The sequence below is a fragment of the Ahaetulla prasina genome, chromosome 2, assembly GCF_028640845.1.
Source record: "Ahaetulla prasina isolate Xishuangbanna chromosome 2, ASM2864084v1, whole genome shotgun sequence".
Lineage (NCBI taxonomy): Eukaryota > Metazoa > Chordata > Lepidosauria > Squamata > Colubridae > Ahaetulla > Ahaetulla prasina.
In genome coordinates this window covers 283,587,034-283,875,391 of record NC_080540.1, presented here as the reverse complement: position 1 = coordinate 283,875,391, position 288,358 = coordinate 283,587,034, and the positions used below count along the sequence as shown (strand labels likewise).

Genomic DNA, 288,358 nt, shown 5'->3' with positions numbered 1-288,358 from the left:
ATTCACGCCGCTTTATCGGCGCGGGGTTGTGGGTGGTGGTTGTCGTTTTTTGCCGCCGGGCTGCAGCAGGCCGGCCAGCCCCGAGTGCCGCTGAAGGGCAGGTAGGGCGCTCCGGCGGGCTGTCGGCGAAAAAAAAAAAAAGGCAACTTCGGCGAAGTTCGGCGCCGCCGTCCCTTCTCAGCCGCCTTCGCGGGAGGCGCAGCCGAAGGAAGCGGCCTGGCAGGGCTCCGCAGATCCAGGGCTGGCCGCCTCTTTCCCTCCCCCTCCCCCCACGGCAACCTCTGCCCTGAGAGGAGAGCGAGCGCGCCCGCCTGCCCTGGCGACCGTGGTTGCGGGGAGGCTTCTGCGCCAAGGCCGCTCGGGACGTCGCCCTCCATCCCCCCAACCCCGGAGCGCCAGGATTGACAAGTCTCGCCCTTCGGAGGGCGGGAAAGAAGAAACAGTTCCCCGTTTGCCTCAGCGGCCAGGATGCAGCAGGAAGGACCACCTCTTCCCGCCCGCTTTTCCTCACGCGAGGCGAGTCTGTGGAGACCCGGCGAAGCGATAATTACTATACTACTACTACGGTTACTATTCTTTATTGTCATTATTTAGCTTCGGGGCGTGGCTCAGCCGCCCTTCCACGACGCCCCCGTGTCTTCCCCTCGCTCCCTTTGTGCGAGGCACGGGTCCCGGCTCGTGGCCAAGCGCGGGGGCGACCTCCGGACTTTTTGCCCGCCGGTTTCAGAGCGCGGAGGCCGCAGCCTCTCGCAATCCTCTCGCGCTGCTTCGCCGCCGCGTTTGGAGACCCCAGCGCCTGAGTGAGAATCTTCAGGCGAAGCTTGAAGCCTCCCGCGGCCAAGCTCCGCCCCCTCGGCGGCTCGCCATTGGCCGGCCTGTGGCAGCTGGGCCTTCCCCCTCCCCTCCTCTCACTCCTCGGTCCGGCTTGCTCGGAGGCTTTCCGCAGATTGGGCAGGAGGCTGGTCAATCGCAGTGGAGCGCCCTCCCTCCCTCCCTCCCTCCCTCCCTGGCGCGCGTGAGGGGCCGGGCTAGATGGGTGGGCGGGTGGCGAGGCGCGAGCGCAACTCTGGACAGCTCCCCGCTAGCCCAGCAGAAGACGGAAGGGCAGGCTAGGGCTCGGACATGGCGAGGAGGCAGCCGCGGCGCTGGGCAGGCTGAGGCGCAGCAAGGCCGGGGGCTTCCTTCCCCCCCCCCCGCGGGTACAATTGAGAGGCCTTAGAGCGACGCCCCCCCCCTTCCCTGCGCTGCCCGGCCGTCAGCCAAGAGGCGGCAAGAGCCTTGAATCGGTGGGCTGGAAAGGAGCCGCCGCCACCGCAGCAGCAAGCAGCAGCCGCCGCCGCCGCCACCGGGCGCCCGGAGCGCTCGTTCTCTCTCTCTCTCTCCCCTCTCTCTCCCCTCTCTCCCCGCCCCCGCCCAGCACACCCCTGGAGCCACGGCTGCCGCCGCCGCCGCTGCCACCACCACCACCACCACCACCGCCGGCTCGCCCCATGGACTGAATGAAGGCTGTCTGCACCCCCTATCGATGCCTCACCAAAGAGCTGGAGAGCTGCGCCATGAACCCAGAGCTGACAATGGAGAGCCTGGGGCCCTTGCACGGGCCGGCCGGCCCTGAGCAGGAGTTGATGGGCAGCCCAAGCCCTCACCACCATCCGCCGGGCAGGAGCGCCGGCCCGCTCCGGGTCCACCCGCCGCCTGCTCCAGGCCCGCCGCCTTCCCATCAGGAGCTGGCCTCCGCCTCCTCGCGTTCGGCCATGGTAAGCAGCATGGCTTCCTTGCTGGACGGGGCAGGGGACTACCGGCCGGAGCTCTCCATCCCGCTGCACCACGCCATGAGCATGCCCTGCGACTCCTCGCCGCCCGGCCTGGGCATGGCCAGCACTTACACCACGCTGACGCCTCTCCAGCCCCTGCCGCCCATCTCTACCGTCTCGGATAAGTTCCATCACCCGCACGCCCACCACCACCACCATCACCCGCACGCCCACCACCCGCACGCCCATCATCCCCACCAGCACCAGCGCCTCTCGGGCAACGTCAGCGGCAGCTTCACCCTGATGCGCGACGAGCGGGGGCTCCCGGCAATGAACAACCTCTACGGGCCCTACAAAGAGATGGCCGGGATGGGCCAGAGCCTCTCGCCTCTGGGCAACGGTTTGGGCTCCCTCCACAATCCCCAGCAGGGCCTCCACAACTACGGGCCGACCGTCCCCGAGAAGATGCTGAGCCCCAACTTCGAGGCCCACCCGGCCATGCTGACCCGGAGCGACCAACACCTCTCGCGGGGCCTAGCCACCCCTCCGGCCCCGATGATGGCTCACCTGAACGGGATGCATCACCCCGGCGGCCACCCGCAGCCCCATGGGCCCGTCTTGGCCTCCAGCCGGGAAAGGCCGCCTTCCTCCTCGGGCGGCCAGGTGAGCAACTCGGGCCAGCTGGAGGAGATCAACACCAAAGAAGTGGCGCAGAGAATCACCGCCGAGCTGAAGCGCTACAGCATCCCCCAGGCCATCTTCGCCCAGCGGGTGCTGTGCCGTTCTCAGGGGACCCTTTCAGACCTTCTAAGGAACCCTAAGCCTTGGAGTAAACTGAAATCGGGCAGGGAGACCTTCCGAAGAATGTGGAAATGGCTGCAGGAACCCGAGTTCCAGAGGATGTCAGCCTTAAGACTTGCGGGTAAGTGGCTCGCCTGGGGGGGGCCCAAAGAGCCCCCAAATGTCCAGAGGTGGCTCTGGAGGGGAGGGAAGACTTGTGTTCACGTGTCTGCGAACTAGGCTAGCAGAGCGCCCTAAACGTGCGGAAGGGCGACTTGACTTCTCCTTCTAAGAGCGCCCAGGCCAACGTTTGAACTTGGCTGGGTATCCCATGACCCTTGTCTCGCGGTTTCCGCTGGGGATGCTAACAAGACAACGCCTTGGTCGCTCCGCCGCTTCACACGCCTTTCCTTTTAAGCTGCCTCCGACCTGGGCTTAAGAGCCTGCGCTTCTGTTGCTCTGGAGGGCGACCCCTTCTCTTCCTCCAGATCCCTGGGGGGTTCAACCTTCGAGCAGCCGTGGTCAGAAGGCTATAACCTCTTCTGGAGGGGAGGGAAGACTTGTGTTCACGTGTCTGCGAACTAGGCTAGCAGAGCGCCCTAAACGTGCGGAAGGGCGACTTGACTTCTCCTTCTAAGAGCGCCCAGGCCAACGTTTGAACTTGGCTGGGTATCCCATGACCCTTGTCTCGCGGTTTCCGCTGGGGATGCTAACAAGACAACGCCTTGGTCGCTCCGCCGCTTCACACGCCTTTCCTTTTAAGCTGCCTCCGACCTGGGCTTAAGAGCCTGCGCTTCTGTTGCTCTGGAGGGCGACCCCTTCTCTTCCTCCAGATCCCTAGGGGGTTCAACCTTCGAGCAGCCGTGGTCAGAAGGCTATAACCTCTTCTGGAGGGAGCAAGGGTTGCGTTGGGTCAAAAAGGCGCGTGTGTGTGAGTGTGCATTGTCCCAATACTCTCTCTGTAAACTTCTTGAAGGGGGAGGGGTTTGATTCCTTTCCCCTCCTTATAGGGCGAAGGTACGTCTGCTTGTGCTTTGAAAGGAGCGTGTTTTTCCACGCCAGTGTGCCTTCCTAGCCTTTGCGCTCCGTTCAGCACTGTGTGTTTATGTGTGTGGCGTTAGACACGGTATAACGCCGAAGTGCGGCTTCCCCTTGGCTAAAACATTAAAGCCCCGCGTTTGCGAGATTAACGGGGGGCGTCCGTGCTTATGCGGATAGGTGCGGGAAATGTATATTTTCTCCGAGGACTCTTTGTTTTAGTTATTTGAAATGTGTATCATTTCAAAGTCACCGAGGAGAAAGGGGTTGGTGAATCAATTAAAATTCACGATTGGGTTGTGAAAAATGAGGCGTTGAGCGTTTAAGCCACCAAATAAATGCTTCAGAGGAAGGGCTTTGGGATGGAGGGGGAGGTAAAAACGAGCGCTATTTTCTCCAGAACAGATTGGATAGATTCGAAGCGAAGAGTGCGAGAACAATCACTTGTGTTGTGGGGACGCTGATATTGTTCTTTTGATGTGTGCCGAGTTATTTGCCAGCACCCTCTAGCGGCCGCGGCGGGAAGTCGCCTCTCTATTGTTCTAACACTCGACAAGAGGTTTCGATCATTTGACACTGTTATGCGTGTCGCGAAAAATACACATTCCGGACAGGGAAAAGGATCCGTTTGGAGAAAGCCTTAACTTGGCGAGGCTTACGCGGGGACCGGCAGTCTTCCTTGCTTGAGGCTGCGTAGCGTTTAAAGGTCTAAAAGCTTTTGAGACCTTTCACGAAAACGCTTGATTTCTCAAATAAGGAGCCTTGCAAAAAAGATGCGTTCGACCGCTTGTTTGGCCTCTCGCCTGCTCTGTAAAAAATAAAAATAAAAATATAAACAGTAAATGTAATAAACAGGGGAGGCAGGGGGCAAAAATGCGCACCGATATAACTTATCGTTCTTCCAGCTATTCCACCTTTGCTATTTGCTGTCAAACGCAGCGCGTTGCTTTCTAATCCGAGGCGATCTTTTGTTTATAAAGCTGCCCGATTTCCTGCAGAGCGAGGCCATCCAGGAATGTTTACAAATGTATTTATGAAAATGCGGGCGGAGGAAGGGGGGAAATCCCGCCTATTTCTGACAATTGCTTCATTCACCTGTGTTTGATGGATTCTGGCCTATAGCAATTAATCGTTGGCTGGTATTGATTAGTGGGGGGGGAGGGGAGAGAAAGCCAGCGGTGGCTTCCAGCGATGCCTTTCGCTGAAAGGAGCTGAGCTCCTAAATCTTTTTTTTTTCCGCCCTCCGTCCTCATCCTCCCCCTCCCTCCCCCTAATTATCTCTTGTATATATTTAGAGGCGCTTGCATCCCCGGCTGCCTTGCTTGTCTTCCCAGGCGCTTGCAAAGCCTGCCCTGGAGGGAGGGAGGGAGGGAGGGAGGGAGGGAGGGAGGGAGGAAGCAAGCAAGCAAGCAAGCAAGCAAGCAAGCAAGCAAGCAGGCAGGCAGGCAGGCAGGCAGGGAAAGAGGGGAGTTTTATCTGGCACTTCTGCCAGTGATTTATTATTAATTAGCATTCCTGCTCGTTTAATTACGAGCCAAGTCGCTCGCTTGTGGGAAACTCACGCGGGTGATGATGGGGAGATGCAAAGGCCGAGTTTGGCTGTGCTATGACTTAGTACGTTGGAGAAGAGACGTGGCTAAGATAGGCGTCCTTTGTTCGTGTGTGTGTGTGTGTACGCTTGTCACCCATTTTCTAACAAGACAGTTTGGAAACACTGCGCGTCCACAGATGAGCCCCCGTCCCTCTCTCTCTCTCTCTCTCTCTCTCTCTCTCTCTCTCTCCTCCCCTCCTCTCCTCTCCTCTTTCCTTCCCCTCCCTTCCCCCTTTCCGCTTTCTCATTCGTTCTTAGCGATGATAATTAACGTGAGAAACGTCTGAAATGCATATCGACCAGACTTTTATGCGGTGTTATCAGCAAGCCTAATAAACCAAAGCACCAGGACCAGGAAGCAAATCCTTTCTCTCGTTTATATATGGTCAGTTTCTGACTCTTGAGTCTTCCCTTGTGGTGCTGCTAGCTGCAGGGAGGGAGACCAAAATTTTATCTGATTACTCAAAATGCTACAAAAGTAAGTGAAATGTGGTGTGAAAAAAACACAGCCCTCTTGGGGGGGTGGGGGGATTCCTCAAGCGCTCCTGTTTGGAAGCATAGTCTTCGGATGGGATTACGGGAGCCATACCTGAGAAGAAATCTCTGCCTTTGCTTTTTTTCGGAACCAGTTTGACCTTCAAACCGCCTTATTCTACAATAGGCCGAAGAAAAAGGCGGGTGTGGGGAGGAGAGGAGCGGATCATACTTCATGGCAACTTTGGTGGGGTGGGGGGCTGCGTGATGTGGTACCCTGGAGAAAGCGCCGCGGAACGGCTCCATTTTCGGCCTCTCTGCCGGCTGTCACCTCGCCTCCAACTTTCGTAGGCGGAAAGTGAAAAGGTTGAAAATATGCATACGGAATTCCCACTAGCGCTGATGAGGTTGCCTACTTTGGGTAATGAAAACGTCTGCAAGAAAACCAGCGAGAGCCACCAAAGACCCACATCGTTTCAGCCCTGAGCAAAAATATTCTCTGTTAATCACCACTTTCTCTGCAGGGCCAGATACCCGCGCTCCGAGACGGTTTAGTTTCTTAGCCCTGAAATTCAACTCGTGTTGTTTGACATTGCAACCTTTAGTGAGTCGATTGGCGAGGGCCAAGACGTCCAACACTCGACCCGGTTTGTGGATTCGGCGCGCTAGCCTCGGCTCACTTATTGCGAAGCAGCCTGGTTCCATTCAAAGGGGGGGGGGTGGATCCGTGTTGTCCAGTTCAGGATTGAGGGCAGAATCTTCATTGGCGCCCCCTTTCCTATCTAAGTCAATACACGATTTAGATCCCTTACCACTCATGGCCCGGAAAACGGGAACGTCCGGAAAGACCCCGAACTGAAACCTGAAATCACCCTTTAAGAGAGTATTTCAAAGGAGATGATTTTCTACCTCGTGTGCAAAGCGCTCTGCCATCTGATGGTTTCAGATCTTGGGACCAGATGGTGAGGTCCTTTTCCTGCACATCTGCTCCGTTTTTCCACCCCGTTTTGTTTTTTTCCGCCCCTCAGGTAGCGAAATTTGCAGAACTGATTCAAGGTGTAAATTAAATAACGCCGTCCGAATACAGTCTCTGCGAAGGCCAGCGAAACGGGAGGAGAAGCTGCGAGGAGAAGGAGCAACTAAAGCCAGCCCCCCCTTTTCTATCAATTATTAAAATAGTTCGCGGGGATTCTGGTGAACTGGGCCGAAGAGAGAATAATTGGGGGCCGGGGAGGGGAAATAAATTGGGGTGCTCACCAAGCTGGACCATGGCAGCTGAAGGATGGTCAGTGGTTGATCTCCAACCTTGGGGGCAACCCCACAACTTCTGGGTTAGTCAATTCCCCACGTCGCTTCGCCCGGTGGCCGGTAAGGTGGCGGCACTGACGGGTTGGAGCGCCTCCTTGAAGAAGAAGAAGAAGGAAGCCTTTGCTTTCTCTTCCTCCTCTCCTCCCCCCTTCCCTCCCCCCCCCCGGTTTTTCCTGGAGCCATTAAAAATGCATATTCGAGCCCCACATGGCGAGAAGAGTCGCTTAGACGATGGTCTTGGTTTTCTTTTCATATTTAATGTCGATTTAGGCTCTGAGCCCTGATAGAAATCGCTCTTTTTTTAAGGGGGAGAAAAAATGGGAGCGTCTGTTAGGTGTCATTTTAACAAGAAAACAACAAAAAACAAAAAATGCAGCGCAGCTTTATACCCGCCTTGTAGGAAGGTGATGTTTGGTCGCGGTGATGAAAGGTCCCTCGAGTCCCCCAGTCGCTCTGAGAAAAGGCCAGTTAATTGTTTTCACCTTTGCGATAAATTACACTTATGCAAAACTAGCTCGCTGGTCCCTTCCCCTCCCGGTCCTACCTTTCCCACCCCCTAAATTTAACGATTTTCAATTAGGAGAAACATCACAAGGGGGGGCGGGTAGAGGAGGCCGGGAGAGTAAAAGAGGGCCAGATAATCCCAGCAAGGTACAGCATCTACACATTATATGTATAGGTGGGCCTATAAGGTCGAAAGGTAAGGGCGACTCCCCTCTCTCCCTTATCCCCAACTTAGGGGATAGGAGTAGGGGAAGAGCCCTTCGGAAGGACTCCATTACTTCGAACATATAGACACGCGAGTCTTCCCACCCAGCCACCCCACCCCACTGCCTGACCCACGCTGATGATCAAAGAGAGGCACCCTCCTTTGCAAGAACTACGGACAATATTGGCGCCCTTGGCTTCGATCAGCACCCGGGGGGGGGCTCATTAACCTCCCGCCCTTCTCCCACGAGAGAGGCTGCGAAGCGGGGAGACAGGTCCTTTTCTTCCGCGGCGCAATTCCTGGGCGTCGGGTGGGCGCTTCAACCACAGACGAAAAACACCCCTCGCCTCTATTTGACGCCTGCAAATGCAACCGAACGTTTTCCCAGCGTGCAAATTCGCGCACGCTTCGCGCCTTCCCTGATGTTTATGCACTTCATTATTTCCTTTCGCCCTCGTTTTTTGCCTATCCCGGCTTCTTAAACTGCAGTCTCTCCATTTACCGTGCCGAGTTGAGAGCGAGGGGTACGGCGCTGCAAACGCTTAAATTATATGTATGTATGTAGAGACCGATGCGATCAGTTAATAATGCATGGCACAGTTACGATCTCGATTAAGCACGTTTAAGTCCCATTGATTGTGACAGCAGGATTGAAAGGCAGACTTCAGTCTTCCCCATTGAAATCAATAGGGCCTGAGAGTAAATAATAACTGGACTGTGTGTCTGGCTTTGTTTATAGCATTTCTTCTCCTGCAGCCTGATGGTAGTACCCCTCTAATTGGCTTCTTTGGTGGAATTGTGTTATAATATCTGCATCATACTGCAATCTAACACCATCAGCTCATCCAGAGTCCTTCAGACATAATAAATACAGTCTAGTGTTAGGGCCTAAGAGTCTAAAACCTTTTTTTTTTCTTTTTGCTGTCTGCCACTGAACGCAAAGGGCAGCTGGCGATAGCATGTGTGAATACTCCCTAAGACACCTACAGATCTGTTTGTATACAGGGATCAATTAGCAAAATGATACCTTGTGGGAACCTTTGTTGACCGTCCATTTTTGCAAAGCAGTCTGGGACCCTTACATATTCATTTCCCTGGAGTTTTAGCAGAAGCAGCTATCCTCAAAAAAAGAAAAAAATGCCATTTTAAGAATGATTGCAAAACAGGCTTTCTTTTGCTAAGGCTAATCGGAAAGCGACCACCAGAATCTAGATTTAGTGTTTACCTTGCAGCTGCAGTTCAATGCTTTTTTTTTATAGTTACAGAACGTGTTTCTGTGTTTAAAGGTTTAAAGCTAAAGCATGCTTCTTTGCTACCAATTTCTTTGAGCTGTTTCGGAAATGGCCACAATCCAATAAAACGTTAAGGTAAATTCGACAATGTCTTTAGAAACAAAGTTCTAACCAAGCACTCAAACTTGGTCTCTGTTGGGACTGCAATGCTAAGTTGATTTTGTCTGAATTGTTGCTTGAGTGGAAAGGAGGCCTATATATATATACCCATACCCATACCACGAAATACACATAACACCCAGCGACCAAGCCCAACACACACGACAATCCTCAGACACACCCTCACCCACCAAAAATTCCCCACCCCTAAACTGTCCAAAGTAAAGAATTCTGTATCTGCTTAGTGAAGGAACAGCTGGCAGTGATTATATATGTGGAAGAAGATCTTCAGAATGCATATGTGTCTATATTCCCAAATTCATTTCCCTGTGGCCACTTTATACAGAATTCAACGTTTGTTTGATCTTTTGTGAGTTGGAGATTCATTAAAGTAGTCTTGGTTTTCTTTAAAAGAAAGAAAAGAAATCACTGCAGAATCTGCATAGGCGATTGATCTCGAATTGTTCTTCAGACTCTTTAATTTTTAAACATACATGCAGGAATCCAAATACAACAAGAGAGAAAACTACCTACTTATATTAACACCTGTATATGTCTTTACAACAATGCTACCTTTAATATTTTTAGAATAATGCACAGAAAAAGCCTCTTAACTACCCCTCAACAAAAAGTCTTGATAACCAACCATACTGTTCAACAATATATTTTTGCCTTTTGTCAAAGGTGTGGAAGCTTAATTTCTTTTCATCACAGAAACTGTGTTGTATTCGTGTGTATTATAGAATTACAGTGACACAAACTGCCAAGAAATGGTGGGTGGTTCTGCCAGAATTGGAAAAGGGGTTCTTAGCAAATAGATCAGCTTGTTCTCTGACTGTTTGCCAGATTTGTGAACGTTATTTGCCATCACACTATCTAAGCTAATGGATGACAGAAGATTCATTGCCGTGCGTAGTCTAATATTGATACTTGTTGTAACTACCTTGTGTTCATGGTCCAATGGGGAGAAAATATTTTAATAGATCATCAGCTGCCTTTGGACAGATTGACTGAATACGTTAAATCCATTTGTATGTTACCCAAAATTCATTACGATATTTTTGATTTCTTGGAGACTGTGAAGTAAGAAACAAAAGCTACCACTTATTATAAAAAGGGGACATTATAGCTCCAGAAATCTTAATGCTTAGGCTGAAGACCAAGTTGGTGTTAACTTCCCTCATCGAGATGTAAAATGACACAAGGATAAAAACAACCTAACACCTGAAAACATTTTACCTGCTTTATGCTCCATGGCCCAGGATCTGTTTCCCAAAAGTATTGGCTCGTTTTTGGTTCATGGTAGAATCTAATCTTTCCTTATCATTGCCTGATCCAATAACTCACTGGTATCAGAAACAGCCTGGCATGGAGAAATAAACAGGTGTACCTTTAACTTCCAGTCACACACTTATAAAAATTGTCCATTAACAATTAAATATCTGCGGCTATAAGGGGCTGGATGAGTTTGTGTGTTTGTTTTTGTTAACAAATTTAAATGATGAATCTGATGCCATTTTTTCATAGCATTTTGTTTTACTGATGCCAGTGTGAAGTTGTGTTAAATGTGCCTTCTTTCTTAGTTATACAGTGTATTTTCTTCCTAGGGTGTATTTTGAAATCCACATTATTCATGAATAATAATTAGGTAATAATGCCCCTTTATTAGTGTTTTTTCTTGCTTGCTATTGATTAAAAGCAATGACGTGATTAATTTAAAAAAAATAATAGCACCAGCAGAGCTTTTAACCTTCATAACTCGAATTTGTAAAAATGACTGCAAATGGTTATCCAATAGGTAGCCTCCATCATAGCCAATCAGAAATAAGATATAATAATAAGTACTTAAAAAACAGCAGAATAAAAGAGAAAGAACTTGAGAAAATCTCAAAATACAAAGACCTGCAAATAGGAATAGAAGGACTGTGGCAAAAGAAAGCAAAGGTTGTGCCAACAGTAATAGGCATCTTGGGTGCAATCCCAAAACATCTGAGCATCACTTGAACACCATTGGCATTGACAAATCCCATCAGTCAACCGCAAAAGGCAGCTGTACTTGGAATAGCTGTGGAAATAGAATAGAGTAGAGTAGAGTAGAGTGGAATGGGATTGAATTCTTTATTGGCCAAGTGTGATTGGACACACAAGGAATTTGTCTTTGGTGCATATGCTCTCAGTGTACTTACAATACTTCTAAAATCATCAAACAACACCTGCTTATCTCAGGTCCTTGGAAAGAAATTGATAAGTGGATTTTAAAAAGGTTAAATCCAGTCTAAACATTGGCTGATGGAGCAACCCACCCAAAATAACAACAACAATAATTATCCACTCTTGCTTTTAATTCCCAGCAACTGGCACTCAAAGATGTACATCTACAATACGGTACAGTCATCACCTGATAAACCTCTTCTTGCAGGAAGCCGACTTTGCAATATTATAGGATTCTGTTCCATGTGGTAAAATAATTGGAAGCCAGGGCTTAATTCCTGTTCCCCCAAGTCAATTTCCTCCTTGGGGCTTGTTTCTGATTCTGAGCAATTCTTCTAATTATGGTGGGGAGGGGCATACGGAAGATGGAAACTGGAAAATGATTTAATACAGGCTTCCAAGAAAAGCTGCTGCTTGAATGAGGGCCAGAGGTCAACAGCTGAGCATCCGTGTATATGCAGATGCTCCCCAGTGCACACTCAGGGTATAAAAGGAGGCCTATAAACAGTGCAGTGTGGCTGCTGCTTCCTTCAAAATTAGGTACTGAATTAGGTGTTGGGCAAGAATGTCTAGTGGCCAAAATCGGCTTCACTGGGATGTATTTGAGTGGCGGGGGATGGTTCTTAGGGCTTCCACCCATTGTGCATGCAAATCCATTACCTCAATAGGAAATCTCATTCATAGAAATAACACTAGGCAGTTTTCATTGAGATTTAAGGACTGCTGGGATATTGTTGGTGCATTTGGTGCACACGGGATGATTTGTCTCAACTGGGGGGGGTAAAGAGATTAAATTCTTAACTCTTATTTTGAATTAGGGTCTGTTTCTCCGCTGTTATGCTTTCTTTACCCAGTCCTAGCAAGTGTCACAACTCAGGCTTCTTTCTGAGAAGAGTTTGGAAAGGGAAGTGGCATCTAAAGGTCAAAGTGAGGAACTTTTGAAACTGTAACCTTGTACAGGTCTGGGGTTTTTGTTTTTTTTTGTCAGGGGAGGGGGTGGGAGAGAGAGAGAGATTGGCTAATGATTAAATATGAACAAACATGCCCATGTCTGAGTTGCAATAGGTGACTTTAATCTATGTCGGTGGCATCTGCGTAATTCCCATGTTGAGATAAGGGGTTCTGCTTATGAACCTTGGCTAGCTTCTGTCCTGTGCGATTTCTTCTCCTCCTCCTTCCATGCCTGGGATCTTTTTAGGTCCTAAATCAGTGTGTCTCCAATGAGCTTGGGGAATTCCTTGGTTGGGGAATTCTGGGAGTTGGAGTCCACACGTCTTACTTAGCTGCTGAGGTTAAGATACAGGGCTCTAAATGCATTAATAAGTAAACTGACCAGAAAGCTCATGAGGCAGGTTTAGGTATTGCAAATAGAGCCCTTGAAACACACACTCTCTCCCCCCACCCTTCTCTCTTTCCCTCCCTCCCTCCCTCTCTCCCCCCCTCTCTCTCACACACAGAGCCCAGTAGAGATGGCAGCCACAAGGGTGCTTCTACTAGCCCTTGTATTGCATCCTTAAGCTGCTATTTTTTGGCCATATCCTGCAGATACCCCTGCTTCCAGGGAAAGACAATAATGTAATTAATGAAATAATAAAACAAAACAAAACATGCCTGCAAGGCCCGATTGATTTTTCCCGGAGATATTCCTCTGCTCCCCCCCCCACCCCCATTCTGGTGACTTAAAACTCTCCGGGCTAAATTAGCGAGAAATGAGACTAAACTGTCAACCTCGTTCCTTTCTTTCCGATTCTCCCAAGCTGTTCCAAACTGAAGCAGTTAGCCAAATGCAGACGAACCAGGGTTTAAGCGCCCTGTCTGCTGCCACTCTTGAACTGTTGCCGGGGGGTGGGGGTGGGGGATAAGGCTACTACTTTTAGTGGGTTGCTCCAGACGCCGGTACTGCTTTCTCCGCAGAAAGTTCTAGGTACGAACCGAACTTACTTTCTTTCTTTTTTGGCATTTGAAAGGAAACTTAAGGACCACCAAGGCAGAAGAGGGTGAAGCGAAAAACCTCTGCTTGGACGGGCAGCGCTGAGCTAAGCAGATAAACGACCGATCGGACTGCCTTTTATTGCGTCGGAAAGTGAGGGGAAAAAGAAAGCAAAACTTTTGGCTGGAGAAAGTGACCCGGGCGCAGAGGCGGAGGGGAATAAATAGAAACAAATGAGGCAGAGGAGGGGGAAAAACCCAAGAAAAGAAAGGCCGGGAAAGTGGGGGGAGGGAATTCCTTTATTTCCTTCCCTTCCCCCCCCCTTCCCCCCTGGTTGTTTCTATTTATTCCCGTTCGCCTCTGCGCCCCCTGCGCCTGTGTCACTTTCTCCAGCCGATGTGCGTTCTACGGGGCCGGATCGATTCTGATAATGTTGCGAAGATTAAAAGCGCATTAATGCTGGCAACAACAGAGGAGCGCGCGGGTCTCCGCTCCCATTGATCGGCAAAACGGAACCCGAGAGCCTCGGCGCCTTTCCTGGAAGAGCGCGCGGGAGCGCGCGCGCGGGGAGGGGGGATGTCGTCGGGAGCGCGCGCCTTTCCCAGCAAAAGGCCTGCCTTTCCTTATCAAAAAGGTCTGCCGCACCGCCCGTCTGGATCTGCGGTGTGGCTGGCCTGCTCCGCTCCCACGCGCGACCGACCCTTTCCCTGAAACTCGCGCGGCTGCGGGGGCTTCTTCCCACGCTCCGAAAGCGCCCTCCGGGCAGTCTTTCGAGGTGGTTTGGGGAGGGTCTTTTTAGAACAATCCCAGGCATATATAGGGGGTCGCCTCGGAAGCCGGGACCACCTTCCCTTCCCTTCCCTTTCCTTTCCTGGCCTCGGACCTCCGTGGGAGGAAAAGTGCTTTGGACGCCACGGGAAAGCCTGCCTCAGTGGCTAAGACACTGAGCTTGTCGATCAGAAAGGTCAGCAGTGGTTCGAATCCCTAGTACAGGTCTCTTCTGCGTGAGCAGGGGGTTGGACTAGATGACCTCCAAGATCCCTCCCAACTCTTATTACAGAAAGACACGCAGGAGGCGGCTCAAAATGAACAGTCTATCCCGGGGCCTCTCACCGCCTGGTGCCACCATTGTCCCCACCCAAATGGTTCAAAAATGTTTTGGGTTTTTTTTTGTACCGCGGGAGAGAAGCGATTCTTCTCCATAAGACATTGAACTCATCTGTCATCTATGTTATTTAAGTGTAGTTTAAATTTAATATTGGTTGGGCCAACGCCCTGTCCCCTAGCGGAGCGTTCCCTTACCTGGAGTTCCTCTCCACGCAGCGCGGGACAGGCTCTGCCGCTTTGGTTTATTTAGAGCAGGGGTCTCCAACCTTGGCAACTTTAAGCCTGGAGGACTTCAACTCCCAGAATTCCCCAGCCAGCTTTGCTAGGGAATTCTGGGAGTTGAAGTCCGCCAGGCTTAAAGTTACCAAGGTTAGAGACCCCTGATTTAGAGTTTAGCGTGGTGGGCGAATCCCGGCTTTGTGGGAAGAGTTATATATCGTAAAATAATCTCTCTTTCTTCTTAACCGATAGCCAAATCGCATAATCCCAAATCTACCTTCTTAACCATTAAGCCGCTAGTCCTTTCAAAGTGGTTTTACCTTCGTTAGTTTGTACCGATTCGAAAGTAACGCGCGAATCTGATTTATGACCAAAGTTGATCCCTACCACTGATATTTAAAAAAAAATACGCAAAAACCGGAATTAGATGCCACTTATTTTCAGATCCACGTGGCGGAGGCGGAGAAGTGAACTGCATTCTTCTGCAGCACACCGCAACATTGAGCGGTTCAACTCTTAAGGAGCTTTCTTCCCCAATTGGATGGATTCTACCAAAGGTCCAGACTACGGGTTTTGGAAGTTCTAGTCAGCGGCTAGATCAAGATCATTCAAGCCGGTTGGGGATTCTGGAACTTGAAGTCCTTGCAGACCTGAAGGCCAGAAGAAAAGAGGGCGCGAGGCCGCCTCCTTTCTTCGAAACCACATGGCTAATCTCAATTTCGTGGTTAGACGGACCGCAGAATTCGGGTGGTAATTCTTGCTGCGCAGGTGGGAATCGTCTTCCGGCCTCTGATGTGGGCAGACATGCGCGGCTCTTCCTCTAATATGGTACTAGGTGTGAGTTGCAAAACAGCCAACGGGCACCAGACGGCAGCAGAGAGAAGACTTTGCTGCCACCTAACGGTCCTCTGGAGTTCTGCACCTCCGACCTGGTAGCCTTATTAATACTAGAATTTTATCGAGCCAGCATAAGATGAGCTTCTGTTCCAAGCAGCGACAGCGAGGGCTACTCAGCGGGTCAAGGTAACCCAAACTCTTCTAAGTCCAATTCCACCAGCTGACCTGGCTGAATACTTTCCTGGAACCTGGGGCTTAGCAGCAGAGCTTGCCTCCAAACCAAGCTGATACTTGTTTGGTCTCTTCTAAAGTGAGTTCCAGGCTCTGAAGAAACCATTGTGGACCAGCAGGTGAGCCCAAGGAATGGGAGCATTTAAGAGTTATTTAAGGCATCTATGGCATGTGATGCAGTGGCTCAGTGGCTAGATGCTGAGCTTGTCGATCAAAAGGTCAGCAGTTCACCGGTTCAAATTCCTAGTGCAGCATAAGGAGGTGAACTCCCGGTACTTGTCCCAGCTTCTGCCAACCTAGCACTTCAAAAGCACATAAAAAATGCAAGTAGAAAAATAGGGACCACTTTTGGTGAGAAGGTAACAGGGTTCCGTGCGCCTTTGGCGTTTAGTCATGCTAGCCACATGACATCTTCGCACAGCACTGGCTGTTCGGCTTTGAAATGGAGATGAGCACTGCCCCCTAGAGTCAGGAACGACTAGCACATATGTGCAAGGGAAACCTTTACTTTTACCTATGGCATGGGAAGCCAGATGTATACGAAAACATGGAAGAAGTTCGTTGCTAAGTTAAGCCTATTCATAAGGTGGGAAGGAAGGGGCCGTAAACAATGGTGAAATTCACAAGGCTAAAGACATTCTGTGTGTGTGTGTGCATATGTCTGTGTCTCTGTGTGTGCTTTACAAAACCTTCCAAGGTAAAGGAATAAGCAGTCAGAAATATGGGTACAGACTAGCGCTTGGTAGACCATTTCACGAAAGCCTTGGAAAAGATATTCAAATGCCAAGATGGATCTAGCCTTACGAAGATCAGAATCATGCGATGTTCCCAAGCAAAAGTGGGACTTCCAAAAAGCAAGATAAGGAAGCATATCGACCCTTTCCAACTTCGATGTTGAAGAAAAACTCCTGAGAATACCAAGGAGGACCAAGAAAACAACCCAATGGATCACCCAACAAAATCAACCTACAGATCTCACTCGAGACACAAATGTCCAAAATTGGATGATCCTTCTTCAGTCACATGATGCGAAGATCCAGATCTCTGGAGAAGGCGCTGATGCTGGGAAAAGTGAAAAAGAAAGAGAAGAAGAGAAGAAGACGACTAGCAGCAAGAGGAAAGGATTGGGTTACAGTAGTGATGAGTGTTCTGTCGGAGGACCCAAAAGGATAGGTTGTCATAAAGAAAATCTTTCTATGCGGTTGCTAGGAGTAAAAAAAAAAAAGACTTGATGGCATGTGCTCAATCAAATATAATATAGAGGTAGTCCTCAACTTGCAGCAGTTCATTTAATGACCGCTCAAAGTTACAGCAGCACTGAAAAAAGTGAATTATGACAGTGTTTCACACCAAGGGTCTCCAACCTTGGCAACTTTAAGACTTGTGGACTTCAACTCCCTTTGAGCTTTGCTGGCTGAGGAATTCTGGGAGTTGAAGTCCACAAGTCTTAAAGTTGCCAAGGTTGGAGACCCCTGTGCTAGATGGTACCCAAGGAGCCATGTTTACTGTATCGCCTTGCTGCCATCTGGAGGGTACATGGTCCTGAGAACTCCAGAAGGTAGCAGATGTATGGATGAAGATGTATGGATTGCAGGGAGCAAGCTGAGTTACCTGAAGTGCCTGCAAAAAAAGCAGGATGGGGGAGTTAACAGATAAACAGAGTTGGAAGGGACCTTGGAGGTTTTCTAGTCCAACCCCTTGCTCAAGCAGGAAACCCTATAACATTTCAGACAAATGGTTGTTCAATCTCTTCTTAAAAACTTCCAGTGTTGGAGCATTTACAACTTTTGGAGGCAAGTTGTTCCACTGATTAATTGTTCTAACGGTCAGGAAATTTCTCCTTAGTTCTAGGTTGCTTCTCTCCTTGATTAGTTTCCATCCGTTGTCCTGCTTTGGAGAATAGCTTGACTCTTCTTCTTTGTGGCATCCCCTGAGATATTGGAACACTGCTATCATGTCTTCCCTAGTCCTTCTTTTCATCAAACTAGACATACCCAATTCTTGCAACCGTTCTTCATGTTTTAGCCTCCAGTCCCCTAATCATCTTTAGTGCTCTTCTCTGCACTCTTTCTGGAGTTTCAACATCTTACACCTCATGAAGGGTTGTTCTTTCTGATAGAGTGACACCAAGCAGTTGGATTTAAGGAAAAACTCAAAGTTTTTGAATGCCTTAGTCCCTCCCTTTTAGCCTCTATTGTTTCTCACTTGTTCAAAAGGAGGACATGAAAGATTCCACAGAGAAGACTCAGCTCTGTAATTTCTGTCTCTAAGTGGTGGCTGGTATCTTCCATGATTCGCTGCATGCTTACCTGGACCTAAAACCTTATACCTGTTTACTGAAGTGGGGTGAAAAGGAAATGATTTTGGGTCATTTTTATTCAAATACTTAATACAGTATTGCATTTCCACCTTAAATATTAGATGATGTAGCTTCCCAAATCAAGGTCAAGTACTTCATCAACTAAAGCTTCTGCTCTGTACAACTCGAGCAATGAAATCAATATTTGTTAAACAAATACGGAACATTATGTGGCGGAGAGAGTGAGAAATGGCAGTTAAGGAAAACATACAATACACGTTTCCCAATAAAAAAAAAAAAGCACGTGTCTGCATAACTCGAGCATCACCATTATCACCTCTATTACTACATTTCCACTTTCTCTCCCAGCTGTTGAGAATGTAAGTGCGCTGCTCTTTTGAGGAGGACGGTAACAATCCTCTGGAAGGTCAAATGGGTTAGAAAAGAGCAGCAGAAAAAGACAGAGCACTTTGGTAAATTTCTGCCTGCCCTTCAGAATTGATTATTCTGTGTCACGTGGGGTATCCTTAGTCCGGTTCTGCCCATTGCATGCAGCTGTAGCTCCCTCCCACCAAGTTAAATTGAAGGGTTTGAAACTGAAATAATACCTGGCAGTAAATCCTACGTAACAATCAATCACACACACACTTTGAATAACATGTAAAAACATCTCTTTTGTATATGTACATCCTCTGGTTTCCAATTGGTACCTAAAAGGGCCAGTAGAAGTCAGATCCAGGAAACAAATGTAGGCTGGATCAGAGGTCTCCAACCTTGGCAACTTTAAGACTTGTGGACCAAGTCCCAGAATTCCTCAGCCAGCTTTGAAGAATTCTTGGACTTGAAGTCCACAAGTCTTAAAGTTGCCAAGGTTGGAGACCTCTGGGCTGGATAACTGCAGAGAAGAAATTACATTTTTAACCTATTGTATTATGTAAGACTTCCTGAAAATAGGAAGTATAATAGCATATAAGGGAGAAATTGTTTTTTGGGACTAGCTAGCTGCTTGCAAGCAAGAACCCAGAGAGCAAGTCTTATTGAAGTCCTTTTAGGAGTTTTTTCTAAGTAGAGAAATGTACAGTAGGGTTTATAGAAGTGGGATATAGTTGGGTGAGAACTCAGAAGTTGGTGATCTTTGGTTTTAAAACTCGAAAGCTGGTATGTAGCTGAATTTGGTTTCATCTAAATTTAAGTACCGTGTTTTCCCAAAAATAAAATTGGGTCTTATATTAATTTTTGCTCCAAAAGACGCATTTGGGCTTATGTTCTGGTTAGGTCTTATTTTGGGGGGAAATACGGTACTAAATGCACCCATCTGGCTGAATCTTAACTGGGGCTTATTTTGAGGGTAGGGCTTATATTACAAGCATCCTGAAAAAATCATGCTAGGTCTTATTTTCTGGTTGGGTCTTATTTTCGGGGAAATGGGTAGCAACTCTAAATATGCTCAACTGAAAAGACAATTTTTTTTCTCTGAAAGTTATCCTAAAGCAGGGTAGGTTACAGGTCCCTTCTCTTAAGGAGATCCATCTAGTGCAGTGTTTCTCAACTTTGGCAACTTTAAGATCTGTGGACTTCAACTCCCAGGATTCCTCAGCAAGTCCAGCTAGCTGGGGAATTCTGGGAGTTGAAGTCCACAGATCTTAAAGTCACCATAGTTGAGATTTATTTATTTATTTATTTATTAATCGAACTTATATACCGCACCATCTCCCGTAGGACTCAGGGCGGTTCACAGGCATATTAAAACAGTACAATAAATAAACATTAAAACCCAATTAAAACTAGATAATATCATGGCCTGATCACTAAAAAAATAAAAAACCTATAAAAACCCCATTAAGATATGCTAAAACCTTTTATCTTAGGCTAGTCCTGCACGCTGAAACAATAGCGTCTTCAGTTCCCGTCTGAAGGTCCGGAGGTCGGGTAGTTGTCGTAATCCTGGAGGGAGCTCGTTCCACAGGGCTGGTGCCGCCACAGAAGGCCCTCCTGGGGCCGCCAACCTACATTGTTTGGTCGACGGCACCCTGAGGAGGCCCACTCTGTGGGAGCGCACAGGTCGTTGGGAGGCAATCGGCAGAAGGCGGTCTGGAAGGTATGCCGGACCTAAGCCATGGGCGCTTTAAAGGTGGTCACCAAAACCTTGAATTGCACCGAAGACTACCGGTAGCCAGTGCAGGCCGCGCAGGATAGGTGTTATATGGGAGCAACGCGGTGCTCCCTCTATCACCCGCGCGGCCGCATTCTGGACTAACTGGAGCCTCCGGGTGCTCTTCAAGGGGAGCCCCATGTAGAGAGCATTGCAATAGTCCAGGCGGGAAGTGACGAGGGCGTGAGTGACCGTGCGCAAGGCGTCACGGTCAAGGAAGGGGCGCAACTGGCGAATCAGATGGACCTGATAGAATGCTCCCCTGGCGACGGCTGTCAAATGGTTCTCTAAAGACAGCCGATCGTCCAGGAGGACGCCTAAGTTGCGCACTCCCTCCCTGGGGGTCAGTACTTCCTCCCCCACAGTCAGCGATGGTGTAAGCTGACTGTACCGGGACGCCGGTACCCACAGCCACTCTGTCTTGGAAGGGTTGAGTTGGAGCCTGTTCCTCCCCATCCAGACCCGCACGGCCTCAAGGCACCGGCCCATCACCTCGACAGCTTCGTTGGGGTGGTTCGGGGTGGAAATGTACAGCTGCGTATCATCAGCGTACAGATGATAATCCACCCCGAACCCACGGATAACCTCACCCAGCGGCTTCATGTAGATGTTGAACAGGAGGGGCGAGAGAACAGACCCCTGAGGCACCCCACAAGTGAGGCGCCTCGGGGCCGATCTCTGCCCCCCTGCCAACACCGTCTGCGAACGGTCAGAGAGATAGGAGGAGAACCACCGATAAATGGTTTCTCCCACCCCCAATCCCCCCAACCGTCGCAGCAGGATACCATGGTCGATGGTATCAAAAGCCGCTGAGAGATCTAAAAGGACCAGGACAGAGGAACAACCCCTGTCCCGGGCTCTCCAGAGGTCATCCACCAACGCGACCAAAGCCGTCTCGGTGCTGTAACCGGGCCTGAAACCGGACTGAACGGGTCCAGATAGACAGATTCCTCCAGGTGCTGAGGAAGCTGATATGCCACCACACTCTCAACAACCTTCGCTAAAAGCGAAGGTTGGAGACTGACGATAGTTCGCTAAAATAGCCGGGTCAGGAGGGCTTCTTAAGGAGGGCCTCACCACCGCCTCTTTCAAAGCGGCAGGAAAGCACCTCCAACAAAGAAGCGTTGGTAACTTCCTGGAGCCAGCCTCGTGTAACCTCCCGGGTGGCCAGCACCATCCAGGAGGGACACGGGTCCAATAAACATGTGGTGGAGTTCAGCCTACCCAACAACCTGTCCATGTCCTCAGGAGTCACAGGGTCGAACTCATCCCAGATAACATTCTCAAGACTCGCCTCCGCCATCCCACCTGAATCTATCCAATCAGTGTCCAAGCCATCCCGAATCAGAGCGATTTTATCAGACAGATATTGAACAAAATCCTCAGCACGTCCCTGTAAGGGGTCCTCCCGAGCCTCCTGCCTAAGCAGGGAGCGGGTCACCCTAAACAGGGTGGCTGGGCGATTATCTGCCGATGCGATGAGTGCGGAGAAATAGTTATGTTTCGCCACCCTGATCGCCACTAGATAGGTCTGAATATATGACCTCACTAGTGTTCGGTCTGGTTCGGAGCGGCTGGACCTCCAGGCGCTCTCTAGGCTTCTTTTCCGGCGTTTCATCTCTCTCAGAATGAGAATGAGAATGAGAAACACTGATCTAGTGGAACCAAGAAGGGCCTTCTCTGTATTGGCTTCCTGCCTGTGGAACATTATCCCTGCAGAGTTAAGATTGGCCCCCACCTTGATATGCTTCCCAAAAGTCCCGAAGAAAAGGTTTTGCAACCAGGCCTGGAGACCTCAGGTGATATGGAACTCATCAAGTGATTGGTTTCATTGTTGTCACCAGGTGGTGGTGGTTCATTGGGTTTTGTTTTGGGGGTTTTAAACTCACAGTGAATGAATTGGGTAGCCATGTATATTTTTCTAAATAAATGTTTAGCACAGGGTGTCTGTAGGATATGGTCAAAAAATGTTGAGGTGGAAGTCATAATGGTGCAATTGAAGTTTTGGCTCTTTTTGGTGTGCATTGCATGTTTAGGTTATCTTTTCGGATATCAGGTTATCTGAAAAGTTGCAAAATTGCTCAATTAAGAGCAATTATTATTTAATAGATAATTCCCACTGCAATTTTCTTTTGTTTTTCTTTTTATGACACTGCAGTCTCCTTTAATGTGGGGTGGGGTTGGGGCAACTGGTTGGAGCTGAGCATTTACTGGCTGGATGCCCTTCCTGATGCCTACGCAGAGTTCACAGCAGCACCCTGAGAGAGAAACATCTGCCGCTACCTAGAATCAAACTCTCAACCTTCTGAATGGGAGCTGAGCATCTTTACCACTAGGCCACCGTGCTGCTCATGTCAGCAATCTTCATGATGGAGATTCATTGCACATGATAGTCATGTTTGGCAAAATAGCTCTTCCACTCACGTGCCTTGAATCTGAAAGGGCCTGCAGCCAACCAACTTCTAAATAAATTCTTAGTGATGGGAAAACTGCAATGTGTTGATAATTATCTATATGCTAATTATCGCACTTGGCTTGGCCTCCTTCATCTTTCATTTGGTTAGAAAGGATATCCATCACTCAGCATATTCACAGGCAGCAAAACTATCACCTACCCAAAAAAAAGTACATATATCATTACTATCATTGGCTTTAACTTTGGCTAGGTTTAATAAGTTGTGTGAATCTTTTGTGTGAACTTTTGGTTAGAGTATGAATCAGTACGATGTCTGAAAATAAATTAATTCAAGAAGTTGGTGATCCCAACATCATTCATGGTTGGAGAATCCTCTCTTTGGCCAAAAGATTATCCATGTCTCCCAGATCAGGGGTCACCAAGCTTGGCAACTTTAAGCCGGCAGACTTCAACTCCCAGAATTCCCCCACCTGCAAAGCAAAGCTGGCGGGGGAATTCTGGGAGTTGAAGTACGCCAGGCTTAAAGTTGCCAAGCCTGGCGACCCCTGTCCCAGACCATAGGTAAAATCTCCCTGGAATTCTCCAAAAGTTGATCCCAATTTTTAATGTGAAATTGAATTAAAATAGGGAATACGTAATTGCATTAATTACGATAGTTTTTTGGGGGGCGCTCAACTTACTTTTTGTTCGTAAATGACATAGGTAGTACCAATGAAATTTGGGCGTAAATCTTATTGAATGTTTCTTTAGAATTCTAGTCTAGACTTTAGCATTGCAGACTTGATTGAGCTATATTGTACATAGAAAAGCATTTAGAAAAGTCATTTTCCGCTCTAGGAGACAAAATGAATATTTAGGACATTACTTGATCTTGACCTACCTTGTTTTTATGAGTGCATCTCTTGGTATGTTGCTCAATCTCCAACTGTGACCTTTGAGCTTTGTAAGGGATTTTTTAAATAAGCTTTCCTAGGATGTGACAGCAAGCACCTCGATCAGAATAAGTGTAAGTTTTTGGAAGGACACTGAATTCTGGCAGCCATGACTAGACTTCATGTCCTTTACTTATGACTACAAAATTGGGAACCAGAATTTTTGTTCCTAAGCAGGGAAGTTTTTAAGTGAGCCACAGTCAATTTTATGACCTTTTTGGCTATGTTTGTTAAGCACATCATTAAGTGAATCAAAGCTTTCCCCCACTGGTTTTGCTTATCAGGAGCCGGCTGGGAAGGTTGCAAATGGCCATCACGTGTCCCTGGGACATTGCAACTGTTGTTTCATTGTTGTACTTGCTTAGCATGTTCCTAATACAGTGTCATTGCCTCTGTAGTTGTAAATGTGTGGCTGTGAGGATGTGGCCATTGTAAGTACAAGGACTGGTCATAAGTCATAACTATGAACAGTTGCTAAACGAATGGCTGTAAGTCGAGGACTATCTGTGATTATTGAATCTGAAAAAACTTCTTAGACAATTTATTTGAACTTTTTTCAATGGATTTCAGTTCCTTTTTTTTTTTTTTTGGTCGAGTCCTTTAGAAGAGATTCCATTGTGGAGACTTGCAGATGTGATGGGACTATCACTCCCTTAATCCCCAGCCAATATGGTACAGGCCTGGAAGATGCACACATCTGAAAGGAGGAGAAATTTTGGGGGTTCAGTCATCCCTACATTAACACTGTAGGAAAAATATCAGCAAATAAACAAAAATCTGGAAAAAACAACTGTGATCAAGTTTACAATCATGTTAAAATTCGGTTTGCTAAAGCATTGCTTATTGAACAAACCATAACCAATTCCATTCCTATACTGTACTAAGTCATTATCATTAATAACAGATACAGATATAGATTAACAGAGTTGGAAGGGACCTTGTAAGTCATCTAGTCCAACCCCCCTGCCCAAGCAGGAGACCCTACACCATTTCTGACAAATGGCAGTCCAGTCTCTTCTTGAAAGCCTCCAGTGATGAAGCTCCCAGAACTTCCGAAAGCAACTTCTGTTCCATTGGTTGATTGTTCTCACTGTCAGAAAATTTCTTCTTATTTCTAGGTTGAATCTCTCCTTGATCAGTTTCCATCCATTATTCCTTGTCTGGCCTTCAGGTGCCTTGGAAAATAGCTTGACTCCTTCCTTTTTGTGGCAGCCCCTCAACTATTGGAAATCTGCTAACCTGTCTCCCCTAGTCTTTCTCTTCACTAGACTAGCCATGCCTAATTCCTGCAACCGTTCATCATATGTTTTAGCCTCCAGTCCCCTAATCATCCTGGTTGCTTTCCTCTGCACTCTTTCTAGAGTCTCAACATCTTTTTTATAGTGTGGTGACCAAAGCTGGATGCAGTACTCTAGGTGTGGTCTTACTAAGGCTTTATAGAGTGGTATTAGTACCTAATCACTCTGGCTGAGTTCTCACGATACAATAAGCCAATCCCAAATAAAGCACACTATGCAGTACTAACTCTTTGTACACCTCTTTAAAAATTGTGATCAGAAATACATGTAACTTATGCACTTAAATCCTTTGTTTAAAAGCAGCAACCAATAAGCGCATTTACTAAAGAGCAAATCCCAATCCATAAAGATTCCTTTAGAAATAAACTCATTTAATATTGGGCTATGCCAATTTTTTTTTGAACCTATGATTGGATGAAGATGATAAATCTTACTTCCCCCACAAAAAAAATAATGCATTAGCTCTTCTTTTCACATGTAGCAAAGTTCATTTATCATTTCTATCTCGGAAGCATTGTGTGGGTGTATGCATACGTATCATGTATTTTAAATTGAGCTCAACCTTTTTCACTTTTAATGGGCATGTTAGAAGCTTCCAATTTTGCACTAGATTTATTCCACTAAATAAATGCAAAGATAGACTCCTAAGTCTCCTCATACTTAGAAAGTAAGACTCAAGACTCTTTCTTTTAAACTGTTTATTTGAATAGCCTAATCCATTTAAATAGATTGCTTACCAATCGATTTTGGGGAAGCCATTGGGAACACAGCCTGCATGGCTAGTTCGTGTGTTATGCATATCCAGAAAATTGGCTAATCCAGTAACCCATGGTTTGGGTTACTAGATTGCAAAAAAAAAAATTTTTGCTATAAGCCTCCCAACTAGTTAACCTTCCACTGAGGCTGTGAACTTTATTCTTTAAGTAAATTACATAAATACAATGTTCAATGAAACTGAGTAGTTTAATTCCTATTGGTTTCCTATCTCATCCCATGTTTTAGTTCTTTGGATTTTCATCCTTTCTGAAAATAAAGTCCCATTGTATTTTGTTTGTTGGTTGGTTCTTACTTTTGGAGATGCTGTTCTTCATGGAAACTCTCTCTCATCTACCACCAGTTTACCTCTTTTGAAGCCAAGGTGTTATAATGCCTTGATCCCATCCCACCCCATCCCATCCCTTCTCATCCCATTCCTTCTGTTCCCATCCCATCCCATCCGTTCCCATCCCATCCCATCCCATCCCATCCCATCCCATCCCATCCCATCCCATCCCATCCCATGCCATTCTATTCTATTCTATTCTATTCTATTCTATTCTATTCTATTCTATTCTATTCTATTCTATTCTATTCTATTTTCTATTCTATTTTCTATTCTATTCTAATTATTTTTGTAAAGAGATTAGAAAGATGGTATTGGTACTGTACTACACAGTTGTCAGGTTTATTCTTCTTCTTTGAGAAAGCAAATGGAAAGAGGAAAGGACAGGATAAGGTGGGAACATCAAGCTTGCATTTCCAAACTGGGGAGCTAGATACCTGTTCAATCTCTATCCCGCCCCAGAGAAGGAGAAGCAAAGACCCTTGAAAGATTGCAAGGTTTTGCATGGTGAAAACAAAGGCTGTAGAGAAGGGATGTGCTTCTCATAGCAGCTTTTAGATATAAGCATCTCTGGAGAAATGAAAAATATAATAAATAGAGAATGCTTTGCAAGAAGACCAAATGGAAAATTCACATCTTATATATATTCAATGAATGGATGAACAATCCCAATGAAAGGTTTTCAGTTAGAAGACCAATAATGTTAGAAATGACCTAAGGGCCTCCAAATTAGTGGTGGGATTCAGCCAGTTTGCATCACTTCGGAAGAACCGGTTGTTAACTTTCTGAGCAGTTTGGCGAACTGGTTGTTGGAAGAAATCATTAAGGCAGAGAACTGGTTGTTAAATTATTTGAATCCCACCACTGCTCCAGATATGTACGGATATCTCCATGGGAATAGGCTTTTAGGTACTAGTTGACCCATCTCATTCATGGATACTGTGCACACTGAAAAACATTAGAAATAATAAAACAATCAAAGGGGCAGAATGTCTTCCCATTGAGAAAAAGCAATCCATTTGATGAATTTGGTTGGGAGGGAGAGAAAAGGTGAACTGAGATAAGACAAGGTAGTGAATTACAAAATTCTGAATGGAAGAAATGATGTACAGAAAACATTTTGTTCCTTCTTCTCCCATAACTTCAAAAAGTGGTTGCCTCCAATAGAAAACTGAATACATTTCTGCGCAGTCCATGAACTGCGCAGAAATGGACAAATTAACGCTGAGTTTAAAAGATAAAGAGGCATTGATATTTTAAAATATGTGGGAACAGTGGTATAACTGGATAGAACGGAGATAAAATAAAGATTATTAACTATAAGTAATAGATAAAATAAGAATGTAAATACACACAATTTAATTTTTGTAAATAACACAAATTATTGTCATAAGAAAAACACTACAAATAGCTGTTGTTGAGTGATATAATTTTTTATGTTTTTAATGTAAAAAAAGTTTAATAAAGTGTATTATAAAAAAAAGAAAACTGAATACAGCATTATATTGAGGATTTGCAAAATATAGTACTTTGTTCACAAAATATAGCGGTCCGATTCACAGTATAGAATTAATTTATGAAACCCAGTGCTGTTGGTTGGCCAAAAGATTGTAGAAGATACCTACAACATGCTTAGCCAAATCAGTTAAAAGACTGTTAGCTATATAATCTTATTGGTTTTAATCTCAATTAAACTGAATTTGTTCTTGGCTTGTTTGTGGCAGTAGCCCAAAAAGACTAATATAATCCTTGATTGTATAAACAGAGCCACAGAATCAAAATCATGTGAAATATTAGTATTGCTTTATTAATCCTTAGTAAGACCACATCTGGAATACTGCATCCAGTTTTGGTCACTACATTACAAAAAAGATGTTGAGACTTCGGAAAAAGTGCAAAGAAGAGCAACTAATATGATTAAAGGCCTGGAGACACATGAAGAATGGTTGTAGGAATTGGGTATGGTCAATCTAGAGAAAAAAAGGACTAGGAATGACATGATAGCAGTATTCCAGTATTTGAGGGGCTGACACAAAGTGGAACGGGTCAACTTATTTTGCAAAGCACTTGAGGGCAGGACAAGAAACAATGGATGGAAACTAATCAAGGACAGAAACAACCTGGAATTAAGGAGAAACTTCCTAACAGTGAGAACATTTAACCAGTGGAACAGCTTTGCCTTCAGAAGTTGTGGGAGCTTCATCACTGGAGATTTTTAAGAAGGGACTGGACAGACACTTGGCTGAAATGGTATAGGGTGTCCTGCTTGAGAGGGGGGCTGGACTAGAAGACCTCCAAGGTCCCTTCCAGTTCTATTCTGATTCTAAGGCTGGCAGAGGAAAATGTTGAAAATTGGATATTTTCCTGAGTTTGGAAGGAGACAATGAATGCAAGCAAGCAACGGTGGTTGCCTTTAAGAGATGTAGGGAAGAGCAGAGGGTAATTTCCTGTTTGGACTCCCATTTGGAGAAGGGGTAGGTGGGGTTAAATGCTGAACAGGTTTAACACTGGAGGTTTATAAGAAGAGATTGGACAGCCATGTGTGTGAAATGCTATAGGGTCTCCTGCTTGAGCAGGGGTTGGACCAGATGACCTCCGAGGTCCCTTCTAACTCTTATTCTTTTTATTCTGCTTTTTGCTTGACAGATGCAGGTTATTTGGTTATTTCATGGTGGTGCATAGGGCAAATTCAGGAAAATGGATTCTGTAATCAAGAATGTAGTCAATAGGTTTGTAAGGCCAGCAAAAAGAACATGGAAGAATGTCTCCTTCCTATCATCTATACCAGTGATGGCTAACCTTTTTGCCATCGCGTGCCAAAAGCGAGGGAGCACAGGGGGGGGGCATGGGGGGAAGAGCATGTGTGTGCCCACACCCATAATTCAATGCGCCCCGCCCCCTCATGCATGTGACACCCCCCCATGCTCTCCTCGCTTTTGGCATGCAATGGGCCTGGTAGGCCCATTTTTCACCCTCCCCAGGCTCCAGAGGCTTTCTTGAAGCCTGAGGAGGATGAAAAAGGCCTTCCCACCTCCCCGAGGGCCTCTGGAGGCCAGAAACAGCCCATTTCTCGACTTCCGTTGGGACCGGAAGCCCTGTTTTTTGGCCTCCCCAGGCTCCAGAGGCTTTCTAAGGTGGCAGGGGAGCGCAGGGGGGTGTCACACACGTGTGTGCCCAGACCCATAATTCAATGCCCCCCGCCCCCACTGCAAGCATGACACCCCCGTGTGCTCCCCCAACTTTTGGCATGTGATGGTTCGGTAGGCCCATTTTTCACCTTCCCCAGGCTCCAGAGGCTTTCTTGGAGCCCGGGGAGGGCAAAAATGGCCTTCCCCACCCCCACCCCAAGGCCCTCAGGAGGCTGGAAACATCCTGCTTCTCGACTTCCGATGGGCCCGGAAGGCCCAAAAATCAGTTGGCCGGCACGCACATGCGCCCTGGAGCTGAGCTAGGGCAACACTTGCATGCCCATAGATATGGCTTCATGTGCCACCTGTGGCACGTGTACCATAGGTTCTCCATCACAGATCTATATAATGCAGAATAAGCTCTTACGTAGCTCTGTCTTCTTAAGATATACTAGATTACCCACAGAATTCAGGAAGAATGGCCAAAGAGCTATTATTTTTGTCTTCTAGCATTTATTATCTAGGGCAGTGGGTTCTCAACCTGGAGGGGCCACAATGTTGTCATGGGGGCTCCCGCAAAGGCTTGAAGAAATGTTACAATTTCAATCTTAAATCATGGTGGTCTGTGGCTATTTAAAGGGAATCCATGATGAAGAAAAATGTTGAGAACCACTGATCTAAGGCACTTGTCTACTTTACCTTTTGCTAAGTAGGTTGCTAACAAACCTGGTTTGTTTATTTATTTTGATTTATTTTTTTTCCGTTTCAAGCAAAAAGTCCAGAAGCAGTTTCCAAGTAGATAAAAAACACAAGATGAATTCCTTTCTTTAATTTTTTTTAAACAAGTTTTTATTGATTTTTCAATTTCCCCCCCTACACACATACATAGTTTATGAATAGAGTATTGGCCATATCATATCTTATACAATTTAACATATCCAAATACATTTCAATTTATTTCAATTTCTGCCAAAGTATTCTTTTTCCATATTAATCGTGTCTTAATATTTCCATGCTCAATTATATAAATCACATCTTCCTTCGCCCTCCAGTTCTAATTTCTCCATTTTTACTAATATTTATTCTCTTTTATTATTTTTTAGGTATTTCAGTTTTTATCCTGATATATTCAAACATATTCGGGGTTGTCTTTCTTCCATTTCATCTTTTCCATTTTATGGCAATCTTTCTTCCTACTTTCTTCTCTCCTCTCCTACTTCTTCTTTACTTCCCCTTCCTTTCTCTCCTTCTCCCTTTCTTCCTCCCTATCTAACTTTCCTACTCTTATTTCCCCTCCCTTTCTTCTTCTTCTCTTCCCTTTCTTCTTCTTCTCTCCCTCCTTTCCTCTTTCCATCTCTCTCCTTCTTATCTCTATTGCTGTATTCATTTTCATTTCAATATTTTAACAATGGTGTTCAGACAACCCCAATTTTCCCATTTATCAAGTATATTTCTCAGCATTCCCCTCATATGTTTTAATTATTAACATTGTCTTCATCTTATTCCATTTTTATCTTATCAACCTTTTAATTAGTACAACCTTCCATCTTTTATTTTCTTTAAATTATATATATATAGAACATATTTAGGTGTATAAGTGAAAATAATTGAGATGTAAAATGGAATAAAGTTGTAATGTTAGTAAAGGATGTATCCTATTGGAAGAGAAAAATAATTATTGAATTCCTTTCTTTAATTAAAACAGTCAATTTTGCTATGACTACTAACTCCATCACCTTTACCATGCATTCCCACCATTGTGGAAATTGGTGTGTCTGTCCGTCTTTGTATAAGATTCTTGCAGTTCTCAACCTACATAATAATATGGTTACAGTTTTTCTTTTAAGTTCTTTATCCATCAAGCCTAAAAGGAAAGCTTCTGGTTTCAGTTTGATATTTATTTTACCCTGTCTTCCTGAAAATAAGACCCAACTGGAAAATAAGTCCTAGCACGATTTTTCAGGATGCTTGTCATATAAGCCCTACCAGGGGTTTAAGATTGTCAGCCAGATGGATGCATTTAGGATCACACTTCCCCCAAAATAAGACCTAGCCAGAAAATAAGCTCTAATGCGTCTTATGGAGCAAAAATCAATGTAAGACCTGGCCTTATTTTCGGGAAAATACGGTACGAATAAATGTATTCTTGACTAGTTCCTAAACACAGTTCAATAGCTATTCAGTACAGTAGTGTCAGAGAAGAGACCTCAAAATAATTATTATCTTTGGGCATCTTCTCTACATTACCTTTTAAAATGCCCCTTTTTCTCTTTGTTACCCATGAATGCATTTTGTTGGATTGTTGAAATATTCCCACTATTGTCCTTTAAGTTAATCCAGTTGCATGAGTTACTAAATAGATTCGATGAGAGACAGGTGAATGAGATCATGTATACATTGAGTGAAGGTCACAGACCTTGGGTCTATCATCCCTTCCCTGGAGTGGAAAAACAATCCTTCCTCCATCAGTATCTATGGTGATAGAAAGGCAGTGGCATGTGTTTTGTTTTTTTAAAAAAACTGGGCTAAATTCAAAAAGACCTGTTAGTAGAAAAATTAAGTAAGAAGATTTTAGAGCAGCCTAGAGGTGGAGATGCTCGCCTCACATCGAGAGGCTGAGAGTTCAATCATACGTGGCAACATATGTTTCTCTGTCAGGGCTCAAAGGGAAAATATCTGCTGTGAACTCGGTGTAGGCGTCAGGAAGGGGATCCGGCCAGTAAAAGCACAGCTCAGTGGTGAAATTCAGCCGGATCTATCCAGATCGCGCAATCTGCTAGCGCCGCCAGCGGGAGGGTCCGCCTGGATGTCATCACATCCCATTTTTGACTGACTGTGCATGCACAGAAGGCTCTGCGCATGCACGGAGGAGGCGCGCGCACTCCCATTTGTGAACTGGTAGCGAAGGTAAGTGAGTTTCACCCCTGGCACGGCTCCATTCAGTCACCCTGACTGCACCCCAGTGAAAGGGATTACAGGGTTGTAAAAAGAAAAATAACGTTAATTTAGAGATTTTAGATCAGAATTTTTAAGCCTTTGGCTAAAAGAAGATGACTGAAAGTTCTTTGATTATCACACTCATGATTTTAGGGTCCACGGTCATTTGTTTTCCTCCACTGATGAAAAGTTCTAATCCATCTCTCAGAAGAACAGGAAGGGAATTGTCTGATGGAGATCTGTTCATTAGTAGAATCGAGTGAGACTTAGATGCAAAAGATTCTTCTTGGTAGCCCTCCTAAAACCTCTACAGGGGTTTCTATATGGGGAGCTTACAGAGAAGAGGAGGTCAATCTATTCTCTAAAGCAGGGGTCTCTCTTTGCTGGCTGAGGAATTCTGGGAGTTGAAGTCCACAAGTCTGAAAGTTGCCAAGGTTGGAGACCCCTGCTCTAAAGCACCTGAGGGCAGGAAAGAAAGACAGGAGTTGGCCCAAGTCACTCTCCTTTCATCCCACCAAGAGAACCTTAACTCAGAATGTTTTCACCAAGTAGAAAAACACCATAGGATGCTACCCAATCATGACCTGATTGCTAAATAAATATCTGTTTTCTTGGGACACATCTCTAAGAACCTAACAACAGGCATGAAATAGCTGTTGCCTTCCTAATCCACTCGTCGGTTTCTTGGAACTTGCTTCTTCTCATCTGTTCTAGGATGAATGTTTTAGGCTTTCACAAAACACTGTATAGAAATCATTACTAAATAACAGGGCAAATGGAAATCCAACCATTTTTAAGGATTTTTATAAAATATTAGAGTGCGGTATCAAGAAATATTTTTCTTGAGTACTTGAGGAATAGGCCAAAATATTAGAGAAGAGGAGGAGAAGGAGAAGAGAAGGAGGAGATATTAAATGGAGATATTATTATTCATCTCATGATGCACTGTATCACGTTTAAGATGAATTATTCTCATGGAAACAGGCAGACTTTGTTGAGGTTATAAGCATACCTCCACCATAATTTAATCATATTTAGACTTTGGTTTCAATAATTGAATATATATACACATTCGGCTTTAGGAAGAGAATAATTTAAATATATACAACCAGTATTGACTTTGGAGCATGTTGTAAGTATTAATCTTATGAAATCAGGAAGGAGCAAAATTCTATTAAGAGGAGGGGAATAACTGAAGATACTTTGCAGGGGACAAATGAGCTACTAACAAGATAGAAGAGATTATTTCTTGAAGTGTGTTCTCTGAGCAAGCTTCACTTTCAAGGCTTCTAAAGTTATTGGTTTTTTAAAAAATAACATCTGAAGCTAAGCTGCCTTTAAAAAAAAGTTATATAGGTAGACTTTGACTTATGATCACAATTAAGCCCAAAATTCATGTTGCTAACTGAGAAATTTGTTAAGTGAGTTTTGCCCTGTTTCCACGCCTTTTCTTGCCATGTTTATTAAGTGAATCACTGAAATTCTTAGGTTAAGTGAATCTGGCTTCCCCATTGATTTTGTGTATCAGAAGGTCGCAAAAGGGATCACATGACTCTGGGACTCTGCAACCATCATAGATCCAAACCAGTTGTCAAGCATCCAAATATAAATCACACAACCATGGGATCCCACAGCAATCATAAGTGTAAAAAACGGTCATGTCACTCTTTTCAGTGCTATTGTAACTTCAAAAGGTCACTAAATGAACTGTTGTAAGTGGAGGACTACTTGTATCTCTTTGTTCAATCCATTTCCAACTTCCAACTCGGAGCATAAAACTCCTTGAGTAAAGTCCCAAAGGTGCTTTATTTCCAAGAGGCAACTGCACCTTCTGGTTTTTCTTTGAAGACGTTTTGCTTCTTATCCAAGAAGCTTCTTCGGCTCTGACTGGATGGTGGGAGAAAGGAAGGGACCATCCAGTCCCATCATCCAGTCAGAGATGAAGAAGCTTCTTGGATGAGAAGCTAAACGTCTAGAAAGTCCAGTTTCCTCTTCAAAAAAAGCATCTTTGGGACAACCATGACCTGGATGACCGAGAATCTCCATAGACCTTCCTTTAAAAAAGTTAGAATATATGCTGGAGCATGGAAGAAGCTGGGCTCAATATTTGACCATAAGATTTCTTCACGTTCAGCTACCCTATTTTCCCCAAAATAAGACCCTGTCTTATATTTTTTTGAACCCCGAAATAAGCGCTTGGCCTTATTTTCGGGGAGGTCTTATTATTTTGGGTGCGTGGAGCAAGATGGGGCTCCTCTTGCCGTCTTACCAGATTTCCAGCTCTGCGTTTAAATATTTTCAGGGAGGGCTTATTTTTGGAGGGAGGCTTATTTTAGCGCATGCACTCAAAAGCCCTATTGGGTATCAGGGGACATCTTATTTTCAGGGAAACAGGATAGCACCAGATCCATTGCTTCTAAGACAGGGATAGACAATCGGAGAACTCATCTCCTCTTTATATGCAGCTCCAAGTCCAATACAATTTCAATTGCCCCAAAAAGGCTGCACTGTATACATCCTCAAATAAACATACAGAAATCCAAATTCAGGTGTGATCCTGTCGTAGTTGTCCCAAACTGGGATTTACTATTCCTTGCGAGATCTACAATTTGGGCAGTTCTTCACATTCAGATTTGAGTTGAATTCGATGACATTTTGAACAACATCATGCTTAAAATGTCCATTGAGTAACATCTGTTTGAGTCAGCTCTGTTCTTTACTTTCTGATAGACTAGATAAGGTTCTTGAATTTATACGTACCCCTGGTATATTAAAGCTTGACTTTAAAAAATCTCTAAGGATTGTCTGCCCAATGATTGCCCAAATAATTATTTCTCCTTTCTTCAGTGTGGACTCTTTAAAGGAGATGGTTAGTGGAGTCCTTGCTTAAGAAACCATTGCTTAAGAAATCATGTTAAAATCAGTTTTAACAACTTTCAGCCTATGGGCAATATTCTGTATTTGGCAAAATGGTTGGAGAAAGTAGTGCTATTGCTACTCCAGGAATTTATAGATGAAATCAATTGTATTGATCTCTTCAGTGTAGGTTAAGACCTCACCTTCACCTCAGTTGTCCTGATGGATGATTTATGCCAGAGGTATCCAACCTTGGCAAATTTATGATCTATGGATTTCAACTCCCAGAATTCCCTGGCCAGCCATGGTACAAGCAGCCATGGTTGAAGTCTATGGGTCTTAAAGTTGCCAAGGTTGGACACCCCTGATCTATACTAAGAGAAAAACAGCGTACAACCCTCATATAATCTGGCAGCTTCTAGTACTGCAGAGTATACTGAAGGTGTTTGGGCAAAATGGGATTTGGAAGATGTTTATCCCAATCATTCATGGGAATTAAGTAGAACTTACCCAATGTCTCCTTTTCACCTGGAATGATTTAATGTGGAATATCTGGAAAGTTGTTAATTGTTTAGAATAACAGAGTTGGAAGGGATCTTGGAGGTCTTCTAGTCCAACCCCCTGCTTAGGCAGGAAACCCTACACCACTTCAGACAAATAATTATCCAACATCTTCTTAAAAACTTCCAATGTTGGAGCATTCACAGCTTCTAGAGGCAAGTTGTTGCACTGATTAATTGTTCTAATTGTCAGGAAATTTCTCCTTAGTTCTAAGTTGCTTCTCTCCTTAATTAGTTTCCACCCACTGCTTCTTGTCTGTCCTTCAGGTGCTTTAGAGAATAGGTTGTCTCCCTCTTCTTTGTGGCAGCCCCTGAGATATTGGAAAAGAAAAGTTGTCTTTTCTTCTATGTTATTTAGTACCTAATGAAGCCGCTGGGAAAAATCCTTCCCAGGTTTGGAGCTTTTGTGTGTGTGTTGATGCCTCTTTGAGTCTCTGCTGATTCCTGCTGCCTTCTTGGGTTAGTCCCTGGCCAGATTTCTGAAGTGACTTGTCACTGCCATCTTCCTAGGGCCAGAAGAGGGACTGGTTGAAGTTACTGAGCTGGCTTCGTCTCTAAAGTAGAATTCATGGTCTCCCAGTTTCTATCTGGTGCTTTGACTACTACACCAAACTGGCTCTCTTTAAGTATCACTACCATGCTGAATACTTAGTTATACTTCTTTTCTGTTCTGTTAGAAGTCTCAAGGAATTGTTTGTGGGACATAATATGACATTAAACTCAAACAATTGAAGCTCCCTTTTGCCCAAAGATATTTACCCATGTAGTAGGCTGTATTGCTGTTATCCTTGTCATCTTCTCATTCTTCTCATCTTCTCATCTTTCTCACCTCTCATCTTTCCTACTACCTTCTCCTATAGGTATATTATGATTTATCAGCTGTTGTTGTATTTTAGGATTTATTATCTATGACTTACCACTTTGTTGTTTGTATGTACACTGAGAGCTTAAGCACTGGAGACAAATTCCATTTGTGTCCAACCATACTTGACCAATAAAGAAGTCTCTTCTCTTCTCTTCTCTTCTCTTCTCTTCTCTTCTCTTCTCTTCTCTTCTCTTCTCTTCTCTTCTCTTCTCTTCTCTCCTAGTCTAGTCTAGTCTAGTCTAGTCTAGTCTAGTCTAGTCTAGTCTAGTCTAGTCTAGTCTAGTCTAGTCTAGTCTGTTTTCTTTAAGATTGTAAATAACCCTAAGTTTGAAATAGCTTCACTGCTGGTTGGCCCTTGAGCCAATTCACTATATTTATGATTGAATGTAAAGTCACATATTGCTTATGTCCAAACAAGTTACAAAACCATCTTTTCCATATAAGCCACTTTATGAAATGGCCAGAGTGCCTTTTCAATGCCTTACACCTATCAGATTTCTCATATTCAAGAAGCGATTAGACTGCCGTTTGTCAGAAATGGTGTAGAGTCTCCTGCTTGGGTGGGGGGTTGGACTAGATGACCTACAAGGTCCCATCCAACTCTGTTTGTTAATATATAAACTGAGACTGGAAATGGGTAATCTAAGCTTTTCAAAGCTCTGATCAATCACATTTACTACAAAGAAGATTAAGGAGCAGCATAAGAATTCTAGCAAGTTCTCTACTTTCAAATGAGGAACTACATAAAAGCAAACAAGGATAGCAAAGTCTTCTCAGGCTTTTTCTACGTAAAGGGGGAAAATATTGTTTTAACCTGTTTTGAAAATTTCAGCTTCCTATACATTTGTACTCAATATCCAATTTGGCTGTTTCCACGTGACTACTATTCAGGGGTGAGCTTCAAAATTTTTAGCAAGGGGTTCTCTGCCCAGTTGCTGGGTGGGCGTGGCCATGGTGGGCCTGGCCTAGTCGGCCTCCTGCACCATGGTGGTGGTGGTGGGTGTTTTCGCCCTCTCTGGGCTCTGGAGGTTTTCTTCGAGCCTCCAGGAGGACGAAAATGGCCTCCCCAGGCTCTGGAGACCGGAAATGGGCCTGTTTCCCGAACTTCTAGTAGGCCCATTTTTCGCCCTCCCTGAGCCTCTGCACGTGCCGTGCACTTACCTGCATCCAAAATGGGCCACATGGGGACTCCTGGGAGGGGTGGGTGGGTGGGGCGGGGCCAGATAGCGGGATTTGGGAGTTCTCCGAACTGCACAGAATCTTAGCTAGAGGTTCTCCCGAACCCCTGTGAACCCCCAGCATCCCATCTCTGCTACTACTGGAGCTGAACATTGTTTAGAAGAGAGCTGAAATCATTTTTATTTACCCAAATATTTTAATATTACTCTTGCCATTTTAATTGTTTTATTCTCATTTTTAACAATGAATAGTTGTTTATTGATCAATAGTTTAATAGATTGTTGCAAGGTTGCCAAGATGTAAAAGATAGGGGCGGTGTATAAATCTTTCCAATAAGTAAAACGGTGACTCCTAGCATTATCCACATAGGTGCAACATGGCTTGCATCGTTGCCCACTATATCTTCAATCATCCCCTAACATGTAAAATGGACTCCCCGGCCATTCAAAAGGCTGCCCACTCCCCGACTTATGAAAAGACAGAGGACTATTGATAGCCTGTATTAGTCTCCTGATGTCTCTCAGTAGGAGCTATGTGGGCCCAAGACAGTAAAGATAATTGGTGGATATGATTCATCCCTATTTTTCCCACTAGGCCAGGTAGAAGTGGGAAGTGAGGAAAACAATAAATTCAAGGACCTGCCAGCAATCTGGGAGCGAGGCTGGAAGAGACAGAGGTGAACTGAATTGCCCTCTATAAAAAGGCTCTGGAGCTGCTTTCCTTCATCAAAACACTGCTGGAGAATGTTTTACACAGAGATTGAGGCTGTGGAACACACCTTTTGTTCAGCCTGTACATCTGTAAATAGACGCTTATTACTTTTTAAAAAAATATATTTTTATTACGATTTTCTTTTTTCATTACAATTGTAGATATTCAACAGAATTGTGACATTATTGTATATTTCTGATCTACCTTCCATATAATTTCTATATACATTATATACATCTAATCATCAATAGACTTATATATATTTTGTCTTCTATTTCTATTGATTGTCCGTGTATACCAGTTTTCCAGACCACATAGTATTCTGGAGCTTCTTTTTCTTGCAATTCTATGGTAAGCCTATCCATTTCTTTTCTTTTTTTTAATTTGCATTTATATCCCGCCCTTCTCCGAAGACTCAAGGCGGTTTACACTATGTTAGCAATAGTCTTCATCCTATTTGTATATTTATATACAAAGTCAACTTACTGCCCCCAACAATCTGGGTCCTCATTTTACCTACCTTATAAAGGATGGAAGGCTGAGTCAACCTTGGGCCTGGTGGGACTAGAACCTGCAGTAATTGCAGGCAGTTGTGTTAATAACAGACTGTCTTACCAGTCTGAGCCACAGAGGCCCTGTGACTCTGTGAAATCTGAGCCACAGATTTCTGCGCAATCATATACTTTTTGGATAATCAGACTCTCTGGTGGTATGTTACTGAGTTTCCAATATTGCGTGAACACAATCCTTGCCACTGTTAGAATGTGCAAAATCAATTGTTGTTGTTTTTTTGTCAAGTTTTGTCTTAAACATTTCCAAGAGAAATGTTTCTGGGTTCAGTTCAGTTTGGCATTTTGTTGTATCCTGTAACCATCCCTGTATCTTAACCCAGTACTTTTTCGCTTTGGGGCACATCCACCAGGCATGAAAGAAGGTACCTTGATGTTGATTACATTTCCAGCACTTTGGACTTAGATTCGGGTACATTTTGGCCATTTTGGCCAATATAAATTTTATATTGATTTTCTTTGTAAGCAGTAGATTTGGTTAATTTTAAATTTTTATTCTAGATTACTTCCCAATTATCTAAATCTATATTGTGCCCTATATTCTTTGCCCAGGCAATGATCGGTTCTTTCACTACCTCTTCCATTCTTTCAAACTCTAGTAGGTTTTTGTATAATTTAGATAGTAATTTTCCTTCCGGGCCTATCAATAATTTGTCTAGTTGATTTGGTTCCATATCAATTCCAAATTCTTCCATGTCTTTCTTATATCTGGATTTCAGTTGTAAATATGGCCACCAATCTATCGATATTCCCTGTTCCTTTCATGTCTGAATATTTTTGAGTTTTCCCTGTTTGTCTATTTCCGAATATCTTGGCATCTTACTTATGTCTAGTGTGTTGGGGTGGATCATTGCCTCCATAGTGGATAACCAGCCAGGAATTTTCATGTAGTGTTTTTTCCTTATATCTTGCCAATTCCATACCAATGCGTCTTTTATTCTGTGTCTGTGAAAATATGAATTTGTCTTACTTCCTTTATCCCACATGAAGGCATGCCATCTCTTTTGTAAATCATGGCCTTCAAATACTATAATTCTTCTATTATTTAAATTGACCCATTCCCTTATCCAAACCAAAGATGCCGCCTTGTGGTAAAGTTCCCATGCTGGAAGTCCAAAGCCACACCTTATCTTGAAGATAATTTAATTTAATAAATTATAGGATAATTTAATTCTTGCCTTCTTTCTTGCCCAAAAAATTTTGTGGTAATTTTATTAAGTTCTCCAAAAAAATTTCTATCTAATAATATGGGGACTGTCTGGAATAAGTATAGCAATTTAGGTAGACACTTATTACTAAATGCCAGTATATCTCCAGTTAGCAATAGCACTTATATACCACTTCATTGTGTTTTTACATCCTCTCTAAGCGGTTTACGGAGTCAGCCTATTGCCCCCAACAATCTGGGTCCTCATTTTACCCACCTCGGAAGGATGGAAGGCCGAGTCAACCTTGAGCCAGTGAGACCCAAACCTGAAGTTATCTGGACGAACCCAAATCTGTGATAATATAGATTCACATCTACCCTGTTTCCCCGAAAATAAGACCCAAGTCCTAGCATGATTTTTCAGGACGCTCGTAATATAAGTCCTACCCTCAAAATAAGCCCCACTTAAGATTGTCAGCCAGATGGATACATTTAGTACCATATTTCCCCCGAAATAAGACCTAATCAGAAAATAAGCCCTAATGTGTTTTTTGGAGCAAAAATTAATATAAGACCTGGTCTTATTTTCGGAGAAACACAGTACTATTTTAACTGCTTAGATGTTGTGAGAATAGGATTGCTTTGTTTGCTGAGAAGCTAGTATCTTGCTCTTCTAAGAAGAAAATCAATATACAGCCTAAACTCTTAAAATTGTCTTGCTGAAGCAGATATTTCTGTATTAATGAATTACTTAGTAAGCTTCCAGAATGGTCTATCTTTATTTTCAGCCAACCTTGAACCAACATACATATTTTTAAACCAAGTACAATTGTTCATTTCTTTCTCTGGTTGACTCACTGGGAATGTTATCGGACCAAACAGAGTTGAATAGATCAGTTTAATAATTAAGAACGGATGGGCATGTTGTCATGGTCCAATCGTACTGCTGATTACAGTTTGCCACCGCTCTTTGGTATTAGCTTCTATTAAAGTAGATTCTCTAAACCAAATCCTGCACTTAAAAGTAGAATAATCAGATTAAAACTGAAAAAAAAAATAGCTTTTACTCTTAGGGGACATGACATATTTGCTATAAGGATTCAACTGAAAATAGTGCTTTTGGTACATGTGATCTCAATCCTTAATGTACCATAGAGTTTGAAAGTTTTTACCATGTAGGTTTAGTTCAGAGGTGTCAAACTCAATTTCATTGAGGACCACATCAAGGTTGCGTTTGATCTCGAAGTGGGGAGTGGCTTCACCGGGGGTGTGGCCAGCTCGACATTACTTGTGTTGAGGGCATGTGTGGTGACCAAGTACTAAGGCAGAATTTCCCTCAGACCCCCCTCTCTCTTATTATCTTCTTCCTTCCTTCCTTCCTTCCTTCCTTCCTTCCTTCCTTCCTTCCTTCCTTCCTTCCTTCTTCACTCTCCTTTCTTCTTCCTTCCCATTTTCCTTCTTTTTCTTTGTCTTTCCCTTTCTTCTTTCCTGTCCCTTCTTGGATGCTCAAATGCAAAAGGGGAAACGTTTACCTCCTTTCATTTTGTTTTGCTTTTAATTTGTTTTACTAGCCTTCTGCTAGTGAAAATGGAGCCTGGGGGCACACGCAGCCACCTGTGGAGGCCCAAGCACTCTGCCAGCAAAAATGGGATTCTGACCTCCGTTTTCAGCCGCAACAGCCTCCTGCAGCCCTCTGCCAGTGAAAATGGAGCCGGGGTGTGTGTGTGCACGTGGCTGTCCTGAGTTCCGTTTTCACTGTCAGAGGCACTGCGGGCCAGTCCTTTGTGGTTTCCAGGGTGACCCCGTGGGCCAAACCTAAGCACCTCACAGGCCGGATATGGCCTGCAGGCCTTGAGTTTGACACCCCTGGTTTATTTAGTTAGCTAATTTTGTAGGAAGATTACTAAGATCCAGAATGAGACCACATTCAAGGGATAGAACTAAGACAATATGTTTAAAGGAAAATCTGGCGGGTGAACCTGGTGGAAAATTAGAAACAAAATCAAGAGGATTCTTTCATTTGAATCAAGGTTCAGATTGGACTTCAAGTTTAGATGCTGGGAACTGCTTTCCAAAAACCATTAGCCAAATTAAATAATTATAACTTCACTACCCGCTCGTTCTAATCAATATGGGATTCCCCCATGCATAAAATACTTTCCTTTTTAGTACATATTTAAACATTTAGCATCTATTTTGGAGATGGGGTGGGGGGTTGGAACCCAACGTTTTAGAGTCAGCAGAACATCATTCCTGAACCAGAGAACAGAGAATGAGGGGACCCCCACCCCCCAAATTTCAGGGTTAAGAAAATCTGACTCAAATCTCTGTTTATTCAGGGTCACTGATCATGTCTGATCATAAGATATCTCCCAGGATTGTCATAAAGAGAAAAAATAATGGGGAAAAGCTCACTGATCTCCATGAGGAAAGGGAGTTACATAAACGTAATACAAATAACATACCAAATTTGTCATAAAATTAGCTCCTCCTCCAAGAATATTAAGACAAATGAGTTCACTCAGTGTCAGTATCTACAAAGAAGGATGATCATCCATGTTGGGGATCCATTCTTAACATGATTTAATATTATTTTAATACTGTTGAAGGAAGTACCAGTAAAAGCTTGGTTCTTGTTCTGCCCAGTTCTCTCTCATACGTAATCATTTTATTTGTATCCCTTCTTTCTTTAAGCTCAAGAATTACTACTTAGGGTCAATTGTCATTTTATCCATATAACAACATTCCTTGAGGTAGTTGGGTAGGTTCAAGGTTAACTTTGGTTCAACAATCTGTGAGGTAGGTTGAGGTAGGTTCAAGGTTGACTCAGTCTTCCATCCTTCTGAGGTAGGTAAAATGAGGGCCCAAATTGTTGGGGGCAATACGCTGACTCTGTAAACCACTTAGAGAGGACTGTAAAGCACTGAAAAGCAGTATATAAGTTTTAAGTGCTATTGCTGTTGGGCTGACTTCAAGTGACTTACCCAAAGACAATGGTTGACCTTTTGGCTGAATGGAGCCTTAAACTTGGGGCTCTCTTGTCCAACCCTACTAACTATCAATCATTCTTGCTGTCTTGACACATTGCATGTTTGGTTCATCAGGATGGTTACCCACTGAAATAAAATTTCCCAGAAAAGAATTTCTTAGCGTTCTTAGTGGCTCCAACAAAGTTGAAGAATTCTGCAACTTTGACCATCCAGTAAAATCCACAATGTTTTCCAGGCTGCAGATACAGTAGAGCACTGAGGGGGATGCTATTTTCAGCCAGCTGCTACTAAACAACCTAAATCAGTTCAGAAAAATAAAATACTTGATTGGTTTGCCACTCTAGAGATGCTCCATGTTAGGAAGCTTGAGATACCAAGCTGAAATAGGTTAATATTTTAATTTATTTAATATTATTTAATTATTTAATATTTGAAATTTTGGCCAACTTAGAACTACGCTGCCTTTGGTCTGACCTAAGTGTAGTGCAGAAAATTATCTACTACAATGTCCAACCTGTCAATGACTATTTCAGCTTCAACCACAACAATACAAGAGCACACAATAAATACAAACTTAAAGTGAACAGCAGAAAATACGACTTCAGCAACAGAGTGGTCAATGCCTGGAATGCACTACCTGACTCTGTGGTTTCTTCCTCAAACCCCCATAACTTTAAGCTTAGACTGTCTACTGTAGACCTCACCCCATTCCTAAGAGGTCTGTAAGGGGCACGCATAAGCGCACCAGTGTGCCTACTGTCCCTGTCGTACTGCCCCCGTTTATTCGTATCCATTTCATGTATTCATAATTATGTTTATACTTATATCTGTTATCTTATGCATGCCTGACAAATAAAATAAATAAATAATATAATAATTATTTCAGCAGGTTTATTCCATCACTTTTGTCATACCTGATTTTATCATAGAAGCATACATTTATGTCCAGGTTTCCTTAACTTAACTTAACTTAAGGTATCCTTACGATTTACGATATTGTTACGATATTGTTTCCTGATTGCTTATTTGTAACCTATGACTATCATTGTGTTATATGTTACGATTCTTGATAAATGTATCTCTTCTTTTATGTACACTGAGAGCATATGCACCAAGACAAATTCCTTGTGTGTCCAATCACACTTGGCCAATAAAGAATTCTGCTCTGTTCTGTTCTGTTCTGTTCTATTCTATTCTATTCTATTCTATTCTATTCTATTCTATTCTATATCAACACAGTTTTAAAATCAGGAGCACCCTTAATTTTCTTCCTCCCTTCTAAATACTTTCCTACAACCTTCAAGACTTTAAAGCATATTCTCTAAATACGCTTTAAAGTCTTGAAGGGTTGGAATAATTCTGCAGCAGTTCCTATTTTTCAGGGTTCTACAACATAATCCAATCTGCGTGCTATTTTCTGTGACCACCACAACAATTTACGCTCTCAAAGCCATGCTGATTTGCTTCTAAGAATATGCTGTGAATTGTTTTCTGCGGTGAAGAGCTAACCATAAATAATAATATCCATACAATTTTGAATCCCAATCCATATGGTTTGTCTGCTCTGCATTAAGGTGTGTTTTTGCTTGTAAAGATCTGTTCGGGGTTTTTTTTCCCCCTTACTGGCCTGAATGCAAATTGTTTTATGATCGTATCTGTTTCAGAAAATACAGATTGACCTATCGCCTACTGTATGCTTTGGAGTTGGGTCAGAGGGGCTTTTCCTTTTCCTGGAGCTCCACACTTTCCATTTTATGCAAATTGGCTGTGGCCCAAGGGCTTTTGGCAATTGTCCAGCACGATTGTTTTTCCTGGCTCCCCCTCCCTTCTCCCTGCTCCTTTCCTTTCTTCTCCCAGCCATTGGCTTAAGTGATGGCATTCTCCCTGTTTGAGTCCCTTAGAAGGATCCGCTGTAAACACACATTCATTGATTTGCATTTGTTGGCGGGAGAGAGAGAGAGAAGTTAAAACGAGCGAGAAGGTCTCCTTTTTCTCTCTCTCTCCATGCAGACCCAGGGAAACCTTTTCTATTGATCCTATTGATCCAATCTTTCCCTTTAAGGAAACAGCCTAGTTAAAAAGGCACCCCTCCCCTCCCTTACGTTCAATAGCTTTAGCCTTTATGCCTGCAATAGTCTTTTAAGTGGATTCATCCTAGTAACAATGAATGGTATTTAAACAAGCGACCCAGGCTGAAAGGGAAATATCTGGATAATATTTCAACCTAGCTACCCTGAAAAAGGAGGAGGATATTTTAAGAAGAGATTGGACGGCCATTTGTCTGGAATGGTATAGGGTAGTGATGTCTAACCTTTTTGCCGTCGCAGACCAAAAGCGGGGGGAGTGCAGGGGAGGTCACATGCGTACGTGCCCACACTCATAATTCAATGTGCCCCGCTTCCCATTCATTCGTGCATGACCCCCCATGCTTCCCCCGCTTTTGGCATGCAATGGCCCGGTGGGCCTGGTAGGCCCATTTTTCGCCCTCCCCAGGCTCCAGAGGCTTTCTTGGAACCTGGTGAGGGCAAAAACAGCCTTTCCCACCTCCCCGGAGGCCCTCCAGAGGCCGGAAATGGCCTGTTTCCCGACTTCCGGTGGGACCGGAAGGCCCGTTTTCCGCCCTCCCCAGGCTCCAGAGGCTTTCTTGGAGCCTGGGGAGGCTGAAAACAGCCTTCCCAACCCCTTCAGAGGCCCTCCAGAGGCCAGAAATGGCCTGTTTTCTGACTTCCAGTGGGCCCAGAAGGCCCGAAAATCAAGTGGCATGCCAGAGCTGAGCTAGGGCAATGCTCGCGTGCCCACAGATATGGCTCCGCGTGCCTCCTGTGGCACGCATGCTATAGGTTCGCTGATTGAGCAGGGGATTGGACTAGAACAGGGGTGTCAAACAGAGGTGGGATTCACATAATTTACCTACCGGTTTGCCCAGCACCGAAAATGTGAGCGTGCATGTGCTTTGCTTGCTGGCTTGTGCGCCTTCAGCACATGCACCTGGCCTCAAAAACATGCTTAAATAGGATAGTATAGAGCCCGGGCAGGTGGGCAGGATTACCTGTGATTTCTGCTACTGGTTCGTCTGAACCTGTGACAACTGGCTGAATACCACCTCTGGTATCAAACTCAAGGCTGGATCCAGCCCATGGGGTACTTAGATCTGGCCCATGGGGTTGCCCTGGAAACAGCAAAGGACTGGCCTGCAGTGCCTCTGCCAATGAAAACCGAGCTCAGGACGGCTGCGTGTGGCCCTCCCGAGCTCCATTTTCATTGGCAGAGGGTTGTAGGAGGCCGTCGCCATTGAAAACGGAGCTCGGGATCCCATTTTCCCTGGCAGAGTGTTCGGGGCTCCACAGCCCCCCCCCCCGACATGAGTGATGTTGAAATGGCCATACCCACCCCAGGCACCCCCACCCCAGCCTCCAAGGTCAAACACAACCCTGATGCGGCCCTCACTGAAGTCGAGTTTGACACCCCTGGATTAGAAGCTCTCCAGGGTCCCTTCCAGCTCTTCCATTATTCTGTCATATATCGAAGTCAGTTAGCCTATGGATACTAGTTTGCCTATGGACATTACCCAGAACATTTTTTTCAATTCTCTCAATTATCTGATTTTTTTTAAAAAATGCAAGTAATCCTTGACATACAACCATTCATTTAATGAACATTTGAAGTTACCAAGGCACTGAACAAAGTGACTTACAACCGGTCCTTGCATTTACAACCACTGCAGTATTCCCATGATCACATAATTAAAATTCAGGTGCTTGTCAACTGGCATGTATTTACAAATGGTTGCAGCAGGGGTGAAATGCTCCCGGTTCGGACTGGAAAGCACGATCCGGTAGCGATGGGGGAGGGTAGTTTGGAGAACCAGTAGCAAAAATCCCTGCCGGCCCCCCACCCCCACTGCCCACGTCTCGCTGTTCCTCTTCTCTGTCCCTGAAGCTCTCGGTGGTGATATAGCTGCAAACGGCCTTAAATGACTGTTGCAGCACTTCAAAGGGCCGCACTACAGCTGATCAGCGCTGTAGGCGGCTAGTAGACTGGTGCCTCTATTTTTAAAGAAGGTAGACCGATGCGCTCCCAAGTTTTGTATACTTTATTATTTTTATTATTTATTATTATTGGCCATGCCTATTCAGTCACCTGACCACCAAGCCACGCCCACCGGGTCACCTGACCACCAAGCCACGCCCTCCAATTAAGCCACACCCATAGAACCAGTAGGGAAAATTTCACCCCTGGGTTGCAGGTCATGTGATTGCCATTTGTGACTGACTTCTGACAAGCAAAGTCACTGAAAGAACCCAGATTTGCTTAATGGCAGACCACAACAGGCTGAGTGATTCACTTAACTGCAACAATTCACTTAACAACCATGGCTAAAATCATAAAAGTCATAAAAGTCATAAAGTCATAAAATCAGGTGTTAACTGACTTGTTTAGCAACAGATATTCTGGTCCTGATTATGTTGTAAGTCGAGGACTACCTGTGTTCTTTCAATAGAAACAAACTAAGTTAGAGGCAGCAAACATAAAGCAGCATTCTCAAACTTTAGCCTTATTCAAAAGAATCCATGTGGTCCCACACAGACCCTATAGATGATCTTAAGAAATAAAAATGGAGGTTGCAACGTCACTGTTTTGTATCCAAGGCTAAGCCATTTTCTCTCAACAGTTGCTGATCAAGATAACAGTCTTTCCTTACTTGCAGATATGAGTATAGATCAGGGGCTGAGTTAAAAGCTGTGGGATCAGTGGTGAAATACTACTGGTTCACACCGGTTTGGGCGAACCGGTAGTGATAAAACTTACTGGTTCATCTGAACCGGTATTTCCAACGATCAGCTGTGCTGTGCAATTTATATTTGCTAGAAAGCAGGTAATCTTGCTTTCTAGTGAATCTAAATTGCACAACAAAGCTGTTCTACTTACCTTGTTAAGTTTCCTTTTTCTGCGCAAAGTGCGCATTTGGCATGCCCTGCGCATGCATGTGTGCGCAGTGTGCATTTGGCACACACTGCAGATGTGCACACAGTGTACACATGCATGCACTCAGTGCGCATTTGGCATGCACTGTGCATGCATAGGCAGCGAAACAGTGGCAATCCGCGGAGGATTTCACCACTGTGTGAAGTAGATGTTTAGCTCTCGTAAGTCAACTGAGAGGTGCAGCCCGGGTTGTATCTTATGCATGCTTTAAAAAAACAGCACATATTCAACAGGCAAAAGGAATAAACATTTCTTTTTATTTTAAAAAAACAGCAAAAGAATAGGACATCTTTGCTTCACAATGAATTTTTTTTTCTATATTATTGATACGGGTATTGAGAAAATTCTGGATTTTGGGCCTAATAGCCATGCTTTATACTTGGGTAACTAACAAATTCTTGACAGCTATGTCCATTCAAACCACCTTGATCTGAAATCTGCATGTTTAACCAAAGTTAATGAAAGAGAATGGAATACATTAAATACAGTAAATCACAATAACTAACTGTATAATTTCATCTCTAGCACACAATTTGTCTCTGAATTTGCTGGGTAGAATTCCTTTCATCCTTTCTGTAATAACCCTATGATGAACATAAAACTCTTTTGGGGTCCTCCATAACTTAATTAAAATTGGGAAGGGTCCTGAAAGTAAAACCAATTTCAGGGTATAATAACAGACCTTAAAAGTCTGCCAGAATTTTCCTTTGTCTCCTCTTATTCCAAAGAGAATCAAAGTGGGGTTATCTTTTGTTTCTTTTCCATGTCTTCTTTCCCAAGATAACATTCACATTCACTTCTTAATGGTATTTGCATTCCTTCTTTATGGTTGATTTTTGTATTTTGCTATAAATACATTTTACTGTTAAGGCCACCAGGTAATGCTTTCCAAGGGTGTTTCTTATGTAGAAAAGTCAATTTCAGGATGGCAGCCCTTACAATAGTTTGCAAGAGATGGGAAAATTTGAGTGACTCATTTCCCATGATGTAGGAGTTGTTCAGTATCCATCACATTCCCTGATAGTTCCATAGAACCCACAAAATTAAATTAATTTTAACAGTCAAAATTTTGCAAGACTACCTACTCTTTTGAGTATCGTCACCAGAAATCCTATGAGATTTTGAATGAAATCACCACATATCCATGCAATTGAATGTGAGAAAGTAAACTTGTTGAATGTTTTTAACCCAGAACATGATAATTGTAGAGAATTTCATTCAGAACCTCAAAGATTTGTGACATTTCAACCATCAAAGACCTTGGAGTTCTCATGTCAAATGATCTAAGTGCCAAAGGCCACTGCAACTACATCACCAAAAAGACATTAAGAGTTGTAAACCTAATCTTGCATAGCTTCTTCTCTGGAAAGATTACATTACTAACCAGAGCACACAAAACATTTGCTAGACCAATTCTCGATTACAGCTTGCCTGTCTGGAACCCACACTTCATTTCAGACATTAATACAACTGAGCATGTCCAGAAATATTTTACAAGAAGAGTCCTCCACTCCTCTGATCACAACAAAACACCTTATGCCACCAGACTTGAAATTCTGGATTTAGAAAATTTAGAACTGCGCCGCTTTCGACATGACCTGAGCATAACTCATAAAATCATCTGCTACAATGTCCTTCCTGTTGAAGACTACTTTAGCTTCAACCACAACAATACACGAGCACACAATAGATTTAAACTTAAAGTGAACCGCTCCAATCTTGATTGTAGAAAATATGACTTCAGTAACAGAGTTGTTAATGCCTGGAATGCACTACCAGACTCTGTGGTCTCATCTGAAAACCGCAAAAACTTTAACCTAAGACTGTCTACTGTTGACCTCAACCCATTCCTAAGAGGTCTGTAAGGGACGTGCATAAGAGCACCAGCGTGCCTACCATTCCTGTCCTAATGTTCCCTTTGGTTGTATTCAATTTGTGTGGTTATTTCATGCTTATACTTATATATATTGTTGTGTTTGACAAAATAAATAAATAAATAAAAACATTTTTAAAGCAGTGTGCCTTTTTATAAGATTGAGGATTAATTATTTTCTTTTATTTTTCCATCCTCTTTGAGACAACAGTGGGATGATTTGCGGTTTTGTCTGATTTTTTGTTGTTGTTGTTGTTTGTGGAAGGGGAAGAGATTTCTCAAAAAAGAACTTCCAAAGGATGGTAGACCAAAACGACAAGTCAAATCCATGCTACTTTCCACGCAGTGAAATATTCTTAGGCGTCTTCCATTTGTCTGGGGAAATTGTTGTTTGTCTTCACCTTTCTTTGATGTGGGTTTGTTTGCTCCATTTTGGTTTCCTTTTCTCCATTCTTCTAAAAATGAACAAAATACAGTGGCTCTGTTCATTGGTCAAAGTGCTGATGGTATTTGTGCAAAGAGTTCAGGGGCCAGGGTTCATTTGTGGTTCAGGTTAATTACACGGAAAGCCATTTCCTAGGGTCAGTGTGTTGTTGCCACCAAAGCATAAAGAAATATTCAAGTCAAAGGAGTTGTACCAAATCAGGGTTGAACAAATATTTCCTTATTGGGCAATATCACGTGGAATTCTGTTTACCATGAATTTCATTGTGAAACTAACAAGCCCGCCTCATCTTGCTTACTTTTTCATGTTATGCTTGACTTTGAGTATCTGGTACTCAAGGATTACCTTTTTGAAAGGTCGAAGCAGATATTGGAACGGAGAGAAGAAATTGAGATAAATAAAAGTGTTTCTGAAATAGGCCAAGTCTTTTGTTTGTACAGATAGTGGTTCCAGCTAGTGTAGGTCACTCAGTTAACAATGAAACACCGAGTGATCATCTATACAAACAACTGATAGGTCATTAGGACAGCCAAAGACAGCAAGTTCCTGTTCTGCAGTCTACAAACATCGTCTTCTGAATTTATTCTGCTCGGGTTAATGAGCAAAATGCTTGCATAACTTATTTACATCATTTGATGGCAGAACCATGGTTTTTTGATCTGAAGAAAATCTGCAGAGTTGCCTATCAGTTTTGAAGGATTCATGCATCATGCTGATTAAATGTGTGAACTATTGACACCATTCTATATCTTAAGAATAAATTATGAGCAAAGGGCTATTTCTTTCTTTCTTTTTTCTTTCTTTCTTTCTTTCTTTCTTTTTTCCTCTTCTTTCTTTCTTTCCCTCCCTCCCTCCCTCCTCCTTTCCTTTCCCCCCTGTCCCTCCTCTCTTTCCTTCCTTCCTTCCTTCCTTCCTTCCTTCCTTCCTTCCTTCCTTCCTTCCTTTCTTTCTTTGTAAATTAAGTTGGAATTTACATAGAGCCAGATCCTGAAGGTATTCAAGGTTAAACTGGAGGAAAATGGGTTATTTTGAGAATATACTTGGGCTTCTGTATGCATTTATGCATGTCCCAATAACCACTACAATGTTATTGGCTCAAAAGGTGAAAGATATAAATTGCATATGAATGTGAACTTGTCTATTTTTGCATTTTTGATCCAACCCATAAGCCAACATATAATTTTCATTTAAAATTAGCACCTTTCCAAATATTTCAATTCACCATTTTTTTAAAAAAAAAAGTTTATTAAAATAAAGTCTACATGAAATTGCATTGATTCATGAAAATACCATACACAAATTCAAACAATTGCTTTAAGGATAAAACTGTTTGCAAAAACCATTCATGTGAAAGAAAATATTGGCTAGCGGAAGATAAGGTGGATACATATGTTTATCTATTTTTGCTTTTCATAGGAATAGCAATAGCATTTAGACTCATATACCCACTCCATAGTGCTTTATAGCAGGGGTCTCCAACCTTGGTCCCTTTAAAACTTGTGGACTTCAACTCCCAGAGCTTTGCTGGCTGAGGGACTCTGGGAGTTGAAGTCCACAAGTCTTAAAGGGACCAAGGTTGGAGACCCCTGCTTTATAGCACTCTCTGAGTGGTTTGCAACATCAGCATATTGCCCCCAAGAATCTGGGTCCTCATTTTACCAACCTCAAAAGGATGGAAGACTGAGTCAACCTTGAGCCGGTCAGAACCAAACTGTTGGCAATGAGCAGTGACTTAGCCTACAATACTGAATTTTAACCACTGTGCTACCACAGCTCTTGTCATGTCATATGATATCTTTGCATGTTAGTTTGTTGTATTTTAATGATTGTTTTGGCTAATTTTCTTGCTTTGGTGTGTTTTTATGAATACAGCCAGGTATTTTCAGTGAGATATTTTGTTCAGTGTTATTGCAGGATATTTAAGATTTGACATTTGAGGTTCAGAAAATTAAGAGTTTACAATGCTTTCTGTGAAATGGTTAGAAAGTGATGGATTCGCATGAAGTGTGTCTTGGAGGTCCAATTCTCCCCCCAGCCTTGAACCTCAAACATATTATTTCTCTTTTAGCCTTTTGTTCTTTAGCACCAATGTTTCCTTGATACAAGCTTTGTACCTATGTCAATTCCAACTAATATAACGTCTTATTATAAATCCAAAGATGCTTTTTCAGGAGGCAACTGGACTTTCTTTTTTTTTTCTTTTGAAGATATTTCACTTCTCATTCAAGAAGCTTCTTCAGCTCTGACAGGATAGTGGGGAATGGAAGGATTTATATTCCTTGCAGACAGTTGGAAATTTGCATCCTTTTAAAAGGTCGTTGAAGCACTTGGAGGTTTATTGTGTCCTCAGGGTCACCTGAGTAGTGTTCCCGGTTCCTGTAGAAGCACTACTCAGGTGACCCTGAGGACACAGATAAACCTCCAAGTGCTTCAACGACTCTCTAAAAGGAAGCAAATTTCCAGCTGTCTGCAAGGAATATAAATCTTGGATGAGAAGCGAAATGTCTTCCAAAGAAAAAACAAGAAAGTCCAGTTGCCTCCTGAAAAAGCACCTTTGGGACAACCATGACCAGGATGACTGAAAATCGCTACAGTCTTATTACAAATGTTATGTGCAACTTTTAATAAAGGTTTCTGGAAGCTGAGAACTTTAGATTGAGGAAAGCTTGACTTCAGCTAGTGCTGGTGCAAAATCTGGTGAAACTGGATTGGATTCGTTGTCAGTTGGCTCTGGCTGAATTCTTTTATTCTTGTGTTTCAGCTCATAATTATTTCATTTCAAACTGACTGTGTCAATTCAATGAATTACTGAAATTTTGGGCTATGCATACAACTGTTAAATCCGAACTTAGTTTGGATTGTCATAAGCAGGTTGTGATGGTATAGGCGCCATTTAAAAATACTAGTTTGAAGTCTTACTCCTTGTCTTGCTGCATTTATTTCTTGTTGGTGTCTTCTGCTTTTGAACTTTTGCCAAGAAAAGCCTTTGGTAGTTTGCCTAATTAGACCAAGGTTGGTGATAAGATTGAAGAATTGTGTTATGGAAGAATTTGCTTTGAGTTAGTTTGGACTATGCTGAGAATGAGTTATTTCTCAGCTGTTCTAATAAAGTCTGTTGGTTTTTGAACTGAGTGCTCGACTGCTACTTACTTGGGCCTGGGTCACAACATTAGGCTTCTAATGAGTGTCTTTGACTTGCAATAGAAGAATATATTTTAATATGGATGATTAGAGTTTTCATAAGCAATTTCCACAAGAGGTATGAATCTGGTACTAATTAAGAAGTACTAATGTGCAAGTAGTAATCCAAAAAGAAGCTTTTGTTATCAGTACAATTAGTGAGCTGATCCTGGAACAGAAAACATGCTAAATCAGGGGTCTCCAACCGTGGCAACTTTAAGACTTGTGGACTTCAACGCCCAGAGTTCCTCAGCCAGCTTTGCTTTGCTGGCTGAGGAACTCTGGGAGTTGAAGTCTTAAAGTCTTAAAGTTGCCAAAGTTGGAGACCCTTGTACTAGATTGATCTTTCCAGGATCAATCTTCCACTGTCGTCTGCAACCAGGAGTCTTTGTGTGATGTTGGACTAAAATCTTCCTTCTCAGGAGATTGTGGGGGTGCAAACCCAGAAGCACTATTTTTCCATGGGGGGGGCTGGCTCTCTGGAATGACCTTCCATTGAAGAGTCATCTACCTCCAACACTCTCCACTTTTTTGAAACAGTGGAAGACACCACGTGCCCTATATGTGCATCAGGGCATTATATTTATCCTTTATTGTACATTTTTATTTTATGTGCCTCTAAGAATCCAGTGATGTGGTGGCTCAGTAGCTAAGATGCTGAGCTTGTCGATGGAAAGGTCGGCAGCTCAGCGGTTCGAATCCCTAGTGCTGCATAATGGGGTGAGCTCCTGTTACTTGTCCCAGCTTCTGCCAACCTAGCAGTTGGAAAGCCTGTAAAAATGCAAGTAGAAAAATAGGGATCACCTTTGGTGGGAAAGTAACAGTGTTCCATGTGCCTTTGGCATTTAGTCATGCCGGCCACATGACCACGGAGACATCTTCGGGCAGTGCTGGCTCTTCAGCTTTAAAACTGAAATAAGCACTGCCCTCTAGAGTTGGAAACGACTAACACATATGTACGAGGGAGTTAAGAATCCAGTGATTGTGCCAGGATATCTGCATCTGTCCATCCATCCGCCCATCCATCCTTATCTGTGTCTGTCCATCCATCCATCCATCCACCCATCCATCCATCCAATATACATCCATCTGTATGATGCAATTCAGTTTAAACCTTTATTGTCAAGAGTACAACATGTGTACAATGAGATATGCATGGCTTCTTATATATCTGTCCATCCATCCATCCATCCACCTCTTCCATCTACCCATCTATCCATTCCTCCTTCCCTCCCTCCATCCCTCCCTCCATCTCAGCCAAGTGGGCTTGTAGAAGGCACATTTTACATCTATATGTAAAGTGCCTTTGGAGAGTATTTATTAAGTTAAAAATAACACGCGTGCTTAATGCGCACCTAGCTGATGGCAATAAGCAGATATGTTTACCATCCTAGCCTCCCCCTCATGCTATGTTTATTTGTGTCTCCCTTCCCATTGTTTCTTGTTACATAATGGTTTTGTACACAGCGGAGTACTTAACCTAATTTATATCGATCTCAATTGCTCTCATTTGTGCATACTTAATTCAGAGAGGTAATCAAATTGATTTCTGGGGCCCACATTTTAAGAGATTGTACTAACACAGATATACAAGAGCTTGCTGTAACTAAATTACAGGGAAAAGGAAAACATTTTAAACCTTTAGAAGCCTTTTTTTGACAGTCGTTTCATTGCACTCAGCATTACTGACGTAATTGAATTTCCCTTCACATGGAGGAGATCTGTTTGAAATCAAATTGAGAAATGGGGTTTGTTTTCTCTTTGAGTTCCATCAGGCAGATAACTCATTTGAGCTATATTCATTCAGCACACATATAAAACAACACACGATAAATCAATATGCAAGCTTTTCTTGTGCAAAAATGTAGAGTGTGAGAGTTAGGGATGAATGGCCTATTGAAATGATTGATTTGCTACAGTTCAATGAGACATTTAAACCCTGGAATAAGCCGCACTTCTTAAGCACACTTCCAAGGGAGTAACTATGCAGTCCCATACATGTCTACTGAATTTAGTATCTCTAATGTCCTCCTGGATTCAGTGAATTGCTATGTGTAGGACTGTGCCACATTGGTAGTGATATGGCCTCTCTTAATGCTTGATGCTAATATGAATGACTTAAAAGGAAGTGAATGGTCCACCTAAGTGGAGATGAGATGATTTCTGATCTTCTTCCATTTCTGTTCATAATTGTTATGCAAGTTTTATCTTGTATGGAATAACTTTTTTCCCTGTTGGATTTTTCTATCTGTTTTCCATTTTCCATATACTGTATATAACTCATCTTGTTCTGTGTGCTAATATCACATATCGTATGCCAATAGGTAAACACATAATGAGATAGATAGATGTAGATATAGATATAGATATAGATATAGATATAGATATAGATATAGATATAGATATAGATATAGATATAGATATAGATATAGATATAGACAGTGGTGGGATTCAGCCAGTTCGCACCACTTCGGGAGAACCAGTTGTTAACTTTCTGAGCAGTTTGGTGAACTGGTTGTTGGAAGAAATCATTAGGGCAGAGAACCGGTTGTTAAATTATTTGAATCCCACCACTGGATATAGATATAGATATAGATATAGATATAGATATAGATATAGATATAGATATAGATATAGATATAGATATAGATATAGATATAGATATATAAGGTCTACAAAGTAGGACATCTACTAAGTTGTATGTCACAGCTGCTATTGGCTGGTTTTATTCTTCATGAACTGAGCCTTACCCAAGAACTTAGATATAATTAATCTTGAAATGTGAGGTGTCCAACAGTTCTGTTGTTTGCAGCTGGGCTGTCATAAGTAATTGTTGGGCTGTTGTAAGAGGCTAGCTAGGCTGTTGTTATATGTATCATCATCATCATCATCATCATCATCACAGTCTATCAGATAATTCTGACTGGATTCAGTACTTTTGACTATCATATCTAGAATAGTTCTAGGATCCAGGATGACTAGATGGATATCATTTTAATTTATGTGATTTTCCAAGTAATGCAACTTTGGTCACCAGGAAGTAAACATACGTACATTCTTCATATGAGTCAACATATGAAGAACGATTGTAGGAACTGGATATATCTAGTTTAATGAAAAGAAGGACTAGGGGAGACATGATAGCAGTGTTCCAATATCTCAGGGGCTGCCACAAAGAAGAGGGAATCAAACTATTCTCCAAAGCACCTGAGGGTAGAACAAGAAGCAATGGGTGGAAACTAATCAAGGAGAGAAGCAACTTAAAACTAAGGAGAAATTTCCTAACAGTTAGATCAATGAATCAGTGGAACAACTTGCCTATAGAAGTTATGAATGCTCTAATACTGAAAATTTTTAAGATGTTGGATAACCATTTGTCTGAAGTAAGCAGGGGGTTGGACTAGAAGACCTCCAAGGTCCCTTCCAACTCTGTTATTCTATTCTATTCTATTCTATTCTATTCTATTCTATTCTATTCTATTCTATTCTATTCTATTCTATTCTATTCTATTCTGTTCTATTCTATTCTATTCTATTCTGTCAGAATGCCAGAAACAGCATTTGCCAACTTCTGGTGGGACCAGAAGTTGGCAAACGGGCTGTTTTCAGCCTCGGGAGGATCTCCGGCGGGGGGGAGGCCATTTTCGCCCTCCACAGACTCCTAGAGAGGCCCTGAAGGCTGGGGACAGCAAAAAACGGGCCTTCCGGTTCTACCGGAAGTTGTCAAATGAGCCTTCCCCACCACCAGCCCAAAGCCCTCCGGAGGCAGGAAACAGCCTGGTTTCCTACTTCTGGTGGGCCCAGAAGGCCCAAAAATCAGCTGGCCGGTGCACGCATGCACACCACAGCTGAATTTGCGTGCCCACTGGCACGCATGCCGTAGGTTCGCCCTCATAGATCTACCCAATACTCCTTTCTCCAGTTCTTTTGTTTGGGTGGGCTAAGAGACAGAGTGTAGCCAAAGTCATCCAGAGAGCTTATTACCTGGACTTGGAGTCAGTTTCCCTAGTTCTAATCCAGATATAAATGGATTATACTAAACCATCTCATGAGATAATTTCAGCAGCAGAGGCTAGCAGATCCATTGGTTATGGGAGCAAGGAAAGTGCTGTGGGTTAACAGCTCTTGCAGAATACAATGGCTGTGGAACCAGATCTCAAAGTGGATTATTGCTTTGCTTCACAGAGGGGCATCTGTCACTATTACAGGTATTCATGAGGTATCATAATAAATCTTAACCATTTTCTAACTGAAGATGGAGAAGTCCAAATCAACTAACTTCAAATAAAACTCCTTTTTTCCCATCCTGTAACCCTTAATTCAGGATAGAGTCCAGGCAACTGGATGGAGCTGAGCATTTATTGGTTGGATGCCCTTCCTGATGCCACACAGAGTTCATAGCAGATATTTTTCTTTGTGCCGTAGGACAGAAACATCTGCCACTAAAAATAACCAAGACACCGTATTTTTCGAAGTATAAGACACACCTTTTCCCCCCCCAAAAAAAGAAGGTGAAAATCTGGGTGCGTCTTATACTCTGAATGTAAGCCAGCCTCTGAAAGGGAGTTTTCAGTGGCTGAAAAAAGCCTCTGAAAGGGAGCTTCAGAGACTTTTTTTCTGAAGGTCTGTTTCAGAGGCTTTCAGAGGCAGATTTTTTTTTTCAGAGGCTGAAAAAAAAGCATGATAACCATCATAAGAACTATGGCATCTGAAGAATAGGCGTGAGCTTAAATGGGCTCCACAGATGGTAGAGGACAGGAAGGCCTGGAGGAACGTTGTCCATGGGGTCGCGATGGGTCGGACACAACTTTGCAACTAACAACGACAAAAGAAACAAAGGAAAAGGAAGACACCAACTCCATGTCCTGGATGTTTGCAGGTGGGGGTCAAGGGGGCTAAGTGATGTCATTCATATTATCATGCAATGGATGCGATTACATGCTATATAGGTGGTCCTAATTTAGTGACCCAATAACAAGAACCTGTAAGTGGGTTGGACTAAGAGAGAATGACGGTTCCCAAATCACCCAGTCAGCTTTCATCCCTAAAATGGGATTAGAACTCATGGTTTCCTGGTTTCTCACCTGAGGTCTTAACCACTAGACTACTAGCTTTTGTTTGTTTTACAGACTTGCTCTTACTTTTTTCATCACCATTTTAACTGTGCCCAGTCACTAAATGAGGCAGTTGCTAAACAAGGACTACCTGTATAGAAGTATTATGTGAAGATGTCATGACACGAATGATATTACTATGGTTTCTACTTTCCTTCCTTGCCTTTGTTGTCCTTCAGTGTTGCTCCCATTTCATGTAGAAACTATTTTTTTTATTGGGGTGGAATAAAATAATATGCAAGCACAGCAGCTTCAAATACCTCAGAAACATCGGTTTATGAAGTCTGAGCTTCCCTGCTGACCATTAATTTCACAAGATCAGCTAACGTGCTAACAGTTTTAGCACATTAAATGTTAATTTTTCTTGCATTCTGCTACAGGGAGCCTCTTTCATTAAAAACGTAATAGTAATTGAACTCAGCTTCCAATTCACACTTAAAAAGTTATTCATTAATCTCTCATGTTATTACATGTCAACTCATGAATGGATTGTACAATTAGTTAATCACAGTTGAAGGAGAATTTGCAAAGAAAACATCCTTTCTATTCCTACTTCCTATTATCCAGAAAACTAGCTATTATGGCCCTCAGTCAAGACACCTATTTTATCATTGTCCCTGCGCACATGTACACACGCATGTAACTCAGCAGAATAGTAATTAGCATGCTTGAATAGGCCACCAGGGATAAAGGAGGATGCTCAGTCCAGCTTAAAAGAAACACCTTTCATACCTGCCATTCCAGGTCAAAATTATCCAGTAATCTGAAGACAAGCATCTTTGGGTTTGCTGGCTAGCAAGGAGTAGCATCGGGGTACAAAAACATTAAAATGGTTTGCAGTAAGTGCAAACCAGAACCCTGAAAGATCAGAATGAAAATACTGTTTATTCGTGATGGTGAACCTATGGCACACATGTCACAGGTGGCACGCAGAGCTCTCTCCGTGAGCTTGTGAACCGTCGCCCCAGCTCAGCTGCGCATGCGCGCATGTCTCCCACTGGCCAGCTGGTTAGTTGGTTTTCGGGTCTCTGCCACTCATGCTTGGGGGTGGGGCGCATGCGGGAGATGTGCGCATGCATGGGGGTTATGTGCGCATGTGCGGGAGGTGGGGCACACCGGGGGGGTTGCACACACATTGCATTATGGGTGTGCGTGCACGCGCTTTCGGCACTCGGTGCCAAAAAGATTACATCACTGCTGTATATGATAGGTTGTAGGGAAGTATCTTAGGATTTGCTGCTGTATCAAGGAGATGGTGGTATAGAAATTTAATAATGTGGCTAAGTGCTAATTCTATTGCTATTGCTAAATGTAAAAAAAACCAACAAGTTAGAAACCAGGAAATGGGTATTTCAAGTTAAGCCTCAGCCATGAAGGCAGGCTGGGTGACCTTGAGCCAGTCATTCACTTTCAGCCCAATCCACCTCACAGGGTTGTTGTTATGGGGGAGAAGAGGAAGAAGGACTATTAGATACGTTCTCTGCCTTGACTCCTTTATAAGAATAATAAAGGTGAGATATAAACAAACAAGCAAACAAAATACATTTGGATTTGTGAGATCCAGATCTGGAGAGCAAAAAATTTAAATCCACTTTTCAACTGAAATAAGTTTTTGGAATAGAGGTCCACTATGCTGGTGATTTTACTCTGAGAACTGGCACATCAGTTGAAAATTCAACTATTTTATGTGCTTGTTTTTGAATTATTTGTTGTCATTAAGTATTATCTGTGACTGTCTTGAAACATTGACAGTAAGGTAGAGTATATAGTTTGAGAAATGAGAGATCTGTGTGATGATTGGCCATCTGGAAAGGGTTGTAGCCCAGAGGAAAGGGATGGCTGGTTACTTCTGGATAAGGGGATGTCTGTCCAATTTCCTTGTAGCTCCCAAATTGTTCAAGAAAGTCTTTCCAGCCCCATAGATGACAGTTTTGATGGATGTAGACATGATTGTCCCCAGGATAAATAGTGTGACAAACCTGGAGCTGGTACAACCTACTTTCAAAGTGTTTTGGCTCTTTAATGTTAAAGTTTAAAAATCGCCACATCTAGCACATGCCCCAAATTCAGAAATATGAGGATATTTGGTTCAAAGGATGAGTTCCCTTATTTGCTAAATATTATTCCATATTAGAGTATTTAGCCCTTATGGCATCTTTGATGTACAAGGTTTCTTTACTGTTGGTTTCTATTATTATAAATATTTAATGAAATTTTAGGACTTTTTTGTATCCTGTCCAACATCCATTAAGATTGGGTAGGCTATGAATATTGTAGTAAATAAATAAATATGGGGTCTATTCTGAACCAAAGAGATTCAGTGCTGAGTTTGCCAGGCCACATCCACATCCAGGCAGCGTTATTCAGAGCCTCTTGTTCCCATCCTCCTTTAGCTCTGAAGAGAATGATAGGCCCAGTTTTGTGTTACAAGCAGTGGTGGGATTCAAATATTTTAACAACTGGTTCTCTGCCCTAATGATTTCTTCCAACAACAGTTTAGCAAACTGCTCAGAAAGTTAACAACCGGTTCTCCCGAAGTGGTGCAAACTGGCTGAATTCCACTACTGGTTACAAGTATTATATGCCATCATTTAACAGTTTTCTGAGGATGTTCACCAGGCAGTGGGGTAAACTGGAATTTTATGGCAAAGATATCAAGGAGCGAAGCTCTGAAAATGTTCTGTCAGGCGGGGAAGCCATCTTTTGCATTGGATCTTCAGGCCTGCCACAATTACTACTGTGGGAAACTGGGAGGGGGGATTGTATGGAGCATGTGTGATATATAGTCATAATAACATTCCTTTCTCAGAAAGTCAAGGACATCTTGCCCTGCACCAGGAGGGCTGGAATTGGGAGGCATCTCCAGTTGGGACACTGCTTTGATTGGACCATGTGATGGACATGTGGGTGTTGGGCAGGGACTTGAACTTTCTTTTGGGTGGGGAAAACCTGGAAGCTTTCAGATTTGGGTTTTCCCAGATGTGCCAATATGACATCTCTAATAAAAAGGAAGCCTCAAAGTTTACTTTCGTTGGGGGTGTTACTTGGAACCGTGACATGTTCGTTATCAATTTTGGAAATTGTCATCCAACCAACAAAGAATAGGCAACTACCAGAAAAACTTGATAAGCAAAGTATATATGTAATATTACATGTCCTAACAGCAGCGAGGATTATATTTGCACAATTTTGGAAAAATGAAGAAACACCGCTAGACGAAGAGATAATTAGGAAGATATTAGATTGTGCAGAAATGGATAGACTTACATTGAAAATGAAACAGGAAGAAGGCACAGAATATTATCAAACATGGAACTTATTTTACCAGCGGTTGGACAAAAGGGGTGGAGATTAAGAACATAATCTGTAATTTATGTGTGAAACTTATATTCAGGTGTTCATGATTCCTTTTGCTTGCCTGTAGTCATGAGATCTCATCCCAAATTTGAGACTTCTAAAATTAGAGGTGCCCTCAAGTCCTTTTTGACAGTCTTCCAAATCCTTCCTTCACAATTGCGCTACCGGGATTTAGGCAAATTGCAGATTTATAGCACTGTACAGGCAGCCATCGACTTACAATCATTTCAACAGCACTGGGAAAAAACGTGATTTGTGATCAGTTTCATACTTATGACTGTTGCAGCATCCCCAGGGTCACATGATCAAAATTTAGGCAACCGGCAACTGTTTCCTATTTATGATGGTTGCAATGTCCTGGGGTCGTGTGATTGTGACCTTCTGATGAGAAAAATCAACGGGGAAACTAGATTTGTTTCACGATCACATGATTCACTTATTAACTGCAATGATTCGCTTAACGACTGTGGCCAAAAAGGCTGTAAAGTGCAGCCCTACTTATTTAACAACTGCCTTGCTTAGCAACGGAAGTTTTGGGCCCAATTGCAGTCATAAGTTGAGGACTGCCTATATGTACAGGTAATCCTCGATTTACAACAGTTCTTTAGTGACTGTTCAAACTGTCAACAGCAGTGAAAAAAGCAACTTAGGAGACCTCCCTGCACTTACCTGGGAGCCAAAATGGGGCATGTGGGGACTTCTGGAAGGGGCAGGGAGGGGAGGGGCCAGCCAAAAATTTAACTACCAGTTCGCCTGAACCTGCCCGAACCAGCTGAATCCACCAATTTTCACAGTTACAACCTTCGCAGCATCCCTATGGTCACGTGACAAAAAGTCAGATATCTGGCAACTGGTTCATATTTATGACCTTGGCTATATTCCAAGATCAAATTATTCCCTTTTGCGATCGTCTGACAAGCGAAGTCAATGGAGAAGCCAGTTTCACTTAACCACTGGGATACTGATTTAACAACTGCAGTGAATCCCTTAACAACCGTGACTTGAAACGTCAGTTTGGGCTCAGTTGTGGTCCTAAGTCGAGGACTACCTGTATTTTAGAAATAAGAATGTCTATTTCTCTTTTTTTAAACAAAATTATACGATAATGATGATAATAATGATGACAATATTCCTTTTGGGCATCGAGAATTTTTTTTAAAAAAAAATCCCACCCCCAAATAACGGAATGTTTGCCGAGCCTTAATTCACAGCTAAGAGCCGGCTAGTGACAGAAAATGACTCAGAATATTATATGCTGTGCCTCAGCACAAATTCTTCTGCACTTCCTCCGACATAAAACATCTCACCATAGAAAAATGCTTTCTCTTTTTCCCTTTTAGAGTCTCACATATCTGTGGCACCCAGGGGGAGGAAGGGGGGGGGAGGGCAATGGAATCAGAGCTCAGTGATATCTTTTCCAGGGTAAACTTAACAGCTAAAGGAAAGTATTTACCGAATTGCACTGAAAAGCATGTGGCTGTTGCATTATTTATTATTAGCAACTGATAAGTATAAAATGCAGGATGCCTCGGGCCATGAATTAGTTATGTGATAAAATAAGCTCCCCAAAACCCTTTTAGGAACTACTGTGAATAGGTAAGAGCTCCTGATCATATTCCATAACTTCTCTTGGCTTCTGAAGGAACTGTATTGGAGATAAGTATCATAAATAAATAAATAACCTAACTGAAAGCAAGATGAATGAGGCGGGGGGGAGGGGGGCAGGAGATGGGGAATTTCATATAACCTGATTAAACCTGTAATAATCCTTCAGACCCCCTGGATAAGAGGCTGAAGCATTTCCTGGAACGAAGAGGGAGTTTTTCCCAGCACCTGGCCTATCTAAAGGCTAACTCTCAAACCGAAGCTGGAAAGTGAGAATAAATAAAAGCAAATGGCCATTTCTCCGAATTTCAACAACCTTTATCAAGGGAACAAAATTCCACACTGCCCACACTGTGTGATGTAACATAACCAGGCAGATGCTTTCATGGGGGCAGAGGTGTTGTTAGAAACTCAAACCATTACTCAAGGTCACACAAACAGCTCCCTGCTGCCTTTTTTTTTTTACATACATGCATCATAGGAGCAACATGCACCAACAAAGAACAGGCTGTCAGCCGGATGGCTATGACTTCCATCTTGACTTTTTTTTGACACCCTAATCTTCACTTCAGACCAAGCAGGCCCAACCTGAAGCCTGCAGACAGCTAGTAATGCGGCCCAACAAGATCATAAATATTTAACTTTGTTATATGATTTTATATTATAAAAGGATATTATATCTTTTATATGAGGCACAAGACAATTTCCTCTTTACTCAGTGCGGCCCAAGCAATAATTCACTTTGTGAGTTGCTTCCCAAACTTTGTAACTTCAAACAGTCACTAAACGAATGATTGTCAGTCAAGGACTACCTGTAACATCTTCATTGAGTTGGGGCTTGAAGAAACTGTTCCTTCAGAGAACCTCCATCTTCACAAAACAAAAAGGGATATTCCTTTTTGCAGGACAAATGCCTTCAGAGAGGCCATCTTTTGACGCTATTCCACCTGCAAAGGGCTCACCTGAAGGTCACCTTAATTTGTCTTCCGTCGACAATGGAAGACATTTGTCTTTCAGCAGATATGGGCTTTTGCTTAATTTTATTGATTGGGTCTTAAGCTGTGGGGTTAGATTTTTGTGCTTTTTATATTTTGTAAGCAGTTTTGAGCTTTCAGAAGGGGAAAAGCAGGGGATTTGTTAAATAATAAATAAATGCTAAATAATAAATGAATAAGGCCAGAAGATTCCTTCCCCTTCTGACACCACTCATTGATGGCAGATAAACACCACATTCAGTAGGCATTCGTACACTGCTGGCTGGAATGGAATGAAGAAATAGAAATATAAAAGGGCGGCAGGAAGCGGGGGTGGGTGGGGGGAAGAGATGGGCAGGGTGCCTTCTGCAGCACCCTGCCAGTCAAAATGGGGCATGGTGGGGTGTGCGTGTTCCCCTGTGCCCCGTTTTTGGCCTGATCAGCCACTCCCTCCCACACACCTGGTTTTCACCCTCCTGTCGTGTCCCACTCCTCCGCTGACGGCCGGGTCAGGGAAATCCGAATCAGGCTTGCCTCTGCAGCTCTGCCCAAAGTCCTAGCAAAGTCGTCAGAGCAGGCAGGAGACCAGTAAGTGACTTCAGCAAGATAAGTTCGACTTTGCCTGACTCAGAGACTGCCAGAAAGCAGATCCTTTATATAGGCCATGGGGTGTGGCTCCATGACTCAGCACTCATTAAGGCCTGCCCCTCCCTTCCTTCTGTTGCCTCCACCTATCCAATCTTCTGATGCGAGGGTCACTCCAATCAGCTGTTGTTGGAAGTAAACTTTCCTCAGGCTCACATGCTGTGGAGGAGGGGGAGGGGTCTAGCTGCTCCGTTTGCCTGGGCAAGGAGCCAGGGCTGGGGCCGGGGGATGCTCCCTCCTCTGCAGCCTGCTTGGGCATGGAGCCAGGACTGGGGTCGGGAGGCATACATTCCTCCATGTTCGGGAGCAGATAAGCAGACCCCGGCTGCGGTGAGAGCGGACAAGACACAACACCTCCATGGCCTCCTGCAGCACTCTGCCGGCCAAAAACGGGCCACATGGAGCCCTCCCGAGGCCAGCAGAGTGCTGCAGGAGGCTGTGGAGGCCAAAAACAGGCCGCACGTGGCCCCTTTTAGCCGGCAGAAGTACGGCGGCCCGGTCCTTTGATATTTCCAGGCCGGCCCCGCTGGCTGGATTCAAGTACTCTCGGCGAGTTGGATCCAGCCCATGGGCCTTGAGTTTGACACCCCTGGTCTAAGGGAATGGGCTACCGACCCAGAACAAAAGACGGAAGTCTATGAAGATTCTCAGTCATCGAGGTTGTACCAAAGGTGCTTTTTCAGGAAGCAACTGGACTTTCTTGTTTTTTTCTTTTGAAGATATTTTGCTTCTCATCCAAGAAGCTTCTTCAGCTCTGACTGGATGGTGGGGAATGGAAGGATTTATACTCCTTGCAGACAACTGGTCATTTGCATTCTTTTAGAGAGTCATTGAGGCCACTTGGATGTTTATCTGTGTCGTCAGGGTCATCTGAGAGGTACAAATGGGTGTGGAGCCTTCTTGGAACTGTTGAAAGGCTTGTGTTGTAGACTGGAGATAGATGATGTGTTTTTTTTATTTGCATTTATATCCCGCCCTTCTCCGAAGACTCAGGGCGGCTTACACTATATCAAGCAATAGTCTTCATCCATTTGTATATTATATACAAAGTCAACTTATATCCCCCCCACCCTTGAGAGCGGGCTGTTCAGTTTTGATATAGATGGCCTCTTTGACCCTATTTGAGTTTCTTAATGTGCAATAATTATACTTCGCAGTGTTTCAAGCTATTCTCCAAAAACACCAGAAGGCAGAAAAAGAAGCAATGAATTAATCAAAGAGAGAAGCAACCTAAAAATGAGATATTTCTTGACAGCTAAAACAATTAACAGCTTGCCTTCAGAAATTGTGGGCATTCCATCACTGGAGGTTTTTAAGAAGATATCAGACAACCTGATATCTTCTTAAAAAATGGGATAAGGGTCTTCTGCTTGAGTAGGGGGTTGGGCTAGAAGACCACCAAGGTCCCTTCCAACTCAGTTATTCTGTTTGATTTTTAAAACCAGATATACTAGGAAAATCCAGGAAGTTTAGAAATTGCAAGCCTTTATTCATTGCCACTGATTGCCCTTCATTCTATCTTCCCCCATCTTCATTTGGTTCAGTTTTTCAAGGGGAAAAATATTTTCCTCCTCTTTTCTATCCCTTCTATAGCCTTTTAGCTTTTGCACTTCTTTACTAAGGCAGCATAGCCCAAGTCACCTAAACAGCTCCAAGCATGTTATAAATCTAAAATGATAAAAAAGCACTGTTATTAAATATCTAGGTTGCAATCCTATCAACAATATTTCATTAACCTGATTTCATTTAAATTAATTCAAAACAAATTAATTTTCACCTTGACTCCATCCACTTTTTTTTTATCTTGACACTGCTTACATCCATCTAAAGGTAGTTGCAGTCCTCAGCCTGAAAATATTACCCTTCTCTCTTTCACGGATATAGTCCAAAAATTCTGTTCTCTTGATTCTTGTGCTGCAGGACAATTGGTTTAGTTTTAAAAAATCTGATTCAGGCATGGCCAACCTGCTGCCCTGGACAGCTAGTAATGTGGCCTTGCAAGACTGTAAATTTTTAACAGAAAGAATAGAATAGAGTAGAATACAATAGTGTAGAATAACATAGAATAGCATAGAGTAGAATAGAGTAGAATAGAGTAGAGTAGAATAGAATAGAGTAGAATACTATAGCCTAGCCTAGACTAGCCTAGACTAGCCTAGACTAGAATAGAATAGAATGCTCTTGTATTCTATCACTTCCTTTCAGATGGTCCCAGGATTTCAAGCAACAGCCTTTTCTATCCCTACCTGGAGATATTATTAATTGAATCTGGGGCTTTTCATTTACAAAGCTTGAGCTCCTCAGCCAATTCAATTATTCTGTTATGTACAGGTAGTCCTTGATTTCCGACCACGATTGAGCCCAAAATTTCTGTTGCTAGAGGAGACAGTTGTTAAGTGAATTTTCCCTATTTTACGACCTTTCTTGTCACGGTTGTTCAGTGAATCACTGCAGTTGTTAATAACACAGTTGTTGAATACATTTGGCTTCCCCATTGACTTTGCAGAATTCGCAAAGGGTGATCATGTGACTCCGGGACACTGCAACCGTCATAAATATGAGTCAGTTGCCAAGCGTCTGAAATCTGATCACGTGACCATGGGGATGCTACAATGATTGTAAGTGTGAAAAACAGTCAGTTTTTTTTAGTGCCGTTGTAACTTCGAACAGTCACTAAATGAACTGTTGTTGAAGACTGCCTGTATCTTGTTCATTTCTACTGGACATTCTTTGGAATAGCAACAGCACTTAGACTTATAAACCGCTTCACAGTGCTTTACAGCCCTCTCTAAGCAGTTTACAGAGTCAGAATTTTGCCCCCAACAATCTGGGTCCTCATTTACTGACCTCAGAAGGATGGAAGGCTGAGTCAACCTTGAGCCAGTGAGATTTGAACTGCCGAATTGCTGCAATGTTTTTTTTAAAAAAAAGTCTTTATGAAAATTGGTTTCCGTTCTTAAATGCATTTCTCCTCATAATTACATTATCACACAGTAGATAATGTTTTTTCAAGCAGTAGATAACATTGTGCAAGAATAGGATATTTTTGTAAACTATTGCCTTTATTTAAATGCCCCACAAACTTTGGAATAATGTGAATTTCAAAAAATTGATACTTAATTTCTTGTCATGTGATTCCCTGCTAGTCTTATTAGAATGGTAGCATTGGCCTTGGTTCTCCAGCCTTCTGGTTAATTTTCACATTACTAAATTTATTCATGTTCTAGCAACCAGATACCATTAGGTCACGATGGGAGAGGTCATTTTCTAAGAATGCCCATATAGTTACTTGTCAGTATAAGGCAGTGTTTCTCAATTTTAAAATTCAACTGGGGCTAGCAACTGGAAAATGTCTGGAAGTTGAAGGCCACACATCTTAAAGCTGCTACTAAGAAACACTGGTATAAGGAGAGTTGCAGAAGCAATGAACTAGAATGACTTCATTATTATGGTTCATTGCATAATCAGCCATATGTTTAGACTGGATTTGGCATGTTTGTCCAACTATCCTTCCCAAAGACCTGGGATAGGCAGATGTGGATGTTTAACGGTGTTAAAAGTATCATTGCAGGATATAAGCTGTTCTGAGTAAAGCGGTGTTTTGCAATTGATTGTCAATGCCAATGGTGTTCAATTGGTGCTCCAGTTGTTTTGGGATTGCACCAGGTGTCTATTATTATTATTATTATTTTATTTACACAAAATGACAGTATACACAGCAAACGAGATAACTATGCTGGATTTCGTATCACAGATCACTAGTCAAACGCTTCCCAAGCGTTTAGGACTGTGTGCTGTATCGGCAAATTATGCGAGCAGATCCCAGTAAGGTGACCTTCTGCAGCTGACCAATAGTGATCTTGTCAGCGCCAATCGTTTTTAAATGCTTACCTAGGTCTTTAGGCACAGCTCCCAGTGTGCCGAGTACCACTGGAACCACCTGCACTGGTTTATGCCAGAGTCTCTGCAATTCGATTCTCAAATCTTGATATCTGGTGACTTTCAAGTTTTTTATTATTATTATTATTATTATTATTTCTTTTATTCATTAAACATGAAACTCAGTCAATTGGACATTTAAAAATGTGTCACAAATACCATTGACTGGTGCTAATGGTTGATACAGGTTGCTGCCAGCATCCTAGGTATCAACCAAGTATCTTCTTAAAATATATGATGTTCCGAGTAGCACAGTTTTGTGCAGTTCTGCTGGTGTTATTGCAGGAAGCTGCAATTTCTTGATGTGTTTTGTAAAATTCTTGGACATGGTACCAAGTGCTCCGATGACAATGGGTATCACTGTTACATGTTTCATCCATAATAGCATAGTTTCGATGGCCAGGTCGCAATGTTTCGTGATTTTTTCCCAGTACTTTTTCTTCAACACTGGAGTCTCCTGGTACAGCAATATCGATAAATTGCATGCTTTGGTTTTCAACAACTGTGATATCTGGCGTGTTGTGTTACAAACGACGATCTGTCTATATTCGAAAGTCCCACGGATTGTTGCTGCTGCTGCTGTTGTTATTATTATTATCTCTTTTATTCATTAAACATGAAACTCAATCAACTGAACATTTAAAAATGTATCACAAATATCATTGACTGATACTGATGATTGATACGGCATCCTAGGTGATGATGATGATTTGCCACCCATTTCGGAGTTTGAAAAGACCCCAAGTGGCTTACAATAAGATAAAATGTACAAATATCCAACCCATATAATATACTCCCCTTATAATTCTATAGCCAACCATGGAAGTTCATAAGCCTTGTAGCTTTTTAGACTGTGGACAATGATGTGAATCTTTTGCTTCACAGATTTTTTTTGAACTTTTCTTGAATTGCACTAAAGAAGCAATGTTCAGATGCTACTTAAGGATTGTACCCAATCGATGAATTGAATTTTAGTTTCAAGGGAGAACTGAGGTCATCAAGCAAAGGTTTTCAAGATCCATCATATAGCTAGGTTCCAGGAATTCTGAGCCTATTGGTAGAACCACAATCTGATAAGCAACTTGGTTCAGTTGAAACCACATCTCACATCAAGCCATTTCCTCAATTTTCAGGCACCAGGTCTCTTCTTTCAAAAGAGCAATCAACACGACCCACGCACCTCACGCACCCTTGCCTACCTGTAGTCGTCCACCTGAAAAAGCCTGCTGTCATGCACTCCGGCAAGCCTTGCCGCGCATGCACTTAAAAATAGGGCCAAATTTTGGGGGTAGGGCTTAATTTTAACGCATGCGCACAAAACAGTGCTGGGCCTTCTTTTTGGGGCGGAGAGTGTTTTTGGAGAAACACAGTACTATAGTTCAATTTTGTTTCCAACTTCGTTTATATTAATTAAGTATGTGAATGAGGCCTTTATTCAGCATCCTACAATGGAAAGAACAGGAGATAAAGCATAGTTGACTTCACAGAAGTAGATATAAAATATTAGTGGAAAGTTTGAGCTGCTATATTGAAATAACTGTTTTCAGTGCATTTCAGAGCCCTTTGAATTTTTGAAAAGGCATTCTATATAATTTGTTTCATCTACACTTTGGCAAAAGGGTTTCTCTAGATTTGTGGTAGGGTCAGCATCACATATGGGTTCGATGAGGAACATGGTCCGTCTTTTCATATGATCCATCCTTACAAACTTTGTATTATTGACTGATACATTTTGCTTGTTGGTCCTCGACCTGTGCATCTTTCTTACTAGTAGAGTGAAGCATCATAACTAGCTTACAGAACATGTTTAGTTGATGTTATGAGATACCAAATGATTGTTCTTTTTGGAAGAAGGTTTCGTTTATGTCATGCATAGCATTTCCCAAATAGAAAGATAAGCTAAAAGTAAGTCTAACTCACATCCTTGTGTGTCTAATCACACTTAGCCAAATAAAGTATCCAACTCAATTCTGTTCATCAACTGATATTCAGACATCGCAGCTCATTGTTGGACAATTCAAATCAACCTATCAATGTCACGACAGGGTTGGTGGATTCAGTGGGAAAGATAGTGTTGGCAGTTGCAAATAAAAGATAAATTGATAAAAAAAATAACTTCTCCACCCTCACGTCACTTGCCCCAGCACCTGCCAACCTAGCAATTCAAAAGCATGTAAATGCAAGTAGATAAATAGGCCCCACTTCATTGGGAAGGTAACAAGGTTCCATGTTTTACTGTGGTCTCTGCACTGTGGCGTGATGTCATGTTGGCCACATGACCATGGAAATGTCTTCCAACAACACTAGCTCAATGGTTTAAAAAAACAGAGATGAGCACACACACACCCTAAAATCAGCTATGACTAGCCGAGTAAAATCCGCAGGGACTTATTCAGCTTTACCTTTTACATCATTTAACAGTTGAATCAGGTCTATTTCATCACGCTGCTGGCCAGCAACATTTTTAAGAGAACAAACTTAACCTTTGCATGCTTACTTAGAGGCAAATCCCTACTAAACTAAGCTCAATGCAAATTGTTTTGTTTCAGTGTGCACAGGATTGCATTATAAATTAATTTAGGGCAATAGGCCAAAGTGTGCATGACTGGCAAAAAGAGGAAAATGAATCCTCTCCAATTCTGTCTCAGTTATTCTTTTCCCCAACCCTCCCTGTTTCTTCTTGTACTATCAAACAAGATTATAGGTACATGAACTCCCTGTTATTTAGGTACTGTACGGCGCTACCAACTCTATAAAAAGTGAGCAGCTAGGCTGATATTCCATATATCACCCAGGCAGAGGTGGGTTCCACATATTTTTACCACCGATCCGCCATGCGCGCACATGCTCGCTTTGTGCACCCGCTCTCCCCCTGGGGGCCGCCAAACGACATTGTTTTGGTCGATGGCACCCTGAGCAGGCCCACCCTATGGGAGCGCACAGGTCGTTGGGAGGCTATCGGTGGCAGAAGGCGGTCTCGTAAATAGCCCGGTCCTAAGCCATGGAGCGCTTTAAAGGTGGTAACCAACACCTTGAATTGCACCCGGAAGGCTACCGGCAGCCAGTGCAGGCCGCGCAGGATAGGTGCTCCCTCTATCACCCGCGCAGCCGCATTCTGGACTAGCTGGAGACTGCATGCACACTCACCTGCTACTTGTGCAACCCAGTTCCAAACAGGCCATGGCCCAGTAATGGACTGCAGTTTGATGTCTGGAGATCCCTGACCCAATAAGTGCCTACAGAAATTCAAAGTACTTGCACCTCCTTCAGGACAAAAACACTTCTAAGAGGCAAAATTATGACATTCCTATTAGTGAGTGTGGGATGGCTATGGAAAAGAAACACAGCTGTTCATCCTGAACCTACATGTACAGATTGTATGATCCCATGTTACTATCCAATTTACCTGGATGGTACTTCTCGCATGTTAAAAGCAGGCCTCAATTTACCGTACAACCACAATTGGGATCAGAATTTTCATTGCTAAGCAGGGCAAGTGAGTCACATCCAATTTTATGACCATTTTTGCTGATGTCATTAAGTTGATAACTGCACTTGTTAAGTGCATCATGTGGTTGTTAATTAAATCTGGGTTCCCCCGTTGACTATGCTTGTCAGAAGCTGGCTGGGAAGGCGGCAAATGATGACCTCATGAACTTAGGACTCTGCAACCGTCATACATACATGTCAGTTGCCAAGCCCAAATTTTGATCACGTGACTGTGGAGATGCTGCAATGTTCGTAAGTGCGAGGACCGGCTGCAAGTCACATTTTTCAGAGTCATTCTAATTTCAAATAATTGCTAAATAATTTGTTGTAAGTTGAGGACTTGCACAAGTAATCAGGAGTAGGAGTCAGATTCAAAGCACTAAAAGTTTATTCCTTACTACGTCCACACAAGAATCTGATCTACTAGCAGTCAAACCAAATTGATGTTAGATAAGGTCAACAGAATTCACAGGGACCTGGGTCTCTTGTGGAAATACAACAACTCTAAACTTATTATGCTGGGTACCCATGCTTCACTACTTATGACCATTTTTCACACTTATGACCATTGTAGCATCCCCAACAAAGTATATCATCATCACCAACAAAGTATATCTGGAGAAATGAAGGCTGCTGCTGAGGCCCCGCCATGATACTCCCTATCCTGTGGTAGACCTGCCCCTGCACTTTGAATGTTGGCATAAAATTCCTCTCCTTCACCTCTCTGGCTCCAAAAGACGTCATTTGGAAGCATCAGTTGTAGTTCCGGGCAACAGAAAGACAGTCTTTTCCCTTTAACTGGTGTTACAATAGAAGGAACAGATTCGTCTGAACTGAGGAGGTCAGTGTAAGAAGTGAGTTGGGGCTGGGACACTATGCAGGAGAAATTTGGTTCACAATCCATTGGCTCAGTGGTGGTCGATGATTGAAACACATATTGAATATCTCTCCCGCCGCCTTCAGTCCGGAAGCAGTTCCATAGGTGGAAGGCATAGACATTTTGGTGAGGTACTGATGTTTAGTACTGTAAGGAGCCCCAGACCGCCCCGAGTGAAGGAGTGGAATGTCTACCAGTTGGAATTGAGGTAACGGAATGTGAGGCAAGTGGCAGTTGGAACTTTTCAGGTGGGGAGGGGGAGTAGAACGTCTAACTCCTTAGCATCAGAGCGTGTTAATATACTGTATATGAATATACTGTATATGAAATACTAATGATCTGATGGTCATTTCAAAAAATCCTTTCTTAGCGAGCACCTAGAAGCCAAGAGGAACATATGTGCCAAATTTCAAGTTTGTAGGCTTTACCGTTCTGGAGATTTCGTGATGAGTGAGTGGATTTGACTTTTATATATATAGATTTAACCCCACCCTCTGCCTCAGCTTCCTCAGCTTCTATAGTAGCTCTCAATCACTGAGGGGGCACGATGTCATGGGGGGTCTGCAAATGCTTGAAGAAATGTTATGATTTAAATCTTGAGTTACGTCTTGGGAGTTCAGGGCCACAAAAGGCAAAGGGAGTCCGTGGTAAAGAAAAGGTTGAGAACCACTATCCTACAGGACTATCTGGTTGGTTTAAGAGCCTTGGTGGCACAGCGGTTAGAGTGCAGTACTACAGGCTATGCTGCTGACTGCCGTCTGCCTGCAATTTGACTGACTGCCATCTGCCTGCAATTTGGCAGTTCGAATCTCACCAGGCTCAAGGTTGACTCAGCCTTCCATCCTTCTGAGGTTGGTAAAATGAGGACCCAGATTGTTGGGGGCAAGAGGCTGACTCTGTAAACCACTTGGAGAGGACTTTAAAGCAACTGTGAAGCGGTACATAAGTCTAAGTGCTATTGCTAATCACTTATTTGGTATTAATTGAAATATATTTATATATTGCAAACAATGTCCACAGTCTGCAATACTAATCATTTCAATCAGAAGAGATTCTAACGATTCTGCAATTTGCAAAGCCTAGTTACCATAACAGGGTTTTTAACCTTGTCTCTAGTTTCCTTGGTATTTTCCCATATATCATCTGCTCTGTGGCTTGGTTCCTATACACGCACTGATCCTTGTCTTCTTCTTTTGTCTCCTTCTTTCCTTCCCCAAGCATGCAAACGCAAAGAGCAAGAACCAAACAAAGATAGGAACAACTCCCAGAAGAAATCTCGTCTGGTTTTCACTGATCTCCAACGCAGAACACTTTTTGCCATTTTCAAAGAGAACAAACGTCCATCGAAAGAAATGCAGATCACCATCTCACAACAGCTGGGCTTGGAACTTACTACGGTCAGTAACTTCTTCATGAATGCTAGGAGGCGGAGTCTTGAGAAATGGCAGGATGATCTGAGCACCGGGGGATCCTCGGCAACCTCCAGCACTTGTACCAAAGCATGATCAAAGAACCGAATCTGAATTGGGCACAACTCAACTAATATCTATTTAAAAGGAACGGATTCTTAACGGGGCCCTTCACTGGTGATTTGAAAGCACAATTCTCCTAAACCGTAATACTACTTTGCAACACGGGGCATTCAGTTTAATTTATTTCAGATGAGAATTAGGCTTTGGGGGTTCTCTCTGTCTGTCTGTCTTTCTTTCTCGTGCAGGTCAAAAATATATTCAAGGCAGACTAAGCATGTCAGAAACAGGAGGTGCTCTCTCATGCCTTAGATCAGGGATGTCCAACCTTGGAAACTTTAAGAGCTGTAGACTTCAACTTCCAGAATTCCCCAGCCAACATGGCTGGCTGGGGAATTCTTGGACTTAAGGCCCGCAAGTCTTAAAGATGCCAAGGTTGGACACCCCTGCCTTAGATTAACTCACAGACGGTGTGATAGAACCAAGCAAAGTTCATTATCTTTGGGGCCACCGGGAGCAGCCAACAAAATGGCACCTAATTGAACAGATTGCTCGCTACCGAAGGTTCAAACCCAGCTGACCCCATCCATTTTCTAAACGCTTAGATTCTCCACACTTGTATACCAAAGCAAACAAACACGGAAATAAGCAAATACTGAGCACAAATGTTAACTAGACCAGGGGTCTCCAACCTTAGTAACTTTAAAGTTTGTGGACTTGAACTCCCAGAGTTGAAGCAAAGCTGGCTGAGGAACTCTGGGAGTTGAAGTCCACAAGCCTTAACGTTACTAAGGTTGGAGACCCCTGAACTAGACCTAAGAACACTGGGTTGTACTTTAGAGACTCAGGCAATGTTACCCTGAATATTTTTCAGTATCATCCAACTTAGCCTATTTGGGCTTTTTTCTTAAAAAAACAAAAAAAGAATTTTGTCTAAGGACAAAGATCAAAGATTTGGTTCCCAGAAGCCAAACTATCAAGCACAAAAGCAATAGATGTAAACAGCCGTGTGTGTTCTTTGCCTGTTCTTTCTTCTAGGACGTGCTCGGAGTCGGGAGGGGGTTGTTAGTGAACATGTTGGTTTCAAGCACACTTTTGCAGGTTTTTCACAATTTCTATGTGTACATAGTGCAGACTCACACTCAGGAAGCCCGTTTAGATGCTACCACACAAAGAGCAAATGCAACAAAGATCTATGGTTTTTTTTTTAAAAACCAACCACCACCACCAAATCATTAATTTTACCACACCGTTATTATCCAAGTAAGATTAAGGATACCTTTTTTTTTTTTGCCACATAATTTTTATTTTTCGATTAGTTGGTGTTTCAGCAGGAAAAAGAAACAAACGCCTTCAACTGTCTCTCACCATTGGCGCACTTCCTTAAAAAAGTGTGCTCCAAGCCTGTTCCATGGACGAAAAACCATCTTCATTTATCACTTCATGTCAGAAAAAAAAATGCAACACTACCAAAGATGCAGGATACTGCAAACCAAAGACCATCATAATGTTTATCTCATTGCCATTTTGTTGTCATTGTCGATTTTGTCAGATCTTGCATACATTAGCCAACAATGTTGGCCAAACTAAGGCTCTTTCAGCTCACCTTCCCAGGGAGCTGAAAGAGAGTTAGTTCCTCAAGTGAAGTAGCAATGCTAACTTTTAATCGCACTAGGGTACCGTGCTCACCTACCGATGCATAAACACTATTGTCCTCATCAGAATTCCTCTGGTCACGCAGTGTGCACATTTACCAGTGAATAGCCCCTTTCCTTCGAACACCACTTGAGTGTTCACTAGCAAGCCAAATGCTGTAATGATCCTTTAAAGACACTTGAGACTCTTTTATGTACTACTTAATCGAAACCAAAGAAACTTTTTCTGCACCTATTTCTTCTGCAACAAACTGTTCCGTTTAAGGGGAAAAAAATAAAATAAAAGAAAGAAATGAATAATAATTTAAAAAAAAAACCAAACCAAACAAGGAAACACGTCAGGAAAAAAAATAAAATAAACCAATGATAACACACTGTGTTTTGACAGACATCTTGGGACATTTTTAGGAAGCAGAGTTCAAAGAAAGGGTTGACAAGAAAGGAAACGAATGGAAAAGCCAACAGGATTGCTGCTTCATTTGACAACTCAGTAATCTTAAAGTTGAAGATTGTCTTTAATTTGTGCCTATGCAGTTTTTTCAAAAGAACAAGGAACAGAGCAACCGAAACCTCAACAGCTACAATACCAAAGAATGAGGATTTCTCACAACTTTTAGTTCAGTTCATTCTCTCTCCCCTTGCACAGCAAATAATGCTTTTAGCACCATTGATCTGTGTGAAGGTAAATGGTTTCTGTTTCTTTTGAGCAACAACAAACCAACACACACAAAAGGGATGACTTTTAAAGTTCTTTTCTTATTTTTTCTTTCCTAGTTTCTGCTCCCACGTGGAATCTTCTCAGGATTCCATGAGCTCCAAGTATAAGATGTTGGGATACTAAACTAAACCTGGCATAGGAAAGAAAAATCTCATCAGTCAAATGCTAATTGTGAATCTAGAGGGCTATGTGATTTTTATGCTTTTGAAAATGTTTGTCTAAGGGTTGGGGGGTTGGAGGAAAAAGTATTATCAATGTAGAAGAAATTATATTTGTATTTGTTGATACAGGAATATGTTGGAAAGCAGCCTCACATCATACAATCTGGCCAATGAACAATTATAGGTAGCCCTCAACTTACGGCCACAATTGAGTTCAAAATTTCCATGGCTAACCAAGACAGTCACTAAGCAAGTTGTGCCCCATTTATAGTCTTTTTTTTTTTTGCCACAGTTGTTAAATGAATCACTGCACTTGCTAAGTTAATCATGTGTTTGCTAAGAGACCCCAGCTTTCCCCATTGATTTTGCTTGTCGGAAGCCAACTGGAGAATGTTACAAATGGTGATCACATGACCCTGGGTCAGGGCAACTGTCATAAGTACATGCCAGTGGCCAAGTGCCCAGATTCTGATCACATGACCATGGGGATGCTGCAAAGGTTATAAAGTCACTTTTTTTTCAGTGCTGCTGTAATTTCAAATGGTCACTAAACGAATGGCTGTCGATTGAAGGCTACCTGCAGTTGTTCAAACAGTTTGACTTAGTAATTCAATGTGATTCATGTACTATTGAGACATGAGGACAATCTATGGCCTTTCTGCTAGATCAATGCTTCCCACCTAGAAAATCATGCTTCCCTTCTTAACCTTACTTCAATTTATACCCTATTTCCTCATTCTGCCATATTCTCGTCTTGCCTAGCATACCTGTATCATAAGAGCTCAGCACCGTTCTATTTAGTTCCCATCTCACTGACCTCCAGAACTCAGTATATAAGAGAGGAGGATGTTCGTCTTTGCTGATACTAATAACCCTATAAACCTTGTTCTGAAAATCCAGAATCCCAGCTGCTGTTTCTAACTCATAATATGGATCTGCTGGTGTGATATTTTTTTTCCTCATCATCCAGAATATACACACACGCTTGTAAGTTTCTGTTATTATAGCTCATCTCCATAAAAGCAGTTTTAATCTTTCCTATAGAGTTGATTTTCAGATCTGATCCAGTGGTCGGTTGCTACCGGCTCACCCCAGATCAGGAGTGGCGGCAGCGGGAGGCTCCACCCACCCGCACGTCTCTGCACATGCACAGAAGCATCGTGTGCATACCCACAAACAAACCAGTAGCGGCCGAAATTGATCTGATCTACCTAATGGGGTTGACACAAATCTTGCAAGTTGGATTATGCTATACCGCCTTCTCTTTCTTTTGATTCACCACTGAATCAAGGCGGTTTCTGCCTGAGCGATTTCTGAATGTTATCTCATTGTTCTGGACTTTTAAAAAAAATAACATTTCATCTGCTTTTGCCTAGCTAACAGTTCCTGCCTATTTCAGTCAAAGTCTTTCTTGCTTATTCTCTACAAATGTAGATTCTTCATATCCAAAGAGCAAACTGGACACAAGGGGCTTAAGAACAAAAAGGTGGACATATGTGATGTTTTGCCCCTAAGAAAGAGGTTTTTTCCAGTGGAAATCTAGCCATTTTGCTGATATTTATCTGCATATAAGTACAACATATATGTGTGTGTGTGCGTGTGTGTGTGTGTGTGTGTGTGTGTGTAAGTATATGTATATGTATATGTATTTATATGCATACAATCATCATTAGAGTTACAGCCTTAAATTAATTAAATATAGGTAGTTACTACAAGTGAGACCTGTGAGCCATCCATTCATACGTGCAGTGCGGTTGATTTGTTTTGTTTCATTTTTATTTTATTTGTGGCTTCTCAGAAGATTAACAAATCTCAGTTACAGGGTTGCTTAGCAAATTGAGGGTTTTTAAGGGGTTTACCAGGGCAGCGCACCCCAAAGTGAGTAGCCTCAAGACAAAAACGTTGGACAACATCCAAAGCAAAAACTAAGTTGGGTTTAATTAAAGCCAAGATTTGAAAATGAATGATACCAAATTAGAAAACGTTAATAGGATTACTCATATTAACAAGTATTCCTTGTAGGAGGAAATCCATGTGCACATGCAATGGTAAAAAGAAACCAGAGTCTAGAACATCGTTTCAAACTAAATTTAATTCAGCTCCCTTTGTTAAATGAATAAAACACCACTGCAGATTGGTATTCAGTGTATTTCATCATTTTTCCTTTCTGGTTGTGCTTCTCATTAAAATTTGGCAAAACCTTTTGGAGGAACTATTGTGGTGGTGGGGGGCTGGAGGCCTTTGGTTGTGCATCCCTCTCTTACTGAAATATATGTGTTATTTCAGTTCAAAAACCAAATGTTTTTTGCCTCTTTTCAGAGACAATATCTTCCCTGAAAGGGAGGGTGATAAAATATCAAAATAGTTCCTGAATCTAAAAGGAAACCCAGAATAACATATCCCTTACTCTGCTCCAAGATATTGTCTCTGAAAAGAGGCAAAAAACATTTGGTTTTCAATTGATATTAAAAAATAATAAAGGATAGGAGAAGCTCACGATGACTCATATTATCTCAATATATATAACATGGATATTCTGCACTGTTCAAGACATATTGACGCTATGCTTGAACCACAATCTCCACATAAAAGGACACCAGAATAAATCTGTTTGGACCTGTGAGGGGAATAGAGAGTCATTTCAAATCTAATATTTTCATGGAAAAAGGTAGAAAAGCTACCCACATTCTTCAGTTCTCTACTGATTTTTAGGTAGCTATAATAAACAGAATTCCTGTTGCAAAAAAATTATTATTTGAGAAGCCAACATATTACAGAGAGCAAGGATGGTTTCATCTATATTTGGTTTCATCTAAGTGCGCATATGTGTTAGGCGCATTAAAAAGATCTAATAAAAAATCTTACCATTAAGCAGGAAATGAAGCTTTTGCTCAGCTAACCACTGATTTTGTTCTCATTAATTCACTCTTTATCCAATCTTTAAAGGACAAACCCCATTCCAAAATTGACCAGATCAATTAATACTTCGAGTTCATCCATGTTTTTAAGCACCTTTTTCAAAGGACGATATAGAATATAGTCCTTGTTGTACATAATAAGTTTTATATTTTTTCAGTGTTGTTTTAATGTTATTCAAAACAGTAGAGAGCAAGCCAGTCTGACTGAGATCTCTTAAAAGTGTTTGTGGCAGGCACAAGACATTCATAATTTATCCAAAGGCAGGACCTATTTGTGAAAACAAATAGGGTTTTAAGACTACTACAGCTTTGGTTTCCTTCATTACTTCAGCATTATGTTAAAGCTAAGATTAGCGGTATGGAAGTATGTATGTACTGTAGGGATGTACATTTTTATTTAGAATGCATTTATATTTATTGTGCATGAAGAACAGATAGATAGATGATGATGATGATGATGATAGATAGATAGATAGATAGATAGATAGATAGATAGATAGATAGATAGATAGACAGATGATAGATAGATAGATAGATAGATAGATAGATAGATAGATAGATAGATATTCACACATACAAACTGTAGATCTACCAGTAATCCTTGCTACAGAGCAGTGTTTCTCAACCTCAACAGATTAAATATATGAACTTCAATTCCCATAATTCCTCAACCAGCTTGCTGGTGGTGCCCTGGAGGCACAGTGGGTAGAAAGCAGTATTGCAGGCTAACTCTGCCCACAGTCTGGAATTCAATCCTGACCGGAATTGAGGTTAACTCAATTCAGCCTTCCGTCTTTCCAAGGTCAGTAAAATGAGGACCCAGATTGTTGGGGGCTATATATATGCTGACTTTGTAAACTGCTCAGAGAGTGCTGTAAAGCACTATTAAGCGGTATATAAGTCTAAATACTATTGCTTAAAGTTGAGAGACACTGCTCTAGAGAAATGGTGATATTATATCTGAGCCATTGATGCTAACATTGAAGGAAATATATAATGAACCATTGCAGATCCTAGTTAGAACCTGAGAGCTGGGGTCTGTTTATTCAGTCCGGAGGCATATTCTGATTTTAATTTTATATGAAAGGTATTAAAATTTGAAATCTTCTTGTAATCCCAATGTAGACAGCTCTTTTTAATCCACACAGAATCTTCCCAGTTATTCATCCTCCTCTCTCTATCCACTACATCACACTCTAAACAGCTTCATCTGGTCCTTACTCTGGAATTATTTTGTGTTGCCTTGTCCTGGTCAGTTATTGTCTGATGCGGCTGCTTTCTTTGTCAGTTTTACCTAACTCTGGTTCTTTTTCCCCAGGCAAGAACTCAAACAATAGCCAAGTACAAATGGGATTTTAGGAGATGGCAACGGTATTTTAAGCATGCTATGTGTCTGTATTGATTTAAGCATCTGTCTGCTTGCCTTGAGTACTGCCTATTTTGTATGCTCTCTTTCTCAAAGGAATGATGGTGTAATAGTATCCCAACATCTCTTTTTACCTTTATACTTGGAGTTATTTTTCATGGGCACATCCAAGATGAATTCAACTTTCAAGAAACCTTGGATATTGTTTAATCATCTGTGGAGGAACAAAGAATGTGCTTGATTACTTCGGTTGAATAGCTTTATTCTCGATCTCCCTTAACTAAAGCTAAACCCAAAGACCTATGAAGGACAAAACCAGCAACATGTAAAGCTCAGACCGACCAATGGGAATACAACCTCCTTTTCTTTTCTTTTTTGTTTCTTTTTAAACCCAAAACCAAACCAAGAAACAAGCAAAAAAGACAAGATGTAGAAATGACATAGCAATGGGGGGGGGGGGGAACCAAAATTCTGCAGCTTCTTTCTTGCTTGTCAGCCTATTTTAAATATTTTGTGATCTTTCTAGATGATACTTGGCCTAGTCTATATTTATTATGGAAATTATTATTATTATTTCTTTGTTATCTTTTAAATGTTTTGCCGGTTAACTTACAAAGCCTTTACTTCTGTCCTGATATGTTTGGGCTATATAACCCATTGTATTGTTGATCAATTCTGAGATTCTAATTAGATGGGGATTCAAATCTGAAGTCTTAGCTCTAGTTAAGCGTTCATTCCACAGATTATCAGGACAGGCAAACTCAGTCTATGTACCATCGACTACTATAAATAGGAGTTTAGCTGGAGCTAAAACTGCAGGGATGGGGTCTAATTGATTGGTTTTGGTGATTATTTTGATGACATTCTTGTTTATTGTAGTTGCAATTCACCTGGATTTGCTCCTGAGCAGGTGCCATTGAAATGAACAGATGTTGTATGTAAATATGTCTCAAATTTCAATGGGGCCTGTTCATCGGCATCTTTCAGGATTCTGCCTTTTATTTGCTAGAATTATTTTTTGCTTATTTAATGAACCTAGAATTGTAGTGCATCCTAGATGCAAATTGAAAGTTAGCTGAGACATTTTATTTGGGGGCAAAAGGAATATCGGTAAAGTTTCAGATTCTGTTACAGTTTCAGGTTACCAAAATAATAATAGCAACAACAATAGTAAAGTTACTAACGAAAAAGAAATCTCTCACATCCCTTTCCCCAAACTGAGGTATGTTTTATATATTTTAATCAGTCTCAATACTTTATAAAATGATCAACCCTTAAGTTATTTAAATTAATTCCTCCTTTTCATCTCACTTAAAAGATAAAAGAAAAAAATAGTGAGGTATACCTTTTAATTATTATTATGGCACATAAATGCCTTCATAATATAACTTATTTATTTAACTTATTCAGCATCTACTAAAGGTGCCCTTGTATAGTTTATATTTTATTTTTTTTAATAAATCAATTTAAAGCACTACAATTTATTTGCTGTCAGAACAATAGAATTATTATTATTTCTTCTTCTTTCCTTTTTTGGACAAGCAAGGAATATTTTGTCTAAAACTCTACATTCAGGAACAACAGGGGATTTTTTTTTTATAAAAAAAAAAAACCCAAAACACTACAACACTTTGCCTGAACTTTGTGGCTTTTTAAAAACCTAAGCTGGGGGAAAAGATATAAAATAACAACAAGCAAAAAAAAAAGTAGGTAATTTTAAAAAGAGAGAAACCCTTAAAGTAGCTGCTTCCAAGAATGAACTTCGTGTGTGTGTGTATGTAAAACAAACAAACAAACAAACAAAAGGTTTAAAAAAAACATGAAAAAGGAAAAAAAAAACTTTCTATTTCTAGTGAGAACCAAAGAGGCTACCTCACTTGACTTTTCCATTTGTAATTTTAATCGTGTTGATGATACCAAAGATACCAAAGAATTCTTTCTCTGTGCGGTCTGCATCTTGCTTGTGCTCTTTATAGTTTTAACATTTTCTCTTTTACATCCAGTATGTACAGCTGCAACTCAGTTACCCCACCCACCTACCCACCCAAAAAAAAAGAACGTTAGAGGGATCCTGCTAATTCTGAAAGAGCTGATTTTTATTTTTATTTTATTTTTGTATTTATCTTGGTCATTGCCCTTCCCACCCTATGTCCCTCTCCTTCTTCCGCAACCTATCAGCTTGATCTTAAGCACAGTTTCCAAGAAGAGAAATACACTGTGATGCTCACCTATTCACTTGGAGCCCTAGTGGTGCGGTTGTTAAAGTGCAGTATTGCGCCCTGGTGGCGCGGTGGTTAACGTGCAGTATTGCAGGCTAACTCACTGTTCACTGCCAGGAGTTTCGATTCTAACCTGCTCAAGGTTGACTCAGCTTTCTATCCTCCCAAAATCAGTAAAACGATGACCCAGGTTGTTGGGAGCAATATGCAAATAATGCTTACATTGTAAAAATCACCCAGTGCCAGTGCTATAAAGCATTATGGGGCAGTATGTAAGCCTAATTGCTATTGCTACCCGCTTGGAATTGGTAGGCAGGGATGGGCATGCCATCCAGAAACAATCCAAATAGTACAGATGAAATGGGAATCCTTTGTGCAATCCCTAGTTGATATTTGAGTTAGCTCCTGTAGTTTTGGCTAAATCTGGTTGGGGCCTTAACTGGGATTCCAAAAACTATGGAGAAAATTTTGGAGCTACTTAGAATGGAAAAACATGCTTGATAGATTCATAATTTTGGAGTTTCCACTCAAAAGATGTTGGGGAGAAAGGTCCTCAAATCTCACCCTAGAGAGCTGTAATCAGACTCAGAGTAATCAGCTTGAGTTGGAGGACCTGGGTAGATACACTTCAAAGGGAGCTGGTGTAAAAAGTTGCATGAAATTCATACCGTCAACTCCTTGATCTATCTAGCAGGCAGCTTACAGGTTCTCAACCTGTGATTTGGGGGGGGGGGGGTGGCTGTGATGCCATTACAGGGGTGGTGGTCTGTGAAGGCTTGAAGAAATGTTATAATTTAAATCTTGAGTTATGTCTTGAGGGTCTGTGGCCACAAAAGGTATTTAAAGAGTGAAGAAGAGGTTGAGAACCACTGGTCTAGTGAGCTGCCTGCTAGATGGATCAAGGAACTGACTTTGTAACTTCTTAAACCAGCTCCCTTTGCAGCGGACCTATCCAGGTCCTATAGCTCAAGCCACTTTTGAAGCTCAGCTGCAAAAGCAGTTTGTGGTGGGTTCTACAGGAAAGATCTGCTTTTCACAGAGGGAAGAGTGCAAACTGCGATTTGGTGAGCTATAAATAGATTTTTGGATCTCAGCCATCCATCCCATCCACCAGACAGGGACTTTCTTCTGCATTATGTGGAATTAAGCAAACCTATTTTAATGGATCTGACAAAGGCTTGAGAGAAGCCATCCAGAAAGATAAAGAAAGTGTTAGTCCCTAACACTATGGCCCAAAGTTTCTACATCTAAATCTAAGATTTGTTGACATCAATGCAGTTTTAAGAAAGATATATTTAGCATTAGGATTACTTTAAAAAAAAGATCAGATAGGTTTAATCTTGCCATGAAGCAGATGTAACCAATGGGTGTCCTTCAAGCCCAAACACTATAATCAAGAATGGAGGCTAGGTATATTTAAGACTGCATCCACACTTAGAAGTAAATAGAATTAACTCCAGTCAGTCATGATTCAGAATATCCATAACTAAACTTGTTTTAGTTTGTTCAAAGTGCTTTTATGTTGCACTGCGCTCAGCCCATCTGAAAGTGAAGTTTAAGACATAAAATTCTAGCACAAGCCCATTTCTTCTTGCAAAGGGAAATGCATGGAATGATTCCCAACACTAGAATGAATAGGGAAGATCCAGCTGGCCATATATTTGTTCCTAGAATGCATTCTGCAATTTTCGGTGCAATTTCCCCCCCCCTGCCAGTTGTTAAATTGCTAAACAAATCCCATTAGAGGTTTCTGGGAGATTTCAAAAGGTTCATGAACCTACATAGATGCACACACATGTAGACATACATACACATGGATGCATGCACACACATATATTCAGACACATATACATACATGCACATACACTTAAAAACATAGTATGGCTGCTCCCACCTTAGATGAGAAGCATATTAATCTCCTGGGACAGTATACCAAAATGAGATTGCTACTCCATTGCTACTCCATGCTAAGGGACCCATGGTGGCTCAGGGGTTAGGACATCGAGCTTGTCGATTGAAAGGTTGGCAGCTCAGCGGTTCAAATCCCTAGTGCTACCGTGTAACGGGGTGAGCTCCCGTTACTTGTCCCAGCTTCTGCCAACCTAGCAGTTTCGAAAGCATGTAAAAATGCAAGCAGAAAAAATAGGGACCACCTTTGGTGGGAAGGTAACAGCGTTCCGTGCACCTTTGGCATTGAGTCATACTGGCCACATGACCACGGAGACATCTTCGGACAGCGCTGGCTCTTCGGCTTTGAAACGGAGATGAGCACCGCCCCCTAGAGTTGGCAACGACTAGCACATATGTGCGAGGGGAACCTTTACCTTTACCTTTTATTCCATTCATCTCCTTCTGCTGACTGCCGGCTGCCTGCAATTTGCCAGTTCAAATCTCACCAGGCTCAAGGTTGACTCAGCCTTCCATCCTTTCGAGGTCTGTAAAATGAGGACCCAAATTGTTGGGGGCAAGAGCTTGACTCTGTAAAAGTGGTATTAATGTAGCAAGAAGCATGATACTGTAAAACAGTGGTCTCATGGCTAATACAACAAGTCTAGATTTATTCCAGCATGGGATAAAACGAAATTTAATACTACCATGTGAATTACGCTGAATCACTGATGAAGTTAAAAACGAACAGTAACAAAAAAAAGTTTGCAAAATTAGAATCTTGTTTTTTAGATTATAATAATAATAGCAATAAATGCAGCAGTGAAACAAATAGGAGTAAAACGATTGAAACAATGTCATAGACCAGGGGTCTCCAACCTTGGCAAATTTAAGACTTGTGGACTTCAACTCCCAGAATCCCTCAGCCAGCAAAGCTGAGGAATTCTGGGAGTTGAAGTCCACAAGTCTTAAAGTTGCCAAGGTTGGAGACCCCTGTCATAGACTGAACATGCAAAAAAATAATAATCCATAAAATACATTAAAACAGTCTCTTTGGTCAATCTGTGGCCAGCTGCTTAACCAAAAGCCCTCGTGAAACAAAAGCCATTTCCATGCAAATCACATCCACGTATCTCACACTGGATCACCATAAAGGATGAAAAGTCTATTGACCACCTATTTGGACTTCCAACAAAAACGTTTAAAATGGGAACTTTAATGGAAACTTCCCTACCAGGGCTGGTGACAAAGAGGAGATATTAATTAGGACATTGTTTTAGCCAGCTTCAGGATAAGAAGCGTTGGAGAAGTCGGAGGCAGAAGTAGCAGCCTATTCTAGTGAATTTTTATAGAATAATTTTATAGAAGAGATATGCTAGCTTTATTGAAAAGAAAAACAGTTATTTAGATGACTTATTTTTCTTTTAAACCAAAGTCCACAATGCTGTCATTCAGTAGTTTGCAACTGAATCTGAGCCGCATAATCATCGGGGAGGCCCTAATAACCTGTAGCTGAAGTGCCACAAGAAAACACCACTACTTTTTTTTTGAATCACATTCAAGAAACAACACATTTAACACTATGGCCGCTTTGACTTTTATAAAGCCCATGAAACGCGTTCAGCTTTTGATAGCTCTACCCTGCCTTGTTTCATCCAATGGGGGTGTGTGGGAGGAATTAACCCCGAAAGATTAAATAACTTTACCCAGTCTCTACTTTTTGAATGGTTTCCTCAAGGATCCTATAATTTTAATAACAAAAGTGATACTAGGGTGAGATTCAGGATAGCAAAATGTAAAATATCTATGGACAAACTGAAAGGTGATAGTTCTCTCCCTGCAGGATTATTTTTCCCCCAACTAAGTATTTGCAGTTAGAGTACAACCTTTTGATTCCCACACAAAATGTGCTCTTCATCAACACAAAAACAGCCCATCCTTCAACCATTCGTTTTTGCCTTGACACTTCCTTCCCTCTAAGGTAGCATCTTCCTCCTCTCTTGGGTCCTACTGTGCATATTTTATGGCAATACGCCTTCAATCTAGAGCTATAACGATTCTCAGGATGCTTTCCAGGGGTGGAAGGCAATGTTAGATCTTTGTATTAACTCTCCCAGTCTCCTCTCCCCCCTCTCCCACACATTTCCAGCCCTTCAAGACATCCAAATACAAGAAAAGCATCAAAATTAGCAGGACTTTTTGACGGGCAATTGCTTTTTTTTCTATCAGACCCATGCTTCATGTGCAAAGTGTGAGTTTACCACAGGACGAGTGCCTTGCTTTAACCAAAGCAACGATTTTGCCAGTCTAGACCTCTCTGTGCTTTTGTTTTTTTAATTCTTCCTGTGAATACCTCAGCGTCAACTGGGCCACCATCTTGAAAGGGGTGGTCTTATTGTACTGTGGTGCTTTGCGATGCAACCCTGCAAAGAACATGGTTTCTAATAATAATACCAAAGGTCCTTTTTCTCTTTTCCTCTCTCCTTCTTTCTCTCCTCATGGTTCCAAAGCTTTAAAATATAAACTTGGGCATGTTGGCAAGGCAGACCGCTCAATTCCTTACCGAATTTTCTCAGATATACCTCATAGATAATAGTGTTTAGAGTAATGTTATTATAGCGTATGTAATAAATTATTCACTTGTTTCATTTTGGTAAATGTGATTTAAAAGAAATTTTAAAAAAGCTTTTTAGGTTGTGCTTTTGTAATAGACAGGAAAAAGAAAAACGGTGCGCTTAAAGTTGTATGTAAGTCTTCTTCCTTTTGGGTGTTTTATTTATTCCGGATTGGGAAAAGTTGCAGAATGAGCCCAAAGTTTACAGTTTTCATATTTTGCTGAAGAAACAATCTGTGTTAATTTGCTCTGTTGGAAAAAAAAAAGTATGATTATTTTCTACATTTGTGCTACTTGGTCTGAACAATTAATTGTTCTGTGTTTAACAGTGTAGTATTATAATTAGCAACTCCTATGATTTCAGTGCTATCATTTTGATGCATGAAGCAAAAGAGAAAAAAAAAACTTAGCAGTGTAAATGCATTGTGGTTCTTAATAGCAACTATTTTTTTTCATTTGGAAATAAATGTTTCCTTTTCATTTAATGAAATTTCATTTATGCATGAAGCCTGTTATCCGTTAGCGGTTGTGGAGCAGTTTTGTGTATACATGCATTTAGGCTGTGAAAACATGCACAGTTCTGTCTCATAATGTTGAAATAGCGATTTGCAAACATGAGGCATTTCCATTTTGAATAAGCATTTGGATCAGGGCACATTTCAGAAATAAACATATGTCAGGTACATATTGAATTTGACTTATAATAGTGGAAATTAAGATGAACAAATAAAATTAGCCGATAGCTCCCCTGTTTCTAAGACAAACATCGTTTATTGTGCGGCAGTTTTGAAAAGTCACCTTTTACTGGAAATGAGTGAGCTGTGCATTTTTTCTAACACAAAAGGAGTTCCTTTGGCTTTATGGTAGATCATAACAATAACTAGCAATACAAGTTCCTATGGTTGCAAATTTATACAGTGATGGTATAAGCAGTGTTTTCCAGAATTTGCAGGGAATGACCGACCATGTTCAAATGTTAGAACGATGCTCTTTTTGGGCAGAGACTGTAATAAGACAGTCAACATTTGGCACAAACCAAATCCCACGGAATTAGCAGGGTCTGTTACAGTTGTGTTGTCTGCTGTGACCGACAACAGACTGTTTGGATAATTCAAACACACGCACGCACGCACGCACGCACGCACGCACACACACACACACACACACACAAAACCCAGCACAGTTTTAATGGTTGTTCATCTACCTTGCCTATGCAATTGGATCTTGGTTCTCTAGCATGCTTGAAGAGTGTTTGTTAAATGTCCTATTTTACTTTCCTCCTCCATAAGAAATCATTTCAAGATCTTTGCCAACAATGTACAGTATCCAGGTCTATAAATTAAGATTTAGCTATATATTAGGGAGCAGTGAAGAATAATGAAGAATATTATATTTATCTGGTAAGACATTGCTGATTTGAGGTTGGCCTTAGGTTGGCCTAAGACATGGAGATGCGATAGGCTGCTCCCAGGGACAACCTGTGTTAGGAAGAATATTTTGGATACTCTTCTGAAAACTAAGAGTGCATGTCAAAATGTTTGTTACTTAAAGAGTGTATACCTGCATCACACTGCCTACCATACATTTGAACCAGCTTGGATGATTGGAAGCTTATTTTTAAGAGAAATTCAAAAAGCATACAGATATATCCTTTATAGCTGGGGTCTCACCAATTCAGATTGAAAATTTAGGCTCTCGTTGATCCAAATTGCAAACTTTCTTCCTAAAACCTACCTATTCCACTGCACCATAAAGCCAAAAAAACTGCTAAGTACACTTTACTTTGTCTAGGAGGGTGCAACTTAGGAATTAGGGCTGTGTGGAAAACAGCAATCTGCTATACAAAACAGTGTCCAGCCTGAACATCCGTAGCGTGTTTATATGTCTTTTGTCATTAAGAATATACTGGACGTGTGCTTACATTAGTGCAAAGGAGCTTATTTTTTATTTGGCCTTATAATAGTAGATTGTGATAAACAAAACTTTGTACTATGGTCTGTTTATTTTTGTTTTCCTATTTATCTGCCAAAGATGGTAATGGATACAAGGATTTTAAATAGGTTTTTTGTAAGACAGTTAATGATTGTAATAGTGTTAAAAACTTCCCAAAAGCTTTATATGTTCTTCCGCAATAAGTAAACCAAATATTTCTTTCAAGTAAGATCCAGTTATGCTAAAAAACAGATTCAAGAACCATAATTCTTAACCAAAATGCAGTTGTTGCAATGTTTGTGTACTCTTCAAATGCATTTTTATTCTTTCAATCCAGAGGAAATAAGGGGTATGAGAAAATGGCCTAACCTGCAGCTTGGAAGCAAAGAGTAGGTGGCCCAGCTTACTATGTTTTTGCCAAGAATACTTGTAATTTAAGGTATATTTTATAATGCCATTATATGTCTTGGGGTTTCTGTTTCTGTTTTGTTATTTCTGTTTTTTATTTTTTTATTTTGTGAAGGTGATATGTTAAATCGCGTGTTCCAAACAAATAAAGTAGCTACAGAATGAATGTTATTTTATTATTAAATGGTTTTTACTCAATTATTTGTGCCAACAGACATCCTTTACCTTAATAACAAATTACTGTATATGTGTCAAAGTCTTAATTTATAGTTCTTGATGTGAAAAATAAAGAGAAAAACACGTATGGTTTGTCAAAGTTGAATAAATGAAGAAAAGTCTACATATATTTTTTTCCCCGCATCCTTGCGCAATGAAAAAAGGATTCTCTCAGATGTAAGTTTTGAAGTTAGAAGAAAAGAAATATATATATATATATATTTTCATGCATTCATTCATTCGTAGCTTTTCACGGGTATAGGTATGTAGGTCTTGGCATTTTCGGGTCTTTTTCCATGTAAGGTTGAGAGTATCTTGGTGATGTTTCGACAGGGTCTCACTCATCATCTTCAGGCTGGTGTCTTCAGCTTCGTGCTTCTCGAGTAAAGAGTGGTCGGAGCTGCTGTCTCTCTATAAATACTGGTGGGGAGGTGGAGAGTATTGCTGTGAGCGGGTTGGTTGGCTGTGTGGTTGCATCTTGATTGGTAGATGGAGTGGGTGTTTGCAGATTGGTCAAGGTGGGAAGTGTTGCTTTGAGCGGGTTGGTTGGCTCTGTGGTTGCATCCTGATTGGTAGATAGAGTGGGTGTTTGATTGCCGACCAATCTGCATCTACCAATCAAGATACAACCACACAGTCAACCAACCCGCTCACAGCAACACTCTCCACCTCCCCACCAGTATTTATAGAGAGACAGCAGCTCCGACCACTCTTTGCTCGAGAAGCACGAAACCGAAGACACCAGCCTGAAGATGATGAGTGAGACCTCATCAAAACGTCGCCAAGATACTCTCAAACTTACACGGGAAAAGACCCGAAAATGCCAAGACCTATATGCCTCTGAGAGCCTAATATGAGATTAGGAATTAATCATCTCCTCTGAGCAAATTCAATTTTCGTTAGGGCTCAAATACACCAATGGAAGCCCCTGGACTCAAGGTTTGCTCTATTTTAGACAAATAGAGCATTATTTAATTATGTGATCTCTTTTTTACTAGTCTCTCTCTCTCTTGGTTTGATAACTTTTTTCAAATAAAAATGTTTCAGTGAGTATCTCCTGAGCAAGGCAAATAGGTTCCTTGCAATTCACATTAGTTAAAGGGGAAATTTAACTATTCTGTCTTCATCTCCTCAAGCTTCAGACATGACCCCATTCTTTCATGTGGAACTTACACAAACAGGAATGCCCACAGGGTGTGCTCAGAACACAAAGCATGGAATCATAGGGTTGGAAGGGACCTCAGAGATCTTCTAGTCCAGCAGTGTCAGACTCATGTCATCACGGCGGCATTACTTGACATATTGGGACTTTTCCCCCAGGCATGGGCATGGCCAGCACATCATGCATCCAGCCCACAGGCCAGGAATTTGACAGTGTTGTGGCCCATGAGCGGCCACTGGAGCTGGCAGCAGAGTCGGACAGTGAAGAGGTTGGAGAGGAACATGGGCCAGTCCTAGAGTCTAGGGAAGGCTCTGATGAGGACTCTGCATTGGAGGCAGAGAGGGGGCCAGGGCCGGATTCTAGTTATCAGCTGCCTTCAGAGTCAGACATCAGTGAGGCAGACGAACAGCTGGAGCCTGTTCCTAGTGTGTGCATGTGCAGAGTTGCCAGATGAAAGGAACAGCTAAAGAATAAGGGTCAACTTGGGAGTAAGGCTACAGGTGGACGATGAATGGCCCCTCCCAGAGGGAATAAAAGAGGAACGAAAGGGGAGTGGAGTTTGCAGGAGACAATTAGTTCACTTAATTGGTTTGTGAATCTCCAAGCCTTCTTGCTAGGTTTTGAAGATATGGGCCTGGCAGCTCTCCAAACCAGATAAGGTCGATGACTGTAAATTCTCCCTTGAAAGATTTTGCTGGATGTGAATGAGAAGAATTCACAGTAACTTAATAAAAAGGGTTTTTTGTCAGGACAAGGAGTCTGCTTCATGCTCTTGGGAAGCCTAGGTCAGAACAGACAGCCCTGTTCTAGTCGTACCCTCTACTCAAGGCACAAGCCTTGTACCATCCCAGTCAAATGGTCGTCCAGTCTACTTTTGAAAACCTCCAGCGATGGAGCACCCACAACCCCAGAAGGCAAGCTATTCCACTGAATAATTGTTCGCCCTGTCGGAAAATGTCTCCTTGCTCCTAGGTTGGGTCTCTCTTTAACAAGCTTCCACAAGGATAGATGACAGCCACAATGGGGCGACTGAGGCTCTGTTTACCTTTTAATTGCAAGGCAGAGCTTCATCTACCCTACAGGTAATCCTCAATTTACGACCACAATGTAACAAAAATTTCTGTTGCCAAGTGAAAATTTGTTCAGTGAATTTTGCACCATTTTACCACCTTTCTTGGCACCGTGGTTAAGCGAATCTCAGCAATTGTTGAGTTAATAACACGGTTGTTAAGTGAATCTAGTTTTTCCATTGACTTCGCTTGACAGAAGGTTGCAGAATCCGATCATTTGACCCTCAAGCCGCTGCAAACGTCATAAATATGAGTCGGTTGCCAAGTGTCTGAATTTTGATCACATGGCCACGGGCCTGCTGCAATGGTCATAAGTGTGAAAAATGGCCAGAAGTCATTTTTTTTCAGTACCGTTGTAACTTCGAACTCTCTCTGTTGTAAAGTTGAGGACCACCTGTAATATGGCCTCCATATTGTCTTTTTCATCACATCCTGCAGACCAGGGGTGGGTTCTACTTACCTTTACTACCGGTTTGCAACGAAACTTCCTGATGACATCTGGGTCAGTGGGCGGAGCCTCCCTCCGGTTTTATTACCAGTTCTTGTGAACCGGTCTGAATTGGGGGCAGCCCCCCACTGCTGCAGACATCCCTCTACTCCAATCAAGAAACAAAAACATTCAGGAAAGCTTCGGAAAATACAATAAGGAGAAAAAAAGGCAAGTTTGTTCATTGACCACATTACAATAGTAAGGGAGACTCCAAAGCACTATCCAAGGGGCTCTAAACCAGGGGTCATCTGGCAACTTTGTTGAGGATTAACTCCCAGAATTCCCCAGCCAGCTGGCTGGGGAATTCTGGGAGTTGAAGTCCTCCAGGCTTAAAGTTGCCAAGGTTGGATACCCCTGCTCTAAACCACTGCAAAAGTCTCTTATACAGAGTAAACCAATCTTTGTAGGATTCAAATATATCACTTTTTCAAGGAAGCTATCTATAGCCAGTATTGCAACCAATGGAACTTTTCAATACTGGGAAAGTGAGATGAAGCCACTCAAGTTTGGACTCTGTTTTGTGAATATTTTGCAGTAAATATATCTGTCAAGGATCCGACTGACAAACAACGGAGCCGATCCAATCTCTTTATGCAAAGCTTTATTGAGTACATCATTTCAGCACGGATGAAGGCAAAACTAGATCTAGCTATTTCCCACCCAAACCCATATAATTAAAGTATAGACCAGGGGTAGTCAACCTTTGTATACCTACCGCCCACTTTTGTATCTCTGTTAGTAGTTAAATTTTCTAACCGCCCACCGATTCAGGGGGGAGATGCACGAGCTATTCTGGGACGAGGCTCTTTTGTTTGCAGTCATGCTATAGCGCCATTTAGTTTCACTTACGTAACGTGAACTAAACGTATGCGTGGGCAATACAAATAGTATATTTTCAGAAATTTAAATTGTCAGGGGGAATTTTATGAAAACCTAATGAAAATGTTTTTAAATAATGCTATGAAATTTTTTTTAAAGTCAATTAAATTAAAAAAAAGGAAAGTGCTTCAGTATCGGACAAAACCCCTACCGCCCACCATGAAAGCTGGAACGCCCACTAGTGGGCGGTAGGGACCAGGTTGACTACCACTGGTATAGACTCTCCCCTGCCCCCACCCTTTAGACTAAGTCACATTGTCCAATTGAATCTCATGATATTGTTATGAGAAAGTCTTTTGGCTCTGGCAAACACCTGTTGAAGTGTCCTTGGTTCTCACGGCTGTTGTCGTATTGTCTGGAGCCTATATTCATTCTCCACTTCCCTCCCCCCATTTCGTTGGCAAGCTGAGAAGTGAAAATAGCAAAAGCAAAAGCACATTTCAAAGTTTGACAATACTTTTTTTTAAGAAATACATTTTTATATTTCGAGCTCAGTTTAATAACTATACCTTTATAGCTAAACAAACCAAGTTATGTTTTCTGCAAAACATCACTCACAAAATATAGATGTATATATTGTATTATACATAAAGAGAATATACAGGTCATCCTCAATTTACAACCACAATTTGGGACCAGAATTTCTCTTGCTAAGCAAGCTTGTTGAGTGTGGCATCTGATTTTACAACCTTTCTTCACTATGGTTGATAAGCAAATTGGTGCAGTTGTTTATTTTTATTTATTTATCTTATGGTCCTAGTGGACGATCACTTAAATATGAGACAGAAGTGTGCAGCAGCAGCAGCTAAAAAAGCTAATACAATCCTTAGTTGTATAAACAGAGGCATAGAATCAAAATCATATGAAATATTAGTACCGCTTTATAAAGCTTTAATAAAGCCACATCTGGAATACTGCATCCAGTTTTGGTCACCACATTACAAAAAAGATGTTGAGACTTTGGAAAAAGTGCAGAAAAGAGCAACTAGGATGATTGAAGTCCTGGGACAAAAACATATGAAGATCAGTTGCAGGATTTGGGTTTGGCTAATTTAGAGAAAAGAAGGATTAGGGGTGACTTTGATAGCAGTATTCTAGTATTTGAGGAGCCGCCACAAAGAGGAGAGGGCAAGACAAGAAACAATGGATGGAAACTCATCAAGGAGAGAAGCAACCTGGAATTAAGGAGAAACTTCCTAACAGTGAGGACAATTAACCAGGTGGAACAGCTTTGCCTTTAGAAGTTGTGGGTGCTTCATCGCTGGAAGGTTTTAAGAAGGGACTGGACAGTCACTTGTCTGACATGGTATAGGGACTCCTGCTTGACTAGGGGGCTGGACTGGAAGATCTCCAGATTCCTTCCAGCTCTATTCTGATTGATTGATTGATTGATTGATTGATTGATATAGCCTACTCACAGCAAACTTTAGGTGGCTTACTGATAATAAAAACACAATAAAGTAAACATATTATTTTTAAAAAATAAGAAAAAGTTTTAAAAAATAATAACCCTCCATCCCCCCAGTAATAACACACACTCAAATCAACCATTTAATGGGCTTCATCCCACTCTGGGTTCCCCAGACCTGCTTGCAAAACCACATCTTCAGGGCCTTACATAAGAGTGTCAGAACGGGGCCAGTCTAATTTCTAGAAGGATGATGTTCCAGAGGCAAGGAGTCACTACGGAGAAGGCCCTTCTTCTGGGTTCTGCTAGATGTACCTCCTTAAGGGACGGGACCCACAACATTCCTTGCCTCCCCGTTCTAGTGAGTCGGGTGGATGTGACCAGTTGCGCAGTGAATCATGTGGCCATTAAGTGAATCTAGCTTCCCCCATTGACTTTGCTTGTTGGAAACCAGCTGGGAAGGTTGCAAGTGACAATCACATGACCTGCAATGTTTATGAGTACATTGCTGGTTGTCAAGTGTCCAAATTTTGATCACATGACCATGGGGATGTTGTGATAGTTATATAGTGTGAAGACCAATAATGAGTTATTTTGTTTGCAATTCTTGGGATGGTCATTAAGTGACTCCATGGCCATTAGACAAACCAACGGTCCACTATGGGCACGGTTTTCCAAAAGAAAAAAAAACTGTAGTAAATGCCAGGTTTTGTCTAAACCATCATAAATCATGGTCACATGACTGTAGAACATTGTACAAATGGCCATAAACGCAGCCTGATTGCTGACTGCCCAAAATTTGGTCACATGACTGCAAGAAACTAGCAGTCTGTCAGAACTTAAAATCTGGGTTATAAGTAGCCTCCAGGTAGATACGTTGGAACTTCAAGTGGTCACTAAGCAACTGGTCATAAGTAGAAGACTACTTGCATTGTTATTTTAACAATTGAATGCTAGATACAAATATCCAGCATCTTATTTATAGAAATTCTGGTTCCCACAGCCCAGCAATCCATGCTCAATCAGAAGATATCTCATCGTGGACCACAGCATGTGATCAAGGGTGACAAGAGGAAGCTACAATCTTTATAGATCTTCCAGCCACCACAAAGGAGACACCATGGTTGCCATCTTCTGTCCCATTTCCCTGCAATTTTTCAACAGAAAAAAAGAGAGCGAGAACAAGATGGCGCATTTGAGGAATTTAACACTACGGAGGCTTTAGTTGCTCCTCTCACTTCTCACCTCTCACTTATTTCTACTCATTTCCCTCACTCCCCCTCAGGTCTTCTTTCCTTTTTCCTCCTTCTCACATGGGTGGTGATCACTGGAAGAGCCATAGGAATAAGTGCCTAGAAAGACTTGGTTTTATAGGGATTCTCTAGGACTTCATTTTAATGTTTCAAGAATTAATCTGTAATCAGCACAGGGGGAAATTCATTTAATTTTATTCATGAGTGGGTCTATTCAGGATTAAATCTAATCTGTTTGGATTGATGGACTGAATGGATGACGTTTGGTATTATGAGGACACATTAATATCACTAGCACCCACACCTTAACATTCAGACAGTAAAGAATGCTAAGAGCACAGAGCCAGTAACTATACCTTATCTAAATAACTCAACAGCTTTTGGAGAAACTGTAAGGGAAGAACTATCTTTTAATACCTGAGTGAAGCCAAGAAGGAGAAGACCTTAAAGGTTACCTAAAATCAGGGATGGGCTGCTAGGGGTTCGCAGGGGTTCAGGAGAACCTAAAGCTAAGATTCTGTGCAGTTCAGAAAACCCCCAAATCCCACTCCTGGCTGGACCCGCCCTCCCCTCCCCTCCCAGGAGTCCCCACGCAGCCCGTTTTGGGAGCAGGTAAGTGCAGGGTGTGCACAGAGGCTCGGGGAGGGCGAAAAACGGGCCTACCAGAAGTTCAGGAAGGCTGGAAACAGGTCCATTTCCACCCTCCAGAGGGCCTCCGGCGCCTGGGGGGGGGGCGTTTTCGCCCTCCTGGAGGCTCGAGGAAAGCCTCCAGAGCCTGGGGAGGGCAAAAAGCCCCACCCCCACTGTGACGAAGGAGACCGATTAGGCCACGCCCACCATGGCCATGGCCACCCACCAACCAGGCAGAGAAACCCTTGCTAAAATTTTTGAAGCCCACCCCTGCCTAAAGTTGATTTACAGATCTACAAAATCTGAACTGCAAAAAACTGGATGACTGCTAGGGGGCAAGAAAAGTAATTCTTTGCTGCCATCTATCAGCCATCTGCATTTTTGCAGCCTAGATCTGGGAGCCCCAGAGAAACCTTCGTTTTACTTTCCACAGAACAGCCTCAGATTTGTCTCAAGTGGCATCACGCAACAAGGAAGAGAAAATGTAGTAATAAGCTTCCTTTTTCTTTCAGTACTTTTTTTTCAACTACCAGTATTTAAACAAAAAAAAGCATGAACCACAGTGGCACAATGGTTGGACTACTTCTGCTGACTGCCGGCTGCTTGCAATTTGGCAGTTCAAATCACTCCAGGCTGAAGGTTGACTCAGCCTTCCATCCTTCTGAAGTCAGTAAAATGAGGACCCAGATTGGGGGGGGACAATATGTTGACTCAGTAAACTGCTTAGCGAGGCTGTAAATCAGTGTAAAGTGGTATATAAGTCTAAGTGCTATTGCTATTTCTAAGAAGAACATTTGAAAAATAGCACACACAGAGGCTCATGTACACATTTCCTTCGCTTCTTTTCTCTCTAAACAAAGGGAGTGTCACAGAGGTGAAATGCTCCCGGTTCGGACCGGATCGGCCAATCCGGCAGCGATGGCGGTGGGTGGTTCTGAGAATCGGTAGCAAAAATCCCTGCCCCCCTCCCCATGCCCAGATGAGCCACGCGATTGTTGGAGCATCTTTTTTTTTTCATTTTTAAAAGCATTTTTTTTACAACCTATTCGGCCTAATAGGATGTAAAAAAAATGCTCTTAATAGGTAAAAAAAGGTTCTGATGATCACAGCTGAAGCCTGCTAGGCAAAAAATGAAGGGTGTAGGCAAAAAATAGGGGAGCTGGGGGGTTCGTTTTTGAGAGAGAGAGAGAGAGAGAGAGAGAGAGAGAGAGAGAGAGAGAGAGAGAGAAAGAAAGAAAGAAAGAAAGAAAGAAAGAAAGAAGGAGGGAGAGAGGGAGGGAGGGAGGGAGGGAAGGAAGGAAGGAAGGAAGGAAGGAAGGAAGGAAGGAAGGAAGGAAGGAAGGAAGGAAGGAAGGAAGGAAGGACTACAAACCTGGCACTAGACACAGCTTCGGAGGATAATCCAGGGCTGGTAGGGACCTGAAGATCATCTAGTCCAACCCTGCTCCAGCAGGACATTATTAATGAATTTCTGTCTTTTGATCCCCCAGTCACATGGTTACATAGCCATGCCCACCCAGTCACATGACCTCACCAAGCCACGCCCATCAAGTCACGCCCACAGAACTGGTAGGAAAGAAATTTAGATTTCACCACTGAAGTGTCTGTGCCTTCCTTGAATAAGGCGGCAGTGCACCCCCTTGAATAGACGCCATTCTTACACCCAATAGTGTTGGATAACTCTGCGTTTGGCCTAATCTCACAGGCAGGAGAAGAAATCAAAAGATGAAGGACTGTCAATATTACCAGACAGACCGAACAGGAAACATTAGCCAGATAAGCTAATTCTACTTTATTGCAAAGCAACATTGACAGAAACTTGCAAATCTCCTGCCATCACCTTTACAGCTCAAGAACTAAGCATGCAACAGGCAAACGTCTAGGAGAGGGAAAGCAGAATGTTGTCATGCAATGAAACGTCATGCAATGAAAGAAGGGAAGTAACCGGGAAAAGTTTAAAAGAAAGTTATATCTGGCTTAGCAAAGAAAGAAAGACAAAAGAACTCAGTGATTGTTGGATTGTTGCTATATTTATCTTGGATTTGATCTTAAAAAGACATTTCCTATCAATCCCTGTAAAAATCCACTGTTCTTCTGATTAATAAAACATTTTCCCAGCTCAAGAACGTAGAGATGGTTTCTCCTAGCCTCTCGCTCCACCCATTTTGTTGCTGGGCTGTGCTCCATTTTATCTGACTCTTCCCTAGGCAATAGCAATAGCAATAGCACTTAGACTTATATACCACTGCTTTTACAGCCCTCTCTAAGTGGTTTACAGAGTCAGCACATTGCCCCCAACAATCTGGATCCTCATTTTACCCACCTCGGAAGGAGGGAAGGCTGAGTTAACCTTGAGCCTGCTGAGATTCGAATTTGCCAAATTGCAGGCAGCCGGTGATCAGCAGAAGTAGCTTGCAGTACTGCGCTCCAACCACTGCGCCACCGAGGCAGCATCTCTTCACCTGGTCTCCCAAGGTTCTTCTCACATACTGTACAATTACAAGGACACAGGACAGGCAGAGTGGTTGGAGAAGACAAACCTACAGATATTGAGGGCTCAAGCCATAAAGGAAGGTCTATACAAGCAACCATCATTGGGGCCAGCAATTTGGTTGTTGAGCAAAGTGGTCACTAAGTGAAATTGTAACTGTGCTTCTGTTCTCATTTCAGCTTTCCTTTGCTTTACATACCTTTGAAGGTCATGTATAAAGCATTGTTTAATTCTTTCTTCAAGTCCATCTTTTTACTCCTTGTAATAAAACTCCCTTTTTAGGACCCTGCAATCCCTTAATTCACAGTCGAGTCAGGGAGACTGGATGGAGATGAGCATTTACTGGCTGGATGCCCTTCCTGATGCCTACGCAGAGTTTGCAGCAGATTTTTTTTTTCTTTGTGCACTAGGAGAGAAACATCTGCCGCTACCTAGGATTGAACTCTCAACCTTCCGAGTGGGAGGCGAGTATCTTCACGGTTAGGCCACCATGCCGCTCATGTTTACTCCTCTATAATATAAGTGCTATTCTATTAAAACCAGTTTGGCTGCATTTTAGATCAGCCAAAGTTTCTCAGTCATCGTCAAAATCAGCCCCATAAAAAGTACAATATATTAATCCAATGGCAAGGTGGTGAGGACATATCTCCTTACTCAAAAGTGGTCATATCTTGTTCACGAGTCTCAACTGGGCAAAAAGATCACATTCCAGTTCCTTCTGAGAAAGAGTAAATCTATCAAGAACCAAATTAGCTTGGAATTAAGCTAAGGAACTGGGATAAAATGGGTGGCTATTAATTAATTAATTAATTAATTAATTAATTAATTAATTAAGACTGTAACTATGATTTATGGCCTATCACTTTGTAGTTGTTGTTGTGTGTGTGTATACACTGAGAACTTATGCACCACCCAGAAATTCCTTGTGTGTCCAATCACACTTGGCCAATAAAGAATTCTATTCTATTCTATTCTATTCTATTCTATTCTATTCTATTCTATTCTATTCTATTCTATTCTATTCTACTTTACTCTACTCTACTCAACCTACCCTACCCTACCCTACCCTACCCTACCCTATCCTATCCTAATCTGTTCATACATACATACATACATACATACATACATACATACATACATACATACATAATATGGGATTAGAATTCTGGGTTGGCTTTTTAATGAGACTCCATGTTAACGCGGGGTGGGGGAGCAAATTTCATTCATTTACTAGATTTGGGGAATGCTTTTGAAAATCTGAGTGCTCACATTTTTTAAAAAAATATGTAATTGTCTTCTCTTTCTCCTGTTATTTCCTCCAGTATTAAAGGTCTCAGATGTTGAATTTTGAAGGCCTCTTGCATAAAGCTCAGGACTGAAAAACATGCAGTGATATCTGCTTCTCTAGCATCCTTTTTGTGACACCCAAGCTTTTCCAGGCTGAGAAGGACTGAAAGTAATACTAATGCTGTAGAAAACAGCAATATATTGGTTATAGCTACAGCCACGCATTTCATGAAAATCCATATTTCATAAAATCACGCGAGCCTTGTATTCAATCACTCATTTTGTAGCCACGAGTGACAGGGAACCAAATTCTTTTTGGATCTAAACGATTGATAGGAGAGTAAACAAAGCAAAACTCTTTTTATTTACTTCACTGGAAAAGATACATTTACAATTAGCCGAGAAAAGATAAAAGGACTAAGACTGCCATACAGATGGACTGAAACCTCAGGTCAGCAAAAGCCGTCGTCAGCTAAAGGAAGTTTAGGTTTTACAGACAAGGTGGATTAACCTGACTGGATTTGAATTTATTATACCCGCCCAAAGAATGAGGCCTGCTGATGATTTCCAAGTCAGTCATAGAGTCATAATCATAAATCTGGCGGGCTCTGCGTTCTTCATTCGGGCAGGGCTAATAGAGTACAGATCTGGTATTGATTGACAAATTTGAGCCCAGTTTTCTGATCTCAACTGTTCTTGATAACATAAATTGGTAAACAGTACCCTGGCATTTAAAGCCACCTCTCTCGATATTATAATATTGATTTATTAAATCTCATTGTTGTAGGTCGTGAGGCAGTTTCTCTCTGTAGCAACACTGCTGGGACCTTTTTCTGATGAACTTCTTCTCTCTCTTTTTTTCAGAATCTCAAGAGTCTTCTTGTGGCTCGCTTCCTAAATCTCTGAGCTTTCCAGGCAAAGTTTTAAAGGGCTAGTTCCACCAATCATCCATTCTCGGAGGATGGGGGGGGGGTGGAAACCTTCTATGGTAGCACAGCCTTCATTCTTCACTGCCTCCTTGTGAGAATTCCATGCAAGTGATTTATTAAAATATACACTCAGACATTCATTACTTATTCATAGCTTGTTGCTCGTAGAATGAATTAATCACGGTGTCAGTTAATTGTTAATTGATCATTAATGATGGAGCCTTTATTAATGTATTAATAGTAACTCTTCTACCTTTCTTCCAAGACCGCAAGAGGGTATAATCTAGGACCGTGACGGCGAATCTATGCAACACATGTCACAAGTGGCATGCAGAGCCCGCTATGTGGGCACGCCAGCCATCGCCCCAGCCCAGCTCTACTGTATATGCGCGCGCAACTCCCACCGGCCAGCTGGTCTCTGCCGTGCATGTGCAGGGGCGGGGCACATGCAGGGGATGTGCGCATGCACGCGGGGGTGCGGGGCACATGCACACAGGGTGCTTGCATTGCATTTGGGGGTTCATGTGCATGTGCCCCCCTGCGTCCTGTTTTGGGCCTGGAAAGCTTCCTGCACCAACCTGGAAGCCAAAACGGGGCACCGGGGTGCACTGCATGGTCCCCCCACCCCCCATTTTGGGCCTAGAAAGCCTCCTGCACCAGCCTAGAAGCCAAAACAGGGCATGTGGGGGCGGACCACATGCACAGGGAGGGCTGGGGCACATGCATTGCATTTTGGGGATTCGGCACCCATGTATGCATTCGTGCGCACTTTGGGCACTCGGCACCAAAAAGGTTGACCATCACTGGTTTAGGACTTCCTCCTCAATCTTTTTTTTTTTTTTTGCAATATCTTTGTGAAATAGGCTGAGCTGAGCTGAGCTGGCTCAGAGCCATCAAAATGCTTCCATGGTTATGAACCTGATTTAAACTTGGCCTTTCCTGCACCTGTTCCAGCACTGTAACCACTACCCAGTGGTGGGTTTCAAATTTTTTTACTACCGGTTCTGTGGGTGTGGCTTGGTGGGTGTGGCATGGCACGGCTTGGTGGGCGTAGCTTGGTGGGCATGGCAGGGGAAAGATACTGCAAAATCTCCATTCCTTCCCCACTCCAGGGGAAGGTTACTGCAAAATCCCCATCGCCTCCCAATCAGCTGGGACTCGGGAGGCAAAGAATAGATAGGGGTGGGGCCAGTCAGAGGTGGTATTTACCAGTTCACCGAACTACTCAAAATTTCCGCTACCGGTTCTCCAGAACTGGACAGAACCTGCTGAAACCCACCTCTGCCACTACCCCATTGTATGTCTCCAATCTGGAAAACATTTTAATGCAGTGGGCTTTTGGCTACCAGGGATCAGTTCCGTGGAGACAGATTTTTCCATGGACAAGAGGAGGCTTGGTTATACATACTGACTGCATCTTTTTTTGTGTTTCCCTGAGGACAACCATTCTGATCACAGGGACAGTTTACAAATTTCCCGTTCTTGCAGAAACCACTGACCTAAATCAGCATTCATGTTTATATTTAAGGAACAATGTAAAGCAAAATGTAAAGTAAGTATTTTACATAAGATATAAACCAATAATTAAAGCAAGACTAATTACAACTAAGTAACTACAAAATTCCTGAGGTAATACACCAGGAACTTCAGCAGGAACATCTTGGATAAGTTAAAGTTTCTAATTTAATGTAGGATTTTAAATCTAAGAAAAATAGCTTTTCAGCTCTTTTTATGTCCCTGGATGGACCTATCTGTTACTCCCAGTTGGGCTATACTAGCTGGTTAATGGTGAACTATAAAAATCAATTTCAAAGCCAACCCCTTTCTAAATGGTTGAAGACCAGGTAATAATTTCTAAAATACTGTTTTGCACAGTAGCTGTCAAAATAATTTACAATTTTCATGCATTTCTGTCAGAATAGTAGTTTGTCCCCAAATTTAGGAGACATCTTAGTGAGAAAACTACCTTTTTTTCAGGGATGAAATTCAGCAGGTTCTGACAGGTTCTGGAGAACCGGTAGCGGAAATTTTGAGTAGTTCAGAGAACCGGCAAATACCACCTCTGGCTGGCCCCAGAGTGGGATGGGAATGGAGATTTTGCGATATTCTTCCCGCAGGAGTGGGGAGGGGAGGGGAGATTTTGTAGTATCCTTCCCACAGGAGTGGGGAGGGAATGGAGATTTTGCAATATCCTTCCCTCAGGAGTGGGGACGGAATGGGGATTTGGGGATGCCCACCGAGCCATGCCCACAGAACTGGTAGTAAAAAAAATTGAATTCCACCACTGCCTTTTTTGTACGCTATCGAAATTTTTTATTTATTTATTTATTTGTCTATCATATATAAGATAACAGGTAAAAATATAAGCATAATTTGGATACATGAAAAGAGTAAGTAAAAAAGGAATGATAGACTTCTGCTTTCCCACTCTTTCTTCTATACCTAAATCTATTCTTGAAAGTTTCTTTCTTCTCTCAAGTTGTATGGGCACCTTCAATTTGTTTTCAGCATCCATCAGATTACCATAAAACCTTGATTTAAAGGACTAATGGAGAGAAAGGGTAATAAACTACACAGCCACGAAATAGTAAACAGGCATAAGCTGGTCATAATATATGTAAAGTGACACAAAATATATAAACACACACATTAACATGTAATGTAGGGAGAATGCATCTAAATTTGTCTTTTGCAGTGGGGTGGTGATAACAAATCTAACCAATAACAATGTACGGTAATGCATGTAACATTTAAGCACACATTCTTTCTGTTACTGGGGCAACATTTATTATTAACCAAAATATAAATTTTGTCTTTTACACTGAAAACTACTGAACTGAAATCACAAAATCAAAGGGCTAGTGTACTGGCATAGAAAACAAAAATTTTCATTCCATTGTACCAGAGGTGGGTTTCAGCAGATTCTGATCAGTTCTGGAGAACCGGTAGCGGAAATTTTGAGTAGTTCAGAGAACCGGTAAATACCACCTCTGACTGGCCCCGTCCAGAGGTGAAATGTAAAATTTGTTACTACCGGTTCTGTGGGCATTGCTTGGGGAGGGATATTGTGACTGGGTGGGCGTGGCCAACTTTTTTTTTAACTTTTAAAAACATTTTTTTTACAACCTCTGTGGCCGAAGAAATTGTAAGAAAAATGCTTTTAAAAGCCTGTGATGATCAGGCAACTCAGCTGGGATCGCCAGAGGAAAAAATGCTTTTAAAGGGTTCTGATGATCCCAGCTGAGTTGCCTGATCGCCAGAACCTTTTAAAAGAATTTTTTTTACAACCTCTTCAGCCGAAGAGCTTGTAAAAAAATGCTTCTAAAAGGTTCTGGCGATCAGGCAACTCAGCTGGGATCGCCAGAGGAGCCTTTTAAAAGCTTTTTTTAATAACCTTTTCAGCTGAAAAGATTGTAGAAAAAATGCTTTTAAAGGGTTCTGAGATCCCAGCTGAGCCGTGCAATCATCAGAGGCTTTTTAAAAAAAAAATTTAAAAGAAGTTTTTCGGCCGAAGAAGTTAAAAAAAACCTCTGTTGATCACGCGGATCAGCTGGGTCGGGGGTGGGCAGGAATTTTTGCTACCGGTTCTCTGAACCACCCACCGCTATCGCTACCGGATCAGGTGATCCGGTCCAAACCGGAAGCATTTCACCCTTGGCCCCATCCCCATCTATTTTCTGCCTCCAGAGTCCCAGCTGATTGGGAGGAAATGGGGATTTTGCAGTAACCTTCCCCTGGAATGGGGAGGGAATGGAGATTTCACAGTATCCATCCCATGCCACACCCAACAAGCCATGCCCATCAAACCATGCCATGCCCACTAAGCCATGCCCACAGAACTGGTAGTAAAAAAATTTGAAACCCACCACTGCATTGTACCGATATATTAAAAATAGGGATCAATAAAAAGCCTTGCTTTATGCTTCTGTTGGAGGGATAAAATCAAGATCATGTGAAGTGTAAATACCACTTTATAATGCCTTGCTAAGGCCACACTTGGAATTACTGCATCCAGTTTTGGTCGCCAGGATGTAAAAAAGATGTTGAGACTCTAGAAAGAGTGCAGAGAAGAGCAACAAAGATGATTAAATGACTGGAGGCTAAAACATATGAAGAACGGTTGCAAGAATTGGGTATGTCTAGTTTAATGAAAAGGAGGACCAGGGAAGACATCAGGGGTGAAATGCTCCTGGTTTGGACCGGATCAGCTGATCCAGTAGCGATGGTGGCGGGTGGTTCGGAGAACCAGTAGCAAAAATCCCTGCCCCCCCCACCTATGCCCAGCTGAGCCGCGCGATCATCAGAGGGTGGGTTGTTGTTTTCTTACTTTTAAAAGCATTTTTTCTTCAGCCAAAAAAAATGCTTTTAAAAGTAAAAAAAAAAGCCTCTGAAGATCGCACAGCTCAGCTGGGATCATCAGAACCTTTTAAAAGCATTTTTTCTACAACATCTTCAGCCAAAGAGGTTGTAAAAAAATACTTTTAAAAGATTCTGGCGATCAGGCAACTCAACTGGGATCATCAGAACCCTTTAAAAGCTTTTAAAAGGCTCCTCTGGCGATCCCAGCTGAGTTGCCTGATCATCAGAGCCTTTTAAAAGCATTTTTTTACAACCTCTTCGGCTGAAGAGGTTGTAGAAAAAATGCTTTTAAAAGGTTCTGATGATCCCAGCTGAGCCATGCGCCGAAGAGGTTGTAAAAAAAATACTTTTAAAAGATTCTGGCGATCAGGCAACTCAGCTGGGATCATCAGAACCCTTTAAAAGCTTTTAAAAGGCTCCTCTGGCGATCCCAGCTGAGTTGCCTGATCATCAGAGCCTTTTAAAAGCACTTTTTTACAACCTCTTCAGCTGAAGATGTTGTAGAAAAAAAGATTTTAAATGGTTCTGATGATCCCAGCGGAGCCGCGTGATCATCAGAGCCTTTTAAAAGCATTTTTCTTCAGCCGAAGAGGTTGTAAAAAAAATACTTTTAAAAGATTCTGGCGATCAGGCAACTCAGCTGGGATCATCAGAACCCTTTAAAAGCTTTTAAAAGGCTCCTCTGGCGATCCCAGCTGAGTTGCCTGATCATCAGAGCCTTTTAAAAGCACTTTTTTACAACCTCTTCAGCTGAAGATGTTGTAGAAAAAATGCTTTTAAAAGGTTCTGATGATCCCAGCGGAGCCGTGCGCCGAAGAGGTTGTAAAAAAAATACTTTTAAAAGATTCTGGCGATCAGGCAACTCAGCTGGGATTATCAGAACCCTTTAAAAGCTTTTAAAAGGCTCCTCTGGCGATCCCAGCTGAGTTGCCTAATCATCAGAGCCTTTTAAAAGCATTTTTTTACAACCTCTTCGGCTGAAGAGGTCGTAGAAACAATGCTTTTAAAAGTTAAAAAAAAAAGTTGGCCATGCCCACCCAGTCACATTACCTCTCCACCAAGCCACGCCCACAGAACTGGTAGTAACAAATTTTACCTTTCGCCCCTGGGAGACATGATAGCAGTGTTCCAATATCTCAGGGGCTGCCACAAAGAAGAGGGAGCCAAGCTATTCTTCGAAGCACCTGAGGGCAGGACAAGAAGCAACGGATGGAAACTAATCAAGGAGAGAAGCAACTTAGAACTAAGGAAAACATTTCCTGATAGTTAGAACAATTAATCAGTGAAACGACTTGCCTCCAGAAGTTGTGGGTGATCCAACACTGGAGGTTTTTAAGAAGAGATTGGACAACCATTTATCTGAAATGGTATAGTGTTTCCTGCCTAAGCAACGGGTTGGACTAGAAGACCTCCAAGGTCCCTTCCAACTCTGTTATTCTATTCTATCCTATTAGTGTTAGTGCTCTGTGGGGTTGTATTTGTATTCCTAGTATGTTGTTAAAAATATATGGTTAAGTTGAGATGTCCCAACCATGACTATCCACTGAATCAAAGGCAGAAACAGATACACAAAACCACCAAAGAGATTCTCTGAAGGGCCTTTTGTGTATAAGATTAAATGCTTAGAATAAAAGAGGGATCAGATGTGGATGTCCCTTTATAAAAGCTAAAAGATTCTCATACAAAAACCAGTGTTTTCTTCTTGCCGCTGTTCCAATGTAGAGAAGATACTGATTGTACATGTTGGAAACTACATCTAAGCTGATTTGGCTATAATCTTTCTTTATAAAAATTTGAACAAATTAATTTAAATTGAATAAAATAATTTAGCCACCCTACAAATTGCTATAATATTATTTATGCCTATAAACAAATTGGCAACTTAAATAAGCACCACTGTGGATTATGGTGTGTGTGTGTATACTCCATGTATACATATATGTATACATAGGTCTTTGGTTGTTTGGGTTTTCTCCCGTGTAAAATTGGAAGTGTCTTGGTGACATTTCAATGAAATCCTATTCGTCATCTTCAGGCTAGGTGTTTACAGCTTCGTGCTTCTAGGAGAAATGTGTGATCGCAGCTGTTTCTTCCTTTTAACTGCTAGTGGGGGTTTGAACTGATTGGGTGGGAGCTTGGCTGTGCTCTGATTGGATGGGGTTTTTTTGGTGCTGCAAACCCGCCCTTATTGACAAACGAGTCCCTAACACGAGGAATGACACCAGACCCACACTCACGAGGTCCACACAGGATGTCACCACCACACATCCACCCAGAAAGCAGACCCAAACCCACACTGATGATGAAGCACAACCAAGGACCAGAAGCCAGACTGCAGTTGCAACATTAGCCATTTCTAACCCCTCCAATCCATACATGCAGCAGACTGACACCCACTATGAAGATGTAGCATGACCACGAACACGAAGCCAAACAACAGCAATGCAGCTCACCAGCTCAAATCCCCCTGCAACTCAGACTGATCTGAGCACAACCAAGCCCCCACCCAAACAGGACACACCCCCATCCAGTCAGAGCACAGCCAAGGTCCCACCCAATCAGTTCAAACCCCCACTAGCAGTTAAAAGGAAGAAACAGCTGCGATCACACATTTCTCCTAGAAGCACGAAGCTGTAAACACCTAGCCTGAAGATGACAAATGGAATTTCGTCAAAACATCGCCATGACACTTCCAATTTTACACGGGAGAAAACCCGAACAACCAAAGACCTACATACAAACACCCGTGAAAACCTCAGAAAACAAATATGTATACATATACATATAGACATAGGCATAGGTATAGATATGCATATACCAAGGGTGAAATCCAGCAGGTTCTAACAGGTTCTGGAGAACCAGTAGCAGAAATTTTGAGCAGTTCAGAGAACCGGCAAATACCACCTCTGGCTGGCCCCAAAGTGGGGAGTGAATGAGGATTTTGCAGTATCCTTTCCCTGGAGTGGGGTGGGGATGGATATTTTGCAGTATCCTTACCATGCCACACCCACCAAGCCACGGCCATCAAGTCACACCACACCCACCAAGCCGCGCCACAGAACTGGTGGTAAAAAAAAATTGGATTTCACCACTGGCATATACATATAGTACATATACATATACATATACATATACATATACATATACATATACATATATGGAGAAATTGTATTTATATTGTAATATTATTGTGTATTTTTTATCTGGCTGTGAACCGCCCTGAGTCCTTCGGGAGAAGGGCGGTATAGAAATTTAAATAATAAATAAATAAATAAATAAAATTACATTCTTATATAGAGCCCTCCATGGTTTAAAAATCCAAATCAAATCTTTGCCAATTTTGAAGCAGTCTCTGGCAATTATAGAGGAAAATGGGTAACCATGTAGATTTTATCAGAGGAGTGTCAAAAATGTCAGGAAAAAATGATACCTCTGTAATTCACCCAGGCTCTGCATTCTAAAATTGTTTATTTCAGAATTGAATCCAATTAAGTCCCCAGATTTATGGCCGTGTTTCTCATTGACTGCTGCATCTGACTCATTCCACTTATATCTGTCATAATCAAATTTATTTTGCTTCAAAGGTGTCTTACATTGTTTGCATAGTTGCAGCAGCTCTTGACGAGAATCCATTAATCTCCCTCTCTTTTTTTAATGACATGTTTTCCTAGGAAGTTCCTGTTGGCATCCTCTACTTTTATTTTATCAGTCTAGGTGTTATAATTGCATAGTCCTTCCTTGACAGGATAGAGATTATGATTTAGTGTAAGCCATTATGTCTCCATCTTTTGTAATAGCCTTTGATTTTTATCTTTTGAAGAACAGAGCATATAAGGACATCAACCAATTTTTGGTCCAGCTTTAGTGACCACTGGACTATCTTTGTCCCTAGAAAGATCCATCTGTCAAAAGCCCCTTTTCTCCAGTGGACAGCATATCTGGAATTATAACTGACATAGCATGGTGAGTGGAGAATGATTACTGTGATTATAGAATCATTCTAGCTCTCCTTCGTTGTCAACAGAGCGAACATTCTTATTCAGGTCTACCATCAAAACAGTGAGATGGTTAAGGAAAATCAAATGTCTCAGTCTAGCACGGTGATGGTTAATCTTTTTGGTGCCGAGTGCCCAAAGCGCACACGAATGCATGCGTGTGTGCCGAACCCCCAAAATGCAATGTGAGTGCCTCCCCATACATGTGCATGGGCCCCAGCCCTGTGCATGTGCCCCAGCCCTCCCCGTGCATGCACTTCGACCCCCCGGGCCCTGTTTTGGCTTCCAGGCTGGTGCAGGAGGCTTTCCAGGCCCAAAACAGGGCATGGAGGGGGCGCCTCGCAATGCGCGCTGGTACCCCATTTTGGCTTTCAGGTTGGTGCAGAAGACTTTCCAGGCCCAAAACAGGGCGAAGGGGGGCAAAGGCACATGAACTCCCAAATGCAATGCAAGTGCCCTGCACCACCGCATGCATGCGCACATAACCCACATGTGCCCCGCCCCCTGCGCATGCATGGCAGAGACCATCTGGCCGGTGGGAGTCACATGCGCATGCGTGGTAGAGCAGGGCTGGGGCGACAGCTGGTGTGTGGCACGTATGCCATAAGTTCGCCATCATGGGTCTAGCAGGTTAGCAATAGCAATAGCACTTAGACTTATATACCCCTTCATAGCAATAGCACTTGGTCTTATTGCCAAGTATTGCAGCATCTGAAAGATATCAGCCTGGCCACTCTCCAAGCCTGATAAAGGTCAGTAATTGTGAACTATCTTGAAAGACTGTGGGAGAGGAAAAACTTTGCTGGAGAGGAATTCACTGTATATTAAATAAAAGGGGTTTATTGGGACGAGGACTGGGCTTCAGGCTGCTGGGGAAGCCTAGGTCAGAACACTTATATACGGCTTCATAGAGCTTTACAGCCCTCTCTAAGAGGTTTACAAAATCAGCTTATTGCCCCCAACAATCTGGGTTCTCATTTAACCAACCTCGGAAGGATGGAAAGCTGAATCAGCCTTGAGCCACTCAGAATCGAACTCTTGGAGTAAGCAGCGAGTTAGCCTACAGTACTGCATTCTAACCACTGCACCACCATGGCTCATGGAGTAGTAGTGTTACAGGGACCATTCTTACGGCCCCCAAAATTACCTGTGCTACTCTGCACCAGCTGTAGCTTCCGAATGCTCTTCAAAAGTAGCCCTACACATTACAGTAGTCCAGTTGTGAAGTGACTAGGGACTGAACCACTGAGCCCAGGGAATCCTGGATTACAGAGGGTTTATACCCCTCTCTAAGTGGTTTATAACATCAGCAGAGTGCCCCCAGTAATCTGATTCCTCATTTTACTGACCTCAGAAGGATGTGTTGTGGTCCGCCAGCAGCCTGTGGAGCTGGCAACAGAGTTGGACAGCGATGAGGCTGAGGTGGGGCCAGGGCCAGCGGGAAGTGAGGTGAAGACTCCAGAGCCTCCAGAGACTGATAGTAGTGAGGCAGAGGAACAGGAGGAGCCTATTCCTAATGCACGCATGAGAAGGCAAGAGCAGCTCAAGCAGAGAGGACAACTCGGGAATAGGGCCAAGAGATGATTGGCCCCTCCCATAAGGCTTAAAACAGACCAGCCATGGGGTTTGGGCTTTGCCGGAAAATAACATTGGTAGCTTCATCTTCTTGCATTTATTTTTGTATCAGTGTCTTCAGAACATTTGCCAAGAAAGGCCTTTGGCAGTTTGCCTAATTGGACCAAGGTTTGCGATAGGACTGAGGAATTTGTGTTGGGAGGAATTTGATTTAATTTAGTTGAACTACGCTGAGAATCAAGTAATTCTCAGCTGTTCGAATAAAGTTTGTTTTTTCACTGACTGAGTTTCCTACTACCTACTTGGGCCGGGGTCACAACAGGATGGAAGGCTGAGTCGATCTTGAGCCGATGAGAATCGAACTCCTGGCAGTCGGCAGAATTAGCCTGCAATATTGCATTCTAACCACTGCATCACCACAGCTAGTAATCATCATTATAGAACGATTACTACTGGGAATGTAGGTGACATTCAAAAATCACCCTGTCTGAAGCAAGAAAAATTAACCTTCATAAAGGCAGCAATTAAATTATTGGTCATATCCACGCTCCTAGCTGCAAAAGGGCATTTTCATGATCCTCAGAAATCAGCTTGATTGCCTCCTAAGCGGAAATAACCATCGTGGAGAACGATCACTCCCATTGTAACTTGAGAACTACTTTACTACACGAAGAAAACCACTCCATGATTTTCTGGAGTGGATGTCTGGAAGTAAACAAATGGCCTTGGAGAGGATCTGAAGTGGCAATTACTGACAAGATCAATTCACTACATTAATTACCCTGCCTGGCTTCGTGAACCAAGATTGGCAGGTCCTTTTTCTCAACACTTCCTCATCCTGTTGGGAGCAGGATTAGGTCAAGTCTACATAAGACATGAATGTAGAGGCAATTTAGCTTGGGGAAAAAAACCCTGCAGGTGAAATATAAAGTATCTCACTCTATGCTTCAGGTATCGTTCCTGAATTTTCTTTGCTTGAAAATGTCATCAAAGCCTAACATTCATTAATAGTTGCAGGCCTTTTTTTTTTTTTAAATCTTTGCTCTGCTGATTTCTTTAAACCTTCTAAAAATTCGTTTTGCACAAAAAAGCATTGAAAAACACGAACCTCTGTCTACAGTGCAAGAATATACCTTTCACTACTTTTTCCTTCTGTGTGTTTTGTATTGGAAGGGAAGGAAATTGTATTTAGACTTTGTCCATCACATTAACTTTGTTTCTTTGTTTGTTTTTATCGTTAAATTTGTATATTGCCAAGATTGATAAGCACTGCTCTAAGGCATCCAATGGTTAGGGTCACAAAGCACATGAGGAACTAAAGTAGTCCTCACTAAGTGATGTGGTCATTAAGTGAGACACCATATGATTATTAATGGGTTTTCGGTGTCACTTCTGCCACTGTTGTTAAGCCAATCACCGTCAGTGGTTAAGTGAGGCATCATGTAACCACAACTTGCAATTTTACTCCCAGATTCTCCATTGACACTGTTTGTCAGAAGCCAGTTGTGAAGCACGCAAATGTGACTGTGAGATGCTGCAACACTTGTAAATGACCACCAGCTGCAAAATACCTGAATTTCAAACACATGACAACGGGGGCACTGCATGAGTCATAAGTGCGAGGACTGGGGATATAGTTACTTTTTCAGGACCGTTGTAATTTTGAATGGTCAGTAAACAGGGTAGCGAATAAGCGAGGATTTTCTGTGTAGCAAACTCAGTTAAGCTTGGTTTTTAGTCTTTATTAACCTTTTTTAATTTTGAACTGTTTATCCTTTTTATACATTCATTTTGTTGTGAGCCACCCAGAGTCACTGTAACAGTGAGATGGGCAGCATATAAATTTAACAATAAAAACAAACAAACAAACTTAATATGAGGTGATATCTGGTTTAACGATTCGGCACTAGAGCCATTAGGTTGTCCAGGCTATAAAACAATGGTGGTATTCAGCCGGTTATATCCAGTTCGAACAAACCGGTAGTGGCAGCTGCAGGAGGCCCCACCCACCCACCCGGACGTCGTCACGTCCTGTTTTTGATGCTCTGCGCATGCGTGGAAGGCCCTATGCGCGCTCACATTTGCGAACTGGTAGCAAAGGTAAGTGAATACCACCCCTGCTATGAAGGAGAAGAAAGTGAGCTCGAGTCCTGCCTTGCACACAGAAATAGCTGGATGACCTTGGGCCAGTCATTCTCTCTCAGCACCTAGAAAGAGATTTGGTTGATGAATTCTGAGAGTTCATCACCTAGAACAGTGGTCACCAACCAATGGTCCATGGACCACTGGTGGCCCGTGAGAAAATGTTGGTGGTCTGCAGAAAAATTATCTGCATTTTTTATATTGCCCTAAATACTATTTAAAAGGGTGGCTCAGGGGCTAGGACGTTGAGCTTGTCGATCGAAAGGTTGGCAGCTCAGCGGTTCGAATCCCTAGTGCTGCCGTGTAACGGGGTGAGCTCCCATTACTTGTCCCAGCTTCTGCCAATGTAGCAGTTTCGAAAGCACGTAAAAATGCAAGTAGAAAAAATAGGGACCACCTTTGGTGGGAAAGTAACAGCGTTCCATGCACCTTTGGTGTTGAGTCATGCCGGCCACATGACCACGGAGACGTCTTCAGACAGCGCTGGCTCTTCAGCTTTGAAACGGAGATGAGCACCGCCCCCTAGAGTCGGCAACGACTAGCACGTATGTGCGAGGGGAACCTTTACCTTTACCTTAAATACTATTTGTCTTTTTAAAAAATTCATATTAGTGGTCCATGAGATTTAAAATTAGGAATTTAGTGGTCCCTGAAATCCGAAAGATTGGTGACCCCTGACCTAGAAGGAGACAAGGGCAAATCTCCCCCAAGAAATCGTGCCAAGAAGACTGCAGGGACTTCTCCAGGCAGCCAATAGGAGTAAAGGCTGATTCGAATGCAATCACAAAAGTTTCAGCATATCAGATTTCTCCTGTTGAGTAAGATGATGCTCTTGAGATGTATCAGACCATAATTTGGAATAATTTCTCTTTGCCAGACTGGTCAACTGCAAAGCAGGTTAGTTCCCAGAGAGAACTGGGATACATTCATCTTTCTTAGCTTGACCCCCAGTAAATCCCTTCTGTTCCAAAAGAAGAGACTATATATAGCTCAGGGTTGAACTGTAGAGTCCTTGGTGCTTTCTGAGCTGGGTTGCTTTCTTGCAGATGTTTCATTACCTAACTAGGTAATATCATCAGTGCTAGGTAATGCAGAATAATGAAATTTGTGCAAGTAAACAACCAAGGTAAGAGTCCACATATACCTTCTGGTCTCTCCAGATTGTCACCAATTCTGTGATTTTAGGGATGCAAAGTATTTATTTGTTCATGTACTAATGGTTCCAACTAGTCTTCCTTATCAAAAGTCTCTGCCTTTAACAACTGTCTAACGGACAGAGACCTCGTGTTTTACAAAGCTTTGCCTTAATTTTCCAGATCTTTTGTCAGGAAAGAGGAAAATATGTAGTCACCTTAGGCGAAATATATCTTCTTTCCCAGCAGAGAGACAAGAGATTGGACAGAAAATCTTTCTGGGATGTTTATAGGTCTTCTTTGTATGGCCTGTTGTTATAAACCACTTAGCATTAGACTTCAGAGCCTAATTAGTCTCCTCTCAATGTATGTATTTAAAAGCCAGCTGATATGAAATGTTTTCCCTCCAATTATTTTCACGTTCTGCACCCTTTCTGAATAACCCAAAGACTGGGGAAAAATCTATTTTTTCTATTACAAATTAGGAGACAATACAAAGTACCAAGTCACTTTACACCTGAAAAAAGCTGCACTACTTCCTCGGATAGCTTAAATGGAGAAGACCATCTCTAGGTAGAAAAAGGCCCCCATGAGATACCCATAATTCTCATGGAGACTTGAAGCATTTTCTTTTAAAGAGGAAACACAATTCCAAGTGGGAAGGATTGAACACTAACTGTAACAGACTAGGTCAGACTAGGCCACTGTGTCCACACAATACAATATATGTGTTGTGTGGACTTCAACTTCCAGAGTTCCCCAGCCAGAGTTCTGGAGGTTGAAGTCCTCACATCTTAAGGTTGCCAAAGTTAAGAAACACCAGTCTAGGCAGAGATTTTCAAATTTGCCTGTCCCCCAAAACTTCCAAAACTGCCCAAAAGTTTTCTGCATTCCCAAAGAGAAGTAGCAGCTTCAATCGGAAAAATTGCATAGGTGATTGGAGATATTTTTAAAAATCTTTTCTGACCTGTACAACTTCCTCAAACCTGTTGTGGTCCGCCAGCAGCCTGTGAAGCTGGCAGCAGAGTCGGACAGTGATGAGGCTGAGGAAGAACATGGGCCAGTCCTGGAGGCTGGGGAAGGCCCGGATGAGGGCTCTGCATTGGAGGCAAAGGTGGGGCCAGGGCCATCGGGGAGTGATGTGCGGACTCCAGAGCCTCCAGAGGCTGACAGTAATGAGGCAGAGGAACAGGAGGAGCCTGTTCCTAATGCACGCATGAGAAGAGCTGCCAGAAGGCAAGAGCAGCTCAAGCAAAGAGGATGACTCAGGAGTAGGGCCAAGAGATGATTGGCCCCTCCCATAAGACTTAAAAGACCAGCAACGGCATTTGGGCTCTTTGCCGGAAAACAACACTGATAGAATTACTCCTTATCTTGCTGCATTTATTTCTAGTTGGCGTCTTCTGCTTTTGAACTTTTGCCAAGAAAAGCCTTTGGCAGTTTCCTAATTAGACCAAGGTTGGTGATAAGACTGAAGAATTGTGTTATGAAGAATTTGTTTTGATTTAGTTTGGACTATGCTGAGAATGAGTTAATTCTCAGCTGTTCTAATAAAGTCTGTTTGTTTTTGAACTGATTGCGTCTACTACTACCTGCTTGGGCCTGGGTCACAACAAAACCTAAAAAAATAAAATAAAGCCATATTGGAGATCCAGCTTTTATATATATATATATATATATATGTTTTCTGAGGTTTTCGCGGGTGTTTGTATGTAGGTCTTTGGTTATTCGGGTTTTCTCCCGCGTAAAATTGGAAGTGTCTTGGCGACGTTTCGACGAAGTCTCATTCGTCATCTTCAGGCTTCAGCTTCGTGCTTCTGGGAGCAATGTGTGATTGCAGCTGTTTCTTCCTTTTTAACTGCTAGTGGGGGTTTGAACTGATTGGGTGGGAGCTTGGCTGTGCTCTGATTGGATGTGGGTTTTTTTGTGCTCTGATTGGCTGGGGGTGTGTCGTGTGGGGGTGGGGGTTTGGTTGTGCTCAAATTAGTCTGAGTTGCAGGGGGATCTGAGCTAGTGAGCTGCACTGCTGCTGTTTGGCTTCGTGTTCGTGGTCGTGCTACATCTTCGTAGTGGGTGTCAGTCTGCTGCATGTATGGATTGGAGGGGTTTGAAATGGCTAATGTTGCAGCTGCGGTCTGGCTTCTGGTCCTTGGTCGTGCTTCCTGATCAGTGTGGGTTTGGGTGTGCTTTCTGGGTGGATGTGTGGTGGTGACATCCTGTGGACCTCGTGAGTGTGGGTCTGGTGTCATTCCTCGTGTTAGGGACACGCTTGTCAATAAGGGCAGGTTTCAAATGGCTGGTAGGCGGAGGTATCATCTCGCTTGTTCATGCTGTGTGGGCGTTTATCTCGATGGCTTCTCTGATTATTCTGTTGTTAAAGTGTTCAGTTTTGGCGATAGTTCTGGTCTTTTAAAGTCAATATCGTGTCCTGTGACTTTAAAGTGTTGGACCAGGGAAGAAGTTGGTTCCTCTTTTGAATGAGTTCTTGTGTTCTTCAATGCGCACTTATTCTTCTGTTGGTTTGTCCAATGTATGTGGTGGGGCAGGCGTGCATGGGATTTCATATACTCCTTGATTTTCTAACTCAATTTTGTCTTTGGGGTTTCTTAGGATGGTGGATATTTTTGGTTTGTGCAGAATGCTGTCTTGATGTTATGTTTGTGGAGGATCTTGCTGATTCTGTCTGTGGTGCCTTTATATATGGGAGGAGGGCTGTGCCATTTTCTTGCTCTCTGTCTTGGGTTTTAGTGGGGGTTCTTTTGGATTAGTTTGGTAATCTTATTTCTCTGGAATCCATTGGATGTTAGTACGTTTGTGAGAGTGTGTAGTTCGGTTTTAGGTGTTGTTCGTCAGCTAAGCATTTTGTTCTAGAGATGAGTGTCTTGGCGACGTTTCTAAGTCTCATTCCATCTTCAGGCTTCAGCTTCGTGCTTCTGGGAGCAATGTGTGATTGCAGCTGTTTCTTCCTTTTAACTGCTAGTGGGGTTTGAACTGATTGGGTGGGAGCTTGGCTGTGCTCTGATTGGATGTGGGTTTTTGTGCTCTGATTGGCTGGGGTGTGTCCTGTTTGGGTGGGGTTGGTTGTGCTCAAATTAGTCTGAGTTGCAGGGGGATCTGAGCTAGTGAGCTGCATTGCTGCTGTTTGGCTTCGTGTTCGTGGTCGTGCTACATCTTCATAGTGGGTGTCAGTCTGCTGCATGTATGGATTGGAGGGGTTTGAAATGGCTAATGTTGCAGCTGCGGTCTGGCTTCTGGTCCTTGGTCGTGCTTCCTGATCAGTGTGGGTTTGGGTGTGCTTTCTGGGTGGATGTGTGGTGGTGACATCCTGTGTGGACCTCGTGAGTGTGGGTCTGGTGTCATTCCTCGTGTTAGGGACACGTTTGTCAATAAGGGCAGGGTTCCAAATGGCTGGTAGGCGGGAGGTATCATCTCGTTTGTTCATGCTGTGTGGGCGTTTTTCTATCTCGATGGCTTCTCTGATTATTCTGTTGTTAAAGTGTTCAGTTTTGGCGATAGTTCTGGTCTTTTTAAAGTCAATATCGTGTCCTGTGACTTTAAAGTGTTGGACCAGGGAAAGTTAGTTCCTCTTTTTGAATTAGTCCTTGTGTTCTTCAATGGGTGCACTTATTCTTCTGTTGGTTTGTCCAATGTATGTGGTGGGGCAGGCGGTGCATGGGATTTCATATACTCCTTGATTTTCTAACTCAATTTTGTCTTTGGGGTTTCTTAGGATGGTGGATATTTTTTGGTTTGTGCAGAATGCTGTCTTGATGTTATGTTTGTGGAGGATCTTGCTGATTCTGTCTGTGGTGCCTTTTATATATGGGAGGAGGGCTGTGCCATTTTCTTGCTCTCTGTCTTGGGTTTTAGTGGGGGTTCTTTTGGATTAGTTTGGTAATCTTATTTCTCTGGAATCCATTGGATGTTAGTACGTTTGTGAGAGTGTGTAGTTCGGTTTTAGGTGTTGTTCATCAGCTAAGCATTTTGTTCTAGAGATGAGTGTCTTGGCTACGGAGTTGATCTGTGCTGGGTGGTGGTGTGAGTGCATGCAGATAGCGGTTTGTGTGTGTTTTCTTCTGGTAGATGGTGTGTCCTAGGGAGCCATTGGGTTTCTTGTAGACTAAGACATCTAGGAAGGAAGTTGGTTGTTAACTTCTGTTTCCATGGTGAACTGTATTTTGGGGTGTAGGCTATTGAGGTGTGTGAGGAAGTTTTCAAGTTTTTCTTTCCCGTGTGGCCAGATTATGAAGGTGTCGTCTCGTATCTGAGCCAGAGTTTGGGTTTGTGATCAGATTTTTCTAGTGCTTGGGTTTCAAAGTGTTCCATGTAGAGGTTGGCAATGACAGGTGAGAGGGTGATCCCATGGGTGCGCCTTCTATTTGTTTGTATTTTTGTCCGTTATAGATGAAGTATGTGTTGGATAGGCAGTGGTTGGTCAGATCTAGTATGTGCTTGGGGGTTATATTTGTTTTGGATAGCTGTCAAGGCTTCTTTGATTGGCACTTGGGTGAAGAGGATATGACATCAAAGCTCACGAGTAGGTCGCTGGGCTGTAAGTTTTGTTTCTTTATGATCTCTATGAACTGGAATGAGTTTTTACGTGTGAGGCGATGGATTCTGCATAGGGCTGTAGTTGTTTGGCGAAATTTGGCTAGGTTTTGTAGAGGTGAGCCTATGGAGCTGACTATGGGTCTGAGTGGGGTTCCTTCTTTGTGTATCTTGGGAGGCCGTGAGCTTAGGGCATCTGGATGATTTCTCTCTGGGAATGATTCTTTGTTGGATTTCTTCGCTGATGGGGAGGCTTTTATTTTGGATCTAGTGGTTTTTCTAGGTAGGTGGTGGGGTCTGTTTTAGGGGCTTGTATGCAGGGTCTTGGAGTAGGTTGGTTAATTTGGTTTGGTAGTCAGATGTGTTCATAACCACCGTGGCGTTCCCCTTGTCTGCTGGTAGGATTATTATGCTGGTGTCTTTTTTCAGGTTAAGTAGTGCTGTCTGTTCCTCTTTGGGTAAGTTGCTTTTGGGTGGCTTGCTGCTGCAGAGGATGTTGGTGATTTGAAGTCTGATTTTGTTAGCGTCCATCGGGTTGATTTTGGTCAGGCTGGTTTCAACTCCGCATATAATGGTCTCAGTGGGGATGTATTTGGGAGTGACTGCAAAGTTGAATCCTTTGGAAAGGACATGGGTTTCAGCTTTGGTGAGGATCCTATCTGAGATGTTATGCACTGTTTGTTTCATGTGTTGCTGTGAGGGTGGAGGGGTTTGTTTCTGGCGTTCTTGTAGTCTTGGAGTTTGTTGGTGTGCGTGTCCGTCTTGAGGGTGGTCTGTGTTTGACTCTCCAGGCGGCAGTTGTTTGGATTTGTCCCAAAGTGCAGGGTGGATCTTGTTGCTGAGTTTGAGGTGAAGTGTGAGGAGATCTTTGTTGATTTGATCTAGGAGGAATCTTTTGTGTGAAGTTCATTTCTGATTAGGCCAATTCTGTTCTTTTTAGGATGCGTTTGGCTGCAGAGTTGGAGTGGAATTTCAATTGGAAGCATTTGGGGATTAAATTTTGATCTCGGCAGTTTAGGAATGCAAGGTCACATAAAATGGAAGCTCTTTGGACTTCTAGTTTTCATAGGTCCTGGTCAGATGGTGGATTTCTCCCGTAGAGGTGCAATATTTGTTTTCTGAGGTTTTCACGGGTGTTTGTATGTAGGTCTTTGGTTATTCGGGTTTTCTCCCGCATAAAATTGGAAGTGTCTTGGCGACGTTTCGACGAAGTCTCATTCGTCATCTTCAGGCTTCAGCTTCGTGCTTCTGGGAGCAATGTGTGATTGCAGCTGTTTCTTCCTTTTAACTGCTAGTGGGGTTTGAACTGATTGGGTGGGAGCTATTGTGCTCTGATTGGATGGGGTTTTTTGTGCTCTGATTGGCTGGGGTGTGTCCTGTTTGGTGGGGGCGCTCAAATTAGTCTGAGTCGCAGGGGCCTTTGAGCTGGTGAGCTGCACTGCTGCTGTTTGGCTTCGTGGTCGTGCTACATCTTCGTAGTGGGTGTCAGTCTGCTGCAGGTATGGATTGGAGGGGTTTGAAATGGCTAATGTTGCAGCTGCGGTCTGGCTTCTGGTCCTTGGTCATGCTTCCTGATCAGTGTGGGTTTGGGTGTGCTTTCTGGGTGGATGTGGTGGTGACATCCTGTGTGGACCTCGTGAGTGTGGGTCTGGTGTCATTCCTCGTGTTAGGGACACGCTTGTCAATAAGGGCAGGTTTCAAATGGCTGGTAGGCGGGAGGTATCATCTCGTTTTGTTCATGCTGTGTGGGCGTTTATCTCGATGGCTTCTCTGATTATTCTGTTGTTAAAGTGTTCAGTTTTGGCGATAGTTCTGGTCTTTTAAAGTCAATATCGTGTCCTGTGACTTTAAAGTGTTGGACCAGGAAGAAGTTGGTTCCTCTTTTGAATGAGTTCTTGTGTTCTTCAATGCGTGCACTTATTCTTCTGTTGGTTTGTCCAATGTATGTGGTGGGGCAGGTGCATGGGATTTCATATACCCTTGATTTTCTAACTCAATTTTGTCTTTGGGGTTTCTTAGGATGGTGGATATTTTTGGTTTGTGCAGAATGCTGTCTTGATGTTATGTTTGTGGAGGATCTTGCTGATTCTGTCTGTGGTGCCTTTATATATGGGAGGAGGGCTGTGCCATTTTCTTGCTCTCTGTCTTGGGTTTTAGTGGGGTTCTTTTGGATTAGTTTGGTAATCTTATTTCTCTGGAATCCATTGGATGTTAGTACGTTTGTGAGAGTGTGTAGTTCGGTTTTAGGTGTTGTTCGTCAGCTAAGCATTTTGTTCTAGAGATGAGTGTCTGGCTACGGAGTTGCTCTGTGCTGGGTGGTGGTGTGAGAGTGCATGCAGATAGCGGTTTGTGTGTGTTTTCTTCTGGTAGATGGTGTGTCCTAGGGAGCCATTGGGTTTCTTGTAGACTAAGACATCTAGGAAGGGAAGTTGGTTGTTAACTTCTGTTTCCATGGTGAACTGTATTTTGGGGTGTAGGCTATTGAGGTGTGTGAGGAAGTTTTCAAGTTTTTCTTTCCCGTGTGGCCAGATTATGAAGGTGTCGCTCACGATCTGAGCCAGAGTTTGGGTTTGTGATCAGATTTTTCTAGTGCTTGGGTTTCAAAGTGTTCCATGTAGAGGTTGGCAATGACAGGTGAGAGGGGTGATCCCATGGGTGCGCCTTCTATTTGTTTGTATTTTTGTCCGTTATAGTCTATAATGAGACTTCGTTAAAGTCTATAATGAGACTTAAAGCCGTCCAAGACACTTCCAATTTTGGGAGAAACCCGATAACCAAAGACCTATATATATATATATATATATATATGTTTTCTGAGGTTTTCATGGTGTTTGTATGTAGGTCTTTGGTTATTCGGTTTTCCCACAGAAATTGGAAGTGTCTTGGCGACGTTCGACGAAGTCTCATTCGTCATCTTCAGGCTTCAGCTTCAGGTTCTGGGAGCAATGTGATTGCAGCTGTTTCTTCCTTTTAACTGCTAGTGGGGTTTGAACTGATTGGGTGGGAGCTTGGCTGTGCTCTGATTGGATGTGGGTTTTTGTGCTCTGATTGGCTGGGGTGTGTCCTGTTTGGGTGGGGGCTTGGTTGTGCTCAAATTAGTCTGAGTTGCAGGGGATCTGAGCTGGTGAGCTGCACTGCTGCTGTTTGGCTTCGTGTTCGTGGTCGTGATACATCTTCGTAGTGGGTGTCAGTCTGCTGCATGTATGGATTGGAGGGGTTTGAAATGGCTAATGTTGCAGCTGCGGTCTGGCTTCTGGTCCTTGGTCGTGCTTCCTGATCAGTGTGGGTTTGGGTGTGCTTTCTGGGTGGATGTGTGGTGGTGACATCCTGTGTGGACCTCGTGAGTGTGGGTCTGGTGTCATTCCTCGTGTTAGGGACACGTTTGTCAATAAGGGCAGGTTTCCAAATGGCTGGTAGGCGGGAGGTATCATCTCGTTTGTTCATGCTGTGTGGGCGTTTTTCTATCTCGATGGCTTCTCTGATTATTCAGAGAATAATTAACAACAGAATAACTACAGCCCTATGCAGAATCCATCGCCTCACATGTAAAAAACTCATTCCAGTTCATAGAGATCATAAAGAAACAAAACTTACAGCCCAGCGACCTACTCGTGAGCTTTGATGTCATATCCCTCTTCACCCAAGTGCCAATCAAAGAAGCCTTGACAGCTATCCAAAACAAATATAACCCCCCCAAGCACATACTAGATCTGACCAACCACTGCCTATCCAACACATACTTCATCTATAACGGACAAAAATACAAACAAATAGAAGGCGCACCCATGGGATCACCCCTCTCACCTGTCATTGCCAACCTCTACATGGAACACTTTGAAACCCAAGCACTAGAAAAATCTGATCACAAACCCAAACTCTGGCTCAGATACATAGACGACACCTTCATAATCTGGCCACACGGGAAAGAAAAACTTGAAAACTTCCTCACACACCTCAATAGCCTACACCCCAAAATACAGTTCACCATGGAAACAGAAGTTAACAACCAACTTCCTTCCTAGATGTCTTAGTCTACAAGAAACCCAATGGCTCCCTAGGACACACCATCTACCAGAAGAAAACACACACAAACCGCTATCTGCATGCACTCTCACACCACCACCCAGCACAGATCAACTCAGAGCCAAGACACTCATCTCTAGAACAAAATGCTTAGCTGACGAACAACACCTAAAACCGAACTACACTCTCACAAACGTACTAACATCCAATGGATTCCAGAGAAATAAGATTACCAAACTAATCCAAAAGAACCCCCACTAAAACCCAAGACAGAGAGCAAGAAAATGGCACAGCCCTCCTCCCATATATAAAAGGCACCACAGACAGAATCAGCAAGATCCTCCACAAACATAACATCAAGACAGCATTCTGCACAAACCAAAAATATCCACCATCCTAAGAAACCCCAAAGACAAAATTGAGTTAGAAAATCAAGGAGTATATGAAATCATGCACCGCCTGCCCCACCACATACATTGGACAAACCAACAGAAGAATAAGTGCACGATTGAAGAACACAAGAACTCATTCAAAAAGAGGAACTAACTTCTTCCTGGTCCAACACTTTAAAGTCACAGGACACGATATTGACTTTAAAAAGACCAGAACTATCGCCAAAACTGAACACTTTAACAACAGAATAATCAGAGAAGCCATCGAGATAGAAAACGCCCACACAGCATGAACAAACGAGATGATACCTCCCGCCTACCAGCCATTTGGAAACCTGCCCTTATTGACAAACGTGTCCCTAACACGAGGAATGACACCAGACCCACACTCACGAGGTCCACACAGGATGTCACCACCACACATCCACCCAGAAGCACACCCAAACCCACACTGATCAGGAAGCACGACCAAGGACCAGAAGCCAGACCGCAGCTGCAACATTAGCCATTTCAAACCCCTCCAATCCATACATGCAGCAGACTGACACCCACTATGAAGATGTAGCACCACCACGAACACGGCCAAACAGCAGCAGTGCAGCTCACCAGCTCAAATCCCCTGCAACTCAGACTAATCTGAGCACAACCAAGCCCCCACCCAAACAGGACACACCCCAGCCAATCAGAGCACAAAAACCCCATCCAATCAGAGCACAGCCAAGCTCCCACCCAATCAGTTCAAACCCCACTAGCAGTTAAAAGGAAGAAACAGCTGCAATCACACATTGCTCCCAGAAGCACGGTTGAAGCCTGAAGATGACGAATGAGACTTCACGAAACGCCGCCAAGACACTTCCAATTTTACGGAGAAAACCCGAATAACCAAAGACCTATATACAAACACCGTGAAAACCTCAGAAAACAAATATATATATATATATATATATATATATATATATATATATATATATATATATATATATATATATATATATATATGTTTTCTGAGGTTTTCGGGTGTTTGTATGTAGGTCTTGGTTATTCTACCAAATTTTGGTTATTCTACCAAATTTTGGTTATTCTACCAATTTGTTATTCATCTTCAGGCTTCAGCAAGCTGAAGCCTGAAGATGACGAATGAGACTTCGTCGAAACGTCGCCAAGACACTTCCAATTTTACGCGGGAGAAAACCCGAATAACCAAAGACCTACATATATATATATATATATATATATATATATATATATATATATATATATGATCCTTGGTGCTCTCTGTAGACGTCTCGTGACCCATCTAGGTAACATCATCAGGGTTAGGGGATAGTGAGGTTTGCTCTCTGTTTATATATAAATGGTTTGCCTTTCAGTTTTGGTAGGAGTGTCTTGATGGTTCCTTCATTCTAATATTTTTAGGCTTGAGAGAGACTGTCTAGCCCAAAGTCACCCCTATGGCAGGACCAAAATTCCATATCTCCTGCTTTCTAATCCAGTACCTTTAACTGCTACAACAAACTTTTTTTACAACTAATATCTCTCTCTGCACACAATTGCTCTATGAGGAGTGTGCCTAGCTACTGTTCTGCAGAAGACATCTAAGATTTCCACATGAGCAATTTATAGCATCATCCACCCATCCACATTGGTGCTATATCATTGCAGGATAGCAGTGATAGGCTATAAATAGTTAATGTGGAAGTGCTTATAGATTGTTTCAGGCTGGTAATTTAAGTGGGAAGTTGGAAAAACACAGCTTTGGCAGAACCAAGTAACTTTCTAGTGAAATCAGAAATTCCTAAAGCAGCGATAGATAATACTTTGCTTGCAAAGGTTTAGGTCTCTGATTCTACTCAGACCCAACTATTATGACCAGAGAAGCTGATGTTCTCATCCCTTGTCAGAAAAAGCTACAGTAGCTGTGTTTAGAGTCTATGCCTTTATTAGGTCCTCTGATTTTTCTTTGTTTTATAATAGATGCAAAGGTTCATAGAACTTTCCATCAAACCAGACAGTTAAAAAAAACAGAAAAAGGGGGTAAAGAGATGCTGATCTTCAAGCTAGAGTTATAGTTTTTTTAAAAAAAAATATATTTTTATACAACATTTTTAACCTTTAAAATCACAATTACACTATTACAGCTTTCCGTTATCGGAATTTTTTCTTAATTTCAACTTATCCACAGGCCTATTGTTTTATACATATACATTCTTATTTCATAGTTATTTCATTCTTATTTCAATCCCCGACTTTGAGGACAAACCAGTTCCTCCTGCATAGATAAAGAAAGTTGATAAAATTTATTTATTTATTTATTTATTAGATTTTTATACCGCCCTTCTCCCGAAGGACTCAGGGCGGTGTACAGCCAAAGATAAAAAGTTGATATACATACAATTTAAAACCAAGATTTAAAACTAAGCAAATTACAAAAAGGCCAATATTAAAATTTAAAAATTTAAAAACCCTAAGACAATAAAAACCCAATTTAAAATTATTAAAACTATTATGTCAGTCCCGCTTGAATAAATAGGTATGTTTTTAGCTCACGGCGAAAGGTCCGAATGCTTGACTATTTTATTTGTGGAATCTGAAACCACTCCCCCCTCCAACAAACTAACAAAATCAGAAATCCAGAAGTTAGAAGGAGAGATGATGGAAGTGCCCTGTTTTAGGAAAACAGAGTCACAGCATCAACTCAACAAACAAGAAGAAAGGCTAGCTTCACAGGGTTTTCAGCTACATCATAATTTAACTGAAAATAAATTGGCTCCCAGCTTTCCAACACTGGTGACTTCATGTGAGCTAAGGTATCTTGAGTTGCTTTTGAACCTGAAGCAAAATCCAGGTGCCCACAGATTCCTCGGTTAGTACCCTCTCCAATCAACCTCGATCAGAAATGGAGTTTCTGCATTCCTGGGAACAGTGGTGGGAATAGCAAAAAATTTCAGAAGAATTTTTCTTCTGAAGAATCATTTCAGAAGAATCATTTCAGAAGAATGAATCATCAAAGAAGAATCATTTCTAGATGTGTTATTTTCATTTGGTTGCCAAGTCATTGTTGGAAAAAGGTAATGAATATATGAGTTGGACAAAGTGAAGGAATAACATTAACACTCAGATAAATGTTCCCAAATCCATAACTCTCCATGTAGTTTGAGTTTATATCACTCACTTTCATTATATATATCCTTGATTTAATAATTTATTTTATTTTATTTATTTATTTTGTCACACAGTATATATAAGCATAAGCATGAAATAATTATACAATATATAAGCATATATATGAATATGAGTATGTAATAACTATATTACTTTATAATTTATATATAATTTATATACTACATTATAATAATGCCTTGGTAAAGTATCTTTCCTTCCTTCCTTCTTTCCTTCCTTCCTTCCTTCCTTCCTTCCCCCTCCCTCCTCCTTCCTTCCTTTCCTCCTTCCCCCTCCCTCCTCCTTCCTTCCTTCCTTCCTTCCTTCCTTCCTCCCTCCCTCCCTCCCTCCCTCCCTCCCCCTTCCCCTTCCCCTTCCTTTCCTTCCTTCCTTCCTTCTCCCAATCAACTGGGTGTTTACCAGACTATGAGGGGATATAATTTCTTTCTACAAACTCTATTGCGTAGCATTCAGATTTTTATAAACTCATTCTTTTGCCATTTCCCATTTAGGACAGAAACCTCCCGTTCAGATTATCCTCCTTTTCAAATTTTTCTCCTCATACATTTCAAAACCTGGATACAAGGGCTGTAAGAATAATTTTCAGCAATGCCATCTAAAATAATAATATAGAAAGGCGCATCCATTCATCACCCAGGAAACGCCTTTCCCTCTTGGCTAGCAAACATCAATAATATTTTTTAAAAAGAGTATTTTTTTAAAATTACATTTCTGTCCTACTGTTGTTTCTATCAGTGTAAGGTCATGACATTTATACTCCATTCCCCATTAACATTTTACACTCGGTGCCAGCCAGATTAACTTCATTTTGTGCAATCACTCTATTCCTGTGACCTTGCTCTGGTCCCTTTGCTTCTTGACCTGACAAGATCTTGCATGATTATTTCAAGTTTAGCTGCTTTCTTACTTTCAATAGATGTAGAAAGGAAATAAGCAAAAAACCCCACCAAAAAAAAGGTGACTTTGAAGGGGAAAGAAAAGGACCATACCAAATAATAAACACTGTACACTGAAATACTACAGAAAGGTCCAATGAGCTCTTTCAAAATGCTAAGATATTGTTTTTATCGATTTATTTCGCCCGATCGTTCTTCAAAGGTAGAATTGGGTGTTTGGCTGCAAATGCAGTCAAAACAGAGAAGTGGGACAATATTTCGAGGGTCAGAAATGGATAACACCAGTTCTTGTTTTCCATTTTTAAAAGGGGACTTCCTTGCAATTCAGCAGACATTTTTAAAAGCACCGGGCAGACCTGACCAAATGATGGTTGACATCAGATGGTTCTTATTCTACCGCATAATGAAAAAAAGAAGCGAATAATCTTCACATGTTGCAAGGTTCCATGAGGAACCAGTTTTTTTATGGTAGTGCAATTCATTTGTTTTGCCAGCAAAAACATCGAGAATTTCCACATTTGGCAACCGTATGTGAAATCTTAGGATTTTTTTTCCCCAGATGAAGATACGGTTCCATTTTCCGGTGAAATGAATCTCCTTACTGATCAGATGGAGTGCTTTGTGGCTTGCAGTCGTGTTAAATTACATCGTATCCTAGGTCAGGAGTCAGCAACCCGCGGCTCTGGAGCCGCATGTGGCTCTTTCATCCCTCTGCTGCGGCTCCCTGTCGCTGGGTCGGCTCCACAATTGATAGGACTTTCGGTTAGGACAGGTAGAGGAAAAGGGATGGCACTCTAGGAGGGGATTCTATGGTGGGGGGACCGGACTTCTGGTTGGCAGAGGAAAAAGGACGGCATGCTAGGAGGAGACTCTATGGTGGGGGGGACCCGGACTTCCGGTTGGCTCCAGTATTTAATGGGGGGGGGCTTCCGGTTAGGACCTTTGTGGCTCTTTGAGTGTTTAAGATTGCCAACCCCTGTCCTAGGTTATTTCCCCAATGATTCTGAGGACCAGCAAACCAAAGCTGCTTGTCATTTGCACATTGACTTGTACCCTGTTCAAAAGAAGACTCAACCCTGATCAATTTCATTCCCACTCCCTTTGTCCGCCCCATCCTGCAAAAACGGCAAAATCCTGCAAATGCCACAACAATTTTCCCAGAATCAGTTTGATTGAGGCGGTATATAAATATAGCACTTGAAAGAAAGAAAGAAAGAAAGAAAGAAAGAAAGAAAGAAAGAAAGAAAGAAAGAAAGAAAGAAAGAAAGAAAGAAAATGACCTGTCTTACTATCTATTATGTTTTGAAAGGGAATGATGAGGTCACAGAGATGGAAATTCAAATATCCTTTTGCACATTGCAGGAGCCACTAAAGAAAATGCAAAGATACTCATAGGTTGCCTTGAAGCAGCTTCTTTGTTTTGAGGGAATGAAAACAATGCGATATGGAGGCATTTTGTATACTCACATTAGATAAGGCTGTTTTTATTGTTTGAAGATGGGATTTATATTTTAACAAAAGGGAGTTGTTACTCCAACTACATTTTGTACAGAGGTGGTATTCAGCAGTTTCTGGAGAACCGGTAGCGGAAATTTTGAGTAGTTCAGAGAACCGGTAAATACCACCTCTGATTGGCCCCGCCCCCATCTATTCTCTGCCTCCCGAATCCCAGCTGATTGGGACGAAATAATAATAATAATTATTATTATTATTATTATTATTATTATTATTATTATTATTATTATTATTATTATTAATTGATTTTATACCGCCTTCTCCCGAAGGACTAAGGGCGGTGTACAGCCAAAAGTAAAAACAGGCAATACAATATACAATTAAAATACAAATTAAAAAACTTATTTTATAATTGGCCTAAAAAACTTTAAAATATATAAAACTAAAACCCCTTAAAATTAATAATAGAAAATTTAAAATCAATAAAATTTAAAATTTAAAATCAATAAAATTTAAGCCAGCCCCGCGCGAATGAAAAGATGTGTCTTCAGTTTGCGGCAGAAGGTCCGAAGGTCAGATATTTGGCGTAAACCCGGGGGAAGCTCGTTCCAGAGTGTGGGAGCCCCCACAGAGAAGGACCTTCCCCTGGGGGTCGCCAGCCGACATTGCTTGGCGGACGGCACCCTGAGAAGTCCCTCTCTGTGAGAGCGTACGGGTCGGTGGGAGGCATGCGGTAACAGCAGGCAGTCCCGTAAGTATCCAGGCCCTAAGCCATGGAGCGCTTTAAAGGTAGTGACCAAAACCTTAAAGTGCACCCGAAAGGCCACAGGTAGCCAGTGCAGCCTGCGCAGGAGTGGTGTTACGTGGGAGCTACGCGAAGCTCCCTCTATCACCCGCGCAGCTGCATTCTGGACTAACTGAAGCCTCCGAGTGCACCTCAAGGGGAGCCCCATGTAGAGAGCATTACAATAATCCAAGCGAGAGGTAACGAGCGCATGAGTGACTGCACAAGGCATCCCGATCAAGGAAGGGGCGCAACTGCCGAACCAGGCGAACCTGGTGGAAGGCCCTCCTGGAGACGGCCGTCAAATGATCTTCAAATGACAGCCGTTCATCCAGGAGGACACCTAAGTTATGCACCCTATCCTTTGGGGCCAATAACTCGCCTCCAACAGTCAGCTGCAGCTGCAGCTGACTGAATCGGGGTGCCGGCATCCACAGCCACTCCGTCTTGGAGGGATTAAGCTTGAGCCTGTTTCTCCCCATCCAGACCCGTACGGCTTCCAAACACCGGGACAGCACTTCAACAGCTTCATTGGGGTGGCCCGGGGTGGAAAAGTACAGCTGGGTGTCATCAGCGTACAGCTGGTATCTCACCCCAAAGCCACTGATGATCTCACCCAACGGCTTCATATAGATGTTGAACAGAAGGGGCGAGAGGATTGACCCCTGGGGAACCCCACAGGTGAGGCACCTCGCGGCCGACCTCTGCCCCCCTGTCAACACCATCTGCAACCGATCGGAGAGATAGGAGGAGAACCACCGATAAACGGTGCCCCCCACTCCCAATCCCTCCAACCGGCGCAGCAGGATACCATGGTCGATGGTATCGAAAGCCGCTGAGAGGTCTAATAGGACCAGGGCAGAGGAATAACCCCTGTCCCTGGCCCTCCAGAGATCATCCACCAATGCGACCAAAGCTGTCTCCGTGCTGTATCCGGGTCGGAAGCCAGACTGGAACGGGTCTAGATAGACGGTTTCATCCAGGTATTGGGGTAGCTGTCGCGCCACAGCACTCTCTACAACCTTTGCAATGAAGCGAAGGTTGGAGACTGGACGATAATTACCCAAAATAGCTGGGTCCAGGGAAGGCTTCTTGAGGAGGGGTCTCACCACCGCCTCTTTCAAGGCGGCAGGGAAAACCCCTTCCAACAAAGAAGCATTGATAATCCCCTGGAGCCAGCCTCGTGTCACCTCCTGAGTGGCCAGTACCAGCCAGGAAGGACACGGGTCCAGTAAACATGTAGTGGCGTGAAGCCTCCCCAACAACCTGTCCATGTCCTCGGGAGCCACAGGGTCAAACTCATCCCAAACAGACTCGACAAGATGTGCCTCCTCTCCCCCGCTTGGATCATCCCAATTTCGGTCCAGACCATCCCGGAGCTGAGCGATTTTATCGTATAGATAACCACTAAACTCCTCGGCACGTCCCTGCAAAGGGTCACCTCCTGATGAAGGAGGGAGCGGGTCACCCGAAACAGGGCGGCCAGGCGGTTATCTGCTGATGCAATGAGGGTGGAGGCGTAGGAGCGCCTCACCTCCCTCATTGCCACTAGGTAGGTCCTAGAATAGGACCTAACTAGTGTCCGATCAGCTTCAGAACGACTGGACCTCCAGGTGCTCTCTAGGCGTCTTCTCCGGCGTTTCATCTCCCTCAGCCCCTCGGAGAACCAAGGGGCCGGACGAGACCTACGCCGGGTCAGAGGCCGCAAAGGCATGACCCGGTCCAAGGCCCCAGCCGCGGCCTGTTCCCAGGCCGCAACTAGTTCCTCAGTCGAGCCGTGGGCCAGATCCTCAGGAAATGGCCCAAGCTCCGTCCGGAACCTCTCAGGGTCCATCAGGCACCTGGGACGGAACCAACGTATAGGTTCCGTCTCCCTGCGATGGTGGGTGGCGGTTCGGAGGTCCAGGCGAAGGAGAAAATGATCTGTCCATGACAACGGTTCTGTTACTAAATCATCTAATTCCAGATCATTTAACCACTGTCCAGAGATATAAATTAGATCCAGCGTGCCTCCTCACATGTGTATAGGGCCATCATTTACTCGAATCAGGTCCAAGGCCGTCATGGAAGCCTGGAACTCCCGAGCTGCAGTCGAAGCCAGCTGATGGCAGGTTGAAATCCCCCATAACCATAAGTCTGGGGGTCTCAACCGCCACACCGGCAAGTACCTCCAACAGCTCGGGCAGGGCTGTGTTCACACAGCAAGGAGCCAGGTACGCGATCAACAAGCCCAACTGATTCCTATGGCCCCACCTCACATAGAGGGATTCACAGCCGGCAATCTGAGGAACAGTGGCCTCCCTCGGCTCTAGATCCTCCTTAATGACAACCGCCACCCCCCCACCCCTACCTTGGGCCCTCAGTTGATGAAATGCTCGGAAACCCGGAGGGCACAGCTCAACAAGGGGAACCCCCCCCCCTCTGGGCCCAGCCAGGTCTCCGTAATGCCCATAATGGGGATTTTGCAGTAACCTTCCCCTGCCATGCCCACCAAGCCATGCCCACAGAACCAGTAGTAAAAAAATTTGAATCCCACCATTGATTTTGTAACTGAACAATCCTGATTTGTATCTAACGAAGAACAGATAAAGTTCTTGAAGATTACTTCATTGATTAATGAACTAGTGAATGAAGACACACAATGTAGATTAATTAATTGTAATTAATTGGTTATTTTTATAATCTACCTCAGTGGTTCTCAACCTTTTCTTCACCATGCACCCCCTTTAAATACCTTTTGTGGCCACGGAGCCCCCCAAGACTTAACAATTATAACATTTCTTCAAGCCTTGACCGACCCCTTCTGACAACATCACAGCCCCTCCCCCCCGCCCCGAGGTCCACAACCACAGGTTGAGAACCATTGATCTACCCCATAAGTTAAGTTATCATCTAGGGATGTTAAATCTATTTTTCCATATCAGAAGACTTAGGGGATTGAAAGGTTGTCTGAAAGCATTTCTAGAAGTGAAGAGGCCCCCAATTCACTTTTAGCATCCATGGAGCCAATGCAGGGGTGAAATGTAAAATTTGTTACTACAGGTTCTGTGGGAGTGGCTTGGTGGGGGTGGGGGTTAATGTGACTGGGTGGAGGTGGCCAACTTTTTTTCTTTCTTTCTTTTTTTTCTTTTAAAAGCATTTTTTCTACAACCTCTTTGGCCGAAGAGGTTGTAAAAAAATGCTTTTAAAAGGTTCTGGTGATCAGGCAACTCAGCTGGGATCACCAGAGGGGAAAAGGGCTTTTAAAGGGTTCTGACAACCCAGCTGAGTTGCCTGATCACCAGAACCTTTTAAAAGCATTTTTTTACAACCTCTTTGGCCGAAGAGGTTGTTAAAAATGCTTTTAAAAGCCTGTGATGATCAGGCAACTCAGCTGGGATCGCCAGAGGGAAAAAAGCTTTTAAAGAGTTCTGACGATCCCAGCTGAGTCGTGCGATCATCAGAGGCTTTTTTTTTTACTTTTAAAATGCTTTTAAAAGTAAAAAAAACAAACTCTGATGATCACGCAGCTCAGCTGGAGTGGGGCGGGGGGGACAGGGATTTTTGCTACCGGTTCTCCGAACCACCTGCCGCCATTGCTACCGGATCTGGCAATCTGGTCTGAACTGGGAGCATTTCACCCCTGAGCCAAGGTCCCATTTGCTTGTAGGTTACCAGAGAGGGTCCATAAAAGTAGATGTCACCTTTGAAATGGTGACACCAAACGCATCTAGGTTACCTTTACTGATTTCTAGGTTAATAAAAACCCAAATCATTTTATTATCTGCATTCATAGGATAATATTCCACTCGTGTTTTGAGCACAGAGATGCACATGGATGCATATTTTACTTCTTATACTTGTAACATTTGCTAACATAGGGAGGTTTGATATATATCGTGAATTACCCAAGTACCTTTTTCCCCAATAAGATAAGATAAAAGATAAAATAAAATAACTTCAATTGTCATTTTTTAAAAAATAGATTGATACCTACGTTTAGCTGATGTAAATGCTTTTAAAATAACAACAAAAACTAGTTGTACAAAGTACCTTCTTTCCATATGCATATTTTTGGATGGACAAAGAAAAATTCGTGCTAGTAAGCTTCAGTTGCTGCTAGTGTTAGTGTTACTAAGAGGGATATTCAGATTTTCTGCCTATAGAAATTCTGGTACATTTCTACTGTTGTGAATGTTCCCAACAGACTTAAGTCAGTTGATGTCCTAGTAGGGACATGGGCCCATCATCCTAAATTTCTATAATACCTTGGGGTGGGAGAATGGGGAGAGGAAGGTTAAATTTGTTGTTGTTTGTTGTAGTTTATCATTTTGTGAGAACCCAGCCTGTTTGGTTAATCTATGATGTGATGCAGAAAACAGTTCACTGACCCAGTTTAGCAAGCTATACAAGCATAGCCAATATTAAGCCAACTGAGCTATTAGGCGGTTGAGGCAACCTTCTAATTTGTATGTATGGCCAAGATTAAGAAGTACCTTTTAAAAGTATGTTTCAATAGGGGGATCAATCAAGACAGGGCAGTCGAGGGAAAGCAATCATAATATGGGCCCCAGGAGAGCATTTTGTTCCTTTTAAATTCTCCTCCAGCACTTATCTACATATCCTCAGAGTATGTCTTCTGAAAACAACAACAGGACTGGCAATCAGATGCTTCTCTCTCTCTTTCCCTTTAAATATAAGAACGTAGAAGCAATTATAAAATTTGGAAAAGTGGTTGAACGGTGGAGAGAAGAGGTGTTAGTTATGACAGCTAACTATGCCATCTTAATTTCAGATTCTTAAATATGGAATTAGAAATTATCCTGTTGGAACCCTGGGAGTAAACTACTACAACATGGGCCTTCTTGAATCTGGCTTAAAGAAGTTACGTAAAGGTAAAGGTTCCCCTCGCACATACGTGCTAGTCGTTGCCGACTCTAGGGGGCAGGGCTCATCTCCGTTTCAAAGCCGAAGAGCCAGTACTGCCCGAGGACGTCTCCGTGGTCATGTGGCCAGCATGACTCAATGCCAAAGGCACACGGAACGCTGTTACCTTCCGACTATTTTTTCTACTTGCATTTTTACGTGCTTTCGAAACTGCTAGGTTGGCAGAAGCTGGGACAAGTAACGGGAGCTCATCCCATTACACGGTAGCACTAGGGATTTGAACCACCGAGCTGCCGACCTTTCGATCGACAAGCTCAACGTCCTTTTCCACAACAAACCTATGAGGTAGATTGGGCTGAGAAGTTATTTTGACCCAATAAAGGAGAATAGTTGTTGTGACTCCAACCCCCGAACTTAGCCCCATGCCCTAAAGTGACTCCGAGAGTGAGGGGTAAGGGCCGGTAAGGCTTACCTCAGGAGCACCGATTCCTTTGGCCCGGCTCCAGGAGCCAGAACCAGACCAGTCGGAGGACGTAATGAGGCTGTCATCCCCTGATTCCTCCCTTCCTCAGGCTACATCTTCAGACCCAGCTGATAATAATAATAATCAAGCTTGGATCAACCCACGCTTCAGAAGATTAGAGAGGCGGCGTCATCAAAGGGAAGGGTGGGGCAGGAGCCCTACCCCACATAAGGAGCTCATAAGGATAAAGCACATAAAGCACATAAGGAGCTTTGGGACTGCTCTCATTCCACGGGAAGCAAAAATTAGCTGAACCATTTCAAAGAGAGCTGAAAGTCTTACTCTGTGAGTCATTTGTTTGAACTTTGGCAGGCAGCTGCAATTTCTCTGCCAGGACTGATAAGAGCCGTGAATCCACTGGCTGAAGGCCAGCTCGTTGCTCCGAAGTGGGGAAGGAGACAGAACAATAGTTGTAGCTCAGGGTTGAAATGAGGAGTCCTTGGTGCTCTCTGAGCTTGGCTGTTTTCTCACAGATGTTTCATTGCCAAAACTACGCAACGTCTTCAGCGACCTAGTTAGGGTAATGAAATGTCCGCAAGAGAACAACCAATCTCAGAGAGCACCAAGGACTCTTCCACAAGAAGTTTGTTTTAGCATTTGCTTCCCTTCCATCCTTCCCATGGTTGATTTTGAAAATTGTAAAGGAAGGGGGGGAGGGAAAAAGCTGTTTACCTGCCATCTGCTAATCCATGGCAACCACAGGAAAAAGTCAAAATGGTATTTGTGATCATGTGATCAAAGCCCCATCCTTTGGACGTGTGTAGGACATCAACATACATTCAAAAGAGGTGGAGGCTTTAATTACCATACCTTGTCATGACCCCCGTCTTGACCTTGGGGTCCCTCTTCTGAATACCACTGTCATATACAACCCAACACAGGGAAGCAGGTCAGTGGTGGGTTTCAAATTTTTTTACTACCGGTTCTGTGGGTGTGGCTTGGTGGGCGTGACATGGCTTGGTGGGTGTGGCTTGGTGGGTGTGGCAGGGGAAAGATACTGTAAAATCTCCATTCCCTCCCCAATCCAGAGGAAGGTTACTGCAAAATCCCCATTTCCTCCCGATCAGCTGGGACTCGGGAGGCAGAGAATAGATGGGAGCAGGGCCAGTCAGAATTTTTACTACCGGTTCTCTGAACTCAAAATTTCCACTACCGGTTCTCCAGAACTGGTCACAACCTGCTGAAACCCACCTCTGAAGCAGGTAGTCCACAACTTCCGATCCCAGTTGAGATCAGAATTTCTGTGGCTAAGCAAAAGGGTTTGTTCAATGGGTCACACCTCATTTAATGACCTCTTGGCCATGTTTGTTAAATGAATCATGCAATCATTCAGCAAATCCATCTTGCCCCACAAAGAGCAATCACAGGACCCTGGGATGCTGCAAACATTGTACATACAGTATGTGCTGATTGCCAAGCACCCAAATTCTGATCAGGTGACCACGGGGATTCTGCGACGGTTGTAAGTTTGAGGACTGCTTAGAAATCCCTTTTTTTCCCCTCCAGTGCCATTGTAACTTCGAACAATCACTAAACGAATGATTGTAAGTTGAGGATTGCCTGTACAGATAGTCCTCGACTTCCGACAGTTCCTTTAGTGACCATTCAAAGTTTCAAGGCCACTGAAAAAAAGTAATTTATGACCATTTTTCAACCTTACGACCATTGCAGCATCCTCTGTGGTCACTTCTGATAAGCAAAGTCAATGGGGAAACCAGATTCGCTTAACAACTAACTTAACTGTAACTAACTTAACAACTGCAGTGATTCACTTAACAACTGTGCCAAGAAGGGTTGTAAAACGGGGCAAAACTCACTTAACAAATGTCTCGCTTAACAAACAGACATTTTAGGCTCAATTGTGGTCATAAGTCGAGGACTACGTATACTACATACAGATCCATCTCAGGAGAATTAGCTCCACAGAGCAGAACCTCTGAGAATAGCTGACTTACAACAGTGGTGGGTTTCAAATATTTTCACTATCAGTTCAGCAGGCGTGGCTAGGTAGGGGTGGCCATGTGACTGAGTGGGCATGGCCCACTTGACATCACTCACGCCCATGCCCACTCAGTCACATGACCCCCCCACCTAGCCAGGCCCACAAGAAAAGGTAGGAACATTTTTGGAACTTCCACAGATCTACCCCCATCCTCCCTTTGCTAGTCGCTCCTGTTTCCCCTCCTTTAGCGGCCCGGAAGACAAACTGACCGGAGTTTTCAGTGGTCCCCAGCCAGTTGCCGCTGCTGGAAAGCGGCTGGCCAAGAAGCCTCAGGCCACAGGCTGCTGAAAAGTACTGGAGGTCACGGAAAAGGCTGCTGCCCTCGCCGCTATGTTCTTCGCGCATGTGCATCCCATTGGACTTGCAAGGCAATGGGTTGCACATGCGCGAAGAACATGGCGGCGACAAACATGGTGGATGGGGCGAGCGAGCGGCGATTGGGGGACCAGTTTGGGGGCGTGGCCAGCTGGCCATTGCTACCAGTTCAGCAACCTTGGCCAAATTTCCACCAACGGTTTGCACGAACTGGTGCGAACCGGCTGAATCCCACCTCTGACTTACAATGTCAGGATCCTAACTGTAAAGCAACAGTTGTAGTGTGCAAACCACACAGTGGGTCTTTTTACGCCATTATGTAGCTCCCTCTCCAGACCTGAACAGAAGCAAGAGCAACATTTCTGAGGGGAGGGGCTTTCATCCTAAATAAAACCCCTCCAAATTACTCCAGGGTCCATCTCTTGGAGAAAGGTAGTGGCAGGAAGCCATACCGTATTAAAACAGTAGATTAAAACAAACAAACAGCCTTTTGGATCCGATTACACATTGCTTTCCTAACGTCGGACAAAAACCAAAATCAAAGGCAGTAAAAGACCATCGTAGGACCTAATGGTCTAATAACTCTGTGCTAAAAGTACTTGTGGGAGTAGCCTGCTCTCAGCTCAGCGTGGGTTCCAGGATGCACCACAAGCTTTAAAATCCACAGCACTGAGCACTCAGGAGCATTACTGCATAAGTGCTCGTTTTAAGACTTCCTCCGAAATGCAACACAGCTCACTTAAGAAGCGTAATTAGGCCTCAATTGCGGGTGAGGGTTCACACATTGTGGATCATCCTTAAAAATGACAGCGTGTGGGGAAGTAGCAGGGGGAGGAGGAATAAATGACCTAGGGAGTTCTGAAAGGGGCATAATGCTACATTGCCTGTGAAGAAATCTCCATTTTATGACCTAAGTGTGGATCATTGTCTTCTTCCCACATCATATGTGTAGGGATGCATGTTAATCCCCCAGGAACATTTAAGAAGTCCTTTCCTTTCTCTCTCACTCTCTCACTCTCTCTCTCACACATCATCTCACAATAGATTTCTTCCCAGAAACAACAGGAGACAGAGTAGCCTTTGTGTTGTGTGACGTAGATTAAAAAAAAATCACACCACTGTGGTGGCCATGTTAACTTTTCTTAACCACATCCTGCAGAAACTCCTGCCTCCGTAAGCGCAAAAAAATCTCATACCTTCCTCTCATCTTTTTCCACAACAAACCTATGAGGTAGATTGGGCTGAGAGGTAGAGACTGGCCCTAAATCCTAAATTGCATTAACAGAGGGATACAACCAAGGTCAAGTGGGGTACTAATACCATTCTATAAAGTCTTAGTAAGACCACACCTAGAGTACCTGTAACAGGTTGGAAAATAATGGAGCAAAATCAGAATCACGAAGTCAAGAAGTAAAAATCAGGATTCTCAAGTTATTCTAGTGATGCTATAAAACCCTAAGAACTAAAAATGGAAAGAACAAGGAAAATATCTTAACAATGGCTAGCATATTGTTAAATTACATTAGACAAATATGGGTTTTTTTTCTTTTACTTTTGTGAGTTATTTTCACAGAGAAGTTTACAGTATTTATAGTTGGATCAGAAAACTGATTGAAAATTGATTAGAATTTGCAGGGTGGGTGGGTGGGAATTCTACATGTTCTGCCTTGGTTAAATTAGTTCATTACATTGCTAATATGTTCCCCTTTGCATGTGCAAATTTTTCAAGGCAGTGGGTTACGGCTGTGCTTGAAAAAATGTTCTTTTATGAAGCTATTTTTCCATACCAGAAAAAAGAAGGCATGGCTGGCTGACAACATATACATGCTTTGTTAGAAATAGCAGCATCGGAGCACTAAAGGAGTCGATGGATGATCATTCTCATCCATCCATCACAGATGATCGTGATGCCATTAAGTGAAGAAGATTTTCCTCAATTTCCTATCCTGTATTGACAGGCCTTAATGCTGGGTCAAATGTATCAGTTTCTGCTGGTGGCCAGTCTGGAAGCATTATCTGTGGTGGAGTGTAGGAGTGTAAAGTTCCTGGAAGGAAGTCATCTTGCCTTGTACAGGCAATATCAAGCATTAGAGCTCACCTCCCATCATTTCTTGATGCCAACAAAACAGGAAACAGGCCCAGGTAACACTATGATTGGGTACCGTAGATTTACCCAGGGGTGAAATGTAAAATTTGTTACTACCGGTTCTGTGGGCGTGGCTTGGTGGGGGGTAATGTGACTGGGTGGGCATGGCCAACTTTTTTTTCTTTTTTTTTCCTTTTTTTACTTTTAAAAGCATAAATTCTACAACCTCTTCGGCCGAAGAGGTTGTAAAAAAAATGCTTTTAAAAGCCTGTGATGATCAGGCAACTCAGCTGGGATCGCTAGAGGAAAAAAAGCTTTGAAAGGGTTCTGAAAATCCCAGCTGAGTTGGCTGATCGCCCGAACCCTTTCAAAGCATTTGTTTTACAGCTTCTTCTGCCAAAGAGGTTTTGGAAAAAAATGCTTTGAAAAGGTTCTGACGATCCCAGCTGAGCCGCGCGATCATCAGATGCTTTTTTTTTCTTTTAAAAGCATTTTTTTGGCTGAAGAAAAAATGCTTTTAAAAGTTAAAAAAAAGCCTCTGATGATCGCGCGGCTCAGCTGAGCATGCAGGGGAAGGGGAGGCAAGGATTTTTGCTACCAGTTCTCCGAACCACCCGGCGCCATTGCTACTGGATTGGGCGATCCGGTCCAAATCAGGAGCATTTCACACCAGGATTTACCTAATAGTGGATTAATGCAGGTAGACCTCAGTTTACGACCACAATGGAGCCCAAAATTTCTGTTTCTAAGTGAAACATTTGTTAAGCAAGTTTTGCCCCATTTTAAGACCTTTCCTGGCACAGTTATTAAGTGAATCACTGAAGTTGTTAAATTACTAGTTGTTAAGCAAATCTGGTTTTCCTATTGACTTTGCTAGTCAGAAGGCCACAGAAGTTGATCACGTGACCCCTGGACACTGCAACCGTCATAAATATGAGTCTGTTGCTAAGCATCTGAATTTTGATCACGTGACCACGGGGATCCTGAAATGGCCGTAAGTGTGAAAAGCGGTCGTAAGTCACTTTTTTCAGTGCCACTGTAACTTTGAATGATCACTAAACAAACTGCTGTAAGTCAAAGACCATGTTGTGTCTTGCCCGCCCTCAGAGCAGCCGGGGCCTTCTTACCTGCTCCCGCACACTGAGGAATGTATGCCTCCCGGTCCCAGTCCTGGCTCCATGCCCACACAAACTGCAGAAGGAGAATCTCCCTGCCCCAGCCCTGACTCCATGCCCAGGCAAACGGAGCAGCTAGACCCTTCCTCCTCCACAGCAGGTGAGCCTGAGGAGGTTTATTACCTACAGCTGATGGGTGTGACCCACGCATGAGAAGATGGGAGGGGCGGAGGCTACAGAGGGAAGGGAGGGGCAGGCCTTAATGAGTGCTGAGTCATGGAGCCACACCCCATGGCCTATATAAAGGATCTACTTTCTGGCAGTCTCTGAGTCAGGCAAAAGTCAAACTTATCTTGCTGAAGTCACTTACTGGTCTCCTGCCTGCTCTGAGGACTTTGCTAGGACTTTGGGCAGAGCTGCAGAGGCAAGCCTGATTCGGATTTCCCGGACCCAGCCGTCAGCGGAGGAGTGGGACACGACAGACCAGCTGTACAAAGAAGGCAACAACCATAAAGAGAATTTTGTAGAAACGTTGAGAGAAGAAACAGTCTTTTAAGCAGACTGAAGATAGTTGTATCATGAGGGAGTAGAAGGAAGATAAAGAAGGAATATTGTAGAGAACAAAAGAAAATATATGTAGGTGGTCCTTAACATATGACCACAGAAAAAACAATTGCTACCAACCTGCCTTCCATTGAGGACCTGTATACTACATGAGTCAAAAAGACGGCTGTGAAAATATTTACAGTCCCCTCGCATCCTGGACATAAACTGTTTCAACTCCTACCCTCAAAACGACGCTATAGAGCACTGCACACCAGAACAACTAGACACAAGAACAGTTTTTTCCCGAAGGCCATCACTCTGCTAAACAAATAATTTCCTCAACACTGTCAATCTATTTACTAAATCTGCACTACTACTAATCTTCTCATTGTTCCCATCACCCATCTCCTTCCACTTATGACTGTAACTTTGCTGCTTGTATCCTTACAATTTATGCTGATATTGATTGTTTCCTGATTGCTTATTTTTACCCTATGACTATCATTAAGTGTTGTACCTTAGAATTCTTGATGAACGTATCTTTTCTTTTATGTACACTGAGAGCATATGCACCAAGACAAAATACTTGTGTGTCCAATCACACTTGGCCAATAAAGAATTCTGTTCTGTTCTGTTCTGTTCTGTTCTATTCTATTCTATTCTATTCTATTCTATTCTATTCTATTCTATTCTATTCTATTCTATTCTATTCTATTCTATTCTATTCTATTCTACTCTATTCTATTGACACAATATTTTCTCTGCCAAGCAAGACAGGAAGTTTTGCCCATTTTACAATCTTTCTTACAACAGTTGTTAAGTGAATCATTGCAGTGGTTAAGTTAGTAACATGGTTGTTAAATGAATCTGGCTTCCCCATTGACTTTGTTTGTAAGATGATGCAAAAGGTGATCACATGACCTCAGGGCACTGCAACCATCATAAATATGAGCCAACTGTCTGAATTTTGATCATGTGATAATGGGGCTGCAACAATCAACATTATGTATAATATATAATATTATATAATATTAGTGTGGTTTTTGGGATTCCACCCAAAGCGCCTTCTACTGGTGGTACTATTTTTGCTTTCTGTTGCCACAGTCTACTTCTATTTTATTCTTGTTGTCTTTTTCTCTCTTGGTTAAATTTGCTCTGTTATTTTTTTCTCCATTCTTAACATGTATGTGTTTCTGTATGCGCATATGTGTATGTGTATATCTGTGTATATAAACACACGCACATATAATACCTACTAATAAATATAGGAAGTCCTTTACTTACGACCACAATAGAGCCCAAAGTTTCTGTTGCTAAATGAGACAGTTGTTAAACACGTTTTGCCTCATTTATTACCTATCTTGCCACAGTTGTTAAGTGAATCTGGCTTCCTTATTGATTTTGCTTCTCAGAAGGTCACAAAAGATGATCACATGACCCCAGGACCAGAGGTGGGTTTCAGCAGGTTCTGACCAGGTCTGGAGAATCGGTAGTGGAACTTCTGAGTAGTTCGGAGACCCGGTAGTAAAAATTCTGACAGGCCCCACCCCCATCTATTCTCTGCCTCCCAAGTCCCAGCTGATCGGGAGGAAACAGGGATTTTGCAGTAACCTTCTTCTGGATTGGGGAGGGAATGGAGATTTTACAGTATCCTTCCCCTACCACGCCCACCAAGCCACGCCACGCCCACCAAGCCACAACTACAGAACTGGTAGTAAAAAAATTTGAAACCCACCACTGCCCGGGACACTGCAATCGTCATAAATATGAACCAGTTAGCAAGGGTCTGAATTTTGATCACGTGACCACAAGGTTGCTGCAACAGTTGTAACCATGAAAAATGGTCATAAGTTACTTTTTTCAGTGCTGTTGTAATTTTGAATGGTCACTAAATGAATGGTTATAAGTCGAGGACTACCTGTAATACTGGAGAGAATTTATTAAGAAAACAGCTTAAGAGCAACACTTCTATTATATAACAATTATTTTGATGTGAGTTGAAGAGCATAACAATGTTGTATTCAACTTTAGATGAAAAAGTTAAATAACTCTATGCTGGTAATATTATCACCCTAAACACTCATTAGACTGATAGAACATTTTTTTTCTTTCTCTTTTCTATTCTCAATGCTCTAAACTATCTAATTAATATATCCAGAGTCACATTTTTTGTGTGAGATGGCAGCTATACAAATTTAATTTTTAAGTGAATAAATAAATATTTGCAATCGTATTATACGAACATGAATATACTGCAACGATATCGTGCATTTATAACAACATAACAAAAAATGGAGAATAGACCGACGTGGGTGTGTTAGGAAAGTTTATTTTTTATTCATCAGTTTGGGATATCATGGCCCTCAGGGTATAAAGCCGGAGGAGAGATTTCTATTTATAATGGCCCTTTTCAAACCCGGCTGCATTCTTGTGGTTCTTACAATCTCAGCTTCACTTGAGGATTTCACTTTTCTGCTGCTGTATAAGGTTTTCCAGACCTCTGGGGAGCGCAAATGTGCCTTCACAGGCATTTCTGAAAAGATCTCTGAAGCCGTGACATAAATCAACACAAGTTAATTTTTTTTAAATGGGGAGGGGGAGGGAGTAGTAAGAAAACAAGAGACTTCTCATCTATTCCACTAAAAGCTTCTTGTCCATTTCTGAACACCCACAGCTTCCATAAAAGTCTTCTAGACCAGGGGTGTCAAAGTCAAGTTCATTGAGGGCCACATCAGGGTTGTGTTTGACCTCGTGGGGGATGGGGGGTGGGGATGGATGTGGTTGGGATAGGTGTCACTTTTGTCGGGGGCACCTGTGATGGCCAAGTGCTAAGGCAGGACTTCCCTCAGACCTTCCCTCCCTCTCATTATAATTTCCTTCCTTCCTTCCTTCCTTCCTTCCTTCCTTCCTTCCCTCCTTCCTTCCTTTTCTTCTTTTTTCTTCCCTCTTCATTTGCGTTTCTTCTTTCTTCCCCTCTTTCTTTATTTTTCCTTCCTTCCTCTCTATCCATCTTCTTCTTTTTTTGTCTTTTTTTTTTTTTTGTCTTTCCTCTTTCCCTTTCACCTTTCCTGTCCCTTCTCGCATGCTCAAATGCAAAAGGGGAAACATTTCTCCTCTTGCTTTCTTTTGCTTTTAATTTGCTTTACCCTTAAGGGCCTCTTGTGGCTCAACAGACTAATGCAGTCTGTTCTTGACACAACTGCAGGTTCTAGTCCCACCAGGCCCAAGGTTGACTCAGCCTTCCATCCTTTATAAGGTAGGTAAAATGAGGACCCAGATTGTTGGGGACAATAAGTTGACTTTGTATATAAATATACAAATAGGATGAAGACTATTGCTAACATAGTGTAAGCCGCCCTGAGTCTTTGGAGAAGGGCGGGGTATAAATGCGAATAAAATTTTTTTAAAAAAACCTAACCCTCTGCCAGAAAAAACAGGGCCCGAGGGGTGCATGCGGCCCCACTGGGCCCCGGTTTTTGCCACAATGGCCTCCTGAAGCCTTCTGCCAGCGAAAACGGAGCTCGGGAGGGCCGTGTGTGGCCCTCCTGAGCTTTGTTTTCATTGGCAGAAGCACCACGGGCCTGTCTTTTGTTGTTTCCAGAGTGTGGCCCCACCTGCCAGATCTAAGTACCCCGTAGGCTGAATTGAGTTTGACACCCCTGTTCTAGACTATCCGAAGCGTACCTTCCAAGCTTTCTTTTCCATTGTTTTATTTTTTTCTGAAAACCCTGAGTTTGGGTGGTTTTATTTATTGTGGCTTTGCTTTTGACCGGGATTTGTTTGGCAGTGTGTAAAGGAAGAACTGAAGAAGCTTCTCAGATGAGAAGCGAAACATCTGCAAGGAAAAACAAAGACCAGTTGCCTTTTGAACAAAAAAAAAAAGCATTTTGGGGGACAACCATGACCTGGATGAACTGAGAATCTCCATAGACGGTGTACAAAGAAATCAGGCAGTCAGCAAGGAATACAGTCTGCTCCTGTTATTCCAAACGGCCTTTCTTTCGCCTCCTGATAGATCGGGTGAGTGCTAACGCTGGGCCTGTGGCCAATTTGCTTGAGGATTTATTTCATTATTTTTAATCTTTAAAAGCTTGCCAAGTGAATGGTATTTTACTCCCTCTCCTGTCCCTTCCTTCTGCTTGTCTCTCCTCCCCTTCCTTTTCCTGCTTCTGCCCTTCACTTCACCCATTATCAGAAAAAACAAATCACTCCTAAGAAGATCCATGAGAATTTCTGTCTTCTGGACCCAGGGACTTCCGTAAGATATTTGATCAGAGAGGAAATGTATGGGGGCAGGGGTGGGGGTGGGTGGGCAGGAGGATGAAAAGAAAGGAGAAATGTGCCGCCACTCATTGAGGAACATCTCAGTAACCTAGCAAAATTGGGAGTGGGCAGAAGGAATAGCCAAGAGGGAAGAAACTGGAAACATTTGCTCCTAGAATATACAGCTTACATTGTACTGTGTTAAGTATATAATGTATGATCTTCCACAAGATCAGCAGTGGGCTTCCAATATTCTTACCGCCAGTTTGCCCAACACGCGCACATTCGCTTTGCACACACGTGCATGCGCTTTGCTCGCTCGCACGCCTTCCACGCATGTGCTTTGCTTGCTCACATGCCTTCAACCCATGCGCTTTCTTCGCTCTCATGCCTTCCATGTATGTGCTTTGCTCGCTCATGCACCTTCCGCGCATGCGTCCGTCCTCAAAATCGTGCCTAACTAGGACGGCATAGAGTCAGGGCAAGTGGGCAGGCCCACCCGTGATCTCCGCTACCGGTTTGCCCGAACTAGTATGAACCGGCTGAACTCTGCACAAGATGATGTTCTTGAGATGCTTTGAACTTCAACTTCCTCCATTCCCATCCACCTAATTCTGAATGAGAAAAATAGGAAGTCCAATGTATCTTGAGGTCATCAGGTGGGAAACGGCTGGTAGAGCAGGTAGATGACCAAGTGGAATCAAGAAATGTCTGCATAAAATCCAACAGTATTTGATGAACATATCCTTTATTTCAGGGGTCTCCAACCTTGGCAACCTTGGCAACTTTAAACCTGGCGGACTTCAGAATTCTGGGAGTTGAAGTCCGCCAGGCTTAAAGTTGCCAAGGTTGAAGACCCCTGCTTTATTTTACAGAAGACAGCCTTCCACCGAAAAGGGCTGTTCAGCTGATTTTGAGCAGAGTATTGTACTAAGAGAGAGGTAGAGACTCAGACTCAGCTGGCCATCAACTCTCAGCCCTTACACCAGAAGCTTAAACAAACGAACAAAGAGGCATGGGATCACAACCTTCTCATTAGAATGAATGAGTGTTACAGTGCAATTGATAGGATTCTTTTTCAACTTTACCTCTAGGTTAGACCCTGCAAAAGTTATGCATTGTTTTATTTATTTCCTATTTAATTGGACAGTTATCCAGAATGACTTTCCATGAGATGGGCAGCCATATAAATGTAACGAGAGAAAGAGAGAGAGAGAGAGAGAGAGAGAGAGGGAGAGAGGGAGAGAGGGCGCGCTATAGATAGCTAGACAGATAGACAGACGGACGGACGGACAGATAGATAGGCAGGCAGGCAGGCAGGCAGACTGTCACATTTTATTTTTTTTCATTTGCATTTTCTATTTTGTTCATTCAAATTCATTTGGTGGTGTGTGTGTGTGTGTGTGTGTGTGTGTATGTGTGTATATATATATATATATATATATATCTCCATTGACAAAGGGAAGCACCAGCCTCCAGCACCGTTTTTATTTCCAAGCAGGTTTCTAGATTTATAGAAAACCAAAATGGTGTCTGACAAAGTCCTATCAAACCCAGCCCTTCCTTTGAAAATGTTTGTCTCTGCAAATAAGAGCAAAATAATAATAATAATAATAATAATAATAATAATAATAATAATAATAATAATAACAACAACAACAACAACAACAACAACAACAACAATAATAATAGGGAGCCTTCTGAGGCATTTTTTTGTCACTGCCCTTGTTCATCACAGTAGTCCTTTTGTTTTCATGAATAAAAAAAAGATCCCTGCTCTGGAACTGAATATTCATGTTGCTTTGCTTTGTATGACATTCTGCTCTGACCTCTGGAAGGAAAAGTATAAATATAGTATAAATCTGACAACAAATAATAGCAATTAATAAATTAGGTGGGTGGGGGAGGGGGGAGAGAGGGAGAAAGATATAGTGGGATCTTGTTATGAGTAGATCTAATTCTTTTCTCCAGTCACAGTTATCCTTGCATCTGCAGGAAATTAAATATTTCCTCCTTGACTCAGTAAACACAAAAGATAACTTGGAAGCCCTTCTTAGAGCCATGCCATTATACAAACCCAGCAGACTCAATACTTTTGCAACTCATTTGGATTTAATATATATTTATATATATATATAAGATATTTGTTTATATATGTTGGGCATATTTCCTAGGAAGGATCATGAAATTTAAAAAATGTACAAATCCTACTTTAGGTGTTCCAAGTATGATAAATCATTGTTTATTTTAAAAAATCTACACTCCTTTAAAATTTAAATCCTTAGCTCATGTAGGAGAACCCTTGTGGTTTAGCCTTGAGACGAATTGTGTCTCTCTGGACAATTCTGACAAAACCCAGAATTGCTTCTCACTGTGGCACAACCTTCTTCTTCTTCTTTTTTTCTTTATGGGTGAAAGCCGCCTGAGCATTTATGATGTCTTCTAATCAACCATGAAGCTTAAAAGAACGTTTTGGACAATAATGAACATCCTTGCTCAAAATGGTGAGCTTTCAAAAACACATGACGGACAGGAGAGAGAGCCCAAGGTCTGCAGCCAGCACTTAATTGCCATGCTCTGGTGGGTGCCATTTCCCCCCTCCATCCTGCGGGGGTACATTATCCTGTTATTCCACCTAGAGCGTATCATGTGATGCAGCCTTAAACTCTCCTCCTTGGAGAACAATGGGAATTACACCCTCCATGCCTTTGCCTTCTTCATTGGCCTCACGACCTCTTGGCCTCTGCAGTTCATAGGTCATCTCAGGCAGCAGGCAGGCAGTTTTTGATGTAACCTCTGAACTCCAGAAGAGAAAAGGCTGTGAAACCCTGAGAGATGATCCATCTCTGGCCGGTCACAATAAAGAATGCCATTCAATCAGAGCACAGCACACAAATTAAATGACTCTCCTTGCATTTCAATTCGCCTTGTGTATTGGGGAGCCAGAAAGGGGATTTGGGGGAAGGAGATACAACCAAAGGTTGCCCATGTGTCCCAGAAACAAATCTGGAGATGCAAACGAGTCCCACGTACAACAATAGAAGGGTTTCAAATCTGTGACTGGCCAACACAAGGATATTGTGATCAGTTGGTTGCAGCAGGTCCGATGGAAGATGGAAACTGCACATTGACTAGAGCCTGTTAATGTCACTGCTGTTGTTGAAGTCCAAACAGACTATCCACCATTTCCAATAGCTGCTGCATCATTCCTGGAACCCCAAATATCCCCCTGTTCATGGTTTAAAAAAAAAATAGAGAAATACCCCAATTCAAATGCAAGGCTATTTCTGTCATCGGAGAAGGTGAGGAAGTTAATCTAAGACAGGAACCTGTCAAATATTGAGCTGAATTTCGAGAGGCATCAAGTAGAGTTGGTAGTAAGCCCGAGATTTATTTAGCTCAATGTTTCTCAATCTTGACAGCTTGATGATGTGTGGATTTCAAGTTCCAGAATTCTGGGAGTTGAAGTCCACACATCTTCAGGCTGCCATCGTTGAAGAACACTGATTTATCTGATAAGCTTGTGTAGGGTCTCTTAGCCAGGGAATAATCTTTCACGATCTGTCTGGGGCATTATACAATCTAAGCAAGAATTATGTTCTGTTGTGGTGCCATGCAGGGAGGTGTGCAATTCATGCTTTCATCCCAGAAATAACTAATGCTCTGTGGCATCTTGAAAATTCAAAGGGGAACATGAATCTCTAACTGGCAGTGAATGCCAGCTTCTTCTGACTTCTTATGGCTCATAGTCACAGCCTTTCTGAACAGGGAGAAACACTTTGACAATTATTTACCCCAAATATTCCTTATTTGGCATCAAATCCACCCAATGGGGCTCATTCCCAAATAACCATGCCTAAGATTGCAATCTACGGTACGTGTTTTATTCTATGCTAACAATAAACATTAAGACAGCAAAACAAGGAGGAGAAATGATTTATCACAAGATATATTCACAGAGGAGCATTATTATTGCAGCTCCTAGTCTCCAGACCAATTTTCTACAATATCTGCTGTTTTTTTCTTCTTCTTTTTTTATTTTTAGTGCTTTGATATTTTAGATACTTGCCTATAATTTTCTATTTTTTTAAAAAATGACTCAAAACAGACAAAAATCTTCTATTAATAATCTCTTTTAAGTACTGCAGTTAGTATAATAAGTTAAGTCCCAGGCCAACCCATTGTGATTAAAATCCTGCTTCTTGTACAAATTGAGTGTACATGCAGAATACATGTAGATAGAAACAACTTAAAATCCAGATTATTTCTTCATCCTGTCATTACCCCATTACCTTAAAATTTGCCTTTTAGTTTTTAAGAGAATTCTGTTCCATAGAACAGATTAAAAGATGTCATCGTTTTTAAAAAATAGGACAGCAAATAAAATTACTTTGCTAACAATTGGATTAAAAGAAAATCTATGCATCAAAAGCATTTTTCTTCGGGTGAATTTCAAAAATGCTGATCATAAATTAATCAGATATCAGAATGATCAAATAATACGTACATCCAGGGGACTTATATTTGTATCTAAATGCACATCCTGTCCAAACACACTTTTAGATGTCGTGGTCATTAAAATTAATTCCCTATTTGCATTTGGTTGCAGATCCCAATTATGTGAGTTGTTCCTGATCCACATGAATAAATATACTTCATGCATTAAACATCTTCTCTGAATCAGGATATAATATGCTACCTCCAGTACTATTGGGCCGTTTATTAGACTAGTGTTTCATTTTTTCAATGAAAAAAAATTCAATGGATTAATCAAATATATATTGAAACACTTTGATACAAAAAATTGCAAGAATAGAAAGGATTACCATATTTTTTGCTCCATAAGACACACTTTTTTGTCTCCCAAAAGTGGGTGGAAATGTCTGTGCGTCTTATGGAGCGAATATTGCCAAGGCCCCACCCAACCACCAGCCCCCACCCTTCGGACGGTTTTTGCCTCCGCACGTCCCATTTTCAGCCTTTGTGCCCCCCATTTTTGGCCTCCACGCATCCTGTTTTTGGCTTCCGCGCATCCTGTTTTTGGTCTCTGCACAGGACTTTCACAGAGGCTGAAAATGGGACATGCAGAGGCCAAAAACAGGGCCAGTGGAAGCCGAAAATGGGGCGCATGGAGGCTGAAAACAGGAGTGCATCTTATGGTCAGGTGCATCTTATGGAGTGACAAATACGGTACTATCTTTCTATACCATTCTTCTTCATTCCCCATAGTGCTCAGATTAATTTGCTTGACAAAGCTGTACCTCGTAATTTCTCAAAAGCATTTTCTTACTTCTGGCATTTGAGAATTATTCATAATTTTTACAGGATATCAGCCAACAGAAGCAAACTTCAGTTTATCTTGTGCTGTTGGCTTTTGGAACATGGTTTAATGTTGCCAGCAATATTCTAGCGTTGAGACTACTGATTTGAGATTGCAAGGAAATGGATGACCGGTTGATGCCATCAAAGAGATTTAAAGTTCTGCATAACCCTTTGGAGAAACCCAGCAACCTTTCCCTAGCAATGTGGATTGAAATTAGGTGGGTGGGCAATTAATTCTTCATGTGCTGCCCAAATGGTGCCTCAGACACTTTTCGGCATAAAGAAAACAACAGAAAACCCACTAGCTACGTATTATGTTGGCAAGAGACTTGGAGACACCATTGGATCGTCCCAAAGCTGCTGTTCGAAAGAGAACTGGACTTCCTTGGTTTTTTCCTTGAAAACGTTTAACTTCTCATCCAAGAAACTTCTTCAGAACAAGTCAAGTTGCCTTTTGAACCTTGATGATTGAGAGTCTCTATAGACATTGAATCATTAGATCAACAGATTCAAAGGAGACCCTGTTGAAAAGACTTATAGGTCATGATTCTAGGGAGTAGGTAGAGACCAACCCAGGGAAGCATCAGACAGTGTTGATACAGCCAAGCATCTTATTCATCTGTATGGTGGTTAGGGAATTCTGGGAGTTGAAGCCCACGGATCTTGCCAAGCTTGAGAAACCTTGGGTTAGAGCAGCGATTCTCAACCTGTGGGTCAAGACCCCATTGGGGTCAAATGATGATTTGCCAGGAGTCGCCTAAGACCATTGGAAATATGGGAAGTATACTTGTGAGTTGAAGAATCGCGCTCCAATGGTTGACTCCACAAGCCAGCTGCAGGCTCTTCAAATCGCTAGCCGAATTCGGCTTCAGGCGCGATGAATTAAAAAAGAGAGAAATCTTTGCTCTGATGTCTCCCTCTCAAGCCAGCTGCAATCACTCCCAATCGCTAGCCTAATCTGGCTTCAGGCGCGATAAACTTAATAGGGGAGGAGTCGCCGCTTTAATGCCTCCATCCTCAAGGCAATCGCAAGCAGTTCAGATCGCTAGCCAATACAGCTTCAGGCGCGATAAATTCAAAACGAAAATAATTTTATGGTTGGGGTTGCCACATCGTGGGGAATTGTATTCAAGGGGTCGCAGCACTATAAAGGTTAGAGGGATAATCAGGAACAAATTTGCTCTTGTACCTTGGACAGCATCCAGAGCTGCCAAAATTAGCGAATGCAGCTTTCAACGGGCTGAGACTATTCATGGACTATGTGTTAAACCTTGGTCTGGTTTTCAGAGCATTATTAAAGGGGATTATGCACAGCCCTTTCTCAACACAGGACGGCATTAGGATTTTGTTTTTCCTTCTCTCATCTGCTGTCATCAAGAAATGTTGGACTATGTCACCACCATGGTCCAGAATTATAGGAATTATGCTTCAACATATTTGCAGAACATCAACCAGTCGAAGGCTTTTCCTGCTAAGGAAATGGAAAATGTGGAAGTAGGAAATTTGGGGAATATATAAGGGATTTTATGCCCAAGCTACACGTCTGTTGGGATAGGGATTGATGTGGAGAGTTGCACACATTTTATTAGAGTTGGTAGTTTGATATAGTGGTTAAATTGCTGGCCTAGAAACCAGGAGTCAGTGAGTTCTAGTCCTGCCTTAAGATGAAAAACAGACTGGGTGATTTTGGGTCAATCAGTCCGTCTCAGTCCAACTCACCTCATAGGGTTGTTATTGTGGAGAAAATAGGAGGAAGGAAGAATATTAGTTTTGTTTGCCACCTTGAATTATTTATAAAAAACAATAAAGGGGAGATGATGATAGATAGATAGATAGATAGATAGATAGATAGATAGATAGATAGATAGATAGATAGATAGATAGGTAGATGATAGAGTGGTTAAGGTACTGCTTAGAAACCAGGGGACTATGAGTTCAAGTCCCACCTTAAGCATGAAGGTCATCTGGGTGACTTTGGGCCAGTTACTTTCCCTCTCAGACCAACCTACCTCATAGGGTGGTGGTTGTGGAAAAAACAGGCGGAGGAAATAATAATAGATGAATAGAACTCATTATAAACTGATGAGTTACTTATTCGTTAACTGACAAGTTATTTATCAACTAATGAAAGCGGGGATACAAATCAATCAAATAAATATAGTACAGGTAGTCCTCAAATTATGACCAGTCACTTAACGACCATTCAGAGTTATGATAGAGCCCACTGCCAAAAGCTACTTACGACCTGGTTCTGAAGTTCTAACATCCAATCCCACACCTCCCATTCCTGTGGTTACATTACTGGATTTTGGGTGCTCGGCCACCAGCCTGCATTTATGGCCATTTGTAGTGACCTGCACTCATATGACTACAATTTACAATGTATTTGCCACAAAACAGTAACTCTGCAGCGAACAATGATTTTGCTTAGCAAAGCAGTGTAAACCATCGCCACAAAAAAAAAAAAAAAAGGTCATAAAATCAGGTCCAATCCTGATGCGGTGACTCATTTTATGACTGTCATGGCTTACAACCATAATTGCTGCCTCAATTATGATCATAACTCAAGGACTACCTGTAACGGTGGTGGAATTTAAACTTTTTTACTACCAGTTCTGTGGACGTGGCTTGGATGGGCATGGTGTAGCTTGGTGGGCGTGGCTTGGTGGGCGTGGCAGGGGAAGGATACTGCAAAATCCCCATTCCCTCCCCACTCCTGGGGGAAGGATATTGCAAAATCCCCATTCCCACCCCACTCTGAGGCCAGCCAGAGGTGGTATTTGCCGGTTCTCCGAACTACTCAAAATTTCCGCTACCGGTTCTCCAGAACCTGTCAGAACCTGCTAAATAGTACCCCTGACCTGTAAGCAATTTGGCAGTGCCAGAATTAAAGACGACATACAAGCAGACAACATTATCTGTACTCCTGATTAAACGTAAAAGGCCATCCAAGGGCTGAGTGAATTTGAATTCACTCCCAGAATGCCTTTGCTTCATAAACACACAGAGCACAGATCAGTAATGAGAGTTTGCTAATGGATTGGCTTAAGTATAGGACAACATCCCATCACTGTTCCCGAAAACAATCAATCAAGCACTTAATTTTAAACGTAAAAACTAAGCTGCCTAGAGACTGTTAATAGATAACCAAATAAATTAACAGTTGTGGGTGGGTTTTTGTTGGAGGCAAGGTCAAATTGCTTCCTATCACAAACACACACACACACACACACACACACAGCACCTCTGCTTGCCATCCTTTTTTTGAATGCTGTCCTTGGGGTGAAGCTGATTTTTGATAAGAGGCTAGGAAAACTGGATGAGGCTTCCTTTTCCAGAGAGCCAGAAATTTAGGAATATAGAGGAGCAGCTTCCCAGAAAAAAGATCTCCTTTGCTCATCTCTTATCACTTTTCCCACGTTGGCTTCAGCTTCAAGGCAGAGGTGGGATTCAGCCGGTTCGGACTGGTTCGGGCACATGGTAGCTCCAACGATCAGCTGAGAGTGAACCAGTTGGCTCCGACGATCAGCTGGACCTGCTCACCTGCCCCGGTGCTATACTGACCTATATTTCCTTTGTTTGAAGCCCAGCTGATAGGCGGAGCAGAGCAGATTGCCACGCCTCAGCTGTTTTACTCATCGGGCCTGCAGTAGAAGGTAAGTTTTAGAGCTGTTTTCAAATGCACTGCGCATGCGCTTGTGGTCCGTCAGCAGCCTATGGAGCTGGCAACGGAGTCGGACAGTGATGAGGCTGAGGTGAGGCCAGGGCCATTGGGAAGTGAGGTGCGGACTCCAGAGCCTCCAGAGACTGATAATAGTGAGGCAGAGGAACAGGAGGAGCCTGTTCCTAATGCACGCATGAGAAGAGATGCCAGAAGGCAAGAGCAGCTCAAGCAGAGAGGACAACTTGGGAGTAGGGCCAAGAGATGATTGACTCCTCCCATAAGTCTTAAAACAGACCAGCACCGGTATTTCAGCTTTGCTGGAAAGCAACGTTGTAGCTGCGTCCTCTGCTTTGTGACTATCTTTGTTTTTGTGACTTCTGAACATTTATCAGGAAGGGCCTCTGGCAGTTTACCTAACTGGATTAAGGTTTATGAGATAACCAAGGAATTTGTGTTGGGAGGCATTTGTTTTTACTTTGAGTTGAACGTAATTCCCAGCTGTTCGAATAAAGTTTGTTTTTACACACACTAAGTTTATTACTACCTACTTGGGCCTGGGTCACAACAGTGCTCAGCAAACCAGTTGTTACACCGGTTGAATCCCATGACTGCTTCAAGGGGATGTCAGAAAGTTTGATAAGGTGATTGGACACAAGGGGAGAAAGGCCTAGCAGCAATTGTACAAGAGAAGAGATTCTAGCTGGGGCCACTGGCTGAAATTCTCTCTTCTCTACAGCTGCCATTGAAGCACTCACATTTTAAGGAAAAGGTCTCAAACTCAGATCCTCTCATTGCCTCATGAGGACTAGTTCCTTAGCCTAAGGGGCTTCAACAAAGTACTACAGTAGAAAATTATTTGGAGGGTCCTGATTTCACTCCTAGAAGGTGTATTTTCAGTAAGGTTTGGGAAGGCTACTTAGGCCTGATAAGAGTACTTTGGGTGGCTGTGTAATATAAAGCTACAATCTGCTTAACTGTAATTTGTTATGAATTAAGCCATCATTATCAGGGTTCATGTTCATGATACGTCAGAGTTTATAAATCATGGCAGCATGATACGCTAAGCTGAAACCAAACAGACTGCACTTCATGCTTTAGGGCAGGGGTCTCCAACCTTGGCAACTTTAAGCCTGGAGGACGTCAACTCCCAGAATTCCCCAGCCAGCTGGCTGGGGAATTCTGGGAGTTGAAGTCCTCCAGGCTTAAAGTTGCCAAGGTTGAAGACCCCTGGTTTAGGGAACCAAATGCAGTCTACTTTATTCACCCAACAAACTGAGCACACAAAGATCCTTATACTGGTGGAATCCCTACAGGAGATTCTGTCACATTCACACACATCCTGGCGAAACTCTACAATTTAAAATATGCTTCACAGTTCAACTCCATTGCATCTTGGAATCTTTTAGAGGTCAGAGCAGGAATGTCTTAAAATACATTAACTATTAGCTGTCTCCCATCAAAAATCAGAGACTTTTTGCAACTGTTTGTTGTTTAAATTCTCTCCCCCCCCCAAAAGGATCTGAGAGCAGGTACGACCCCAATTGACCCCAACATTTATGTTGTTAACTGAGAGTTAACTGAGATTTAACTGAGGGCCTCTGGTAGCTCAGACTGGTAAGACAGTCTGTTATTAATAGCAGCTGCTTGCAATTACTGCAGGTTCAAGTCCCACCAGGCCCAAGGTTGACTCAGCCTTCCATCCTTTATAAGGTAGGTAAAATGAGGACCCAGATTGTTGGGGGCAATAAGTTGACTTTGTATATAATATACAAATGGATGAAGACTATTGCCTGACATAGTGTAAGCCGCCCTGAGTCTTCGGAGAAGGGCGGGATATAAATGCAAATTAAAAAAATAAAAGATTTGTGTTCAGTGAGCTTTGCCCCATTTTACAACCTTTCGTGCCACCGTTGTTAAGTGAATCACCAGTTATTCAATTAGTAATGAAGTTGTTAAGTGAATCTGGCTTCCCTGTTGACTTTGCTTGTCAGAAAATTGCAAACAGTGATCACATGACCACAGAACATTGCAACTGTCTGTCATAGATATGAACCAATTGCCAAGCACCTGAATTTTGATCACATGAACATGGGGATGCTGCAACGGTCATAACTGTGAAAAATGGTCATAATAGCAGTGGTGGCTTGCCACCGGTTCACCTCGGATTGGGCAAGCCGTAGTGGCAACCTGGGTGTTGTGACCCAGGTTCCTGGACCCGGACTCCTGGACTCGGATGATTCAGAAAGTGAGGGAGAAGACCTGGCAAGCCCTGCTTCTCTTGAGCCCTTTCCCTCCCTGGCACCCACTCAAAGGGAGGAGGAGGGGCCGGCAAGACCTGATTCCCTGGAGCCTTCTTCTGATTTGGCAATGCCACAAGAACAGTTTTGGAGTGATGCAAGGCTGCGCAGGCGTGACCGGCGCGCGCAGCAGAAGCAGTGTTGGGATAAAGCCAAGTCATAATTGTCATGCAGTGACATCTGCAGAGACTATAAATAGGAGGTGGGACTTCCTGGTTTTTTGTCTTGGACAAAGCAATGAATTTGCGCGGGCAAACTGTTTCAATGGAGGGAAGAATATATTCGTGAGTAATTCTGGCCTTATCTATAATTTCCTCGTTATCTCCAGAAACTTGGCAGGCCCATGGGTAGACGTGGCCAGGACATATATCTATGTAAATAAAAGGAGAAAAGGAGGCCTCTGACTGACTCTTTGCTGGGAGTATTGGGGGGAGGGAAACAGAACAGGCGGGAGGCTCCGCCCACCTGCCCAGATGCTTCTGCGCAGGCGAGCATCCAGGCACCCACAAGCGAACCTGTAGCAACGGATTTTGAAACCTGCCCCTGCATTATAGCAATAGCATTTAGACTTATATACTGCTTCACAGTGCTTTCCAGCCCTCTCTAAGCAGTTTATAGAGGCAGCATATTGCCCCCAACAATCTGGGTCCTCATTTTACCCACCTCGGAAGGATGGAAGGCTGAGTCAACCTTAAGCCTGGTGAAATCTGAACTGCCAAAGTGCAGGCAGCCTGCAGTCAGCAGAAGTAGCCGGAGCATTGCCATTGTAACTTTGAATGGTCACTGAATGAATTAATTTAAGTCAAGGACTACCTGTGGGCTCAGAAGGGCCTCTGTGGCTCAGACTGGTAAGACAGTCTGTTATTAACACAGCTGCCTGCAATTACTGCAGGTTCTTGTCCCACCAGGCCCAAGGTTGACTCAGCCTTCCATCCTTTATAAGGTAGGTAAAATGAGGACCCAGATTGTTGGGGGCAATAAGTTGACTTTGTATATAAATATACAAATAGGATGAAGACTATTGCTAACATAGTGTAAACCGCCCTGAGTCTTCGGAGAAGGGCGGGATATAAATGCAAATAAAAAAAAGGATGAGCATCCAGCATCTTCCAAGATATACCACTTATTTAGGTAGTTGGGAAGACGGCTGAGTCCCGCATACTAACCGGCTCTTCCTTACAAGCCAGACTATTTAAAAGAGGAAAATATTTGAAGAGGCAATTCACATAGTGGCCACTCTTGGCTCTTCTGTCTTTTTTCAAATACAAATGGAGCGAAGTTATTATATTGAGGTTGCTGAAAAGATGCCAGCCATAGCCCTGTGGCAAGAGAAATGTGTGCACACTAATTACATGCTCCCTTCTAATCAAAAAAGCCACCAGCAATCTTCTCTATATATCATTGTCTTGTCCGCTGGAAAATTGTTACCCACTGTCTGGGCTAATAGCAAAAACCCAAATATTACTAAGCCAACTGGAGTTAGATCACTGTGGATAATTATACATAAAAATAACGCCTTAAATACTGTATCGCTGGAGCCTCGGATGAACCACGATGGTTCATATATAACAAATCATAGTTCAGAGATAATATTCAAATTCAGATTCCTGCCTGCCTGCCTTTCATCAGGCCTCGAAAACCTGGTTTCCATCCATCCACTAACTCACCCATCCCCCAGGCAGATATTGGATCAGGAGCATTTGTGAACCCATCTGGACGGACTGTTTCAATTGCAGAATTGCTCTTAGCGTAATTTATTTCACGTTTTATTATTAAAGGTGATTACTTTTTTCTAGCTTTTTGTTGTTTTAATTACAGGCCACCCCGAGTTGTTTCTTGGCAGGGCAGCTATATAAATGGACTAAATAAACACACATGACAAAACTAATGCCCGCTAACTCCCCCCCTCTTTTCGCTGCCCAGATTTTAAAAAAAATACCCAAAATATTTTGAGTCACTAGGATTTGTTTTCTTCCTGAAACCGGTAGTGGGTTGCCAGCTTGGAAGTGATAAATAGATCCATAAAAGCATCTCTGAAGAATAAGCTCTCATTCTTACTTACTCAAAAGAGAAAGAAGCTTCTATAGCTTTTTAGAAGGAAGACAAATCTGGCTTTGCAGAACTTTTAAAAACGAATTAACAACCATCGGTTCCAAGCACAGACGATATTAGAAGTGTAGTTTGTTACGTTTTTTTAAAAAAAAAACTAAGTAAGCTTAGAATGTTGTCTTGGAACGCTTCGGAGACTTTGTGATAATTTGAACAAAGGGTGATGTTTTTATCTAGATTCCCATTCTGGATGAAACAGTAGGTCCCCAATTTACAATCGGTTGCTGATTAGTGACCATGTGAAGTTACAACAGACCTATCATGGGTTAATTACAACCCATATTTGAAGTTCCAGTGCCCCCCCCATGGTCACGTGACCGCAATTTACAGTTTTTTTGGGGTGGGCTGGAAAATGGTGTTTATTGCCCATTTCTTTCTTGCCCAAGGAATGGGGGGGGGATCTTTCATACAAACACCCAAAGCGCACATTTAAATTTTTCAGAAAAATAATTTTAATGATGCCTGAAAGATTAACAAATGTTATCACGTAAACTTCCATGAATTACATTCTAATGAAGTGCAGTTAGTTCCTGCAAGAATGGCTGTATTCACATGATATAATTGACTAGGACATGAGCAGGATTACCTGTGCTTTGCAGGTTATCTACATCCAGAGGGCTGTGTGGTTAGAATGGGGAGCTTAAAACCCCCAAACAGACTTGGTTTGGTTTGGATTAAAGTGTATTGCCACCCCATGAGCCTCACCAAGGAAGGAACATCATCACCCAATCAAATTGCCCAGTTCGGCGTGTTCAGTCCTCCAAGGAAGAGAGTTTGCATTCTAGAGGAGCTAGATAATCCAAGATTTCTATGACTAAAATCACTGCCAAAGGCTTGCCAGCCACCAACTTTCCATATCCACCGCTATTTAAAGCCTTGCCAGCTTTCCTGATACAAGGCTGGTGAGACATTAGGCACTTTTGGAAGATGTAGGAAGGGATCCTGCTTTTGAAGAAGAAGAAAAAGGCCATTTTTGACATATAGTGGAGCTTAAAAGTTTGCAAACCCTTTTTTGTGTCTAATTAACATGGGATCATTTTCCTCAATGAATAAATAAACAAGTGTTGAATTTATATCTACCAAGAAAGAAATTAAGGGAGACTAGATAAAGGTAAAGGTTCCCCTCACACATATGTGCTAGTCGTTCCCGACTCTAAGGGGTGGTGCTCACCTCCATTTCAAAGCCGAAGAGCCAGCGCTGTCGGAAGACATCTTCGTGGTCATGTGGCCGGCATGACTAAACACCAAAGGTGCATGGAACGCTGTTCCCTTCCCATCAAAGGTGGTCCCTATTTTTCCACTTGCATTTTTTACATGCAAGTGGAAATTTTTTTACGTGCTTTCGAACTGCTAGGTTGGCAGAAGTAACAGGAGCTCACTCCATTACACAGCACTAGGGATTCGAACTGCTGAACTGCCAACCTTTCGACTGACAAGCTCAGTATCTTAGCCACTGAGCCACCACGTCCCTAAAGGGATAGTATAGATCTATTTCAAGCTATTTAGCTCTCATCAGCTAGCCATACCCTTCTGGGATTCAAACCTGGGCTACTTGCATATTAGGTAGATGTATTAACCTCTAAGCCACGGGCTCTCCTCACTTTGTCAGCTATACCAGAGGAGTGATTGTTTCTTCCAGTGAGACTGGTCTATCGGGGCAATCTGGTGTACCCAATTATGGGACGGAACATTTCGCCTTTCAGCCCCAATCCAGGAGCCTTCGCAGGCAGTCGCTTTCGCGACAAACAATTTTTATGTGTTGAATACTAGTCTCCCTTTATTTCTTTGTCGGTAAATATAAATTCAACACAAAAATAGTTTTTCAAGAAAGCGACTGCCTTCAAAGGCTCCTGGATTGGGGCTGAAAGGCAAAAGCGGAACCAGTATGCTCCATTCCATAATTGGGTAGACCAGGTTGCCCCGATAGACTGGTCTCACCAGAAGAAACACTTAAATAAACAAGTGGAAAGGTTTTGGCTCAGTTGTTTGACTGGGTTCTCCTTATCTTGGCTTAGGACTTGTGTGGAGAACAGATAACATTTTAGATCATATTTATGCAGAAATATTGAGAAGTCAAACAGGTTCACAAACTTTTCAGTGCCACTTTAAGTAGTGTGATTGTGTGCTGCTCATACCGTTGACAGTTAAACATAGTCTGTTGGTCTTTAAGCTAATGCAATGTTTCTCAATCTGAACCTAAGATGGATGCATGCTGGCTGGGGAATTCTGGGATTTGAAGTCCACCCCTCTCAGTATCGTTCAGATTGAGAAACACTGAGCTAATGCAAGACCTCCTGCAATTTTCATGACAAAAGACTAATATAGCAAAGCCTTAGGAAACACAACTTTGCAAACACAATTGGGATACTGCTTCAGTTCTGCATGGTGGAAATAGGAAATTGTGACTGCCTACAAAAAGAAATATCAAATTAAAAATATATACCTACTATTCTTTTTTTTTAAAAAAACAAATTATTTATCTACACGCTAGATGTCAGCTGAAATTATTGGGAAACTAAAGTAGTTTCATCATCAGACTGTTATTAGTTACAAAGCTCTAATGCCAGGTCTATTTTGCCTAAAAAAAAAAACACCCACCAAAATGGCAGAATTTTACCAGGAAGGTTTAGCTTAAATATTTTTATGACAAGTATTTTTAAGAAAGGCTTTCTGCAAAGACACTCAACCTGCATCCTTGGCTCAAAACCTTGGACGCGGTTCTTTTAGAGCCAAGCTTCACCATTTTGAGGAAGGGTTGATTCCTGCAACGTGAACCAAAATTTTGCTCTCCTTCAGAGGCCATCGGATACGAAGAACCTCGTGCATTCTGTTTGATTTTATAAAATGTGGATTTTCGGCAACTCAGAGGATGAAGCCCTTAAAATGTGGTGTCCCTTCCAATGCAAAATTCGTCAAGAGAAAACCCCCAAAGTGGTGGAAAAAGATTTTTAACAGTATTTCTTCCACCTCTGTGCAAATTCCACTTGGAGAGCAAAACGCGGCTTGAGAGGGGCAAAAGAAGGCAGAATAAATGGGCACGTTTCACAGAATCTGTATTGTCTACTTCCTGCCAATGAACCGACTGTCAGTGTATATCTTCACAGTGTCTGACTGGTGAAGAAGGATTTGGTTTTTCGGCAAGTGGGATTCACACAAAGCGGGCAACTCAGTGTTAACTGCTTGGAGCATAGTTCGTTCGACTTGAGGTGTGAGCAGACCAAATCTGCCAGAGCCTGAAAAATACGAAAAAATACATTTCAGTAAAATGACCACAAAAACTTTCTAGTCTGTTAGCAAGCTATTCTATGAGCAAATAATAGTTTAAGCATGATGATGATGGTTAGTGTGATTAATATATATATATCTATACATACATACAAGCACCGTATTTTTCGCAGTATAAGACGCACCTTTTCCCCCACAAAAAAGAGGGTGAAAATCTGGGTGCGTCTTATACTCCAAATGTAGCCCCGCCCAGCTTCTCAAAGGGAGGTTTCAGAGGCTGAAAAAAGCACCAGAAACGAAGCTTCAGAGGCTTTTTTTCTGAAGCTGTTTCGGAGGCTTTTAGAGGCAAAAAATGTTTTTTCTGAAACGGTGTTTCAGAGGCAGAAAAAAAAAGCAAGGCACAGAGCTCACAACCAAGGAACCTGTTGCTAAAATTCACCTCTGGGAACAGCTGATTGGGGGTATTCTGGGAGGCCAATCCACCTGCCAATCAGCTTTTTTCTTAGTTTCCTCCCCCAAAAACTAAGGTGCGTCTTATACTCTGAAAAATACGGTAGTTCCTGACTTACGACTGCAGTTGAGGCCAAAATTTCTGTTGCAAAGTGAGACATTTGTTAAGTGAGTTTTGCCCCATGTTACGATCTTTCTGGTCACAGAAGTTAAGTGAATCACTGCAGTTAAGTTAGTAACAGGGTTGTTAAACAAATCTGGCTTCCCCACCGACTTTGCTTGTCACAAAATCACAAAAGGCGATAACATGATCCCAGGACACTCACTGCAACCGTCATAAATATGAGTCAGTTGCCAAGCATCCGGATTTTGATCACGTGACCATGCAGATGCTGCAATGGTCATAAATGTGAAAAACGGCTACAAGTCACTTTTTTTTAGTGCCATTGCAACTTTGGTCAATAAACAAATCATTGTAAGTCAAGGACTACTATACTTGAAATGGGGAGGGAGGGAGAATACCAAAAATCAACTAATACTTTAAAAAAAAATCTGCAAGAATTTGCTAATTCGGACCTTTTCCATCGTTTTTCATACCATGTTGCAATCATTTATCGCAATACCATATTGCAATCATTTATTAATACCCTTGTTTTCATAAATTTTATGTTTAAAAACTTAATGAAGTAGCAAGTAGTGAGCCAGAACAAGCTCTGTCTAAAGTGAACATCCTCCAGATGTTCTGGGATTAGGAATTCTAATTACATTTCCACCGTATCTGGAGGGTCCCAAATTGGATTTGACTCTAACTGAGCATATGCAAGATAGGAGTTCATAAACACAAAAATGCAACCAGTCCCAAAATAGGAAATTTAAATGAGAGTGAACAGTAGTCTTAGCAAGTTGAAGAAAAAAATGGAGAAACTCTGGGAAGCTAAGATATCCCTGGGCCCCATATCAGAGAACTGATATGTTCTTTTTTTTTTTTAATTGAAAAAGTTTTACAAAAACAAATGCATTTCCCCCCCAACCCCCACCCTCCCCCCTCCCTCCAAAACCACCCCCACCCCCCAGACTTCCCGGAGCAAACACAAGGTATAGTTCAATAAACAAACATTCATACATTAAATTTTTGAAATCTAACACCATTATAATCCTTCTCTTTCGCATATCCTGACTTCCTCCATCAAAATCAAAAATTACATTCTTCATTCAAAGGCAATCCGATATCTCTTAATCTGGTATCTGTTTTGAATATAGTCAATCCAGTTCTTCTATTCGTTTAGAACTGATATGTTCTGACCCAGCTCCCCAAACATGACAAACCCTCTGAAGAGAACTCAAAGGTTCCTTTATTAGGAGCGCCAGCAGCCCTGGCAAAAAAGTTTTTTTCTCAACGCAGGCTAACAAGTCCAGCTGGCTGGAAGATAAATAGTTGTCTGCCACATCTATTCATCTCCGCCCCCTGCCTTTTATCCCCAGAGCTAGGGTGGGGCTTAGCTAGCAGCAATGGCTCTTCCTTCCCAAGGATCAACCCAAGTATTTCCACTGCTCTCTTCTCTGCCTTCGGTGCATCCGCACATCAGGCACTGGACCCAGCTGTTCTTCCTCTTCCTCATCAGCCACCTCCAGGCCTGGGGGCTGTTGATTCTCCATCTGAGGGCTGACAGATGGCCCAGGCTCCGCCTCTGTCTCTCTCCCTGTCAGCTCCATTCCCTTTCCCCCTCAGAGATCCCAGGTTGCCCTGATGCTGACCCCGACTCCCATTTCTCCTCCTCCTCTGAGTCGGTTGCTGGAGGGGCCAGCGGCCGACAGGCCGCAATATGATAGAAGACTTGCCTACTGTTGTGACCGAGGCCCAAGTAGTGATTACCAAACACAATTAGTCCTGAACAAACTTTTTATTAAAACAGCTGAGAATTAATTCATTCTCAGCTTAATCCAAAACAAATTCTTCATAAACAGTCCTGCGGCCTTATCACCAACCTTTGTTGTCTTTTGCAACCTGCCAAAGGCTTTTCTTGGCAACAAAGTTCAAGAGATGCTGACAAGAAGCACTGGAATCAACGTTGCTTTTCTACGAAGAACCCAATGGCTCATTGCTACTCTTTTAAGCCTTATGGGAGTGGCCAATCATCTTCCGGCCTTACTCCCAAGTCGTCCTTGTTGCTTCAGCGGCTCTTGCCTTCTGGCAGCTCTTCTCGTGCGTGCACTAGGAACAGGCTCCTCCTGTTCCTCTGCCTCTCTGCTGTCCGCCTCTGGAGGCTCCGGAGTCTGCGCTTCACTCCCAGATGGCCCTGGCCCCATCTCTGCCTCCGATGCAGAGCCCTCGTCCGGGCCTTCCCCTGACTTCAGGACTGACCCATCATCCTCCCCAGCCTCCTCACTGTCCGACTGCTGCCAGGTCCGCAGGCTGCTGGCAGACCAAAACCTACTATCATGAAAACCCCATAATAGGTATATCACACTTTAGCAGAAGCATTGCAAGCTGCCAGAATTTCTCCATCTAAAAGGCCTGCTTCTATGGATAAATTGATCCCACCTATTGGTGATCCTCGGCCCTCCAAAAATGTTACATGTGTCCAGCAAAAAAGAGAGACATTCCTGCCAGAGAAACAGGAGTCTACCCTTGGTGACTTCTCTGGAGAATTCCACATTTTTCTCTCTCTGAGGGAGATGGACGGTTCAGAAATGTGAAAAATAAATAAGATAAAAACTTTCTCAGGGAAAATAGGGAACCGGTACCTTGGCGAACAATGGATTTCCATTCAAGGATTCTGCTCTTCTGATATTTTCAACTCCACACTGAAGAATAAAGAGAAGGAAAACAGTTGAGGCACAGTATTCTATTGGTCTTTGGCTAAAGCAATAGGAATGGAATCGGAGCTAAATTCAGTTCATTTTCACAGGCACAAAAAGAGCAGTTTTCCCATATTTTGTTCTCACTTATTTATTCATTCGATTTCTATAGCCACCCATAGTCATTTGCTATGGATGGCTATAGATATTGAAGACATAAATAATAAAATAAAATACGGTAATAAAAAATAAAATAAATCAAATCAAATCTCTCTTCACAGTCCTCTTCCTAAGTCGCTCTTCACAGTTCAAATTTATTTATTTATTTATTTATTTATTTATTTATTTATTTATTTATTTATTTATGTTGAATTTATTTATTTATGTTGAATTTATATTGCCGCCTATTCACCCATGGCGACTCAAGGCGGCTTACAGAATAAAAGACCACATTTAAAACAATAAAAACTAACAAAAAAATCAAATAAATTAATATAGCACAATATAACAAAATCACCCCGCCATCCCCCACCCCCCTGCCCCAGTGACAGCAGATCACAGAAGCCATTTAATGGGCTCCATCCCGCTCTGGGTTCCCCAGGCCCGCTGGCAGAACCAGGTCTTCAACGCCTTCCGGAAGAATATTAGAGTGGGGGCCATTCTAATCTCTGGGAGAATGATGTTCCAGAGAGAGGGTGCTACTAGAGAGAAGGCCCTTCTTCTGGGTCCCACCAGGTGTATCTCCCTGGGGGAATCCACAGCATTCCCTGCCTCCCTGCCCTGATGGGTCAGGTAGATGTGACTGGCAAGAGACGGTCCCTCAGATAACCTGGTCCCAAGCCATGAGGTCAGAGACTAACATCAACTGTTTATCCCAATGTTTCTCAACCTTGGCAACTTTATGCTATGTGGACTTCAATTCCCAGAATTCCCCAATTAGCATACTGGCTGGGGAGTTCTGGGAATTAAAGTCCACATATCTTAAAGTTGTCCAAGTAGAGAAACAGTGCTTTATCCTACCCAATTCACCACACACCAACAAAAAAAAAGGTTTCTTTTAACACATGAATACATAAAATATTTTTCTCAATATGATTAAATGTTTCAGGTTTTCACAAGGATTAAGGAAATCTGGGTTCAAGCTCATACTTAATCATGGAGGCTCATTAAGTGACTTGAATTTAGTGGTGCTTTTAGCTCTGAATTTCTATTCTGGAAAATAAAAACTAAAAAGGATATACTATGTATATGACTTTGGACTTTTAAGGAAAGATGTAATAGAAATTTAAGTAACAGCAGTAGTAGTTGTAATGCAATGCTACTAATGGTAACGCTAATATCCAAACAATGGCACGGGAGTAGGATCTACAATACCTGCAGACACTGCCTTTGGCACCAGCCAGAATCTGTGCTCCATCCATTTTTTCTAATTTTTAAAATAACGATAATGATCTTAAATTATTAGATAGTGTACACAGTGATGGGCTATAGATCACCTGTCCACTTGGACAAGAAGCACCCTGGGAATTAATATCCACATATCTTAAAATTGTAAAGGTTGAGAAACACTGCTATGCGGGCTAGGAAAGAAGGTATAGGGCAGGGGTGAAATCCAGCAGGTTCTGGAGAACCGGTAGAGGAAATTTTGAGTAGTTCGGAGAACCAACAAGTACCACCTCTGGCTGGGCCCAGAGTGGGGTGGGAATGGAGATTTTGCAATATCCTTCCCCCAGGAGTGGGGAGAGAATGAGGATTTTGCAATATCTTCCCTTGGAGTGGGGAGGGAATGGAGAATTTGCAGTATCCTTCCCCTGCCATGTCCACCAAGCCACGCCCACAAAACCGGTAGTAAAAAATTGGATTTCACCCCTGGTGTAGGGCCACCTCACTTTCTTGCCTTTGGGGAAATAGTTGTTTCCTGACAGTCTATTGTCATTCTGGCAGCCATCTTTGCCTGCACAAGCAACATCTCCTCAAAATCCCATCTGCCCACGTAGACTATCTTATCCTTCCAACAGTAGATGCACATTGGCTAGGCTAGCTTGGAATCCTGAGAGTTGTAGTTTCCAACACCTTTAGAAATCACTAGGCTGAAAACTGCTGAGTCAGAAAGGGCCCTTTGTCCTCAACTCTCAAACTCTTTGTCAAACATGCATCTTTTATCTTTCAACTTAACAGCTTCTTCGTGTAATATTGCAACTGTCGAAAGGGTGAGGGAAAACCCAACCTGTAATTATCCTAAACCTTTTGGGAACACTTGTTTCCTGTTAAGGAGCTACAAGCAAACAGCGGTGAGAAAAATAATGGCTTTACCTCATTGGCCAAGACCTGTGCATATTCAATGTCAAGCTCATAGAGGGTTTCAATGTGATCGCTGGTGAATGCAATCGGAACTAACAAAATGTTCTTCTTTCCCCTCTGGCAAAGACCCTTAATAGTGTCATCTGTCTGAGGACCCAACCAAGCCATCGGGCCGACCTAAAACAACAAAAGAGAGAAGGAGTTTTTAGAAAGGACAATTTACTACAGTGGTTGTGTGGTTGTTCAGAATTGTGTCCGACTGTTCGTGACCCCATGGACCACAACAGGCCACGTCACCCATCTTCACTGCAGTTTGCCCAAATTCATGTTCATTGCATTGATGAACACTATCTAACCATCTCATCCTCTGCCGTCCCCCTTCTCCTTTTGCCTCCAATCTTTCTCAACCTCAGGGTCTTTTGCAATGAATCTCTGCTTTTTCTACCCGCGTCTCAGGGGTGAAATGCTCCTGGTTCAGACCGGATCGGCTGATCCGGTAGCAATGGCAGTGGGTGGTTCGGAGAACCAGTAGCAAAAATCCCTGCCCCACCCCCCCGCCCATGCCCACCCAATCGCCCGCTTGCTGCTTCTTTTAAAAAATGCTTTTAAAAGGTAGAAAAAGGCTCTGACGATCACAACTGAGCTGCCTGATCATGAGCCTTTTTTTCACTTTTAAAAGCATTTTTTACAACCTATTCTGCTGAATAGGTTGTAAAAAAATGCTTTTAAAGGTAAAAAAAAAAAAAAGATTGTGAACCACAGCTGACCACCCCCACAGCTGATCACGCACGCGCTGTTCTACTTACCCCATTCCTCCTTTTGGCATGCACTGCGCGCCCATGCACCTCCCATTTGGTGTGTGGTGTGCACTGCTGGAAACAGGCTGTTTCCAGCCTCCAGAGGGCCTCCGTGTGGGTGGGGAAGGCTGTTTTCATCCTCCCCAGGCCCAAGAAAGCCTCTGGAGCCTGGGGAGGGTGCAAAACAGGCCTACCGGCCCCACCGGGCCATCGCATGCCAAAAGCGGGGGGAGCATGTGAGGGGTCACGTGCGCATGCACAGGGACAGGGCACATTGAATTATGGGTGTGGGCACACGCGTGGACGACCCCCCTGGGCTCCCCCGCTTTTGGCACACGATGGCAAAAAGGTTAGCCATCACTGGTGTAGAGTTTCCTGCTTGGGTGAGGGGTTGGACTAGATGACCCTTCCAGCACTGTTAATCTGATTAATCTGAACATACTTTATAACAATTGGCAGATGAAGCCTAAGCCAGACTCAGAATGAATAAGCCCCAAACAAATTCAATGATGGGGAAGCATTTTATCAGAGTTCCCTGGAATGACATACCTTGGACTGCCAAACAAGCCTATATGGATTACAATGGCCGAGTTTCTCCATCACCTTTTGAACAGTAGCTCCCACTTCTTGTGGATACGGGTCACCACGATTAACTACCTACACGGAAACAAGAAAGAAGACAAGCAATTTTTCTGAAAGAAGAAAAGCACTTATTTGATTAAAGCGAAGACCTTAAATTATTTTCTAGTCTTGAACCCCCAAAGTCCCTTAATCTTTATGATTTTTACAGGTGTAAAAAGTTAATTTTCATTCCTTCTTTGAATTTTTTTTATTTGTTTTATTATATAAAATACAAAGAAAAATAAAATAGGAAATTAAAGAAAAGGAGCAGAGAAAAGGGGATGTGAGATACAAGAGGAATAAAAAAGAAAAGAAAAGGCATTGACTTGACTCCTCTTAACACAGTACAAGATAAGACCATTCCAACCTCAATTTTTTGCTTTTACATATCAATATATAACTAGCCATTTCTATAATGACAAAATCTTTCTGATCAACAAAACTAAAGTCAACATTTCATTTTTTTTTTCATCACAAGCACAAATTCTAGAAGGGATATCCAAATGAGAATATATTTTCCCCTTTGAATAAAATAATCAATTTAACCATTCCTGCTTTATCTTCCTTGCTATGGAAATAGCATGTATTTCTATTTGCACCTAATAACCTTTTTGAACAGTTATCATTTTTATTAACAAGATTCATTGCATTCTTTCAATTTCTTCGAACTTACTGAAAGTAAAAAAGCAAGCCCTTTTTTTCACCCTTTTTAAAAAGTGCTAAACTTTTTTTTGAAACACTTTTTTTTAAGTCAAAACTTTCTAAACCAGGAAGTGACCATGCTATAGAATCCTAGTCCAGAATTTTAGGTGATTGAAAAGAAGCAGAAAATAACCCTCTGCCTCCCATGTTACATTGGAACATTTCAAACTTGGTTTTAGAGATCCATGCTCCACTGGGTCTCTAAAATCACTTTCATGGCGTAGGTAGACTCAAACTAAAGATACTTCAGGGACGCTCAACTATCCACTGAAGCATAGTCTAGCTGACCTTACTGCTGATTAGCAAAGCATTTACTGAGATGTCCAGGAAAGAGCTACTGCAGTACATTTAATTTATGACCAAAATTGACACCAGAATTTCCGTTGCTAAGCAAAACAATTGTTAAATGAGTCACACCCAGTTTTATAACCTTTTTTTTTTTTTTGCCATGGTTGTTAAGTGAATTGCCCCAATTGTTAAGTGACTCATGCGGTTGTTAAAAGAATCCAGCCTTCCCCATTGATTTTGCTTGTTGGAAATTTTGCTTGGTTATAAATGGCAATCAAATGACCCCCCAGGATGCTGCAGCCTGGTTGCCAAGCACCCAGATTTTGATCAAGTGACCACTGGGATGCTGTTGTAAGTTGAGCACTATCTGTAGATAAAGCAAGCATCTGTAGCAAAGTGAAGTTGCATAACTGTCTGGTTTAAGATCTGCCTAACCAGACAGCTGCCTGTTTTGTTCTGTTTTGAAATGCTCATCTTTTTCCAAAGTCGATTGAAAACAGCCACAGTTTCTCCTAGCCTTGAAGCCACGTTGATTGGGAAAGGAATATATTTATAGATTTTCATTTTTAATATGCAGCATTGCTTTAACTGGAGTCATTCTACAGCAGCAGGATTTTTTGCGGTTTCAGTTTTCAAACCTATTTTGGATCTATTGCGTTAGGGGTTGTTTCTGTTACTGCCAAAGACCACTAGATGGCGCCAGGTTTCCACAAATTGCAAAACCTGAGGCGCCAGGAGACTGTTTCAAGTTTTAATGCCATATTTCTTTCAATAAACGGAACATTATCAGTTCTGCTTTACAGTTTTGTTACACTATTAAAACCATTTGCAAATTATTTCCAGGAAAAAAAAAACCAGAATTAACATTTGGAGTTCATGTTCCCTCTTTTAAGTTACAAAAATTTATTCTAACGAAGAATGCGGGTTCAAGCATGAAGCATATTTTTTATAAGAAGGACATGAACAGCCTAACCAAATACCTGCAAATGAGTATCACTTGTGTTAAATTTTAAGCACAGGGGGAAAAAAAACTTTTCTGCTTTAATTGTTTGCAGATTGTTTCCCGAAAAGAATTATTGTTATCTGGAATTTCATTACATTATCCTCAGTCCTGGCAATCATCCTAACAAACATGCATGTTATAACAATGTATAACTTTAAGACACATGCTGTTCTCCTTCTCCACTGATTCCTGCTCTGTTTTTTCTCTGTTTCCCAAGAACTCTCTATTTGAGGAAGAGAGTCACATCTCAACCAGGTTACCTCTGTGTAACACTGGTTGAAAAAAAGCACTCCACCCCTTGTTTCCTTCAGGGCTGACTTTTTGCCTGAGGTAACCTATAGAAGAGGGACATGGTGGCTCAGTGGCTAAGACGCTGAGCTTGTCAATCAAAAGGTCGGCAGTTCAGCAGTTTGAATCTCTAGTGCCGCGTAACGGGTTGAGCTCCTGTTACTTGTCCCAGCTTCTGCCATCCTAGCAGTTCAAAAGCACGTAAAAAATGCAAGTAGAAAAATAGGGACCACCTTTGGTGGGAAGGTAACAGCGTTCCGTGCGCCTTTGGCGTTTAGTCATGCCGGCCACATGACCAAGGAGACGTCTTCGGACAGCGCTGGTTCTTTGGCTTAGAAACAGAGAGGAGCACCGCCCCCTAGAGTCGGGAACGACTAGCACGTATATGTGAGGGGAACCTTTATCTTTACCTAACCTATAGAGAAGGCACCTGCTGTAAAAGACACTTTTTTTCAACAGTGTCGACTGGCGGCCCCCAGGGGGAGGGCCTTCTCTGTGGGGGCTCCTACCCTGTGGAACGAACTTCCCCTCGGGCTTCGACAACTACCTGACCTTAGGACCTTTTGCCACGAACTTAAAACCTATTTATTTCATATGGCTGGACTGGCCTGATTTTAATTTTAAATTTTAATTGAATTGTTGATGGGTTTTAAATTTTGTAATTTTATGGGGTGTAATGTCATTTTAAATTTTCTGGCATATTTGAATCAGTTTTTTAAGGGTTGTTTTAATTATTGAGTATGTTTGTTTGTATTTTATTTGCCTGTTCACCGCCCTGAGTCCTTCGGGAGAAGGGTGGTATACAAATTAAAACATTATTATTATTATTATTATTATTATCGGCAATTTGGGTGAAACTATGCTTGGCAATATTTACTATGAATAGAGGTTTGTCTGAGTCTGCTAACATAATGAAATTCATTCACTCATTCATTTGGCACCCATCTTGTTTCAAACGTCTCTGGAGATTCTCACTCATCCAACACATGGTTTGTCCCAAACGTGCTTTTTCTAAAAGGCAACTGGGCTTTTCTTTTGGAATGTTTTTTCCTTGAAAACATTTTGCTTCAAAATGTTTTCAAGGAAAAAAAAACCCAAGAAAGTCCAATTCCTTTTTGGAAAAAAGAAACCTTTGGGACAATCTCCTTTCAAAGTGATTCAGGGCAGGTTACAGCTTAAAACATTAAAAGCATTAAGCATAAAATATTCCTAACCCATAATGAAGCATATGATGGAAGCAAAAGAACTGCAGAGTTTACGTTTTAAGCTGTAAGCAGGAAAATAAGCGGTATGAAAGCCTTCAAGGAGACATAGGAGAACATCAACATGATTTTTGTTAGATCCTTCAGTTTATTTTATTTTAAATTTTGTAATTTTATGGGTGTAATGTCATTTTAAATTTTAAGCACAGGGGGAAAAAAAACTTTTCTGCTTTAATTGTTTGCAGATTGTTTCCCCAAAAGAATTATTGTTATCTGGAATTTCATTACATTATCCTCAGTCCTGGCAATCATCCTAACAAACATGCATGTTATAACAATGTATAACTTTAAGACACATGCTGTTCTCCTTCTCCACTGATTCCTGCTCTGTTTTTTCTCTGTTTCCCAAGAACTCTCTATTTGAGGAAGAGAGTCACATCTCAACCAGGTTACCTCTGTGTAACACTGGTTGAAAAAAAGCACTCCACCCCTTGTTTCCTTCAGGGCTGACTTTTTGCCTGAGGTAACCTATAGAAGAGGGACATGGTGGCTCAGTGGCTAAGACGCTGAGCTTGTCAATCAAAAGGTCGGCAGTTCAGCAGTTTGAATTCTAGTGCCGCGAACGGGTTGAGCTCCTGTTACTTGTCCCAGCTTCTGCCATCCTAGCAGTTCAAAAGCACGAAAATGCAAGTAGAAAATAGGGACCACCTTGGTGGAAGGTAACAGCTCCGTGCGCCTTTGGCGTTTAGTCATGCCGCCACATGACCAAGGAGACGCCTTCGGACAGCGCTGGTTCTTTGGCTTAGAAACAGAGAGGAGCACCGCCCTAGAGTCGGGAACGACTAGCACGATATGTGAGGGGAACCTTTATCTTACCTAACCTATAGAGAAGGCACCTGCTGTAAAGACACTTTTTTCAACAGTGTCGACTGGCGACCCCAGGGGAGGGCCTTCTGTGGGGCTCCTACCCTCTGGAACGAACTCCCCAGGACTTCGTCAACTTCCGGACCTCCGAACCTTTCGCCGCGAGCTTAAAACTCACTTATTCATCTGCGCTGGACTGGGTTAGTTTTTTAAGTCTATGGGTTTTAATGGGTTTTTATTTTATTTTAAATTTTTAATTGTGGCCAATTTAATAAGTTTTTTAATTGTATTTTAATTGTATTTATTGTGTATTGTGTATTTTTTACCTGGCTGTGAACCGCCCTGAGTCCTTCGGGAGAAGGGCGGTATACAAATTTAAATAATAAATAAAATAAATAAATAAAAAGATCCCAGAATCTCATGAGGTTCTAACAATGTTGGGTATGTATATATGTATGTACTGTATGTATGTGTGTTTTTGCATGGACCATTATGCAAAATCGGTTAAGATGATTTACTGCTTACAAAGGCAACCCAGTCTGACTATACTCCTTTTCTTGCTTTGATTCAACATCAATCTTTGCTATTTTATTTTATTTTTGTTTACATTTATACCCCGCCCTTCTCCGAAGACTCAGGGCGGCTTACAATGTATAAGGCAATAGTCTCATTCTATTTGTATATTTTTTTACAAAGTCAACTTATTGCCCCCCCAACAATCTGGGTCCTCATTTTACCTACCTTATAAAGGGTGGAAGGCTGAGTCAACCTTGGGCCGGGCTCGAACCTGCAGTAATTGCAGGCTCTGTGTTTTTAATAACAGGCTTCTCTATTGCCTGAGCTATCCCGGCCCGTTTTCACCCTGTTTCAGCGCTCCATCTTTACACAAAAATAAGCAAACAATATAACTGTGATATGGGTGTTGGTCTGAACCAGGGGTGAAATCTACTTACCTTATCGGTTTGGAAGTGAACACCCCCACCCCACCCCGCGCGTGTCACATGCGCGCGCAGACCTTCTGTACATGCGCAGAAGGTAAAACACACATTACTTCCTGGTTAAAACCAGGAAGTAATGACACCCGCTTCGCTCCGCCATCGCTACCAGATCGCTGAACTACCGGCCACGATCGCTACTGGATCGCGAGATCCGGTCAGAACCGGGAGCATTTCACCCCTGGTCTGAACTCCGAGCTTGGCAACTCGGCTGCAAACGTTTTGTCACCATTCGAGGAGACGTCGTCAGTGCGCTTTGAATTGTTACATTCTGTATATCCTGAACAGGGAAACTGATGAATGGATCAAGTACAAGGCAGATTTCTATTAGACAGACAGAAAATACTTTCAACTTTAAAGCAAAGATTTAACAGGGTCAAAAAAACCTGACTGCTATTACTTACTGACATTGGAAGAGAATGAGCAGAGAAAAGTATCACTGCCTCTTTTCTCTTATCCGGTGGAAATAAGTCAAGTTCCTTCTTTATGTGGTCTGCAAAACACTGAAAATCAAAAATAAGAAAATTAAGGATTTAAGAGCATTAAATACAGGTGGTCTTCGACTTACGATGGTCACTTAGCAAATGTTCGAAATCACAATAAATTACTTATGACCCAGATCCAAAGTTCCAACAGCTCCTCTCCACCATGGTCATGTGATCGTATTTCAGATGCTCAGCAACTGTCCCACATTTATGAGCACTTGCAATGTCCTGTGGCAGTGTCACTTAACAATCACGATTCGGATTCATGACTACCATAAAAAGGTAAAGGTTCCCCTCGCACATACGTGCTAGTCATTCCCGACTCTAAGGGACGATGCTCCTCTCCGTTTCAAAGCCGAAGAGCCAGAGACATCTCCATGGTCATGTGGCCGGCATGACTAAACGCCGAAGGCGCACGGAACACTGTTACCTTCCCACCAACGGTGGTCCCTATTTTTCTACTTGCATCTTTTACGTGCTTTCGAACTGCTAGGTTGGCAGAAGCTGGGACAAGTAACGGAAGCTCACCCCATTACGTGGCACTAGGGATTCAAACTGCTGAACTGCCGACCTTTCGATCGACAAGCTCAGCGTCTTACCCACTAAGTCACCATGTCCCTGTGATGACTGCCATAAGAACGGTCTAAAAATCAGGTTTAGTCAAGGGGACTGTTGTGTTTGCGCTCCCCGAGCCGGGCCTCCTGCCAGAAAGTGACTTGGAGCAGGGCCTCCCGCCAGAAAGTGACTTGGAAAGTGAGGGGGAAGGGCTGTCAGGACTTACCTCGGGAGCACCGGCTTCCCTGGCTCAGCTCCAGGAGCCAGAGGCAGGCCAGGTGGAAGAGATAACGAGGCCTCCGTCCCCTGACTCTTACCCCACCCCCAGGCCACACCTTCAGACCCAGCTGATGGCAATCAGGCTTGGTTGGACTCTAGGTTTCATAGGCAGGAGAGGAGGGAACAACAGAAGCAGGGGTGGGGCAGGCCTAGGAAGTGCTGAGTCATGGAGCCACACCCCACAGGATATAAAGGCAGCGAGAGCTGCTGTGCCTCTTCGTAGCAGGCAAATCAACTGATTAACTAACAGCTGAAGTTTGTTCCTGGGTGACTCATCAGCGTCAAGGGAGATAACTGAGACACTTGGCAGACGCTCGCTATTCTGCTGAGGACAGAACAGGGGCGCCTTGAACGCATTATGACCTATGACTCAAATTCCGGTCCCAATTGTGGTCGTAAGTCGAGGACTACCCATAAGGGCTCAGAGAATACAAAGGACATCCGGACAAGCCTACCAGTATAGAAACCCCTTCTGGGAGGAGCAGTGGGAGGAGAGGAAACTGAGGAAGGCATGACAACGCTCTTTGAGATGTCTGAAATATCTTTCAATGCATACAGTATCCTTCTCAATACCTGAATGAGGAGAGGATGTGTTGGCCACCTGTCAATCGTACTCCACTTCATCTTTGGTTTTTCTCCTTTTTGGTGATAGTAGCGATATATTGCGTTCAAACTGCTTCCTGAAAGATGCGAAATAATGAACTTCGACAAAAGACTAACCCAAGAACAGATCATCTCCTCTCCTTCTTACTAGTCTTTTCTTCCCCAAATCTCTCATCCCAAGTCCTCTGAAAATTATGCTGCAGCCATTACCAAACCCGAGCCCCAACCAATAACCTGCTAAAATGATGTTTTATGGTGGGACAGAGATAAGAACTAAAGTGTAAGCCCTAAAATGGGCTACCCACTTAAAGAAAAAGAGTAAAACTGCTTCCAAGCTGTAAGAAAATGGAAAATGCTGGTTTGTCTCATGACCACTATTTGCAGTATTTCTCAAACTTGACAACTTTAAGACAGGAGGGCTTCAATTCCCAGAATTTTCTGGGAGTTGAAGTCCACCTGACTTAAAGTTGCCAAGTTTGAGAACACTGCCCTAATCTATCACCTCCAAAGTAGACAAGCAAGCTGAATCCATTTCTACCCTCTGTCTGGAGACATAATACAGAATACAGAATACAGCTCGCCTGTTTGGAACCCTCACCATATCTCTGACATCAATACAACTGAACGTGTTCAGAAATATTTTACAAGAAGAGTTCTCCATTCCTCTGAAAACAACAAAATACCTTATCCCACTAGACTTGAAATCCTAGGCTTAGAAAATTTGGAACTCCGTCGCCTTCGACAAGACCTAAGTTTAACTCATAGAATCATCTATTGTAATGTCCTTCCTGTTAAAGATTACTTCAGCTTTAACTGCAATAATACAAGAGCAACCAATAGATTTAAACTTAATGTCAACCGCTTTAATCTAGATTGCAGAAAATATGACTTCTGTAACAGAATCATCAGTGCTTGGAACACTTTACCTGACTCTGTGGTCTCTTCCCATAATCCTAAAAGCTTTAACCAAAAACTTTCTACCACTGACCTCACCCCATTCCTAAGAGGACCATAAGGGGCATGCATAAGCGCACAAACGTGCCTACCGTTCCTGTCCTATTGTTTTCCTTTTCTTCTTCCTATATATATATATATGCTTATACCTCCTAATATTTACTCATATATATGTTTATATACTATATAATCTTTTTGTATGATACTTAGATATATTGTTGTGACAAAATAAATAAATAAATAAATATGTCCTCTTTGGCCCAAGTTTTTAACCTGCCCATCCCTGGCTTTTGACCCACCCTTCCTTTTGAAACTTAGCAAATGACCTTATTCTGCAAGGAACTCACCTGTGGTGGAGCAGCTATACTGTGGATACTGTGTGAAGGCAATGGCTCTTTCAATACCATCTCTCTCCATCTCTTCGATCGCTTCTTCCGTCAGAGGATGGACGTAGCGAAAGCCAATATAATACTTATGTGGAGCTGGAAGCAAAGGAGAACGAGTGGCTCTTTGCCAGTCTATGGAAACAAAGCTTTTTCTTGCAGGTATATCGATTAAGGCAATTTTCCTCAATCTACACCAGTGTTTCTCAATCTCGGCAACTTTGTTGAGTTCAGAACTGAAGAAGCTTCTTGGATGAGAAACAAAATGTTTTCAAGGGGAAAAAAAAATCAAGTAAGTCTAGTTGCCTTTTGAGAAAACATCTTTGGGACAGCCATGACCCTGTTGATTGGGAATTTCTAGAGCAGGGGTGTCAAACTCAAGGCCAGGGAGACGGAATCGGCCCACGGGATGCTTCGGCCAAAGAAGTTGTAGAAAAAAATGCTTTTAAAAGTTAAAAAAAAGTTGGCTACACCCACCCAGTCACATTACCCCTCCACCAAGCCACGCCCACAGAACCGGTAGTAACAAATTTTACATTTCACCCCTGAGTGAGGATGACTGGGCTTGGTTATGGGGTATCCCAACCTGATACTGAAGCACCAGGTTATGTTCGGTTTTAAGGTTTTATGACAGTTGTGGTTGTGTGGGATTTGTTGTTGTTGTGAGCAGCCTAGAGTTGTCCTTTAGGATGGGCAACTACACAGATGTTTAAATAATTAAAAACTCCAAAATATCTGGAGAGGTGGAAAAAAATTGCTCTTTTAAAAGACCAACAATTCTGGAGACCAGATGAAATGAGTCTGCTAGCAAAACGGATCATAAGAAGCTTCTTTAGGGCTATCTTCTTTGCACAATATTTTGGCCAGTCAGAATAGAATAGAATAGAATAGAATAGAATAGAATAGAATAGAATAGAATAGAATAGAATAGAATAGAATAGAATAGAATAGAATTCTTTATTGGCCAAGTGTGATTGGACACACAAGGAATTTGTCCTTGGTGCCTATGCTCTCAGTGTACATAAAAAGAGAAGATACATTCATTAAGAATTATAAGGTACAATACTTAATGATAGTCACAGGGTACAAATAAGCAATCAAATCATACTAGGAAGCAATCGATATCAATATAAATTGTAAGGATATGTAGGAATTTAGCACCCACCCCCCTCCTAGAAGAATGAAATATTTTAGAAAATATTAAAAAGGGCAGAATATATTTCCCTGGATGAGAAACAAAATGTTTTCAAGGGAAAAAATCAAGTAAGTCTAGTTGCCTTTTGAGAAAACATCTTTGGGACAGCCATGACCTTGTTGATTGGGAATTTCTAGAGCAGGGGTGTCAAACTCAAGGCCAGGAGACGGAATCGCCCACGGATGCTTCGGCCAAAGAAGTTGTAGAAAAAATGCTTTTAAAAGTTAAAAAAAAGTTGGCTACACCCACCCAGTCACATTACCCCTCCACCAAGCCACGCCCACAGAACCGGTAGTAACAAATTTTACATTTCACCCCTGAGTGAGGATGACTGGGCTTGGTTATGGGGTATCCCAACCTGATACTGAAGCACCAGGTTATGTTCGGTTTTAAGGTTTTATGATAGTTGTGGTTGTGTGGGATTTGTTGTGGTTGTGAGCAGCCTAGAGTTGTGCTTTAGGATGGGCAACTACACAGATGTTTAAATAATTAAAAACTCCAAAATATCTGGAGAGGTGGAAAAAAATTGCTCTTTTAAAAGACCAACAATTCTGGAGACCAGATGAAATGAGTCTGCTAGCAAAACGGATCATAAGAAGCTTCTTTAGGGCTATCTTCTTTGCACAATATTTTGGCCAGTCAGAATAGAATAGAATAGAATAGAATAGAACAGAACAGAACAGAATAGAATTCTTTATTGGCCAAGTGTGATTGGACACACAAGGAATTTGTCCTTGGTGCCTATGCTCTCAGTGTACATAAAAAGAGAAGATACATTCATTAAGAATTATAAGGTACAATACTTAATGATAGTCACAGGGTACAAATAAGCAATCAAATCATACTAGGAAGCAATCGATATCAATATAAATTGTAAGGATATGTAGGAATTTAGCACCCACCCCCCTCCTAGAAGAATGAAATATTTTAGAAAATATTAAAAAGGGCAGAATATATTTCCCTGGATGAGAAATGGAGAAACATGTTTTAAAGACAAAGCAGCTTCCTGACTCCCCCCCACCTTTGTCAATGGGTCAGAGGTAGAAACTCATTCTCCCCACCTTTGTCAATGGGCAATTAAGGCTTCAGCCAAGCTCACTCAATCCCCCCACCTTTGTCAATGGACCATCATTTGCAACACAATAGGACTCATCTAGCAACAGAAACTCACCACATGGCAAGGCTCAAGCAAGCTTGAGAGACAACCTACAACATTAGCTAAGACCCCTAGACCACCTGGGAGTTTGACAACCAATCAGGATACTCTTCCTGTGCCCCAGAAAGTTCAACGCTCAGAAAAAGCATAAAGCCAGGGAGCACACAGGATCTCATCCCTTTTTTCTGTTCAGGAACTCAAGCCATGTGATCCTGACCACCATTAAACCATCTTTCCAAGCAGCCTCCATGTTTCCAGTGTCTTTGTCCCCACTTGGAACTGAACCCAGATGGATATTTCTTCCAACAGATACAAGCAACAAAGTTACAGTCATACAGTCATAAGTGGGAGGAGATGGGCGATAGGAACGATGAGAAGACTAATAGTAATAGTAATGCAGCCTTAGTGATTAGTTTTGATAGTGTTGAGGGAATTATTTGCTTCAAGTGATGGTATTCGGGAAAAAACTGTCCTTGTGTCTAGTTGTTCTGGTGTGCAGTGCTCTATAGCAGGGGTTTCCAACCTTGGTCCCTTTAAGACTTGTGGACTTCAACTCCCAGAGTTCCTCAGCCAGCTTTGCTGGCTGAGGGACTCTGGGAGTTGAAGTCCACAAGTCTTAAAGGGACCAAGGTTGGAGACCCCTGCTCTATAGCATCATTTTGAGAGTAAGAGTTGAAACAATTTATGTCCAGGATGCGAGGGGTCTATTAATATTTTCACAGTCCTCTTTTTGACTCATTAGGCAGAATGAGATGGCAGCCTCAGGCAGGAGATGCAGGGGGGTGGGGGTGGGGAAGCACTGTGTACACACACTGTTGTGTGTGTGATAACACTGGTTCTGCACTCCTTACATTAGCCTCTACTCTCAAGGACAAACAAAGACACTGTACCGTCACCCATACTAAAAGAAGATTCCAAGGATGCTATCTGGTCCTTCAAAGACTTTGAACCAAAACTGCTTTATGTCTATGGAGATTCTCAGTCATCCAGGTCATAGTTGTCTCCAAGTTGTTGTTTTTTCCCCAAAAAGCAATTGGACAGGGTTTTTTTTTTCCTTAAGGAGCAGAACAGCTCTCAGCATCATTGACCCCAAGTGATCTCAACTGGCTCTCAGAGAGAGAGTTAACGACCTGATGACTGTAAAGAAAGGCAATTCTTCTGCACACCCAAACCCATCATCTTGTCAGAATCTATATTTCCATCCCCCCACCATCCAGTCTCAGTGGTCTGTATTTATCTTTCCATCCCCCCCACCATCGCAACCGATGAAGCTTCTTAGCTGAGAAGCGAAATGTCTTCTTTCTCAAGGAAGAAAGAGTCCGGTTGCTTTTAGGGGGTGAAAAAAAAACCAACTTTGAGATAAAACTGCTTTAGCATCAGCCCTTTTCAAAACAGATATTTTTCCCCCCCTTCTTCCTGTCAGGTAGAGCTGGCAGAAAATGGATCCAGCATTAACAACTAGAAGGATTTGCTAGAAAGCTACTCAAGTCAATACTATGGTTGATAAAGCTGTTTGATCTGGTTTAAGGTAATTTATGGGCTAAAGGACTGTCTGAGCTTTCTCTTGCCCAAAAAAAAAAAGTTTTGGTTTCATTCTTTCTGGACCAGGTGTGTCAAACTCAAGGCCTGAGGGCTGAATCAGGCCTGCAGGGTGCTTAGATCTGGCCCACGGGGCTGCCCTGGAAACAGAGAAGGACCGGCCTGTGGTGTCTCTGCCAGTAAAAACGGAGCACGGGAAGGCAGCACACAGATCTCCCAGGTTCTGTTTTAGGCTGTGACAGCTTCCTGCAGCCCTCTGCCAGTGAAAAAATAGTTCGGGGAGGCCGTCGCGGCCAAAACCGGAGTCCGGGCAGGCTGCACGTGGCCTCCCCGAACTCCATTTTCGCTGGCAGAGAGCTGCAGGAGGCTGTCGCGGCCGAAAACGGAGCTTCAATGAATGACATCAAGTGTCAGGCCTGGAAACCATACTAGACTTTAGGGTTCCACACGCTGCCACATTTTTCCCCTGAGGGGAAGAAGGGGGGCTGAGGGGTATGGTAACATTCTTCAAGCGGTCAAGGTCGGATGGTGTTCACATCTGCAGGAAGAGTGGCGAGAAGATATTCAAATGAACTGGGAGAACGTGGGACCATGTGACCATCAAAGGGGTCAGGGGGGTGGGACTCTTGGGGTTTGTATAACTGGGAAAAGAATCCGGAAGTTCAGTTTTGGAATTTCACTCATCGTGTGCCAGTTTCCTCATGCTAGTAAAGAACTCTGATCAAGCTGGCTATGCCCATCCCAGCCATTTCCCCCTCCTCCAGCCCCCTGAGGTCAAACACAATCCTGATGCAGCCCTCAATGAAATCGAGTTTGACACTCCTGTTCTAGACCGTTTCTCTCAAACATTAAGTGGACTTCAACTCTCAGAATTCCCCAATCTGCATGCTGCTTGGCAAATTCTGGGGGTTGAAGCCTGCAGGTCTTCAAGTTGCCAAGACTGAGAAACACTGCTCCAGAGGATTACACTAGAAGGTGCTGGAGAGATCTCAAAAGGGGATTAGAAAAGGACCTAGAGGAAAAGGCAAAGCCTATTATTTGCACATCGCATTTAACCCGATTACTAAATTAAGGTATTTTCTGGGCTTAAAAAATGCATTGAGTTATCAACTAACCAATGGGCTGTGTTACTGTAATATATGAAATCCATAGAACAGACAAAACCCCCACCTGAGTTAAAACTGAACAGATTTAGCTCATTTTGCAAATGCAGCTACTGTACTATATATTTCGGTAATTAAGCATAACATGCTACCATCCACAATGGCTATACATCAGGGGTGTCAAACTGGATTTCATTGAAGGGTTGTGTTTGATCTTGGGGGGGGAAGGCGGAGTGAGCATGGCCAGGGTGGGCGTGGCCAGCTTGACGTCACTCATGTCAGGGGCACCCGTGGTGGCCGGAGCATTCTGCCAGCGAAAACGGGCTCCCAAGCTCCATTTTCAGGTACGATGGCCTCCTGCAGCCCTCTGCCAGCGAAAACAGAGCCTTGGGGGGGGGGCACACGCGGCCATCCCTAGCTCCATTTTCGCTGGCAGAGAGCTGCATGAGGCCATCGCAGCGGAAAATAAAGCCTCCCACAGACCTCCCTAGCTCTGTTTTCGCTGGCAGAGGCGCCACAGGCCTTTGTTTTCACTGTTTCCAGGGCAGCCCCGTAGGTCAGATCTAAGCACTCTGTGGGCCGGATGCAACCCATGGGCCTTGAGTTTGACACTCCTGCTATACATGATACTGCTCTTGCAGTGCCTTTCAGTGCTATATGCTGGAAGATACAAATAGGCAGAAGCTATTTCCTAGTATCCCATTTATGGCTTTTCTAAGAGCATCTGGCTGGCCATTCCTGGAAATGTTAACCTGGAGAAATAGATGCATCATTCTCTAGAGCAGTATAAAAGGAGCTACACCCTTTAAAAAAAAAGAGAGAGATAAGATGTTTCCAAGCTGTAAGAAAATGGATAACGCTGACCTGTCTCATGACCACTATTTTACACTGTTCCTCAACCTCTGGCAACTTTAAGACACGTGGACTACAAGTCCCAGAATTTCCCAGCCAACATGCTGGCTGGGGAATTCTGGGAGTTGAAGTCCACACTTCTGAAAGTTGTCAAGGTTGAGAAACGTTGCTCTAGAAGCCAGGAAGTCAATTACTGGAGGTGATAAAAACTCTAATTCCAAAAGAGAAAGTGTGCAGCCCATTTTCTACAGGAGGAAGAGATAAGAAATAGACACTGGAAACAGCCTAATCAGAATTAAACCTTTCAGCGCTCAGCTCTCCTACTGAAATCAATGGGCTTTAACTGCTAGAAGCTGCTATGAGTCAATCCTGACTTCAGGTGACTGTCTGGACTAATACCTTTAGTTTTGTTGACAAGGTGTTTTTTTTTTCACAAGGGGTTTGCCATTGCCTGTTTCCTAGGTCTAAGAGTGAGTGACCCACATAAGGTGACTCAGCTGGCTTTGTGTTGTGGTCCGCCAGCAGCCTGCGAAGCTGGCAAAGGAGTCGGACAGTGATGAGGCTGAGGAAGAACGTGGGCCAGTCCTGGAGGCTGGGGAAGGCCCGGATGAGGGCTCTGCATCGGAGGCTGAGGTGGGCCCAGGGCCATCGAGGAGTGAGGTGCGGACTCCAGAGCCTCCGGAGACTGACAATAGTGAGACAGAGGAACAGGAGAAGCCTGTTCCTAATGCATGCATGAGAAGAGCTGCCAGAAGGCAAGAGCAGCTCAAGCAAAGAGGACGACTCGGGAGTAGGGCCAAGAGACGATTGGCCCCTCCCATATGGCTTAAAAGACCAACAACGGCATTTGTGCTCTTTGCCGGAAAACAACGTTGATAGCTTTGTCTTGTTGCCTTTGTATCGGTGTCTTCTGAACTTTTGTCAAGAAAGGCCTTTGGCAGTTTACCTAACTGGACCACGTTTGGTGATAGGACTGAGGAATTGTGTTGGGAGAATTTGTTTTAATTTAGTTTAACTATGCTGAGAATGAACTAATTCTCAGCTGTTCGAATAAAGTTTGTTTTTACACTGATTGAGTTTCCTACTACCTACTTGGGCCTGGGTCACAACACTTTGTCCCTAAGACAGGACTAGAACTCACAGTCTCCCTGTTTGTAGCCTGATGACTTAACCACTAAATTAAACCCATTCATTCATCCATCCATCCATCCATATAAAATTTTACCTGGGACTGGACAGGAAATCACCAAGAAATCCTAGGTCATGAATTAAACTGGGATTTTTTTTTTAAGGAAAAATTATAAAGTCAACGCAAGCCACCTCCAAATGGTTTCTAAGAAAACTACAAGGATGTGTCTCTATAGTCACCAGCAGTTAAGCTCAACTTGAGTGAATATTTACTTTTTTAAAATCCTTGATACAACTGCAACACAGAACTTTTAACTCTTCCATGCCAACCTTTTCCTCCGCAAGGAAAAACGGTGGAATTATGCATTTCTTTTTGGAAGAGCTATACATGCATTTTATCCAGGTGAAAAATATAATATTGCAAAAGCTTCCAGCAATAATAAAATCTCACTTCTTAAAAAAAAAAAAATCAGTGCAACGGGCAGCCCCTCCCAGCTCAACCAAGAACATCACAAATCCTGCCTTGATCTAAGCAGTGTTTCTTCTCGCTGTCCTGAAAATTTCACCTGCAAAGACATTAGCATGCTTGCCGTGGTGTAGAATTTAGAAGAAAAAGAAAATTCCGTGACATAATCAGAGTCCGCGTTAAGATGCAAGAGACATTCAAACAGATAAAGCCAGGGCGGCTTTCAGTTGGGAAACCACACTGTGAAGTAAGAAGGAGTGAGAAGGTCTGACAAGCGCAGATAATACTTCCTAAACCATTAACTTGCTGCTCTGAAGTCCCAACCCTTTAACTGCCTAATTTGATGAAAAAGGGTCTGGCTTGCCTGTTGAAGAATGGAGAGTCCTTGGTGCTCTCTGAGCTTGGTTGTTTAAGGAGGCTATGAAAATGTTCCTGATGTTCTTTCAGTTTCCCAGCCTGCATCCCAAAATTAGGATTGCCCACCAGGTTCACACTTACAACTCACACTTGCACTCATTGCCCCTTGCTTGATGTTGCAGCCAAGGAACGACATGGCACAACCTGAGTCCAAGTTACATGGAACAACATGGAACAATGTGAGTCCACATTACTCAAGAAACAGTCTCACCCTAATGGGATAGGCCTCACTTATAGGCTGGCACAAAAAGCCTGCTGAGGTCCCATCAGCTAAGGAATCTGAGTTTTCTGCCATGGCTCCTGCCCTCTGGAACCTCATACCCCTTCAAGGTGATATCTGCTCCCTAACTCTGCCAAGGTGGCTCTGGTGGCTCAACGGACTAAGTCTGTCTGTTATTAACACAGCTGCCTGCAATTACTGCAAGTTCAAGTCCCACCAGGCCCAAGGTTGACTCAGCCTTCCATCCTTTATAAGGTAGGTAAAATGAGGACCCAGATTGTTGGGGGCAATAAGTTGACTTTGTATATAATATACAAAATGGATGAAGACTATTGCTTAACATAGTGTAAGCCGCCCTGAATCTTCGGAGAAGGGAAGGGTATAAATGCAAACAAACAAACAAAAATGGTCTAGGGACTGGATTGGGTGTGTGTGTGTGCGATTTCTGAGGTGTTTTATTGGATTAAATAGAAGATCTCATTTCCATCTGTTGCATGTTGGCTAATTCTTCATCTTACGTTATACTTACTGTTTTAATCTTTCGTAATGCTGCTTTTAATAAATTATAAACTGCCCAGAGTAATCTGACTGTGTTGGACGGCATATAAATTTAATAAATAAAATAATAAATGAACTCAATGATAGTTATTATTGGCATTGGTTGCACAGTCAGTCAGATTATTATTAACCCTATCTATACGGCCGCCCATCTCACAAGAAATTGCTCTGGGCAGCGTGCAACAACCAATGAGCATCATAAATATGAAAAAACGTTCATTATGAAAAAAGGGAAAAAAGCCACTATAAAAAATTAATACATACAAATCAGGGGTGGTATTCACTTTTCTTCGCTACCTGTTCACAAATATGAGCGCATGCGCTTCGCACGCTCACTTCGCTCGCACACGCCACTTCCATTAATGCGCAGGGCCTTCCGCACATGCACAGAGCATCAAAAACGGGATGTGATGATGTCCAGGCGGGCGGAGCCTCCTGCATCCAGTTCGTATGAACCGGCTAGAACTGGCTGAATACCACCATTGATACAAATCCAGAGTAAAAAACAAAAATCAATGACAATGAAGCCATTTAAGAATAGCTCTGGCTCCTTGTCTCCTTGCACAACCGTTGAGAGGGCTGAAAGAAAAATATTCACGTACTCCCATATATTCCTCATCTTACAACCATTGAACCATTCAAAGCTACAACGGCACTGAAAAAAGCGAGTTATGACTGCCACATGATCCTATTTGTCTGGCTGCTTACAGCTGTTCAAATGATGATCTTAGCGGAACAACCACTTACTAACCTATGAAATCTATTTCCACATGTGGGAGAGTGTGATGGAACCATTTGATAGAGGGACTTTGCAGGTTAAACTTTCCCAACCATGGGAAGATAGAGCCAATTCTCCCTCATCCAACAGCATTGACCAGATGGATTACACTACACACACACACAGTCTTCATGTCTGAATCAGCTGTCATTTGTCATCTGGGCTGGGAAGTGGCTCACCAGGCTAATGCAGCCTGTTATTAACACACAGCTGCCTGCAGTTACAATTACTGCAGGCTCGAGTCCCACCAGGCCCAAGGTTGACTCAGCCTTCCATCCTTTATAAGGTAGGTAAAATGAGGACCCAGATTGTTGGGGGGGCAATAAGTTGACTTTGTATATAAATATACAAATAGGATGAGACTATTGCCTTACACAACGTAAGCCGCCCTGAGTCTTCGAAGAAGGGTGGGATATAAATTCAAATAAAAAATAAAAATTTTTAAAAAATTTAAAAAAATCTCCAAAATTGGTATAGGCTACTTGTACAGAGTGACTTGGAGCTGTTCCTTCTTATCAACTGGTCCATATTCAAGGGAGGAACAGACTAGCTGTTGGGTGTAACCAATGGCACTCTCTTTGTTTAACTCTACAGGGTGTGTATATGTTTGTGTGTGTAAACCACAGCCAAATGGGAACCTTGTTAATCACACAGAGGCATATGCAGACATCAACATTCCTAATGAGAACCACCTCACATTTTATTGATTAGGGGACTGGGGGCTAAAACATATGAAGAACGGTTGTAGGAACTGGGTATGTCTAGTTTAATGAAAAGGAGGACTAGGGGAGACATGATAGCAGTGTTCCAATATCTCAGGGGCTGCCACAAAGAAGAGGGAATCAAACTATTCTCCAAAGCACCTGAGGGCAGAACAAGAAGCAATGAGTGGAAACTAATCACGGAGAGAAGCAACTTAGAACTAAGGAGAAATTTCCTGACAGTTAGAACAATGAATCAGTGGAACAACTTGCCTCCAGAAGTTGTGACTGCAACAACACTGGAAGTTTTTAAGAAGATGTTGGATAACCATTTGTCTGAAGTGATGTAGGGTTTCCTGCCTAAGCAGGGGTTGGACTAGAAGACCTCCAAGATCCCTTCCATCTATTCTATTCTATTCTGTTCTGTTCTGTTAAGAAGAGATGCCTTAAACCTATCTTTTTCATAAAATATTCTGAGGGAAATACTTTGGATATTTTTTTCTTAATCACACTTCCCTAGGGAAAGCTGTCCTTTCTGCCAGATCTTCTCACTGCACCAACACTTGGAGCATCCTGGGTGTGTGATGTAATCACTAGGTCACCAACAGAGTTCTCATTGGCACAGGTGAGAGGAAAGAAGTAAAAATTCTAATGGTTGACCTCTTTACAAATAGCTGGAACATGTTCTTCCTTCTGGAAAAATTCAACGTTTTATTTCCTTATCCACATATTGGTTGGATTATTCTGAAGGATCGCATAACTCTAAGAACATACAATGATTACTACAGATCTTTTATGAAAGATACTGAGCAGGGGAGGGATGGTATTTACTAACACACTGCAAATCATTTTACACTACATCTAAGGTGAGCAAGGTCGTAGGGAAGCCACACTTTAACAGCGTTTTAGCAAGCAGCTGTTGCTGCTGGAAAACTAAATTAGGAATTTGTCAGCCATGTCTTTGCAGGGCACCGAACAATGAAAGCAGTAAGCTTTACTTATTTGGGGCAGGTATCATGGAGTTTGTGATACAAGTGTGATGCTTTCATTAAAATGACAAAAGCACTCAGAGCTTCAGGGAACTTGTAATCATGGTACAAATTTAACCAACTAGTTTAGATGATCTCAAGAAAATGCTAGAAACTCTGTATTACAAGAGTAAATGCCAGCATACTTTTAAATACTCTGAAAAATCTCCCTCTCTTGTTGTTTTTTGGTTGTTATATGTAAATTGCTTCAGGAGATGGATGGATGGATAGATACATACATAGATAGATAGATAGATAATGGATGGATGGATGGAAGACCGATAGATAAACAGGAAAGCAGGCAGGCAGATAGACGGATGAATGGATAAAATAAATAAATGAGAGAGAGAGAGAGAAATAGATAATAGAAGGATAATAGACAGATAGATAGGCAGACAGATAGACAGACAGACAATAAAATAACCTTCACTGGAGCAAAGATAAAGCCACACTTGAGTTTGATTGTGTGGCTCTAACAAGATTGCTCGGGTTACATGACGAAAATGTGAGAAAATGTGACTTGCTCTTCTAGGTAAGAGCTCCCCTATGAGAAGATAAGAGATCTCCCAAATCCAATTTAACTGTAAATAAATCAATAAATAATTTCAAGGCGAGGGACTAAACCTTCCAATTCAACTCCAACCTAATTTAATTTTAAAAGCAACTCTGCATTATTACACTTCACTGAAACCCGTCCGTAAGGGTATCCAACCGCTATTCAGATTTCTGAACAGATTTTCCCATAGCAGCAGCTACAACAAGGAAAAAGAATAAAAATCTGAAATACCAGACTCAGGAGACATTTCATTCAGCAACTTCACCATGCCTTCCCCCTGGGTCTCGGTCCATTTCTTAATAGGTGATCCACCCCCGATCCGCCTGTACTGTTCTTGGATTTTTGGAGTACGTCGCTTTGCAATAAAAGGTCCTAATTTACTGAAATGCATAAAATAGATAGGGTTAATAACCATACATTTTACCTTCTTCCCCCTTGATGGGTTAAAAATAAAATTTAATGCTAAACACACAGACACACTTAAGAGTGCTAATATATTGCTACTGTGCTACAGCAAGAAGTCTTCTGTCAAAGAAGTCTCTGAAGAATCACACCACTAAAAGATGGACTTTTAAACATAAATCTATTTGCATATTATAATCATTATTCCTTGTGACAATACCTTTAGCACCATCAATAACATCTACCTATCTCAGTTCCATGGGAAGGACTGGATAGAATAGAATAGAATAGAATTCTTTATTGATTGGACACACAAGGAATTTGCCTTGGTGCATATGCTCTCAGTGTACATAAAAGAAAAAGTACGTTCATCAAGAATCATAAGGTACAACACTTAATGATAGTCATAGTGTACAAATGAGCAATCAGGAAACAATATCAATATAAATCGTAAGAATACAAGCATTAAAGTTTCAGTCATACAGTCATAAGTGGAAGGAGATGGGTGATGGGAATGATGAGAAGATTAATAGTAGTGCAGATTTAGTAAATAGTTTGATTAAGGCGGATAAAAATGTCACATCCAGTCTAAACATCTGGCTGACCAACTGCGCAATAATAGGACTTCCTCAATATCTAGAAAAATTGAATTTATCAGACCTGAACACTCTAATTTTACAAAAAAAAACCAAAAAAAACCCACCCTGCTTGGAACTGCCCATATTCTTAAATGGTCTTTTAATATTTCTTAGGTTTTTGGTTAGGATTTGACTCATTAAGTCTCCACCAGTCTTAGAATGTCAATCTAACTGTACATTACCCATACAAAAATTAGGTTAATATTAGATTATAGCAGGTAAAAACTATTATGGGATTTCCGAATACAAGTCTTGACTCATCACACACCAGATTTAAGTGTGGCTGGGAAAAAAGGAAATGTGGATAATTGAGGTAACAATTCTAGGAAATAGAAGAATAGAGGAGAAAGAATTGAAGAATTCCAAGTATCAAGACCTGAAAATTGAAATCGAAAGATTATAGCATGAACTGGCCATGATGGTCCCATGGGTGCCATACCAAAAAATCTTGGACAGCACATAGAAAATCTATGCACTGTGCATTCCTTCTGTCCATTACCAAAGGCCACAACTGCTTGGATCCTTATATATATTATACCAATCCACTACATCTTAGGTTCTTAGGAAGGTTCTTTGTGTATAAAAGTCAATACCATCTAAAAAACTGGCAGCTGTGACGTCATGTGTTTGTGTATATAATAATAATAATAACAATAACAATAACAATAATAATAATAATAATAATAATAATAATAGACAAAAAGGTGAAATCCAGTCTAAGCATTTGACTGATTGTATGACCAACTATAATGATAATAGGATGTAGCAATTCCTGAATATTTTGCATCCTGGGCTTACCCAGAAGCTGTAACTCTTTCACTTTGCAAGGGCTGACATAATCTGAAGAATGATTAATGGCTTCTATTACATTTATATTAATGCACAGTATGTGATTAAGAAACTGAAAGTAGGCAAGTAGGTGCAACTGGACAAAGAAAAAATATGCACATGAGCACTCATCCATTTCTTTAGATATAAATGTCAATAAGTGGAACAACTTGCCTGCAGAAGTTGTGAATGCTCCAACACTCGAAATTTTTAAGAAAATGTTGGATAGCCATTTGTCTGAAATGGTGTAGGGTTTCCTGCCTGGGCAGGGGGTTGGACTAGAAGACCTCCAAGGTCCCTTCCAACTCTGTTATTATGAGAAATGTATTCTCCCTTTTCCCTATGGTGCTCTCTGGATATTTTGCTAATCCCCAGGTAATGGCAAAGAATTCTGCAAGCCTCAGGGTGGAAAAAGATGACCTACTAAATTATCCTGCTAGCTTAGCAAAGTAGTTAAAATGCACTCCACATGCATGAGAGGGCTTGGAAGAACCGATGAAGCTACAGGAATGCAAAGAAGGGTCTTTTAGGAAAACAAATTAATTATACTCATTTTGTGCAATTAAACGAGTTCTTAAGCCTCTCTCTGAAGTTCATTAGGATAATTAGTAGCTGAAGGATTTTCTTACTTTTGCACCGGAAGTGTCATTAGATCTCTATCAAGAAAAAGTCTTTGCAGGAACTCATGGACATCTTCTAAGGTCTCTGGGCCCCCCATATTTAACATTAGGATCCCTGTTTTAGGTTTCCTGTGGAGAAGAAAAAAAGAGAGAATAAAATGCCATTCATGCACCATTTAAAATGATAATGTATAATTATATATTACAAAATTATAATTTATAATAAATTATAAAATATAATTCCATAAAGTCCGATTTTACTTTTGGTAACTGTAGAGCTGTGTTTCTTAACTTCAGCTACTTTAAGACATGTGGAATGGACTACAATTCCCACAATTCCATAGCTGGGCACGTCGTAAAATCATTGAGGTTGAGAAACACTACTATAGAGTCACATTCCTATAATTTTAGGGCCACGATTTTGAAGTGGGTTTCTAATTGCCTTCTTGTAGGACTTTTCTCCTAAAGGTCTTATTTACTTATTTGTATATTAAATTTAGATGCCACCATCTCATTACCAAGCAAATCTGGTCCGCTTACAACATCATAAAATAACTATATAAAACACAACTTTTTTTGTGGTCAACCAGTCAAGGTAAAATTATGGCACCTAACTGGGTACACCTTTTGTGGATAATCATGTAAGATTGTTTTTGTCTTTGGTTTTTTCCTAGGTATTCCAGGGTAATTTTGATATACCCCTGGGGGGGAAACTACAATGGCTGAATGGGGAAAGAGAACATACAACATAGAATCAGAGGGCTGGAAGGAACCTTAGAGGTCTTCTAGTCCAACTGCCTGCTCAAGCATAAGACCCCATACCATCCAGTTGGTCAGAGTTCGAAAGAATATTATTTTATTTATTTATTTAATTTATTAATTAAACTTTTATACCGCCCTTCTCCCGAAGGACTCAGGGCGGTGTACAGCCTTCATTTAAAACAGTTAATATACATATTAAAATAACAATTAAAAAACTTATTCAATAAAAGGCCGAAATTAAAACCGTCCAATTGACCATATAAAATACCCAGTAAAATTATCATTAAAAATTTAAAATTTAAAATTTAGAATTTAAAAATCAGGCCACTCCCGCTTGTATAAATAAATAAGTTTTCAGTTCCCGGCGAAAGGTCTGAAGGTCAGGCAATTGGCGTAAACCGGGGGGGAAGTTCGTTCCAGAGGGTAGGTGCTCCCACAGAGAAGGACCTTCCCCTGGGGGCCGCCAGCCGACACTGCTTGGCGGACGGGACCCTGAGAAGACTCTCTCTGTGAGAGCGTACGGGTCGGTGGGAGGCATGTGGAAACAGCAGAAAGAATAAAATCTGGCACTTCCTATATCTGTCCATTTCACCTGCCCTTACCAGGTACCTGAAGTCTATTAACATGGACTCTCCTGGCTGAGGAAAAAATGTGTGTGTGTGCTTATATTATCCAATCAAAGCACAAAATGGATAGTAGCTACCACACAGGTTGTCCTGAACTTACAACCACATATGGGGTCAGAATTTCCATTGCTAAGAAGGAGGTCCCACCACGTTTTTACAACTTTTGCCACGTTTGTTAAGCAAATCACCGCAATTGTTAAGGAAACCACACGGTTGTTAAGTGAATCCACCTTCCCCAGTTGACTTTGCTTGTCGGAAGCTGGTTGGGAAGGCTGCAAATGGTGATCACATGACCTCAAGAATGCTACAGCTGTTGTACATACATGTAGGTTGCCAAGTGCCGGAATTTTGTTCACATGACTGTTGGGAAGCTGCATTAAGTGTGAGGACTGGTGTAAATCATTTTTTTTTGTGTGTGTGCCATATAAATAGTTGTAAGTTGAGGACTACCTGCCCTTGACAATGCCTGCAACTTTTAAAAAAGTATTAGAAGTTTAATTTTCTTATCACCCACTTGTTCCCTTGCCTTTCAGGAAATCAGTAAGTCAGATACCTTTAAGATAAAAAGTTAATGAAAAAAGAAAACAAATATTTTAATCTCATTTATGGCATAAAGACAACAAAATAGTTATGAATGTGCAGCAATTAATGTGCAGTTCTGGGAAAATATCAATCCTTTGACCTAGGGGTAAAATGCTCCCGGTTCGGACCGGATTGCGTAATCCGGTAGCGATAGGGACTGGGAGTTCAGAGAACTGGTAGCAAAAATCCCTGCCCCCCCCCAGCCCACGCCTCGCTGTTCCTCTTCTCTGTCCCTGAAGCTCTCGGTGGTGATATAGCTGCAAACGGCCTTAAATGACTGCCGCGGCGCTTCAAAGGGCCGCACTACAGCTGATCAGCGGTGTAGGTGGCTAGTAGACTGGTGCCTCTATTTTTAAAGAAGGTAGACCAGTGCGCTCCCAAGTTTTGTATACTTTGTTTATTATTTTTATTATTTATTATTATTGGCCATGCCCATTCAGTCACCTGACCACCAAGCCACGCCCACCAATTAAGCCACGCCCACAGAACTGGTAGGGAAAATTTTTAGATTTCACCCCTGCTTTGGCCACTAACCTTACAGTATTTGTGTCTCACAGATTAAAAATACCATGAAAAGCTGATTCCAGGGAATAATTCTAGAAACAATAAAAAGTGAATTCTTTTAAATGACCTCTGTTAAATAAATTTCTTCAAACCACACTTTTCTCTTTTAGCAGAAACAGGCAGGTCTTCAAAATCTTTCGTCCTAAGTAAAAAGGAAATTGACTATAGCTTTATCCTGGGTTTATCAAATCCCCAAGATAAAAAAAAAGCCCGAGATACTCTTCTGCATCAAATGTCAAAGCAAGTAACAGGGTAATCTTACACTCAAAACTTAATTCTTCTAAGTTCACTGGGACCTATTCTCAAATATGCTCACAGCAAGAGATTAGAATAAAAAGCACATGGAGTATTTGATCTCTCTGAGCTTGTTTTTGGCAGATGTTTCATTACCTAACTAGGTAATATCATCTGTGCAGGTGAAGGTAGAAACTACATCCACCCCACTAAAACTAGCAAGGCAAGCCATTGTATATAAACATCCAGCCAACCCTCCTCTCATTGATTACCTAGTTGGATAATGAAGTATCTGCAAGAAAACAACCAGGCTTCGGGAGCACCAAGGACTACATAGTTCAACCCTGATCTACAAGTATTCTCTTCTATTGAAATAAAAAACATATTATTGTGGCTCAACAGGCTAATGCAGTCTGTTATTAACACAGCTGCCTGCAATTACAATTACTTCAGGTTCGAGTCCCACTAGGCCCAAGGTTGACTCAGCCATCCATCCTTTATAAGGTAGGTAAAATGAGGACCCAGATTGTTGGGGGGGAGCAATACAAGTTGACTTTGTATATAATATACAAATGGATGAGACTATTGCCTTACACAATGTAAGCCGCCTTGAGTCTTCGGAGAAGGGTGGGATATAAATTCAAATTAAAAAAAAATATTAAAAGCTTTGCAGCAAGTTTTCTCTGCATGAAAAATTCCAGCTACAGGAACTGCAGCTTTGAGACAAACCAAAACCTATAAATTAATGAATAGATCACCGAAATGAACAGATTTTCTTCGTCCTTTTTACCAGTTTGCTCATTCTCAGTCAACTGTGGCTGCTTTAGCACCCCTTAAATGCCAGGTGAAAAGTACTATATACCTATCCATTCAATTACACCGGTGTGCCTTACCTCTTTTCAGGTTGAATCTGTGGCTTTGCTTTTTGTACAGCGGCTGTTGACTGCCATCTCCAATGCAACTGGACCCTTGTCTGATTCCAGCTATTCCTTTTTGCAACTAAAGGGAAGACGAGAGACCAAGCTAAGCAATTGACTTCCTATAATTTTACTTCATGTTTAGAAACATATTTTGATCATCTAAAGCAACGAGCTCCATCCAACCTTCCGCAACGTTAAGACCTGTGGACTCCAATTCCCAGAATTCCCCAGCCAGCCAGCACTGTTGGTTGTGAATTTGATTGTGAATGTAATAACAGCAGCCAGAATTGTATTTGCAAGGAATTGGAAAAATGAGAAATTGCCATTGCAGGATGAAATTATAAAGAAAATTATGGACTGTCCAGAAATGAGTAAATTGACGTTTGAAATTAGAGAACAGGAAGACAAGCAATTTTATAAAGTATGGGACTTATTTTACCAATGGTTAGAAGGGAAATTATGATAAAGAAAGGCACAGTTTTTAATAGGTTAAAAATTATTGAACGATATAATTGTCTCAAAATGATGGACAAAGTAGGGTAATAAGATAAAATATTGTTCCAGAAGGAACATTAGAGATTGATTAACCAAAATATTTGATTATAATTGGATGATAAAATGGATGATTAAATAAATTAATGATAGGTAATTGTGGTATTCACAAAAATGTAATACACACACCAGCACATTGTATTTGAAATGTGAATGGAAGATGCTTTTATGTTTGTATGTTTTTTAAAAAATAAAAAACTTTGCATATAAAAAAAAATAAAGCAACGAGCTCCATCCAACCTTCCGCAACATTAAGACCTGTGGACTTCAATTCCCAGAACTCCCTAGCCAGCCAGCACTGTATCCAACCTGCAGCATGGCGGGCTGAGGAATTCTGGGAGTTTGAAGTCTGTAAGACTTAAAGTGGAGATCCCTTATGCAACCTGCGGCCAAGTGAGGTAACAAAATAATTAAGTGTTGTATCATTAAGTGTTAGATTTGTACCCTATAACTATCTTTAAGTGTTGTATCTTAAGTGTTAAATTTGTACCCTACAACTATCATTAAGTGTTGTAAGTGTGTTGTACCTTGATGAAGGTATCTTTTCTTTTATGTACACTGAGAGCATATGCACCAAGACAAATTCCTTGTGTGTCCAATCACACTTGGCCAACAAAGAATTCTTTCTTTCTTTCTTTCTTTCTTTCTTTCTATCCATCCATCCATCCATCCATCCATCTATCTATCATCTATCTATCTCTCATCTTATTTGTACCCTATGACTATCATTAAGTGTTGTACCTTATGATTCTTGATGAAGGTATCTTTTCTTTTATGTACACTGAGAGCATATGCACTAAGACAAATTCCTTGTGTGTCCAATCACACTTGGCCAACAAAGAATTCTTTCTTTCTTTCTTTCTTTCTTTCTTTCTTTCTTTCTTTCTTTCTTTCTTTCTTTCCTTCCTTCCTTCCTTCCTTCCTTCCTTCCTTCCTTCCTTCCATCCATCCATCCATCCATCCATCCATCTCTCATCTTATTTGTACCCTTTGACTATCATTAAGTGTTGTACCTTATGATTCTTGATGAAGGTATCTTTTCTTTTATGTACACTGAGAGCATATACACCAAGACAAATTCCTTGGGTGTCCAATCACACTTGGCCAATAAAAAATTCTATTCGATTCTATTCTAAAATCCTGCTGGGGAGGGGGGGGTTGTAGACGGACATTGGGACCTTACTTAGTCCCTTTCCCATGATGAGGTTACCCTCTCGCCTCTCGCCACCCTGCGTGGCTTTCAGATCACCTTTCATGGCTTGCCAAACCCAAAACACATCGGCGCGATTTGCGGCTGGATGCAACGCGGGAGAAATCCAAAGGACCCTCCAGAGCAGGGGTCTCGAACTCTGGGAGTTGAAGTCCCCAAGTCTTAAAATTGCCAAGGTTCGAGACCCCTGCTCCAGAGCTCGGGCGCCTTTTGATGCCGGAAAAAGCCAGCGGGGTGGATGCCTCTGTGGCCCCAGCAGTTAAGTAACAGCGGCCCGGCTGGGTGCAAACACTACCCAGCCACACCCCATAGCCCTATAGTAGATCGACCCCCACCCCCAAAGCTATGCCCGAGCTCCCCTCCCCCGTAGCCCCTTGCAAGAGGCAAAGCAAGTGCTCCAGCATTCAACGAGGCGGGGGGAAGGGGGAGAGAAAGCTACCTTGCATTCTGCCTTCCCAATCTTAAACTACGAATCCGGAGAATCCTGCAAGAAATCTTTTTTTCCCCCTTTTAAATAAATTCATTTTAAAAAAAGCCAAGGCAATTGACATACTTACATGGATGCAAGACTCGACTCGCAGCTCGGAAGGCAGCAGCCATATTTGCGTAAACTCAATAGATTTCTCTCTCCTCTACGGCAGCCGCAAGGCACAGCGGCTTTCCAAAGGGAACCGGATTGCTCTGTTGCATCCCTTCTCCGAAGTCTCTTAGGCTCTGCCATGCATGTCCGTTCCCCTCGGCAAACCAGCGGAGGGGGCGGAGCTTTCAGGGAGACACGGCAACCCCTCCTTCCTCCCCCCCCCTCTCTCAGTGGTTGGCCGAAGACAAAAAGAGGGCGGAGTCACGGGGCAAAGCGGTGAATCAATGAGCGGGCCGAGTGACTCAGCGCTTCGGGTTCGCGTGGAACTAGCTGAGGGGAGCTACGGCTGATGATGTAGCTGAGCCTCTCGACAAGCGCGGGCTGGGTTGGGAGGCGAAGTACTTTGGTATGAGGATGAGAGACCACTAGGAAATCCACGCTGAATTAGGTAGACGAAAAACACTTCAGTAAAAATCCACATGGCCATTTGAAGAGTGGCAAAGAGATACGGAAGGTTCAAAAATCCCGCTAGGTAGTGGCTGGTATAGATCTTTTCGGCTTGACAACTCTGACTGCAAAAGTTTCATTGTCCAGTAATCATTACAAGTGGAGTCCCAAAAGTGCTTTTTTCCAAGAGGCAACTGGACTTTCTGGTTTTTCTTTGAAGAAGTTTTGCTTCTCATCTTCTTGGATGAGAAGTGAAACGTCTTCAAAAGAAAAAACCAGAAAGTCCAGTTTTCTGGGGGTGGGGGGGAGCACCTTTGGGACAACCATGACCTGGGTGACTGAGAAACTCTGCAGACTTTTAGCTATACAATTTGGGATGAACGCCCTTTGAATGGTGTGGGAGTAGGAATGGATTCCCAGAGGAAAAATTGCAGACTACAGGAAACAGAATCACGACTCAGGTGTCCCTGAGGACACAGATAAACCTCCAAATGCTTCAACTCCCAGAGTTCTCAGCCAGCTTTGCTGGCTGAGGGACTCTGGGAGTTGAAGTCCACAAGTCTTAAAGGGACCAAGGTTGGAGACCCCCTACTCTAAAAGAATGCAAATGACCAGCTGTCTGCAAGGAATATAAATCCTTCCATTCCCCACCATCCTGTCAGAGCTGAAAAAGCTTCTTGGATGAGAAGCAAAACATCTTCAAAGAAAAACCAGAAAGTCCAGTTGCCTCTTGAAAAACCACCTTTGGGACAACCATGACCTGGTTGGCTGAGAATCTCCATAGACATTGCAAATGGAGTTTAAATAGGGATTCTGCTTGGTGCAGCAGGTGCAGAAGCTGGATTGAGATCCATTGAACAGATGCAGATTTGCTAGCTATTTTAGAGTCCCAGTTGGCCAGCAATGTTTGTGCTTCTCTAACTTCAAAGCACAAACCTGGTATGGGCAACGGGTGGCTCTAAAGTCAGATACAATCGCAGAAGTGCATTTTTGCAGCAACTATTGAAAACTAGCATAATTCTCCAAATAAGAGATCCCAAAGCAAAAACATTGGTGTTTTATCTTCGCCTGAACTCTTCATCCAGTTGGAGGAATTGCCTATTTTTTGAAGGTGCAGATAGGAACAATATACTTTGCTGAGAGGTTTATTGATGTCCTGGCCTCTATCAGTAGCTGCCTTGACAGTTCTGTTGCAATGGAATTGTAAGATAAAAATGCGGAAAGTGGGCAAGACTTTGTTGCAAAAGCTTATCCAAAGATCACTCAATATTTAGTGAGTTTATTAGCTTCTTCAGTACAAATGAATAAGGTTCTATATTGTCAAGGCTTTGTGGGAACAATTATTGTGACAGTGAGGGGAGATTTTTGTTACTTTGGATAATATAAATTAAATAAATGCCAAATGAACTAGAAATTCTTCATTGTTCATGAGGTTAGATTTTTGCATTGGATGCTGCAGACATAAAACAGGCCGTGCTACTTTTACTCCAACACTTGATGGACTATTGTATGGCAGCGTCTATAAAGCACCTCATGCATTTTATTCGTGAGCAAATATTGTAAAATGGAATGGAACTGCCAAGTTCTGATGTATTTCAGGAAAATTTGTACAGGTAGTCCTTGATTTACGACAGTTCGTTTACTGACCGTTCAAAGTTACAACTGCACTGAAAAAACTAATATGGCCAGTTTTCACACTTGCGACTGTTGTAGCAGCCCCATGGGAAGTAATCAAAATTCAGAAGCTTGGCAATTTATATTTATGATGGTTGCAGTATCCAGGGTCACGTGATCCCCTTTTGCAGCTTTCTGACAAGCAAAGTCAATGGGGAAGCCAGATTCACTTAACAATTAGACTAATTGAACAACTATAGTGATTCACTTAACAATTGTGGCAAGAAAGGTTTAACACGGGGTGTCGTGTCCCACTCCTCCGCTGACGGCCGGGTCGGGGAAGTCTGTATCAGGCGTGCCTCTGCAGCTTTGCCAAAGTTCTGTCAGAGTTCTCAGGGCAGGCAGGAGACCAGGAAGTGACTTCAGCAATCCAAGGTAGACTTTGCCTGACTCAGAGAATGCCAGAAAGCAGATCCTTTATATAGGCCATGGGGTGTGGCTCCATGACTCAGCACTTATCCAGGCCTGCCCCTCCCTTCCTTTTGCTGACGCCGCCTATCAATTCTCCTGAAGCGAGGATCTCTCCAGGCTCCAGCTGTTGGCAATTCACATTCCTCAGGCTCACATGCTGTGGGGGAGGGGGAGGGGTCTAGTTGCTCCATTTGCCTGGGCATGGAGCCAGGGCTGGGGGCTGGAGGCACGTCAGGCCCTTCGTCTTGCTCGGCCTTTCTGGGCATGGTGCCAGGGCTGGGGCCTGGAGGCATGCCAGGACATTCCTCAGCATTCGGCAGGAGATAAGAGGGACCCGGCTGCGGGGAAAATGAGCGAGACACAACACGGGGCAAACTCAGGGGTGAAATGCTCCATGTTCAGACCGGATCACCTGATCCGGTACAGATGGCGGTGGGTGGTTCGGAGAACCTGTAACAAAAATCCCTTCCCCCCACCACCGCCCAGCTGAGCCACACGATCATCAGAGGTTTTTTTTTACTTTTAAAAGCATTTTTTCTTCGGCCAAAAAAATGCTTTTAAAAGTAAAAAAAAAGCCTCTGATGATAGCAGTCAGCTGGGTGCTAGCCAAAAAACGGGGGGGGGGGGGGGAGTTCATTTTTGGTCCCAGGGAAGCCTGCTAGCCAAAAAATGGGGTCTGGGGGAGGGGGGCTTGTTTTTGAGAGAGAGAGAGAAAGAAAGAAAGGAGGGAGAGAGGCAGGGAAGGAAGGAAGGAAGGAGGAGAGGAAGGAAGGAGTACAAACCTGGCACTAGATGCAGCTTCAGAGGATAATCCAGGGCTGGAAGGGACCTGGAGGTCATCTAGTCCAACCCTGCTCCAGCAGGACATTGTTAAGTTTCTGTCTTTTGATCCCCCAGTCACATGGTTACATAGCCACACCCACCCAGTCACATGACCCCCAAGCTATGCCCATAGAACTGGTAGCAAAAAAAATTAGATTTCACCCCTGGGCAAACTCATTTAACATGTTTCACTTAGCAACAGAAATTTTGGGCTCAGTTGTGGTCATACATCAAGTACTTGTTTTCACTGAAGCACCGGGGTTCCTCATAGCAGAGAAAAACAAAATGGCCCACTTCGTGTCATACTAACTAAGCCATAACGTGGTTTGATTGAGCTTGGTATGTTGAGCTACCCCACAGATTTTGGAGCTACAGCATGCTGCAACTGTTAAAGTGTTGGGCTGGCATTGGAGATCACAGATTTAGATTCCTTTCTCACTTTCCATCTTTGTGAGCGACTTTCAGCCAGTCATACTCTTTTCATTCCAACTGGCTTTACATAGTTGCTGGTGGGTAAGATTGGATGACCTTATAAGGCAGGATCAGGGGTGAAATCCAGCAGGTTCCAACAGGTTCTGGAGAACCTGTAGTGGAAATTTTGAGCAATTCGGAGAACCGGTAGCAGAAATTTTGAGTAGTTCAGAGAACCGGCAAATACCATCTCTGGCTGGCCCCAGAGTAGGGTGGGAATGGAGATTTTGCAGTATCCTTCCCCTGGAGTGGGGAGGAAATGGGGATTTTGCAGTATCCTTCCCCTGCCACGCCCACCAAGCCACACCACTCCCACCAAGCCACGCCCACAGAACCGGTAGTAAAAAAATTTGGATTTCACCCCTGGGCAGGATGTAGCTCTAGAGAAAGAAGCTACCGTATACATTTCATACGATTGAAGCCACATAAAACAAAGCTTAATAAATTCTATCTATACTGTCCAGAAGAGTCGATACTGACTTAATGGCACATAATCATTCAATATATTTTGGGTTGGTAAAATATGGCATAGGGAATGTCTTAATATAGTGCAGGTTTCCAATCAATTTCAAATGTTCAAAAGATAAATGGAAAACTGGCAGGTTGTCAAGTACCCGCCTGCTTCACAGGTCAAAATGCCTGTCTTAGTTTGCAGTTGTGACCACCTTGTTAGGAAGGGTGAGCTTGGAAGAGAACAAGAAGCAATTTTACCAATACACCTTCTCAGCAGGTGTTTTATTTTGTGACCAATGGGAATTGGTCTTGGCCTGCTCCAGCAGCCTACGTTTCTATGCCTTTCTTCCAGCTCATCTTAAGTTTCAAGAATGCCTCTAAGCTCCAAGTAAGCCTTTAACCTTAAGAAAATCTTAAGAAAAATGGTGGACGGTTTATTTGAAAACAAGCCTTGAAAGAAGGCAAAACTTCAAAACTTAATAAGGGTAGAGCATCAACTCAACTTCAAGATGTGTGGACTTCAACTCCCAGAATTCCCCAAGCAGCATGATGATCTCTTCCCCACCCCCCCAAATCCTGTTAGTTGCTCCTACCCTTTGGAACAACTTACCACAGAAGTTAAAATATCCCCCTCGTTTAGCCTTCATAGCCTTAAAACCTGGCTATGTTGGCTAGAGGTGACTGGTACTAACAGTGAAGAAACCCCCACCTCCTTCCTCCAAGCACTGTTTTACGGCTTGTTTTAATTTTTGCTATTTTAATCCGTTTTTTACATTTATAATTGCGATTGCTTGTTTATCTTGATGTAGTAAGCCGCTTAGAGTCGCCTGAACTGCGAGATGAGCGGCAAATAAGTTTGACAAATAGAAATTTTAAGAACTGGCAAAAGGAAGACAAAAGGGACAGTCACGTGGAACACTTTTTCCCCCCTCCAATGCTCTGAATTTATTGATTGCAGCTCTTGAAATGGGGATACAGCAGTTAACAGAAACATGTAAAGTTGAGATAAAACAGTACATCAAAGAATGCTGCCAGAGCTGGGAATCCAGAATCTCCTATGTCCCTTCTACATTTTTTTTCCTAATTGTTTTGGTGGCTCAAAGGCAGTTTACATTTCAACTGTCCTATGTCAGTAAAAACATTTATAGGAAAGCTTAGCACAACTCAGCCCAAGTATTTGCAGACTAGGAAATACAGTATCGAGAGTAACAGCAATACATTCAGCTTTCTTCAATGCCAGTTCCCAGCTCCTTTGGATGGAATAAAGATATCAAGTATTTTTCTGAACCAACCATTTAGCATAACTCAAATTCACAGATCTTGAAAAGCAAGGTAATTAGCCGTAAAATACAGAAACCGTTCTTATGAGCTAGGTTGGAACTTAAATAGTAGTCATCCTTAGGAAAGTACTGAATGCTACTAAGATAGCTCAATAGACTATTTTTAAGATCCCAAGGTAAGTGGGTCAAAACTGGGCTAGAATTATCCTTTTTCCACAGGATTTTCTTTATATTTAAAAACGGTGTTATTTGGCCACAACTTATATTTCCTATTCGTATTGGGATCAGCAAAGTCTGCTTCCTAATGTTTATTTTCCACAAACCCAAAATCAAATCCTGAATCCAGCTCCTACTAAAAATTATGCATTTTTTTCTTTATACTTTTCCGAGAGCCCAGGGCTACAACGTGTTGTTACAGACCACACGACCTTGAAGTAGAGCCCACAGCTAGTTTCCACTGGCAGTCAGTGATTTCCAATATGTTAAAAGAATACATGAGAGTGAAATCAGGTTGAGACAATCAAGAGGGGAAGACAGTTCTGGAATCAGTAGACTGGAATTTAAATTGCAGTTCAAAGCAATTAATTTCATTTGGGGGGGAAAAAACAACTACATCTGTAGGTATTTGTGGGACGGAGACATGAAACCATGAAGAGGAAACTGCTTAAGGTGGGATAGACTTTGTCCATCAAGAAACTTTTGATTAGGGTTTGCATCGCTGAACGAAGCGAGGGTAGAGGCATACATCACGGATATGGTGTCTGTTCAGAATCCAGGTAAGGAATCGCTCCAGGCCTAATCCGTAACCACCATGAGGACATGTGCCATATTTACGCTGCAAAGCCAAAAACGAGACAGGCGTCAATAAATGCCTAATGAACAAACCACTTTGCAACCCCAAACCCAGAACTGTGACTTAATAGTGCATGGGTCTCCAACCTTGGCAACTTTAAGACTTGTGGACTTCAATTCCCAGAGTTTCTTTGCTTTACTGGCTGAGGAACTCTGGGAGTTGAAGTCCACAAGTCTTAAAGTTGCCAAGGTTGGAGACCCCTGTAATAGTGTACATTTACATGTCATGGTAAACTAATGTGATTCGCCTGGGATAAAGCCAACCCTCCTCCATTGCTAAGCCACAAAGCTGTACAAATCAGACACCCCACCTCATAGCTGGGGACAACTTAACCTTCAGGATTTATACGGGCATTCCCATTCTACTTCCAAAGAATTCAGGCTTACGATGAACTGATTCCATTGTCACACAAGCCTGTGTTGTGGGTTAGTCTGGAAAAAAAAAAGTAATGCCATTCTCCGGTTGATATCAACAAGGGAAGTTTGCGCGGAAGAGCAGCATATATTCCAAAAAGCTTGCTTCTTAGGGAACATCTGATATTTTAAAACAAATATCTCCTGCAAGCAATGGCTTCTGAGTGACATCTTGTTGCATGAAAATCTTTTTAGACATTTCGTAATCCTTGGGCCAAAGTCCAAACAAGACATTACACTGTTCATACAATTATTGCTCGAATATATATTTCAACTAAATCACCAGCAGGGGAGAGAATATTCCTGATTTGCACAGAGAAAACAGACGCGTGAAAACTCATCAGCAGAAGCTGAGATTATAGGCTTTTCCCTATAGCCAATTCCACCTCCTGCTGAAAAATCTTAAATTTCTTCCCCTTTGGAATAAGCAGCAGCCATCTAATAATCAGGCTACATACCACATTCAATGCGTAAGGGGTGGAACCTAAGACAAATGAAAAACAGTTTGGAAGTTTGAGATCAGAAGCGTATTATGGAGTGGTGTTTTTTTTTTATGCTGAAGAATAAATTTTGTTTTAAAGAGTAGTCTATTGGGTTTTCCCAGCAAAACATGCTTAGAACCTTCCGAATGTTCATTTTATGGAATTAACGTTAATTATTATTAATAGGATTTTATCCCCATGTATTTAATGATTAAGGGACGTGGTGGCTTAGTGGGTAAGACACTGAGCTTGTCGATCGAAAGGTCGGCAGTTCAGCGGTTTGAATCCCTAGTGCCGCATAACGGGGTGAGCTCCTGTTACTTGTCCCAGCTTCTGCCAACCTAGCAGTTCGAAAGCACGTAAAAAATGCAAGTAGAAAAATAGGGACCACCTTTAGTGGAAAGGTAACAGCGTTCCATGCGCCTTTGGAGTTGAGTCATGCCAGCCACATGACCACGGAGGCGTCTTCTGACAGCGCTGGCTCTTCGGCTTTGAAACAGAGATGAGCATCGCCCCCTAGAATCGGGAACGACTAGCACGTATGTGTGAGGGGAACCTTTACCTTTACCTTGTTGGCATCTTTTTTTCCAGATTGATAATTATGTTACTAATTTGGGAAGCTTTTCTAGAACTGTTCCAAAAGATACCTGGAGCCTGTTTGTAGCATTTTCTACCTTAATTGGTCCACCAAAGTCTGCTGGATTTGATTTGATCTTTGGTTTGCCTTCCAAGAATACTGTGTTCCTGCCATATGGTAAACAAATGACAAGACAGGCCAACAACTCATAACAACTAATACGTACCTGGTCTGTATACCAATAATAAGGGGTGGGATCAATTCCTTCTCTCTTGTAACCTTCCAGAAGCTCCTCACTGTCCCAAATACGCATGGAGCCTCCCACAATTTCACCAACATTAGGCATCAACACATCAACCTATAAATCAAGACAAAAAAGCCCATTGAGAATCAGAAGTTGCATATTTTTTGGACCTATAAGACGCACCGGTGTATAATACGCACCTAGATTTCGAAGAGGAAAGCAAGGGAAAAATTAGGTTTTGCCCTCCCCGGTCCCCAGAAGCACTCTGCAGGCCTTCTAAACCCTCTGCGTGTCCCATTTTTGTGAAAAACGGGCCCATTTTCGGCCTCCTGAATTCTCCATGTCCCGTTTTTGCCCTTCCCAGCCCCTAGGAGCATTGTGCAGGCCTCCCAAACCTTTCACGTGTCCTGTTTTCACCAAAAACGGGGCCATTTTCGGCCTCCTGAACCCCCCACACATTCTGTTTTTGCCCTCCCCATCCTGCAGGAGCACTGTGCAGGCCTCCCAAACCCTTCATGCATCCTGTTTTTGCCAAAAACAGGGCTGTTTTTGGTGAAAACTGGTCCCGTGCGCAGGGGGTGGGTTTGGGAGGCCAAAAAACAAGGCTGTATTCGGTCTATAAGACGTACAGACATTTCCACCCACTTTTTTTGTGTGGGGGGGAGTACGTCTTATAGTCCGAAAAATACGGTAACTTGGTTTAGAGTGGGTCATTCAGAACTTCAACTCCTAGCCTACAACAATTATTGTATAATAATTAACCTTACTGTAGGTCACTCAGCAGAGTTGGGACGCCAAACAGAAGGTACTGGTTGTAACATGTATGGCCCAAGGATTAGAGATGAGCTACACAAGGGTTCAGAGAAATTTCTCCTCTTCCCCATCCCATGTCAAATAACCAGATGGGACTGTAGGTGGACCCTCCATAAAAAAAATCTAGCCAAATATTACAAAAAGTGATCTCCTGTGAGCTGTGGGTCTGAGTGACATCTTGTGGTCAATGACCTGTAAAACAGCCTCTCGGGAAGAACATCCAAAAACTCTGTGCTGGTGCCCAGAATTTTTTCAGTCTGAAAGGAATCCTGGAGAGTAAGATTTAATAACTTAGAACAGGGCTGTCAAACTCGCGGGACGGATGCGGCATGCGCTGGCCATGTCCACGCCTGGTTTAGCGAAGGGGGTAAAAGTCACAATACGTCACGTGACGACGCAAGTTTGACACCCCTGACTTAGAATCCCTCTTTCCAATTTAGGAAAGATGCATTTCAATGCTCTTTTTATCCTTTGCGCTACAAGTTATGATTACAAAGATGTGTAGAATGTTCTTCCTCAACCATAATTTAGCTTTTGGCATGGATTTAGACAGCACACTAAACCAATTACATTATGGTTTAATCAGCCAGTCACTGACTTGGGATCCATCTAATACTTTAGGTAAAGGTTCCCCTCGCACATATGTGCTAGTCATTCCCGACTCTAGGGGGCGGTGCTCATCTCCATTTCAAAGCTGAAGAGCCAGCACTGTCCAAAAACGTCTCTGTGGTCATGTGGCAAGCATGACTCAACGGCAAAAGTGCATGGAAATCTGTTACCTTCCACCAAAGATGGTCCCTATTTTTCTACTTGCATTTTTTACGTGCTTTCAAACTGCTAGGTTGGCAGAAGCTGGGACAAGTAACGGGAGCTCACCCCGTTACGCGGCACGAGGGATTCGAACTGCTGAACTGCCGACCTTTCGACCCACAAGCTCAGCGTTTTAGCCACTGAGCCACCACGTCTCTTCTAACACTTTACACAGGATTATCTAAGATTCTACATTTTGGGTGTCATGAGACATCCGTTTTAAACTTATAGAGTCTTTCTTTTCCAAATGTCCTAATGTTCCTTATAGCGTAGGAAGCCCAAAAAATACAGTATCAATAATCTGAAGTAAAACAGCTCAGGAGGGTCTATGGAGATTCTCAATCTTCCAGATAGGATTGTCCCAAAGGTACTTTTCAAAAGGCAACTGGACTTTCTTGGGGTTTTTTTTCCTTGAAAACATTTCGCTTCTCATCCAAGAACTAAAGAAGCTTCTTGGATGAGAAGTGAAACGTTTCCAAGGGGAAAAAAAAAATGAGACAGTCCAGTTGCCTTTTGAAAAGGCCCTTTGGGACAACCCAGGAGAATTATGCCGCCATGTGGATGAGATCTCATCTACCAAGAGCTGCCAGAAATCAAGAGAGACCAGGAAAGGAAGAGGTGCAAAATGACGGCACAGCATGGTACCATTACTCCTGCCCCATGAGCTTGTGACACGATGCTCTTCAACTCTTTTGATGAAAGCAGCAATACCATGCAAATACTTTTTGTTTTTTTAAAAAATGTGAATAGGTTTCAAGATCTTGCTAACCAGGTGGGGAATGTAGACCCCACATTAAGAAGATGAGTAAGTTCCCATCCACCCCCACCGCCCAATCTTGCATGCAATACACGAAGTGGGAACACAAACTGACAGATTCAGTAAGACGGGCGTCCTCGGGGCAGCGCTGCATGTAGAAGGATTTAATCTCAGCAGGAAATCGACACAGCAAGATTGGTTCGTTAATAGCATCAGTCATCTGTCTCTCTGGAGCTTCTGGGATATCCTGCGGTTGAAAAAAAGCAGCAATTAATTTCTCCTTCTGCCTAGAACTGCTCCACTGCCATTGATTAAGCTACTTTCTATCTCTGGAGTCACATTTTTTGGAACTAGCCTAAAGCCTTAAATTAGCTTACTGCTATTTTAGCAGCTAAATTTGGGGATCAGGCCGTGGTGACATCAAAGATTAGGTTGATCAAAACAGCGGCTACAGAGGAAATGTTGCTTGTCCATGTAGACAACCTGAGCAAATCCTTCAAGGAGCCCCAGAAATTCTCCAGAAGAAGGTTTCAACCTTTTGAGGGACACTTTACAGGTAGTTCTTGTCTTACGATCATTCATTTAGAAACAGTTTAAAGTTACAATGGTGTTGAAGAAAGTGATTTATGGATAGTCCTTGAGCTTATGACAACTGCAGCAACCCACAATCATGTGATTGCCATTTGTGACCTTCCCAGCCAGCTTCTGAGAAGCAAAGTCAATAGGGAAGGTCACAAGTCACAACCACATGACGTCTCGCTTAATGACTGTGTGAAAAAAAAAAGGTCATTAAATTGGCTGCAGTTGCATGATGTCTCATTTAACAACCACACTGCTTACAATGAATTTTCCGGTCTTATTGTGGATGCAGCCACTGAAAAGAACTTTTTCCCATATCTTCTGAATGCACATCAGATGTTGACCGAATGAAGACATCTTTGGAAAATGTGAACACCAGATAAGTTTTTACAGAATTTAAATCAACTTGGCCCAGTATAATTATGGCCTTATAGGTCATAAATAATCAATTAAATTCTCCTGGAGATTCAGATGCCCTTATTTATTTATTTATTTTATTTATTTGATCATATTTATATACCGCCCTATCTCCCGAAGGACTCAGGGCGGTTTACAGGCACTTAAAACACATAAATACAATATAAAAGCAATTAAAAAACTTATTCTAAAAGCCCAGTAATTAAGAATTAAAAAATATAAAAATAAAACCCAATTTAAAACCCATAAATTTAAAATCTAGCTCAGTCCTGCACAATTAAATAAGTATGTTTTAAGCCCGCGGCGGAAGGTCCGAAGGTCCGAAAGCTGACGAAGTCCGGGGGGTAGTTCGTTCCAGATTAGCTTCACACATTAAATTAAGATAGGCCTTCCTTGACTACTGTTTACTCAATAAACTATCATTGGTTAAGCTTACATGACTTGCTCTCTAAACATGACATGATCTCTAAATCACAATCTATTTATATGACACATGAAGCCAAGTCCAAACAAACCACGTTATGGCTTTGGACAATGTGCCAGAAGATCTACAGCCAAGCCACAATCTGGGGCAAGAAATGCAAATTTTAAGAATTTGGGGATAATCTATAAGTGATGGATCCTGAACCAAAAGGACAAGAAGGAATGACTATAACGTTTTTCTCTGATTGCCTTTTTTCACTTCTGACAGATACTCTCATCTGATACTCTAATTCCCTTTATCTTTCCACCTCCTTTCCCAGAGAGAAAGGGACAGAGATCTGAATTTATTTAAAGTTTTTTTTTTTCATACACAATTCAACCTCCTCCTATTTTTTTCACAACAATAACCCAGATGAGCTGAAAGACAGCAACCGGCCCAAATTCTCCCAGCTGGTTTTTTATGCCTAAGGTGGAACTAGAACGCACAGTACACAAACGGATGTATTTGAATGTTGGGGATTTTTGAAATTAGGACAACAGCCATAATTTGAAGGTCAGTTTGATGTCCAAGAACTCGATAACCTTTCAATCAATTCAATCAGGATAGAGCTGGAAGGGACTTTGGAGGTCTTCCAGTCCAACCCCACTGCTCAAGCTTGAGACTATAGCATTTCAAAAAAGTGACTGTCCAGTCCAGTGGTGGGTTGCTACCAGTTCTCCCCAGTTCAGGCGATCCAATAGCGCTGATGGTGAGGTGAGGTGAGTGAACCGGTTCACTCCGACTGTCCACTGGGCCCTCCCACCTGCCCCTGTGCTATACCTGCCTATATTTGCTCATTTTTAGCCCAGCTGATAGGTGCGGCAGAGCATATCGCCACGCCTCAGCTGTTCTGAAATGGAATGCGCGCAAAGCGCATGCACGAAGCGAATCGGTGGTAACACCAGTTGAAACGCACCACTGGTCCAATCCCTTCTTAAAAACCTCCAGTGATGAAGCACCCACAACTTCTGAAGGCAAGCTGTTCCGCTGATTAATTGTCCTCACTGTTAGGAAGTGTCTCCTTAGTTCAGGGGTCAGCAACCCACGGCTCTAGAGCCGCATGTGGCTCTTTCATCCCTCTGCTGCAGCTCCCTGTCGTCGGTCGTCTCCACAATTGATAGGACTTTCGGTTAGGACAGGTAGAGGAAAAAGATGCTAGGAGGAGACTCTATGGTGGGGGAACTGGACTTCCAGTGGGCACAGGAAAAAGGATGCCATGCTAGGAGGAAACTCTATGGTGGGGGAACCGGACTTCTGGTTGGCTCCAGAATTGAACAGGGGCTTCCGATTAGGACCTTTGTGGCTTTTTGAGTGTTTAAGGTTGCTGACCCCGCCTTAGTTCCAGGTTGCTTCTCTTCTTGATTAGGTTCCATCCATTGTTTCTTGTCCTGCCCTCAGGTGGCTTTAGAAAATAAATTGACCACTTCCTCTTTATAACAACCTCTCAAATACTAAAATACTGCTATCATGTCCTCCCTAGTCTTTCTTTTCTCTAGATTAGTCACACCCAATTCCTGCAACCGTTCATCATAGGGTTTAGTCTCCAGGCCTTTAAACATCCTAGTTGCTCTTCTCTGCTCATTTTTCCAAAGTCTCAACATCTTTTTCGTAGTGTGGCGACGAGAACTGACTACAGTATTCTACATGTGGCCTTACTTACTAAGGCTTTATAAAGCGATACTAATACTTCACGTGATTTTACAGAAGCGGAATTTTTTTTTTACTGCTTTCAAGTGGGATTTTTTTTTGACCTTCCAGTCTACCTGGTGGTTTCCCATCCAAGCTAACCCAAACCATCCAAGATCAGTTAAATGCTGCTACCCAGTGCTGTGGCCCATCAGCAGCCTACGGAGCTGGCAATGAAGTCGGACAGCAATGCGGCTTAGGTGGGGCCAGGGCCATCGGGGAGGGAGGTGCGGATTCCAGAGCCTCCAGAGACTGATAGTAGTGAGGCAGAGGAACGGGAGGAGCCTGTTCCTAATGCATGCATGAGAAGAGCTACCAGAAGGCAAGAGCAGCTCAAACAAAGAGGACAACTCAATGCCATAAGACCAGCAATGGCATTTGAGCTTTGCCGGAAAACAACGTTGTAGCTGCATCTTCTGCTTCGTCTATGTCTTTGTTTTTGTGGCTTCTGGAAATTTGCCAGGAAGGGCCTTTGGCAATCTGCCTAATTGGACTAAGGTTTGTGAGATAACTGAGGAATTTGTGTTGGGAGGCATTTGTTTTACTTTGAGTTGCACGAAGCTGGGAATGAAGTAATTCCTAGCTGTTCGAATAAAGTTTGTTTTTCACGGATTGAGTTTATTACCTGGGCCTGGGTCACAACACCCAGTTGGGCCAGATACTTAACTGCTTCTTCTTCTTCTTTGAGTACAAGAGAAAGCATGGGTGCTCAAAAACAAAAGCAGAAGCTTACCTCGCCAAACTCGTAGTAGGTGTCATCTTCCTTTTTCACCTCATGTTCCTTGAGCCATATCAGGGCTTCTGTGTAGTTCATGCGTTTAAAGGGGCGCTTGGGAGGCTCGAAGTTCTGCAATTACAGGTGAAAGACGCACCGGTAAAGATGGCAAGGCTTTAAAAACTACACCAGTGGGTTGGTTTAATTTTATTACAGGCAGTCCTTGACTTACAACAGTTCACTCAGTAACCATTCGAAGTTATAACAGCCCTGCAAAAGTGACTTATGACCGCTTTTCACACTTTACGACCGTTGCAGCATCCCCAAAGTCATGTGATCAAAATTCAAATGCTTGGCAACTGATTCACATTTATGATGGTTGCAGTGACCTGGGGGGGGGTGTGTGTGTCACATGATCAGCTTCTGCGATCTTCTGACAAGCAAAATCAATGGGGAAGCCAGATTCATTTAGCAACTGTGTTCCTAACTTAGCAGCTGCAGTGATTCACTTAGCAACCGTGGTAAGCAAAGTCATAAAATGGGGCCAGATTCATTTAACAAATGTGTCACATACCAACATAAATTTGGGGCCGTAAGTCGAGGACTACCTGTATCCAAGACATTCTATCTTGAAGCTGCCAGACATTCTGGCCACCAGCGAACCAAAACGTACATAGTTCTCAACGACGGGTTGCTTAGTGACCATTTGAAGCTATGACGGATCCTCCATAAGTTACTTATAAGCCCCTTGAGATCCAGTCTCCTTCCCCCCTGGGATCACATGACTGCATTTTGGTTGCTTGTCAACTGGCCAACATTTATGGCCGTTTGCAGGGCCTTGTGTTCACAGGACTGCAAATTACATTTTCCCCCCGAAGCTGGCATTTCGTTCTGATGTCTGAACAACAACAACAACAAAAACCTCCCACCCCGTAACGAACAATTATTAACCTTTGTAAAAAATAAATAAATCATAAAATCAGATCCAATCACATCATGACCAGCTTTACAATCATAACTTATGGCCGTATTTGGGGTCCTAACTCAAGGACTATCTGTACAAATGATCCTTTAAAAACGTTTCATATATTTGTGCCTGCCTCCCACTTCATTTCTATGGCCTCCCTTGTGCCATATTCTGGATTATTTAGATTAGATTAACAGAGTTGGAGGGGACCTTGTAGGTCATCTAGTCCAACCCACCCAGCCCACCCCAAGCAGGAGACCCTACACCAGTGATGGCTAACCTTTTTGCCATCGTGTGCCAAAAGCAGGGGGAGCGTGGGGGAGATTGCATGCACGTGTGCCCACACCCATAATTTAATGCACTCCAACTCCCTGTGCATGTGTGCGTGACCCCCCTACGCTCCCCTGCTTTTGGCATGTGATGGCTCGGTGGGCCCCTATTTTTCACCCTCCCTTGGCTCCAAAGGCTTTCTTGGAGCCTGGGGAGGGAAAAAATGGCCTTCCCCACCCTCCCATAGGTCCTCCGGAGGCCGGAAACAGCCATTTGCCAATTTCTGGTAGAACCGGAAGGCCTGTTTTTCATTCTCCCCAGACTCCAGAGCCTTTCTAGGAGCCTGGGGAGGGTAAAAATGGCCTCCCACCCCCAGGCCCTCCAGAGGCTGGAAACAGCCTGACTCCCAACTTCTGGTGGGCCCGGAAAGGCTAAAAATCAGCTGGCCGGAGCGCACATGCACTCCAGAGCTCAGCTAGGGCAATGCTCGTGTGCCCACTGATATGGCTCCGCGTGCCACCTGTGGCACACATGCCTTAGGTTTGCCATCACGGTTCTATACCATTTCTGAAAAATGGCAGTCCAACCTCTTCTTGAAAGCCTCCAGTGATGAAGCTCTCACAACTTCCGAAGGCAAGCTGTTGTTTTTTACAGAGAGGTTTGATTCTGCAACAAGAAAAGTTGGGTTTTTTGTCTCAGTCACTTACCGGATTGAGGGCATACACTAGATCAGACACTGGGGATTTGAGGACCCTATCCACCACATCACAGACGAGATCCTCCAGACGGTTCAGCAGGTCTTCATAGCTCATGAAAGGGAACTCCGCTTCAATGTGAGTATACCTGGAAGAAGAAACCAGGGACTTCATGAGAAAAAAGACTGGGAACCATCATGCAATTCCTCATCCCCTCCAGGTATGACCCTGACTGCTGAATGCACTTTTACAAACACATCCGGAGAAAGCATTACTCCAACTTAGGTTTGGACTGGATTATGTGTCTGCACACATCAGTTAACCATTTCTGGGAGAGTGGCAGAATGAAAGGATGGGAGGGAGAAGGATTATCTATCTATCTATCTATCTATCTATCTATCTATCTATCTATCTATCTATCTATCTATCTTTCCATCCATTTCTAGCTATCCATCCAACCACCCACCTAGCTACCCATCCATTCCTCAACCTGCCTATCTATCTACCCACCTCCATCCATTTCAATCAATGACTCTGGGCAGCTTACAATTCAAAAAATATATCACAATTAAAAATAATAAAAACATGATTAGGGGACTGGAGGCTAAAACATATGAAGAATGGCTGCAGGAACTGGGTAAGTCTAGTTTAATGAAAAGAAGGACTAGGGGAGACATGATAGCAGTGTTCCAATATCTCGGGGGTTGCCACAAAGAAGAGGGAGTCAAACTCTTCTCCAAAGCACCTGAGGATAGAACAAGAAGCAATGGGTGGGAACTAATCAAGGAGAGAAGCAACTTAGAACTAAGGAGAAATTTCCTGACAGTTAGAACAATTAACCAGTGGAACAACTTGCCTCCAGAAGTTGTAAATGCTCCAACACTGGAAGGTTTTTTGGGGGGGGGGCACTCCACACTCCCTCTCACATGCGCTCATGTCTCCCAGTAGAGACACGAAAATCATCTGGCTGGCGGGAGGTGCGTGGGCATGCGTGGTGGAGCTGACATGGGCGACAGCTCACATGCCCGCGGAGATGCCATGCGGGCCATAGATTCTATACCATTTCAGACAAATGGCTGTCTGGTTTCTTTTTAAAAACCTCCAGTGTTGGAGCATCCACAACTTCTGAAGGCATGTTGTTCCATTGGTTGATTGTTCCCGCCATTAGAAAAATTCTCCTCAGTTTTAGATTGCTTCTCTCACCTTGTTCCAGTCATCTCAAATGGAAAACAGTCCATGAGTTGAAGTCCACACATCTTAAAAGTTGCTAAGGTTGAGAAAAGGTGAAATAGGCACTTACTCAGAGAGATGCCTGCGTGTCCTTGACTGTTCTGCTCGGTAGGACTGGGCAATGCAGAAAGTGTCCCCCAAGGCTGGGATGCAGGTCTCCAAATATAGCTGGGATGACTGCGTCAGATAAGCTTCCTCGCCAAAATAATCCATTTTGAAGAGGGTTGATCCTCCTTCTACCTGCGTTTGAACCAGGGTTGGTGGGGTGATCTAAAGATAAAAGATGATGTTGTACAGGAATTCCATTTTGCACAGAGTTCAAGATAGAGAAACTACACCTGTTGGGGATTTTACCAAAAGAAAACTAAATAGCCAGAAATGTCCCAAAGGTGCTTTTTCAGGAGGCAACTGGACTTCCTTGGTTTTTTTTTGCTTTTGAAGACGTTTTGCTTCTCGCCCAAGAAGCTTCTTCAGCTTCTGACAGGATAGTGGGGAATGGAAGGATTTATATTCCTTGTAGACAGCTGGTCATCTGCATCTTTTTAGAGGGTGGTTGAAGCACTTGGAGGTTTATCTGTGTCCTGAGGGTCACCTGAGTGATGCTCCAGGTTCCTGTAATCTGCAATTTTTTTCTCTGGGAATCCATTCCTACTCCCACACCATTCAAAGGGTGTTCATCCCAAATTGTATAGCTAAAAGTCCAGTTGCTTCTTGAAAAAGCACGTTTGGGACAATCATGACCTGGATGACTGACAAATAGCTAGAAACTTTCTTAAAAAGTGAGGGCAGCAGGGAAGAGAGAAAAGAAATTCTAGAGCAGGGGTCCTCAATCTGGCCTATTCGCTAGCGGGCCATGTGGGGAGCTGGCTGGCGGGCACGCATGCATGGGCACAGCCCCAGTCACGCAAGCATCATAGCTTCTCAGGGCCTTCCTTGTGCAAACGTCGCAGGCACTCTCGACCCACTCGTGCGAGTGTCACGGGCACTTTCGGCCCCACTCACACAAGCGTCACGGGTGCTTGAGCCTCAGTCATGCGTGGGTCTTGGGCACTCTTGGCCCCACTCGTACATTTCAAGCGCTCAGGGTGTCAGATGTGCAAGCATAATGGGCACTCTCAGCCCCACCCAGGGTGCTCTTGGCCCCACTAGCGCAACGGGTGCTCATGTGCACACACACACACATGCCCACCCCTCCCACAAAACCCTCTTTCCCTTCTCCCCCCACTTCTGGGCCTCCAACCCAGAAACGTTGGGGAACTCTGCTCTATGTCAGGATTCCTACGGATGCCCTAATTAATTCATAAGCCTCAAGCCATGTTTCAAAAGAAATCCAGTTATTTTATTAGGAGCAACATGTCAGCACCTACCCACATGAAGTCAGCTCTGCCCCACGTAATTTATGGCCTAACTATCATCCTGTTTCCCCTCTCCTCCCAGCGTGTGTCATAAATCACATTCTCCCACAGAGAACTTTCACAGGCTGTAGAGAACATGCCTCTCTGGCTGGCTCTGGTAACCTAGGATGTAGCCTTGAGAATGAAATGTGCTTCTGGTTCCATCAGTTTCCTGTCCCCACCCCTGCCTATGGCAATTTGAGAGCAGACCAGGAATGCTTTATGAGTTGACACTCTTAAGAGTATTTTGGCATGATGCTCTCATCAACTTGAAAAAGCTTCTTTTACTACACGGGATAATATGAGACACCAATGAGTTTTGGCTTAAGAGCAGCAAAGCCAGAGGCATACTTACTTCATAATATCCGCGGTCAAAGAAGTGGTCTCGGAAGCACTGGATGACCGTGGAGCGCACCTTTAAGATTCTGCTCAAGGTTTCCCCCCGGATCATCATGTGCCGGTTGTTGAGCTGCACATCCACATCTGACTCTTCATTGACCAGGTTATCGGCTCCTCCGGCTGGAGCCAGACCAATGAGTTCCCAGTAGTCGCAACTCAGCTCGTGACCTCCTGGAGCCTGTGGGAGTTTCAGATTTTTAAAGACAGAAGACGCCAGTCTCAGGAGCATATAAAGAGATTATATAATGCGTTACTTGAAATAGATTCTGAAAGGGACTTGGTAAAGGACTGTATGATAAAGTGGGCACAAAATTTTCAGGAGCCAATATTATTGGAAACTTGGGAAAAAATTTGGGTTAGAAATGTTAAATTTACGCAGGCACAGAATTTAAGGGAAAATTTTTATAAAATGTTTTATAGATGGCATTTAGATCCTAAGAAACTATCGTGTACGTATCCAGATATGCAAGCAAAATGTTGGAGATGTAATTGTGATGATGCTACATATTTTCATATTTGGTGGACTTGCAAGAATATTAAGGCTTTTTGGATAAGAATTTGGTGGATTCTACAAAATGTTTTGAAAAAGAAGATAAAGTTCCTGCCGCAATTTTTTTTACTGGGAATTATCACGGACTGTACAGTAATTGAGACTAAATTGATTTTAAATCTAATAACAGCGGCAAGATTACTGATAGGACAGTATTGGAAGAAAAAAGAATTACCTACAAAAGAAGAATGGATATTGAAAGTTGCCAATTTGGCTGAGATGGCAAAAATCTTAGCCTTTTTGAAAGACAATATGCAAGAAAGATACTTAAATGAATGGAAAAAATGGATTGACTATATCCAAAATAGATATCAGACTAAGAGATATCAGACTGCCTTTGAATGATTAGGATATATTATTTCTGATTGTTATGGGGGAGGTTAGGATTTGATGAGAAATGCAGGAGTATAATTGACTTAAGAGGGAAAATTTTTAGCATATGTTTGTTTTATTTTTAACTATACCTTGTGTTTGTTCCGGGAAGTTGGGGGGGAGGGGTTTTTTTGAAGGGAAGGAGGAGGGGGGCAAGGGGGGAGGGGGGAAGGGAGGGAAGCTTTTTTTTTTGTAAAAACTTTTTCAATTAAAAAAAAGAAGACGCTACCACAATAACACTCACTAAGCGCTATCTGAACCTCACCGCTGTGAGAAAGTCGTGTTAGCAATTTCAGGTAGTCCTCGACTTACAACAGTTCATTTAGTGACCGTTTGAAGTTATAACAACACTGAAAAAAAGTGACTTACACTTTTTCCACACTTATAACCATGGCAGCATTCCCCTGGTCACATGATCAAAATTCAGATGCCTGGCAGCTGACTCATATTTGTGACGGTTGCGGTGTCCCTGGGTCATGGGATCCCCTTTTGCGACCTTCTGACAAGCAAAGTCATTGGGGAAGCCAGGTTCACTTAACAACCGTGTTATTAACTTAACAACACCTAATGGCAAAGGTTCACTTGACAACAGAGCAATGGTGGGTTGCCCCCGGTTCGTAAGAACCGGTAGTAAAACCGGAGGGAGGCTCCGCCCACTGACCCAGATGTCACCAGGAAGCTTCTGCGCAGAAGCGCGTGCGCGCAAGCAAAGCAAAGCGGCCCTGTTGCAAACCAGTAGTAAAGTGTAAGTAGAACCCACCCCTGCAACAGAGGCGAGAAAAGTGGTAACATGGGGCAAAATTCACTTAACAAATGTTTCCCTTAGCAACACAAATTTTGGGCTCAATTGGGGTCATAAGTCAAGGACTACCTGTACTTCATTGAACCAAAGGAGACGGTCACTGATCTCTCCCTTCTGGAATGTTCAGCGGATTTCAGATAAACCGATAAACCTTTTACATGTACAATCAATGTAAATGTCAGGGTTCCAAGTAACATCCCCCAACAGGCCTGAAGATGCAACGAGAAAGATGGCTTCCAAGCCTGACAGAAACTTTAAAGGGAAAAACCTGTAAACAGAAAATCAAACCAGCCCAAAGAAAACTGAATCAACTCCTTGACAAGAGAAAGAAAATGAGAGCCATTCACAAGAGACAGACCTATTAATACGTTAAAACTGGCTTTTACTCAAACAGGTAAAACAGCCCCTTCCCACTAGATCAGGGTTTGAGTTCACATATCATACTATTTATTTATTTATTAATTTATTTATTTAATTTATATATCGCCCTTCTCCTGAAGGACTCAGGGCGGTTTACAGCCAGATAAAAACAAAGTTACAACAAATTAAAAACATTTTAAAAATCTAATTCAAATTAGGCCGAAACGAATAAAAACAGTAATAAAATCATAATAAAACCCACATTTAAAATACATTAGGCCAGCCCTGCGCGATAAAACAAGGTCTTTAGCTCGCGTCGAAAGGTCCGGAGGTCGGGGAGTTGTCGTATCCCTGGAGGCAGCTCATTCCAGAGGGCAGGAGCCCCCACGGAGAAGACCCTCCCCCTGGGCGTCACCAGCGACATTGTTTGACTGATGGTACCTATGGGAGCGCACAGGTCACTGGGAGGCTATTGGTGGCAGCAGCTTGGTTTATTTTGACTTAGCATATTGGGTCTGGACCCAATGTTATTATTTCATAAACCATAGTTTGCAACTTAACTGCAATGGACAACCTGACAAAATTGTGGCTTATTCAAAAACCAATATTACACAAGCCATGACTCAGCACAATTTGCAAATTTGGCTGTGCTCTGAAACCAAGGTAACTTAAGATATATTGCTGGAAAAAGTTGGCAAAAGTTTGATCTCCACCTTACTAAATAAGTCACGCCGTCAAGCAAGAGAAAATTTCGAAAGTCAATTATTTCCTGGACATTAAAAAATTCCACTCAAAAGTTCAGCATGCCAGAAAGTCTAAAGTCCTCATTTTCTGACCTGACACACTAGTTTGCACACTCCTATTGTTCACTGACTGAATGACAGAATAAAGAAGTAAAGAAACAAACACCCTGCCTTTATGGCGGGCAACTTTCGAGCAACCATAAAGTCCTTAAAAAAGTAAAAATAAAATGCACTTACTTGCTTGCCTTCAGGAACCAGACTGAGGGTGCCATACACAGCAATGCTGCTCTCAGTTGAAAGGACCACACCATTGTAACATTGACACTACAGGGAGAAATAAAGGAACGTTTAGACTCTGTCACAGAGATTTAGAAAATAATAGTTTTGTGCCTTCAAGTCAGTCTTGACTTCTGGCAGTTGCTAAGACAAGTCCTTTCGGGGGGTTTTTGGCAACATTTTTGGAAGTTGTTTGCCATTGTTTCATTTCTTCCTAAGGCCAGTGATGGGATTCAGCCAGTTCGGGCAAACCGGTAGTTAAATTAATGACTGGCCCCGCCCCTTTCTATCCCGCCCCTTCCTGGAGTCCCCTTGCGCCCCATTTTGGCTCCCAGAGAGGCCTACTAGGCCCAAAGTGGGGTTCAGTGCCTCCCCATGGCCCATTTTTATTCCCAGGAGCTTCCAGGGAGGCCGCCTAGGCCAAAAACGGGGTGCGGTGCCCCCCCCATGGCCCATTTTCACTTCCAGGGAGTGAAGGCTAGAGCACCCAATCAATCTATTCGCTGCCTCCCAGCTGATTGGCAGGGTCGGTCTATTGTTGCCTCCCAGCTGATCTGCTAGGTCTTCTTTTGTTGCCCTGCACAGGAGAACGGAGCTGGAAAGCAAGTTGGTGGGGTGGGGAGGGAATGGAGATTTTGCAGTATCCTTCCCCTGCCACACCCATCAAGTCATGCCCACAGAACCAGTAGTAAAAAAAAATTGAATCCCACCACTGCCTAAGGCTGAAAGAAAGTGAACAGCCTCCGTGGCTAAGGCACGACTATAACTCACCGTTTCTTGGCTTCTGCCCAGATGCCTTAACCATTACACCAAACTGGTTCTCAAAAATAATAATCAGGGGAAAACCTGTTTTCTTATTCATTTTAATGCATTCAGTCACACCATATTGTAACAATATTTGCCAGCACTTCTAGTCACTATTTAGGAAGGAAGGAAATAGTAAACAGAACTTCATATAGGAACACAAATCTATACAGAATGGATGAATATTTTTACAGTAGGTTGAAGACTAAAGAACATGAAACCAAGATAAAAATGAAAAGAAAAGATTCTAATCATATAAGGAACAACCATATTAAATGTAATTTCTCCTCATGCGTTTAGGATCTCTTCTGTTCTTTCACCCTGAAAACTACAATTTTGGGACAAATTTGGAAGGGTGCTGGGTCTATACCCAAAGCTCCTGAGGAAAGGATGAAATGTTGCCCCAGAAAACTGGAATGCAAAGTAATTTGATGTAGGTGAAGAAACACTAATGCCGAAAGCATTAGCAGAAAACTGGAACATTGTAGAATCTACCTTCTGGGAGAAAATAAAAGCCGTAAGATAAAAAGTTGGAAGGACGGGTGAAGTTTCACTAATAAAAAACAGCAAGGTTGCATGATGATAATGCAAGATTGTGTGATGAATAACATCTGGCTGCATGAGGAACATCTGGTTGGCCTTTGTGGGATAAGGTTAGAACTTGGATCTGATCTCCGGGCTATGCCCCACAATAGCCAACAAAATGTTGCCACTTCAACGATGCTGTTTAGTGATATTGTCGTGTCCCACTCCTCCTCTGATGGCCAGGTCTGGGAAGTCTGTATCAAGCGTGGCTACGAAGCCTCTGCAGCTTTGCCAAATTCCTGTCAGAGTTCTCAGGGCAGGCAGGAATCCAAGGTGTGACTTCAGCAACCAGATAAGACTGCCTGACTCAAGGAATGCCAAAAAGCAGATCCTTTATATAGGCCATGGGGTGTGGCTCCATGACTCAGCACTTATCCAGGCCTGCCCCTCCCTTCCTTTTGCTGACGTCGCCTCTCCATTCTCCGGAAGTGGGGATCTGTCCACTTTTCGTCTTCCTGCTCAGCTGCCGGCAATTCTAGCTCGTGGCTGGCTTCATGCTCACATGCTATAGGAGGGAGGTTTGTTTGCTCAGTCTGTCCGGGCATGGTGCCAGGGCTGGGGGCTGGAGGCATGCCAGGCCATTCTTCTTCACTATCAGTCTCTGGCTGAGATAGCAGGAGATGGGAGGGCTGCGGAGAGGAGGGCGGGCGAGGCACAACAGATATCCTTCCTATAACAATGGAGATTTTCCACAGAACTGAAAAGACGATGTACCTTAAGAGAACTTTTCCACCTTTCTTTCACCATGTGTTTGACTTTCAATTGATTTTAGGACTGCTAGAATAAAATTAACAAGGCTATGAAATTTTGACATGCTTCAGAAAGGACTAAAAAGGGAATTTACCAGTTCATCTGACAAGACGCACTGAAGGAAGCCTGTGCCATCTCTTAAGACAATAAACATCAAGTTTTTCCCTGTATAACAAGAGAAAGAATATAAACTGTATAATCATTTAATTTCTATGTTAGTGAAAAAACTGTTTCTCTTCCCACCCATCATTTCAAAACTCATTCTACTGAAAGCTTTCAGAAGTAGATAAATAGAAATAAGTAGATAAATAGAAGTAGAAGCTGAAAAAAAAATCTGATGGCACCCTAAGACCTACCGTATTTTTCGGAGTATAAGACGCACCGAAGTATAAGACGCACCTTAGTTTTTGGGGAGGAAAATAAGAAAAAAGCTGATTGGTAGGTGGATGGGCCTCCCGGAATACCCACAATCAGCTGTTCCCAGAGGTGAATTTTAGCAGCAGGTTCCTTGGTTGTGAGCTCTGTGCCTTGCTTTTTTTTCTGCCTCTGAAACTTCTGAAACTCTGTTTCAGAAAAAACTTTTTTTGCCTGTCTTTGAAAGCCTCCGAAACAAGAAAAAAAAGCCTCTGAAGCTCTGTTTGGGGGCTTTTTTTCCTGAAGCTCTGTTTGGGGGCTTCTTTTCTGAAACTTCGTTTCTGATGCTTTTTTCAGCCTCTGAAACCTCCGTTTGAGAAGCTGGGCGGGGCTACATTCGGAGTGAAAGATGCACCCAGATTTTCACCCTCTTTTTTGGGGAAAATACTCGGAAAAATATGGTAGTCTAGGGGGTGAAAAGCTTTAATGTGTGGCAGACACATTGACATTTTTGACGGAAGGTGAGGCATGTTAGGGTTAGAGGTCAAAATATATGACACTGAAGCTCAAATTGGCTTATTGGCACCACTGGAGGCAAAGTTAGTCCTGACAAGGAGAGCCTCTTTATAAACGTATGTAAATGACAAGCATACATCTAATTAGATATAGCAGCAACTGGATAATCGCACTGGATATAAAGAGCAAGTATTGATTGGATATAATTCATCATGTTCCTAGAGTTATCAGCGGGGCAACTTCCTTCTGTTTTCCCAGAACACTGATCACCTCTCAGTATCTTTTCCCAGCTTAACATTCACTCCTTGATCTTCTAAATCAGGGGTCTCCAACCTTGGCAACTTTAAGACTTGTGGACTTCAACTCCCAAAGCTGGCTGAGGAACTCTGGGAGTTGAAGTCCACAAGTCTTAAAGTTGCCAAGACTGGAGACCCCTGTTCTAAATCACCATTTCTCAATCTTGGCAGTTTTAAGATGTGTGTCCTTCAAACACCCTCCCCCCCCCATTCAAATATCCATGCTGCCTAGGGAATTCTGGGAATTGAAGTCCATACATCATAAAGTTGCTGAAATTGAGAAACATTGTTCTACAAGCAATCCTCACTTATTGGCTGCAAATTACCCAGGCGATAAGCATGTCACATGACTGCAAATTTCTCCCAGCTTCTCCACTGGCTTAGCTTGTTGGAAGCCATCTGTGAAGGTCACAAATGGTGATCATGAGATCACAGTATGCTGCATCCGTTATAAATGCTTGCCAAATGCCCCAATGACAATTATATGATTGTGGGGACACTACTTCAAACCCTGGTCATAATTCTCCTATTTTGGTGCTTCAAATGATTGCTGAACAAATGATTGGTAAGCGAGGACTACATTATAGATCCGTGATGATGAAACCTATGGCGAATGTGGCATGTGGAGCCATCTCTGTAGGCACGTGAGCCGGTGCTCTGCCCCCCACACAGGCCCCACCACCCACGCAGGCCCACGGGCCTCCCACCGGCTAGCTGATTTTTGGGTCTCTGCCGTGAGGCGCATACACGGGGCTGGGGGGGTGTCGCAGGCGCATATGTGGGGTGGTGGTGCAGGTGCCAACGCACCCAGTTTTTGTTTCCAGGGAGGCCTCCTAGACCAAAACGGGGGAACGGCACATGGTGCCCCCCCCCGTTTTTGGTTCCAGGAGGCTTCAGGGAGGCCTGCTAGCACCAAAATGGGGGTCGTGCGTGCATGCGTGGGGGGAGCACGAGGAGTTGCACACGCATGTGGCAAGGGAAGTGCGGGGGGGTGTCACTTGCACATGCGTGAGTGGTGGGGCCTGCACGGGGGGCATTGCATTATGGGTGTCGGCACACGCGCTGTTGCGCGCATGCTTTCGGCACCCGAGGGGAAAAAGGTCCCCCATCACTGTTATAGATGCCTATGATTGTACAGATAGGTTAAGCTTTTCTGAGAAAGTTGTATTTCTCGCCATGTGGCTGAGTAGACTATTTACCATCATCTAACTCCAATTTATATTCCATCACATCTGCAGCCCATAGGAGAGCTAATAATGGGGCAGTTGGGAGACAGTGACACTTGCAAGCATCAAAACATCCAGATCTTCTGGAACACGGGTGTCAAACGTGCCGCATCGTGTTGCTGTCACGCAACATTTTTCCCATTTGTGGAGCTGGGCTGGGCGTGGCCTGCATATGATGCATCCAGCCTGCGGCCCGCCAGTTTGACACCCCTGTTCTGGAAGAACCTTTCCATTGTGCTAGATGGTACTCACCCTGCCTACGCAATCGATGGACCCAACCAAACACCTTTACTCTCTCCCCTCTGTAGGCTTCCAGGGTACGAATCTTCACCTGTAAAAAGACAGGTAATTTAACATACAAAGAGACGGGTTTCTGATTCAGAATCCAGAAATGCATCTTTTAAAAGATGCTGGTGCTGATGTTTTCCTAGCCAGAGGTTACTCAACAATCCCTGTTCAAAGCTTAGGATGCCGATACTGCTACTGCCCTAAACAGGAATCCTCCAATTTCTTTCATTAATTACACAGGCTAACTACACAGGTAGGCACAATAACAGCCATATTAGTCACTAGCTGGACGCCCGTGCTTCGCTACGAAACTATGTACCCGGGCTTGATAAATTGACACTTACAGCCTGAAACTTAATGCAGAATGTGTAACTACGTAGCATCAGACTGTGTTAATATAATGCAACTGGCAATTGGAGCAGAGGGGGAGGGGAAGTAGAATGTCCCAGCCTGCAGCATCCATCTGGCTAGCATCCTATCAGTGTGTGTGAGAGTTGAGGGGTGTTTGGAAACTCAAACAGTATTTAACATAACATAACATAATAACAGAGCTGGAAGGGACCTTGGAGGTCTTCTAGTCCAACCCCCTGCCCAGGCAGGAAACTCTACAGCATTTCAGACAAATGGCTATCCAACATTTTCTTAAAAATTTCTTAAAAAGTGTTGGAGCATTGACAACTTCTGCAGGCAAGTTGTTCCACTTATTGATTGTTCTAACTGTCAGGAAATTTCTCCTTAGTTCTAAGTTGCTTCTCTCCTTGATTAGTTTCCACCCATTGCTTCTTGTTCTACCCTCAGGTGCTTTGGAGAATAGTTTGACTCCCTCTTCTTTTTGGCAACCCCTGAGACATTAGAACACTGCTATCATGTCTCCCCTAGTCCTTCTTTTCATTAAACTAGAAATACCCAGTTCCTGCAACCGTTCTTCATGTTTTAGCCTCCAGTCTCCTAATCATCTTTGTTGCTCTTCTCTGCACTCTTTCTAGAGTCTCAACATCTTTTTTACATCGTGGCAACCAAAACTGAATGCAATATTCCAAGTGTGGCCTTACCAAGGCATTATAAAGTGGTATTAACACTTCACGTGATCTTGATTCTATCCCTCTGTTTATTATTTGCTGTGTGAGCAAGGAGGAGACAGAAAGGAGGCTATGTGTGGCTTAGCTCAACTGTTCTGTAGTGAAGCTGCTTGCTGCTGTAAAAGTAAAACTGAAACTGAAATTCCTCTGCTTGTGTTTTGCATTTGGAACAGATTTCTTTTCAGGTGGCGAGGGGGAGTAGAACTCCTTAGCATCAGAGCGTATTAATAATAATATGGAAAATACTAATGCTCTGATGGTCATTTCAAAAAATCCTTTCTTAGTGAGCACCTAGAAGCCAAGAGGAACATACGTGGTAAATTTCAAGTTTGTAGGCTTTACGGTTCTGGAGATTTCGTGATTAATGCGTGTTTTTTGCTTTTAAATATACAGATTGGCAACATGCGTGCAAAAATCCCATTGGTAGGGAAATCCTCTTTGGTTACGGTTGGGCCCCCATGAAATCATTGAGAAAAATCAAGTGACAAAAAGTTCAGAGAGGTGCACTATAGTTAGGGACAGGGGTGGGATTCAGCCGGTTCGTACCAATTCGAGCGAACCGGTAGTTGTGACCTGTGGGTGAGCCTGCCAACCCGCCCAGGTGCTATGCTGTCCTATTTAGCTGCGTTTTTTAAGCTTCATGCATGCATGGAAGGCCTGCGTGTGAATGAAGCGAGCGTGCACCCACTCTCGTATTTTTGGTGCTGGGGTGAACCGGTTGTTAAATTATGCGAATCCCACCTCTGGTTAGGGGGATGTGTATCCTCAGATATCTTCTTTATCATAATAGAGATATAGGCTTTCCTGTGCAAACCAATCTGATATGCATCAGGAATTTCTATAGTACAGCTGGAACATCTTCTGATACACATGCGTATCCCTCTCACTTGGTTACAGAGACTCACCAGGGGGAAAAAATCTGGATACTACCTAACTATCACTCTATCATTTTAATTTTAGCCATTTATCCCTCTATCACTATCCCTTTATCACTATCCCTGACCTTCGTCAAAAAAAACTGTTGCCACCCCTTACACTTACACACACACATACATTTTATGCCTTTGCTCCAGATACAGAGAAAAAATGGCTAAGCTAGTAACTGGATTTTCTTAAATTTTCTTAAATTTTCCGCAAGATCAGTTTGGCAGCTTCTGTGGCAGGGTGATGCAGCAAAGACCGCACAACAGGAATTTGACAGAGCCTCCCCATTACCGTTTTCTGAGTAAATGTGTACAAGATCCCTCCAGATCACCCAGCCATGCCATCAAAGTTAGATCATGTTATTTTCAGTGCATACACACAATGCAGATTTTAATCCATACTGAGTAATTGCCAGCATGCCATTTTAGAATCTGTTAATAGGATCATTCATATGGGGAAGATCAAAAAAAAAAAAAAGACAAGATGGTGGCGGCTGAATTTACAATTGCAGTTGACTTTTTAAATGTCCTCCCTACGATGGGCACTCTGATCTGAAAGGCTATTACTTTCTCCTTGAGGATACTTTCAATATAGTTGGGGTTTCAACGTTACAAACAGCTATAGAGCTAAAAATATAATCTAGTATAGAGTCTTCCCAAATCTGATGCAATCTCAACACCTTAACCACCCTAGACCTCTGGAGAGTGCCAGTAGATCAGAGGCTGTTTTATATTCAGTTTCTTGCAAAATTCTCCCAACATCCCCGCTATCTGGCTGGGAATTCTGGAATTTGCAATCCCAAAATTTGCTGGGGAAAACTTGGGGCCAGGATAGATCTGGAATTTGGGGTGAGTATTGTAAACACAGGAGGAAGAAGGAGAGGGGGGGGAGGGAGAAAGAGAAAAGGAAGGAAGGAAGGAAGGGAGGGAAAGAAGGAAGGAAAGGAAAGGAAAGGAAAGGAAAGGAAAGGAAAGGAAAGGAAGGGAAGGAAGGAAGGAAGGAAGGAAGGAAGGAAGGAAGGAAGGAAGGAAGGAAGGAAGGAAGGAAGAAAGAAAGAAAGAAATTTAAAGTATAAATGAGAGTCTGGTGTGATAGGGAAGAACACTGAGGCAGACCAAGGCATGCAGATACCATGTTACCTACCCTTCTGCCGTCAAGCTAATTTCCACCTATATCACATACCATTTCCCCCAACATGTTGCGAGTTCACAATGTGCGTTGTTTTTCTGAGGATGTTACTCACACGTTTGGGCTCCGGGAGGCTGAGGTCTTTCTTAACGATAATTTTCTTTGCTTCCTCCAAGTTCTTTTCACGTCGCAATGAATCTTCTGCCTATAGATTAGGTTTGGGGATCTGATTAAAAAATCTTGACCTAGAAGATTGGGGGATATCTCCTATGATATGTGGCTTATCCTAATATGAGAATGAAGCCAATGTAACTTTAGTCAAACAAACCATGTCTTATGGATGCCAATTCCCAGGATTCTGACTTCAATTCCCAGGATTCTGAGTCGTATTCACCAGAGAATCCTGGGAGCTGACAGTGCCAAGGCGGGAAGGCTAGCTTAGCATGAAATGTAACTTCAGCCATGGCAAGCTGATTCTCACATTTATAACAACCCACAATGGATGGTTTGCACCTTACTGTGAGCCAACACAAATCACATTATTGCTTCATTTTATGCCCGAACAAGTTGTGACAACTTGCCAAATATTTCTCTAGAAGTTTAATGAATAAGTGACAATTTAAACCTGACACTGAATGGCCCAATTGTAACTTATTTATTAAACCATGATTATTCTTGACAGTTGCTTCCTTTTGAATGGTTACACTCCAGAGCTCTGATGTATCTGCCAAGAGCTTTTGAAGATAAATGCAAAGGTTCAAGATAAGAAGATAAACTGGACTAACAATCTGAATGGTGATGACACTCCAGAAGGACTTACATATTATTCAGAGCCACTTGGATCTGGATCCACTGATCTGTAATCCATTTGGATTCAGATCTACTGGTCTGGAATGCTGGTTTATGCAAGGATCAGCAGATGACTGGGTTCCCCGTTCATATTAGATTATGGTTTGCTTATCTGGGTTTAATAAGATTCACACATCACATCACATTTCACATCAGTGAAAACAAATGCCAAGATGCCTTAAGACAGGGGTTTCCAAACTTGGCAACTTTAAGACTTGTGGACTTCAACTCCCAGAATTCCTCAGCCAGCCATGCTGGCTACGGAATTCTAGGAATTTCACAAGGCAATGCTTCAACCCAGCTGATGCTTTGAAAACCTCCTGTTCTGTAAGGTGATATGGAAATCTGTGAATTTGGAGACTAATCTACAATAGTTCTCTCCCACATTACTTAATGCCACGGATGGTCCAACTGCATTTAAATCTCTCTCTCTGCTCTCATTTGTTTCAAAGAACAAATTAAAAGGACATCTAGAACAGGGGTCACCAACCTTTTGGACCTCAGGGACCACTAAATTCATAATTTTAAATCCCGTGGACCACTAATATGGTCTGCCTAATGACCAGCTGGGTGGGCATGGCTAGGTGGTCATGTGACTGGGTGGGCGTAGTCAGCTTGATGTCACTCACATTGAGGGGTGCCTCAGAGGCCTCTATTCGCCCCTCCCCAGGCCACTCCACGCCTGCCTGCCTGGGCTCCTTAGGGACCCAACAGGAAGCAGTTGTTGGAGCTAAGCAGCCACCACGAGAAAGAGTTGGCAAAACAGCTCAGTTCAAATTTGATCTGACCAAGAAGGGGGCTCAGCAGAAGCACCTCATTGAGGACTACAAGCATAGGCTTCCTAAGCAGAGGGAATACTACGGGAGTGCAAGGCCAGGTACTGGCGCCTGGAGGCTCAGCGGGCTGAGATGGTCAGCCAGTTCTAGGCCATGATACAGTCCCACTGGAACAAGGCCCTCCGGCTCTTCGGCACCAGCGGCGCTTCCCCCCAGCCTTCCCCTAAAGCCCCGCACCAGGAGGGTGAAGCAGACCCCAAGTTGGAATTTCTGCCTCCCCCCGACCTGCACAAAAAGACCGCAAAGGGAGAGACTCTCTGCAGTAACACAAGTGTTCATTGCACCTATCCGGCCCAGGGGCTGTAGTTTGAGGACCCCTGGTCTAGTGCAATATAAAAAATGCAAATAATTTTTCTGCAGACCACCAAATTTTTGGTGACCGCTGATCTAGAACACTGACATCCTTGAGCATTTCAGAAGGTAGTTGCCAACTTACCTCTTTCTTTTCTCTGGCTTCACTCTTCTGCTGCTCTCTCTGCCACAGCTTTTTCACATTCTTGAGTTGGCTCTTGGAGATAGTTTCCCATCTCTAGGTAGATTAAGAGAGTAACAAGAGTCACAGGGCTGACTTTTGAGCCAGACAAAAAAAAAATCTTCAAACCACCACGCCATTTCTAACTTTGGCAAGGACTCTTTCGGCTGTTGCTTCACAAAAGCTGGTATTCAGTTAAAACCAGAATATGAACATTGATTCAACCACCATTCCCTCTTCTTTGCTGCCAAGACAATATGTGTCATTCCTTACGTCAGTGTTTCTCAACTGTGGCAACTTGAAGATGTGTGAACTTCAATTCCCAGAACTCCCCAGCATGGATGGATGGATGGATGGATGGATGGATGGATGGATGGATGGATGGATGGATGGATAATTCGGGGAGTTGAAGTCCACACCTCTTTCAACTGCCAAGGATGAGAAACACTGGTTTGTATAGCCACCAATGAACAGAGAAGTGTCAGAGGTAGCTAGTCATCATCATCAAGTTTAGTTATTGGTGACATCTAATTATTTACAAGCGTATCAAGGATAGCAACCCAGACCCTCTTAAAAATGAAATACTAATGAGCTGCTCAATAGAACAGGGGGAAACTTTGGGAAGAGATCAGAAAATGAAGCGTGCAAGGGAGAGAAGAAAATATATTCCCTCTGCCTATCCCAAGAAAACAATAATAGCCACATACCACACTTCAACATGATGTAGTAAGACTCAAGTTTTAATAATTAAAATAGTTTTTTCACGAGTTCATTTAAGATCCCGATTATAAAATCATCTAAGCTGAGATCACAATTACATCTGGTGAATTTCAGAAACTTTGTTGTTGTTCTGACCTAGGTTTCCTGAGTCATTAAAACACACGAGTAGTCCCAAAAACCTCTTTTATTGCAACAGCTATGAATTCTGTTCATTCACAGATGAGTCCCAATTAGTTGCAAAAAGTCCTTCGGGATAATCACCCACCTTTATTTCCCTGCCAAAGAAATAATTGGCAAAGCCACACAGAATCTAGAATCAAACAGAGCTTCAGGCTTTAAGCTGAACAGAATGAACAAATGTTGCTTCCTGCAAAGGCCCACATGCCTTTGCTTCTCTTATGGGAGTCTTATGGGAGGGGCCAATCATCTCCCAGCCCTACTTCCGAGTCGTCCCTTTTGTTTTAGCTGTTCTTGCCTTCTGGCAGCTCTGCGTATGCGCACACTGGGATCAGGTTCCCCCTGGTTCCTCTGCCTCGCTGAGGTCCGACTCTGGAGGCTCCGGAGGTAGCACGTACCTCCTAGATGGCCCTTTCTCTGCCTCCAACGCAGAGCCCTCGTCCGAGCCTTTCCCAGACTCCAGGACTGGCCCAAGGTTCTCCCTACCCTCCTCACTGTCCGATTCTGCTACCAGATCTGAAGGCTGCCGGCGTACCACAGCAGTTGCTGCTGTTCAATTGCTAAGTTGTGTTGATTCTTTTTGACCTTATGGTCCATAGCACCCTAGGCTCCCCTATCCTCCACTGTCTACTAGACTTAGCTCAAATTCATCTTCATTGCGTTGATGACACAATCTAACTATCTCATCCTTTGCGGTCTACTTTTCCTTTTGGCTTCAGTCTTTCTCAACATCAGGATCTTTTCCAATGAGTCTTCTCTTCTCTTTTGGTGGCCAAAGTATTTGAGCTTCAGCTTCAGTACAGTTAGTCCTCGATTTACAACAGTTCACTTAGTGACCGTTCGAAGTTACAACAGCACTGAAAAAAGTAACTTATGACCATTTTTCATACTTATGACCATCGCAGCATCCCCATGATTATGTGATTTACATTCGGATGCTTGGCAACTGGCTCATATTTATGACGGTTGCAGTGGTCCCAAGGTCATGTGATCCCCCTTTGTGACTTTCCGACAAGCAAAGTCATAGGGGAAGCCAGATTCACTTAACAACGGTGTTACTAATTTAACCACTGTAGTGATTCACTTAACAACTAGGGCAAGAAAAGTTGTAAAATGGGGCAAAGCTCACTTAACAAATTTCTCACTTAGCAACTTTGGGCTCAACTGTGGTCGTAAGTTACGGACTACTTATATCTGTCCTTCCAAAGAACAGTCCTTTAAGATTGACTGATTTGATCTTGAAATCCAAGGGAATCTCGGAGCGATGTCTCTGTTTTTTACTACGCTATCTAGGTTTGCTATAGCTTTTCTCCCAAGGAGCAAGTGGTGTGTTTGTTTGTTTTTTTAATTTCATGGTTGCAGTGAGACCACAATTACTTCTGGTGAATTTTGGAAACTAGTGATATATTTATGCTTGCTAATTTCTGAACTGCTCACCAGTATTTTTTAGTGCGTCTGGAAATGATAATGAGTTGATTAACCAACCTGGTTTTCTTTGTGTGAGTCCACATAGATAGTAGGAAATGGTTCCTTTCCAGTAGACATCAAAGCCTTTGAAATAATAAAAAACCCCAATTAATTAATGGGTAATTTTTAAAGACACATATTTCTAAAGTATTAACCAGAGGTGGGTTTCAGCCACGTGCACCAAGCCACACCCACAGAACCGGTAGTAAAATAATTTGAAACCCACCACTGGTATTAACCATTTTCCTGGTTAATAGATATAATGTATTTAATTTTAGTAACTTTTAAAAAATCCTAAATTCTGGATTATCGAAAGATGAATAATTGGTACCTAAAAACTACCTAGATGCTTCAGAAATACCCAAAGATACCTGCAAAGCTGTTTTGAAAGGTTTCTCCTCTGTCCCATCACCAGCATTGTCACATCCTTCTCGATCAGATACGTAAACCTCTCCTGCGGATACAAAAAGAATTATTCTTGGGGCTAAGCACAAAGTACACACACATACATACCTAGAGCACATGCATTGCTGAGCCCCTGCAGGAAAATGACCTGCACTTAACAAACTCCATTTGATCTTTCAGATATCAGGTGTGCCAAAGCAACAAGCAATCTACTAAATCTCTCTGGATCAAGGAATTCAATGTTATCATCTATAATATCAGCAGGCCTTTCAAACTATAAGGTCCATAAGCATTTGGGGAAGTGCTCTGGCTTAGATAGCCTGCTCATTTGACACCAATGGATTCAAAGCTTTGGCACCTTCAGAGAATGAAAGGATCCATTCAGGTCCAAAATCTCCTAAGTATGGGAATCCACTTTAAGACATCACCTGGGACAGCTGTCCAGCCACTATTCAAAACCTCCCCACCAAGCGGAGTTCACAAACTCACTGGGTACCATATTTTTTGGAGTATAAGACGCACCTTTCCCCCCCACAAAAAAGGATGAAAATCTGGATGCATCATATACTCCGAATGTAGCCCCGCCCAGTTCTCAGACAGAGGTTTCAGAGACTGAAAAAAGCATCAGAAACGAAGCTTCAGAAAAGAAGCCCCCCCAAACAGAGCTTCAGAGGATTTTTTTCTGAAGCTCTTTTTCGGAGGCTTTCAAAGGCAGAAAAATGTTTTTTCTGAAACAGAGTTTCAGAGGCAGAAAAAAAAGCAAAACAAAGCAAGGCACAGAGCTCACAACCAAGGAACCTGTTGCTAAAATTCACCTCTGGGAACAGCTGATTGGGGATATTCCGGGAGGCCCATCCACCTGCCAATCAGCTTTTTTCTTATTTTCCTCCCCAAAAACTAAGGTGCGTCTTATACTCTGAAAAATACGGTAACTTATTCCAATGTCAAATTGCTCATCCTGCTTTTTCTAACTGCAACCCGAATCTAATTTCCTGCAATTTAAGACAGTTTTCTTTGCTCTTTGGGGAGAATAACAGAAGATCTTCTTCTATGAGATCAAGATCTCTTGACCTTCTTCCGTGTACAGTCCTTTCAAGCGCTTGAAAAATGCTATCATATCTCCCTCTTAAAGCTGAACATCAGTTTCCTCAAGTCTCTGATTACAAAACTGAGTTTCCAGTGAACATCCTAGATCCGTGATGGCCAACATATGGCACACGTCCACAGGGGGCACACAGAGCTCTCTCTACGGGCACGCGAGCTGTCGTCCCAGCTCAGTTCCACTGCACATTCATGCATGCCTCCCATTGGCCAGCTGATTTCTGGGTCTTTGCCGCGCATGTGCGGGCCACATGTGGGAGACACGCGAGCATGCACATGGGGCCGGGAGGAGTGGCAGGGGTCGCGTGTGCATATGTGGGTGGGCAGGGCACGCGTGGGGGGGGGGGTCGCACGTGCATTGCACTATGGGTTGTAAGTGCAGGGAGGCTTACTAGGCCCAAAACGAGGCAGGGGGGTGCGGCATGGCCTCCCGGTCGCCTGTTTTTGCTCCCAGGAGGCCTACTAGGCCCAAAACACGGTGCGGGGGGAGCACGGGGGGGTTGCACATGCATGCACAGGAGCCGGGCACACAGGGGGAGGTCGCATGTGCATTGCATTATGGGTGCAGGTGCATGCTTGCACTTTCAGCACATGACAATGAAAAGGTTAACCATCACTGTCCTAGATGGAAGAGCAGCCAGAGGAGAATGTCTGGACATTTTATATATTCTCCACACAGGAGAGGCAAATAAATCCAACAGGCTGCAGGCATTCAGTAGAGTCCTTAATATTCCTTTCCCCACAGAATCTATGTAGTAGATCACTGTTTCCAAGGAAGGCAGGTGCAGAAGGATTTCTAAGCAAATCCACTCATTAGAAATATATTCTCTGTATCTACGAATTTTGTAATTAAAATGTGGCTGTTGTATTTTATCTCTCATGCTTTCCCTTTATTATTTCCCTTTATTCCCCGCTGATAGCACAGGCTGATAGCATCCATGCCACGCCGCATTGAGGCAGTAATTGATGGAAAAGGGGCCCAAACCAAGTACTGAGTTCATATGCATGCTTATACTTTTCAGAGGTCCGATATTGTTCTCTGTACAATCCTTCTTTTATTGATTTCATGTAATATTCTAATTTTCTGAGATTGTGAATTTGGGGTTTTCATGAGCTGTAAGCCATAATCATCAAAATTATGACAAATCAAGGCTTCAACTATCTCGCTTTGCATGTAATGAGTCTATCTCATATATTAGTTTCACCTTTTAAGTTGCATTACTGACATAAATGAACTTTTGCATGATATTCTAATTTTTCGAGTTTCACCTGTAAATTGTTTCAACTCCTACCCTCAAAACAATGCTACAGAGCACTGCACACCAGAAGAACTAGAGATAAGAATGTTTTTTCCCGAACGCCATCACTCTGCTAAACAAATAATTCCCTCAACACTGTCAAACTATTACTAAATCTGTACTACTATTAATCTTCTCATCGTTCCCATCACCCATCTCCTTCCACTTATGACTGTAACTTTGTTGCTTCTATCCTTACGATTTATATTGATATTGTTTCCGGATTGCTTATTTGTACCCTATGACTATCATTAAGTGTTGTACCTTAGAATTCTTGATGAGCGTATCTTTTCTTTTATGTACACTGAGAGCATATGCACCAAGACAAATTCCTTGGGTGTCCAATCACATTTGGCCAATAAAAAATTAAATTAAATTAAATTAAATTCTATTTCTATTCTTGGAAGTAATTCTTCCACTCTACTCTGCCCTGATCAACCCCTATTTGGAGAACTATGTCCAGTTTGTCTATGTCTATGTCCATCATTCAGAAAAGACAGTGACAAACTGAAGCAAAATCTGAGAAGGATTACCAAGATGATTGCAGTAAGCCCTGAAACCTATGAGTAGTAACTTTTCTTCAAGCCCTTTGAAGAATAGTCAAAGGATCTGAGGGTATAATATTTGACCTACAGACCTGGCCCATAGAATTGCCAAGAGTTTGTCAGGACTGAATGTCTGTAGTGATTCTCAGTCATCCAGGTCATGGTTTCCCGAAGGCAGTTTTTCAGGAAGCAACTGGACTTTCTTGTTTTTTCTTTGAAGAAGTTTTGCTTTTCATCCAAGAAACTTCTTCAGCTCTGACAGCTGACTGCCAGGAATATAAATCCTTCCATCCAGCCAGAGATGAAGAAGCTTCTTGGATGAGAAACAAAACGTCTTCAAAAAAAAAACAAAACAAGAAAGTCCAGTTGCCTCCTGAAAAAGCACTTTTGGGACAGGACTGAATGGGTAACATCATCATCATCATCATGATCATCGCATCTAGCCTACAAAAGAGATGAAGAGAGATATGAGAGTTGTCTTCAAATGTCACATAAAAGGGGGAGAAGAGGGAAGGCTATAATGTAGGGAAGGCAGCCAGGAGAAACTTTCTAAAGATTGCATCAGCCAATTGTCCTTCTTCAGGCAGAGGCTGGTGGTCATCGGCCAGAAATGCTGCATTGGATCTGCACCCAGAGGACTAAAATGACTTCTAAAATCCTTCCATTTTGTCGACACATCATAAAACACCAGGAACCAGGTAATAATGAAACTCATTGTTAAAGCACCAGCCTCTCTCAGCCAGAATGGGTTCCAGATCCAGTTTCCTTTCCCACAATCAAGAAAGTCTTTTTCTTTCCTTTGGGAAAGTGATAGAGAATCTTATGCCATGGGTCTCCAACCTTGGCAACTTTAAGCCTGGCGGACTTCAACTCCCAGAATTCCCCAGCCAGCAAAGCAAAGCTGGCTAGGGAATTCTGGGAGTTGAGGTCCGCCTGGCTTAAAGTTGCCAAGGTTGGAGACCCCTGATCTATGAAATTCCACCAAAAAAGGAATACAGAAAAACACCACGGGGCTAATGAATAAATAAATGAATGAATCAATGAATGAATCAATGGCCTGTATTGCGCTGCTTCCCGAATTGGGGACCCAGAAGCGAAAAGGGGGCAGACCCAGACGCACCCCCGCCTCACATTTCTCCTCGAATCCTCCTTTGTAATGCCCCGTTTTTCTCCCATGAAGAGGGGAATCCTTGCAAAAAAGGGGGGGAGCATGAGGGCGGACCCAGGTGGCGACCCCGGAGGCCTCCCGCTCCTTCCTCTCGCGTTTATCCCCGGCGCAAACGCGTGGGAAGAGAAGCGGCCGCGGGGCGCACGATCGTGTCCTTTTCCAACACGCCACGAGGCTGCGGCAGCTTTTTGCAAGCTGCTGCTCAGAAGCCCGGGCTGGCTGGGAACGCTGGGACTTGTATTCCCAAAGGATCCGGAGGTGGGAAGATTGCACCGACCCCTCCCGGGCTAGGTTTTCCTTTCGCTTCCCGGTTCTCCCGCCTTGCATTTTGCTTCGGCCTCGGTTCCCGGTGCCTTAAAGTATCGGGGCTGGAGGCCAGGCCTCTTCCTTCCCACCCACCCCCCACACTTCGGCCGCCTCCTTGCAAACTCACTCAGGCTCAGCCTGTCCGTTTTCTCCAGGATGATCTCCGACATGGTTGGTGGCTTTTTGGGAAAGGGTCCCCCAGGAAGGCTGGGCGCGGCGGCTCGCGGCTCGCTCAGCTCTGCGGTTCTGACGCGGGCTTGCAAGCCGATTGCATCAGGCTGTCGTAGCCAGCCCTGCCGCAAAGCGAGCCCGCCCCTTCCAGCCACCGGCTTTCTCATTGGGAAAGGAAGCGTCATCAGAAGGGAGGCTGAGCCGAGCAGGCGGCTGCCTTCGCCGCGATTGCGCCTTCTGCGGTCCGGTTTGCAGGTTGCTTCGGGAGAGGATGGGTGCGTGGGTGGTGAACAGGAGTAGCGAGAAGTCTGTAGAGATTCTCAGTCAACGACCCTCTAAAACAGAGGTGTCCAAACTTGGCCCCTTGAAGAGTGGTGGACTTCAACTCCCAGAATTCCCCAGCCAGCATGAGCTATAAATATGAGCAAGTTGCTGGCTGGGGAATTCTGGGAGTTGAAGTCCACCACTCTTCAAGGGGCCAAGTTTGGGCATCCCTGCTCTAAAAGGATGTAAAGGACCAGCTGTCTGCAAGGAGGATAAATCCTTCCATTCCCCACTATCCTGTCAGAGCTGAAGAAGCTTCTTGCATGAGAAGCGAAACATCTTCAAAGAAAAACCAGAAAGTCCAGTTGCCTCTTGAAACAAGCATCTTTGGGACAACCATGACCTGAGAATCTCTACAGACATTTAGCTATACAATTTGGGATGAACACCCTTGGAATGGTGTTGGGAGTAGGAATGGATTCCCAGAGGAAAAAATGCAAACTACAGGAACCAGGAGCACCACTCAGGTGACCCTGAGGACACAGATAAACCTCCAAGTGCTTCAACCACCCTTTTTTTTTTTAAATTTTGTCACAACAGTATATACAAGCACAAGCACGAAACAACCATACAACATATAAGCGTATATACAATGAAAGGAAACAATAGGACAGGAACAGTAGGCACTTTTGTGCACTTATGCACGCCCCTTACAGACCTCTTAGAAATGGGGTGAGGTCAATGGTAGACAGTTTTTGGTTAAAGCTTTTGAAAGGATGCAGATAACCAGCTCTCTCCAAGGAATATAAATCCTTCCATTCACCACATTCCTGTCAGTGCTGAAGAAGCTTCTTGGATGAGAAACGAAATATCTACAAAAGAAAAAAAGAAGTCCAGTTGCCTCCTGAAAAAACACCTTTGGGACAGCAATAGCAACAGCACCTAAACTTATATACTGTTTCATAGTGCTTTATAGCCCTAAGCGCAGCCTGCACTGGCTGCCGGTAGCCTTCTGGGTGCAATTCAAGGTGCTGGTTACCACCTTTAAAGCGCTCCATGGCTTAGGACCGGGGTATTTGCGAGACCGCCTTCTGCCACCAATTGCCTCCCAACGACCTGTGCGCTCCCACAGAGTGGGCCTCCTCAGGGTGCCGTCGACCAAACAATGTAGGTTGGCGGCCCCCAGGGGGAGGGCCTTCTCTGTGGCGGCACCAGCCCTATGGAACGAGCTACCTCCGGGATTACACCAACTCCCCGACCTCCGGGCCTTCAAATGTGAACTGAAGATTTTATTATTTCACCGAGCGGGACTAGCCTAAGAACGTATTTTAGCAAAATTTTAATGGGTTTTAATCGGTCTTTGACCGTTTTAGTGATTCGGCCACTAAATATTTGCTTTTGATTGTTTTAAAATAGTGTTTATTTATTATATTTATATTATAGTGGTATGTGTATTTTAATATTGGCTGTACACCGCCCTGAGTCCTTCGGGAGATGGTGCGGTATAGAAATGTAATTATTAATAAATAAATAAATAAATAAGAGGTTTACAGAGTCAACATATTGCCTGATTCCTGATTGCCTCAGTCCTCATTTTGAAGGATGGGAGGCTGAGTCAACCTTGAGCCGATCAGGATCGAACTGCTGGCACTGGGCAGGTTCAGCCTGAAATACTGTATGATAACTTCTGAGCCACCAGGACTTGGGAGATTGAACCAAGCTGCTTGCCTCAGGTGGAAAACTGAAAGGATCTGGACAGGCCTAGGGGGTGTTTCCGAGATGCAGAACCCTCCCGTGGTTGTAAGAATCAGTGCAGCCCAAACTGGGAAACATGTCAGAAGAGCCCTATTGGATCTTCTATATGTATCATACAGCGGAGACATGGATGCATAAGAGACACATGCAAACCAGGATTAGAGGGCTGCATCCCTGCCCCTTTTTTCTTCCCAACTAATTGTACAAACCAGAATCCAGGGGATAATAAACAACCATCCCTACTAGTAGTTACATTCTCCACGGAATCTGTCCTGTTTGCTTTTTAAAGTGGCCAGATTGCTAACATATTTCATAGTTTTAAGTGTGCCCACAGTGTGGAAATGGGAGGGGGTGTTTAAGCTCCTCTCTTGGATATTTGCCATCGATTTGTTGAGATGGTCACAAGATTTGATAAAGCCAACAACACATCCGTGGATTTTTTTAAAAAATTGGCATGTTTTAATTTTATCATTGTGGGAAGAAATATTCATCTGGTTCAGTTCCAAGCTGGGAGAAAGACACTGGAAACATGGAGGCTAACTGGAAAGATCGTTTATTGATGAAGCAGAACCACATGGGTTCTGGGCAGCTGACAAAATGGAGTTGAGTGTGTGGGGGTTGTTATACCTTCTCTTGGGCTTTGCACTTGAGCTTCCTGTTCCTGTGCAAAAACATGTATTTTATTGGTTGTTGTCAGATTCCCATGGGGCCATATAGGGGTTATGTAGGGGTCATAGCTGGCTCTATAGACAAAAGACAAATTCTAGGTGTTTGTCTGAGCTCCCAGGTTTGGTTGAAGTTTGGAATGCTCTGAGATGATGCAATGACTGAAATAGCTTTAGGAGATTATGCAATGTAGTGAGCTCTGTGTCTTCTGCTAAACGGTAGTGGGTTAATCCTATTATGTGCTGAAGTATCATGTCCTGTTCTTCTTAATCCCATCATCCTGGATCTGAAGATCCTTTGTTTTGTAGATAGGCTGGCCCAGTCTTTCTTAATGAGCACAAAATATATTGGGAGGGGGGAGCTATAAAGAATGGATCTGCTTCCTGCCTCTAAGAAACATGTTTCTCCATTTCTCATTTAAGGAAATACAATATTCTGAGTTTCTAATATTCATCAAAATATTTCATTCTTCTAGAAGGGGGAGCTTCCCACATCATAATGTTTATTACAGTTACAAGAGTGATTTTCTCTTCTATAAACAATAAAATCCCACTATGCCTCCTAAAATGGTTTGCTACTTTGTCAAGCAGTGGATTTAAAAAGGAAGCTCTCTGGAACGTATCTTATTTTACTTTCATTCCACTCAGATACTTACATATTCTCATGTTTTATAGCAATAATTAATTTGGCTACTAATAGGAGAAATGCTAAAATTTACTTCGTTTTGTTCTGACTATCAAATATGTGCAATAACACTTAATTGGAGAAAATTTAGTCTTCAGTTTTGTAGTATACCACATCACAACCTCTCCTGTTTTTTTAGAGCTTTGTTAAAGCTATGCTCCTTCCAGAGGACAGGAATTCCAAAGGTTTTTAAACCTAAAATATATGATGAACGGTTGCAGGAACTGGATATGTTTAGTCCAAGGGTGTCAAACTCAGTTTCATTGAGGTCCACATCCAGGTTGTGTTTGACCTTGGGGGGATGGGATAGGATGGGCAGGGCCAGGGTGGGCATGGTCAGCATGATGTTACTTGTTGGGGGGGCACCTGTGGCGGCCCAAGTGCTCTGTTAGCAAAAACGGGTTCCCGAGCTCTGTTTTCGGCTGCGACGGCCTCCTGCAATCCTCTGCCAGTAAAAACGAAGCTTGGGAGGGCCACATGAGGCCCTCCTGAGCTGTTTTCACTTGCAGAGGAACCACAGGCCGATCGTTCGCTGTTTCCAGGTCAGCCCTGCGGGCCAGATCTAAACACCCAGTGGGCCAGATCCGGGCCCCAGTCCTTGAGTTTGACACCCCTGGTCTAGTCTAACAAAGAGAAGGACTAGGGGTGACATGATAGTAGTCTTTCAATATTTGAGGGGCTGTCACAGAGAAGAGGAGGTCAGCCTTTTCTCCAAAGCACCTGAGGGCAAGACAAATAAGGGATGGAAATTATCAAAGAGAGATTTAACCTAGAATTATTTCCCTGATAGTGAGAACAATTAATCAGTGCAATGGCTTGCCTCCAGAAATTGTGGGTACTCCACCATGAAAGCTTTTTTAAAAAAAGATTGGATAGCCATTTGTTTGGATTGAGAATTTTCTTGATTGCTGGTTCAACTGGAAGAGGATTTTCTTCCTCTTCCCGTTGAACCAAGAGAACAGGGAATATGGATGATTGCTCTTTTACTGCCCCCAATTTTATAAGAATCAATAAATGCTACATGTGCGCACACTTACAATACCAAGGACGCTTTAATAAAAACATTCGAAGCAATGAAAATACTTCTTTTCACACCGGATAAAAACATTAAAAGGCACTTTACTTATATATACATAATGCTTTAAGAAATAAAATATTTACATTTTATAATCGAGATGCATCAATGTACAATCAATGTATTAAGTTGCAAATATTGCACTTAGATTAGAAGTCTGAAAGATAAAGACTAACCTCGTCCTCATTTCTGAATAGAAAAATCAATTTTTGAATCAAACTAATATCTGCTTTTGTTTATCAAAAAGCTGTAAACTTTTCAACATTCAATAGTAATAATGAAGGAATGTACCAAGTCCATGTTCCTTAGAGCAGGGGTCTCCAACCTTGGTCTCTTTAAGACTTGTGGACTTCAACTCCCAGAGTCCCTCAGCCAGCAAAGCTGGCTGAGGAACTCTGGGAGTTGAAGTCCACAAGTCTTAAAGGGACCAAGGTTGGAGACCCCTGCCTTAGAGATGAGCTCTGTTCATCCACCTACACAAATGTGAGGAGCAGTTGTGAATATTGAAACAGGATCACTTGGTGCATGCTGAGAGTATTGAAATGTAAACCATTTTCCAGTCCCAACACATTGAAATGTGCAGATGAATACATTTTTAAAAAGAACATCGTCCTCTTTTTACTATTAAAAAAATCAAGTAATAGATTCATTATAAATGCAAATTATTCTCTTGCTCCAGGTAGTGCTTCAATCCATGTTTCTCATTCCCACGAACAAGACGTATCACTCCCTCTGGTGACGATGCTTTTGATTAGGAACATGAACTTTCTGTGCCCAGAGGTCTGACCATTATTAAAAGCATGCAGCCCTGATCGACCAGTATAACTTTTCTTGAATAGTGCATTATGCTCTTTCCTTCGTAGATTTCACAGGTCTATAACCCGGGAGCAATTTTTGATGTGGGATAAACCTTCATACATCTCTTTTGCCACATAAGCGTGAAATTGGCATTGTCATCTTCAAGCATGATGCTGCTCAGATATTCTTCCTTCACACAAATCTTTCCAACATAAAAGACAGTGCTATAAAAGAATCGCCTCCAGTTGTTTAATGGCTAGATGGCCATTTCCCTTGACCAAGAAAAACCCAAGGATGAAATCAACATATCCAAGAGGAAACTCTCCACTGATTGACTGTCTTTCTTATTTCTCAAACCAATAACAAATCACACAGATTTGTAGTAAAGGTGAAAAGGCTGGGTAGAAAATACAGTACCGGAAAGGCACATCAATTCTTGCTGCTACAAAGCTGCTACACATTTAAAGAGGGGAGACCCCCACAATGCCCAGAGTGAAAATATATAACAAGCTATTGTTTTCCTGAAAATATATAACAGGCTATTGTTTTCCTGAAGGAACTTCTGGTGAAGACACCTTTAATTACAAGCTTGAATGTTGTTGAGCTTTCAGATGTCTGAACATTATTAAGAGCTTTCAGCTCCAATCAACCAGTACAATTTTGTTGGATAGGGCATTATGCTCTAAATGCTTACAATAGAAAAATGCACAGCTAGCTGAAAAAAAAAATCATTCTTAGGCTGCCAAATAAGAATGATATGATGGTAGAATAAATTAACAGAATGAAGTGGCACTCAGAATTGTGTTGCCATGGAGTGGTTTGTCTTTGGTGCTGAGGCGTAAAACCTCTCAGGTTTTTCTTTAAAAAACAACAACAACACTACTGTTTAAAAACACCTTAAAATTGTTGGGCTTGAAGTCCAAGGCATAAGGATATCAAAATAAAAACACCTTAAAATTGTTGGGCTTGATGTCCAAGGCTTAAGGATATCCTTCAGTTTCAAATAAAAGCAATGTTTATGCAAGGACGGAGAATTAAAAATACTCAGCCATTCGGTCTGTCCAATTTTAGTCCCAAACAAAGCAATTGGAAAAGAAAAATAATTAGACTGCTTTCATAATCCTGCACACGTTCTTCAAAAAAGAAAAAGAATCCATCGTCCTGTGTAAAAAAATAAACTTTTGGTGCTATCCTTCCTCTGCTTTCTGTGGGATTGGGGAAGTCATCAACTGTTTTCTTCAGCTTGCCTAATTTCGGCCAAATTGTTGCCCAGAACTGCTGTTAGGGAGGCTCGCCTTCGACGCATGATCCGTCCAGAAGCGATGAGGTCTGCGTAACCTCGCTGATGGGAGAAAGCGTATGCAGAACGGCGTCCAGTTACCCCGCGACGGATAACGCTCTGTCTTCGCTTCCACTTCTCCTCTTCAGCCTTGTACTTTTTGCGATTCTTCCGAATCTTTAAAGGAAACAATTGTAGAACAGATTAAGAGGCAGAAGGAAGCTCAGTAGCAGCTATTAGAGAAGATTTAACCTCTAAGCCTCCTGGCATTTTTATTATATTTTATTTATTTATTTTTGTCAAACATGTATTTTATGGCAGATACAAGTGTAAACATAATTATAAATACATGAAAAGGATACGAGTAAAAGAACTAGTAGTGATTTTTTTTTTTAAAAAGAATTTTGTCAACCCTGAAGCTGGCCTGACTGAGGCCATTTTGAGACTTCAGAATGGAACATGCTGGAACTGAGGGATGGGAGGGGGGGAATAGAGATAGTTGGGGTCAGGGGTCACCAACCTTTCGGACCTCAGGGACCACTAAATTCATAATTTTAAATCCTGAGGAGCACTATTATGATCTGCGTAATGACCAGCTGGGTGGGTGTAGCTAGATGGTCATGTGACTGGGTGGATGTGGCCAACTTGATGTCACTCACATCAAGGGGTGCCTTGCCAGCCTCTACTCACCCCTCCCCTCCCACCCACTCCTCGCCTCCCTGCCCAGGCTCCTTAGGGCCCCAACAGGTGTTGAAGCTAAGCAGCCACCATGAGAAAGAGTTGGCCAAACAGCTGGCTCAGTTCAGATTGGATCTGACCGAGAAGGAGGCTCAGCAGAAGCGCCTCATTGAGGACTACAAGCAGAGGGAAGACCTGCGGGAGTGCAAGGCCAGGTACTGGCACCTGGATGCTCAGCCGGCTGAGATGGTTAGCCAGTTCCAGGCCATGATGCAGTCCAACTGGAACAAGGCCCTCTGGCTCTTTGCCACCAGCGGCACTTTCCTCCAGCCTTCACCCAAAGCCCGACACCAGGAGGCTGAAGCAGACCCTGAGTCAGAATTTCTGACCCACACAAAGGGGGAGATTCTGCAGAAAGTGTTCATTGCACGTATCCAGCCCAGGGCCCATAGTTTGAGGACCCCTGATTTAGTGCAATATAAAAAATGCAAATAATTTTTCTGCGGACCACCAAAATTTTCTCACGGACCACCAATGGTCCCTGGACCACCAGTTGGTGACCCCTGGTTGGGGTGTTGTAGCCAAAACAAAATACTTTCTCTTGGGAACCAAGGACATTCCTGCAGGTGCTCGGAAGGAGGGGACTGTGGTCACCTAGCAACTGGACTGCATCCTGATTGGACCGTGTGACTAGTTGTTTTGGGAAAGTGACAAACTTTTACTTTTAATTAGGTGAAAACTGCAGGAATAGTCAGAGTTGGTTTTAACCAGCCCATGCCTGTATGACATATCCAATAAACTTATTCTTTGAAGAATCTACCTGCCTCAGAGTTTTGTTTGCTATGGGTATGTTACTTGGAACCCTGACAAATTTATTTTTTAAAAAAAAAAATCCTCTCTGTGACTGAATGTTGGAACCATAATTTTTCAGATAAACACAATACAACAAATGCTCAATCAAACTTGGGAATGGAAGTTCCCGCACTCCTACACATGGCTGAACTGGTGGAAAAGACAAACCGAGGGTCCCACATTTCAGGTTTGTTCCTACTACTCTAAATACAGGTAGACTTCAAATTATCACTAATTGCTTAGTGACAATTCAAAGTTATGGTGACATCCCCAAAGGGTACTTACGACCTAGTTCTGAAGTTCTGACAGACACCCCCTTAAATGCTTACTGACAGCAACTAATTTTCATTTATGGCTCTTCGAACCATGTGACTGAATTTTACCTTGGTTTTGCCCCAAACCAGCATTTACTTCTGGGTTGGGGCAAAACTGGTACTTAGTGATTAATAGGTTTGCTTCATGACCATTGCAAAAAAAGGTTGCAAAATTGGGTGGTTGTATGGGTGACCTACTTTAAGAGTATCGCAACTCATTATTATTATTTTTTGTCTTTTAATAACCCCATAATCTCTTGCATTGGGGTGGGGTCAGGGCAACTCAATGGAGCTGAATGTTTATTGGCTGGATGCCCTTCCTGTCGTCAACACAGAGTTCGCAGCTGATATTTACTCATTCTGCCCAGTGAGAGAAATAACTGCCGCTACCTAGGAACGAACTCACAGCCTCCTGATTGTGAGATGAGAGCTCTACCTCTAGGCCACTGAACCACACGCAACTCATGATTCATGATTATACAAAAAAACTTAACAATAATAATAATTTTATTGTCATTGTACGTATATATGCAATATACCCATACAACGAAATTCACTTAACACCCAAAGACCAGGCCCAACACATCTAACAATCCCCTACCCACCACAAATTCCCTGTCCCTAAACCAACCAAACATCTACACAATAGACCAAGTAATACTGTCCAACAGCTCATTAATGGTGGCCCTTTAGTCAGGGGTGAAATGTTCCCGGTTCGGACCGGATCGCCCAATCCGGTAGAGATGGCGGCGGATGGTTCAGAGAACCAGTAGCAAAAATCCCTGCCCCCCCCTCCATTCCCAGCTGAGCCGTGTGACCATCAGAGAATTTTTTTTACTTTTAAAAGCATTTTTTCTTCGGCTGAAAAAATGCTTTTAAAAGTAAAAAAAACAACCCTCTGATGATCGTGCGGCTCAGCTGGATCATTAGAGCCCTTTAAAAGCATTTTTTCTACAACCTCTTTGGCTGAAAAGGTTGTAGAAAAAATGTTTTTAAAACTCTGGCATCCCAGCTGAGTTGCCTGATCATCAGAGGCTTTTTTCTTTTAAAGGCAAAAAAAATTGTGTTTTTTTTTTAAAAGCCTCTGACGATCAGGCAATTTAGCTGGGATCGCCAGAGCCTTTTAAAAGCACTTTTTTAGCCAAAGAGGTTGTAGAAAAAATGCTTTTAAAAGTTAAAAAAAAGTTGGCCACGCCCACCAAGTCACATTACCACCCCCACCACCAAGCCACGCCCACAGAACCAGTAGTAACAAATTTTACATTTCACCGCTGCCTTTAGTTCATTGTTGAGTGCAATTACAGCTCTGGGATAAAAGCTATTCAGAAAACGTGTGATCCGAGTTTTAATTGTTCGGTATCTTCCGCCAGAAGGCAACAGTCCAAAAAGATTGTAAGCAGGATGGGAAGAATCTCCAAGAATGTTACACAACTTCCTCATACCAACTCTTCTTCAACTTGCTGGTAACTTGGATTAATAACCGGAATCTCCTACATACCTTTTCGCTTTTTGTAGGCCAGATGGTCATCATCAAGAACCGGAGGGCAATGATGGGCAGCAAACAGAGAGCGACAGACAGTATTATGGTCAACCAGATATATGGCTGTCGGAGGGCATTTGCAGCGGTACCTGGGAAGGAGACATGACAGTGAGGTGGCTGATACATGTGGAGTTCCTTCAAACCAACATAACCTAAAAGCAATCTTTAGGGTGCAACAACAGAGGCATCTCAGGGACATCAGCAAATGATGAAAGCCACATCACACTGTGAGATTCGCTCCCACATATGTGAGAATGGAGGGCAGAGCTTCCATTGCAATGATGTCGTGTTGCTTTGTTTTAAGAAGTGCATCAGATCCTGCAGGAAACCTTACGTTGTGATATGACTGCACAGGTGATACCTTTCTGTTTGTAAAATACAGGTAGTCCTTGACTTAGGACATGACTGAGGTCAGACAATTATAGTTGTATGCGTGGTTTAAGCGGGCCATCAGTCTGATTTTATGACATTTTTTTGGGTAGTATTAAACAAATCACCATAGCCATTAAGTGAATGCCAAAGCCATTAAGCAAACCCATTATCTGCAATGGGTGTTTTTTTGGTCAGAAATGGGGAATAAATATGGATTTCTGGCAAAACAAAACTTTTGTACTAAGTTTTTTTTATCCTTTTGCATTTGTTCTCCATCCACAGTTTTTGTACAGCTTAGAAAGTGGTTGTCTTTCCACATAATTTAGCTCATAGGTTTAGGTTTAGCTCATAGAATCATCCGTTGTAATGTCCTTCCTGTCAGTTACTTCTTCAGTTTCAATAACAATAACACAAGAGCTACCAACAGATTTAAACTCAATGTCAACCGCTCCAGTTTAGATTGCAGAAAACACAATTTCTGTAACAGAATTATCTATGCTTGGAATGCATTACCTGACTCTGTGGTCTCTTCTCATAACCCCAAAAGCTTTACTCAAAATCTATCCATGGTTGACCTCACCCCATTCCTAAGAGGACTCTAAGGGGCGTGCATAAGAGCAAAAACGTGCCTACCGTTCCTGTCCTATTGTTTCTTCCCCTATATATATATATATATATATATATAGGTCTTTGGTTGTTCGGGTTTTCTCCCGTGTAAAATTGGAAATGTCTTGGCAATGTTTCGACGAAGTCTCATTCGTCATCTTCAGGCTTCAGCTTCGTGCTTCTGCTTCGTGCTTCGTAAAATTTCCAATTTTACACGGGAGAAAACCCGAACAACCAAAGACCTACATACAAACACCCGTGAAAACCTCAGAAAACAAATATATATATATATATTTTACCTTGTTTCTCCTCATATATATGTTTATATATTATATAATCCTTTATGTAATGCTTGTATATATTGTTACGACAAATAAATAAATAAATAAAAAATAATGGTTTGTTCATGCATAATCTAAATAAAAATACTTTTTGAGGTGTTTTGGGTTTAACATTCTGATTTGTAAACCTTGTTGTTTGGCTTCATGGAATGTATGATTCTAGAACAATGTGACTTTTTCCAGGAATTATACTTAAATTGTATTTTGTACAAAGGATGAGTCTAGTTTAATTGCTATTTTTAAAAAAATTATTGAAATGTATCAAAAAAATTTTAAAAGTATAAACTCATTTAACCTCATAAGTAAAGGCAGTGGTTAAGGTGTTGCCTGACATAATGCCAGGTCCAACTCAGTTCTCAGCTAAGAAACCTTACTGGGTGACTTTGGGCCAGTCATTCTCAGCCTAATCTACCCTACAAGGTTGTTGTACTGGGAGTAGAAATCTAAGGTGCCTGAGCTCCTCCAGGAAAAATGGGATTATAAACCTAACTACCAAATCAGAAGAAAATATGCACGAGTTCAAATATTAAATCAAATAAAGCGCCATAAAGTGCTAATGTATATTTTAATCTAGCTGTCTGGAACACTGACACCAGCATTATTGTCATAGAGGTAGTCTTCGACTTACAACAATTCATTTAGTGACCAAAGTTACAATGGCACTGCAAAAAGTAACTTATGACCTTTTTTCACAGTAACACCATTGCAGCATCCCAGCAGTCACATAATCAAACTTCAGATGCTTAGCAATGGACTCATATTTACGACGGCTGCAGTGTTCCAAGGTCGTGTAATTGCCTTTTGTAACCTTCTAACAAACAAAATCAATGAGGAAGTCAGATTCACTTAACAACTGCAGGGATTCAGATAACAACTGTGGCAAGTAAGGTCCTAAAAGGGGTCAAAACTCACTTAACCAATGCCTCACTTAGCAACAGAAATTTTTGGCTCCATTGTGGTCGTAAGTCGAGGACTATCTGTATTACTGCCAAGTTTCATTACATTCTTTAAATTGTGTTGGGTCATTTTAGTTCCTTACCTTTTGAAGCTTACAATCTTTTTCAGTCCAACCTTGAGGTACTAAGCTTTTCTTTTTTTAAAAGAAAAGTTCATCTGGGATACACAATTTTTACATTTTCCGGGTAACTTGTTTACAGATAGAAAGGGGAAAAAAAATCAGTACCAACCTGTAAACTGAAACACGGAAGGAAAGAGGACGTGGATCCCAGCACTGTGCAGATCAAACATGATGCCAAAATAAAGTGCAATACTCCCAAATATTGAGAAGGCATTAACAAATGTCCAGTAAGACGTGTCCATTCCAATCTACAAGCAAACAGGAGAACAAGACAGAAATATGAGGTCCATAAACAACAAGATAGATGCTGGGAAGGAAGAATGGCAGAGCGCAGCATTCCTGAAACTGTGGACCAATCCTGACGTAGGAATGACATGATTAAAATGAGAAATTTAGAAGGAAAGGGAATCACATGATTAAACAAAAACAGCAGCAAATTGGAAAAGCTATCAAAACTAGTTCCAGATTTTGCTTGTATAATCATTAATTTTATTTGGGAAGAAGGAGTCATATAAATTTCTGGAGCTTCTGGAGTAGAATCAATTCTCTTTATGTTTAATATGGAAAGTCTATGGAGGTTCTCAGTCATCCAGGTCATGGTTGTCCCAAAGGTGCTTTTTTCAAGAGGCAACTGGACTTTCTGGTGTTCCTTCGAAAATGTTTCGCTTCTCATCTAAGAAGCTTCTTCAGCTCTGACTGGATGGTGGGGAATGGAAGTTTAATATGGAAAATTGATTGGATTCAGTTTTAATTTTAATTGGATTAAGGGATGTGCATAAGCGCACCAACATGCCTACCATCCTTGTCTTAATGTCCCCGTTTATTCGTATCCATTTCATGTATTCATAATCATGTTTATACTTATATCTGTTATCTTATACATGCTTGACAAATAAAAAAAATAAATAAATGAAATAAATATTGTCCAATTTCCATTTCAGCGTGAGGAGGAAGAAAGCCAGATCCTCAAATTTTCCTTCTGATTTCACTGCCTCTAGTTCATAATAGTGAATTCCTCCAATCAGCGTTTTTCCTTTCTTAGCAAAAAAAAAACCCCCGTCAGGTTTGATGGAAAGGGAAGATTTATCTTGGTAAAGACATTAGCAAGAATTACAAAGTCTCCGAAAGTGAATGCCAAGCTGGCATTTTAAAGGAGCTACAGATAACCTTTGAGTTATGACCACAATTGGGAACAAAACTTCCTTTGCTAAGCGTGACAGTTACTAAAGTGAGCCATGCCCAATTTTACGAACTTTGTTTGCCACAGTTGTTAAGCAATTCATTCTGGTCATTAAATGAATTACCGTATATACTCGAATATAAGCCGATCCGAGTATAAGCCGAGGTCCCCAATTTTACCCCAAAAAACTGGGGTAAACTGGGGACTCGAGTATAAGCCGAGGGTGGGAAATGAGGCAGCTACCGGTCGGGGAAACCCTCCCTCCCTCAGCCGAGAAGGCTGGCGGCTCCCCCGCCCCGCCCTCTCACTGCACCGGCAGGGCTTCCCCGCGCTAATGCAAAAGCCCGCCAAGTTTGCGCCATCCGGTATAATGTGAAAAAAAGAAGAAGAAAAAAACTCGAGTATAAGCCGTATATACTCGAGTATAAGCCGAGGGGACGTTTTTCAGCACAAAAAACGTGCTGAAAAACTCGGCTTATACTCGAGTATATACGGTATGCAGTTGTTAAAAGGATCCAGTGTCCCCCATTAACTTAGTTACTTGGAAGCTGGCTGGGCAATCACAATGACAATCACTGATGCTTCAACTATTGTAAATACATGCTGGTTGCCAAACACATGAATTTTGATCATGGGGAGGGAGACTGTGGGGACACTCTGATGATTGTAGGTGCAAGAACTGCTCATAAGTCACTTTTTTCTCAGCACCGTCGTAACTTCGAATGCTCGTTAAATTAATGGTCATAAGTCAAGGACTGTCTCTTTGGAACAATGAAGGCTGATTGACTTGCCTGAAAATTAACTGCAATTATGAGAGAAGATGAGGCAGTGACCGCAAATGACTGGTAGTCGGAAGGAGCTTCTCCATCCTGTCCCATGGTTTGTAGGTAAGCACCGTACGGTATGAAGAAAATGATCAGTGAGGTTATAACGCCATGCAGCAGGCTTAAGAAGAACTTCTTGTAGTTAAAAAGCAAGTCTTTTTGTCCCAACATGTACAAGTTAGGAAAACGTATGCTCAGTTTGTCACTCACGTCCTGAATCGAAAGAAGTAAGACAAATGACAATCCAGTTGTGGTTTTGTTCAAAATCATTTATCATGTTATGCATCCCCACAGCGGATGTGCACCATCAAACATAAAATAGAAAAACAGCCACATTTTAGTTAATACATCAGGGGGCAAAAATGAGTTGGCAATGCAAAATATCTGCAGAAAATTTAAAAAGAAGCTAGATTTCTGTTGTTTGAGAAGATACACGTTAACTTCCTGATAAGACTTCTTGAGGCCTTCCACCCACCTACCCATCTTATAGAAAAAATAGAGAACTCAACCCTCACCTTGCAATGTTCATGCACAGGCCTTCTCCTTTTGTATGTCCAAATCAATGTTCAGAGAGGACCAGTGACATGCTCAATGCTTGGGATGACTCCACTCACACTCTGAGTCATCACAAAAGCTCGCAACACGTAAAAATATGTCTACTTTGTTTCCACGAAAATAAGACATCCCCTGATAATAAGCCCAATCGGGCTTTTGAGCACATGCGCTAAAATAAGACTCCCCCGAAAATAAGCCCTCCCCAAAAATAGAGCTGGAAATCAGGTAAGACGGCAATTTTGGCTCCACGTGCCCCAAAATAATGAGACCATCCTGAAAATAAGGCCAAGCGCTTATTTGGGGGTTCAAAAAAATATAAGACAGGGTCTTATTTTCGGGGAAACACGGTAGTTGAGTGCAAAGAAGGATCAAGAGTGATAGGATGGCAGTGTTTCAATATTTGAAGGGCTGCCACATAAAAGCAATGGATGGAAACTAATGAAGGAGAGAAGCAACCTAGAACTAAGGAGAAATTTACTGGCAGTGAGAACAATTAATCAGTGGAACACTTGGCCTTCAGAAGTTGTGGGTGGAAGTTTTTAAGAAGAGATTGGACAGCCATTTGTCTGAAATGGTACAGGGTCTTCTACTTGTGCAGGAGGTTGAACTAGAAGACGTCCAAGGTCTCTTCCAACTCTATTATTCTGATAAACAAGTCAGTCACTAAATGAAGACTTCCTGTACTCTCAAATTGAACAATACAAGAAAACTGTTAATTTCCATGGTATATTTGGTGAGTAATAAGCTTATGTTTTACTCTGCTCTTTCACTGAATTAGCAATGACTAGATTGCCTATGAAGGATTCTAATGATATAATAGGTACTTCATAGGCAAATGGCAGCTTCAAAGTTGTGTCATTACCATAACAAACAAAGTAGCCACATGATGGCACTATTTGTCTAATATTAATGCGATATAATGCTAAACACTGGGAAATGGTTTTGCAACGGAAAGGATAATCCTGACATAGTGGCTATAATGCACTAATAAGCCAAAACCAAAGAAACCATATCATGACTTATTGTACTCTGTGAATTTAGTCAACAGAAATTTCAGAAATTTGCATCGCACACAAAAGCAATGATCAACTCATTGCTTCAGACCTCTACTCCTCTGCTTGCAACAAAATACCTTATGCCACCAGACTTGAAATTCTGGGCTTAGAAAACTTAGAACTACGCTGCCTTTTGTATGACCAAAGCATAGCTCATAAAATCGTCTGCTAAAATGTCCTATTTGTTAATGACTACTTCAGCTTCCACCACAATACATGAGCACATAATAGATACAAAATTAAAGTGAACCGCTCCAAACTCGATTGCAGAAAATACGACTTCAGCAACAGAGTGGTCAATGCCTGGAATGCACTACCTAACTCTGTGGCTTCATCCCCAAACCCCCAAAATTTTAACCTAAGACTGGCTACTGTTGACCTCACCCCATTCCTAAGAGGTGAGGCGCATAAGAGCACCAGAGTGCCTACCATCCCTGTTCTAATGTTCCCTTTAATTGTATTCATTTTATGTATTCAATTCATGCTTATACTTATATATATTATCTAATATGTACTCAACAAATAAATAAAATAAAAAATAAACTTTTAAGGATCAATTTTTAGTTTATTGTTCAGACAAACCTGGTCAAGTAATCCAACAAGAAGAACTGGTAGGCTGGAATATAATACGTTGTATAGTGTGATAAACCAATCCTCGTACGCTGTCTGTAATTGCAAAGAAAATATATTACACCTTTAAAAACATTTTATTTAAATTAAATTAAATTAATCCATATCAGAAAAAGCAATTTTGGCTACAAGCAACAATCAAATAAAACAACAAATTTAAAACAATATAAAAATCCACATCAAAGAGTAAGTATTAACAAAAGGAATATACAAACCCTAGGTAAAGCGGGGAACCTAGTATAAGATGGAGCCAATCAAGTGGCGTGTCTGATTGATGATTGTTGCCGGAAAGGGTGGGTTTTTTTGTTTTTTGTTTATTATTTGTATACTGGGTTTTTATTTTCGTAAGCCACCCAAAGTCACTGAGAGTAAGTGGGTTGCCATATAAATTTTCTTAAATAAATAAGAAATGACCAGCTCAACAATGGAGCTATCGAAGTATGTCTTCTCTGGAAGCCCCAGGCATGATGACATAACCAGATCTTGAGGGACTTCCGGAATATCAAAAGGGGTGGAACTAATTTCAGGGGGAAGAAAATTCCATAAGATGGAAGGGATGAACATGCAAAAGTCAAATGCTTTGGCAGCTAGAATTTCAAGGACCCCTTGTTCAGCCCTATCATAACTTTGAACAATCGCTGAACGGGTTAAGTAAAGTGAAGACTAACTCTTCTTCAGCATCTATCCTAAAGCATTCCAATCCTTTTTCATTGCACAAATCAACAGAAATATATAAACTCATAAATATTAATAAATATTGATTGCTGCTTTCCCAAGTCTTCTTTGATCCTTTACCTGAGCAGAATAGCCATTGAAGAAGGAGTACCAGAAGTGCACTAATGTGAAAGCAAAGTTTTTGTAGAAGAAATACCGAAGGAATTTGCACATTCTGATGTACGACCATCGACCATGAACGAGGAGCAGCCTCTGGAGATATCTGAACTGGCCAAAAGAGTAGTCACTGGACATGACAGCTTGCATCCCTTCTTGACCACTTATCCCAACACCAATATGGGCAGCTAGAATAAGAGTAAAAAATAAACACCATTGAACTGGTTCATTTATTGTACTCAGCTATATTGGATAATTCATTTTTGAAAAATAAGTAATAAATAAATGTTTCAAGAAATGTAAAAATGGAACAAAAAAATATTAATTCCTGGTTTTGTTATACGTCATGTAGCCTTCCTTGTTATTTTTATCTCGGCCATCTCTGCGTTTTCCCAAAACTGTAGAGTGTTGTTTTTTTTTTAAAGTGCATTTCAGGAATGCAAACAGCACTTATTATTTTTAAAAAGCTTTCCATTATTAAAATTTTAACAAAACTTTATTGTGTAATACAATGTGAAGTTCGGAAACAACAAGCAAAAAGATAGTAAGCACGAAATGCAAAGAATGTGTAAGCTGAGGAACTAAATAAAACACAACAGTAATAGTTTACATAAAGACATCACTATCGTGAGAATAAAGTTTGAGATATGCATACAAACACATTCATGCCTTTTCTTGGGAATGGCTTTTATGTAACACGCAGAAAGGGAGTAAGAAATAATAAAGCAAAAAAATTAATGCATGATGTAAAAAAAGAAAACATATTTAAAACTAGTTTCATCAGACAGGCTCAAAGATACTGATTTTCAGCAGCGTCTGGGTTTTCTTTGGTCAATCAAGTATTTCAGTTTTTAGAGAAGTTTTATTTTATTTCATTTCTATTTCATTGATAGAATGAATCTATATTTCATTGATATTTAAACTTTTCTACTTTCACAATTTCATTTTATTTATTTATTTCTATTTCATTATTTCATTTTATTTATTTTATTTTATTTATTTTAAAACATTTGTATAACTGCCCATCTTTCAGCCAACTCTGAGTGGTTCTCAATCAAAGATTTAAAAAAAAACATATAAATCATTTTAGCATGGACTAAGCCTTAACTGTATCCATGTCACACTGAATGTTCCCTGCTAAAGGTAATGACAGTATCAATCAGTCAGAGAAATGATTGGTCCCAAATTCTTAGGTATTTAAATGTATGGAATAGGAATTAAGGGTGTCCTCCTTCAACTCTGATTCAAATCTGATATTTAAGCTCCGAATTCAGCTTATGTTTAAAAAGAAAATCTTGCATGCTTTTAAAATAAACTTTTCTACTTTCACAATTTAGCTGGCAAGATTGGCTCTTAATTTTTGTTTTGGCAAATCAGAGAATTGGCAGTTTCAGGGGAGAATTATGAATTCAATGGTGAAAGGGAGACTAGAGCAATGGAAATGCTAAGGTACAGAGGCTAGGGAACAATGGTAAGGAAAAACTCAGTCTCAAAAACCCATCTCAACCTTTCTCTTTAGAAATTTCCACCCTAAAACTGCTGATGGGTTGTTGTTGTTTTTTCCTGAGATGAAAAAGCCTTGAAGAAACTTTTTAAAAAGTCTTTTTTTTTCTAGTGAAGTAAAAGGTATTACTGTTCTTCCAAATTTGGCTTGGCTTTACTGCCAAGTCTGAGATGAACTTGGCTGGGGTTGTTTTTCACAAACCTAGAATGAAACACCAGCTGTTCAGTGGTGAAATCCAATTTTTTTTACTACCTGTTCTGTGGGCATGGCTTGGTTTGTGTGGTGTGGCTTGGTGGGTGTGGCAGAGGAAGGATACTGCAAAATCTCCATTCCCACCGCACTCCAGGGGAAGGATATTGCAAAATCTCCATTCCCACCCCACTCTGGGGCCAGCCAGAGGTGTTATTTGCCGGTTCTCCGAACTACTCAAAATTTCCACTACCAGTTCTCCAGAACCTTTCAGAACCTGCTGGATTTCACCCCTGCAGCTGTTTCAGAAAAGATCTATGTAAGAAATGTTACAGCAAACTTTAACTTTAACAGGCTAATATTAAGAGCCAAGCCAAATCTCCGTTAAATTGGGAATGGATTTTTCAAGCCCCAAAACACATTTATACATGAGAAAACCTACTTTACGATGGCAGTGAATAGTTTGAGGGAAATTGTGAACACTGGTTGGAATAGTTCATTAAAGTCCATTATTGCTTTACAGACTTTTTTCATTAAACCCCACTCTGTTAAACCCAGAATGCTTAAATTTAGGGTTTACTGTGCTTAGAATATAGAAAGATACTTCAACAGAACTGACACACCAAAAATATATTTATTTATTGCATCAGCCTGTTTGTCAAGGACAAGACACTCAACGCAGCCTGGCTACATAAGAATCTTTACTGCATACTAGTATGAAACCATGTTAAATGTGCCCTTTGTCAAAACAAAGTTGAAAATGTTCTTATACCCACAGTGGTTTAATTATAGTGTTATCCCAGCAATTTCACAGGTTGTGTTGTATTTCCCAGCCTCTGAATAAGGAACTCTTAGCTGCTGAATTCCTGCCCTAAGAAATTGAAAGGGCCAGTATAATTCCTACAGGTAGTCATGAGTCAGGTTTGACGTGCGAGTCCTCCTCACCTGACACTTGAAGGCTTTGCTTAAGGGCAATCTGTCTCTATCTTTCATGTCTTTCTCAGTCTTGACTAGACCTTGACAATCAGGTCAGAGTTTCCATCTACTGATGTTCTTCTTTCAAGATGTATTTTGGGGCAGACAAAAACTCCCTCCCTCATCTGTGAAAACTCAAAAACAATACTGAAAAGTTCGTCTGAACTTTGTTGTATCATCTTGTGCAGCATATGAGCATAATTGAGTGCCTCCAGAAGGTTCCATGGATAAGGTAGGATCTAGTAGCTGTGCCCAGCAATGTTAGTTGCCCAGCCTTGGACCCAGACTGAAACAGACAATGATGCACTATAAGAGTCATTAAGAGATCCAACTAAAAGTAAGGAGATGTTTTCTGACAGGGAGAAGAATTAATCAATGGAATAGCTTGCTCCATCACTGGATGTTTTCAAAAATAGACTGGGCAACCATTGGACTGGGATGGGACTCAAGGTCTACTGCCTTGAGCAGGGGGTTGGGCTAGAAGACTTCCAAGGTCTGATCCAGCACTATGATTCTAACTTCCGTGTTCCTTGATTCAGTGTGAAGATATATTGACTGAAATCTTCCTATCTTCTTCAGAAAACAGAACCCAACTATATGCAGTAAACCTACAAGAAAAAAAAAATGTTAGGCCTGACTTACTTTTAATCATATTCACATCATTAGCACCATCTCCAATAGCCAAGGTTATGGCTTTCTTGTATCTCTTTACCAGGTCGACCACCATGGCTTTCTGTTTAGGAGTAACTCGGCAACAAATCACAGCATTGCACTCGCAAGCTAAATCCACAAAGTTTCGTTGCTGTTGCTCCTTGTACAAGTCTATTCTTCGTTTTGTTTCCTTATGCTTTTGCTTCTCTTCTGCTGTTTTGGGAAATTTCAGTTTCAGGAGCTTCTTTTTCTTCGTTTTCTTCTCCAGGAGAATTTCATTCTGTAAAGAAAGATTCATCTCTATAAATGTTTAGGTAGGTAGGTAGATAGGTAGGTAGATGATAGACAGACAGATGCCAATAGATAGACAGATAGACAGACAGACAGACACTGATAGATTAGATAGGTAGGTAGGTAGGTAGGTAGGTAGGTAGGTAGGTAGGTAGGTAGATAGATAGATAGATTGATTGATTTTTGTCACACAGTATATATAAGCATAAGCATGAAATAACTATACAACATATAAGCATATATATAAGCATGAGTATGTAATAACTATATTAATTGGATATAACAAAAGGAAACAATAGGACAGTAATGGTAGGCACTCTTGTGCTCTTATGTATGCCCCTTACAGATCTCTTCGGAAAGGGGTGAGGTCAATAGTAGACAGTTTTTGGTTGAAACTTTGGGGATTTTGGGAAGAGACCACAGAGTCTGGTAGTGTATTCCAGGCATTAACAACTCTGTTACTGAAGTCATATTTTCTGCAATCAAGATTGGAGCGGTTAACATTAAGCTTAAATCTATTGTGTGATCATGTATTGGTGCAATTGAAGCTGAAATATAGATAGGAAGGACATAGATAGATAGATAGATAGATAGATAGATAGATAGATAGATAGATGGATGGATGATGGATGGAAGGAAACATATTTCTTATCTGCCCGTGTCACTCAGAGGAACACATGATACAAAGGCATGAAAAAAAAATTAACCATAGCAAAAGGACAGATGTCTGTTATTAGTAAAAATGGTCTTTAAAAATAAACAAAGCTGACTTCAGGAGAACCTGGGATTGGAACCAAAACAATATTTGACCTAATAATCACATTAATTCTTTCTTTTAAAACTTTCCTAGTCAAAGAAGTGTCCTATAAACCCAGCTATGGACCAGTTATGAGCATTATGAGTGATGACAATCGAAAGATAACTAAAACGTCATGAAAACTTCCAGTGTTGGAGCATTCACAACTTCTGGAGGCAAGTTGTTCCACTAATGGTTCTAACTGTCAGGAAATTTCTAAGGAGACTTAGTTCCTTAGTTCTAAGGAATTTCAGTTCTTCAAATTCCCCGTTTCCCAAAATGGTCAACACTCAACACATCTTGATGGTACCAAGTTGCAAAACTTTTTCTTTTTCCATTATTAATGGTTGGGGACAATTCTCTCAGACCCAGGTGTGAGAATCCAGTACTTACCAACCATGATCCAGTGATAATTAACGCTTGGTTTTTGCCTTCCGCAAAAAAGCGTTCATTGGCTGTATTGGAAGATTTGGCATATACCCCACTTCGGTTCCTCTGGTTTTCCAACCTTGTTTGCAAAAGAGCGCTAAGGGAAGGGAGGTAAGGGGGGAAATGTTTTTAGAAATCCATCGTGTAAAAAAACATCAAGTCATGGTGACTAAAAACAGAATTAAGTAAGTCTTTACAAACCCTTAACCACGAGGATTTAGCAAATGGCTTTTTGCAATTTAAGGTATGCAACGTATTTCAGAGGGCCCTGCCGTTTTCCTAGAACCCTACTCTATTTCAATAGTTACAAGGTGAGTAAATTGCTTAATTGTGGAATCTCTGGATTTCATCATAAAAAGTTATCTACCCAAACAAGAACTTCCAGAAACAGCACACCTTCTTTGGTCTATATTGGGGGTCTGCAAACTTGGCACATTTAAGACTTGTGGACTTCAACTTCCAGAATTCCTCAACCAGCAAAGCTGGCTGAGGAACTTTGGGAGTTGAAGTCCACAAATCTTAAAAGAGCCAAGTTTGCAGACCGCTGGTCTATATCAACAGTGAACAGCTGAGTCAATTCAGAGGAACAGCAGGAGGGAGGTGAGATTTAATTCTACCTACCCTCTTTCTCATCCCACAATGTATGAGCAACTTCTTCTTTGAGACTTTGAAAAGTATATTTGCCATGGAAAGTAGGAAAAGAAACACAAAAATGCAAAAATCCACATTCAAGGTCCATTTGTAGTACATGAATCAAAATAGCACAAACTCCTATATTATTCTGGTACTGCACTAACTTGCCAAAGATAGGCTACCATTTTTTGATTGTCCATTAAAGTGGCTTCAGTATACAAGAATACATTGCAATCTTGTCCGATCCCAAACACAGCCAGCAACCCAAAGTACAACTAAGATATTTACAGTATCTCATTTAACAACAATTCTGGGAGGTACAATACATAAATGAAGAATTTACAATTGCCACAATATCACTTCATTAGCTGTGTGGCTAGGCCTGGATTCTAATCCGAGTCTCTTTGCCCAAGTACAGTGACAATGCAGAAGACCATTGTTATTTTGAGTTTAGTTGTGATTTCTCCCTCATATTAAGAAAAGTCTAGAAGTTTAATGTTCACTTTGAGCTAATCTGCTTGTTTTCTTTTACTCTTGTTTACTTAATAAAGGAAAGGGGGAGGAATTAAGAAACATCTAGAAGTTCACTTCGAGCTAATCTGCTTGTTTTCTTACTTAATCAAAGAGAGAGGGAGCAATCGTCACATAACTGCAAAATTTTTCTGACTGTTAGAGGAGTATTTATTTATTTATTTGAATTTATATCCCGCCCTTCTCCGAAGACTCAGGGCGGCTTACACTATGTCAAGCAATAGTCTTCATTCTATTTGTATATTTATATACAAAGTCAACTTATTGCCCCCAACAATCTGGGTCCTCATTTTACCTACCTTATAAAGGATGGAAGGCTGAGTCAACCTTGGGCCTGGTGGGACTTGAACCTGCAGTAATTGCAAGCAGCTGCTGTTAATAACAGACTGTCTTAGCAGTCTGCGCCACTCAAGGACCTTTGTATATTTGTAGGTATATATATAAATATATAAATAAATATGTTTGTATATTTGTAGGTTGAACTGGGGAGTCCTTGGTGCTCTCTGAGCTTGGCTGTTTTCTTGCACACATTTCACTACCAAACTAGGTAACATCATCAATGCTAGTAGAGTGTAGGGTTTGCTCTCATTTTATATATTAGTGGCTTGTCCTGTTAGTGTTAGTAGGAGAGATCTTGGTGGTTCCTTGATTGGGCTATTGTTTACTTTTCGTCTGAGTTGGTATTCCTTCATTGGGGTATTGTTTGTTTCTTGAGTCTTAGTCTAATGATAACCTGGGTGTTAATCTCTGCTCATCTGAGTGTTGATTGCTGGTAAGGAGGTTTTGTGGTCTTTTTGTTTCCTTTTTGGCTTTTTGATTGTCTCTTTTTGAATGGTATGTAGATGTTGCTCATCTCTATGTGCCTATTGATGATCAATTTGTCCGAGTGCCAGGTTTCCAGGAATTCTCTAGAATTCTGGCATGGTCTAAACCTGGGGTCTCCAACCTTGTCCCTTTAAGACTTGTGGACTTCAACTCCCAGAGTTCCTCAGCCAGCTTTGTTGGCTGAGGGACTCTGGGAGTTGAAGTCCACAAGTCTTAAAGGGACCGAGGTTGGAGACCCCTGGTCTAGAATGCTCATAGTTTCCCAGTAGGAACTATGATTAAACCTATCCATGTTATGAAATTAAAGAGTTTTTTTTCATCATAACAATTTTCTTACTGTAAAAGTCTCAGACTTTTGATTCCCATTCTAGAGTCATGTGCCTTCCAGACAAAGTTAGGTCTTGCAGTCTCATGACCATAGCAGGGCCATGAAGTCCTGGTGCTAGGTTTTGATTAAAAACTTGGGGTTGTTGTTGTTGTTTGTGGGATGCTTATGCACATAATCTAGCATTAGATAGCGTGGAAACTGATCACCCTCGGGGTATTTCTGCTATTGTCATTAAGTAGCTCCTGGTAGCCTGTAAGTAATCTTGTTTGCATACTTTTTATGTTATGCTTTTAAATCTGTTTGCTTTAGCTAATAATAAAACTTAAAATCCCTTTATTTACTGGTGCACTTATTGTCTCTGGATCCAAAAGAACCAATTACCTGGGTACTTGATCGCTGCTCTGATAATTGGCAAAACACCCCATTAAATGTTCCACACCAACATCCCTTAGACTGATTCCCTCAACTCAGAGAATGTTTAATTAGCCATTTGTCTCATCTAAACAGTCCCTGGCCATTTTGGCTTGTAATTCCAATATCTGAGAGGCTGCTACAAAGAAGAGGGAGTCAAGCTATTCTCCAAAGCATCTGCAGGTAGGACAAGAAGCAATGGGTGGAAACTAATAAAGGAGAGAAGTAATTTAGAACTAAGGAGAAATTTCCTGACAGTGAGAACAATTAACCAGTGGAACAACTTCCCTGCAGAAGTTGTGAATGCTCCAACACTGGAAGTTTTTAAGAAGATGTTGGATAACCATTTGTCTGAAGTGGTGTAGGGTTTCCTGCCTGGGCAAGGGGTTGGACTAGAAGACCTCCAAGGTCCCTTCCAACTCTGTTATTCTATTCTATTCTTGAGCATATTTAGAGATACAAAGATACAGCACGCATCTGCCACTTCTCAAAGCTGTTGCACATTTGCAGCAAATGCACAGAGGTTCTATGATCAGGCCCTGGGGAATCCAAAGCACTTATCAGAATCAAATCCAAAACATTCAGATCTCTTTTAATGTAATCTCTTGCATTAAAATGGATTTACCTGACGTCTTCTCCATAGTGGATATTAGTTTCATCTGTTAAGAGTTCACAGGAAAAACCAATATTTTCAGCAGTTTCTGTAAGAGGAGAATGCCAAGTCACAGTTTATTTTCTCATTTTTCCCATGCATGCAGGTGAACATGTTCAGTCATCAATTTAAAAAACAGAAACTTTAGAATTATTTGCTGCCCATAGGTAATTTACCTTGGGGAAAATAAACAGCAACTGATTGTACAAATTACCTTTTTTGTCACCTGTCAAAACCCAGATCTTAATATCTGCTTTTGCCAATTTGGAGATGGTTTCTGGTACCCCGTCTTGTAACTTGTCTTCTATTGCAGTGGCACCTAAAAGCTGCAGATTAAGAAAGGATGAATTTTATTTAATATGGCATTTTAGCTATTAATGGTTTCTTACTCACACAAACTATCAAAATATTAAAAGTGGCTATCCTAACATTCCATGAGAAAAGCTAGGAAAGGATATAACCATGGATATTAGCATACCTAGATAATATTTAGTTATTATTTATATCTCACCCTATCTTTTGATGCTCAAGTTGTCTTACATGGGGATATCTCTCATTTTATCTCCAGAAATAGGATGGATTGACAGAAAGGTGATTGGCTCTAGCTGAAGGGAAATTTAGCAATAGCATTTAGGCTGTTACACCACCCCATAGTGTTTTACAGGACTCTCTGGGCAATTTACAATGTACAAACATTATTTGCACATTGTCTCAACAATCTTTGTTCTCATTTTACTGATCTTGGAAGGATGGAAGGCTGAGTCAACCTTGAACCCTGTCAGGATTGAACTCCAGGCTGTGGACAGAGATTGCCTGCAATACTACATTCTAACCACTGTGCCATCAGGGCTCCTAACCCAAATATTCACCATTACACCGTACTAGGAAGTCCCCCCTCCCCAGATTAAAATATTCTTTATTCTTAATATTAAGCGAGGCAGGATAGAATATTTCCTCAAAGGAGAAACGGAGGAACATGTTCTTAAAGGCAGAAATCAGTCCCAGTCTTCCTGCATAGTAAACCAGCCTCCAGCAGATGCCTGAAGTCTTTAGAGATGGATATTTTGTGCCCATTAATAAATCCAAGCCAGCCTATTCATAAACAAAACACCTTCAGCCCAGCTCCCCCAGAAGGGATTCAAAGTAGAAAAAACAAAGACTCTTAAAATCTACATCCCCCACTCAAATTCTAAGGACAGGACATGACCCTGAGGATATAATAGGATTAACCCACCACCATTAGAATAGCAGAAGGCACAAGGCTCACTACATTGCACAACCTCCTGGAGCATCTCAATCAGAACCCTATAAAGAGCCATCCAGTCACTCAGCCATTTGGTCAGCCACCCTAGGAACATGCTTCTGTCACTGAAGTTTCTGGCAACCAAATAAACAGAGACTTTCTTTCCAACCAGCCAGCCTCCATTTTATTTCCAACGTCTTTCTCTCGGCTTGGAACTGGACTGGATTTTTCTTCCTACACTACATTCTTCTTTTATCCCAACCAAACACTATCCGATTACGATCCCATGAGTTAGGTTACCCTGAGAGAAAGAGAGGGCAGCTATCTTAGCATCATCAAATGACCTTCATGTTTACATGTGGATCTGAATCCAGGTTTCTCCAATTCCTAATTTGACATTCTAAATAGGCCACTTTCACTATCAAAACATGGAGTAGGTAAAGGAAAATCAACATTTCACTTGTGTTTTTTTTCCCTTTCTGGACTGCAGCCTCTGTATGGGCCATAGTTGGCAATTTTAGGGCTCAGGTTATATATTACATTTATACATTTTTTCTAGGTCAGGTTCCCACTCCCTTGAATATGTTAGACTTCATCACACAGAATGCTTAGTCTTCATCTACGCAAGCTGAGAACTTACTGGAGAAAAGATGCTGGAGAAAGTTGCTTTAGCTAGAAGGATAAAACTCCTCAACGAAAATATGTAAATTCATTGGGAACTATTTTACGGGCATAAGGCTAACTTTGGATTTGTTTCACATCCAATCTTTGAATTTATTATTAAAGAATTATATAGTTTTTGTTTAATGTACTGCTTATGGTTTGCAACTTCAGCAGTGATTAAACACATACAAGCGAGAATGGGATATCTGGGTTTTTGTATGAAGTTTGAGAGTAGGTAATGGCAGATGTTTCTCTCTCCTAGGGCACAAAGAAAATGTATCTGCTGTGAACTCTGTGTGGCATCAGGAAGGGCATCCAGCCAGCAAACGCTCAGCTCCAACCAGTCGCCCCAACTCTACCTCAAATTAAGGGATTACAGAGTCATAAAAACGGAGGGTTTTTTTAACAGAGAAAAAATATGAAATATTCTACAATATTATGATGATGTATTTGTGTCTATGAAGCAGGAGGTGGTGTGAGGGACTAAAGTGAAATGGCAGTTTCCCAGGAAGGAGGACATTTCAAGGAGGGGTTGAGAAAAGAGGCAGCCCAGCCCAGAGCTGGATAGGAGGCAGAGGAAGAAAGTTGGGATGGCCACTCCCTAGAGAATCTCTGGGATGGGGGCGGGGAAGTGAAGGGTTAACTTTTTGTTCATCATCATGTACATATTTTGGAATGAGGGCAACGCTCTTATCTCGGATGGCAAACCTCATTTAAGCAGCGTTCCCAGCATATACAAGGATACAGGATGATACAAATTGTAACCCTGAAATATTTGTTGCTTTTACCTCTTTTGCATACATGCGCATACATGCATATTCACAGGAAAGCCAATGATGTAATTACTAACCAATTATTGTGCCTTGGAGATTCATTAGCCAATAATGAAGTAACAGATATGTTAACTAAGCTGAGGTAGTTATGGAAAGCTATATAAACTAATGTTCAATAAGATGCTGTTGATTCTAGACTCTGTTTACTGTTGATTCTATGCTATTGATTCTATGGATTCTTTATGCTATTGATTCTACTTTTTATTCTGAATAAAGTCTGATCAATCATCTTCAGCCTTCGGGTCGTTGCAACAGGGAAGCAATAAAGATTTTGGCTGGTTGTCTATATGCTGTGAGCAAATAAAGAACTGAACTTTGACTTAACTGTTCTAAGTTGTTCTTGGGTTGGGCCTGAGAGTTATAATCCTTAATACCGTAATATACTGGAACATATTAGTTTTTATGAATGCCTCAGATCCATCGTTTACACACCTGTGTTTTATTATTCATACCTTATTTCCTGTTTTCATGCATCTTTTATTATATTTCTCTTACTTACTGTATATTATCTTTACTCATAGGCTTTCAAAATAATAAAGCAATAAAAAAGAATATATGTGCCTTTATAACTATTTTATAGACTGGAAAATCAAGGTGAAAAAATATAAATGGGATAGAACATCTGTAAGGTCAAATGGAAGGTCAAAGAATAAAGCTCCCATCTCAGTTCCCCATCAGACTTACAATTAGATTTTGCTCAATTTCTTCATACACTTTGTCAAGAGCTGCCTCGCGGTTTCTTAAGGCCAGAGAAGCTGCCATGAACTTCTTTTCCCATGCTTCATATTCATAATGGCTAACTTCCTTGTAGCAAAGACACAGCGTTCGAAGGGTTTCATTTGCAAAGATCTGTCAAAGAGAGAAAAACAATGGTTGAAAGAACGTACTGGGTTCTGATCTGAACAGATTCTCCTTGGGGATAAAATATAAGAATCTTCATTCATCCTAATCATCATCATTATTATTTATCAAACTTATATGCTGTTCAACTCTTAAGAATTCTGGCAGGTCACAACAATCAAAACGAAGAACTGCATATGCAGATAATACTCGATTTAAGACTAGTCACTTAGCAATCATTCAACATTACAATTGGACTTGGATTTGAAGTTCTGATGCGCAGAGGGTAAAAAACAGGTTACTTCCTGGTTAAAACCAGGAAATAACAATGACCGGGTGGGTGGGCGGAGCCTTGCACCACCATCGCTACTGGTTCTCTGAACCACCAGCTGCCATCGCTATCGGTTCAGCCGAACCAGTCTGAACCGGGAGCATTTCACCCCTGCTTTGAAACCTCCTCCCAGAGGGGACCAACAGAAACAGACTGTGAAGTGGGTGTGTGGGGACTCTAACAATGCTTCAAGCTCTAAGCACATAGCACTTATAAGCAGTATTATTATCCTGAATAATGGGAAGTGAGCTTCCTCTTCTTGGCTGCCCTTACCACTCTCTGCGTGGACTTTCTATCTGAGGCACTGCAGCCACCGAACCAAACAGTGATGCAGTTTGTTAAAATGGCATACCAAGGCACATCTATTACTGCTTGTGCCACTGCGTCCTTGACCAACTGAAGCTTCTAGGTTAAGGGCACTCCTAGAAAGAAGGCATTACAATAGTCATGCCATGAGGTGAGTAAGAAAGTCAGACATTTAATTTGTATTAATACTAAATGCCTTCTGAAGGGAAAACAATGTAGGCATATACAGACTAATCAACTATGAAAAATTTAAAAGTATATTAATGATGTTTAGTCTGGAACTATGGTATAAAATCGACACCAGCAACTACAATAAAAAAGTAAGAACAAAAGCTTATCAAAACCTTGCAATTTCATGTTGCTACAAGAAAAATCCATTGTCTTCAGGGGCCTGACTTTTAGTATTGCAACTGTTTATTTGTTTTATTTATCAAATTTAAGTACCATCCATCTCACTCTCAGATGTCTTTCTACTTCAGGCTCAGAAAACTACTACTGTATATTGAAACAATTTTCAGTTCGTAGCTAGTTTTAATAGTTATCCTGGTAAGATATTCCAACTTACATTCAACGCATCTTCGGTATCCTGTTTGTTAGGATTTCTTGGATGCAGCCGTTCAAAAATCACTGTATCAGCTCCTTTGCAATAAAGTTTGATGGCCCCATTGGGATCTCTTACTACAAAAAAGCAAACAGGAAGAATTGAAAAAGGAACCATTTCTTTACTGAAGCTAAGTTATTAAAACAGATATATTTTACAGAAAATACCTGCAGTCTTGCACCTGAACATTGCCACACAGTAATCTTTGCAATACTCCAGAATCCTTTCCAGAACTTTATGATCATCATTAAGTGAACCAATTATTTTCTAGTGAGCTGCAAGATGAGTGAGCTTTCAATTTGCAAATAATGAAGCCTTGCAGGGTTTAGGAGGCTATATTTCCATAGGCTGATATTCTTCATTCATTCTGCTCCAGAACTTCAGGTGTTCTGTTTACAGGTCCTTTAAGAGGAATAGTGGCTGGACAGCTTTGCAGGGACCAACACCAACACTTTACAATGATCAGATATTTTTTTTTTGCATAAATTGTGCAAATGTACACCACCTTACTGATTCCACTTTGAAATGCAACCTGGATTGAGCTGGGCTGTTTGACTCTTTCAGATCATGGCAATTGTTCTCCATAGTAGCCTAAAGGAAGGGAGTTGGGATAATATTGATCAGGTGCATGTTGATCTCTTTTTATTAGAGGACCAATGGAGAAAAGATAATTTATTTCCTTTTTTGCATAGTATGCAGCTGGAGATGAGTCAATTGTTATTCTAGAGTGGGGAGCTGATTAATTGATAGAGTCATTAAATTTATACGCTATCCAACTCACTCTGAAAAGTGAACTGATTAGATGGTGCATTTCAGAATCATTGGAGAGATTGGTGAGTCAATCAGCAAAAAATTTACTTTGAAAAGTGCCCAGGTGTCACTGCATAGGGCACCAACAATTTGTGGGCAGGAAATGTTAATTATATTCATCTCCTTTAATTTCTCTATAGGCATCCAGAAGACATTATATGGAAGCAGCATAATGGTATGTGGGAATGACCTTAGAAAATAGGAGGAACAGCTATAAGAATGGTTGGATAAAGGGCAGCGTAGCCCACAAATGGTGTATGGGCATAGCATAAGAGACCCTTGGACTGTAAAGATGATGGAGTGAAATTTAATTTCAGACTTGCAAGATTCTGTTAATGTAATTTTACAATAAAGTAGAATTGGTTCACCAGGCATGCTTCCTGTCCGAACTACCTTGCAAGACTGGCATGTAGACAATGGAAGACCACAGTGAATATACAGAAATTGGGGTCACCACCAATTCTTTAAAAAAATAACTCTCAGTCCCTTAACTGATCCACAGAGCTCAATTTGATTAAGGCAGTTAGAGGGGTATTTTTTTCCTACTGTTTACAATCTTGAGAATACAATTACCGTATTTTTTGGAGTATAAGACGCACCTTTTTCTTCCCTAAAAGGGGGTGAAATTTTGGGTGCATCTTATACACTAAATGTAGCCCCACCCACCCACTGGCCCCCACCCTATGGCCTCTGCCTCCCAGCAATTTTCCTCCTTGCAGCAAGCAGCAAGAAGAAACAGCCCATTTCAGCTTCAGCACAGCCTAATTAGCACAAGTTGATTGTCCCCGACTCTCAGCTGTTTCAGGCTACAGGGATTGCCATTGCCTATTGCTGCGCACGTCTCTGCTGCTTGCTGCAAGGAGGTAAATTGCTGGGAGCAGATTTTTTTTTCCTTGTGCTAATCAAGCTATATTGAAAATGAAAATGAAAGAAAAACAGGCTATGTGCTGTTTGCTGCAATGAGGCAAAATTGCTGGGAGGCAGAGACAGAGGCAGATTTCTTTTTCTTGTTTTCCTCACCAAAAAAGGTATGTCCGTCTTATAGTCCGGAACATCTCGTACTCCAAAAAATATGGGTAAGTTGTTCCAAGTCCTTGGGATGTAAATAAATACAATCAAACTTTAGGGCAAAAGTATGGGAGATGTTCATCTCATGTTGCCAAATATTTTAACCCTAATAATGATGAATTATATAGCTATAGTGATTTGCCCTTAGGGGACTCTGTCACCGATTTGGCTTAGCACATGAAGAACAAGAGGCATAGCCTGCTAAGCTGATACCATCTTCATGGTCCTAAGATTAGGTAATATGGAATTTGATTGCATGGGAGAAGTAAAGCTCAAAGCTAATATGACTGTTCGTATGAAGTTATACCAGAACAGCATCTATTTTAATTATTTTTCTTTTAAGACCAACAAGCTGAGGCATTTTCTTCCTTAAATAGAACTCTGTGGTATTACCTTTTTCTAGAACTGGAAAAAAGCTGTTGACTTACTGATAACAGACATCCTTTTTCTGTCACTGTTGAAATCCAAAATGGCAAGCACATCATAGGTTTTCACAATTCCCATTTCACTTATGGTAATGGTATTTTGTGTGCGTGACAGGAAAGCGTAACCCAAGTTTCTGGCTGCGGTTACCAATGCCCCTTCGTCTGGAGAAGCAGCATGATAGTTGAGCTCACCTTGATGAAAAAAAAAACCCAATAAGAAATCCTTACATTCCTTGGAAACTGATGCTGCAGTTAACAAACCTATCTCATTCCTAGTATTTATTTATTGCATATATCAGGGGTGTCAAACTCAATTTCATTGACGGCCGCATCAAGGGTTGTGTTTGACCTCGAGGGGCCAGGGTGGGCATGGCCAGCTCAACATATCAGGGGCACCTCTGGTGGCCCAAGCGCTCTGCCAGTGAAAATGGGCTCCTGAGCTCCGTTTTTGGCTCCGATGGCCTCCTGCAACCCTCTGCCAGGGAAAACGGAGCTCGGGAGGGCCGCCCATGGCCCTCACAAGCTCTGTTTTCCCTAGCAGAGGCACCGCAGGCTGGTCCTTCACTGTTTCCAGGGTGGCCCTGTGGGCCAGATCTAAGCACCCTGTGGGCCGGATCCAGCCCCCGGGCCTTGAGTTTGACACCCCTAGCATATATTCATTCTTTTATTTATTCATCATCAACAGCCTTTGTTCCCGGAAGCTCAACGTGGCAAAAATAGAGTTGCTGTTCTTTCCCCCTCACCCCAGTCTGGGAGACACGAGCGATGACTTAATTAGCCAGCAAATCAGTCCATGGCAACTATCAGCTCTGGCAGCAAACTAGCGAGTGTCTGCCAAGTCTCTCTGTTATCTCTCTTGATGTCGGTGAGTCAGCCAGGAAACCAGGAACAAACAGTACTTCAGCTCAAGATCTCTCCCTCTAAGCAGTTGATTTGCTTGCCACGAAGTGGTATAGCAGCTCTTGCTGCTTTTATACTCTGTGGGGTGTGGCTCCGTGATTCAGCACTTCCTAGGCCTGCCCCACCCCTGCTTCTGTTGTTCCCGCCTCTCCTGCCTATGAAACCTAGGGTCCACCCAAGCCTGATTGCCATCAGCCAGGTCTGGAGCTGTGGCCTGAGGGGGGAAAGAGTCAGGGGACAGAGGCCTCGTTATCTCCTCCACCTGGCCTGCCTCTGGCTCCTGGAGCTGAGCCAGGGAAGCTGGTGCTCCAGAGGTAAGTCCTGATGGCCCTTCCCTCTCAATTTCCGAATCACTTTCTGGCAGAGGGCCCGGCTCAGGGGGCGCAGACACAACAGTTGCCCTTTGTGTCATCTTCAGCAACAACAACTCTGTAATCTAGTACGAGTTAAGTGAGGGCAACAGCTCTCAAGTTAGGACTTGTACATGATTCTCCACAGTCCAAAACAGTATCTTAAGTAGTGTATTACACCAGGTTTATGCGGATTGTCTCACTGTGCACATGTGGCATTTCCATATTGGTAAAATAATTTATAGGACCTTCTAGAGCAGCGGTCACCAACTGGTGGTCCGCAAGAAAATTTTGGTGGTCCACAGAAAAATTATTTGCATTTTTTATATTGCACTAAATCAGGTGTCCTCAAACTATGCCCCCTGGGCCAGATACGTGCAATGAACGTTTCTGTTGCTGCAGAGAGTTCTCCCCCTTTGGGGTCTTTTTGTGTGGGTCGGAGGGAGGCAGAAATTCTGACTTGGGGTCTGCTTCAGCCTCCTAGTGTGGGGCTTTGGGCGAAGGCTGGAGGGAAATGCTGCTGATGGTGAAGAGCCAGAGGGCCTTGTTCCAGTGGAACTGCACATGACCTGGAAGTGGCTGACCATCTCAGCCTGCTGAGCCTCCAGCGGGTGGTACCTGGCCTTGCACTCCCGCAGGTCTTCCTTCTGCTTGGAAAACCTATGCTATAGTCCTCAGTGAGGTGCTTCTGCTGAGCTTCCTTCTCAGTCAGATACAATTTGAACTGAACTGTTTTGTCAACTCTTTCTCGTGGTGGCTGCTTAGCTCCAGCAACTGCTTCCTGTTGGGGCCCTCAGGAGCCTGGGCAGGGAGGCAAGGAGTGCTGGGAGGCAAGGGGCAAGTAGAGACCAGCGAGGTACCCCTTGACATGAGTGACATTGATTTGGCCATGCCCACCCAATCACACGACCACCTAGCCACGCCCAGCCAGCCATCGTTAGGCAAATCATATTAGTGGTCCGCGGGATTTTAAATTATGAATTTAGTGGTCCCTGAGGTCCAAAAGTTTGGTGACCCCTGTTCTAGAGTCACCTCCAAGCCCCAGATTTTAACAGATTATCAGGCAAGATATTCTATTATCAGAATGTGGTTTGAACAACAATGGTGGCAAAAAGGACACAGATAGTCCTCAGCTTAGAATCACAACACAAAATTTATGTTGCCAAGTGAAACATTTGTTAAGGGAATTTTACCCCATTTTACAACCTTTCTTGCCACATTTGATAAATGAATCACTGCAACTGTTAAGGTAGTAACACAATTGTGAGGTGAATCACTGCAGTTCTTAAGTTAGAAACACGATTGTTAAGTGAATCTGGCTTCCCCAATGACTTTGCTTGTCAGAAGGTCGCAAAAGGGGATCACATGATCCCGGGACACTGCAACTGTCATATGTATGAACCAATTGCCAAGCATCCAAATTTTGATCACGTGGCCATGGGGATAATTGCAAAACGATAATGACCAGTGCGCTCCCATAGGGAGGTTCTCCTCAGGGTGCCGTCGGCCAGTCAATGTCGGCTGGCGGCGCCCAGGGGGAGGGCTTTCTCTGTGGGGGCACCAACCCTCTGGAACAAGTTACCACCAGGTATCCGTCAACTCCCTGATCTTCGGACCTTTCGACGTGAGCTGAAAACATTTTTGTTTCACCGTGCAGGACTGGCCTAGTGGGTTTTAATAAGGAGTTTTATTGGTTTTAAGTTCTTCAACCAAATCTAAATTTTCCTTTTAAACTGGTCCTAAAAATTGTACTAACTATCTTTACTTTGGCTGGAAACCGCCCTGAGTCCTTTGGGAGAAGGGCGGTATAGAAATTGAAACAATCAATCAATCAATCAATCAATCAATCAATAAAAGCTGTAAATGTGAAAAACGGTCATAAGTCACTTTTTTTCAGTGCCGTTGTAAATTTGAACAATCACTTAATGAACGGTTGTAAGTTGAGGACTACCTGTATCTTCACTGCCATTAAACCAGTCCTGAAGTTGGTTCAATAATCTGATTTATTCCAAACCTAAGTAATGATTGTTTCTCATTCTGTTGAACTGCAAAATCATACCTTATTAAAGACCTCATATAGAACTGAGAAGCAAGTAAAGGATATTTTGCTGCTAACCATGCTTCTGAGTCAGTTGGTAACCAAGATAAATTTGTTGAATGTGGGCTAGAGTTTAGGAGGTGGAAAATTATGAGATAAGAGAATGCTTTGAGCACCAATGTCAGCAAAATGGTTTCTTGGCACTGCAAATATTGGCCAACAAATGATCATGTGATATCTGCAATAGTAGGTCAGATGTTCCTTTCAATAACGTATACTTTGGAAGAATAAAGTTATAAGAGACTTTGAAAATTAAACACACAGTCACAAATATGAAGTGGGTGTCTGGTCAAAATGAATAAACAAATAAGATTCTTTGGCAGTGTACAATGCATATTAAATACCACATTTCCCAGAAAATAAGACCGTCATATTGTCTTTTGGGCCCCAAAATAAGCACTGGGACTTATTTTCTGAGGTGTCGTCCCCCCCACACCATGTATGGGAGGCCCACTACTTCTGATTGCTCACGGTGGGGCAGGAAGCTACATGGGACGCCATTGCTTCTGCCACGAGGCAGTGGGGTGGGGTGGAGGTGCCCCACATGCCCTGCACTGGCTTACCTCAGGGCTCCTGCAGCCAGGTCATCCACACCCCAATACCTGCCTCACCTCATGGCTGCAATTCAATTCAAATCTTTATTGTCAGCGCATAACATATGTACAATGAGACTGGTTGAGCTCCTTCAGTGCACCCCACCCCCCGCAGCACTAGCAATCACACAAGCAGAAGTGGGCCAACTGCCATGTGGGCTCCTGCTACACATGGCTGCTGATGCTGCCGCCATGAGGCAAGTGTCAGGGCATGGATGGCCTGGCTGTGGGGGGGTGGGCTCTGAGATAAGCTGATGTGGGGCACGTGGGGCAGCTCCACTTCCTTGTGGAGCTTGTGGCTGCGACACCGCAAGCAACCAGATGGAAAGGACAGGTGGCCGGCTGTGCAGGCTCTTAAGTAGGGCTTATTTTGGGGTAGGGTTTATATTAGGCACGTGCTTAAAAATATGATAGGGCTTATTTTCAGGATAGGGTCTTATTTTTGGGGAAAGAGGGTTAGGAGTATATCAGATCATGCCAGGTAGCACTTACCATCACTAGCATCTACCATCACTGTGTGACAAATTGCCAGAAGGAGGAAGAATTGCTGAATTTCAGTTTCTTTCCCAGTTTTAATTTTTTCAATCAGGTAATGATCGTAAAAATTAAGTTTTCCATCTGCATGCACATTCCAGCTTAAATCAACTTGCTAAAAAAATAAAAAATAAAATACAACACAGTAATGATACCCATTACTTTAAATACTGACTAATCCCTTGATCGAATTCCCTCACAGAACACCCATGGCACTGATCTTCTCACCTGCATGCTCATCACCTACTATCTTTACTTCCCAGAATATTTCATTTTGAATATTAAGGTGTTTATATCCACCATTGACTTAAAGGCAATTGCCCATGTTCTCATAATGAAATACAGAGGGGGCAGGGGGGAATCCTGAGATAATAATACAGGTAGACCTCAACTTACAACCACAACTGAGTCCAAAATTTTCTGTTGCTAAGCAAGACAGTGGTTATGTGAGTTTTGCTCCATTTTATGACCTTTCACAGTTGTTAAGCGAATCACTGAAGTTATTAAGTTAATAACATAGTTTTTAAGTAAGTCTGGCTTCCCCATTGATTTTGCTTCTCAGATGATCGAAAAAGGTGATCACATGACCCTGGGACACTGCAACCATCATAAATACATGGCAATCATCATAAATACATGACAAGTAGCCAAATTTCGATCATGTGACCACTGGGATACTGCAATGGTTGTAAGTGTGGAAAAATGGTCATAAGTCACTTTTTTCAGCGCTGTTGTAACTTTGGACAGTCATTAAACAAATGATTGTAAGTTGAAGACTACCTATATCATAAGAGACTATAAAAGCACTTTTGGTAAAAACAGCTCGTCAGTCATTTGATTCCCAAGGCCATAACCGCTTCTTAAAATTCCTCCTGGGTTACCAACCACAAACGACTGAGGACTCCTAGCCCAAGGGTGTCAAACTTGATTTCATTGAGGGTCACATCAGGGTTGTGTTTGACCTCGGGGGGAGGGTGTGTATGGCCAGGGGGCATGGCCAGCTCGACATCACTAGTGTTAGGGGCACCTGTGGTGGCCCAAGTGAAAATGGGCTCCCAAGCACCATTTTCAGCTACAACAGCCTCCTGCCACCCTCTGCCAGTGAATGTTCTGCATGCGGCCCTCACGAGTTCCATTTTTGCTGGTAGAATGGGCCAGTCCTTCGCTGTTTCCAGGGCAACCCCATGGGTCAGATCTAAGCACGCCATGGGCCAGATCTGGCCCGCAGGCCTTGAGTTTAACACCCCTGTCCTAGCCTGATTAATTTCTGAAGTAAATTAATCTGAAGTAAAACATAAGCAGTTCCTGCCGATACTATGATTTACTGAACTCGGAATCATCAATAATCCACTAACATAAAAATATGCACTGGCTCAAAGTTGCCATATGATAACACATTTTAAATCTGCCATATTCAATCCCACAAAGCTACCAATTGCAGGTAGCAAAATTATCATCATCATCATCATCTATGGCTTCCTTGAATCCTTGTAAATAATTTTTGTCAGGGCTAGTTAGATGGTCCACCAAATTTGCATCACTTTAGTCTGTCTCCAATTTTATTTTCAGTAATTTTAAGCACCTGTTGTCCTGACACTAGTCAGGACCAGGTTAAGCAAGATGAGACAAACTGATTCTTTCCATTTTTGTAACCACCCATTTCTGCCTTTTTTATAACCATCCGCTACTCTCCTTTAGATGGCTCCAGAAAGGAGTTAAATTTGAGACAAAAAGGGGAAAGAGAGAGAAAGACCAGGTTTTCTTCATGACTTGCATGAGGAATTTAATTCAGATTAATTCATTCAATGCTTAAATTCTAAGCAAGTAAATAAGAAAACCAAGCAAGGTGACATATATATTCCAAGTATTATCTACTTGTCCCTGGAATCATAAATGTTGGCTCACAGACAATGGATCACCACTCAGTACCCAAGATTCAAAAAGATATCTACTCCCGTGCAGTACATGATCTACCCAATTAGAAACAGCATAAGCCTGCCCCTCTACCAGAAAAGGGTTCCAGCAGGTTCTGACCAGTTCTAGAGAACTGGTAGCGGAAATTTTGAGTAGTTCAGAGATCCAGTAATAAAAATTCTGACTGGCCCCACCCGCATCTATTCTCTGCCTCCCGAGTCCCAGCTGATCGGGAAGAAATGGGGATTTTGCAGTAACCTTCCCTTGGCATGGGGAGGGAATGGGGATTTTACATTATCCTTCTCCTGGAGTGGGGTGAGAATGGAGATTTTACAGTATCCTTCTCCTGCCACACCCACCAAGCCACGCCCACCAAGCAATGCCATGCCCACCAAGCCACACCCACAGAAGCAGTAGTAAAAAATCTTGAAACCCACCACTGCCCTCTACCCCTTTCCTTAAAGTTGTAGGAGAAAGACACTCGCTCCTGGAATTCTGCCAAATTTGCAGAGAGTCACTTTGGATAGTGAGAAGCACATAAATTTAATAACTAAATAAAAGTAAAATAAAAAAATAGATAAATTGTTATACTTACTTCTAAATGGTTATGCTCTTCGCCTGTTTTATCCCTGCAGTCTCCTGAAAAGCAAAATAAAACATCAACTCTGGTGCAAGCCCTATCTTGTCTTATCAGAAGAACCTATCACCTTCAACCATGTGTCTCTAAGAGTACAGTAGGAAGTCAGAGATGCATAGAAACAGAGCCTGATGGGAATTTGCACAGCTGAGGCAAGATTATCAGCGATTTCATCTTCCAGCTGCAGCTCCATGTGGACATAGCCAAAAATACCTGGTAGATCAACCTAATCTTCTACTGAGGGTTTCCAGGAGAATTCTTGTTTGCAAAGTTACAGTCTGCTCTTGTCATATTGTAAATCATTACTTCATTTGCCTAATGTTTTATTATAGTCACTCAAGGCTGTTTTATCTTTGTGGCAAGCAATCTTGTAAGTTGATTATACCAACCAGTGAAGGAAATAGTTCATGGTATCATAAAGGTGGAGAGAGCTATTGGGATCTTTGAATTTTCCTTTCTGCTTATTGCAGGAATCCAAATATAAGCATCCCAAGCTGATGCTTCCACTTGAACACTCAACAATCCAATAAACAGGAGCCCATTGCCTTTTTTCCCTAAAATTCATTCGGAATCTGCCTTCTATACCATATTGTGCATTTTGGAGCAAGGGAGAACTCTTCTATGTGATATCCTTTCAGTGCTGCTATATCTGTTCACCATAGTCTTTTATCATAGTCTCTTCATACCATGTTTCCCTAAAAATAAGACCAGGTCTTATCTTAATTTTTGCTCCAAAAGATGCATTATTTTCTGGTTAGGTCTTATTTTCGAGGAAATACAGTACTAAATGTGTCTGTCTGGCTGACAGTCTTAACTGGGGCTTATTTTTGGAGTAGGGCTTATATTACGAGCATCCTGAAAAAACATGCTAGGGCTTATTTTCCAGTTATTTTGGAGGGAACACAGTAGATCTCGCTTTCTAAACTCTGAACAATTCTTCTCATTTTCAGAACCCATTCTCATTTGCTGAATACTACTTGAGGTGTAGCGTTTCAGTCTGCACACAGTGCTTCAGCTGGGTTTTGATAGAAGCCAAGCAGAGGGAAATGTGTAGTTTAGAAATTATAATTTTGTGGATTTTATTCTAAAACTACATTTGCTCTTTTTGCAATCACATCATACTTTTGGCTCACACTTAACTTGAAATCAGTTATTGCAACAATTTTTTTACAAGTCTTAATTAACAGATATATCCCATACCTGCGTGATTTATTTTCTTTTCTAAGTAGTTTGCATTTGTCTCTCCAATTTCATAATATTATTCTCAACCTATTTTTCTAATTTATAGATAATCTAGTTTGGAATTTCTACCTTTCAGGAAATTAGCTATTCTCCCCAATTTTTTATCATGTACAAATCTGATAAGCATCACCCCATCTCATTAGCCAGGTCATTAATGAAAATATTGAAGAATGGGGGACATATCCTTGTGGCATCCTGCTTAATCCTCAGATGATCTTAGTTTGATGAGGAACATTTGATGAACATACTTTCAGTATGATTTTCATAGCAATCAATTATTTGGTTTTTTTTCCCCCTCTATACCATGAAAGTCCTGTAATCATTCATAATAAAAACTAGATTTACCGTAGGTTTGTCCATTTATGCAACATTTTTTGAAGGTCATGATATTCTGTGTCAATGTGCCTGTCTTGTCTGAGAAGATGTAGTGGATCTGTCCCAGCTGTTCATTCAAAGTGGTAGTTCTTGCTTTTGCAGCTGTATCCTTCTCTGGATAATACATCTGCAAGTCCCAGTTGATAAAATAACTTTGGCCCAGACGGATCACTTCGACACTAGTGAATAAGAAACCACAAAGATTACCCAGTTTTCAGAACTTCAGTACACAAGAAACATTGAACAAGAACTGTTTTACAGAAGTATTAAGGAATGAGCTGTCAACTTCAAACCGAATTGGACTGACATCAATTTCACGTTTTTCAGTTGCCACACTCTGTGGGGAGAGGCAGTGGTGGGATTCAAATAAGTTAACAATCGGTTCTCTGCGCTGATGACTGGTTGGATGGGTGTGGCCATGGTGGGCATGGCCAGTGGGTATGACAGGCAGCACTCAGCCTCCTGCACCACCACCCCAGGAGCAAAAACGTGACACGGGGGGGGGGGACATGCTGCACTCCTCCCCCGGCCTTGTTTTGGGTCTAGTAGGCCTCCTGCAGCCTCCTGGGAGCAAAAATGGGATGCAGGGGGGCCACACCGCACCCCTCCTGTGCCCCGTTAGTAGGTCTCCCTGCACTTATCTGGGAGTCAAAACAAGGCATGTGGGGATTCCTGGAAGGGGCAGGAAGGGGCGGGGCCAGCCAGCAATTTAACAACTGGTTCACCCGAACTGGCCTGAATTGGCCTGAACCAGCTGAATCCCATCACACAACACCGATCTTCCACATGGGAACCAAGATCATCCCCGCAGGTGTCAGATGAAAATAGGGAAGTGCCTAAGCAGCTCGCCAATTGACTTTATTGGACAATGTGACTGGTGACACTTGGGAAGGGGGACATATGCTATTTTAATTACACTGTAACCCCCGGGAATAATTAGAGTTGGTTTTGCATTTAAGCTTGCTGATATGATGTACCCAATAATGAAGTCCTTTAAGGAAGAATCCAGCCTTGCAGTTCTTATTTGCTTGGGCTCGTTAGTTGAAACCTAATGATTCTATAAATGCTAAGCAATACTGTCTGGTATTCTAAATTCAAAGCAATTTTTAAATCAGAATACCCATTTCTTACATTAGTATTTAGTGAGCCGTGGTGACGCAGTGATTAGAATGCAGTATTGCAGGCTAATTCTGCCAACTGCCTGCAGTTCGATTCTCACTGGCTCAAGGTTAACACAGCCTTCCATCCTTCCGAGGTGGGTAAAATGAGGACTGAGATTGTTGGGGGCAATATGCTGACTCTGTAAACCGCTTAGAGGGCTGTAAAGCACTGTGAAGCGGTATATGAGTCTCAGTGCTAGTGCTATTTACAAACCTGCCAATTACCATATCCTAATCAGAGAAGGGACACATTTTTCTGCTTCTCTTTAATTATTTTGGATATGCAAAGAAAGAAGAGAATAAAGCAGTGGTGAAATGTAAAATATGTTACTACCGGTTCTGTGGGCATGGCTTGGGGGATAATGTGACTGGGTGGGCGTGGCCAACTTTTTTTTTACTTTTAAAAGCATTTTTTCTACAACCTCTTCAGCTGAAGTGGTTGTAAAATAATGCTTTTAAAAGGTTCTGACGATCCCAGCTGACTTACCTGATCGTCAGAACCATTTAAAAGCATTTTTTTACAAACCTATTCAGCTGAAGAGTTTGTAGAAAAAATGCTTTTAAAAGGTTCTGACAATCCCAGCTGAGCCGCGTGATCATCAGAGGCTTTTTTTAACTTTTAAAAGCATTTTTTTGGCTGAAGAAAAAATGCTTTTAAAAGTAAAAAAAAAAACAACTCTGATGATTACGTGGCTCAGCTGGGCATGGGCACGGGGGGGTGAGGGAGGACAGGGATTTTTACTACGGGTTCTTCAAACCACCCGCTGCCATCGCTACCAGATCGGGCAATCCAGTCCAAACCGGGAGCATTTCACCCCTGGAATAAAGGCAGGGGCTTATAATTGTATTTGTACAGTATGCTAAATTTGGACTCAACTAATTAAAAAAAGTTTCTTGAAAATAAAACTAACCAAGTTAAATCTTCCTTAGTTTAGCATCTTGTATAATCCCAGCCAAGATGGTTGACCATCTCTTAGACCTGCTTAAAGCAGGGGTCTCCAACCTTGGCAACTTTAAGACAGAATTCTGGGAGTTGAAGTCCACAAGTCTTAAAGCTGCCAAGGTTGGAGACCCCTGGCTTAAAGGATAAGATGTACCTCCATTGATTAAAGTATCAATGCAGAGACAATCCTGTCCAGCCAGTTAATCTGGAATACTGTATTAAGATTCAGGATCAACTGCAGTAACATAGGATAATGTATTCTCTGTCCTTTCCTCTCTTCCAGGTGGAAAAACGACTGAAGAGGAGAATGAAAGGACATCTTTGTGTTTATAATTAGAATAGAATAACAGAGTTGGAAGGGACTTGGAAGTCTTCTAGTCCAACCCCCCTGCTTAGGCAGGAAACCCAGAAAAATGGTTATCCAACATCTTCTTAAAAACTTCCAGTGTTGGAGCATTCACAACTTCTGGAGGCAAGTTGTTCCACTGATTAATTGTTTTTAATTGTTCTTAAATTCAAAGTTGCCTTCCTTTTAGGTAAATATCATACTGTGGGAAAGAGCTTTAATATAGTGGTAAAATCCAAATTTTTTTACTACTGGTTCTGTGGGCATGGCTTGATGGGCGTGGTGTGGCTTGGTGGGTATGGCAGGGGAAGGATATTGCAAAATCCCCATTCCCTCCCAATTCCTGGGGGAAAGATATTGCAAAATCTCCATTCCCACCCCACTCTGGGGCCCGCCAGAGGTGGTATTTGCCGGTTCTCCGAACTACTCAAAATTTCCACTATTGGTTCTCCAGAAACTGTCAGAACCTGCTGGATTTCATCCCTGCTTTAATACTTGTTTGCATTAACCAATTGCCTCCCCTCTATATTTTGTGGGAGAAACAAATTGCAAAGAATTTTTGTGGAATGAAATTTACAATCTCCATGTCTCACATTTTTTTGAAAGAAAAAAAATAAGATTCTTTTAAACAAATAAATATCTGAAGCATATTTCCATGAACACTTTTGGGTCCAAATGCCCAGAGGCATTTTTATACAATCTGAAGTCTAGCCACTTGTCCAGAGAAATAAATGTCAAATGGTTGACAGAGGCCATCCTCAAAGACGAGAAATGTGGTAGAGAACAATTTCACCAGTTTGCTTTCTATTAACTGTAACAATAACAGTCATCATCATCATGAAATATCACGTCCTGGCCATTGAAACTATGCAATTATGAATGGAACATGTAACAGTGACAGTGATACCCATTGTCATCGGAGCACTTGGAACCATGTCCAAGAATTTTACAAAATACATTAAGAAATTGCAGCTTCCTGCAATAACACCAGCGGAACACCAGTGCAAAACACTTGCTACTCAGAATATCGTACATTTTAAGAAGATACTTGGTTGATACCTAGGATGCTGGCAGCAACCTGTATCAACCATCAGCCAATGATATTTGTGATACATTTTTAAATGTTCAGTTGACTGAGTTTCATGTTTAATGGATAAAGAGATTAACAACAACAACAACAACAACAATTAGAAAGCAAACTGGTGAGATGAAGTATTTTATGACTGTCCATGCCATCCTTGCAGTCATGTCATAGAATACCATCCAAACATAAATATTTAGGTGAAGGTAAAGGTTCCCCTCGCACATATGTGCTAGTCATTCCCAACTCTAGGGGGCGGTGTTCATTCTATTTCAAAGCCGAAGAGCCAGCGCTGTCCAAAGACGTCTTTGTGGTCATGTGGCCGGCATGACTAAGCACCGAAGGTGCACAGAGCACCTTCCCACCAAAAGTCCTTATTTTTCTATTTGCATTTTTTACGTGCTTTCGAACAGCTAGGTTGGCAGAAGCTAAGACAAGTAACGGGAGCTCACCCCATTATGCAGCACTAGGGATTCGAACCACTAAACTGCCGACCTTTCGATTGACAAGCTCAGCATCTTAGCCACTGAGCCACCGCTTTATTTATTTACTTATAAATATTTATTTATTTATTTATTTTGGGGTTTTCCCCTCTATACCATGAAAGTCCTGTAATCATTCATAATAAAAACTAGATTTACCGTAGGTTTGTCCATTTATGCAACATTTTTTGAAGGTCATGATATTCTGTGTCAATGTGCCTGTCTTGTCTGAGAAGATGTAGTGGATCTGTCCCAGCTGTTCATTCAAAGTGGTAGTTCTTGCTTTTGCAGCTGTATCCTTCTCTGGATAATACATCTGCAAGTCCCAGTTGATAAAATAACTTTGGCCCAGACGGATCACTTCGACACTAGTGAATAAGAAACCACAAAGATTACCCAGTTTTCAGAACTTCAGTGCACAAGAAACATTGAACAAGAACTGTTTTACAGAAGTATTAAGGAATGAGCTGTCAACTTCAAACCGAATTGGACTGACATCAATTTCACGTTTTTCAGTTGCCACACTCTGTGGGGAGAGGCAGTGGTGGGATTCAAATAAGTTAACAATCGGTTCTCTGCGCTGATGACTGGTTGGGTGGGTGTGGCCATGGTGGGCATGGCCAGTGGGTATGACAGGCAGCACTCAGCCTCCTGCACCACCACCCCGGGAGCAAAAACGTGACACGGGGGGGACGTCATGCTGCACTCCTCCCCCGGCCTTGTTTTGGGTCTAGTAGGCCTCCTGCAGCCTCCTGGGAGCAAAAATGGGATGCAGGGGGGCCACACCGCACCCCTCCTGTGCCCCGTTAGTAGGCCTCCCTGCACTTATCTGGGAGTCAAAACAAGGCATGTGGGGACTCCTGGAAGGGGCAGGAAGGGGCAGGGCCAGCCAGCAATTTAACAACTGGTTCATCCGAACTGGCCTGAATTGGCCTGAACCAGCTGAATCCCATCACACAACACCGATCTTCCACATGGGAGCCAAGATCATCCCCGCAGGTGTCAGATGAAAATAGGGAAGTGCCTAAGCAGCTCGCCAATTGACTTTATTGGACAATGTGACTGGTGACACTTGGGAAGGGGGACATATGCTATTTTAATTACACTGTAACCCCCGGGAATAATTAGAGTTGGTTTTGCATTTAAGCTTGTTGATATGATGTACCCAATAATGAAGTCCTTTAAGGAAGAATCCAGCCTTGCAGTTCTTATTTGCTTGGGCTCGTTAGTTGAAACCTAATGATTCTATAAATGCTAAGCAATACTGTCTGGTATTCTAAATTCAAAGCAATTTTTAAATCAGAATACCCATTTCTTACATTAGTATTTAGTGAGCCGTGGTGGCGCAGTGGTTAGAATGCAGTATTGCAGGCTAATTCCACCAACTGCCAGCAGTTCGATTCTCACTGGCTCAAGGTTGACTCAGCTTTCCATCCTTCCAAGGCTAGTAAAATGAGGACTCAGATTGTTGGGGGCAAGATGCTGACTGTAAACCGCTTAGAGAGGGCTGTAAAGCACTATGAAACGTTATATAAGTCTAAGTGCTATTGCTATTTACAAACCTGCCAATTATCATATCCTAATCAGAGAAGGGACACATTTTTCTGCTTCTCTTTAATTATTTTGGATATGCAAAGAAAGAAGAGAATAAAGCAGTGGTGAAATGTAAAATTTGTTACTACCGGTTCTGTGGGCGTGGCTTGAGGGATAATGTGACTGGGTGGGCATGGCCAACTTTTTTTTTTACTTTTAAAAGCATTTTTTCTACAACCTCTTCAGCTGAAGTGGTTGTAAAATAATGCTTTTAAAAGGTTCTGACGATCCCAGCTGACTTACCTGATCGTCAGAATCTTTTAAAAGCATTTTTTTACAAACCTATTCAGCCAAAGAGGTTGTAGAAAAAATGCTTTTAAAAAGTTCTGACAATCCCAGCTGAGCCGCGTGATCATCAGAAGTTTTTTTTTTTACTTTTAAAAGCATTTTTTTGGCTGAAGAAAAAATGCTTTTAAAAGTAAAAAAAAAAAACAATTCTGGTGATTACGTGGCTCAGCTGGGCATGGGCATCGAGGTGGGGAGGACAGGGATTTTTACTTCCGGTTCTCCGAACCACCTGCTGCCATCGCTACCAGACCGGGCAATCTGGTCCAAACCGGGAGCATTTCACCCCTGGAATAAAGGCAGGGGCTTGTAACTGTATTTGTACAGTATGCTAAATTTGGACTCAATTAATTAAAAAAAGTTTCTTGAAAATAAAACTAACCAAGTTAAATCTTCCTTAGAAGCATTCCTTAGAAGCATCTTGTATAATCCCAGCCAAGATGGTTGACCATCTCTTAGATCTGCTTAAAGCAGGGGTCTCCAACCTTGGCAACTTTAAAACAGAATTCTGGGAGTTGAAGTCCACAAGTCTTAAAGCTGCCAAGGTTGGAGACCCCTGGCTTAAAGGATAAGATGTACCTCCATTGATTAAAGTATCAATGCAGAGACAATCCTGTCCAGCCAGTTAATCTGGAATACTGTATTAAGATTCAGGATCAACTGCAGTGACATAGGATTCTCTGTCCTTTCCTCTCTTCCAGGGGGAAAAACGACGGAAGAGGAGAATGAAAGGACATCTTTGTGTTTATAATTAGAATAGAATAACAGAGTTGGAAGGGACTTGGAGGTCTTCTAGTCCAACCCCTCCTGCTTAGGCAGGAAACCCAGACAAATGATTATCCAGCATCTTCTTAAAAACTTCCAGTGTTGGAGCATTCACAACTTCTGGAGGCAAGTTGTTCCACTGATTAATTGTTTTTAATTGTTCTTAAATTCAAAGTTGCCTTCCTTTTAGGTAAATATCATACTGTGGGAAAGAGCTTTAATACAGTGGTAAAATCCAATTTTTTTTACTACTGGTTCTGTGGGCATGGCTTGATGGGCGTGGTGTGGCTTGGTGGGTATGGCAGGGAAAGGATATTGCAAAATCCCCATTCCCTCCCAATTCCTGGGGGAAAGATATTGCAAAATCTCCATTCCCACCCCACTCTGGGGCCCGCCAGAGGTGGTACTTGCCGGTTCTCCGAACTACTCAAAATTTCCACTATTGGTTCTCCAGAAACTGTCAGAACCTGCTGGATTTCATCCCTGCTTTAATACTTGTTTGCATTAACCAATTGCTTCCCCTCTATATTTTGTGGGAGAAACAAATTGCAAAGAATTTTTGTGGAATGAAATTTACAATCTCCATGTCTCACATTTTTTTGAAAGAAAAAAAATAAGATTCTTTTAAACAAATAAATATCTGAAGCATATTTCCATGAACACTTTTGGGTCCAAATGCCCAGAGGCATTTTTATACAATCTGAAGTCTAGCCACTTGTCCAGAGAAATAAATGTCAAATGGTTGACAGAGGCCATCCTCAAAGACGAGAAATGTGGTAGAGAACAATTTCACCAGTTTGCTTTCTATTAACTGTAACAATAACAGTCATCATCATCATCATGAAATATCACGACCTGGCCATTGAAACTCTGCAATTATGGATGGAACATGTAACAGTGACAGTGATACCCATTGTCATCGGAGCACTTGGAACCATGTCCAAGAATTTTACAAAATACATTAAGAAATTGCAGCTTCCTGCAATAACACCAGCGGAACACCAGTGCAAAACACTTGCTACTCAGAATATCGTACATTTTAAGAAGATACTTGGTTGATACCTAGGATGCTGGCAGCAACCTGTATCAACCATCAGCCAATGATATTTGTGATACATTTTTAAATGTTCAGTTGACTGAGTTTCATGTTTAATGGATAAAGAGATTAACAACAACAACAACAACAATTAGAAAGCAAACTGGTGAGATGAAGTATTTTATGACTGTCCATGCCATCCTTGCAGTCATGTCATAGAATACCATCCAAACATAAATATTTAGATGAAGGTAAAGGTTCCCCTCACACATATGTGCTAGTCATTCCCAACTCTAGGGGGCGGTGTTCATTCTATTTCAAAGCCGAAGAGCCAGCGCTGTCCAAAGACGTCTTTGTGGTCATGTGGCCGGCATGACTAAGCACCGAAGGTGCACAGAGCACCTTCCCACCAAAAGTCCTTATTTTTCTATTTGCATTTTTTACGTGCTTTCGAAC

General features: G+C 42.4%; 4 protein-coding genes across 7 annotated transcripts; 1 reads left to right on the top strand and 3 right to left on the bottom strand.

Moving 5' to 3' along the window:
• Positions 1 to 1,499: 1,499 nt before the first annotated feature.
• On the top strand, positions 1,500 to 74,710 carry ONECUT2 (one cut homeobox 2). Its single transcript, XM_058170491.1, has 2 exons — positions 1,500 to 2,676; positions 74,424 to 74,710. Exons 1-2 carry the CDS (start codon positions 1,500 to 1,502, stop codon positions 74,708 to 74,710), a joined length of 1,464 nt encoding a protein of 487 aa, XP_058026474.1.
• An 85,677-nt stretch (positions 74,711 to 160,387) lies between these two features.
• Positions 160,388 to 199,115, bottom strand: FECH (ferrochelatase). 3 transcript variants are annotated; one of them, XM_058170494.1, is made up of 12 exons: positions 198,940 to 198,961; positions 196,598 to 196,703; positions 194,839 to 194,877; positions 192,946 to 193,065; positions 190,680 to 190,828; positions 178,716 to 178,850; positions 177,385 to 177,491; positions 175,897 to 175,995; positions 170,079 to 170,186; positions 168,745 to 168,909; positions 166,378 to 166,437; positions 160,388 to 163,190 (listed from the first exon to the last, which is right to left on the bottom strand). In XM_058170494.1, exons 4-12 carry the CDS (start codon positions 193,041 to 193,043, stop codon positions 163,056 to 163,058), a joined length of 1,056 nt encoding a protein of 351 aa, XP_058026477.1. In that variant the 5' UTR covers positions 193,044 to 193,065; positions 194,839 to 194,877; positions 196,598 to 196,703; positions 198,940 to 198,961; the 3' UTR covers positions 160,388 to 163,055. The 3 variants fall into 3 exon arrangements, with proteins under 3 accessions (XP_058026477.1, XP_058026475.1, XP_058026476.1); XM_058170492.1 differs by lacking the exon at positions 194,839 to 194,877 and having other exon boundaries at positions 198,944 to 199,115; XM_058170493.1 differs by lacking the exon at positions 194,839 to 194,877 and having other exon boundaries at positions 198,940 to 198,958.
• A 4,997-nt stretch (positions 199,116 to 204,112) lies between these two features.
• Positions 204,113 to 238,980, bottom strand: NARS1 (asparaginyl-tRNA synthetase 1). The gene is made up of 15 exons (XM_058170490.1): positions 238,813 to 238,980; positions 234,234 to 234,316; positions 233,881 to 233,946; positions 231,463 to 231,555; positions 229,457 to 229,546; positions 226,175 to 226,253; positions 223,625 to 223,695; positions 221,353 to 221,439; positions 218,245 to 218,466; positions 216,566 to 216,765; positions 215,278 to 215,413; positions 213,352 to 213,465; positions 209,589 to 209,720; positions 207,076 to 207,207; positions 204,113 to 205,359 (listed from the first exon to the last, which is right to left on the bottom strand). Exons 1-15 carry the CDS (start codon positions 238,853 to 238,855, stop codon positions 205,228 to 205,230), a joined length of 1,680 nt encoding a protein of 559 aa, XP_058026473.1. The 5' UTR covers positions 238,856 to 238,980; the 3' UTR covers positions 204,113 to 205,227.
• A 4,760-nt stretch (positions 238,981 to 243,740) lies between these two features.
• Positions 243,741 to 280,386, bottom strand: ATP8B1 (ATPase phospholipid transporting 8B1). Of its 2 annotated transcripts, XM_058170488.1 has the most exons (16): positions 280,182 to 280,386; positions 278,553 to 278,596; positions 276,002 to 276,158; positions 271,572 to 271,760; positions 269,230 to 269,342; positions 267,872 to 268,036; positions 264,663 to 264,774; positions 264,422 to 264,497; positions 261,033 to 261,165; positions 259,544 to 259,832; positions 256,198 to 256,421; positions 255,355 to 255,438; positions 253,130 to 253,375; positions 251,268 to 251,406; positions 248,720 to 248,850; positions 243,741 to 245,554 (listed from the first exon to the last, which is right to left on the bottom strand). In XM_058170488.1, the coding sequence occupies exons 1-16, from the start codon at positions 280,336 to 280,338 to the stop codon at positions 245,324 to 245,326; spliced, it is 2,490 nt and encodes an 829-aa protein (XP_058026471.1). In that variant the 5' UTR covers positions 280,339 to 280,386; the 3' UTR covers positions 243,741 to 245,323. The 2 variants fall into 2 exon arrangements, with proteins under 2 accessions (XP_058026471.1, XP_058026472.1); XM_058170489.1 differs by lacking the exon at positions 276,002 to 276,158 and having other exon boundaries at positions 280,182 to 280,255.
• Between the last annotated feature and the right edge of the window lie 7,972 nt (positions 280,387 to 288,358).

Excerpts from the sequence above, each read along its gene's own strand:
- ONECUT2 (XM_058170491.1), top strand. The coding sequence starts at position 1,500 with ATGAAGGCTGTCTGCACCCCCTATCGATGCCTCACCAAAGAGCTGGAG. Across the intron at positions 2,677-74,423 it reads GTCAGCCTTAAGACTTGCGG|CATGCAAACGCAAAGAGCAA; the intron begins GTAAGTGGCTCG and ends TCCTTCCCCAAG.
- FECH (XM_058170492.1), bottom strand. The coding sequence starts at position 198,986 with ATGGCTGCTGCCTTCCGAGCTGCGAGTCGAGTCTTGCATCCAT. Across the intron at positions 196,704-198,943 it reads GAGTCGAGTCTTGCATCCAT|TTGCAAAAAGGAATAGCTGG; the intron begins GTAAGTATGTCA and ends TCTTCCCTTTAG. Across the intron at positions 175,996-177,384 it reads CACATCCTCTCCTCATTCAG|TGTTTTGCAGACCACATAAA; the intron begins GTATTGAGAAGG and ends TTTGATTTTCAG.
- NARS1 (XM_058170490.1), bottom strand. The coding sequence starts at position 238,855 with ATGTCGGAGATCATCCTGGAGAAAACGGACAGGCTGAGCCTGA. Across the intron at positions 229,547-231,462 it reads AAGCCAGAGAAAAGAAAGAG|GCAGAAGATTCATTGCGACG; the intron begins GTAAGTTGGCAA and ends CCTAATCTATAG. Across the intron at positions 213,466-215,277 it reads TAGTGTATGCCCTCAATCCG|AACTTCGAGCCTCCCAAGCG; the intron begins GTAAGTGACTGA and ends CTGTAATTGCAG.
- ATP8B1 (XM_058170488.1), bottom strand. The coding sequence starts at position 280,338 with ATGTATTATCCAGAGAAGGATACAGCTGCAAAAGCAAGAACTACCACT. Across the intron at positions 271,761-276,001 it reads GATGGTAGATGCTAGTGATG|GTGAGCTCAACTATCATGCT; the intron begins GTAAGTGCTACC and ends TTTTTCATCAAG. Across the intron at positions 251,407-253,129 it reads TAATTGCAGTTAATTTTCAG|ATTGGAATGGACACGTCTTA; the intron begins GCAAGTCAATCA and ends GTTTGCTTGTAG.